This window comes from Bos grunniens, chromosome 21 (assembly GCF_055505025.1).
Source record: "Bos grunniens cultivar Pamir isolate PY7600 chromosome 21, Bosgru_T2T1.0, whole genome shotgun sequence".
Lineage (NCBI taxonomy): Eukaryota > Metazoa > Chordata > Mammalia > Artiodactyla > Bovidae > Bos > Bos grunniens.
This window is the reverse complement of record NC_141185.1, coordinates 48,166,315-48,454,672: the sequence shown is the minus strand read 5'-3', so window position 1 is coordinate 48,454,672 and position 288,358 is coordinate 48,166,315. Positions and strand designations below refer to the sequence as shown.

The 288,358-nt window shown below is 43.7% G+C and overlaps 2 protein-coding genes, 1 non-coding gene and 1 pseudogene across 11 annotated transcripts; 1 reads left to right on the top strand and 3 right to left on the bottom strand.

The window, feature by feature from the left end:
• Window positions 1-21,991: 21,991 nt before the first annotated feature.
• CRTC3 (CREB regulated transcription coactivator 3) lies at window positions 21,992-118,039 on the bottom strand. Of its 4 annotated transcripts, XM_086364466.1 has the most exons (17): window positions 63,068-64,252; window positions 62,547-62,612; window positions 62,378-62,435; window positions 61,039-61,128; window positions 56,241-56,295; window positions 54,621-54,671; window positions 53,034-53,096; window positions 50,858-50,958; window positions 45,900-45,935; window positions 44,003-44,088; window positions 41,774-41,823; window positions 36,722-36,939; window positions 32,997-33,295; window positions 28,001-28,201; window positions 27,840-27,920; window positions 25,927-26,029; window positions 21,992-25,474 (listed from the first exon to the last, which is right to left on the bottom strand). In XM_086364466.1, exons 12-17 carry the CDS (start codon window positions 36,912-36,914, stop codon window positions 25,266-25,268), a joined length of 1,086 nt encoding a protein of 361 aa, XP_086220592.1. In that variant the 5' UTR covers window positions 36,915-36,939; window positions 41,774-41,823; window positions 44,003-44,088; window positions 45,900-45,935; window positions 50,858-50,958; window positions 53,034-53,096; window positions 54,621-54,671; window positions 56,241-56,295; window positions 61,039-61,128; window positions 62,378-62,435; window positions 62,547-62,612; window positions 63,068-64,252; the 3' UTR covers window positions 21,992-25,265. The 4 variants fall into 4 exon arrangements, with proteins under 4 accessions (XP_086220592.1, XP_086220594.1, XP_086220593.1 ...); XM_086364468.1 differs by lacking the exons at window positions 56,241-56,295; window positions 61,039-61,128; window positions 62,378-62,435; window positions 62,547-62,612 and adding exons at window positions 108,363-108,461; window positions 117,743-118,039 and having other exon boundaries at window positions 54,621-54,682; window positions 64,176-64,295; XM_086364469.1 differs by lacking the exons at window positions 56,241-56,295; window positions 61,039-61,128; window positions 62,378-62,435; window positions 62,547-62,612 and adding exons at window positions 108,363-108,461; window positions 117,743-118,039 and having other exon boundaries at window positions 21,996-25,471; window positions 54,621-54,682; window positions 64,176-64,295.
• On the bottom strand, window positions 27,291-27,362 carry TRNAW-CCA (transfer RNA tryptophan (anticodon CCA)). Its single transcript has one exon. It is a non-coding gene; the product is annotated as a tRNA-Trp (tRNA).
• A 21,064-nt stretch (window positions 118,040-139,103) lies between the features above and the next one.
• Window positions 139,104-274,483, bottom strand: IQGAP1 (IQ motif containing GTPase activating protein 1). Of its 6 annotated transcripts, XM_086364465.1 has the most exons (41): window positions 274,312-274,483; window positions 273,556-273,685; window positions 272,017-272,139; window positions 268,772-268,878; window positions 242,788-242,887; window positions 205,093-205,249; window positions 203,250-203,327; window positions 198,642-198,718; window positions 194,115-194,182; window positions 192,791-192,904; window positions 191,792-191,970; window positions 190,686-190,770; window positions 186,419-186,582; window positions 185,294-185,378; window positions 184,350-184,513; window positions 183,987-184,147; window positions 182,486-182,610; window positions 179,830-179,993; window positions 170,856-170,946; window positions 170,387-170,554; window positions 169,538-169,680; window positions 166,358-166,528; window positions 165,244-165,327; window positions 165,067-165,138; window positions 164,901-164,970; window positions 164,301-164,509; window positions 163,074-163,229; window positions 162,673-162,836; window positions 161,279-161,503; window positions 158,593-158,733; window positions 158,418-158,502; window positions 156,848-157,080; window positions 155,904-156,036; window positions 154,089-154,191; window positions 153,300-153,435; window positions 152,819-152,906; window positions 150,583-150,795; window positions 149,676-149,842; window positions 147,565-147,687; window positions 143,767-143,875; window positions 139,104-141,399 (listed from the first exon to the last, which is right to left on the bottom strand). In XM_086364465.1, exons 3-41 carry the CDS (start codon window positions 272,121-272,123, stop codon window positions 141,286-141,288), a joined length of 5,133 nt encoding a protein of 1,710 aa, XP_086220591.1. In that variant the 5' UTR covers window positions 272,124-272,139; window positions 273,556-273,685; window positions 274,312-274,483; the 3' UTR covers window positions 139,104-141,285. The 6 variants fall into 6 exon arrangements, with proteins under 6 accessions (XP_086220591.1, XP_086220585.1, XP_086220586.1 ...); XM_086364459.1 differs by lacking the exons at window positions 268,772-268,878; window positions 272,017-272,139; window positions 273,556-273,685; window positions 274,312-274,483 and adding an exon at window positions 244,880-245,033; XM_086364460.1 differs by lacking the exons at window positions 198,642-198,718; window positions 203,250-203,327; window positions 205,093-205,249; ... (3 more) ...; window positions 273,556-273,685; window positions 274,312-274,483 and adding an exon at window positions 195,239-195,324.
• On the top strand, window positions 218,548-218,645 carry LOC147349621 (U6 spliceosomal RNA; annotated as a pseudogene).
• Window positions 274,484-288,358: the final 13,875 nt, after the last annotated feature.

The window sequence follows — 288,358 nt, the reverse complement described above, 5'->3', positions numbered from 1 at the left end:
TTCCTCATCAAGGCAGGCCGCTCTCTGTGCAGTAATTGGCACAGTTTGGGAACAAGAATTTCACTAGGAACTTCTGAAAACACTCCATATTCATTTTGGACCGCTGATGTCCAAATATGTCTTTGTGTGAAAGAGGAACACAGGTTTCGGTGAGCCTTTGAATCTTAAAAAACAGTCACAATTTTCTTCTCTCTCTCTCTCTCTTCTTTCTAGAAAGAAAAGAAAACAACATAGGTTACTGGTGGTATTAAAGGGGTTTTAGGCCTTTGGAGGAGAATTTAACCACGGAGCTCCTGAAGCGCCTTCAGAGCCGAGAGTCTGAAGTGTAGAGCGTTGTCTACACCTGGTGCCGTCTACACTCGGGGCTTTGCTTCTTTGTCTCCTTTCCCTCCGCCTCTGCTCTGCCGGGTCTCGGCGCCCATGAGGCAGCTCCGCTGGGACCTCCCCACCTTCCGTGTCACTCCAGCCGTGGAATCTGTTCAGTCCTGCGCTCTTCTTCGCTCCCCTCACGACACTTACTTGCACCACACTGTGGGGTTCCTGGACTTTGCCACAGGTTTCGGTGGGGTGGGGGAGGCTATGTTAGCCTTCCGCTATCCTCTTTACCTTTCATTTCACCATGGCAACCACAAAACTTGCCTCCCCATTATCTGAAGCATCTCCCCGCTCCTCTGAATCTTGAGACCTACTGACACCCAGGCCTTCCTGGGAGTGGGTATGTCACCTTCTAAAACAAGCCCTTAGCATGATTTATAACAGAAATTACCGAGCCAACTATTAATTTAAAAAGGTATTTATCCATCTTGCTCCAGCCCTGGCTTTTTTTCTCCTAGCTCCAGACCCATGAAGCCCACAGGCATCTTGAACTCAACATGCCGAAACAGAGAGAAAGCATCACCCTCCCGTTTAAGCCAGTCTCTCCTTTGTTTGACTCTCATGATTGACATCCTCATTCGACCAGGTGTCTGTGCTTTTCCAGACAACTTCCTCCAGGCCAGGGCCGTCTCTTGCCCAGATAAACTGCTTCTGGGCACACCCCTTCCATTCATCCTCCCAGGGCAGCCACAGGCATCTTCCTAAAATGCGAATCTGATCCTGACACTACTCTGCATCAAATTCCCCAGTGGCTCCCACCCTCTGCTGACACCCGAACTCATCCTTCACTGCCCCCCACCCATCAGGCCTTGATCCAGCCCACTGGGCTCTGTTGGCTTCCCTGGTGGGCCACACTCTCCCTCCATCTCTAGGCCTGAGCACTTCCTACCCAGGCTCCCTTCTCCCCTTGCTATTTTAGGCTTAGTCTTTGAAGTCTCTCTTTTTTTATTAATTTAATTTTTAAAAATTTTGTGGGATCTCAGTTCTCCGACCAGGGATCGAACCCACACCAACTGCTATGGAAGCATGGAGTCTCAACCACTTGACCTCCAGGGAAATCCCTTGAAGTCACTTCAATCTGTAACTCCTTCCAGATATCTTTTCCTGATCCTCACTTAGAGTCAGGTGCCCTCCCCTTGATGGACAGGGCATTAGTAGCCTCTTCTGCAGTCATAATAATATAAACACTCTTGATTTAGTTAAAAGTGGGATGAACGGTCTTAGGAAGATAAGGAAAGAAAAAGGCAAGTGTGGGGTGTGTGGGTGCAAGAGTGTACAGGCGGAGAGGTGAGTGATAAGCCAGCTTCACCTTCATCTTTGAGAATAGGGGGATGGAAATCAGTAGATAGATGATGGTTTACATTGAAAAAAAAATCGGTCAATAATCATAGATGCATATTAACTGAGAATTAGGGAGGTAAATACCAAAAGAACTGGCTTGAGAGTTTGAACTTTGCAGGGCAGGATGAGGGAACTGTTGCTATTCAAACAATGTTTATTGTATAACTGACCAAATAAAAATTAAATTAGGAAAATAAATAACAGATCAAACCAGAGTCTCTCTGCATGGGCTAGGAGGGCAGACCCTGGCCCCAGCCCATCCCTGGCATGCTCACAGCATAATTTGAAACTAGACAAACCATGGTTTCAAGAAATTCCTGGGAAACAAGACAGAGCTGCCAAATGCCTTGGATGAGAAACAGCCGCTTAAACAACAATTAGGCTTTCTGTGATTCAGGGTGAGAGAATTTTGCCGTATTTAGTTTCTATAGAGAAGCTAACGCAGACATCTCCTTTGGTAGTTTATTCAGCACTCAGAATCTTGAAGAAGCTAGAATCCCTCCCTCCCTCCCCTCGCCACCCAGGCTGTATTGCCTGCAACCTAAGAACTGTCATTGCCTCCTCCACCCCCAGCCTCCTGCCATTTAAGAAGCATCTTTTTGAATGTTCAACATCGCTAGTTATTCGAGAAACACAGATTAAAACTACAGTGAGACAATCACTTCCCACCGGTCAGAATGGCTATCTTAAAAAAAAAAATCCACAAACAGCAAATGCTGGAGAGGGTGTGGAGAGAAGGGAACCCTCTTACACTGTTGGTGGGAAAGTAAATCAGTATAGCCATTGTGGAGAACAGTATGGAGGTTTCTTAAAAAACTAAAAATAAAGCTACTATATGACCCTGCAATCCTGCTCCTGGGCATATATTCAGTGAAAAACATGGCCCGAAAAGATACGTGCACCCTAATGATCATTGCAGCACTGTTTACAATACCCAAGACATGGAAGCAATCTAAATGTCCATCGACAGAGGAATGGATAGAGAAGATGTGGTACGTCTATACAGTGGAATATTACTCAGCCATCAAAAAGAAGGAAATAATGTCATTTGTAGCAACACGGATGGACACAGAGAGTGTCATACTGAATGAAGTAAGACAGAGAAGGAGAGATGTCATATGACATCCCTTATATCTGGAATCTAAAAAGAAATGATACAAACAGATTTATAAAACAGAGACTCACAGACTTAGAAAACAAACTTATGGTTGGTGGGGGGAAGGGATAGTTAAGGACTACGGGAAGGTCATGTACACACTGCTATATTTAAAACGGATAACCAACAAAGACCTATTGTATAGCACATGGAACTCTGCTCAATGTTATGTGGCAGCCTGGGTGGGAGGGGATTTGGGGGAGAATGGATACCTGTATATTTATGGCTGAGTCCCTTCTCTGTTCACCTGATATCACCACAATGTTTTTCATCAGTTATATGCCACTACAAAATGTTTCCAGTGTTAAAAAATTTTTTAAAAGGGGCTGCGTCTTTTTGAGATATTTTCTCCTGAAAATATACCTTCCTGGTCCTTCATAGAGCTGTGAGGAGGTCTTGATAAAGCAGGTAGGGAAAAGCCCTGTTCACAGAAGTGTCTCTGACAATGTGTGGAATTTTTCAGACACAATCTCGGCCGGTCTAAATCAAGGAAATTGCTTATCTTGGTTAGGTCCTTCCTGGGCCAAGTTTTTACACAGATTTCTAGCAATGTCAATGCATGGTATATAATTATAGTATCTTCAAATTAGAAAGAGCCTGCATGAAGATGCTAACGCAACCTACTGCATTTAGAAAACCTTTCAGCCTGAATCCTGTAGAACAGAAATCTATTGTTACTCTCTTATCTCAGTCATATGTGATACATGACTTTTTCAAGCGTTAGGGATTTATATATGTATAAAATCTGCAAAAGGGAACGTTACATGTGGGGTCTGTCCCAGGAGTTTCCAGGAACACCTGTCTGCAACATAGAATTTTTTGAGCTGTGTCCCCAGGGTTTGTTTCTTTATCTGAGAACTTTCACATCCATGGCCATTCTCAAGAGTGGACCATGCCCTCCACCTACACACACACACACACACACACACACACACACATGTTCACAGAGCCATGGAACAGAGAGGTGGGCCACCCAGAGGAAGCATATCAGAGGCTGAGCCAATCCCCTCCCTGCCCTGGGTATCAAGAATTGGGTCACTTAGAGACAGGATCAGTTAGTACAGGCACCGACGTGCAGGGTCATGAAAAGACTGCCATGTTGCAGCAGAGATGAGAAGGCCAGTCCAGAGGCAAAGAGAGAGAGAGAAGGAGAAAAGTGGATGTACTGGGAAGCAGAGATGAGAGATCTCATGTTCTGAGAGAGACAGGTCAGCAGGCAGAGATCAACAGAGGTCAGGACATTGACAACCAGCAAGACTGATGGAAGGATAGACACGGGACACAGTAAGAAAAAAAGACAGAGGGATAGGCCAAAAGACAAAGGGACGGGGAGAGGACACCCTGGCCCCCGCCACGTCCCTGCACTTCCATCCGCCTCTTCCCTGCCCAGGAGGTAAATCACCACCTTTGCTGTCCACTGGGCATAATCTGAAGTCTGGGTGATTCAGCCACTGGACAATGCTTGGTACTGAAGGCAGTCAGCTGCTGTTTTGTATCTGTTCTGGAAATTTATTTTTATCCTATTTGGGGGAGGGGGCATTCAGTATGTTTTTTCCCCCCCCAAAGGGATGGGAATTAAAACTGACTACATATGTCTCTGTTCAGACAACGGTTTTTTTTTTCCCTCTGTCTTCAGTCATGAACTCTATGTTGCTGTAAGAGTGACACTTAAGTGACTTGGTTTTTATTTTTGTCCCCAAGGTACAAAAACTCCTACCTCCTTTCTTACTGTGCACTGATGGGGTGAGATGTCCAAGGTGATTACTCCAGAGCTTCAAAGACCTGGGAACAGGTGATCCATGTAGGGCTCTGCCTTGTCATCTCTGTGGAGTAAAAACTCCACAACAACAGGGTTTTTTTGTTTGTTTGTTTTTTTAATGTTTAACTATTTATCTATCAATTTGTTTATTTATTTGGCTGTGCCAGGGTCTTGGTTGCATCATGTGAACTCTTAATTTCGGCATGGGATCTTAGTTCCCCAGCTAGGGACTGAACCTGGGTCCCCTGCATTGGAAGCACAGAGTCAGCCACTGGACTCTCAGGGAAGTCCCAACGGGTTTTGAGGCTGTTATCTCCACCAGCTTGCAGTGTGTAGCAGGTAATCAATCCTGGAAAGGGCGGAGACACACAAACAAGTACCATGGATATAACTGGGCCCCAGGAGTGGGAGGAGGAGAGAGAGCAGAGGGCCAGGTCCTGACCTTCAGGGTCTCCCCCATTTCCAAGTGGGCCCTGATTTTGCCTTTCCTGCCATGTGACTCATCCACCTGGATGGAGTTGGGGAGAGTCCTGAGTTGTGCCTGCCCCCGATGGGCCAAGGCTCAGGAGGAGATGGGCATGAGCTCGCTGCCTTCTGGTCTGGCTTGTGGCAAAGGACTAAAGGCAGCTTCAGGGTGGAGCTCACAAAGGTGGGAGCCCCGGAGATTTGAGAGAGGGACCTGGGCTGCCCTTTTCTCATCACAACAAACATGCTGGTCTGGGCTCCATGGCCTCCTATGTCCCTGCCTGTTCTGCAGTTCTTTTGTGGGGAGAGTGTCCAGGCCAAGCCCTTCCCATCGGTGCAGCGGGATGGTGGGGTCTAGGAAGACTATCCCTCTGGTCATCACCCAGGGTCAAAGCACCTGCAGTGTCACAGAGCTGTGACAGTGGTGGGCTGGGCTGCGACCTCCCAGCTGTCCCACAGGGAGGGTTGAGGCTGCCCCCACCAGCTGGGCCAAGTTAAGGCAGCAGGTCCAACCCTGCTCTCCCTGTGCTGATTCCATTGTTCTTTCGTTGTTCATTGACTGTCTCCTCTCGCAAGAAGCCAAGGCCGGGGAGAAAGAGCAGGTGGCCCACAGTTTAGGGTCATGAGAAGACTGCTGTGTTGATGGTACCCTGTAAGCATCAGCAGAGTGAGAAAGGGCTCTCTCTTTCGAGGTGTCCTTTAGTCTCTGTGTTTTGCCAATGGCCCGTGAGGCCATTTCCTTGGGTTTCCAGGTCCTAGATTTCCTTTGATTGTCTTCCTGGCTTCAGGAGTCCTGGGGAGCCCTCATCCCCTAAGGTCTCTATAGTCTTCACTCTATTGTCTCTGGCAGTGAGTGTTGCCCGGTGAAGTTCAAAGCTGTCCTGATTATCAATATTTTTGAAAGTCACCTGACGTTGATCCCTCTGCTTGAAATTTAGGATTTCAACTCCTAAAATTTCAAATCCTCTGCCTGCATCCCCTATTGTGGAATTATGGAGTCCTAACCACTGGACAGCCAGGGAATTCCCTTTAGGGACTCTTTCCCCCACATTAAATCTTCACACTTCCAACAAGTTTAGGAATTTCACCAGGATGTATCTTAGGGTCAAGTTGGCTTCTCATTTAGATAGGTACAAGATGACCCATCTCAGTTCACTATAACCATTTATTTAGCAAATATTAAGGGTCCACTACTTGTTAGGCACTGTTTTAAGTTTTGGGGAGACAGCAGTGAAGGAAATACAAAAAACTCTCTGCCCATGTGTGTATGTGTGTGAGTGAGACAGAGAGAGAGAGAGAGGCAGGGAGGGAGAGAGAGGGAAAGAAGAAGAGAGAAAACAGACATGTTTTGAATACTGATTCTGTTCCACTGATTTATTTAGACATTTCAGGGACCATTTTTTTTAACCGTGCAGGGTGGCTTGCGGGATCTTAGTTTCCTGACCAGGGATCGAACTTGTATCCCCTATTCTGGAATTATGGAGTCCTAACCACTGGACAGCCAGGGAATTCCCTTTAGGGACTCTTTCCCCCACATCAAATCTTCACACTTTATAAGGAGATCCAACCAGTCCATTCTGAAGGAGATCAGCCCTGGGATTTCTTTGGAAGGACTGATGCTAAAGCTGAAACTCCAGTACTTTGGCCACCTCATGTGAAGAGTTGACTCATTGGAAAAGACTCTGATGCTGGGAGGGATTGGGGGCAGGAGGAGAAGGGGACGACAGAGGATGAGATGGCTGGATGGCATCACTGACTCGATGGACGTGAGTCTGAGTGAATTCCGGGAGTTGGTGATGGACAGGGAGGCCTGGCGTGCTGCGATTCACAGGGTCGCAGAGTCGGACACGACTGAGCGACTCAACTGAACTGAACTCCTGGACCTCCAGGGAATTCCCTTCAGGGCCTCTTTCCCCCACATTAAATCTTCACACTTTATCCTAAATGGCCAGCATTTTCCTCTAGCTTTCCTTCCCTCTCTCCATGCATTTCTCCTGCTTGCCACATAGGTTTCTCTAACCTACCTCATTTAATAATCCAACCTCCTCTAACCCTATTAATCACAGGTTCCAGTGACAAGCTAACGTGACCGGGCACCCCCTTGCCCTGCACTGTCCTTGCCTGATTGCCCTGAGAATAGGTAATAGCTGTTTTCTAAAACCTTCTTTCAATTCACGTGAGTGATCCCTTTCAGAGAACAGGATTATCAGTACAATTTCACTGCTTTCTTCTTTTACTTCCGTGCTTGGGGCTTTTCTCCCTGGGATCAGATTAGTTTTATGCCTTTTATATCCAGACTTCCTTGCAATTCATGTGTAAATCCAATAAGCGCAAGTGGATGGGTTTTTTTTTTTTTTGTAATCACTAAACCTTGTAGTATATATTCATTCAAAAGTGAGGAGAGAGAAGTAATCAGAAAAGAGAGGAAGGGAGGGGAGAAGAGAGGATGATTTTAAAACTGCTGGAGATTCTGCCTCTCTTTCTACTCAGACAGCACATACCCCATAATAAGCAGAGATTGATGTGACCGGAAACTGTGGTTTTCTGCAAGAATCTAGGGTCCCGTGTGCCCCTTATATGTGATCATCTCATCATGACCCTAAAAGTCTAAAGATGTGCTTTTCATACAATAAGACCCATAAGGTAAACCAGCTACTTCGTGTGCACAACCAAAGAAACAGGTATCTTCCCAGTTAAAGGAAAAAACTGGCTGAACTGGATTTTTGATTGGTGGTACTAGACGGTGGAGAATTTTAAGGGTAACGTAAGAGATGTTCATGAGTAACTCTAAGGCTTCCCAGGGGAAAAAAAATCCATCTGCTAATACTGGAGACGTAAGAGACTCGGGTTCCATTCCTGGGTAGCGAAGGTCACCTGGAGTTGGATATCACAACCCACCCCAGTGTTCTTGCCTGGAGAATCCCACGGACAGAGGAGCCTGGTGGGCTACAGTCCATGGGGTCGCAAAGAATCAGACACGACTGAGCGACTGAACACATTACGCAGGCACACATGAACAACAGTGACTATCCGGGATAAAGCCTTACCTGGAGATTTCGAGTCCAGCCCTCAGGTAAGATGTGATCCCATTGCACTAGACTGTTAACTATAGACATAGTCCTTTCTAATGATCCAAGTGGGCAAACAGCTCTCCCCAAAGCCCCCAGTTTATAGGGCGTCCTGAAAATCTATGGCTTGGTACAAATAGGCAACATAAGCCGGTTGGATTCCTCTTCTCTGAAACCTGAAATTGGAACAGGCAAAGGAGGAGGCTGTTAGCCATGGCCACTGAGGCTTGAAAGTCATACATTGCCACTTCCACAGTTCCCTACTAGTCACACCAGTCAGCCCTGTTCACTGTAGGAAGGGACTTCATGGACACAATTTACTAACTTAATATTTATGGGTACCTATGATGTGCTGGCTTCCAGATATTCAAGGTGACTTTAGAAAAGACAGAGGAACCAGAGATTAAATTGCCACATCTGCTGGATCATCGAAAAAACAAGAGAGTTCCAGAAAAACATCTATTTCTGCTTTACTGACTATGCCAAAGCCTTTGACTGTGTGGATCACAATAAACTGTGGAAAATTCTGTAAAAGATGGGAATACCAGACCACCTGACCTGCCTCTTGAGAGACCTATATGCAGGTCAGGAAGCAACAGTTAGAACTGGACATGGATCAACAGACTGGTTCCAAATAGGAAAAGGAGTACGTCAAGGCCAAATATTGTCACTCTGCTTATTTAACTTATATGCAGAGTACATCATGAGAAACTCTGAGCTGGAAGAAGCACAAGCTGGAATCAAGATTGCTTGGAGAAATATCAATCACCTCAGATATGCAGATGACACCACCCTTATGGCAGAAAGTGAAGAGGAACTCAAAAGCCTCTTGGTGAAAGTGAAAGAGGAGAGTGAAAAAGTTGGCTTAAAGCTCAACATTCAGAAAACGAAGATCATGGCATCTGGTCCCATCACTTCATGGGAAATAGATGGGGAAACAGTGGAAACAGTGTCAGACTTTATTTTTGGGGGCTCCAAAATCACTGCAGATGATGACTGCAGCCATGAAATTAAAAGACGCTTACTCCTTGGAAGGAAAGTTATGACCAACCTAGATAATATATTCAAAAGCAGAGACATTACTTTGCCAACAAAGGTCTGTCTAGTCAAGGCTATGGTTTTTCCAGTGGTCATGTATGGATGTGAGAGTTGGACTGTGAAGAAAGCTGAGCGCCGAAGAATTGATGCTTTTGAACTGTGGTGTTGGAGAAGAGTCTTGAGAGTCCCTTGGACTGCAAGGAGGTCCAACCTGTCCATCCTAAAGTAGATCAGTCCTGGGTGTTCATTGGAAGGACTGATGCTAAAGCTGAAACTCCAATACTTTGGCCACCTCATGTGAAGAGTTGACTCATTGGAAAAGACCCTGAGGCTGGGAGGGATTGGGGGCAGGAGGAGAAGGGGACGACAGAGGATGAGATGGCTGGATGGCATCACCAACTCTATGGACATGAGTTTGAGTAGACTCTGGGAGTTGGTGATGGACAGGGAGGCCTGGCATGCTGCAATTCATGGGGTCACAAAGAGTCAGACACAACTGAGTGACTGAACTGAACTGAACTGATGATGTGCTGGATACTGCTGTATAAGGATACAGAGATGAACAAGGCCCCAGCTCTTACAACTCTTACTAGAGGGCTGCTGTAAGCAAATAAGAAATAGGTACGTGAGTAAGATGGTCAGAAAATGGCAGAAAGTCCCACATTTTAGAGTGAAGTCATGAATTTTCTTTGCAAGTAACTATTTTCTTTTTGCGACCCAGCTCTCTCTTGGGTTCTCATTTGTAACATTACTTATGGAAGGAGGGTTGATGAGGATGTTAAGTAAGTAAGGGGTAGATGGTGCAAGATACACACCATCTTCACTTTGACATCCCTACACCATGGAACACCCTTCCTACATTTTGAGAATTCCCCACCCAGCGAACACATACCTCCCCACAGTAGAAGCCAGGTGGCTTCCCAGCCTCACGTGGAGAAGGAGCAGAGCACGTGACTTAAGACGTTACCAATCAGATGCAGTCACATGAGGCTACGTGTCATTGACAAGCAGGCGCCAAGCGAGGATGACAGTGGATCCGTCTGGCTTCTGGAGGCAGCGGCAGCAGGCACCCCAGTGGCGGCGTCCATCGTCAAGTGCAGCCCCAGAGCAGACAACCGTGTCAGTGCGATGGGGGCTGTCCACACAGATGGCCTCCATGCCTGGTTCTCTGCTTTCCTGGAGATTCTAGGAGGTACCCAATATCCTTAAACAAATTCCTTTCCTGCTGAAACCAGCTAGAGAAGGATCTGCTGCCTGTAAACAAGAACTCTAGTTGGTACATGAAGGGAGAAGAGTGGTGATCCCATAAACAAGATAATTGCAGGTGGAGATCAGTGCTAGGAAGACGTAACACCTGGGGATGTGAATTCGCATCCCCTAAGGAAATGTAGCAGTACGTTGGCAGAGACTGCAGGTGTACATACATCATACCACCAGACTGTAAAATGCAAATCACGGATCATCATTGAGGTAGTACCCACACATTTGTAGCAGTGAACAACCCCCCAAAACAAGGTGATGTGAAAGAGAGTGATAGGCTAGGGCAGGGGCTATTTTTGATAAGGTGGTCAGGGAAGCTTGTCTGAGGGGATGATGTTTGAGCTGAGAAACCTGAAAGATGAGAAGGAACCAGTCACCCAAAGATCTGGGTTAGGAGACTTCTAGGCAGAGGGAGCAGGAAACAGAAAGGATGAACTTGGGAAGTTGGGGGATAGATGGAAGCTTGGTGTGTTTAGTGGGTACAGAAGGACATGAGATTGGACAGTAGGTAGAGGCCAGTTCACACCAGGCTTCGTAAGGTCATGGCCAAGAATTTGCTTTTGATTCTAAGAGTGGTGGGAAGTCATTAGAGGGTTTTGTTTTATTGTGTTTTTAATCTTTTTTTGAATTTTATTTATTTGTTTATTGTTTGGCTGGGCCGGGCCTTAGTTGCGGCACCCAGGATTTTCGATCTTTGTTGAGGCATGTGGGGTCTTTACTTGCTGTATGTGAACTTTTAGTTGCGGTACTTGGGACCTCTTATTAAAGATTTGTGGCGTGTACAGTCTATTCCCTGACCAGGGATGGATCTGGGTCCCCCTGCATTGGAAGCACGGAGTCTTAGCCACTGGACTACCGGGGAAGTCCCTAGAGGATTTTAAACAGGGAGTGATATGGCACTGTGGTAGCCAGTGTCCAAAAGATCCCCATTGAGTCTCCCTCCTGGCATTTACATGCTTGTGTAGTTCCTCCCACACAAAATAAGTCCGATGAGTGTAACCACTAGGATACTGCAGAAATGAGCATGTGACTTCCAAGGCTAGGTCATAACAGACAGATATTATGACTTTGCCTTGCTCCCTTGAGTCACTCCCTCTGGGAAATCTAGCCGCCACGTTGTGATGATACTCAAGCAGCCCTGTGGAGGGACCCACACATGAGGCACTGAGGCCTCCCGCCCACAGCCTTGTGAGAGAGACGTCTTGGAAGAAGATCCTCCAGCCCTGGCCACGCCTTCAAAGGACTACAGCGCCAACCAACATCTTGACTATAACTTCATGAAACTCCCTGAGTCAGAGCCACACAGCTCAGCAGCTCAGAATTCTTGACCCATGAGTGTGTGTGATCATAAAAGTCTGTTGCTCTAGACCACTGAGTTTGGGGGTAACTTGCTACCTCTGTCCACTGGTTCAGCTGGTGTCTGTTCTGCCTGGCAGATGGCCATGCTCTAGTAGTAGTTATGTATCTTGACAATCAGCCCTGAATAGGAGTAATGACAAAGACAGCAGGTAGAGTCATGGGTGAGATGAGACCAAATGGCAGAGGCAGAGAGAGAAGTGGCACCTGGGGGCAGGCTGGGTCACTAGTGTTTGGAGGAGGACAAAGATCTCAGCCCAGATATGGGCGCAGGGAACTGGCCAGCTTACTCCATGCAGTTATGACCACATACTCACCGGGCATCCAGCCAGGTAAAGGAGGTGCTGTGTGAAGGGACTCCTCTTCATCTCTTCCCATCAGGAGGGGCTAGATTATATGGATTCAGATTCTGAGCTATGCTTTTCCTTATTTGTTCTGGCTGTGCCAGAGCGGTTTTGGGTGTTGATTTCAAGGTTGTTTAAATTTAGGGGTGGGAGATGCTGGAGTTTCAGCTCACTCTAAGTAATTTCCTTTTTTTAATTATTATTTATTTTTGACTGCAGTAGGTCTGCGTGGCTGTGCTCGAGCTTTCTCTAGTTGCATCAAGCAGGGGCTCCTCTCTAGTTGCAGTGCTTGGGCTTCTCACTGTGGTGGCTTCTCTTATGGAGCACGGGCTCTAGAGTGAGGCCTTCAGTAGTTGTGGCTCATGGGCTTAGTTGCTCTGTGGCATGTGGAATCTTCCCTGACCAGAGATCAAACCCATATCTTCTGCATTGGCAGGCAGATTCTCAACCACTGGGCCACGAGTGAAGTCCTAAATAACTTCTTGAAAATCAGACATTTGGCATTAATTTAAAAAATCCTAAATAGAAGTTCAAACAATACAAAAATACAGGTGAACTCCCCTTACTCTTCCCACATTCTGATTATTTAGATTATCTTTAGGTTATCTTCAGTTTTTCTCTAAAACAAAGAGTTTTATCACGTGTGTACTTCACATACCCACCTACCATTGAGCAAGTATTTCTAAAGGATAGGTTCCTAGAAGTAGACATTTTTCATGCTGATGCTTTCTCTCCATGGTCCTTCAAAAGACTGTACAGCACATAAAGCCCACTGTGTCCAGGAGCAAGCCTTTCTTCTTGCCAATGCTAGATATTATCACTTTTAAAATTTGCATTTCTCTGATCCTTAGTGAGCATAAATGTCATTTCTCAACAAGTGGCCACTTGCGTTTCTTTTGTGAATTGCCTATTCTTGTCTTTTGACCATTTATATGTTGGAAAATAAAACTTTACCCTGTGATATGAAGAGACTGCATATTTTAGGTTATTGTGTATATCGCCCCTAATGGCTGTCACCTATCTTTTGTCTTTGGTATATTCATCTTGCTTAGGAAAGTTTTCCCCACTCTAGAAATATAAAAACTTTTTTATCATATTTTCTTACAGTGCCTTCATAATTCTGCCTAGTGGTTGATGTCAAACTGTCCTCCAGAAAGGTGGTACCAATTTACATCCCATCAGCTCTATGTGAGAGCCCTATTTCCCCACACCCTCCCCAGCCCTGAGCTGTCAAGAGTGAGCATCAAGAGTGAACAATTTATATCTCCTTGTTTTAACGTGTTTCTCTCATTATGCATGAGATCGAGAGTCTTTTCATGTGTGTATGAGCTATTTGTATTTCTTTCTCTGTGAATTGCCTGGTGGTGTCTTCACCCTGGGGTTTCTGTTGGCTGTCAGTCTTTATCTTACTGATAAAGGGCTCATTGTTTCTGAAGGAAATGAGCCCTGAGTCCAGCCCTTGTGGTACATAAGCCTCCCGGTTTGTCCTTATCTCTCTGCTGTCTGCTAGCATCATCCGGGGCCAGCTGCTTGGTGCAGTGGGGAGCAGCAAGACCTAACCACACCCACTGGTCACCTTGTCAGCTGCCTGGATCTCCTGCTCCTTGTGCCCACCTACCCTGCACTTGCCTCACCCCAAAGGCCAGCCCTTCCTTTCACAGCATCCTCTTCTGAACACTTACGGCTAGACTTTCACCTTCAACTCAATCCCATCTCTTTGCCTTTCACTCTTCGGCATCCTTTACTCCTCATCATTTTTTTCTTCTTGTTATTTTATTTATTTATTTATTTTTTGGCTGTGCTGAGCAACATGTGGGATCTTAGCCCCTCCACCAGGGATCAAACCCGTGCCCCTTGCATTGGAAGCATGGAGTCTTAACCACTGGACTGCCAGGCAGGTCCCTCCTCACAATTTCTGATAAAAAGGATATCCCTTTGTAGCTTCTAGCCCTATGATAGATTTTTTTTTAATGTATACATTTTTTTCCCACTTAGGGAAACACGTTAGGTTGCAACACGTGTTCAAGCTGCCGTATTGATTCAATCTCTTCACCATTAATTCTCACCTAATCACATAACTTTCTCTGGATTTCAATTTTATTTTCTCCAAGATTTCAAGGCAAGATTCATTTGGTAAAATGACTATTTTACCACAGGTATTTTAACAAACCTGCATTGGTGAGCCACACTCATTCACACAAACTAGATGACCACGGAGACATTTTTGAATTGGAAAAAAAAAAAAGACTTCTAGCCATCTGTAGGTGCATTAATAGTATTCCTGGATGGTTCAGAGGCGTCTCATGGGCTTCCCTGAGCCTGGACTCACCAGGCCTTCTGTGAAACCTCCAGGAGGGACTTCCCTGCTGATCCAGTGATTGAGACTCGGCACTTCCACTGCAGGGACATGGGTTCAACCCCTAGTCAGGGAACCAAGATCCCTCATGCCTCCAGGCAAGGCCAAAACAAACAAACCCCTCGAAAACCTCTGGATGCCCTCTCCTTTCCATGTGTTCTTTTCCATTTTGCTCCATCCTTTCCCTTCTCCTTCTTTGCTCCTTTCAAAGTCCAATTCTCTCCCTATTGTCTCCATGCCTTTTCCAGTGTGTTCCAAAGAACGTCAGCCACACAAGATGGTCCCGAAGAAAAGGACTCAGGGATCAAACAAGTCTGAGCAATGCCAACCACCAGGTCAACCTCTTGGAAGTGGGTTGGCCCTTGAGAGCCCCTGAGACTGCCCTTGGTGAAGATGTCTTTCCACCATGTTCAGGCAGCCAACAGCCCAGGCCAGAGGAGCATTGCTCTGTGCATCTCCCCCAACCCTGCCACTTTTTAAAAAAATGTTAATTTATCTATTTGACTGCACCGGGTCTTAGTTGAGGCATGCAGGATCTTTAGTTGCAGCATGTGGGATCTAGTTCCCTGACCGGGGATGGAACCTGTGCCCCCAGCATTGAGAGCACAGAGTCTTAGCCACTGGACCACTAGGGAAGCCCCACCTGTGCATCCCTTTGTCAACATTCTGTGGGACTAGGGTTTGCCAGACTTTGCTGTGGGGAGCACTAGTTCTCAGGCCCCCTGGGTGAGGGCTGTCTGCAGCAGCTAGAGCTGTGTGCTGGTGTAACCGTGGACGCTCCCCAGAGCTGGCCCACAGAATTCTTTCTTCTGAAAGAACCTGGAGCCAGGAATGACACATTTCACCAGCTCCCACTGCTACCCGTGAATCTGAAAGAGAAGGCAGAGTCAGCAACAGGAGCCCAGATGGTAGACCAGCCCCCGGGTCTGGGGAAGACACAGCGTTACAAGATCCCAGGCTTCTCTTTGGGGAGTTCAGCCTCACAAACTGTGAAATGAAGCAGTTCTCTGCTCCAGAGGACAAATGAGAAAGTCAGTGGGGCAGCACCCAGCCTGGGAGAACTGCTGAATGGCCAAGCTTCCCAATGGCAGAATAATGGCCGTGCAGGGGCCTGAGGAAACTTCTTTCCAAGGCGCTGCCATTAATGTGGCTCAGTGTAGGTAACTCCTTGCTTACTCACTCCTGCTTCACTCACTGCCCCACTCAGGCTTCAAAGTCCTGGGAGGGAGCATCCGATTGGCCAAGTGGATCGAGCCAACATGCCAGGGGACCCTGTGTGTGCAGGCCCAGCTTCTGGGAGGGGAGGGCCCAGCAGCCTCCAGTCTTCATGGCTCATCTTGCAACCAATAAAGCAGTCCCTGGTAGTGTGCTGGGGTTGTTGGAGTGAAACCAAAGCCCTGCAGAAATCAGTTAAGGAAGATCTGATACTTACAAGGCCAAGTTTTGAGCAGGTGAAGAAGAAGCATCATCTGAGTTTAGTCCAGGCGGCGCAGTGGTAAAGAATCCGCCTGCCTGCTGTACGACTCAGGGAGCTCAAACCAGCACTCTGTGACAACCTAGGGGGTGGGATGGGGTGGGAGGGGACACATGTATACCTATGGTTCAATCATGTTGATGTATGGCATAAACAAACACAATATTGTAAAGCAATTATCCTTCCATTAAAAATAAATTAAAAAAAAAAAAGAATCTGCCTGTCCATGCAGGAGACACAAGAGAAGTGAGTTTGATCCCTGGGTCAGGAAAATTCCCTGGAGGAGGGCATGGCAACCCACTCCAGTATTCTTGCCTGGGAAATCCCATGGACAGAGGAGCCTGGGGGGCTACATCCATGGGGTCGCAAGGAGTCAGACATGCTGAGTGAAAGAGCACCAGCACAAGAGGTTAGTCCTGAAAATCCTTTGGAATAAAGAAAAAGCTGGTGCAACCAGGAGATGTGAATTTGGCTGCTGTTGCCCTGGTCAGACTGGTCAATGTCAGTCACACCAGCTCCTTAGACAGGAGGGTGGCGGCTCCACAGGAGCCCTCTGTGCACGGAGAAAACTATTCAGTGCTCCTTTCAGAGTACTTGGTCTTCTCAACGAATCCTTTTGTTGTGTTTCTGAGGTCTAGCAATAAAGGACCCATTTAGTGAAAACAGTTAACAGTGAAAACAATATCGAAGATTTAGGAAGTGTGTACCAGGGGCTGGCACAATCTTTCCATCCCTGTTTTATAAATAAGGAAACTGAATGACACAGAGGCCACTTGCTTGCCCTGACTTCAGAGCCAGGAAGAGTGGAGGCAGATTTGAACCCAGGTCTCTACAACTCCAGAGCCCGCACCCTTGGCCCCCAAGCAGTACTGTGTCTAGATAGTCTTGTGTGTGTGTGTGTGTGTGTGTGTGTGTGTGTGTGCGCGCCATGCCACAGAGCATTCAGAATTTTAGTTCCTGGACCAGGGATCAAACCCTGGCTCCCTGCAGTGGAACCATGGAGCCCTAACCAATGGACTGCCAGGGAAGTCCCTAGGTCTTATTCCTATGCACAAGCTGACCATACATCCCTGTTTGCCAAGCCATAATATAGATTTCACAAAGGCTTCACAGAGGAGGTGTCATTTGACCTAGGTCTTAAAGGAGAAGTTGGATTTTTCCAGGTGAATATGGGACAGGGCACTGCTGTCAAAGGGATGAAATGTGTATGTATTGTGTGTGTGTGTGTGTGTGTGAAGGGGGTTGTTAAGGTAGTGGTGATAGCCTGGAAACAGAGGCCCCCTGAACCAGAAATCTGGCATGTTCTTTCTTCAAAAAATAAGGGACTTCCCCGGTAGTTCAGTGGTTAAAACTCCGTGCTCCCAAGGTAGAGGGCATAAGTTTGATCCCTGGGCCAGGAACTTAGATGCTACGTGCTGGATGATGTGGCAAAAAAATAAAAAAAAAGAATGAAACAATACCCTCTGGGATCCCTACCCCTGTCATTTCCTCTATTTCCAAATTCTAAGAATTCAACTTGTGTGCTCAGTCGTATCTAACTCTTTTGCAACCCCCATGGACGGTAGCCCTCCAGGCTCCTCTGTCCAGGGGATTTCCCAGACAAGTGTCAGTATTCTGGTTGCCATTTCCTTCTCCAGGGGATCTTCCCAACCCAGGGATCGAACCCGAGTTTCCTGCATCACCTGCAGGAGGATTCATTACCACTGAGCCACCTGGGGACTGTGTGCCACCAAATACAAGCTGAAGACTCAGTTTTCAGCCAGGAATCATACTGGAGAGTATTAGTGCTGGTCTCTACATTGGGGATTTATGTCAGTTTCACTGGGGATAATTCAGCCAGTTTTAGAGCCCACCCACCCCTTTTCAGAACTGAGGTCTCCAACCTTTGCTCCCAGCAGCCAGCCACCCCCTTGTCTGTGACCACTGCCCAAAGCCCTTCCTAAACAGATTTCTTAGGGACAAGTCAAGTCAGACATGAGGGGAATCAAAATAAAGAACTAACGGGATTTCCCTGGCAGTCCAGGGGTTAAGACTGGGCGTCCACTGCAGGGGGCGCAGGTTCAATAGCTGGTTGGGGAACTAAGATCCCACATGCTACATGGGGTAGCTAAAATAAATAAATGAAATAAAGAACTCAGGAGGGAGGGCTGGGAAACCCACTCTGAAAGGCCTGGCAGAGAGCAGGCGACCCAGGCACACACAGAATGGGGCCAAACAATGGTGGGAAGGATGGTTACAGGACAGGATGCGAGCAGCACAAACCTTGACAATGTAAAAATAAGAACTCACAACCTTTGGGAGGGGGAGGAGAGGGGAAGTGGGTGAGCTCATTTCCTCCCGGCTCCAGCGCTGTCAAGAGATGCCATCTACAGTTGGAACAAATTTAAAGGATGAATTCAGCTTCTGGGTATTTTCCTTCTCTTTTAATTATTTGCAGCTCGGCAATTTCTTTAGTTACATTTAGGCTTCTTCTTATTCTTCTTCTTTTTCCTTTCTGTGAAAGACTTCTTCCAAAAGAAGCATGTATTCTGTGAACACTTCTCGGTGGAAATTTCCAGGCACCTGTCTGGTCTTTTTCTCTGAATACGTGCGTAAGCAGATGTCTCCATCGACATTTCTGCGGGTGCTGCTTTCCGGATCACCTGAAAATTTTCTTTTTTGTGCTCTTCAGTGTTAACCTGAATTTCTTATAATGTGCGTGTACTATTATTATAAAAGCAAAGCCTTTGATTTTAAAAATTAAAAAACACTGCTGGAAAGAGAAAATCCGGCCCTCCCTTTGGGCTCGTGCTCCTTCCCCGCGCTCCAGGACCCTCCGCTCGGGGCTGGGTCCCCCGGGCCCCCGGGTGGGTGAGGGGCGCGGTTCAGGCCCTGGGGGTCCGACGGGGTCGGGCCCCTTGCCGGGCTCCGCCCGCACGTTTGAGCTTCGGGGGTCCGCGATGCGCCGGTGGGGAAGCCCGGCTGTGCGCAGGTCTGGGCTCCCGGTGTCGCCAGGTGACTCAGCGCCATCTGGGCCACCTTCCTCACCCATAAACCCAAGAAGCCACCCTTGACCTGCTTCGGGGACGTGTGACGTGCAGGGTCTGAGCGGTCACTAGAGAGACTTACACTCTGCCGTTGCAGGATTACCTGTTAACCACACTGCCGTCTACCCGTCTAAAGGTGAAATTGGAGGAGAGGGTCAGGGGGCGCTAGGGGCTGTTTCTGGGTCCTGACAGCTACTCTTGTGTCTCGGCTCCATCTAGTGTCCACAGGCGGACACAGTCCCATATATATAACTGGCTTTTCCATACTTGGAAATAGTAAAGTGCTCATTTGGCAAACAGGACCTAAATAGGACCAACTTAAGACCGTAAGATTTGGTGTTTGAAAGCAAGCACTATACAGATTCAGTACTTCTAAAGATTTGTGAATCCCTTTTTTTTTTTTTAAAGGACAGTGTATCCATGCAACAAATAATATAATAATTGATATTTATTGAGTGTTTATTTATTGATGGCATGATTTTAAGTGCTCTCATTATGAATTCATTACACAATGAACCCCTACAATGCTATAAAACTGGGGGGGGTACTTATTGTTTAAGAACCCTGGGGCACAAAAACATTAAAGTAAAATCTGTCCCTAATTTTTTTTTTTCTTTTTAAAAAAATCTCTTTATTTTGACCACATCATGTGGCAAGTGAGATCTTAGTTCGAACCCAGGCATCCTGCACTGGGAGTTCAGAGTCCTCACTACAGGACCACCTGGGAAGTCCCTACTCTGCTAATTTCTAAGGGGAGGTAGAGGCTGCTTCCTGGGCCAGAGATGAGGAGGGAGCCAGATGAGAAGATGGGTGTCAGGCTAAGGAGAGAGAGAATGGGGGCTGAGGCAGCCCTTTCGGACTCAGGCTGGATTTGAGGGGAGGAGGAGGGCTGTGTGGTAGATAAAGGCTGTGATCTGAGAGGGCGGGCAGAAGTCAGCAGTGCGAAAATATTTGAGCACCTCCTACATGCCAGGCACCAGCGATACAGAATTCAAGTGGAAGGCAAGGTCCCTGTCCTCACAGAGCTGAGTTGTATGGGGACGGCCAGTGTCAAGTGTGGTGAGGAATGCTCGCCAGTGTACACAGAGCTATGAAGGGCTGTGCGGCAGGCACATGGGGCGGAGCGCAGGTGAGCCTGAGCTAACAGGCAGGGGGATGGGAGGCTGGATGTCGGGGCCCATCAGCTTAGAGGTATGGCCTGGGGACAGTGGTTCTGAGAAAAGAGATGGTAGTGGAGGACGTGCCCTGAGAGAACAAGAGGATTTACTGGAGCCAGACAGAGGACCTAGGGGAGGGAACAGGAGCAGCCACAGGGCTCAAATGTCAGGGGAGGGCCACAGAGGAGAGGGACTGGACTGGCCAGAGGAGTTGAGACCAGAGCTGAGCATGAGCGACTCTTCCAGAGAGAGGTCGTGGTTAGAGGAGAAGTCAGAGTTGAGACCGTTGTTTCACTGTTGGCCTTTAGTAAGGAGGAGACTGTGGCGCAGATGGTAAGGAATCTGCCTGCAATGCAGGAGACCCAGGTTCAAGCCCTGGGTTGGGAAGATCCCCTGGAGAAGGGAATGGCAACCCACTCCGGCATTCTTGCCTGGAGAATCCCATGGATGGAGGAGACTGGCGGACTACAGTTCGTGGCGTTGTCGGACACAACTGAGGAGCTAAACACACACATAGACCCTCTTTGGACTGAGGGTGAAAAGCTGCTGGAGAGGATGAGAAGGAGGCCTGGGAGAACCAGGAATCCTTGGAGGAAGCACAGATAAATCACACGTGAAAAAGAGGGGAGGGAGGTACGGATGGGTAGATTTAGGCGTTTTCCATGAGAAAGGATGGCGTGGGGGCAGCTGGGTTGCTGAGGGAGCTGCCCTCTGAAGGAAACCTGGAGTTTCCGGCTGTGAGGAGAGAAGGGCCCTGATGAGAGGAGAGATCTGGAGGCAGAAGAGGGAGGGGGTTTAGGGGCAGTGTGCGGCTACTGAGAAACGCCAGGGTCAGAGCAGGAGGAGGGCTGCTGAGGGTGTCCTGAAGGCCTCTGAGTCGGCGGGCTCGGCCAGGGAATGAAGAGGGGACAGGCAGACTGAGAGGAAGGACATGGGATAGAAGTCCCAGTGGAGTCAGGTAACAGGGTGTGTGGGGACTGGAGTAGAAATGGTGGCTCAGGAAGTCAGGGTCAGAAGGGGGATTTCTGAGTAAGGTTTCAGAAGAGTCATCTTTCTGACGAGCCTTGGGTGCGGCTGAGGAAGTGGGTCTCTGGGGGCAGCTGAGGCTGTTTGATTGGAGAGGTCAACACTCTGAACCCTGCTGGGACAGGGGGAGAAGGGTGGAGGGTAGAAAGCAGAACCCAAGTCCTTGGTGAAATGGGTTGTTGTTGTTCAATCACTCAGTTGTGTCCGACTTTTCGCAACCCCATGGACTGCAGCACGCCAGCCTTTCCTGTCCTTCACCATATCCCGGAGCTTGCTCAAACTCTTGTCCATCGAGCTGGTGATGCCATCCAACCATCTCATCCTCTGTTACCCCTTTCTCCCCTTCCCCTCAATCTTTCCCAACATCAGGATCTTTTCCAACGAGTCGGCTTTTCGCATCAGGTGGCCAAAGTATTGGAGTTTCAGCTTCAGCATCTGTCCTTCCAGTGAATATTCAGGGTTGATTTCCTTTAGGATTGAAAGAGCTAAAGACCAGTACCTGCAGCAGAGAGGCTGGGGGAGGCACATCAGTGGCTTGAACCTCAGAAGAGGGAGTGGAATGCTGAGCCCCTACAATGATGCCTCTGTCCTGGGTACACATGTGCCCCTACTTCGCTATTTCCTTCTGGACTTCTCTCAGGACTGGGCGCCACAGCACATATTAAGAGAAGTGGGCCAGTGCAGGCTCTGCTCAGCCATGGACCAGAAATCTCTGACTTCAGGCTGCACTGAGAAGGGCTCGCCACCGGTTTATCTCACCAGAAGCCAAGGAAGACACCAGACACACATACAACCTTATTGTGCTGCTTTTAATTACGAAAGATGTAAAACGATGCATTATAAAACTTGGAAGCTACTTTATACGAATTTCCAATCTTTAAATATTGTTTGACGAGGGGCATGTGGACTAGGATACTGATGGGAAGTCTGATTAGTTTTGCTGTGATGTTTCCATCACAAAGCAGTGGAAGAAACACGCTTGGGACCAGACCGTCCGTGCGTGAATCAGAAAAGACGACGAGGGTCAGAGTAGGAAGTGTCTTCAACTATGCAAATGGACTGGGATATACATTTCAGCTCAGGTAATATACAGTAGACTTAGGAGAAATGAGACAGGATAGTGGAGAATTCATGTTGATCGAGACATAACCAAGGTTCTCCTGACACCTTCTGTCCTAAAAACCACAACCGTATAGAAGGGGGAAAAAACAGAAACACAGATAGGTTTTTAGTTCTATGCTGTTTAACTGCTAGTAAATGAGAGTAGTACAACCATCGATTTCTTGTGAAAAACTAAATATTGAAAAATAGTTTACTCTGAAGTCTGCAGCCATTTCAGATGCTGAGGGCCAAAGGCAGCGGTGAGGAGGTCAGGGTGACCCCTGTCTGTGGGTGTCCTTGACACTGGGTAAGCAAGGCAGGTTGTATAATGTCCAAAACCTTTTCACAGGAAGAGAGGGGATGGACGGACCTAAGGACAAACTGGATTCAGTGCTAAACCTAACTGTCATCGTTACCCTCCCCCCAAACAAGTCACTTTTCCCAGGAGCCTTCCATTTCCACAAGTCCTTGGTGAATGCCCAGGGGGAGCACACTTGGTCCTGCAGGTCTCGGGGTCTCTGGCTGTATGGCTGGGCTGCTGTGCAGACAGAGAGAGTTGGGACCCTGACACCAGTGATCACCATGGGTAAGGCACTGTGTAGAGAGCAGACTATCCTAGAATCTCCATTAAAAAAACAAAACAAAACAAAAAAAAACCCTCTCATGACATCAGCACTCCCCCTTGTCTGAAAGGCTAGTTCAGATCTCAGGGGGTCTCCGACACACGAGAGGCAGGCAGCATCTGGCTCTTTCAGCACGCTGGGGCGCTGTGTACAATGAAAGGCCATTTTCTTTCACAAAAAGTCACTGCAATCTAGAAGTCTAACTGGGACTAAAGCTTTGAAGGGGAAGCCCATGGCCCCTTCCTGAGCCAGAGCTCAGGCAGGGAGGGCGCTGGTCTTTCTAATTCAAGAGCTGGGGTGTTCAGAGCAAATGTGATGCGGGAAGACCAAGACCTGGGTTCCACAGTGGACATGGATCAGTGCACCACTGGGGTTACTTGAAAGACTGGAGGGAGGGGAGCCCCCTGAAGACAGAAGGAAATAGGAGACGGTCTGGAGAGGTCAATAGCCCAGGACCCTGTGACAGACCCCTCCTGCCACCAGGGACATGTGTCAGGTTCAGACCCACATGGCGCCGCCTTGCTTCTTTAGGTGGACCCTTCAGCATCGTGCCTGGTGTCCCTTGGGAAGAAGCTGTCTGTCTGGCTCTAGCATCTTTATCCCTCCTTCAGTGTGTCTGTCCACTCTATGCTGTCTTCCCAGGCCCACGTGAGGCCCCTTTGCCCAGACTCCTCCCCTGATGGCTTTTAAGCCCACCCATTGGGGTTTCTGGTCAGGGGCTGGCATAGACTGAATCAGAGGAGGCAGGTGCTGGTGGAAATACAGTAATACCATTTTGTGCTAAAGTACTGATGCCTAATGATGGTTCCGTAAATTAGGCCTTTGTTTTACTATACACTATTTCTTCAGCCTCAGAGGGTGAATCTCTTAATGCAATTGAGAACAAAACATGGGTCTGAGAGGGAAGATGTTTGTGATGGCCGGGACCCCCGAGTCCCAATATGGGGGAGGCCCCAGCTTGCTGAGCCACCCTAGGTGCACTCACAGGACAGTGTCCACCCACGTCCGTAGCCTTGAGGAGGATAGGGCATGTGGCCAAAGCGTGGACTTGGTCACCTAGTGTTAAAAGCATCTTAAAGTGTATGCTTCACTTAACCACAGGCACAAGTGTTAGAAAAGCTGAAGCTCTGAGAAGCTTTGGTGAGGAAGAGGGTCAGTGAAAGATTAGACTGCCTCCTAGCGAGGCAGATTCATTCATTCGTGCATTCATCTGCTCATTCACGCGTGTGTGCATTCAACGCACGGGTCGGCGGCACCTGTTCAGTGCCAGGCACTTGTTGGGTGCTAGGGGTTTGGTGATGGGTAAGGCACAGTCTCTGCCCTCAAGGAGCTTACGGTCTAGTAGGGTGACAGGAACATCCCCTTTCCACAGAGAACCAGCTTCCCTCTGCTGCTGCACAATTGCTGGTCCAGACCCCCGGCTGCTCCTCCTGGCCAGTCTGTAGACAGGGAGGCCTAGATGGTTTGCAGCTTGTCTAGAGGACATCGTGTACCTGTAAGATACCTACACACAGCCCCCCTCTCTGTCTTCCGCAGCCACCGAGCAGAAGCCCCGTTCTCTTCAGGCTCATCCATTACCAGGGGATTTTGATTTTTTTTTCAGTGACAGAATAAAATAAAATAGTCTTCCTTTTCCTCTCATCCAAAGGAAAAGGGGTACTGCAGCAGCAGAGAAGAGATTACAAACCAGGAGAAAACCAATTAGAATTCAGTTTGCCCAACTCAAGTCTGTTCTTGGACGTGTGGCGAAAATCCTTCTTCGTGTTCCAATGGAGCCCTCTCAGGGAGTCCTGGCCCTTCGTGCTGCCCTGGACATCCCATGGCTGCCTGGGGTGCCGAGGTGAGACAGCGGAACCACGGCAGGCCTTGTGGGGCTTGGTACCGTCGCTGGAGGAGAGTCGGCTCCCAGAGGCCCGCAGCCCCTGACCGCCCCCCCCACTCTGGGTCCTTTCTTCAGTGTTGACTGAGATCAGTGGTTCTGAGCATTATACATGGCTACTGAGGCCTCTCGGCACACATTTTCTTTTACTCATCGACCGGCTAGATGGTCAGTAAAAGATGTCACGGGTGTGGTGACGACTGAGTCATCAGAAGTGCTAAAGCAGCAGGCTTGCAGCGACAGGGCCTGTGCTGCGGGCCTGAGGGGTAGTGCCCAGCTCTGTGGTTGAGAGAAGGCCATGGTGACTGAGATGGGACCTCATCTGAGAGCTGGGAGCTGAGGAATTGGGTTCCTTCCAGGTCAGAAGCCCGAGATAACTAACGCCCAGGGGTGGAGCTGGTTCTATTCCGTTCTGTTTTAGCTGTTTCAGAAATAAGTCCTCCTGTCCCATTCTGATCACCTCACAGTCGGTCAGCTCGAAATGTCTCCTCTACAGAGGGGTCAAGCAGGCCCATGCTGGAATCGCTTAACATGTTGAGTCCATCCAGGCTCAGCGGTTCGATCTGGAGCTCTTCCTCCAGTGGGAACGGAGTGTCCACGCTTAGGCTGACCTCGGGCATGCCTCCCAGTGCACTGCTGAGGTCTTTGAACAGGCTGGTGCTCGAGTCTTCTGGAAAGAGCAGCGAGAGGGGAGAACAGTGCGGATTAGAAGGCGTGGGGGTCAGGTCGCTCAGGACACGACTGGTGACAACCCCCTGCCATCTCACCCACCAGGACAGTCATCACCCATGTCCTAACCACTCCCAGGCCCACAGTCCTTCTCTGGAATCTGTGTTCTTTGCATTCAGTTCCACACGTCCCAGTTCTGCAGGTTTCCTCCCTCTGAATAGTTGTCAGTCACTGGAAACTAAGCAGGTCGGAAGAAGGCTTGGGTCACCAGGCCCTTCCCCACTGCCTCGCAGTCTCTGGGGCTGGACTCCCACACCTCAACAAGGTAAAGCTGGGCTGCAGGGCTTTCATTTTTTGGCTTTACATAATGTCATGTTGTTTAGACTGTCTTACAGCAGTATCTGGAGAAACATAGCAACATGAAAGCAGCAGCTGGGAGGTGGCCGCACTCACCTGTCAGGACAGTGTTTGGGAAATTCCCGCAGTTGGAATACAGGTTTGGTCTCAAATGAAAGGAGTCCTGTGGTTCGCGGGGGCCTTGTTGCACCGGGGGCACCTGGAGGCACCAGAGGTCACTGTGTGAGGGACGGCCTCTGCTTCCCTGGGAAGGACCGTGCTGTGCGCCCCCAAGCAAAACCAGCCCTGGGAGCTGTCATACCCCTTCTCTGCTGTGACAGCCCACACAAAACATTATGCTTGGGTAGTGGAGGGCGGGGGGTGCTGCAGTGGAGGAGGGGCCCGAGGGCCACGCTGTGGGTGATGTGTCCCTGTGCGCACACTGCCTGGCGCTCTACGCCATCCTGGATAACGCCACTGGCTGTGGTTTCTGCGGGCCCACCGGTCACAGCCACCTCCCTCCTCAGCACACTGAGGCTTCTGGAAACTACCATTGGTGGGAACCCTTCAAAGGCTCTGTCTATAACCAAGGAAGCGATGGGCTCTTTTCCTCTTTGCTTTCTAAAGAAACGAGACAGTAGCCCCCTCTCAATCTGTCACTCAGAGGGAGGAATGCAAGCAAGCCTCTCTCTGCAAAAAGCCTTGATGAGGACGGGTCAGAACTGGGGCCTATTTTAGGTGCCGTTCCTGAAGTTAATTTTTAAATCATTAAAAAATCTTTCAAAAGTAGGAGTTTCCATCACTTTTCAGAAAGACACTGACTCACCTAGACTCACATGGCTTCTCTAGAAAATCAGGCGGCAGAGACTTTTGGTTCTCACCACTTCCCATGGCCTACACAGAAAACATCTGTCTTTATTTGTTTTACTGTTTTTGTTAAGTTCTGGAAAGTGCTCTTCCTTCTCTCCGTAATATATCCTGGAGCCCAAACCATAATTAATGAATACTATAAAATCTTAAAGGAAATCAACCCTGAATATTAACTGGAAGGACTGATGCTGAAGCTGAAGCTCCGATACTTTGGCCACCTCATGCGAAGAGCCAACTCATTGGAAAAGACCCTGATGCTGGGAGAGATTGAGGCAAAAGGAGAAGGGGGTGACAGAGGATGAGATGGTTGGATGGGATCACCTACTTGATGGACATGAGTTTGAGTAAACTCCAGGAGATAGTAAAGAATAGGGAAGGCTAGCATGCTGTAGTCCATGGGGTTGCAAAGAGTTGGACATGACCTAGTGATTAAACAACAAAATAAAATCTAGGGATATAAAAGATTGTCTGTGTTATTAAGTAAGTGAAGTTGCTCAGTCGTGTCCGACTCTTTATGACCCTGTGGACTGTAGCCTACCAGGCTTCTCTGTCCATGGGATTCTTCAGGCAAGAATATTGGAGTGGGTTACCCTTTCTTTCTCCAGGGGATCTTCCCGACCCAGGGATTGAACCTGGGTCTCCTGCATTGGAGGCAGACGCTTTAACCTCTGAGCCACCAGGGAAGATATTAGGGAGTCTATGTTATTAGGGAGAAACTAAAAAGCAAAAGAAAATGGCTCCATGAAAGAACCTTCAGGAAGGACCCCTGCCTGGCTAGGATGGGCTCCCAGGAGGCCACACACAGCAACTCGGGCTGAGGCAAAGCCTTTGCCTGCTCCTTGACGCCTCATCATGATAGACCCATGGATTGCTAGGTTCCTTCCAGCATGAGCGTGTCTACAATTCTCTGGCTAGAATATCATCACAAGTCTTCCACCACGTGTTCCAAAAGGCCCTCCGCTGACACCTGACAATGAACTAAGGCAGCCGGCACCAGCAGCTAGGGCTCAGGGCAATGCCAGCTCCCCAGCCACTGAGTGCATCGAGGTCGGAGAAGTGAGGTACCGACCGAGCCTGCTGGGTGTGGGTTTCCCGCGCGGAGCAGCCTGATGGTGACAGTTCCTGCTGTGGGGACGAGGCAGGCCCAGGCGATCACTCACCTGCTGGGTAAAGGCTGGACCTGGCCTCATGGACTGCTGGTCAAAGCTTACATCTGGGAAGAAGCTGGTCAAAGATGAGCCCTTCAGGGAACAAGGAAGGAACCATTTAGCTTGGAACCATTTAGCGTCCCCTCATGCCTGGGGCTCCGGGTGGGACTCACCTGGGCTGTGAGGAGCGGGAAGTCCGACTGGGATAGCGATGAGGCCGCCTGGGGCTGCTGGGCAGGCGGCTCCTGGGCATGGGGCTGCTGCAGCAGAGGCTGGGGCAGGTCGTGGGCTGCGGGGTAAGGGGGTGGGGGGGACACTTGGGCTTGAGCTTCTGTGGGCAGGAAGGAGAGCGGGCTTCGATCCGAGGACACCATCTGAAAAACAAAGCCACTAACTACTCAGCTTCTGAGTTGCTAGTGGTCAGTCTTCCGTGGATGCTGTCGTTGTTTAGTTGTTAAGTTGTGTCAGACTCTTTGTGACCCCCATGGACTGTAGCCCACCAGGCTTCTCTGTCTATGGGATTTCCCAGGAATGGGTTGCCATCTCCTTCTCCAGGGGATCTTCCTGAGCCAGGGATTGAACCTGAGTCTCCTGCTTGGCAGGCAGATTCTTTAACTGCTGAGCTACCAGGGAAACCCCCCTTTACAGTTAGGAAATGTCAAAGTGAGGAAAAATCCTGATATTCTCCTCGTCTGGCAGTCTACACTGTGCTCTGAGAAACCTACTTCTGTTCCTGCAAAGTATACTTCAAATGTCACTTCCCCACAAAGCATTTTCCATTCAGTGACAATTTCTATTGTCTTCAAAAACAAACAAAGCAAAATGCAGCCAATTTAACCAGTTTTGTCTCAGTTTTCTCAGTGAAAATCATGTTTGTTTGGCTTGTTTTTTTTTAACAGCCATAACTTCTGGTTAAAAATAGAAGACTGAAAAAAAGCACTTAGCTCTGCTGTCTCCCCAAACCCCACTGAAGCCCTAAAACAACATTAAACAACAATAAACATTAATAAACAAAACGAAAACCATCGTAAATAATGCTAAAATGAAGATAAAAAACACGAGGATGAAGATAATGAAAAGGAAGAAAATGGCAACAAAGTTTGGAAAATGAAAAGCAGATGGACACGCAGTAGCTGGCTGAGTAGACCTGAGGGAACCAAATGCAGGGCTGGCAGCAGGGAGGCGGTCTGGTTCCATTGCAGAGTCCCCGCGGGTGGGGGTTGGGGGGAGGGGAGGACAGCAGCGGGAGAAGACGAAGCTAAATCTGGAGAGGCTGGCAGGCAGCAGTGGGCTCCAGAGCCCATGCCTGCAGGGAGGCTGAGGGCGGCACTCTGGAGGGAGTATGGCCCCAGGGTCTCTGGACTGGGTGCACCAGACCCTAGAAGGTGAGGCACTGCTGAGAATGCAGGGCTTCTGAGAAAGCCAAAAAAAAAAAAGCTCACTGTGGCCCCTTGAGCTTCCGCCTCTTTCCTAGCTCAGTTCCCACAGTGCTGGGTCTAGGCACAGGCCAGGCGCAAGATGGGGAGAGCATCCTTTGGGGATCTGACCAGCCTGGGAGACAATCCAACTTACAATACCAGAAGGTCCCTAGGGCAAGAGCTGCGCTGGATCTGTCTCCAGGGAAGACTGTACTCAACAGGCCCACCCACCTACACTGAGCTTCCAGGCAGTTTGTGTGCATGAGTCTGTGTCCTGTTGCTAAATATGAGCAGGATGCCAAGGGTCACCAGATCATGAGGAATGTGTCTGGATGCAAGTCAGAGACCCAAGCAGACAAACTGAGAAAACAAACCTGGGAAAATTTATGTAGGAAGAAGCTGTCATGAAAAAGAATTATCAATATAATAGAGTGATTAAAAAATCCTTATCTTTTAGAAATACATAGTTATTTATAATATGCACCCCTATACACATTTTTTAAGAGAGGGGATATGGATAAAACAAGATTATGAAAATGTCGAGGACTTCCCTGGTGGTCCAGTGGTTAAGGCACTCCCAATGCGGGGGGCCCGGGTTCCCGCAACGAAGGCCTGGCACAGCTAAAGACAGCTACTTCTTTAAAAAAAAATGTTGATGACTGTTGAGGCTGGATGATGGGCATAGGAGGATTCATTATATCATGTTCGCTGCTTCTATGCAATTTGGAAAATATCTATTCAAAGAAAATAAAAAGAAACTGGAATAAAAATTATCACTAAAAACCTCAGAGACATCAAAGATGTTATGGCATCCATGGAATAAATATGATGCTATGAAAAGAGGAACATTCAGAGAACAAGAACAAAACATGTCTTGAAAATTTAAAAGGATGAGAGCAGAAATGAAAACCTCAAGAGAAGGGTGGAAGATAATGTTAAGAAACTCTTCCAGAAAGCAGAGGAAAAAGACAGAGAGAGAAAAGAAAGAAAAAAAATAAGGATGCTAGAGGGAAAGTACAGGATGGCTAACATTCGTACATTCAAGAGAGAACAGAGAAAACTGAAGGGAAGAAACTGTCAAAGAAATAATTCAGGAAAATTTCTCAGAAACGAAAGAGGTGAGTTTCCAGACTGAAGAAACCAACCAGATAGACTCATATCAGGCCATGTTATTTTGAAGTTTTAGAACACTAAGGGGGGAAGAAACAAGATCCTGCAAACCTCGCAAGGAAAAAACGGAGATTTAATTCAAAGTATTAAGAATCAGAGGGGGTACCCTGGTGGCTTAGATGGTAAAGAACCCGCCTGCCAATTCAGGAGACATAAGAGATGTGGGTTCAATCCCTGGGTTGGGAAGATCCCCTGGAGGAGGGTATGGCAACCCACTCCAGTATTCTTGCCTGGAGAACCCCATGGACAGAGGAGCCTGGAAGGCTATACAGTCCATGGGGTCATAAAGAGTCGGACACGGCTAACACTTTCACTTCATTCACTTCAGGAATCAGAATGGCACTGGATTTCTCAGTAGCAACTCTAGAAACTAAAAGCTGACAGATTAATACCTTCAAAACTTCAAGAGAAAATTATTTCACATTTGAATTCTACACTTAGCCAATTATTAGTTAAAAGGTGGGGAGAATGAGGACACACTGAAGTCAAGCCACGCCGCATGTACTCTTTCTAGGAAAGCTACCGGAGGGCTCGTGTTTAATATATCAGAAGGAGATCTACCCGATGCTGACAGTTTGAGATTGAATACAAATACAGAGCAAGACATACAGAGAAAACCACAGTGAGGAAAACACAAGACATTTATTAACCCCCAGGAGAAAAAGATCCTCATTTTGTTGTTTCATACTAAGCTATAGGGTTCAACTCTGATTACATACAAGCATGGAAACACTAAACACTGAGTACTGTTCTATTCAAAACTAAGTGTAATAAACCACACTGTGGAGATGGGGAGAATGAGTAGGAAAAACACGTGGGAAGGGGGAAGGGAGGGGCCTGGGAGGGTTGAAAGAGAGCTTAAACCCTAGGCTTCCACAGGAGGCTGTCGTTAGAGAACACCTGCCACTAAAAACCTAGAACACACCCAGCATGAAATAACACTGTTACACCAGAGAGCAGCTAAAGTGGCCGGGAGGAGCCACCTCCAGGTGGTGAGAAATATGGCTGGCGGGGGCGGGGAAGACAACTGTTATTTCATAACAGGCCCTTTAGGACTATTTGACCTTTTAAATTATGTGCACAAATAACATTGATTTTTTTAAAATTTTTAAATATTTAGCAGACAAAAATGAAAATATGTGAAAAAGAGTGCTGTTTATCTCTACGGTCTCCTTAAAATGTAGCTAGATGGTGTTATTTTTTACATCCTGTAAAATAAGCTTGTGGTGGTGGTTTAGTCGCTAAGTCGTGTCCGACTCTTTGCGATCCCACGGACTGTAGCCCTTCAGTCTCCTCTGTGCATGGGATTCTCTAGGCAAGAACACTGTAGTGAGTTGCTATTCTTCTCCAGGGAATCTTCCCGACCCAGGGATCGAAGTGTTGTCTCCTGCACTGCAGGCAGATTTTTTACCACTGAACCACCAGAGAGGCCTCTGTAAAATAATCTTGCAAAATAAATTAAAGGCAATCCAATAACATGAAAGAACCATTAAAAAACAATTATGAAATACTCTTACCGTCTCCCGAAAGGGATTACTCATATAATAAAGATCCCATGGCTAATAATTGGTAAAGAGTGACTAATAACTGGATCTGCTAACCTCTGTTGTGTTCTGTCAACTTCTTCTTGCTAAATCACTACTCACTTATAGTGAAGTGGTGAGTAAGGGATGTTATAATATATCTAGGGAGTGACCAACAGGTTAAAAACATGTTCACTGATGACTGTGAAAAACCACCCTGAAAACTTAGAATAGAAACAAAGTCAACAAGTCAAAAAGATGATGTTTCCACCCTAAATTTCTGTAACAGGCTTGTGACTTCAAAGTGTGCCTCTTTCTAAACAGACTCATCTGGGCCCTTTTATAGACATATGATCCTATTGTACCTAAGTATTTAATCAACAAGAGAAGGACTGTTCTTAAATCTGTCGATGTAATTAGGGAAGAGGTCTAATTCAATCTGGAAGCTTCAGGAGGGTATTTCAATGTCTTCCTTGGCTTTCTCTGTGGCTTACAGTGCTCAGATAGTCAATTAATGATTTTCCACACCAAACTTAAAACCCCAACCTGGCTTCCCTTGTATTTCAGACATAACTGAGTTTCACCCTCCACACCTGACCCTTTCCTCCAATTCCAACTTCCTGAGAGTACCCCAAACTGTTCAGTGTCTGCTTAAGAGTAATCAACACATGAGCCTCCCTGGTGGCTCAGAGGTAAAGAATCCACCTGCCAATGCAGGAGATATGGGTTTGATCGGTTGGTCGGGAAGATCCTCTGGAGTAGGAAATGGCAACCCACTGCAGTATCTTTGCCTGGAGAATCCCACGGACAGAGGAGCCTTGGGGGCTACAGTCCATGGTATCACAGAAGAGTCGGACTCGACTAAGTGACTAAACAACGACAAATCGACACAATAGCTCTGCTCTTAGAAAACCATTAGTGCATTAGGAATGATTTGATTTCGCACAGAAGTGAGAACTGACTGCATCTGAGGCCTCGTGAACCGCACTTAGAGTGAGGACCTAGTCCAGTTCCCATCTGCTTCAGTCTGTTTCACTGTTAGTTCGCTTGCTTTTTACCTGTGAGGCAGGATACGGATGCAAGGGGCTGGTTGAAGAGAGCTGCCGGCTGAAACCTTGATGTGCTTCAGGGCCGGGGGACAGCGTGAGGGGGCTGACGGGTGGCTGCCTGCGCCGGGGTGGGCCGCTCAGGCTGGTGGTTGAAAGGGATGGGTTGCTGAGCGAGAAGAGGCGGAGTGAAGGGTGGAGGGCAGAGGCGCTGGCAGCGGAGGCCTCTGGGCGGCTGTTCAGGGAGGAGGAGAGAACTGTCTTGTTGAGCGTGGCCTGGATGGAGGGGTTGCTCCGAGAACTCTGGAGACCTGGAAGACAGATCGTTTGCAATGTACACCTCATAGTTACCGACAAAATCTTCTGTTTCCCAAACAGTAAAGAAAAAACTCAATTTCCTATTTGTACTTGATGATGATTTTGTGTGAGAAGGAGCTCCGGGCAACTCTCCTGCTGGAAAAGGTACCAAGGTTGTACAGCAGAAACGAACAGAATGCTGTAAAGCACTTATAGTCCGACTAAAAAAAAATATATATATATATAGGAACCTATGAACCAGGAAGTGGGCTCTGCACAGACACATTAATCTTGGATTGCCAAACTTCTGGAACTGTGAGAAATAAATGTTTGCTGTTTAAGCCAAAGGGAAAAAAAGTGGTATCAAGGGCAAGGAGAAGAGGCACTCAGACTAAGAGGGACGACGCCATTCTGATGCGAATGGTTTCGACAAGGACCTACTGTACAGCACGGGGAACTCTGCTCAGTGTTACGTGGTGGCCTTGATGGGAGGGGAGTTTGGGGGACAGTGGATACATGAATATGTATGGCTGAGTATCTTTGCTGTTCATCTGAAACTATCACACAACATTGTTAATCGGCTCTACCCCAGTACAAAATAAAAAGCTTCCTAAAAAAGGATGAGAACAGATTTTTCTCGAGAATTAGATCATGTAAACCACCCCGGGAGAGCAAGAACTGGTGCAGGCGGCAGCAGAGGCGAATGTTCAGTCCCTCCGCTCCAGTCCAAGAACAGATCCCAAGGCCGGACAATCCATTATGTTCAGGGCCCCCAGTGCCTTGTCCCTGGCAACCAGCCAGGACTCTCGGTTGCCTTCACTGGGTGTCATGGCTCTCCATGTGGGGGGCAGGCTGCCTCGGGGGGCTCTTTAAACACCCTGAGCCCAGCACCAAGTCACAGGAAGGGACCCTCTACCAGGGCTTCCTTTCTCTTTGTTTTTCTGGCTCCTGAAAAGCGGTTCATCACTGTCTCCTCCAGTGTGGGGAAAAGGACACCCCTGTTGGTGCTTTGTTTTAAGGGGAGGGGAGTGAATTTTAGCCAGAGCAAGAGAGTTTGGGAAAGGCATTTCCATAACACACGCTGCAAGGACACAAGCTCCAGGAGCCCAGGGAGCCTGTTCTCTGCCCTGCTGGCTCTTTGGCACCTGGCCCAAGGCCTGGCAGAGTGCCTTCATTCCATGAATGAATGCTGGCCCTGCAGTGCATCTCCGTGGGCGACCCTGTGTTTCAGAGCCCAGCCCACATTCTTGTGCCCACGGCTGGGGCGAGCAGAAGTCTGTGTTGTTCCACATCGATAAAAAGTTAAGTATTAGATGAAAATTATGGAATGCATAAATGACAAAGGATTTTTAGCCAGCAAGTGATTCTGAGGACTTCCCTGGTGGCTCAGATGGTAAAGAATCTGCCTGCAATGCAGAACTCAGGTTCAATACCTGGGTTGGGAAGGTCCCCTGGAGGAGGGCATGGCAACTCACTCCAGTATTCTTGCCTGGAGAATTCCATGGAGAGAGGAGCCTAATGGGCTACAGTCCACAGGGTAGCAAAGAGTTGGACATGATTGAGCACTAACACACACACACACCCCAACACAACTGATTTTGAAAAGGTAGGAAAGATGTCTCTGACAAAACTCTAAGTGGTTGTCCCCCTACCTAACTCACCATGGAAAAGTCAGAGATGTGGCTGGCTCAAATAAGAATGAAAATTAGAGCTAAAGATATGAATTTAGACATTTTTAAAAAACTCAGTCATTCAGAAAGAAAGCACACACATCTTAAAAAATATATATGCAATCTTTCATACCATGCATTTTTAAGGAGTGCATAGAAACTCTAAAAACTTAAGCACTGGTTGTGACATATCCTCAATAATACAATGCTTGTTTGAGGAAAATAACAGCCAGCAATTAAACACAGGATTTTCAGCTGAAGCAGCGTCCAAGGCTGTTCTGGAGAACGCCAGCTTCCCCAGGACCCAAGGGGGCTAAGTGCCAAAGCTGCTGGACTCACGTGACCTCGGGTGACCTTGTTCAGAGACGTCACCAAGGTCACATAAGTAAAGCAGCAGGATAACTCAAAGACCCTAGAGACCCCAAAGACTCCCAGAGACCCCAAAATAGGGGTGGTCTCTGAAGTCAATTCTTCAAACCTAAAATTATGTATTAATAGCATAATGGCAGCATCACTATAATCAACAGAGAAACTTCCAGGGGACCATGATGAAGCGGCCCACCCTCGTTTGAGTGGTGAGTTCAGATTTGCATAGACAAGTCTTACTGAACCCAGAGCGGAAAGAGCAAGCACTTTCCCCACTGACAGACCATTGCTGGGGATCTTTCTAAAGGAGATAGGCTATGCCACCATTCTTAGGACCCTTGTGGCCAGAGGCTATACTACCTGCCCCAGACATTGACAAGAGCGTCTGTCAGGGTTCAAGCAAATGCAGTCATGTTTCAACATGTGGTCTGAGCGGCAGGGACTCAGACTCCTATGGTAACAGCCAAGTCACCTCATGAGAAGCTTTTTAGTAAAGCTAAAGCACCTTTAAGCACTTCTGAAAATCTGATCCAGTAGTTTTGAACTATGGCAGATTTATACTTAATATACATATCTATTAAGGATAGATATTTTCCTTGTACCCACAATTTTCTAAAATTCAAAATATTCTCTTTTGCAATCTATTGGGAAGTTGGAGGAATCTAGAGAGATATCTGTAATTATTAAATATCATCATATGTTGATAAAGGACCACAGCTAACACAGAAGAGAATGGACACTTATTTCTTGACTCTCAAATCTTATTCTCCAAGTCCCTGGGGCACGTGGGCTGGAGAAGACAATGAAGAATGAGGTTTTGGACCTTCCTGGTAGTCCAGTGGTTAAGACTCCATGCTCCTAATGCAGGGGGCTAAGATCCCATATGCCGTGAGGTGCGGTCAACTCTGCCCCTACCCCCACCCAAAAGAAAATAGAACAACAAAAAAGAATGAGGTTTCACTGAGCTGCCCCAGAGCTCATCAAACTCAGCAGAAAGAGAACCACCTAAGTGAAATGTCAGCAGAGTTGAGAGGTATATGAGCTAGTGGGTGGTGTGCATGCGTGCTCAGTCACTCAGTTGTGTCCGACTCTTTGTGACTCCATGGACTGTAGACCACCAGGATCCTCTATCCCCAGGCAAGAATACTGGAGTGGGTTGCCATTCCCTACTCCAGGGGATTTTCCCAACCCAGAGATTGAACTCACTTCTCTTGCATCTCCTGTTTTGGCAGGTGGATTCTTTACCACCAGGGCCACCTGGGAAGCCCAATGGGCTATTATCTCTAACTCAGACACAGTCATCCTCACTCTACGATTTACTAACATGCCACCCGGCCAGGGACCACCAATGGCTGAGCCACCAAGGGACACAGGCATGGGCCCGATGGAGCGGGGACCACTTACCAGAAGAACCTCTGATGCCGAGGTGAGTCATGGCAGCGGGAAGGTTGCCCACGCTGTTCCCCACACTCATACTCCCAAAGAGGTGGTCACCGGTGTCCAGGGAGGCTGGCAGTGGTGCCGAGTAGTGAAGGTTGGTTAGATCTGGCAATGACCCCCCAGTGTTCAGGGTTCCCAGGAAGGGGGAGAGGCCCATGTTTTGACCATTGTGTGGGAAAGTGCTGAAAAAAAGAAAGGTTAAGTATTACTTTCTAAAATGCATTTGGCTGCTGGGGAATAGGATGTGTATGATACCTTTCCTTGTTCAATAAAAGCTGTGGGTACCAAAGATCCAAGTCCTCGTGGAGACTGCCTCTTCCTCGTTCTGAGAGTGTGATCTGCTCACCTGTAATGCTAGACTAAAGATGTCATCTATGCCCGCGTTGCAGGAATCTTTTCTAAGACAAGATTAGTTGCGTGCATGTGCTTTTACTGTTTTCCTTTGTCAGCACTTTTTTTTGGGGGGAGTGCAACTGGTTTACAATGTTGCGTTACTCTCTACTGTACAAGGACGTCCAGGAGGGAGGGGATACACATATAGCTGGTTTACTTCACTGTACAGAAGGTTAGATTATTGATGCAAAAGTACTTTGAAAATTGTCAAGCACTGTGTAAGATATGAGACGCTGCTCTGCATTTATTCAATTCTTTTGGTTACATTTCTAAATTATCTTTCCTTCCCCCCCCCCCCAAAAAAAGAATCTCCTGTATCAGCCAGATACCTTCCAAAGTATACTTTTTCCATTAACAGTTTCCATAAACTTTCAAGTGAGAAAGAGATGTGACCGTCCCTTTGTCAGGATCGGTGGCGCGGCTGCTCTGAGCCCAGGCACCAGGCCGAGTGCTGCTGGGAGGATGATGAATGAGCAGAGCGTGTGCAGTTTGAGCAGGAGTACAGTTGGGGGCCCCGCAGGCCAACTGTTTAAATCTTTTAAAGTTATAAATCAAATCAATAAATCTTTAAATGAATTATCTTCTATGTTTCCGTCTTGACAGATTGTACCTTTATAATAGCCTGGAAGGCCAGATTAAAGTTTGGAATTCTCCCACTCCTTGGAGCTCTGTGCTGGAACATGCAGAGAGGCAGCCCCAGCCCGCAGTCCACTGCTTACCTCCCCAGCCCTGTCATGCACTGCAGACCAGGCCTGTGTCTTCCCCAGCCTGGGGACCCAGGTCTGGCCGCTCCCCGCATCCTCTTAGCCCCTTGGACTCCTTACGTCATGGGAGTGGAGCCCTCTGAAGTGTGGGCCCGGGGAGGGGCCGCTGAGCCCATGGCTGGAGGGGCACTGCTCTTAGAGTTCACAGACAGGCTGGAGACAGACAGGTAAGGCAAGCGATTGCAGTATGGCAGGAAGCTCGCTGGTCCAGGACTGATACAAGTGTCACTGGGAACGCAGAAGCAGGAGTCGTGGTTGTGGGGATGGTTGGGGAGGGAGGGTCTTGCGAATCGTGTGACCCTGTGCTCATGGAACAGCCGGCAGCATGGCATGGCCAGGGCGCTGGGCAGAGTGTGGAAGTGGGGGCAGATGAGCGGGCGAGGGAGGAAACAAGGGCGTGATGAGAGGCTGTTCTGGAGAGTGTAGATCAGTGATGGCAGGAGACAGGGAGCCCAGGTGTGAAATGGAGAACCACAGTTTAGAGAGGCCCCTGTAGTTGTGGTGTGGAGGGTTCCTTACTGGGGAGAACCGGTTAGAAGGAACTGTGCGGTCCACATCTGATGTAGGAAAAGAACAGAGGGGGTGAAGAGGAGGAGAGTGGCTGGAGGAGGTGCCCTCAGCCAGGATAGGAGGAAGATGGTGAATGCAACTGAGGGCCCTTGACTCAGCACAGCACACACAGCGGAGCACCTTCCGGGTGCGGCCCACTGGCATCAGGGCCTCAGGAGACTTGGACAAAGCAGTATCTGGAGTATGAGGAAGGTCAAGTTTAGGACGGGGGGATGTGACAGGAGATGGGCCTGGAGGAGGGGGCAGAAAGTACATGAGGCTTAAACTGATGACAAGAAGCCAAGGGAAGGTGCAGAGCACGGAAAGACACACTCATCCTTAGGCCAGACTTGGGGGAGGGTGTAAGAAGCGGGGCCTGGAGGCAAAGAGGTGAGTTATGCTGCTGCTGAGCAGTCAACAAGACATAATGAGAGCGTGGAGGCGGAGAGATAGGGAGAAATTCTGGAGGTGTTTAAGGAAGTGCTCAAGGGCGACTCCTGATTTTCTGGCACAGGGATGGATGGAACCACCCCCACCAGGACGGGAACAGGGAAGCACATGAGTAGACTGGGGACAGGGTAGGTGGTGTGGGTAAGAGGAGGACTTCTGCTGTAGATGCTGAGCTTCGGTAATGTGTCATGGGATGTCTCTCGAGGAACGTTCTGTCAGAACAGTGTGGGAGGGAGCCAGGCCACCGTGGGCCGAGGAACAGACAAAGCAGTAAGGGAGCCTCGAGGGGAAAGCCTTTCAGAAAGTGTGGCTGAGAAGTCTGGAAGTGTGGCTGAGAAGGAGGGAACTAGAAGGGAACGCAAGGTCAGATAGTACTTTTCGGTGCAGAATCCTTAACTGTGATTAATGCAGAGAGAAGACCTAGTAGACAGGGAAAGGTAGAAAACACAGAAGCGGGAAGGATAAGCAGGAGAGAGTCCTCTGGAAGGGCCAAGGACATGGGTAAAGCTATCGGGCGTGAACAGATGGGTCCCTGGGACTAGAAACCAGGAAGGATGGCACGTGGGGCTGGGAGGCATGGAGTGAGGGGCGGGAGGGAAGCTGGGCGTTCATTCCTGCCGCTTCTCTTTTCTTGGTGAAGTAGGACTGGGATCACTGTGGAGGCTTGAAGAGAGAAGGGGAAGTAGGAAAGGGGTCCTTCTGGGGTGAGGAAGGAGGATGATTTAGACTGTAGAAAAGCTGAATGGGATACTTTGTCTTCCAGACAGCTGGTTGCAGTGTTAGGGCCAAGGACTAGGAAATAAACTTGAAAATGCAGAGCTGCTCGCTATGAGGGCAACGGGCTCTCTGACTGGGTGCTCAGAGGGAGGGAGGCAAGGTGAAGGCAGAAACAGCGTCTGGTAGCACAGAGCAGGGATGGAGAAGGTAGCCGTGACAAACACAACCCAGGTTGTCACTGACATTCAAAGTACCTTCCCTCTGCTTGAGAGGAATATACACTGTAACTTTGCATATACAGCTGCTAGAACCACCTCCTGGATCCTCTATTAAGGCAGATGACGTACTCCCTGGTTCAGAACTCTCCGACGAGTCCAGCCTGACTCCGGGTCAGGCTGCACCTGCCTCCATGCTCGGCAGGCACGCGCCTGCTGTTCCCTCTGCCCTTCCCTGCACTGCATCCTGGACTCTGGTCACAGTTCATCATATGAGAGAGGCTCCTGCAGACATCTGTGGTCGCCTTTCTCCTTACTCGGTTTTCTTTTTCCTCACTGGGTTTAACAATACATGACGTGTATTCATTGGCTTGATTGTTTTCGCCTACTTTGCTCCACAGGAGCCTCAGCTTGTTGAGAGCAGGGACCTGTTCTGTTTTGTTCACTGCTCTGCTTCAGTGCCTAGGAGTAGGGGGGTCAATAAACACCAGATGAACAGGAGTCACGGGACAGAATCCTACACCTAGTGTAAGAGCAGGAAAGCAAGTTTTGTCACCTAAGGAACCCTGGTTTCAAAGCTCTCGGGGGCGGGGATGAGGAGTTGAAAGTACGCAGCCCCTTCTGTAATTTAGGCCTGTGGGGCCTCGATCACCCATCTGCCTGAGGATTGAGCCAAAACGAATTCTTGAGAAGAATCTTCAGCCCTCACTGTGGGGATGACCTATACCCCTAGGTGTGCTGGTCTCACCCAGTGGGCCTCCTAGAGGGCATTCTGACTTTCTCAAGAGGTCAACCCTGATCTCAGCTCAGTGGGCTGTTCACTGCATGGGTTTATATTTAACTAGCTGAAAAGAATGCCTGAGCTGCCATTGCTCAGGAGGGTGGGCCCTGAACTCAGTGCTGTTAGACAACAGGGGAGGTGAGAAAGAAGGACGGCCTGAGGTACTACAGCATGAGTTCCTCTGCAGACCGTCAGACCATCTAGAAAGTACACCTGCGCTCAGCTAGGTCATGCAAGAGGCCAGCTTTCAAACCACATGGTTTGGCTTTGGAAAGAGCTGCCGTTCCGAGGTTTTTGTTCCAAGCCTGGGGGGCAGCCCTGAGGGTCACTGGGCCCCCTCCCTGCCCCCCATGCTCTCAGGACCCCACCGTGCACCCCAGGGCTCAGTCCTCTCTGTGAAGACCCCGAGAGAGGGCCCTCCCCATGTCACTCGGTGAGTGCACCTTCACGGGTCTGTCAGTGTGTGGGCCTCATCACCTCTGTTGTCTCCACGTTCTTCCTTGGTCCCATCTCCTCAGGAACGTTTTAATCTTTTAGTACTACACATATTTTTTTTTTGAAAGCTGTCTCTCACATTTTTCAGGGAGTGAAGTTGTATACTTCTGAATACATTAATTAGCTGTTCCACAGAAACTCCTTTTAATATCACAAGTTTTCCTATTTAATCATCTTCCATTAGTTTAAAAAAATGTGGTAAAAATAAAATGTACATAACACAAAATCTATCCCTTTGAGGTTCATGGTTTTGTGGCATTCAGTATATTTGTGCAAACTCTCTTAGGCAACTTCTGGCTCACCAAGCTGCCAGCGGCCCGCGGATTCCAAAGGCGTGAGGCTGGCGGGCTCCCTCAACGCCTGCAGGCCCTGGCTTCCTCCAGTGGGGCTGTTTGTTTACCCAGAGTCGGTGATGTCATTCTCAAACATATTTATGGCAGTTTTACTTTTGCAGTTATGTCATATAATTACTTTGAACAAATGAAATATGAGCATATCAAAAAAGAGCTGTTGTTTTTGTGAAAATTCAGTTGACTTTCAACTCATGTAATGAGTGAAATTTCTCAGTGTTCTCTGATGAAGCAGCGAGACATTCCTTTTGGTAAAACCCTCAGGACGGCCCTGAAACAAGAACTGAAAGAACCTCTCTTACCTGCCACCTCCCACATCACAGGACCGAGGGCGCCCAGACAGGGACTGGATCTGGGGAGAGACATAGGAAGCCGGGCTTACTCACTGTAAAGCCAGATTCAAGATTTTAAAAACTGTCATTGCAGGTATCCTGGGGCTCCAGTCAGTCAAGTGGAGAGCCAGCATATAGAAACAGCATCCTCACAAAGCAGCCGTTTAAGTTTTGACTAGACTTTTCCAGGCATAAGGGAGGCAAGATACTAATAAATTTTCTTAATTTGATGCTTCTAGATGATTCTTTTCTAAATGAATTATTTGCTTATAGAAGGCCAATATGCTTCCCATAGAGCTTTTAAATAGACATTCATTTTTTAACGAGCCTCGGAGGAACAGAAGAAAAAAGAGACATAAACTAGAGTGAAGAAAGAGGAAATTAACATCTGAAGAAAAGAAATATTTCAACTAAAATCTAAGTTGGGGGGATTTCTTTTTTTCTTCCTTGCCTTTTAAAATTCACTTCATCTGGCAGCGCTGGGTCTTAGTTGCGGCTCCCGGGCTCCTCAATCCTAGCCGTGGCACGGGGGACCTTCTAGTTGCGGCATGTGGGACCCAGTTCCCTGACCAGGGAGGGAAGTCAGGGGTGCCCTGCACTGGGAGCGGGGAGTCTCAGCCACTGGACCACCAGGGATGCCCCTGGAGGGTATTTTCAGTTTATTTATTGTCCCATCCCTGCACCTCAATGTCTGGCAACAGGTGCTCAATATACACTGGGTTGGCCAAAAAGCTTGTTTGGGTTTTTTTCCTAAGATGTTACAGGAAACCAAACGAACTTTTTGGTCAACCTAATACATGCTTAAGGAAAAAAAAAAAAGAATCAACCTATTGACTCGTCTCTTCTCACTGAAGTGATTTATGGAGAAGTGTAAATCTGTAACAGCTAAGGGAGATGAGGGGGATTCCCTGGCAGTCCAACACTTAGGACTCAGCGCTTTCATTGCCTTGGTCCTGAGTTCAATCCCTGGTCAGGGAACTAAGATCCTGCAAGCCATGCGGCACAGCAGAGGAAAAAAAGAACTAATAGGGATGAACACCTCTTTCTATAGAGAGTACTTCTTCCCGGTGCTCAGAGGAGACTGGCTGCCACTGACCCCTCTGTGGGGAAGACAGCTGTCCTCTGACGAAGGCCTCCAAAACCACCAGCACCTCCTGTGGAAAAGGACAGTGGGCTTCTCCTGTGTCTAAGTATGTGAATTTTTACATCTCTTTCCCCAAAAAAGACAGAATGTCAAAACATCTTGCTTTTACAAAAGACCTTTCCAGCCCACCCTGATGCTAACGACAACTTTGGTAGACCTGGCAGAAGAAACTGGCCCACAGGAAGCCTGCCCAGGCGGCAGTGGTTAAGCACGAGACAACACGAACAGCCGCAGCACTGAACCACCAGGGAGTGCCCCTCATCCCACTGAGCTCTTACGGACCTGCAGTTCTCCATTGCTCGTTTCTGGGAGAAGAGTTGAGTCAATAGGTTCATTCTTTTATTATTATTATTTTTTAGTGTGTGTGTGTATATATATATATATATATATATATATATATATATATATATATATATTAGGTTGTCCAGAAAGTTCATTTGGTTTCCTTTTTCTCAGGGCTGGGTGGATGGGTTGTTTTCTTTCAGAGGTGGCAGATTCCGTATGGAAGAAAGCCTGACTTGGGTACCACGGGACCCCCCTCTCTTCCACAGCAGGTGGCTTAACAGAGAGGGAGCCATGGTGGAGACAGGGGCAAGTACTCAAAGGTCTTAGAAACTGTTAAACAGAAGACTTCTTTCTGACCTCCAGGTGACTCGGGTCAAATGGGTTTCACTAAAGAAAGGAGTTATCTGGTGAACCAGCCATTATGGACAGAAGCTAGTGACTGGCAGCTGGTGTTGGCTACAAAACAGAAACATCTGCCTCTGACTTGTAACTGGGTTTCAGCACTTCCTATAATATGAGAGAGACAGGAGGGACCAACCAGTCTTTCTGAAAGAGGGAATTCACATGAGAACTAGAAAGTTAAGAGATGGTTGTGCTAATCCATCGATATAATTATGCTTGTTTTATTTGAACCATCATCCCCTAGTATATTCTTCTATCTCTGTCGCCAGACTTCTGCTCTACTTTTTTCCCCCAAATCCTCTCTGGGACTTGACGCTGATCTCTGAAGGGCAAACATGCAGTGACAAGGAGCACAGCTGTCCACCCACCTCCTTGGTCTCCCACAGCTGCTTCGGGAGTGGCTTGGGGACGTTCAGCAGGTTCTCTTCCCTCAGCGGGCCGGGGAAAGACACCACTGAAGGGGAGAAGAAGCACAGTCGCCGTGTTAGAAGGCCCCCCACCGCACCCCCACCTCTGGCCCAACAAATGACCTCTGTGAAAACGGCTGAGTTAACACATATTGACTGTCTACTACAGATGGTGTTTTGAGTGTTACTGTGGGGGATGCATGGGTGAGACGTGAATTCAGCCCCTGAGGATTTCATACCCTACACATGGGAAAGGGTGGCATGTGGATACCCATGTCTGGAAGGAGGATGGGGGAAGGCCCCAAAGGTCGAAGGGCTCAGTGCTGCTCTGGGTGGATCAGGAAGAGCCCAGTCTCTAGGGCTCGGCACTGAGGGCAGCCTTTTAGGGACACAGGAAACGGCCATCCCCAGAGAGAGAGCAATATGAACAAAGGCTGAGAGAGAGTGGAGGCGATGGACAGGCACTGAGTATATAAAGGAGAAGGGTGGGAAGGTCAAGGTCAGGTCAGGGAGGGCCTTGCAAACCTGGTGAGGAGACGATGGAAGAAAAGGGATGAGGGGGGACCCACAAAAACCCAGGAAAGAGGGAATGAGGAAGATAACAAAGAGAGAAGAGGAATATTCCATGGAAGACAAGGTGGCAGTGAAGATGCCTGGTCCTGGGCTGGGTGTGGGGCAGAAAGAGGAGTTGAGAACCCAGATGAGGAAATCTTCTCCAGGGGATCTTCCTGCCCCAGGGATCTAACCCAGGTCTCCTGCATTGCAGGTAGATTCTTTACCATCTGAGTCACCAGGGAAGCCCCTGAAAGATAACATCAGATGACAGGAAAAGTTGCAAGGGCTGCGTGAGATGACTTAAGGCTACTCCTCATGAGAGTCTGGTCACAAGAATATGGCTGGAATGGACTACAGCACTGTAAAGGGGATTGTTTCCTTGGAGAAGTTCATTGCTTTTTGTCACTTCATACCCAAGACTGGCTGTAATTCTTCAAAGAACTCACTGGGGGAATGCAAACAACCTTGCAGCCATCGCTTTATTTCTGTCCTAGTGGATTAGATATTTATTGCTGTTTCAACTTTTCATGATTTTACTCCTGGCCTGAAATGGCCTTCCCAGAAAGGAGTACATAAGATGACGAAAGAGATGTGCACCTCTGGCACAGGAAGCGCCCCATTTATCACAATCCCTGTAAGTCCTGACCCCTGCGGTGTATAAACCTAATTTAGTTGTTCACTTTCAGATTATGAAAATTAAATTTCAGGTTATAAAATTTTAGGGAAAAGAAAACAGTGCCTGGTACTGAACTAATAAATGAGCTGTGTCAGGCCTTCATCTGTCGATGGCTTCCAGAGTCATTTAGTAGATCCCCAACATTAATCAGCTTTATGAAACTCATTATCTTCTATAAGGTTTGCAATTTCACTTTGCAATCACTTTGCATTTTCCTCACATTATTTATATCTTTCGATTACTGGCTCACAAAACTTTCTAAACAAGCTGAGAAAGACAGCTGAGGAAGGAAGGATATTGGAACAACCAATGGCTTAAGTGTCTCATCACTATTCTCATGTGATCACAACTTTTGCTCCCCTGTACAGCCTTGTGACTATGGGACCATGGGGACCCAGATGACAAGGAGCCTTTGTAGTCTAACCACACATTTCCCTTCTCGCGGCTTTGATCAGGGCTGGCCTTAATTTTATAGAGCATCTCAGAAAAGTAAACCAGTCAGCACTTGTCAGCGTTTTTGGGAAGTCCAGAAAACTTGAGTATTAACTAGATCAGATGTTAAGAGGAGGTTATGTACACGACAGTCAGCATCCCACTCAGCACAGGTAGGTGAAATCAGATCATTACCTTCCCCATGCACGTCATTCTCACCATCACAGAAACCTAGTGGGAAAGAAAAAAACACTATTATGCGGTGCTTTCACATTTATTTATTCATGAATTCGTAAATCTTTCTGATTCAAATAGAATTTTGAAAATTCCAAGGCGATTTTGGTATAGTGATGTTCACTCAGATGGCATCAGCATTTATACTAAACTTAAAATTGATAGAACTAACTTCCAACCAGTCCATTCTAAAGGAGATCAGTCCTGGGTGTTCTTTGGAAGGAATGATGCTAAAGCTGAAACTCCAGTACTTTGGCCACCTCATGCGAAGAGTTGACTCATTGGAAAAGACTCTGATGCTGGGAGGGATTGGGGGCAGGAGGAGAAGGGGACGACAGAGGATGAGATGGCTGGATGGCATCACCAACTCGATGGACGTGAGTCTGAGTGAACTCCGGGAGTTGGTGATGGACAGGGAGGCCTGGCGTGCTGAGATTCATGGGGTCGGCAGAGAGTCAGACACTACTGAGTGACTGAACTGAACTGAATTGAAGTCTAAAGTTGGTGCCTGTCTACTTTTCTTTAAAATTATCTCCATCTTTAAAATCTTTTACTGCCTCTGTCCTGAAAGAAGAACAGTTTACAAAGTCTGAGAACCTCTAACCAAATCACGAAGAAAAGAAAGAAGTAATTTAGAGAGTGAAGTAAAAAGGCACAAAGTGTTAGCCGCTCAGTTGGGTCCGATTCTTTGTAACCCCATGGACTGTAGCCCACCAGAATCCCCTGTCCATGGGATTTCCCAGGCAAGAATGCTGGAGTGGGTTGCCATTTCCTCCTCCAGGGGAGCTTCCCAATCCAGGGATTGAACCCACGTCTCCTGCAGCTCCTGCACTGGCAGGTGGGTTCTTTACCACTGAGCCAGCTGGGAAGTCTATACACATACGTGTATCCCCTCTGTTTTGGAGAGATTGTTCTTGCAGTGGAATGTGAGGTAGATTGAAAGGAGAAAGTCTGAAGGCAGGAAGACCAAGTGAAAAACTTCCATAACAGTCCAGGCAAGAAGGAAATAAGTCGGGGTATTTATTGGTAGCGAGGACAGAAAAGAGGCAGCAGGTTTGAGATACACAGCAGGCGTGGAATGAACAAGACTTGGCTACTCAATGGGTGTGAGGGGTGTGGGAATGAGAGTAATTAAAGACAATTAACTCCTGGTTCAGAGTTTCGGTAACTAGAAGGATGATGGTGGCAATAACCGATGTGTTAGCACCAAGTTAATATATAACCAAAATATGTGAGAAATGGAATGTTTCCTACCATATCAGTAAACAAAGGCTGTCACAGTCACCAGCGATTGCAGCCACCAGGGAACCCAGGAAGGAAAAAATACCAGCCCTCAGACTACAGCCACTCCCCATGGTGAGCCCTGAGGAAATTCGGGATGTGAAAACACAGGATACTGGCCCCGGACAGCTGAGATGCATACGAAAGGAAGGATTTCAGTGAGCCCAGACTCTTGCACCTTCCCATACACAGAAAAGCGCTAGGTTCCTTAACCTGGGTTATCTGGTTTTCTTTAATTAACCACAATCTTTTGATGTTCAGACTACCTGCCCTTTGTTGCAAAACTCCTATATATCCTGGCTCCTTCTGTCGCCTCCTTAGAGCAGTCTCTCAAAGCTATCTGAAATGCCATCTCCCGGCTGCAGTCCTCATTTTGCCCAAATAAAACTTAACTCACAGCTCTCACGTTGTACGATTTTTTTCCAACATATCCAAGCCTGGATTTTTACTACTGGATGAAAAATATCAGATGATACAACTATAAATAAAGGGATAAAAATAAAAGGGAACGAGTTGTGAGTGGGTATCCAGAAGCAGAGGAAACATGGATCAGCCCTGCAGGGGACAAACAGCCACGACCAAGGCTCATGTGTGCTCCAAGAAACCTCGCGGACCAGGAGCCACGGAGGGCCGACCTCCTGAACGGAACTGAGACCGCCTTCCCTCTCCTCACCCTCATGCCTGACGAATCGAAAACACCTCCCAGCACAGCCTGGATCTGCTGAACAGAGGTGGAGGCAGGGGGCAGAGTACTTAACCAGAGTGTCTCTCTCAGGAAACCTCCCCATTCTGGGCCCTCCTGCCACCTGCGTGACACCTCTGCCCCCTCTTTAGATCTCAGATGCCTTTGCCATCCCCCTCTTCCTCCTGTCTGTGCAACCAAGGCTCACCTCTCTCTCGTTTGTTTAGTCACTCAGTTGTGTCTGACTCTTTGCGACTCATGGAATATATAGCCCACCAGGCTCCTCTGTCCATGGGATTGCCCAGGCGAGAATATACTGGAGTAGGGTGCCATTTTCTTCAACAGGCTCATTTCTTTCAGGGTTATTTGCATTTTAAGCCTTCATGGTGCTGGTCAAAGGTATAGTATTACCTGTGGTAAGATCACTGGGGTTCAAGGCAGATCTCCTTCCCTGGGAAGGAGCTCAGGGCTGTGTTTCTTAAGGCTGGTGAGACTCAGCCTCTACAGCTCTGGGTGCTAAGAAGACAACCATCATGCCTTGCTCTGCCCTTAGCTCTAGACTACTACTCGAAAGGGCAAGGACCACCCTGGCCCCTTCCTCCACTCGCTAGTGATGAGCAGAGGTGGGTTAGGTACAGTCCTAGACTACAGGGCAGTGGGCAAGTGTCACAGAGTGCCATCAGGCTTACCCATTCAGGGGGTATATGTGTGTGTGTGTGCACGCGTGCATGTGAGTGTGAAATGATAATTAAACTGCACATGCTGCCAGGGAAATGATCAACATTTTTCTTGACAAATTCTGGATAATTAAACAAGAAGAGAGAAATTATAAAAATCTTGCTTGGTTGCATAAAAATCTATTTCTCTCATTTCCATCAACTCTTCACCAGGGATGCCTGTCTCGCAAACTGAATAACCATTATGAGAATTACTAACCATGTATCAGCCTAATGACTGTGTCTTCTTGGGACACAAACTTTTGCTTGTGAATGTATCACAGCTTTCTGCTCATGTAGTTAAGCTGTCAGCAGATGCTCCCTTATGATCTGCTCAGAACCAAAAAAAATAGTGGGAACATTAATTGAGGCTACATCACTATGCTCAGGAAAGATTCCCAGGGAAAAGGCAGTTATTGCTTTCTGCTTGTGGAGTCTAATTCCCAGCTTCAATTATAATTTTTCCCATCACTTTTTAAATCTTTACTTTATTTGGTCGCTCCTATAATAAGAAATACCTTTTTGCAAAGCTAGTCGATATTTTTAAAAGTCTGAAAGGAAAGCAAATGAGAAACTTTCATGAATGACAGGGGGAGAGGGGAAAGACAAGAAACTATTTAAAATAGCTCCCACCAACAGATAGAATTCTCCAGAAATAATTCTGATCCTTGGAGACTTGAGTAATATTTTAAACACACTGGCTTTCCCATGTAAACACGGCCATATTTGGACGTGTTTCTGAGTTCTGCTGCACTTCCAAGGCAACTGAAGCAGGGACATGGTTCAGACGTCCAGGCTGGAGGTCGGCCTGCCTTCCACAGCTGTCAGATACCGGGGTACAAACACAGCGGGCTCAAGCTGCTGATGTGAAAAGCAGGGACCCTGGGACTCTGCTCCAGGATTTCCTTCTTTCTTTCTGCTTTCCCTATGGCTCCGTTGTAGGATCAACGCTGACACTCTGTTGCTTTTCTTATTTGTCCTCACTCACGCCTTCTGACACTTCACACCTCTTCCCTTGCAGGCAACATCACTCTTAGGGTAAATACTTCACTTGATTAATCACTTGCTTTAGCTATTTTTCTTCCTCTCTGCATGCAGGCCTCCAAGTCTTGTTACTTAGGATTTCCTTGTTCCCTCTAAGCTTTTAGGCTTTTCTAGAGAAGCACAGACTTTAAACAGAGGGCAACACGAATACAGGCATGGCAGAGGCAGAAAGGCAGCTCTTTCTTGGGAATTCCAGATCGAAGTCTAACCGTCTGGTTCCCTCCCAATCCAGGGAGACTAAGACCTTGCTGCACCTTTCTTAGGCTTATATATTCTCCCCCTCTCTTTTATTTTTTATTTTTTTTGACCATGCCATGTGGCAGACATGTAGCCTGCCAGGCTCCTCCATCCATGGAATTCTCCAGGCAAGAATACTGGAGTGGGTTGCCATTTCCTCCTCCAGGGGATCTTCCCGACCCAGGGGTCAAGCCCACGCCACCTGTATCTCTATATCACAAACGGATTCTTTACTGCACTGTGATTGGAATCTGATCAGATTTGGGTCATTCTGGAAGCAGATGGCATGACTCTTTCCCCTACTCCTGGTCACCCTGGGGAGGCGGGACAATGACCTGCAGCAAAGTGGGCAACAGGTGAGCTCCCACTCCTCTGGCCCCGGGGCTGGCCCTGCCTGCAGGGCTCCCGCCGTGGGGGCCACCCTGGGCCAGGGCTGCTGGCCACTCGGGGAGTCAGTGTCCCTCTGGGGTTTGGTCTGAATAGACATGGCCCCCCAGAGAGAAGCCACTTCCTCTTATCAGGAGGAAAGGTGGTATCCACCTCCCTGTGTCACTTCTGCTTTTATTTCTCAGTTTGTCCAGATCCTGGCTGGAAAAAGGGCTTTCAGAGAACCCGACATAACACTGGACTGGGAAGACAGGAGACTGCAAATAAGGAGACCAGTTAGAAAGTTGCTGTGAGTCCCTGTAAAACTGATGAGGACCTTACAATGGGAGAGTGTGGAGGACACAAAGTCTGAGGGCCGAGAGACGCCAAGGAGGACCTGCAGAGAAAGAGGTGGGAGGGAAGGCCCACTCTCACCTCATCACGAGCACACACACACCTCCCTGGCCAGGAGCTGTTCTCTGTGGAAGAAGAGCCAGGGAAAGGCACATGGTGTAAGCTTGTCTCTCCCCCTGCTCCCCGAGGACAGAACAAGACGGCGCAGTACTGGCTGGCATCCAGCCTACGTGTCTTACCCACGTACGAGGCAGGCCAGGCCGACTGGCCCCCTCCTCCATAGGGGTCCTGGGGCTTGGTACTCAGAGCGCTGGTGTGAAGAGCAGAGTCAGAATTGGTCCTAAGGGGGAGGAGGGAGAGAGAGAGTCTGGCTGAAAAATCCATTTTTTCCTTAGTGAAAATGCAATATTCTTTCCTGAAAATTACCAACGGGAGAGAAAGCAGGAATAACCGATTTACAATCATCCATAAAATGAGGGGTTTGGACCTACCTGCAGTCCCTTACAACATCAGCCTCTGAGGATGACCCACACCCAGAAGACAGCAATTTGTACTTGTGAGATTTCACACTTTGAAGCTAGTGGTGTAACGATATGGTTCAACAAGGAAGACACTGGATTCATGGCTTTCTTTAAGAAACGTTCCATCTTTCCTCACAACTCAGAAGATGGCTGTGGCCAATATATTCTCTGCAGCTGGGCTAGATCTTCTCCATCTGGGAATAACTCCTCCCCTAGGAAGGATCACCAAAGCAGTGGCTTTCCAGCCCTTCCAGGGAGAATACAAGGTCGGGGCGATTTTCAGAATAACCCTGATGTGTTCCCTGCCCTTTCACTCTTGCCCTCACGAGCACAGCGGTTTTCCAAGAGCCTTGGGACGTGCAGTGTCAGTGCAGACAGCGCACAAGCAGAGGATCGAGCTGTCTTCAAGAGACACATAAAGGGGACAACGCCTCTCTTCTCAGTGATTTACTTTGTTTCAGAAAATATAACTGTGCTTACAAAAATATGATTTATGTTGACATAAATGAGTTTATTTATGAGTAATGAGTTTATTACTGCTATTTCTAAGTGTATTAATAAGTATCTTCTATAAATCTCTCAATTTAATTTCCAATATCAATAGCTAAATACAAACAAATGTATCCACACGAACAAACACTGTTAGAGGGCCTCAGTGGTTTTTAAGATTGTGACAGAATCATAAGACAAAAATTGGGGGAACTGTTGAACTACAGCAAATTTCTGAAATTCTCCCAGACAGTTGCAGTTTACATGAAGCTTTGACTCCAAGAGACATTATTTACTTGTCTCATCAAGGGACAAACTGCCAAAAAAGAACTTGTGTGAGGCTTCAAATTAGCCTAAAATGCTTCTCTGTGGGCTGTTTCAGGTGATGCCTTCTGCAGCCACTAAGCCCCGTGGCTGGACTGTGGACCATGGCTGGGTTGGGTTTACACAAGGGACAGGCAGTTCAGAACCAGGATGAAGCAGCAGCAAAAGCAAGGATTCTGGGACCGGGGAGCCTTGGGTTCAGATTCAAAGAGACTCAAGAGAATATCAATCAAATGCAGAGAGACAACTGGGGAAATGTGAATACAGACCGGGTATTAGATAATATTAGGAATTATTGTTAATTTTGTTACGTGGCATAATGGCATTGCGTTATATTGTTGTTGTTTTTCAAAGGTTCCTATCAGCCTTATAGTGTTAGAGATATCTGCAGGTGAAATACTCTGGCTGGCTGGTGGTGGGATAAGGGTGGGAAGGGAGGAGGTAGGGGTAGACACAGAAGCTAAAAGATGGGCACACGGAATTCTTGGAATGCTTTTCCCTTTTGTGTATGTTAAAATTTTGCACTGAAAAAAATTTTTTTTTAATCCCAGTTCCATCACATATTAGCTAAGCAACCTTGGACAAGTCATTTGTAACTTCTTAGAACAGAAAGTCATACTCATTCTTGTAGAATGTGATCAGGATTGAACAAAGTGACTTAAACACTGGGGTCAAGCTTGAAGTGATGGTTTAATGTGGTTATTGAACGCTTATGCTTCCTTGTGTTTCTTATGCATCTTATTTAATCCTTGCAACCATCGCTTGATGTAGGTACTGTTATCTTCCTTTTTCCAGATGAGTAAACTGAGACACAGAGAAGCCATGCAACTTGCTCAAGGACACAGAGTAGGAGGCAAACTGTCATTCACTCAGACTTCATGTTCTCACAGCTACATTGTCCTGAGCAGACGTTCACTACACGGTGGGAGATTTAGGTTGCTTCTTTTTAACACTTCGTATAAACACAACCCATTGATATAAGAGTACTCTTGCAAACAGATGATAGATTAAAAAGCAGCAGGATCAACAGGGTGATTTGCCTTCTTTAAAGTTTATTTCTACTAGAAAACAAGCTATGTACCTGTTGAGTGCAGATGTTAGCCTGAACCCAGGGTGCTTCTCTTCCTTCCAAGGAGGCTGCTGCCTTTAAAAACCAGAATAACATAAAAAGAAAAGAAGTTCAGTCCACAAGGAGAAAGGGAAACCTCAGGCCTGGGTTTGAGAACCAGCCCTTCTATTCACTCAGCTGCACAGCTGCTCTCTCCAGGTCCTGTGATTTCTCCCTTCTATGATAAAAACTATCAGAAATTCATGCAAATAGGGCAAGCAAATGAGCCAGCTGGGCATGCAAGGAGGTTTTTGGTCTTTTTTTTAAGCAGCAAACAAGCACTTTTGAATGCCTTTCGAAATATTTCAGATCCATAACCAAATCCTCTCTGGGGATGTGAGGCCTTATTCCAGATGTGTGAAAAACTACCCCTCATCACATCCCCCGAGTATGTGCATAGGGGATGCCTGGCAAACCCTGATACAGAAATGCCGCACTCTTCTACAGAGGTCCATAAAGAGGAACGTAACTGCTACAGTAATCCAATGTTTGAAAATATTAATCTAACTAATCCTCATGCTCTAGAAAGCATAGGACATTTTTCTCTTAAATACAAATTTTTTACAATCTCAAATTGGAAAAATCTTTTTATGATTTAATTAAAGAATCTGCCTGCAATGAGGGAGACCCAGGATCGATTCCCGGGTCAGGAAGATCCCCTGGAGAAGGGAATGGCTACCCACTCCAGTATCCTTGCCTGGAGAATCCCCATAGATAGAGGAGCCTGGCGGGCCACAGTTCATGGGGTTGCAGAGAGTTGGACATGATGGACTGCCTAACGCTTTTATGACTTAAAATAAGATACTGTGTTTATTCTACAATCATGGATCCCAAGATTCTTAAGGGTTGCTGAAAACCTACTTGCAGTAGGGGCCTGCTGTTATCCATCTTCATACCTGCCTTTCCCAGGTCCTGACTACATTATCCACAGTAAGTGCTGTCAGTATCTGCCCCAAGAATAGATGGAGAATGCACTTCAATCCAGGGAGCTAAAATTTTTCAACATGTCCATTTCAAATGCCTCTTAAATCTGACCAGGTGATCTGAAAATGATATCATGCATCCACTGGATGTAACAATCTTTTCAGTTAACTCTATATTCTGTCACCTCCAGTACTATTCCAAAAAATACTCAATTTGGGGGTATATATTCTCTACATATAAAAATACTCAAAGAGACCCTAAATCAAATCCACTATGCAAATTACAGTTTTAGGAGCTTACTATGGCCTCTGTTTCTTTCAGTAGCTTACCATGACACCTTTATATATTTAAATATAATAATACCAACTCAGACTATTATGTTGGTCAATGTATTCTGAATGTGTTTCTATTTGGTCTTTAAAATGAAGACCCAGATTGATTTAAATAACTTTTAATTTTAGACTTTCATATAAGCCCATGATTATATGTGGAGAGACTTAAGTTTTATAAGAGAAAACAAGAGTCTGTGCTTTAGATTAGAAATTTCTAAAATGACCTCTGAGGCGGGTAAAATAAAGTGAGACTGTCCAAGCACAGCACACGCCCATCATATCTTTGAAAATATGACTTGCTTACCTGGGCCAACTTTCATCCAGGGGCTGTGAGGCGTAATTTGCTCCAAGCGTGCTACCATCGAAGTAGAAATTTCAATCAAGGAAAACCCAGATGAAGGGGAAGTTGAGGCAGAACTAAGAGGCTGGAGTCGCGTGGAGTTCCACTGCTGAGTTTTCAGTTTGTATCTTTATCTCTATACCCGACAGCTCTTCCTCCTACTTCGGCTTATCAACTTCCTCTGGAAAAGTCCATTCCTCTATCTCCTAACCAGCACCATCTTTGCGTGATTCACGTGGGGTGTTTCTTTTTTTTTGCGAGCCCAAGCTCTTTTACTTCCAAGGACTGCCCGCACCCCCATCCGAAACCTGGTTTGGCTGTCGCTCTGTGTGGGCCTCCCTGTCCACAGAAGGTACCCACACCCAGCACTTCCATTCAAGGTCACTTAACCCCTGTGACTAGTTCAGGGATGGACTCATGATACAAACAGGGGAAGAAAGGACTATCCCCAGCGGAGGTGGTGAGCTTGGGGACCATGTGGGCCTGGGTTTCTCTCCCTGGAAGTCAAGGTAGAGGTGGCACCCCCCCAGATACTGAGTCTCAGTGCTACTGTACGGATCCCTGGATCTAGCCCTCTGGGCTTCTAGTAACATAAGCCAATAAATTTCTTTTTTCTTCAAGTTGAGGGTTCCTGTTTCTTATAACCCAAAGAGAGCTACATTAGGTTTATTGAGAAATGTGAACTTCCTTAGATGGTCAGGTGGCCTGTTTTATGGATTCTATATTCTTCACTGGGTCTAGCCTGCCTTAGAACACATTCCAGATGAAATGGAAACAGGGAAAAACAGATGGGATGCTATACTATATGTGCTGAGTACAATAGAGCTGTTTGGTTAATTTAATTATACTCATAGAATACCTTCTCAAAACATTCTAAGTCATATTATTCTCCTGTGATCTTCGGTGATTCTGTATAAAAGAAGCCATCACCATCTAAGGCTCAGGAGGTAGTGGGGGCCTTGATGGAGAAGAACTATCATGCAGGCAGAACCTGGCATTAGTAAAATATGGACACTGATGAACTCTTAAGGAAATGTTTCCTCTGCCAGAAGCACTACGATCACAAGTTTCACTTCCTGTGTACTAGTGTGGTCATGTCTAGTTACCTTCTTTCTGAATCTGAATCTTAGTCAATGCAATAAAACAGAGGTGCTTTCAGAAGAGAGACCAGACGCTTCTTCAACATTAACTATTAGGCTATGCAGGAGACATAAGAGGCGTGGGTTGGATCCCTGGGTCCGGAAGATCCCCTGGAGGAGGGCATGGCAACCCACTCCAGTATTCTTGCCTGAAAAATCCCAAGGACAGAGGAGCCCAATGGGCTACAGTCATGGGGCTGCAAAAAGTTAGACACAACTGAAGCGACTTTGTACATATGCATGCATGCAAAGTACAGGTCGGAATGGACCACAGTAGGGGACAGAAGAGGAAAAGGTGAAGAAGAAACAAGAACGTCTCTGAGAGGAAAAACGGCGGTATCTTAGTTGGCAGAACCACTAGGGAGAAGGCACTGGACTTTTCTCTTTTCAGCAGATTTTAATGAACCTCTGTCCAGAAATACTTAATTCTGAAGCAGAAATTTACCACTTCTCTCAGGACACTGCCACCTTTAAAGTCATTAAGTCCACTTGTCTAGAACCTGTAAACAAATCAGAACACAGTGGTGTATTAGTAGTACAACGATCAAACATCGATCATTTCAATGTTGAGGAGTAGGTCGGCATGTTAGCCTTTCTGATGTATATCAACAACATGGAAACGTGGTGAATTTCTGAAATTTTAATATGACGGGGCTGAGGCATCAAAAGTTAAAAGATGTGACCTCTGAGCTCTCTCAATTCTCACCATTCATATCTCACTTAATGGGTATTCAAAACCCAACACCTTATTGGCATCAAGAGATGCCCTAATGTTAGCGATCACTTATGTCAGTTGTTCTTGCTGTTGTTCAGTCACTAAGTTGTATCCAACGCTGCGACCCCGTGGACTGTGGCCCACCAGGCTCCTCTGTGCATGGGATTTTCCAGGCAAGAATGCTAGAGTGGGATGCTATTTCCTTCTCCGGGGGATCTTCCTGGACCAGGGATTGGTACATGTCTCCTGTATTGGCAGGCAGATTCTTTACCACTAAGCCACCAGGGAAGCCTACTCATGTCAGTGTGTGTGTGTGTGTGTGTGTGTGTGTGTGTGTGTGTGTGACTCAGTCATGTCTGACTCTTTGTGACTCCATGGATTGTAGCCCACCAGGCTCTTCTGTGCATGGGATTCTCCAGGCATGAATACCGGAGTGGGCTGTCATTTCCTTCTCCAGGGGGTCTTCCCAACCCAGGGATGGAACCCAGGCCTCCTGCACTGAGGCGGGTGCTATACTGTCTGCTTTACTGCCCCTCATGTCAGTAGCTTACAGCTAAATTCAACAGAAGCAGCTTAGAAAACGCTTATTTGCTCTTCTGAAGATCTGAGAAAACTTTATTCAGGTGGCTTTAATCACTCCACAGTACTAACATGCCATGAAGAACATCCTAAATAGACAGAAAAAATACCCTTATTTGTAAACTAGAATTTACCATTCAATTCAATGAACATTTCTAGAACGCCTGCGAGTTGCCAGGAAACAAACAGAAGAGCAGCCTAGGTGACAGGGAAATCAAGTCAGATTAGCCCCTCATCCGTTACCACCTTGAAAGAAAGGGAAAGTGATAGTCACCCAGTTGTGTCCCACTCTTTGTGACCTCAAGGAGCTTGCCAGGCTCCTCTGTCCATGAGATTCTCCAGGCAAGAATACTGGAGTAGGTTGCCTTTTCCTTCCCCAGGGAATCTTTCTGACCAGGGATTGAAACTGGGTCTCCTGCATTACAGGCAGATTCTTTACCATCTGAGCCACCAGGAAAGCCTCCATCACCTCAGTTAAACCTAAGTCAAAAAACAATCTACATTATAATGGATCTTTTGATTTATCCCCCTGTGCGCTGCTTTTCAGCTCCTTTTCGGGCTCTTCCTCTTCTGCCTTCAACCCTAATGGTCCCAGAGTTTCTATGGCCTCACAGTCTCTCAGCCCACATCCGCCTGCATTGCTCTCAAAAGCATGTGATGGGGAGAACAGCTCGGTTTCGTGGGTACCATGTAGAGTGGGAGCAGGGTGGGAGGCTGGAGAGAGATTCCGGGTGCAGCCACTTTGGGAAGAGCACCTGAGGAGACTCTGAGAGGCAGCCCCCCTCCTCTGTCCTCCATTCTTGCCTTGCTCAGTCCCATCCATGTCTTTGGCTCCATCCATCACCCACAGTCCAGTAACTCGTGAATCCATACTTCCAGCTCGCCACAGTTCTCATGAACTCCAAGCCCACCCTTCCCACTGCCTTACTCAGCTTCTCCACCCCCAGCATCCCAAACTCTACCTCCAACCCCACTCGTCACGCTGCCTCTCCTCTCCTCATCGTGCTCCAGTCCATCGTAAGTAATGCAGGGCGCCCTCCACCCAGGCGCTCAGGTGGAGATGTTGGTCACCCTGGGCTGTTCTCTCTCCCCAGGCCCTGCGGCTCTGTGGAGGAGAATCCTTCCTCCACGTTCCCGACCCAGTCCACCCAAGGGACTCCTGTTCCTTCTCAGCTCAGATAACGTTAGAGGGGAAGGCCTCAGTCACCGAGAACGTTCTGCCCTTCTGTTGATGAGACAGGACATCTGTGGCCCATTTCCCTGCACGTGGGTGGGGTCAGTGAGCCTCAGAAACCCCACACAAGACCCACCCTGTCTCTTCCCCAGGCTCCCTAGTCATGGCTGCATGGCCCAGTTCTTCTTTTGGCTTCCTGTTCCCATGCGGGAAGGGCACCTGGGGCAGGGCTCAGGAACTGGGGCAGGGCTCAGGAGCAGCCTGGGGCGCCAGGCTCTCTCTTCCCCTCTGGAACTCCGTTTTCTACTGGGGCTGTGGGGCTGGCCTGTGGTTGTCCACGCTGCTGGCAGGGTTCCTGAACTCTAGGTCTGCTTAGTAGAACCCACATTCACTGAGACAGGTGTCAGGGCTGGATTTAGTATATAAAACCAGTCACCATTTGGTTCCTTCCTAGTTTCTTAACCATGTCTTCACCATCACTCAACTTCCTCTGGTCCTCTGGCTTCCAATGACGTCCTGCTACAACACATCTGCACGTCAAACATGAAGGGAGGCACGGGAACAAGATCTTTCTTGGTCCTTGTGTGTATGAAGATGTCTTCCTGTTTCCCTCAGCACACGAGTGACGAACGGGAGATGGGTAGAATTCTGAAGTCTGACTCTTTCCCCCTTAAAACTCTAAAAACTTGCACTCCCTTTGAGACGGAAATCTTTAATGGGTGATAGGTAAAAACTGGGTTTAGTGATCAAGTAAGATTTGGAAACTCTGGGTTAAAGTTTCTTAACTGCCGGGCTTCTCACAGCCCTAATATAAAACTGTGAAGCTTCCATAAGAGACATAGTCCAACATGTCTCAAATACAACAGGCGGTGCCCTTTGAAGAAACAGTTTTGTCCTATAAACCAATGTTCTAACATTTTCATCTCCTTGTATGAACAGAACCAAAGCAAGGCCTGCTCCAAAGAGGAAAGCCACTCCTAGCTTTAGTGGATCTCAAGGTGGTCTCATCATGACCATTCATTCTAGTTTTCCAGATGCAACACACGCTCCAACCTTGCTGGCAATATAAGTAAGAAAATGTCTAGACGTTTGTTTTTCTCTCTTCCTAAAAACACATCTCTTTGAGAGGAAGGCACTTCTATGAGTCACTAGTGTGTCGTCCTTCTCTTCTATGTACAACCCTCAGGTCTGAGATCATATGACAAATAAATATGTAAATTTATGTTAATTGTTTGGAAACTCAACAGGATGGTGTCTGGGGTACACGTTTGCCCCTTCGAGGAGTGAGAAGGGCTGCTGAGGGCACAAGCAGCTGCAGGAAGGCGGGAGGGCCTCCCTCTGAGTTCTCAAACCCAGACCCTGAGTCGGGGACCAGTTAGCGCCTTGCCTCTGTCCTGAGTGTGGCCTGGACTGGAGCTCAGCTGGGCAGCGCCCTGGTCTCTGCCTGTGGTGGCCCCATGCCCATGGCAGAGCGCAGAGCCCAGTGCACCAGCCTTCTCTGTGACCATGGCCGCCCACCAGAGGAGGAATGCCCTGGTGCCGGTGCTCTGCTGCTTGTGTCTGGCCACACTGTTAACAGTGTTCACTGTATTTGCAATCACTGTATCATGAAACCGACCCCTTCCTAAGCCAGTGTACCCGCGATCTAAAATAACACCCAAGCCAAGAAACAGCTAGAGTAAGAAAATTCTGGGTACACGTCTTCTCTTTGTTCTAACAAAGATTCAAACCACTGTTAATCCTTTCAAATGATAAAACTTCATTCAGGAGGTAATAGACTGGTGAGAAAGGCAACCATTTTAAGCAAATTATCACAAAATAAAATGAATGCAGGCCATGAAAGGAAAGATGGCACTGCAGCCCTCTTCCCCATCTTTTCTACATATTTTAATATCTTCAACATAAAATCATTCTACTTTTACATTTTACTAGGAGCTCAAAGGAGAAGGCAATGGCAACCCACTCAAGTACTATTGCCTGGAAAATCCCATGGACAGAGGAGTCTGGTAGGCTGCAATCCATGAGGTTGCTAAGAGTCGGACTCGACTGAAGTGACTTAGCAGCAGCAGCAGCAGCAGCAGGAGCTCAAAACTTTGGCCACCTGATATGAAGGTCCGACTTACTGGAAAAGACCCTGATGCTGGGAAAGACTGAGGGCATGAGGAGAAGCGGGTGACAGAGGATGAGATGGTTGGATGACTTCATCAACACAATGGACGTGAGTCTGAGGAAACTCCAGGAGACAGGGAAGGACAGGGAAGCCTGGCGTGCTGTAGTTGATGGGTTGCAGAGTCAGACCTGACTTAGGGACTGAACACAGGAGCTCAAGGTCCCTTGATTCCTCAAAGGAGACTCACTGTTTATTCATGGGCAGACTTACACTAAATAACTCTTTTAAGTCAGCAGATGTCCAGTCCTGGGACCCCCATTAGGTGCTTGAGAGAGAGATGCCTCACGGTGTGTGAATCAGATGTGTACTGTCTGATGAAAAACTCTAATTCATCTATATATTTATTTGGTTCCTGCTTCTCCTCCCCTTAGGAGGTGATCTGCTTTGCAGCTGCTCTCATGAGTTGACCTGGATACATGGTCAAGTTATACAGCCTACGACTTACTACCTGAAAGGAGACAGTAGCCTGCACATACAGTGAAGTCTCCCTCTCTAGCACTTTACACAAGCTATTCCCTCTGCCTGAAACATTCCCTCCAGGGGTGTCTTCCTCTCTATCACTTACAACCACCTGAAATTATTTTGCTTTGATAATTTTTTTTAACCTGTTTGCTGTCTGACATCGCCCACTCAGGAAGGCAGAGACACCGCTGTCTCTCTCACCACGGAGTCCCCAGTGCTTAGAAGATGAGTACCTGTGCAGAAAACGGGTTGTGTGAAAACACCTGTTCAATAAATAAAAACACTGTCCTCTCACATGTTACCTAGCCTTCAAGCCTCAGGTTTTCCTCCAGGATGCCTTCTCCATCCCCCAGGACTGGTTCGGGCTGTGTGGCTGAGTGTGCACAGCCTCCAGGCGGTGGTGCCTGCAGTCGCCACACTGAGCCTCTCCCGCTAGACTGAGAGCGACTAGAGGCCAGAAGTGCATGATTCTCTGCCGTGACACCCACAGAATGTAAATGGCGCCCGGCACCAACTGTTTTTAAGTGAATGACCATTTTTCTCTGTTGCCTTTCCTCAGTCTCCTCCTCTTCTAGATAGTCTTCTAGTTTTAAAAGCTATGAGAGCTTCCCTGGTGTTCTAGTGGTTAAGCATCCACCTTGTAATGCAGAGGACACTGGCTCGATCCCTGGTTTGGGAAGATCCCACATGCTGCAGGGCAACTAAGCCCACGTGCCACAACTACTGGCTCCCGTGTGCCTAGAGCCTCTGCTTTGCAACAAGAAAAGCCACTGCAAGGAGAAGGCTGCGTACTGCAACTAGGGAGGAGCACCTACTTGCTGCAACTAAAGAAAGCCCTCTCAACAACCAAGACCGAGCACAGCCGGAAAAAAAAGCTATGAGACAGCTGTATTTAAAATGAATAACCAAGGACCTACTGTACAACCCAGGGAACTCCGCTCAGTGTTATGTGGCAGCCTGGATGGAAGTGGGGGTTGGGGGTAGAACGGATACATGTATATGTATGGCTGAGTCCCTGCACTATCCACCTGAAGCTATCACAACATTGTTGGCTCTCTGGCTATAGCCAATACAAAATAAAAAGTAAAAAAAACACAATAGCTGTGAGGAGGACTTTCCTGGTATTCCAGGTTAAGATTGCATACTTCCAGTGCAGGGGGAGCAGGTTCAATCCCTGGTGGGGGAATTTAAGATCTTGCAAGCAGCAAGGTGCAGCCAAAATAAAATAAAAATTTTTTGAATTAAAAAGCTGTGAGTATATGCATATATTTAGACTATACTTGTTGTAAAAAAAGATCTGAGGTAGCCATAAATATGTCTATATGTATTAAAATATTTAGAGAGAACATCTCTGAGAGAAAGAGGGAACTGAGAAATTAGGAAAAGACAAAATGTTAGTCACATCAAGCAAAGAAATACACTAAGTCTTTTACTAGAAAATTCCAAGCAATTTAGACAATGGTTTGATGGACAACCACCTACCTGAGTGTGAATTTGCTGAAGAACTGCCTCCATTCTCATTTCCCTTTTGCATTTCTATCTAAAAGTTATGATACATTCCAGAAAGGAATTTGAGGGATGTGTTGGTGGTTAAATGGTAGAATTCCCGCCTCCCAGAAAGGAAAGGGAAAGAATCAGTCATCATTCTTGCCTGCTCTGATAATGGCCGCATGATGTCAGGAGTCAAGGCATCTTGGTGGACTTGGGTGGGGAGCCCCTGGGTGGGAAGAGGGGAGAAGCAAACATCCTTTGGGGTCCTTATCCTCACTTCAGATTGATAAAAAACTGTGAGAAGCCTGAGGGCTAGACAAGCAGTGGGAGTTCCTCTGTGTCCCCACACCTCCTCCACGGGGGTCTCTCTTGAGTGTGGTCCTGGGGGCGACTGAGCGCTGGAGCAAGAAGGGGGCCCATGCTGGGGGGGTCGGACAGCTTGACTTGAGGGTGAATCTGGGCCCTTCCAGCCTCAGCTGTGGAATTTGGGGCAAGTCACTTTGACACTCAAGTTTCCTCACTGGGAAATGGGGGTTAAAAAAGCAAACTGCCCAGTAAATTTTGAGTTCATCTAAATGATTATGAATTGCCTAGCACAGTGCCTGGCATGAGTAGGTGCTTGGTAAACACGAGAGCCCTCCCCCCACTTCCTGCTTTCTAGGCTGCTGAAGCCAACCCTACCGTCACTGCCAGGAACCCAGCTCTGCGGCAAGACTCACCCCGCCTCTCCTGCCTCCCTCTGGCCCTGCGGGTGAGAAGAACGAGGGCAGAGTGCAGACTCTCCTGAAATACCTACCTGTCTCCTCTCCCGCAAATCCCAGCTCAGGCCTGTTTCCCAAAGCCCTGTGCACACTGCTGGACCCCCAGACCACGTCCTGCTCTGGCCTGATAAGTAAAATTGTCCGATGAGTTCATAGCCTCCTTTTCTGTCTTCCTACTTTACAGCATAGGATTTGGTGTGAATAAATATCACTATGCAAAATTCTCCTAAATACCAGCTTTGTATTTTAGTTGTCATTGATTGAGTCTGAAATTCCCTGCTGCTGCTGCCGCTGCTGCTAAGTCGCTTCAGTCGTGTCCGACTCTGTGCGACCCCATAGACAGCAGCTCACCAGGCTCCCCCGTCCCTGGGATTCTCCAGGCAAGAACACTGGAGTGGGTTGCCATTTCCTTCTCCAAGGCATGAAAGTGAAAAGTGAAAGTGAAGTCCCTCAGTCATGTCTGACTCTTCATGACCCCATGGACTGCAGCCTACCAGGCTCCTCTGCCCATGGGGTTTTCCAGGCAAGAGTACTGGAGTGGGGTGCCATTGCCTTCTCCCCTGAAATTCCCTAAATAGAAAATTATATAAAAATTTCTTCCATAAGTTCTAGCAGCAGGTCAGTGCATGAACAGAAATAAACATAAATCAGCTATCTGTATGTCTGTTTTAGTGTGACCGACTAAATCTAACCTGGTTTAAAGTCAGGGTTAATTCTGATTTTTGTCAATGTCTGAAGAAAACGCTGAGCAGGCCTTGCAATGGGGCTGAATGACAGGCTGTTTATGTATAGTTACTTCATTAGATGGAACTTTATTGACACTTTCATAAAGTAAACACCTACAGGGATCCTTCCAGTTTTCAGTCGCAGAAATGTTTCTAGTTTCCAAGTCACTTAGGTTTATTGCCTCCATTCGTCAGATGAAATGAAGATTTGGAGGCCAAAAGGAAATTACTGGGAAAATAAATTCTGAAAAGTTTTCAAACATTTCAAAACTTATCCTCTCCTCAGACAATGAAAAAGGATATCTGTCGTCCTGGCTTGTCCCCGGATCGTCGGTGAAGGGGGTGGAAGCGAGTCCGGGACGGCCTCTCCACCAGCCCGTGGTGGCGGGTCCCTCGCACGCTGTCTGCTGGGTGGAACACCGGCTGCAGAGAGAATGAAGAAGAGTTGGTTGGCCTGTGACTGTGACATTGCCACTTGTCATCAAGAACAACAACAACTCTTAGCAACAACAGATGACAAGACCGACTTTATAGTTTTACTGGTGTCTGTGACTCTGCCTTGAGTCAAGGTGAATCAAATGCAGCATGGAGCTGTGTCTGCATAATCACAGAATAATTTGAAATAGTCTTGGGACTCCCTAGTGGTCCAGTGGTTAAGACTGAGTTCCCAATGCATGGGGCTGGGGTTTGATCCCTGCTCAAGGAACTAGATCCCACATGCCGCAGCTAAGACCCAGCACAGCCAAATAAAAAAATAAATAAATATTAAAAAAAATAAATGAGTCTTTAGTGTGTGAAGATGGAAGTTGAAAGAATGACTTTTTAAACACTATCACAATTTGGAGACTATGAATTTTTACACAGAATCCCAGTGACAAGGAGGTATGCATGAAATGAAAAAGAGGTATGCTTAAGACAGAAACGAAGTGGGTACCTATGGCATCCGGCATGCAGAAACACAGACACAGCATCCAGAGATAAAATGGGGTATTTATGGACTGGGGACTACTGGCTTACACAGTCTTTTTTAAACTCACTGTCTTTTTTAAACTCAACAATGTTTAAAAACTTTTGGGGCTTCTAGTGAAAAGTCTGAACGTTTTAGCCACACTGGTCCCAACTTCCCACACGGCAATGGGGATTGAAATTGAGAGTAGCTGTTCTCTGCAAGTGGGACACCACACCACTTTGATGACTTCTTACGTTAGATGTCTGAGTTTGTGACCCCGAGTTAAGGAGGAAAAAGAGAATAGTACCTGAATACTAGTGGGAAACACGCAACTCGCCATACCCCAAATGGTACAAATGAAAATATAAACAGATTCAAGATAAAGTCATGGTCAATAAATCCAAAGTCCTTTGTTAAGGCAGGCTTGGAGTACACTCTTCACATTTTTGAGTCTGGCATCATAAAAGGCAAAGCTTTTTGACTGGCAAAATCCAAATCCTAGGGTGCACCATTATATTGTACATAATGGGGCAATGTGTATACAAAATTATGTCAGAGGTGTTTGTGATATACATGAAAACAGATTTTCTTTCATGTAAATTGAATCATAGGTCAAAGAGCTAACTTATTATGAAAAGAACCCTATGATGGAGTATGTCTTTCTAGGGGAGTTCCTTTTAGTTAAGAACTAGCCACTCATTTTGCTGTTAAACATACGGATTTTCATATCTTGGATTTGGGAATGACTCCTATTTCTCCCAAGGGGGCTAATGAAACGTTGGGGCTGGTTTAGTTGAACAATTCTTTTACAATCCAAATCTATCAACACCTAAAATAAAAAGATCTTCCTGAGGAACACCTGTGGTACTGGAAGAAAAATATCCATTGCGATAGGCAAGATGGATGTTGAGCTCAGAAGAGAGAGTACGCTACTGTAGGAATAATAAACTGAAACACCTTTGTTCATCAAGAGGCTGAATACCCACCGTGCACTTTATCAGAACTTGTTCACACAACAGACATAATTTTAAGAGATGGATGACTTTGTTCCAGGACTAAAGAAAACAGAGGTCTCTCTGGTGATAAAAAAGAAAAAAATCACACAAATGGGAAATGTACTTGAAAACAACATTTTCATTTAGAAGTCTTGGAGCACAACTACGGCCAGACTGGACTCCCAGAGGCCAGCGAATAGAGGGGGCATGGAGGGTCTTTAGAAAGGGGTCCAAGGGGATTTCTCTGACAGTCCAGTGGTTAAGACTTTGCACTTCCACTGCAGGGGGTGCAGGTTTGATCCCTGATTGGGGAACTAGGCGGCCAGAACACTAAATTTAAAAGAAGAAGAAGACGATCCAAAACACAGAAAGCTCTTGGAATGTCTTCCAGGTTTCCTATTACACATATATTTTCTATTTACACTTGTCTCTTTTGACTTAACCCCTGTTGGCCCAGATCTGGTATTACTTGGATGCAGTGTGTGTTTGGTGGGATACTCCGCCTACATTTGATAATTTCTTCTCTTCTTCCCTGTGGCACAAGTTCAAGTCTCTGCCTGGGCCAGCACAGGTTTCCCCACAGGCCCCCAAGCACTAGAAAACAGATGGGAATGGACCCTGATGGCAGCAGTGTCCTTGCTGGCAGCTGAGGGAACTGAACTCAGGGGTGCCAGCATCAACAGCCTGACAGTGAAGTTTAGCACTAGGAGGCTCAGCAGGAACCCTAATAGCCAAACAGTGGCCAGAGAATTCTGTTTTGCATTGTGACTGAACTGCCAAGGGCTGCGCACGGACAGGAATGACCGAGTGGTAACCCAAGGCAGGGCAAAGGTAGCTTCTGGGCTTATGTCCCCAAACCTGAGAGAGGGTAGATGGGTGGAGTGCAGCCTGAACACCAAGGTTCCAGAAACCTTAATAGTAGAGGGCAATGAAGCTGGGGTGAGAGGGTCAGGGTGGTTCCTGAGTTGGCAAGCAGGAAGCCGCAGGTGATCCTTACTTAGTTGCTGTGGTTGGACTTTAGGCGTGCGTGCCTGCTCAGTTGTGTCCGACTCTTTTGCAACCCTATGGACTGTGGCCCTGGACTGTGGCCCGCCATGGGATCCTCTGTCCATGGGATTTTGTAGGCAAGGACACTGGAATGGGTTGCCATTCCCTCCTCCAGGGGATCTTTCAGACTCAGGGATTGAATCAGTGTCGCCTGCATTGCAGGCAGATTCTTTACCTGCTGAGCCATTGGGGAAGCCCTTGAACTCTGTGAGGAGGAAACAAATTTAAAGGGGCTCAAAGTACTACCGGGAGTTGAGTGTCCACGTGCAGAGAGTCCTGGTCTCAGATCCTCCCCACTCTGTAGGACTGCATGCTCCTGACGTCTCTGAAAACATCTCTATGTGGCCAGCAAACTGGTTCAGGTTTGCAGGCATTAGGGTGGTTGATGGGGTGGGGGTGGCAGGGCTAATGCTGACATCAGAGCTCTTTCTGGGATGAAACAGGACATGTGGATTTGCCAAAAGCAGCAGCCCTGTGGACTTGCAGGCCAATGTTAGACAGCACCGTGTTCTCCCCACCAGGACCGAGACCTCAGGCAGGCACCACCTGCTGCCAGCCACCTCACATCACCTCAGCCTGGGGTGAATGGCTGGGCCTGGCAATCTTTTCCTAGGAGAGGAGATCACTTCCTCTAGTTAGGCACTGCTGATCTATCAATGTGACCTACATTTGCATTGGTTCTTTCAGCAGATGCACAACACCGCCAGCGTATCATTAAGTTTGCGGTTAATTGGAAACCCCAGATCTTTCTCACGTGACTAAGAAACTGCAAGCAGATTCCTACGAAGCCCATGTTTAGTCCTGAAGTGAGCTGAAGTCTGAGAACTGGAGAGCTGGTTATTGCCAACTCAAGGAGATGATCATTATTAAAGGTATATATGCTATAGTATATTATATGTATGTCAATGACCAAGACATTTTTCCTTGCAACAGAGTCAATTCTAGCTTACAGCTATATTTCTATACAGTGTTCTTAAAAGCAGGAGAAATGTAATTTGCAAATTTTCTTGAATGAAATACAGATTTCTAAATGCTAGTAGGATGACCAAGTACCTTCTTGCATTGTCAGAAGTTCTGAGTTTTTTTTTTTACTAGATTTAAAACATTTTAGGGGTACTTCCCTAGTAGTCCAGTGGCTATGGCTCCACACTGTCAATACAGGGGCCCTGGGTCTGATCCGTGGTCAAGGAACTAGATCCCACATGCCGCAACTAAGACCCAGTGCAGACAAATAAATATTTTTTAAAAAACCGCTAAGAACATTTTAGAAGACTGAGATTAAGCAGACAAATGGTTCCTTTGAAAAGTCCTGATCCAGAATACATAACCTCAGTATCCTTGCAAGGGGATGCCCAATCAGTGTTCTCAAACAGGAATAAGTCTACATAGGACAATTCTCAACAGTTTCATTTGTAGATGTTATGACTACAGAGCAAGACAAAAAATAATAAAATTCCTGTAAGAGCAAGAAATGTTTTTCTGGAATACCACTGTCAATACTGGAAATACATACTGGCAGGATGCAGTGCCATTGTTGTTTTACGGTATAAGGACCACGTGTGAACTTGGAGCAGGGGTCATTTATGTGACCATCTCACCCCTCTCGCCAGTGAACCAGGAAGCAGAGAGAGGCTCTCAGCAACAAAACAGAGCCCCCTGGGAGAGCACTCTGGAGGGAGCCCCTCAGGGTCTCCACTGCACCTCACCTGAGCCTCATGAACCAGCCACCTGGCTTCTCAGTGCAGAGCAGGTGAAGACAAGGTGGGGATGAGCGCCACGGGCACAGGGGCTGCTGGCTTACCCGAGTGCTGAGCAAAGGCCCGCTGACCGCCATGGAGCCCAGCTCTCTGCTCTCCTACAGCTGGGCAGCCACCCGAGCGCTGAGCAAAGGCCCGCTGACCGCCATGGAGCCCAGCTCTCTGCTCTCCTACAGCTGGGCAGCCAGGATCCAAGGAGACAAAGTGACGTTCTCACAGCCATATAGCCTAGCAGTCTGAACTTGGGGTTCTGAGACTCCTTCAGGGCTCTCATCACCCTGTCATTTTGCCTCCTTTGCTCAGTTGCCCATATATAAGTGGATTGTAAGTGGATTTTTGCTGATATATACAGAAAACAATATGTATTTTCTAGAAATGTCCCAAATAAACTTTTATTACATTCTCATAAATCTATTGAACACCCAAGATCTAACTGCAGAGTAACAGCCTAGCTGAGATATCTGGCTACCTTGTAGTATAAACAGCATGCCTACATCTTTACACTAGATCCAACAATTTCATTTGGAGGAGGGGTCTGACTTAATATTTTATAAAAGATAAGCTATGAGTTCCAAGAATATGTATTGACCAGCCCATGCTCCCTCCTATAGAATTAAAATGCTACCTCAATCATCCCAAATTCCTCTATGTATCTGACTCCCGTCTGTTTCATCTGTCCTGGTAGACCTACAAGTGGGGCAGGAGACTGGGTGGCAGTTTAATAGATCAAAAAGGTTCTACTGGACATGGTGTGTTACTGCTTGGCCCTGAGGTCACACTCGCTAATCTGCTTAGCAGGCACTCTAGCCTTTTCACAATGCTGGCAGCTCGTCTTTATTTCTTGGTAAGTGCATGAAAGACTGGCCCCTGGTACTGAATAACTTTCTCTAGGGGGAAGAGTGGAGATTTTACAAGGGTAGGGAGTAAGGCAGGTTCCTTGAGCTTGCAGGGCCTCTTATTTACATGCAGGTTAAGTTAGTGGAAGATGTTATAGGTTCCCTCTTTTTAAAAGGGCCAGTCTAACCAAGGGACAACTGTCGTCTCTTGGGAATCCAGCTGGAGCTTATTCCAGCCACAGCCAGTGCCTCCTTTGGTTCTCATGATGAAGGGAGGGAAGGAGGAAGACCAACCCACAGCAAAGCAGCAGCTTTGAATCCACTGCCTCGGGGCTAAATGGAGCAGTTTACTTCTAGCTTAAAATATGAGCAGAATAAAAAGGATTTCATAGCTTGCTTAGAGACTCTATTATATTACCATTAAAAAAAAAAAAAAAACCTTAAAGAAAAATTCAAAATACTTTACAAATCTCCAGGATCAGACCCACCAGTGCCCTGGCAGCCCCCACTGACCAGTTTCCCAGCCTCTTCCTCTGCCTCTGCAGTGTCAGAATTGGGCAGGAGCTGGTGCTCAGCCACGCCAGAAGGAGAGATTTTGATTTACAAAACTGTAAGGCTCCTAGGTCTGGGCAATAACGTCGGGCTTTTCTCCCAGAGGTTGGCCAAGGCTACACTATCTTCAGGCTGGCCTTAGTCCAGTCTTACAGGGTACTCTCAGAGCCCCTGAATCACCTGAGTGAGTAGTTTTTATTTTATTAGATGTTAACTAGGCTTATTGCAGTAACCATTTTGCAATATGTACACATAGTAAATCATTATGCTGTATACCTTAAACTAATACAACATTACCTGCCAATTACACCTCAGTAAAACTGGAAAACACTAAGACTGGTGATGAGTATAAAGGGGCTCATTATTCTACTCTCTACTTTGGGGTATACCTTAAATTTTCAAATAAAAAGCTTAATTTTTTTAATTAAGTTTTTTAAATTTTTAATAATTAAATTTTGACACTATAATAAATTAAGGGTACCTTTATTAGCTGTAGCCCAATAACTTCAATGTGCGCTAAGTGGCTTCAGTCATGTCTGACTCTTTGGAACCCCATGGACTCTATAGCCTGCCAGGCTCCTCTGTCCATGGGGATTCTCCAGGCAAGAATATTGGAGTGGGTTGCCATGCCCTTCTCCAGGGACCTTCTATAACTTCTACAGACATGCAAAAAAAGGGATAAAAGCTCAGTGTTTTACCACATGGCCTGCCAAAATTAGTACTAAAGTACTTTTTTTCACATGACTTTAAAGGACAAAGTAAGTGTATAATAAAGGAACTAAAAAGGTATCCTAAAAGAAAATGTTTCTAGAGGGAATAAAATAATCTGAAATATTTAGTTAGAACAGCACGTGGCAATTCTAAATAAAGCATGTTGAGTTAAAAAAAAAAATGTACATCCTGTTTTTGATTTAAAAGAGCCTTGGGTACTTTTCCTCATCTGACCACTTGCTCATGAAGAGGCACATATAACGTCCTGCTCCTCCTGGTCTCAACACCCTTACAGGTCATTAATCCCACTAAGCAGCACCCTGGCCATGGGCATCCAGCCCCTGCTGAGAGGGGACCGACGACCTTCCCAGGCAGGCCACTCCCTTTTCATACAGCCCTGCTTCTGCTACATCTTCCCTTAGGCTGAACTGTAAACTATCCTTGGGGGAATCTGCCCACTGAGAGGTTTCTAAAAATTCACCATTATAAGGTCACTCTTCTCCATGAGGAACCAAACTAGCAAAAGTGGAGGGGCTGAGGTGTGGGACCAGGTTCTCCATTTAATTTGAGCTAAACCTGCAAATACGTCAGGTTTGCTCATTTGGAGACCCCGGGTTACGTTGGTTTGGCGTTTCTTTCCTCACTCATATAAACACTGGCAGGACTCACCAGGAGGAAACCATTTCATCTCACCTACAAGGGCCCCGCTCTGTCTACAGACAGGAGAGAGAGAACCGACCACTCAGATGTGAGCTGAGGAGGGCTGCCGTCCTGAGCGGGGCCCCTCCCTTGGTGGGGTACCGTGTACTGACAGCTTGTTGGTTCCCAAGAGTAGGGCAGAGTCTCCCCTCACTTGCGAGGAAGGTGGGCTTTTCCCTAGCTCTGTGACTAGGGAGGTCAGCATGGTCAGCCCTGCCTATGCCGGGTCAAGCAACCTCACTTCCAGGAGGAGGGAAGAAGGTGGAGGGAAGTCCCATTTGGATCCCAGTGTATGGGTGCCTACTCAGTTGTGTCCGACTCTTTTGCAACCCCGTGGAGTGTTGCCCGACAGGCTTCTCTGTCCATAGGATTCTCTAGGCAAGCAGACTGGAGTGGGTTGCCATGCCTTCCTCCAGGGGATCTTCTCAACCCAGGGATCAAAACTGCAGATTCTTTATGGAAATGGAGAGACTGAAAAGTCACAGGATTACTGTCAGGGGGTGTGCCTCAGCTGGGAAGCAGACAACCAGGGGGCGACTTTGCCCCTGTCAGGATTATGACTGCCCCCTTTCTTCTTTCTCTTCCTATAAGCCAGCTTTGCATCTCATTTCTGGCACACAGCTCCTAGAGCCTTTGGAATTTCCTAAGGGCTGACAGCAGCACAGGTGTCTTTTGCTGTTAATCGGGTGACTTTTGGAGCATACCTAAGGGTAGGTGCTGGCTGTCAAGAGAACCCACTCTGTGACCAGGGGGTTGGAACTTTCAGTGTCCCCACCCCACCACCAGGAAGGGGAAAGGGACTGGGAACTGAATCAATCACTAACAGTCAGGGATGTCATCAGTCAGTCTTCTGCAATGAAGTCTCCATAGAAACCCAAGAGGATGGGGTTTGGAGAACTTCCCGGTTGGTGAGCACTGGAGATTTGAAGAGAGCGGTATGCTCTGAAGAGGGCCCGGAAGCTCTGTGCCCTTTCCCACCTTCCTTGCCCTACGCCTTTCTTACATCTGGATGTTCATCTGTATCCTTTATCATATTATTTTATAATAAACTGGTAAGTGTAAGTAAATGTTTTCCTAAGTTCTATGAGATGCTTTATCAGATTCATTGAATCCAAAGGAGGGGGAGGTCATGGAAACCTCTGATTTGCAGCCAAGTTGGACAGAAGTTGTAGGTAACTCCAAGACTGAGACTTGCAACTGGTGTCTAAAGTGTAGAGGGCAGCAGTCTTGTAAGACTGCTGAGTCCTTTATCTCTGGGAAGATGGTGTCATAACCGGGTTGAATAGTAGGAGATGAGCCCTTGGATGCCAGGAACCCCCTGCTGTCCATGGTGGAATTGGGTGCAGAACCCTTAATAGCCCACTCAGTCAAACTGTGGATTGTACGGCCAGGACACGCCAGTCCAGGGCACAGTCCTTTTCCCTGAACCATAATATAGGACTGTCCAATTCCCCAGGACTGCTGGTCTCCAGTGGGGAAGAGCAGAGAAAAAGCAAACACCCACAGCTCACAGGCATAAAGCTTGCTTCTTGGAGGTTCTCAGACATGGCAGGACAGAGAGATCACACTTAGAGCCATAAATAACTAAGAAAGCTCAGGCTCTGGCAGAACCATTACTTTTTAGAACAACCAACCAGCTTAGATCATATCATTTGGATAAATAATACATTTAAATTCTTAAAAGCTTGACAGTGAAGAGACAACCTCCAACTCTTGCTCACCTGTTTCCATCTCCCACCTCCCAGTGGGTAACCAGATTTATTAGTTTCTGTAACTTTGTCCAAATACTGATTATATATATACAGTAAATATAAATATATATTATTTCTACTACATTGTTTACACAAATGTAGCATACTAATACACTATTCTATACTTTGCTTTTTAACTTAATCGTCAATTAAATTTCTAAACCTGATTCCAATTTTTAGAAGTTCTTTCTCTAAATTCTCAAGACATAAAAATAGCCACACTGGGACTTCCCTGGTGGTCCAGTAGCTTAGAATTTGCCTACCAATGCAAGAGACATGGGTTCAATCCCTGGTCCGGGAAGATCCCACATGCCTCGGAGCAACTAAGCCCGTGTGCCACAACTACTAAGCCAGTGCTCTAGAGCCCGGGCTCCATAAGAGACGTCACGACAGTGAGAAGCCCGTCACCACGACTAGAGAGGAGCCCCTGCTCTCCACAACTCGAGAAAGCCCACGTGCAGCAACAAAGAAGGACCCAGTGCACCATAAATAGATAGAGTTTTAAAAAACCAGCCAAACAAAAGTATCAGAAAATTCAACAACAACAACAAAACATGAGAGAACATATACTAACACTGTAACTGGATTACTCTCTTCTAGACAGTTCACGCTGGCCAGTTTCTCTAAGTCCTTCTATCCATCTCAGGATTACTGGTCCTCCAAGCCTACAGTCACTACCTTCTTACCTTAACTGCCTCCCTCTCACCTGCATTTCATCACAGCCAAGCCTCTCCCATGGGGGGGGGGGTAGGGCTTGAAACAGAACTTGCTACTCTATTCTCCTCACATCTCTGTCTCTTCCCTTCTTCACAGCCAAGCTTCTTGATGGAGTTGCCTCGACCACCACCACAACTCCGACTCCCCCACCTCAGCCCCTGACCCCCTACCTCAGCCCCCAACCCCTCCCCACTGAACCTTCTCTCCCCAAGATAACCATAGACTTTCTTTGTTACTAAATCCAGTTGGACTTTTGTAGCTGTTAAGTTACTTGACCTCTTAGAGGCATCTGAGATGACTGACAATTCACTCTCTTTTGAAGACGTTCTTCCCTGGTATCTACGACTTTATGCTCTGTTTTCCTCCTACCACTGGGGGGGCTTCTTTCCATTCTTCTATGCTGACTCCCCTGATGCTGGGAAAGACTAAGGGCAGGAGGAGAAGGGGGTGGCAGAGGATGAGATGGTTGGATGGCATCACCGACTCAACGGACAGGAGTTTGAGAAAATTTAGGGAAACAGTGAAGGATAGGGAAATCTAACAAGCTGCAGTCCACGGGCTTGCCAAGAGTCGGACACAACTTAGCGACCAAACATTAACACGCCAGCTCCTGAACTCCCTGATCATCCTGTAAGTGCTGGCCTTCCTCAGGGCTCTGTCATATAACCCTCTATCTCCAACACAGACTTCTCACCAAAGCTTCAGACTTGTAGTCTGACAGCTCACTGGACAACTCTTCTAGGACTACCTGGCTGGCGTGCGCGGAGGCAAATCTGTCCTTTTCCTCCCATAATGACTCTATCTCGTGTGTTTCACATGTCTGGGGATGGCACTGCCCCAGGGCTGAGTCCTGGAAGTCTGGGGTCCTCTTTGAAGACTTCCTCCCAGCCTCTCCCCATCCCAGGCATCACCAAGTCTGGTCACCCTGACCTTGCAGACACTTCCCAAACCTACTCCTCACTTTCTCACCCACCCACTCCCCAGAGTCACTGCAACAGCTTGTCACTGTTTTTTTTTTGTCTCTGATCTTGTTTCCTCCAACCTAGTTTCCACAATGCAGCCAGAGTAATTTTTCTAAAACACAAATCTGATCACATCATTCAACTACATAAGACCCATTAACCACAGGATTTTTAAAAATAGGTACTAATGAGTCGATTTTAAAGTTCACCTGGAAAAATACCCATGCAAGGACAGCCTGGAAAAATCCCTGAAAAGAAGCATGAGAGTGAATTAACCCAACTAGAATTTTACAATGTAATATAAAGCTACGGTGATCAGTTAGTGTGATTCTGGTGTATGAATAGACACACAAATCAATAAAAGAGAACAGGAAGTCTCAAAATATCATCAGACACTTGTGGGAATTTAGTATCTGATAAAAGCGGTATTTTAAATCAGTGAAGAAAAGATGATTTTTCAATAAACAGTGTTGGGACAACTGGCTAGGAAACTGAAATAAATTAAGTCAGATCCGGACTGCACACCATACATTAGCATAAGCTCCTAATGGATCAAAGATTTTACAGCTAAAGAGGAAGGAACAAAGTACTACAAGAAACGAAGAGAAAAAGACTTTACAAAAACCCTAGAAGTCACTGAAAAACATTAAATTTTGATACATAAAAAATGTAAATGTCTGCATGGTAAAAAAAAAAAAAAATCACAGAAAAAGTCAAAAGACAAATGGCAGACTGGGAAAATGTCTACTTTCTTTTTTAATATATAAAGATCTCCTTAAAAAGCAATAAGAAAAAGATCAACCACCCTAAAGAATTAAGAGCAAAAGATATGAACAGTTTGTTCACAGTAAAGATAATACATAATTCATAAACATAGGAGAAAATGTACTGCGCTCATAATAAGAGAAATATAACTTAAAGGTACACAGAGACACGACTGTTCATCTATAAGACTGCCAATGACAAAGATCAGTTTGATAAAACACTGAGCTGGGGAGGATGTGGGCAAACAGGCACTTTCATATGCAGCAGGTAGGGATGTAAACTGGTGCGGTTTCTATGGAGGGTGAACTGATCCTACCCATCAAAGCTATAAATGCATATACTCCTTGTCCCAGCAATTCCACTCCTATAGAATTTTTCTTGCAGCTGTTATTTGCAGGTGTGCAAAATTATATGTGTATAAGGTTATTTGTTGCAACTTAGTCTGTATATTTTCAAAAAGTCTGTAAATAACTTAAATGTTCATCCATGGAGAATTAGTTGAAGACATACTGTGCACTCAAACAAAACAAAATAAGAGTAAGGATGCTCCTGGTGAGGTGTGATGGAAAGATCTCCAATATATTAGTGAAAAATGTAAGGCACATAGATGTCTATAGTTAGCTACCTTGGGGTGAAGTGGATTCAATACTAAATAAAATACCTCTGGAAGAATATCAAGTTACAGAAATGTGTATGGTTATTGCCTGTAGGGAGTGAACTGAGTGATTAGGACAGAGATGGAAGGGGTATTTTAATTGCATACTCTTTTGATTATCTTTAATTTTAAACCACATGAATATTAAGCACAGGGTTGGCCAAAAAGCTCCTTTGGGTTTTGCTACTAGGTCACATGAAAAAACCCAAGTGAACTTTTTGGCCAACCCAATACATATATATTAAAAAACAAACAATTAAAATTAAAAACAAAGAGTATATTATAAATTTAGCTACAGTAACTACACTGATATGGAAATGGACAGAGGAAATGGGCAGCCACATCAATGTAACAAAACAGAAAGAATCATATAAAAAATAAATTATTCAAGAACTGAGACAATAGGTTGCACATAGAAGGAAAAGGCTCTCTCAAGGCTCAAGTCAAAATAAATCCCAAAGTAACAACAGTATTAGAATATGGTATGGGTTTTAAAAAAATTGGGTGAATGCTTGAGAAATCTTGACATGATAAAGGTCATTCTAAACATACCAATTATAATATAGAAGTGACAAAAATCAATACATTTGTCTCATAAAAATTAGAGCAGAAAACTACCAAACAAATAAAAGTTACTAAATGAAGAAACTATTTGGAATATATATGGCAGATCGTGGTGCACAGACTCTGTGGTGTCTCCTTATGATCACCACAGCCTGGTTCATGCCTTTGTGAAATTCCCTGCCCTGAAATGTGGGCAGAACCTGTGACTTTTTTTTAACCACCAGGACATGGCAATGGAGTGATTCTGTTTTGATATTTGAAAGACTCTGTCTTGCAAGCAGAAGTGCTGGAGAGACTCTTCACTGGCCTGAAGAAATAAACTGCTGTGAAGCTATTGGCCAAATTGGAGAAGCCCACGTGGCAAGGAAGTGTGGGCAGCCTGTAGGAGCCAAGGGGACTCCCCGGCAAGAAACTGATGCCTCAGTCCAGCAACCACAAGAAAATAAACTGCCAACAGCCCATGGGAGCTGGGAAGTGCCTTCTCAGCTCAGCTTCTAATGAGCCCACAGCCTCCGCCACTGTCTGGACTGCAGCCTGGTGAGACCCTGAAGCAGGGAACCCAGGTAAGCTGTAACCAGACGTCTGACCCACAGACACGGTTAGATAATAAAATCCCTGTTGTTTTAAGCCACCAAGCTTGTGGTAATTGGTTACACAGCAATAGAAATCTAATACACAAAAAGTCAATTTCCTTAATATGTAATAAGTAAGTCTCAAAAACCAATAAAAAGATAGAGTACTCAATAGAAAAACAGGCAAAAGACTTAAAAACAAAGCATGCAGAACAGGAAATACAAATGGTCAAAGAAGCATAAAGAGACGTTCAACCTGCCTTTTGTGTTATGTCCTTAACAGTTTAGCACAGTGCCAGACAACTAGAGGCTGCTCAATATTTATTTGCTGAAGGAATGAATAAATTTCACTCCTAATTAAAGGAATGCCAGTTGAAACAACAAGATGCATTTTTACCCATTAGATTGGCAAAGAGTAAAAAAATGGATATTATCTGAATAGACTTTCCTCCAGAGATGATATACAAGTGGCCAATAAGCACATGAAAAGATGCTCAGCATCAGTTTTCCTTAGAGAAATGCAAATCAACTACAATGAGATATCCTCTCACACATATTAGAATGGCTACTATCAAAACCACAGAAAATAACCAATGTTGGAGAGGATATGGAGAAACAAGAACTCTGTACACTGCTGGTGGGAATGTAACATGGTATAGACAGTATGGAAAACAGTATGGCTATTCCCTCAAATATAAAGCAGAATTACCATAGGATCCAGAAGTCTCACTTTTAAGAGTGTATCAGAAAGAAATGAAAGTAGGATTTCGAAGCGATAATTTGCATACCCATGATTATAGCAGCATTATTCACAACAGCCAAGATGTAGAAGCAACCCAAAGGTCCTTCCTCGGATGAATGGGTAAACAGAACATAGAATATACACACGATGGAAAACTAGTCAGCCTGTAAAAAGAAGGAAACCTTGGCATGTGATACAACACGGATGAACGTGGAAGACATTGTGCTAAATGAAATAAACCAATTACAAAAGAACAAACCCTGCAAGGTTTCACTAATATAAGGTACACAGAGTGGTCAAAATCATAGAGAGAGAAAGTAGAATGGTGGTTACCAGGGGCAGGGGGAGGGGCAAACAGGGAGTTGTCATTTAATGGAAATAGTTTCTATTTTGCAAGATGAAAAAGTTTTGGCAACTGATTGCACAACAGTGCATATTCGACATTACTGAACTGTATGGCTAAAAATGGTAAAGGTGGTGAAGTATATACTATTATTTTTTTAACCACAATTTTTTAAAGCATATATAGCCTATGGTGCAGACAATACAAACAAACAGACATTCAGATAATGCTGGTGGGAACAGAAAGTATAACTGTCTCTACAGGGACTAAATCAGTAATATCTTCCTTAATTATAAATGTATACATCCTCTTACCCAGCTATTGTACATGGGTATACAGGTATATATGGGGGATATATTGTACACGTATAGGAACATAACCTATAGGTATCAACCTTACATAAATACCCAAAGATACACATAACAAGACTGTCCACTGCAGTTTGCTTTGTGATAGTGAAAAACTTATTTTCTTGGGCTCCAAAATCACTTCAGATGATGACTGCAGCTATCAAATTAAAAGATGCTTGTTCTCTGGAAGAAAAGCTATGACAAACCTAGACTACATATTAAAAAGCAGAGACATTACTTTGCCAACAAAAGTCTATATAGTCAAAGCTATGGTTCTTCCAGGAGTCATGTACAGATGTGAGAGTTGGACCATAAAGAAGTCTGAGTGCCAAAGAATTGATGCTTTTCAATTGTGGTGCTGGAGAAGACTCTTGAGAGTCCCTGGAACAGGAAGGAGTTCAAACCAGTCATTCCTAAAGGAAATCAACCCTGAATATTCACTGGAAGGACTGATGTGAAGCTAAAGCTCCAATATTCTGGCAACCCGATGCGAAAAGCCAACTCATTGGAAAAGACCCTGATGTTGGGAAAGAATGAGAGCAGGAGGAGAAGGGGGTGATAGAGGATGAGATGGTTGGATGGCTTCCTCAACACAATGGACATGCATCTGAGCAAACTCCAGGAGATAGTGAGAGACAGGGAAGCCTGGTGTGCTGCAGTTCATGGGGTCGTAAAGAATCGAACATGACTTAGCGACTAAACAACAACACAGTCTTAAGTGCTAGACCTCAGTAAGAAACTGGTTAAGTATTATAAATGATGAGACAGCTATGTAACAGTTTACAATGCAGTCTTTGAAAAGAATACGTATCTTTATATTCTGATATAGAAAGATGTCCAAGATGTTCAAGTTTTGTTTTTAAGGTGGAAGATATTTAGAATGGCATGGTTCCATTTGTGTAAAGAGAAAGTATACAAACATACAATACATACTTGCATATACAGAGAAAACTCCTGGAAGGGTGCAAAAGAAACCCTTGGCAATAAGTACATCCGGGGATTAGACTGGGGAGTGTGTCAAGAAAAGAAAGGGAGGGACTTCCCTGGTGGTCCAGAGTGCAGGTTAAGGCTCTGCGCTCCTAATGCAGGGGACCTGGGTTCGATCCCTGGTCAGGGAACTGGATCCCGCATGCATGCCGCAACTAGGCACCGAAGGAGTCTGCATGCCACAACTAAGAACCAGGGCAGCCTAAATAAATAAATAAATACGTTTATTTAAAAGAAAAGGAGAGAAAGGGAGCTTACTTTTCCTTTTCTATACTTCTGTATTGAGTCTTTGCAACAAACATGTATTACTTTTACATAAGCACTAATCTGGGAGAATACATAACTGAGTGAGCAGGCAAGCAAATAAAGAAGTATTTCCCCAAAAGCTTTACATTGCCCTTAGGACGAAATTTAAATCCCTTAAAAAGAAAGAACAATCCTCTGTGATCTTGTTCCTGTTCCACCCTCTAGTCTCAGCTCTCACCACCCCCATCTCACGCTCAATCTATGTTCCAGTCTCACCAAACCTCCAGTTCCTCAAACAGGACACGCTTTCTCTTGCCTCCAAGCTTTGCCAAATGCTGTTTCTTCTGCTTGGAACACTCCCCATGCCAACCTTTAGTCCTATAGTCCTAGAGCCCTCAGGTCCCAGCTCAGACATCTCTCCCCCCAGGAAAATCTTCCCTGGTGCCCCCCGCCCCCCGCCCCCTGGTCTGGGGTAGGCACCACTCAGATGAGTCCCAGCCACTTTCTGAACCCCTCCACCCTGGGTTTATCATATTGTTTCACAATGACTTGTATTATAAAATCATTCGCCTTTTCCACTGGACTGAAGTTCCTCCAGATGGTGACTGTGCTTGTCTGGGTCACTGTCTGATCTCGGGCACCAAGCACAATACGTGGCACATAGACAGTGTGTTCAACACACATCTGCCAAATCGCACTTTCATTACAAAGAAACTTTGACCACATTATAGGTAGATTGGACTTCTTTGGTGGTTCAGGTGGTAAAGAATCTGCCGGCAACACAGGAGACCAGGGTTTAATCTCTGGGTCAGGAAGATCCCCTGGAGAAGGGAATGGCTACCCACTCCACTATTCTTGCCTGGAGAATCTCATGGACAAAGAGCCTGGTGGGCTACAGTCCATGGGGTCGCAAAGAGTCGGACATGACTGAGTGATGTAACACTTTTACAGACAAATTTGGGACACAGGTGGTTATTATAATTAACCTATATATTTACATATTAATATATTGACTAATATATTAATATATAATCATATATATAATATTAATATATTAATATATAATTGCATTTATATATAATATATTGATATATTAATGTATAATTATATTTATAATATATTGATTAATATATTATATAATTATATATTATTAATAATGTATTATATAATGTATATAATTAACCTATGTATATTATAATTATAATCCTACCACACAAAAAGGAGCACTGTTTTCACTCAGTGGTTTTGTTCCCTGTATGTGTTTTTTCCTAGCTGTATTCCCAAGCTGGACATTTTGACAAGACCCTTCTGACACAGGCATTTTGCTTGGGGAACATATTTCACTGAACCCTGTCAAAACATGAAACTTTTATCAGCCAAAGTAAAGACTGCTGTTTTTATAATCAAGTCATGTGTGCAAGAGACCACAGACATCCCAGGCTCTTTCTTATCATGAACTTACCTCTCATTACTGGGGATTTTGTATCCCACTAATTCCTGGATTGTCTGAAGTCTTATGAGGATGAATTACTATTAAAATTTCTATAAAGAGCAATGGTTAATTTACAACCTACTTGGTTAACTTCTAAAACTTATCACTCTTTCTCCCAAATAATCACTAGGATGAAGAGTTGAAGCCTCAGTAGGATGGATGTGTGGCTGAAGAGACTGTTAGAAATTTCACTGAGTAGATCCCCAGCAGTGGCAAGGTCAAGAGTGAGAAACCACACGGATGCCCACATCCGCCTCTCCCCACCCCGGGTCTACAAAGAGAAGTTCGAGAAATTGAGAGGAAACCCACATAAGACACGAGTGACTTCTCAGAGCATCTCAGAGCCCCTGCTTCACCCCTTACTACCCTTCACCCTTTACCCTCGGCCTGAGACTAGAGGCTGGCAACGGACAGTGAGACTCAGGCATGAGTTAGGTCCTATGTTTCGTTCATTACTTGACTTTTTTTCCCCCATATTTAAAAACAAACTAACTAACTAGTGTCACAGTGGGAGTGTCAAAAAGTCCCGGGGGGTAAAGCAGCTGTGTCCTGGCAGCTGTGCGGAAATTTCACATTCTCCTCTAATCACTGGTGCCTACAATGCTGTGCCTCCTTTTCAACTGTTTCCTTAATATAGTATTAACAGTACAAACTTTTTCCATCTAGCTGCAGAGTCTTCACACTTGTCATTTTTAACTGTATTGAGTAGATGTACCCTCTTTTACTCGAGTCAGTTAATAATACTGCAGCATTATCACACCTGAAATTTTCTTTTCCTACCTTGGATTACTTTCTTAGGCTGGAGCCCCAAAAGGAGATTTCATCACAGAAAAGGAGTATCTTAATACTTCATACATATTCTTGAACTGCTCTCAAAAAGATGTGCACTGCTTTACACTGTCTATAGTAACATAGACAAAACAAATCTTATTAGCCCCTCACCAACACTGAGTATGAACTCAAATTTTTTCCTTATTTGATGGGCAAACAGGCTAAATGATTAACCTTTATTGGCACTGACAACACTCCAGGCACATATGCTTCCTACACATCATCTGGTTTAACTTTACAACAAACTTGTGAGATGTTACTAATATCTCCATCTTCCAGATGAAGAAACTGAAGCTTAGAAAGCTTATGGTCTTCAGCACAAAGTTCAGCAAGGGTGGAGGCAGGCTTTGAACCATGCTGTCTAAAGTCTGAGTCCATCTACCAATCACTCCTGCTCATGGCATCTCACTGTCATTTTACTCTACGTATCATTGCTTCTAGAGAACAACAAACACACTCCCAGAGATCTCTCTGCCAGTGAATTTCATATTTCCTGATTTTTCTATCTGTGGCAAATACAAACAAGTCCAAAGGATCAGAGGTAGCTGAAAAGTCAGAGTTTCAGAGCCAAGGTTTTGACAATGGACAAGACAGCAGTCTGCAGTAAAAGTCAATCAGAATCTAGAGAAGAACGTCTACAGTAACTGCACGGACTAGACCTGGGCCTCTGCCGTCTGCCTCCCCTTGATGGCTGGCTGGGATAGGAAGACTTCAAGGGCAAAAGAATCAAAGAGGCGGGGTGTCGAGCTTCTGACCCTCCCAGCAGCCCCAGAAGTCCCTGAAGAACTATCGCAGAACTCCATCCTGGTGTGTGAAGGCAGGGGGCGGCTAGTAACAGCCCTAAAGATGTCACCGGGTGAACAGATGAAGAAATCAGGAAATGGTTTCTTTTTTCTTCAAGAAATACTCTGGTTGAATTTCCTCAACAGGTTTCAACTTCTGCATTTGGAGAAAATGGTTCTGTTTTAGTCATCTGACAAAAGAACAAAGAAAAAAAAAACTGCCAGGACTGCTTGGCGTTATAAGCACGATCTCCATAATCGAAGAGCCAGGACTTGAGATCTGGTGCTACCACATACGGCTGTGAGACCTGGGGAGGCTGCTTAGTCCTAATCCTGCTTAGTCTCCACTGTCCCCCGTTTAAATCGAGACAGGGGCTACTGGGAAAAGTAAACAGTATATGCAGAGTATTGAGCAATAGTGCCCCACGTCTGGTACAAATTCACGACGTTTTCACCATGCAAGGCAGTGGCACAAGTGGTAGCACTAAAATGAGGGACCTGCCTGGTGATCCAGTGGTTAAAGCTTCACCTACCAAGGCAGTGGGTGTGGGTTCAATCCCCCGTCAGAGAGCTAAGATCCCACAGGCTTCGTGTCCAGAAAACCAAAACATAAGACAGAGGCAATACTGTAACAAATTCAATAAAGACTTTAAAAATGGTCCACATCAAAAAAAAAAAAAAGAATCTTAAAAAACAAAAACTAATGGTATTAACCCTATTTAGAAGGAAGGAAGGGAGCGAGGGAAGGAGGGAGCGAGGAGGGAGGGGTAAATTTCCTTTTCCACTGCATTCAGAGACAAAAGGCAAACGTGCTGGTCAAATGGTACACAGTGGCTGGAAAACTCTATGGACACAGGAAGTAGAATTTGATCCTGGGATCAGCTCCTTACTAGATGAGAGACACTAAGCTAATCACCTACTTTTTCCTGCTTTCCATTTTCTCACCCGTAACTGTAAGCGTGTTGCAACAAAGATTTCCAGGGTCTGTTCTGGTTCTAAAAGCTCAGCGTTGTCTCGGCCAGAGCCAGCAGTCAATACAGAAAGACCTCTGTTCCAAGCGAGAGTTTATCGGCAGAAGCCCAGCCAAGGCTGTGCTTTGCTTCCCATAAATGTTTCCCTTTGAGTGTCCTTCTCTTGGTTTCATTTCGAGTTACACTTTAATTTATAAGCTGCTTCAAACCTTTTGAGTGATGGTCCTACATTAGTTAATTCTAAATTAGGCCTGTAAATTACTTAGAGACCAACAGGCACAGACTAGTAGAAGGGATGTCTTGAGCAATTTCGTGAATGACAAGATGGTGGTGAGAGATACTGAGGAGAGATAAGCATGCCTCTGATTCAACAGCGAGTCCCTGAGCTCTTCAGGTCCCAGGCACCCAGCAGGCTGGGCAGGCATGGGGCCTGGAGAGAGTCACGACCTGTGGGGCCATGTCTGCTCGAATTGACCACTGCCCACCCCCCACCATCCTGACTGGCTCCTTGACCTTTTGGACCCTGTATGCATTTGGTCTTGCTCCTGCCTTCGCTATCTGAGCCCCATCTTCAGTTCGAGAGACTGTAGGTTCCATCTCTGGGTCAGGAAGATCCCTTGGAGAAGGAAATGGCAACCCACTCCAGTATTCTTGCCTAGAGAATCCCATGGACAGAGGAGCCTGGCAGGTTACAGCCCATGGGGTCACAAAGAATTGGACACGACCGAGTGACTTAACACTAGCCACCCAGTTCTAGCTTTTCCCGACCAAGTTCCAGTAGGAAGATCTCATTTCAGGGGCAGCTTAAGACTAACCCCCAAACAGGGTTCCTAGAGAGTCAAGGAAAGTACTGAAAGCAGGATTCAACCAGCAAAAAGACTTTGCAGGGGGCAGACAAGTGAACAGACAGAATCTCAGAGAAGGAACCCAAGCACAATCACCCTGAACTGGGCAACTGATGGCCCCAGGGGATGAGAAAAAGACATCTACCTACTCAAACTGAGAAAAAGAAAATAAAAACACTTTTCTAACTGAAAAATGAATTGATTTTGTGTGTCCATACTTGTTTGATTTGCAAAATAAAAGCAAAAGCCTGGGCAAGAGAAACACGGATTTGAAGCCAGACTCCAGCACTTAACACTCGGGTGGCCCTGGGCACGTTACTTCTTAAGCCCCAGTAAAATGGCGATAATGCTTATCTCAGAGGGCTGATGCACGGATTAAAGGATATGGGGTACACAGAGTACAGGCAGGCACTCAGGCACAGTGTGCACTCTTCTCCTTGCCACTGTTAAACTTCTACCTAATTAATGTCTGTGGGGAAATGTTTTCTCTTGCACTCAAGCAAACTAACATAAAAGGAGATGGTTTCCAAGGCGACTGCCTCTGCTGAGGTTACAGGAGAAAATTAGGGGAGAGCTTTCTGAAGTCATGTCCCCAAGAGGGTGGGGGTAAAGATAGAGGAGGGCTAAGATGTTAGTTAGTGAGCTGTCGCCAAGGCAGCCAATTTCTGTACCTGGGGAGTTCCTTGAAGCACTGACTCTTGCTTTGGAATTGGGAAAACTGCTCTGGTACCCGGTATCAAGGTCAGTGTAGAATCTTCTGCAGATGCTATCCTGACTCTTGGAAAACATCAAAAGTAGTCATACACAACTAAAGATTCATTTTTAAAGTCTAAAGTATAAAAAATGGCAGTTTCATAACACAGGGACCAATTCTGACTCCTGACTCTTGTGAAACTTTGCAGGGAATCAGAACAAAACTTTGGCTGTTTCTACTGCCAAAAAGTGTGAGAACTGAAAAGTTTAGTTGGAGACAATCACTGCTTTAAAGGTAGTGCTCTTTCTCTCTCTCTTCATGATTCAGTAGTCACAAGCTGGGCTCAGGAGCAAAGTATTCGTATCAATACGAGATGAACTTAACGTGAAATTGAAATGCAAGGAAATCCAGAGGCTTGGGCTCTGTCCTGGGCTGTGCACCACTCAGGCCCATCTTCTTTGTCTAGGTATTTATTCCCTCTACCTTTCCTGGAAGCTGCGCTGGGTCAGGGGATCAACACACAGCCTTGCTGACCCCATGAGAGGCTGACGAAGACTTTCCACAAAAGTATTTTCAGCTAGTCACTGAAGACTGAGTAGGAAGTAACTAGCCTGTCTGGAATTTGAGCAGCTTTATATAAACAGCCAAAGCTTAACTCTCTAGCCCTAGAAAGAGTACTTGCAATGAAAGACAGAAAAATGATACCGACAATTTACTGAAATCAAATTGGAAGGCTGGTACACTTAGCTTCTAGAATTTCACTCAACAGGAGAGTATGTACCAGGAACTTCACAGCATTTCTCAGGCAATAGCTACATGTTCTTGCTATTGTTCAGTTGGTAAGTCGTATCCGACTCTTTGTGACCCCACGGACTGCACCGTGCCAGGCTTCCCTGTCCCTCACTATCTCCCAGAATTTGCTCAAACCACGTTCATTGAGTCAGTGATGCCATCCAACCATCTCAACCTCCGTCCCTCCCTTCTCCTCCTGCCCTCAACTTTCCCAACATCAGGGTCTTTCCCAATGAGTCAGCTCTTCGCATCAGGTGACCAAAGTACTGGAGCTTCAGTTTCAGCATCAGTGCTTCCAACGAATATTCAGGGCTGATTTCCTTTAGGATTGACTGGTTTGATCTCCTTGCTCTCCAAGGGACTCTCAAGTCTTCTCAAAGCATCAATTCTTTGGCACTCAGCCTTCTTTATGGGCCAACTCTCACGTCCGTACGTGACTATTGGAAAAAACGTTTCTTTGACTATACAGACCTCTGTGGGCAAAGTGATGTCGCTGCTTTGTAATACGTTGCCTAGGTTTGTCATAGCTTTTCTTTCAAGGAACAAGCATCCTTGTACCTAAGTGTCGGGCACTGTTCTAAAGACACATGTTGTAATTAAATTCTCACCACAATGTTGTATTAGGTACTCTTAGTAGCACACCTCAGACAAGTGAGCTGAGACACAGAGAGTTTAGAGAGCTTGTCTACAGTCCCAGTGCAAGCTAGTGGGGAAGCTGGTTATCAGATCCCCAGTCTGCCTCCGAGGACTGCATACCTGACCAGGTGCTAAGATATGAAAGCAGAGCATGAACACTGTTTATTTTGCTGTACTGGCTGGCAGGCTGTAGAGTCTTACGGGAGAAATTTGCTGAAGATGCTTCTTTCAAAACAAGGACTTTTGTGTTATTAAAGGTTTTGAGAGACCCATTTTGTTTGACCCCCAAGAGGCTTGCAAGACAATTCCTGTGTGAGACGTCTGAGGATCGGTGACTCATTCCCAGGACATTTACTTTCCAGGGGCACGGACCTGCAGCTTGGGCTCGGGCGGGGGACACTTGGATGCTGCTCTTGGTCCACACTGCTGCACCCACCCTGACCTTCAAGCACCCACGGAGCTGGCGACCTGGTAATACATCACATGATTTCTGAAGAGCCTCCCAGGCTGGGAGGAGGAACTATGCATCCAGTAGCTGCCTTTGGAGCTCACCGCACTGGGCAAGTCTGAAGGCCTCGTTCTCTGCTCTGTCCATGCCGCAGAGCTGCCAAGGAAAGGAGAGGACGATGCAGGCCTGATCTCTTGGAGCTACGCCCACAAATTCCAAGCCTCTGGAAATTTCTGGTTATGTGGCCAAAGTCTGGGAGATGTCGGGTCTACTTGACTCTGAGAAAACACGTTCTTTTTCAAGAATCTGCTACAATCAAAGCAGACAGCCGCCGTTGGTGACGCAAACTCAAAGTCAGAGACACAGCACTGCCCTGACTGAGCGACCATCCTGTGAGGTCTTAACACTCAAGCAGTACTGCTGAATGAGTAAATCTGTATTCTCCTGGGTCTGAGCGGCCACTAACGCTTGATCGCTAACTACAGGCATATAATGCTTTCAATGTGCCTTGCAGATACTGCGTTTTGTTTTGTTTTTTATAAATTGAAGGTTTGTGTTAACCCTGTATCAAGCAAGTCTATTGGTACCATTTTTCCAACAGCATTTGCTTACTTTGTGCGTTTGTGTCACATTTGGTAATTCTTGCAATTTCAAACGTTCTCATTATCATTGTATTCGTTGCAGTGATATGTGATCGGTGATCTTTGATGTCATTATTTTGGGGCACCCCGGACCTGGGTCCAGATAAGACAGTAAACTTAAGCAGTAAATATGCACATTCTAACTTCTCCACCTACCGGCCGTCCTCCATCCCTCTTCCATTCCCTGAGACACAACAGTATTGAAATTAGGCCAATTAATACCCCACAGTGGCCTCTAAGTGTTCACAGTGAAAGGAGGGGCTGCACATCTCTTACTTTAAATCAAAAGCTAGAAATGATTGAGCTGAAGTGAGGAGGGCATGTCCAAAGCCAGAAAAGGCAGAAACTAGGCTTCTTGCACCAGTTAACCAAGCTGTGAAGGCAAAAGGGAAGTTTTTGAAAGAAAGTAAAGGTGCTACTCCTGTGTACACATGAATGATAAGAACGGGAAACAGTCTTATTGCTGATACGGAGAAAGTTTCAGTGGTCTAGAGAGACGGTCAAACTAGCCACAAGATTCCCGTAAAGCCAGAGTCTAGTCCACAGCAAGGCCTGACTCTCTTCAATTCTGTGAAGGCTGAGAGAGGTGAGGAGGCGGCAGAAGAAACTTCTGAAGCCAGTAGAGGTCATTTATGAGGTTTAAGGAAAGAAGCCACCTCCATGGCATAAAAGTACAAGGTGAAGCAACACATGCTGATGTAGAAGCTGCAGCAAGTTATCCAGAAGACCTGGCGAAGATGATTCATGAAGGTGGCTACACTACACAGCAGATCTTCAGCGGACCAGGGTCCCCCACCTCCAGGATCTACGCCTGCTGATCTGAGATGGAGCTGATGTAATCACAATAGGAATAAAGCACACAATAAAAGCAATGCACTTGAATCATCCTGAAACCACCCTCCCCCCCAGCCTCGGTCCAGGAAAACTGTCTTCCACAAAACCTGTCCCTGGTGCCAAAAAGGCTGGGGACTGCTGGTGTAGACGAACAGCCTGCTATTGGGAGAAGAAGCCATCAAGGACTTTGATAGCTAGAGAGAAGTCAGTGCCTGGCTGCAAAGCTTCAAAGTGGGCAGACTGACTCTCCTGTAGGGACTAACGCTGCTGGTAACTGGAGGTTGAAGCTCATGCTTATTTACCGTTCTGGAAATCCTACGGTCCTTAAGAATTATGCTAAATTTACCCTGCCTGTGGTCTATAAATGGAACAACAAAGCCTAGATGATATCACGTCTGTTGGCAACATATTCACTGAATATTTTAAGCCCATGCTTGAGACCTACTGCTCAGGAAAAAAAAAAGAAAAAAACAGATTCCATTCAAAATATTACTGCTTGATGACAAGGTACACGGTTACCCAAGAACTCTGATGGAGACATGCAAGGAGATTAATGTTGTGTTAGCAGGTGTGAACCATCCATTCTGCAGCCCATAGATCAAGGAGTAATTTCAAGTCTTATTATTTAAGAAATACACTTCAGGACTTCCGGGTTGGCCCACTGGTTAAGACTTGGTGCTTCCACTGCAGGGGGCATTGGTTTGATCCTTAGGGAACTAGGATCCCTCATGCCATGCACGGTGTGGCCAAAAGAAAAAAGAATATACTTCATTAGGCTCTAGCTGCCATAGATAGTGGTTCCTCTAATGAGTCTGTACAAAAGTCAATTGAAAACCTTCTGGAAAAGATTCAATAGGCCATTAAGAACATGCATGGCTCACAGGAAAAGGTCAAAATATCAACATTAAAGAAGTGGGTTCCAACCCTCACGCGTGACTTTGAGAGATTCAAGGCTTCAAGGGAGGAAGGCACTGCAGATGTGGTGGAAACAGTGAGAGAATCAGAATTAGAAATGGAGCCTGAAGATGTGACTGAATTGCTGCAACCTTATGATAAAACTTAAACATAAATTGCTTCTTATGGATGAGCAAGGAAAGTAATTTCTTGAGATGGAATCTACTCCTGGAAAAGATGCTGTTAAGATTGTTGAAATGACAACAAAGTATTTAGAATATTACTTAAATTTAGTTGATAAAACAGCAGCAGAGTTTGAGAGGATGGACTCCAATTTTGAAAGTTCTGCTGTGGGTAAAATGTCATGAAACAGAATTGACTACTGCAGAGAAACTGTTTGTGGAAGGAACAGTCAATCAATGCAGCAGACTTTAGTTGTGTTATTTTAAGCCCCCTCAGCCTACAGTAACCACCACCCTGATCAGCAGCCATCAACACAGAGGTAAGACCCTCCACCAGTAAAAAATATTACCACTTGCTAAAGAATTTTTTTAGCAATTTAGTATTTTTAATGAAGGGATGTATGTTGTTTTTTTAGACATAATGCTATTATACTTAATAGACTACAATATGGTATAAACACAACTTGTATATGCACTGGAAACAAAAAAAAAACTCCTATGTCTTGCTTTATTGTGGTATTTCCTTTATTGCAGTGGTCTGGAACTGAACTTACAGTGTCTCTGAGGTCTGCCCATACATGAGTAAAAGAAGATTCCAAAAACATTACCGAAAGACAAACGACAGTGGGAGGAAAACTATTTGTAACACATAGGACACTGTATATATCTGATGTTAAAGAGCTCTTGCAACTTGATAAGGAAAAAAGAAAGGAAAAGAAAGCAAGGTAAAGGCTACAAACAGGAAATTCCCAGAGGAAATCTGAATGGCCAATATATTTATGAAAAAATGTCAACCTTACCAGTCATCAGGAAAAAATATACGAAAATCACATACCCATGATCTCATGCAGTCCTGCTACCTGAGAGGTAGAATCATTGTCCATATTTTGTATCTGAGAAAACTGACACTCAACAGAGGTTTTAACTCAACCAATAACCGACAGAGCTGGACTTGAATGCAGATTCATTTAGTAAAAAGAAGCATTCATTCTAACACACTGTCCTAACCAATGTTTTGTGTGTGGTCAGATCCTCTTGGTCAAGTCACTTAACCTCTCTCATTAGACTCAGTTTTCTCATCGGCAAAATGGGATTCACAAAAGTACCATCACATAGGTAATCATGAGAATTAAATGAGATAATGTTCATATAAAATGCTTGGAACAGTGCTGACACATGGCAAACATTCAACTACCTGATTCATTCTTTCAACAGATAATTTAATGAATTCATACCCTGACCAGACACTGTTTCAGACTTTGGACATATAGCAGTGAACCAAAGTGCCCTTGATTTCATGGAGCTTACATTCCAATGGAGGAAACAGAAAAAAAAAAAAAGATGAATAAACAGAAATACATAGCATGTGGGATAGTGATTAGAAGAAAAATAATGAAACAAGAGAGTAGGGTGGGGTTATGATTTTAAGGAGGGAAGGCCTCACCGAAGAGAGATATCTGAATAAAGAGCTAAGACCAGGGGGAAGGAAGCCATTTGGGTATCTGAGAGAGGAAGGGCACACTTTCCTGATGGTCAGTGGTTAAGAATTCACCTTCCACTTGAGTCAGTTCCAATGAGGTAGATGAACCTAGAGCCTACTATACAGAGTGAAGTAAGTCAGAAAGAGAAAGACAAATACCATATAGCATACACACGGAATCTAGAAAGATGGTACTGACGCACCTATCTGCAGGGCAGCGATGGAGACGCAGCCAGAGAGAGCAGACTTGTGGACACAGCTGGGGAAGGAGTGGGGGAAAGAATTGAGAGAGTAACAGTGAAACGCAGACATTACCATATGTAACATACACAGACAGTGGGAGTTTGCCGTATGATGTAGGGAGCTCAAACTCTGTGCTCTGTGACAATCAAAAAAGGGGTGGGTTTGGGGGGGAAGGTTCAAGAGGGAGGGGATGTATGTACACTTATGGCTGATTGTTGTTGTTGTATGGCAGAAACCAACCCAATATTGTAAAGTGATTATCCTTCAATATTAAAGATAAATAAATTTTTAAAAAATCTGCCTTCCAATGCAGGGGATGCAAGTTCGATCCCTGGTAGGAGAACTAAGATCTCACGTGCCTCGGAGCAACTAAGCCCACACACTGCAACTAGAGAAGCCCAAGTGCTACAACAGAGACCCAGCACGGCCAAAAAAAAAAGATATCTGGGGGAAGAGCATTCCTGGCAGTGAGGTCCAAGGGAGGGTTTGGGGAGCAGAGAAAAGAGCCAGAGTGGAGAGAGTGGTGAGAAGGGTGCTGGACAGACATGTAGCAGGTGAGAGCAGAGAGGGGAAGGGCCTTACGGTGCAGGGACTGTGCTTCACACTGGTTTTACGCTGTGAGACGGAAAGCCACAGAGGACTCCAAAAACAGAAGTGACAGAACCTGGCTCATTTTTTCACAGGGTCACTCAAATGGCAGAGCTGAGAGTAACTGAAAAGCGATAAGGCAGAAGCCGGGATACCAGTCGGGAGGTTCTTTGTAAGAATCCAGGGCAGGAATGATACAGGTGCAGATCAGAGGAGGCAGAGGCGGGATACATGTTTCATGTAGGACCAAGAATTTGCTGAAGGCTCAGACGTGAGATGAGAGAGAACGGGAGGAGTTCAGGATGAGCCCAAGGTTTTGGCCTGAGTAACTGGGACGGCAGAGTTGCCATTGCTGAGATAAGAGTCCAGAACAGAGGCTTCCTGACTGCAGGCCCTTTGGAACAATGAGAAATCTAGGGCACGGGGATCCAGTGAGAGGGGTGGCTGACATGAGCCAAGAGCCACGGTCACCGTCTCAGGGCAGGACTTCAGTCTGCGGGAGGGAGGCCCAGGGATACGAAGCAGGTTACCATGGGATCCTGGCAATCGAACCAGACAGGAGTCCAGTTATCAGAGCTGAGGCAGGAGGCCAACGATGGTGACTTGCAGCCAAATTACAGGGTGAGAGGCAGCCCCAGTCCATCTGCTTCTCTCTCTGGGCCTCAGGGATGGTGAGAAGGCTGGCTGATCAGGCGTCACGTGGCCTCCGGAGCCTGGGGAAGGAGCCCACACCGGGAACCAGAAACCAGATAGACCTGACTCCATATCTGTGCTCAGCTGCATCATCAGGGTGATGCTGGCCCATCACAGACTGACTCCAGGCCTTTAACACACTGGGCAGGGCCATGGAGCCAGGTCACTATGTGAAAGGTCCGGGCGTGCAGAAACATGAGTCTCTCCTTTCATACGTGTCTGAGACCTTGCAGAAGGGAGCGAAGAAAAGGCAGCTCCTGGGATGGGAAGAGCTGGGGGTGACAGTTTGCCAAGGGACTGGGAAATCAGAGCAAGAAACACGCTGGGGGCGAGATAGGAACTAACTGCCACCCCCTCGTCACCAAGAGGACAGAAAGCAACTTGAAGGGGAACAGTTCAGACAAAGGGAGCAGGGGAAGCTGCTCTAGATGATGATGCTGGAGCCTGGCAGGTGGGTGGCTCCACTCAGAGGTATTAGGTTAAGCAGAGCTTAACCTGTGATTGGTCTAAGCAGTGTCTCTTTTGCTAAGAGTGCTCTCTGACTCCTTCCTAGACACTGATTAAATTGTTTTCCACATATTGTCTCTCCTAGCTAGAGTATAAGACATTCCCACCAAAATACAAAGAACTTTTAGAATTAATGCAAGGGGGATAATGTCTGTTGAGCTGTTGCAGCTTACTGTCTGATGATTTCATGAATGTATTTTCTTATTTTGTCATAAAGATACATATAACCATTTCACGACTTATTATAAAGAGAAAAATTTCTTCAGTAGGCACTAAACAAGAAATCGTATTTGTTTTCTATGACTGACAGATTAATAAACACTGGTAAACAATTGGAAAGAAAATCTTCATTTTTCTAATATGGAAATAATTGTACAAACTTGTTTTTTTCTTGAGTCACATTTCTCTGATGATCATAGATTTTCTTTGCATACTTGTATACTATAAATTAATGGCTTTTTCAGTTTTCACAGAAGTTCTCTACACTTAAAAAAAATTAATTTTTAAAGCAACATACCAGAGGTGTTGCAGAAAGAACCATGAAGCCCCAGTGAAACATGTGCTAAGCAGCCTTGGTCACTCACTAGGCAAGGGGCTCAACTCATGGCCCCTCAAGGTCCATGTGATTAAGTTTTGTGCTTCAGTAGATATGCAGACTTCTTATGTCATGAACTCTGGAGTCATTCCTTTTTTTTTTTTAGTTTTTTTAAATTGAAATACAGCGGATTTACGATGTTGTATTAGTTTCTGGTGTATAGCAGTGATTCAGATATATATATATATATATACACACACACATATATATACACGTATATATGTATCTATATAGTTTTATTTCCCCCCTTTGAAGTCATTCTTGAACAGTCAATACTTGGAACGTAAGATCTGCAAAGGCTAAGGACCTAAGGTAATGAATATTTTGGCTAAGGCAATAAATATTCAAATCAGAGTCAAAATTTTTGTTAGGTTAAATATCTTTGATATTTACAAAACAGCAACAAAGCCACATGTATTAATAACCTTACAAATATTTCTACTCCTTGAATATTCTTCCTATGGGAATCTATGTTTCAGAAACACAGATGACTCATACACAAAGATGTTTATTACTGTATGATGTGTAATAAAGAAAACTCAGAATCAATCAAAATATCCAAAATATACGGAAAGTGCTTATAAATTATGTCATTTGTGATGAAATATTATTTAGCTATTAAAATTATAAAGTATCTTAATAACTTAGGGAAATAATGATTACATAATGGTTGAAATTTTCTTAAAAGGTTATAAATACAGAGAATGATACCACCTATAAAAGATGCATGAAAAATAACTAAAATAAAACATTCAAAAGGAGACTTCTAGTTGATGAGATACAGATAACTTTTTCTGTTCCTTTTTCATTTTTTACATATTTTCTATATTTTATACATTTAGTATATATCACTTTTCAAGGAACCACAAAGAATTAGGGAACAAGCTATAAAAAAAACGCAATGTGTTACTTTTTTTTAATATAAAAGTTTAAAATGGAAGCTAAAAAAGAAAAAGAAACTAGAGTCAATGCTTTTCTGCTCAAGTTCTTGTGTACACAACCTGTCTCTCAAACTTGATTATAAGCTTCCTAAGTGGACAGTTATCTTTGACTCTTAACAGGCACTCAGTCAATATTTATTAATGGGTAAAGTCACACCAAGTCATAGTAGCTGTTTAATGTATATGGAAAGTGATTTTCAGAGTCCAAACAAGTATTTCCTCAGTATCTACATGTTTGGCTGGAGAAGAAACTGGCTACCCACTCCAGTATTCTTGCTGGGATAATCCCACGGACAGAGGAGCCAGGTGGGCTACAGTCCATAGGGTCACAAAGAGTCAGATACTACTCAGCGGCTGAGCACACACGTATGTTTGGACAGAATAACAATGGTGACCCATTCTAGTATTCTTGCTGGAATAACACCACGGTGAGAAGGAGACCAGTGGGCTACAGTCCATGGGGGTCACAGAGTCAGACACGACAGAGCGACTTTGCACACCCACACATGTCTGGACAGGATAAAAATGGCTGGATTTGGGGAGGACGGCACTTTGGTCTGACAAGCAGCAGGAACAGGGATTTGCCCTGTGGAGGAGCATGAATGTGCAAGACTGTGGACAGGACTCTCTGTGACAGAAGGGCCAGCACCCCAGACCCATGGCTCTCGCACCTGCTTTTTGCTTCACACAAAGCTCTCAACTTTCAAATGCAGGACCCATAGTCCAGCAGGTGTACCCCGGGTGTCCCCACCCTCCAAGCACCTGCCCATTTCTCAATATGCAAGCAAACAGCAATGCTACATGAGGATAACCTGACTTAGTTCCAATTACTTTTTAAAAATAATTTTCGAGCTGCTGCTGCTGCTGCTAACTCACTTCAGTCGTGTCAATTCTCAAGCACTGGCAGCTTATTAACAAGAACAAAGTACTTGGAACTCACCACAGAGCCCAGCACTCTGTGGGTGACACCTTGGCTTCAAGCTGTCGCAGTAAAATAAGACAGCAACAAGCCCTACCTGCATGACACCCTGAGGTCATCTTTACCAGGCCCCTGGGAAGGACACTCATAACACCCCTATGTTGCAAATGCAGACATGGAGGCTTTTGGACTTAAACAGTGGCAGAGCTAGAACTCAAGCCAGGCAGATGCCAAAGCCCTAGAGGCAGTAGTGCCCACAGAGGTGGCCACAGACGAGGTGGTAGAAGTAATTACAGTGGTAGGAACAGCAGGGTGGGAGTAGAGGGTAGGAACAAAGCCAACAACAAGAGGAAAGACCTCCAAAGGCTCACCTCGTGCCAGGCACTGCTCTGACAGTGTCCTATGTATTAACTCATCCATTCCTCACGACAAAACTCTGACATGGGCCCTGCCACCACCCTCACTTTACAGATGATGAAGCTGAGGCTGAGATGTTAGTAATCTGTCCCATGTCACCTGGCTGGAAAGCGGCAGAGGCAGGATTTGAACTCATGACCTTTTGGCCATCATGCTAGGCAGCCTGTGTGTGGCACTAAAGCTTTTATTCTAAAGCAAAATGCTTCTGAACTGTGGTGCTGGAGAAGACTCTTGAGAGTCCTTTGCAAGGAGATCAAAGCAGTCAATCCTAAAGGAAATCAACCCTGAATATTCATTGCAAAGACTGATGCTAAAGCTGAAGCTCTAATACTTTGGCCACCTGATGTGAAGGGCTGACTCACTGGAAAAGACCCTGATGCTGGGAAAGACTGAAGGCAGGAGGAGAAGGGGACGACAGAGGATGAGACGGTTGGGTGGCATCATCGACTCGATGGACATGGATCTGAGCAAACTCTAGGAGATAGTGAGGGACAGGGAAGCCTGGTGTGCTGCAGTTCATGGGGTCGCAAAGAGTCAGACACAACTTAGCATCTGAAAAACAGTAACAACAAAATGTCAGGCACTCTGGTCCTCAGAATTTCTTTTGAAGCAGACCCCTGATTTTATCTAACAGGTGGACTTCTCAGGAGAAGTTCCCATCTCTTCCAGTATTATCTGGCATAAAAAATTTTAAACTAATGGAACACAGCTCAGGCTCGGAAGCACTGTCTGGGGTATCCACGCTCTTCCTTACCCTCCACTACAGGAACAGCTGGGAGCACGTGAAGGGCAGAATGAATGTGGCTGTACTCCAGGTTTCTCGTTCAATTTCTCACGGAGGCAGATGCTCCCGATTCAGGGTGTGGGGCCAGTGTTTCCCTGCCCCTAGCATAATATCACAGACCTCTACTCTGAGTGCCTAGAGATTCATGAGTTGCCTACTTTTCTCCCTCATTCTGTAAGTTTTCTACTCAACATGTATGGTTAGACAAAAAGGGGGGAAAGCACTACATGACTCTGTATTAAAAATATGACAACCATATTCTTGGTCACAGTTCCTATTTTGGGACAGAGGCACATTCCAAAGCTATTAAGTAAGCCCCTAGCTTTCTGGGCTTCTCACTATTTCCTTGGGCAGAAGAGAAGAACTTCTCATTGAAGTCAAAAGCAAAGGCAAAACAGGCAGCTAATCAAGCACAGAGATAGACAGCGGGGAAAAAATTACAGTTGCAAAGTGCATGTAGTTTGGGGGGTACAGACTCCTAAACAAAGTTTAGTGACAAATTCAGAAAACTATCGTTTGCTGGAAAAGAAACTAAGACATAAGACAGATACTAGCAATCGGTGAAAATCTTTCTTGGAAATAACGCATGATAAAATAATCTATAAATGTGGTCTTCTAAATCTCACGCAGAAGACCAAGGTCACTGCCCTCTCTATTATTAACTAATAGTATTTGTATAAAAGGGTATTGTTTCAGGGCTGGAAGAGAGCATGCTGTGCCCAAGTGCAGCACTAGCTAAGGTTTATGACCTTGGGAACAAAATTCCCTCTCACTTTTAAGTTCTGAGAGATGACTGCCACAGAAGCCACAAACTATGACGAACGAGCATACATAAACAGAATTTAGTTAGCGGCTTGGGAAGGAATCAGTTATCTTTACACCCTAGTTCCCTTAACTCAGTCCAGCTCCCAAATCCCTCAGTCCATGCTTCCATGCCTCCCACGATCTCAGATTACCTTATGGATAATTATGATTATACTTTACATACCAAAAAAAAAAAAAGCTTAGAGAGGCTGAGGGAAAGCCACGGATCACAGATCAAAAGAGCAGTGGAGCCAGAGCTTGGACACCCAAGCCACACTCTTCGGCACACCACAGCCTACTCCTGCCCAGGACCTAACGGAGGCAGAGGCTCAGGGCAAGTTCACCTTGCAAGCTGCTGCCATGACTTCAGGAGAAGGGAGAATGAGGTGGGAGAGGGTCAGCAGATACCATCAGCTCTCAGAGGGAGCTGAAGGTAGAGATAGATAGAATTTCTGAAGACCATCTGAAGGCACAAGAGAGGCTGTTCTGAGGTCTCTGTGGAGACTCTCATCCATGACTCAAGCCCTAACTATTTTGGGATCGTCTCTGAGAGTCCACGATCATGGAACGAAGGCATAGCAGCCGTCCTTCAGTGAGGGGCAGTGGCCGCGTGCAGGCTGCCCAGACCTCAGGGCCAAAGCTGAGCGGGTTCACCCATCACCAACTGGGCTACAGTCTTCTGCAGAGAGGCCAGCTCACCCATTTCCACGCTTCCTAAGCTTCATACAGAAATACGTTTCTGCCACCACAGTGGTTGCAAGAAATTTATGAATGTATTTATTGATTATCTATCAATTAGTGAGAAGAGAAAAAGAAGAGTAGTTAATCCTCTCTTAGAGGAGGGAAGGAGCAGGAGAACACAAAGGCCTCACACGTCAGTTTGTTCGTTCAGACGCCCACCAGCGTGTGTGTGTGTGTGTGTGTGTGTGCACTCCATAATTTAAGGATAAGCCCTTCTGCACAGCCTTTCAGATTAACCACCACCATTTATTGTGTGGAATTCTGCCAACTGGAGATGCGTGATTTTTTCAGGTACCCTCTTCCAAAATGCATGTGCCTCAGAGTAGTGAAGTGGAAGTTAACATTTTTTATTTTTTAAATTGAAATACAGTTGATTTACAATGTTGTGTTAAGTTTCTGGTGGGCAGTAAAATGATTCAGTTATACATATGCGCATTTTTCTCATATCCTTCTCCTTTATGGTTTACTAGGGGATACTGAATAAAAGTTCCCTGTGCTACACAGTAGGACTTTGTTGTTCATCTATTTTATATACAGTAGTTTGTATCTGTTAATCCCACACTCCTAATTTATCTCTCCCCAACTCCTTCTCCCCACTGGTAACCATAAGTTTGTTTTCTAAGTCTGGGAGTCTATTTCTGTTTTGTAAATAAGTTCATTTGTATCATATTTTAGATTCCACATATAAGTGATATCATATGGTATTTTTCTTTGTCTGACTTATTGCTACTTAGTATAATAATATCTAGGTCCATTCAAAAATTTTTATATAAATTTAATCAGAATATATCTATATATTTATTTATTTATTTGGCCACACTACTGGCTTGCAGGATCTTAGTTCCCCAACCAGGAATGGAATTATGCCCTCGGGAGTGAAAGCGTGAGGTCCTAACCACTGAGAACTGCCCCAGAACACTTTTCTTATAATCCAAACAAGCACTTTAGCCAAGACACAGTGACCTGACTGGCTGCTGAAGGAAAGGAGGGAGCACAGACCATCTGAAAGCACTGGGTGCTCAGGGCACGCGCAGCCTTAACCTAGGAGTGCCGACCGCAGGAGCGGCCACCCCCACGTGCGCCTACTGAGACTGGAAGGATGGCTTGTGTGACTGAGAAAGTGAATCTTCCGCTGTGCTTTATTTTATTTCACCTTAATTAAAGATTTAAATATGGCTAGTGACTACCATGGGCCTCCCTGGTAGCTCAGCTGGTAAAGAATCTGCCTGCAATGTAGGAGTCCCCTGTTCAATTCCTGGGTCAGGAAGACCCCCTGGAGAAGGGATAGACTACCCATTCCAGTATTCTTAGGCTTCCCTGGTGGCTCAGATGGTAAAGAATCCGCCTGCAATGCAGGAGACGTGGGCTTGATCCCTGGGTTGGGAAGATCCCCTGGAGAAGGACATGGTAACCCACTTCAGTATTCTTGCCTGGAGAATCCCCATTGACAGAGGAGCCTGGTGGGTTATAGTCCATGGGGTAGCAAAGAGTTGGACATGACTGAGCGACTAAGCACAGCACAGCAGTGACTACCATATTGGACAGCACAGGTCTTGGCAGGGTGGGGAGAATGGGAAGAGCACAGGGAGGAAAAAAGGAAGTCAAAAGTGATAAATATAAACTTTCTGTCTCAGAACTATAATTTGTTGCTATGTTATTTTATCACATAGGACTCAAAGAATGCTTTGACAACTACCAAAAACATATACCAACTCCAATTGGTTTTTGTGAAAAGAAATAATCTTTGTAGTGGGCTTAATGCAGTGTCTGGCACACAGCCCACACTCAACAAATGCTGGCTATTATTAGTAGCATTTTAAGGTTCATGTTGCTATTTAAGTCTTCCATTTGTTTCAATTCAACCAATAAATCTTCTGTCAATCATTTTTGAAAGAATCTTATAAAAATTTTAAAGGAAATGCAGCAATGGAAAGCCATTAACATGGAACCAGGATTTGTAATTTCGGTTTCTCCTATATACTTGCTACAGGAACTCTGGGCCTCACTACACCCCTGTGTATTGGGAGTGGGTCTCAGAAAAATCAGGTTCCACATCTGGCCCACATCTTGCTGCCTGCAACAGGGTTTTCTCCCATCAGACTGTTTCCTAAATTAGTTAGATCTTATAAACTCTCAGTTACAAATAAGATGACCCAACTTTTTTTAAAGAAGTCAGAAATGTCAAACATGTGATTAGTTTTTAGTGACACAGTTTGAAAGAACTAGATGAGTTATGTGAAGGTTAGGAAAGGACAGTTGCACCCAGAGAGTGCTATACAAATAGATGTCCTCTGTGTCTCTCTGTAGCTGCCTGACAATCAGGCTGCACAGTCAACAGAGGCCCTGGCTGTCATGCGGACTGAAACACGCCAGAGACCAGCTGGCCCTCCCCTGACCCTCAGAGAGAGGACAACACTCAGTTCCTCTCTCTGCCTTCCATGTACACAAGCCAGGCCCTGCCCAGAAACGGGAGGGCTGTGACCCTACCCATTCCTGACTGATGACCTGCCTCTTGCTAAGGGCTATCAGAACATAGCCTGAAAAGCTTACTTTGGTTTACTCATCAGGTAACTCTGTGTTCTCCAAACAAGAGCCCAATGGATTAGATGAAGAGTATACTTTCAGATCCTCCATTAGAATAGAAAATTAGTCTTTAACCAATATTAACACAGTACTATGCTTACCAACTGGAGAAGGCAATGGCAACCCACTCCAGTACTCTTGACTGGAAAATCCCATGGGCGGAGGAGCCTGGTAGGCTACAGTCCATGGTGTCGCTAAGAGTCGGACACAACTGAGTGACTTCACTTTTCATTTTCATGCATTGGAGAAGGAAATGGCAACCCACTCCAGTGTTCTTGCCTGGAGAATCCCAGGGACAGGGGAGCCTGGTGGGCTGCTGTCTATGGGGTCACACAGAGTCGGACACAACTGAAGTGACTTAGCAGCAGCAGCAGCATGCTTACCAACTAATGTATGCAAGATCAAGTAGAACAGTAGAAGTGAAAACATTCTGTAAACTCCAAAAGGATCTATAAACAAAAAGGAAGTGGAATGTGTTTAAATAATACTTGACTCAAGAACCTCTGCTTCTGTACCATGTTCATGGATTAGAAGACTCAGTATTAAAACATCAGTTTTAGATTCACCATCATTATAGATTCAATGAAATCCCAATTAAAATCCAAGCAGGCCTTTCTGTAGAAGTCAATAAGCTGAGTCTAAAATTCTATGGATAAGCAAAGGAACTAAAATAAGCAAAAAAATTTTGAAAAAGACCAAAGCTAAAGGACTCCTGTTACCTGTTTTCAAGTCTTCCTGTAAAGGTACAGCAATCAAAACAGTGTGATATTAGCGAAATGATGGAACAGAAGTGGAACAGAAGACAGAGTCCAAAAACAGACCCACACATATATGGTCAATTGATTTTCAACAAAGGAGCCAAAGTGGGACTTCCAGTGGCTCAGACTCTGCACTCCCAATGCAGGGCCCCAAGTCTGATCCCTGGTCAGGGAACTAGATCCCACATGCCAAAACTAAGAGTTCACATGACCCAACTAAAGATCCTGCATGTAGCAAGGAAGAAGGAAGATCTCGATGCTGCAACTAAGATCCAGTGCAGTCAAATAAATAAGTAAATAAAAATATTAAAAGGTGCCAAGGCAGATTCAGTAGGGAAAGGAAAGTCTTCTCAACAAATGATGCTCAACAACTCGACATCCATATGCAAAAAGAGCCCTCCAACCCACTCTTTGCATCACATTAAAAAAATTAACTTGAAATTACTGAAGTATAAAACCTAAAACTATAAAACTTCTGAAGAACACATTGGAAAAAAAAGTCTTTCTGACTCTGAATTAAACAAAGAAGTCTTAGATAAAATATAAAAGATAAATCATAAAAGAACAAATTTTGATAAACTGGACCTCATCAAAATGTAAAACTTATGCTCTTCAAAACTTTAAGAAAATTAAAATAACCCACATAAAATAACCAAATAAAATAAAATTAAGATAACCCACAGATCAGGACAAACTGTCAAATACATATCTATTGAAGAAAAGGTATCCAAAATAAATAAAGAACTCTAACTATTTAATAATAAGAAGAAGAAAACTCCTTTTTAAAACTGGGCAAAAAATTTAAACAGACACTTCTTCAAAGAAGAGATAAGAATGGCAATAAGCATACAAAAAGATGCTCAATATCGTAAGTCATCTCGTACTGTGCATGCTAAGTCACTTCAGTCGTGTCTGACTCTTTGCAATCCCATGGACTATAGCCTGCCAGGCTTCTCTGTCTACGGGATTTCCCAGGCAAGAATATTGGAGTAGGTTGCCATGCCCTCTTAAGTCATTAGAAAAATGCAAATTAAAACTTCAGTGAAATACCACTACACATGTACTAGAATGATCAACTTTTTAAAACTGATACACTACCACCTCACACCCACTAGGATGCTGCTGCTGGGGCTGTTATCAAAAAAAAAAAAAAAAATTCAAATAAAACCAGCAAATAGTAACAACAATGTGGAGAAACTGGAACCTTTGTACACTGTTGGCAGGAATGCAAAATGCTGTAGCCACTGTAGAAAACAGTATGGGGGTCCCTCAAACCATTAAAAATGGGATTAGCATGTGATTCAGCAATCCCACTTCTGGGTATGCATCAGAAAGAATTCAAAGCAGGATCTCACAGAGGTGTTTGCATACCCATGTTCATAGTAGCATTATTCATAACAGCCAAGATGTAGAAGCAACCCAAGTGTCCATCAGTAGATGAATGGGTAAACAAAATGTGGCATATATACACAATGAAGTGTTATTCAACCTTGAACAGGAAGGAAATCCTGTCACATGCTGCAATATGAATGAGCCTCAAGGGCATTATGCTAAATGAGCCAGTCACAAAAAGACAAGTATTATATGACTTCACTTATATAATGTACCTAGAGTGGTCAGAGTCATAGAGACAGAAGTAGAACAGTGGTTGCCAGAGGCTGGAGAATGAAGGAATAGAGTTGCTGTTTAACGGGTATGGAGTTCCAGTTTTATAAGATGAAAATGTTCAGGAGATTGGCTGCACCACAACGTGTATATGTTCAACACTACTCAACTGCACACTTAAAAATGGTGACGATGATAAGCTTTGTGTTGTGCTTTTTAAATCATAATTAAAAAGATAAATAAACTGAAATACCAAGGGCTGGAGAAAGTGCAGAGTCTCTGGAACCTTGCTGGCAGGAATGTGAAATGGTACAGCCACTGTGTACAGTAGTTTGGCAGTCTTTCACAAAGGTAAACACACACTTACGTTTGATCCAAAAGTTCTGCCACGAGGTGTTCACACAAAAGCTGGATGTGAGTATTTTCACTCACAACTTCCCCAAGGTGGAAACCATCCAAGTGCTCACCAAGTGATGAATGGATAAACAAATTATAGTCTCTCCCTCCAGTGGAATACTACTCAGCCACAGACAGAACCAAGTATTGATAACTGGGCTCCCCTGGTGGCTCAGTGGTAAAGAATCCACCTGCCAACGCAGGGTACTCGGGTTCCATCCCTGAGTTGGGACCATCCCCTGGAAAAGGAAATGGCAATCCACTCCAGTATTCTTGCCTGAGAAATCCCATGGACAGAGGAGCCTGGTGGGCTACAGTCCGTGGGGTCACAAAAGACACACGGACACAACTCCGCGACTAAACAACAACTGATAACTGCAGTGTAGTGGGCTGAATCATGTTCCTCCAAGAAGATCTGTTCAAGTCATAACCCCAAATACCTGTGAATGTGATTTATTTGGGAAGAGAATCTTTGCAGATGCAAACACATTGCTGCTGCTGCTAAGTTGCTTCAGTCGTGTCCGACTCTACGCAACCCCAGAGACAGCAGCTCACCAGGCTCCCCCGTCCCTGGGATTCTCCAGGCAAGAACACTGGAGTGGGTTGCCATTTCCTTCTCCAATGCATGAAAGTGAAAAGTTAAAGTGAAGTCGCTCAGTCGTGTCCGACTCTTCACGACCCCATGGACTGCAGCCCACCAGGCTCCTCCGTCCATGGGATTTTCCAGGCGAGAGTACTGGAGTGGGTTGCCATTGAGGTTATACTGGATTAGGGTGGTGTCTTTATAAGAGAAGGAAGGGAGTATTCGAACACAGGCAAACAGGAAAGGCCATATGGAATAGAGGCCAAGAGTGCAGTGACAGCACCCAAGCCAAGGGACACCAAGGACTGGCGGCAGCCAAGAGACGCTCGGAGGAGACGAGGAGATAGAGTCTTCCCTGGAGTCCCCAGAGAGTATAGCCTTATGGACTTGACTTCAGACTTTCAGCCTCAGAACTGTGACAGAATCAATTTCTGTTGTTTAAAATGTAAGCCACCTAGTTGGTGGTATTTTGCTATGGCAGCTCTAAGAAACACATACATGCTACAATAGGGGTGAGTGAGTCTCAAATGCAATTTCTATGTCAACAAATTCTGCTTCTGATTCCATGTGGAGGACACTCTGGAAGAGGCAAAACTGCAGATAAGTGGTTCCAGAGGCAGGAGGTGGGGATGGAAACAGATTACAAAGGGATGTTAAGGGAACTTTTGCAGGATGATGAAACTGTTCTTAACTTGGATTGTGGTGGTAATTATACAATGTAAAACTGTGAATCATAGAGAGGTCAGGGCTTCCCTGGTGACTCAGTGGTAAAGAATCTGCCTGCCAACGCGGGAGACACGGGTTCAATTCCTGATCTGAGAAGATCCCATGTGCCTCAGAGCAACTAAGCCCATATGCCACAACCACTGAGCCCGTGCTCTAGAGCCAGAGAGCCGGAGAGCCGAAACTACTGAGCCCACACATAGCATAAGCCCATGAGCTCTAGACACCATACGCCACGAGAGAAAGCACCGCAACGAGAAGCCCACGCACTGCAACTAGAGGCTAGTCCCCCCTTGCTACTTGTACTGTATACAAATTAAACCCTAAAACTGTTGGCTTAAAAATAATTTATGCTTCTGGGATTCCCTTTTTTTCTCAGTTTGACAAGTCTCTTGGGAAGGGGCTCCTATCAGCCTAATCAGGGAAAATGTGAGGACCAAAATACCAGTAATAGTTAGAGATTACAACCCATCGGATAATATAAGAAATCACTAAACCATATAAATATGTAGAAATAAATAAATGTATAAATTGAAAGTGTGATGAGAATCCAGATAAATTACCTCCTCACAAAATACATATTAATTACAAAGAAGAGTAACTTTAGAGTGGAGAAGACTGACAAACACCACCTGAATTAAGTGATAAAAGTGAACATCATGCAAATGAAAAATCCCCCACTTCACTGGATACAAAATTAAAATCAATTTTGGCTATTCCTGCCAAAGACGCATAATCTAAATCTAATCTTGAAGAAACATCAGACAAACCCCAATCGAGGGATATTCTGCAAAAGAACTGGCTTGCGACCTTCAGAAGTGGCAAGGTCACACAATTCAAAAATGATTTTTTTAATGTCATAAATAAAAGACGGAAAAATTGTCCAGAAGGGGCTAAAGACAATGTATGTGCTCTGAACTCTATCCTTTTGCTGTCAAGGACAGTAAAGGGACATCTAGGGGAAACCTGAATGGGGTCTCAGGATCAAATATCAATAATGTGTCCACAGCCATACCACCCTGAAGGTGCCCAAGCTTGTCAAATGGTAGTAACACATCACTGTTAATTTCCTGATTTCACGGCTCTATTCAGCTCATGTAGAACAATAGCCTTGCTGGTGGGAAATATACATGGTCGAGTATTTGGGGCTGACAGGGCATGAGATCAGCAACTTATTCTCAAGGGGGAAAACAGAGCTATTTTTACTGTACTCCCAACTTTTCTATAAGTTTGCAATTGCTTCAAAGTTTAGAAATTACTCAGAGAAAGAATCCTGGGGAGCCCAGGGCCTGTCACTTTATCTCATCCAATATACCAGGGGAGGGACACTACAGTTCGTTCTGTATTCCTCCAAGGCTGACAGGAGTACCACAAAATTGGAATCTCAAACCCAGTACCCCTTAGCGATGGCCTATTTTCTGAAGCACGAACTCCAGCATAAAGTAGAGATCTAATTTATTTGGATACTGAATGACCCAATAGGCCAAGATGTAAGATAGCTTGACTGCTAGAAGTGGCTTTCTAACGCAGGCCTTATTATGGTGAGATTCCAAAGTCATTATACTCAAGACAAGATTCCAGTGTACTAAGGCACAAACCGGTTCACAGAGTACTTTTTCCACCTTATACTTAAGAGTTTCTATCAGCACTCTCAAACGGAAGCCTCCGTTTAAATAATATTACTTCTGCTTTACGGGACATCATCAAACAAGTGAACCAGATTTCACCACAGAGAAAGAAGACAGTACTTTTAAAATAGAGAGGCATCTAAATGAATACAGTTATACTTCATTTTAAAGTTTATATCTCAGATTTAACACTTAATCTTAAATTGTGTTAACGAAAATGTCAGGCTCCTAATTTTTCAGAGACTGCTGCTGCTAAGTCGCTTCAGTCATGTCCAACTCTGTGCGACCCCATAGACGGCAGCTCACCAGGCTCCCCCGTCCCTGGGATTCTCCAGGCAAGAACACTGGAGTGGGTTGCCATTTCCTTCTCCAATGCATGAAAGTGAAAAGTTAAAGTGAAGTCGCTCAGTCATGTCCAACTCTTAGCGACCCCATGGACTGTAGCCTACCAGGCTCCTCCATCCATGGGATTCTCCAGGCAAGAGTACTGGCGTGGGTTGCCATTACCTTCTCGATACCTAAATCTAATTCAGATTTCAACAACAATATCATATACCATTGTCTAAATCACTGATTCCACATTGTTTTGAATAAGGCTTTCAATAACATGAGTGATTAAAGCACTCTGTGACGCTACTCCTCTAAACAAAATATTGACCACTTATCTGTGCCATAGATTTGTCCTGTCTGATACAGTGGAAGCCAGTCACATAAAGGTGGTGAAACATAACTGGTACAAATTAAGATATGCTTTAAGTGCAAAATACACATGAGATTTCAAAGACTTCATTTAAAAAAAGAAGATGATGAAATATCTCATTAATTTTTTAATACTGATTATATGTTGAAATAATATTATTCTGGATAGACTGGGTCAAATAATTATTGAAATTATTTAAGCAATATTAAAATTAATTACACTGATTTCTTTCTCTTTAACACGGTTTAAATGAAGGAATGTTTAACTGATGTATGTAGCTCACAGTGTATTTCCACTGCTACATTAGACCATTTGCGAAACGAATAACAATGGATTTCCCAGAACACTACTGAACTTTATCCTTTCATATCTAATCTTTTCAAGGAAAATTTTTGCCTCTTTTACACTCCACTCAGTTCAAAGAAAGTATAGTAAGTATTGGGAATTCCCTGGTGGCCCAGTAGTTAGGACTCTGCTTTCACTGCTGAGGGCCTGGGTTCGATCCCTGGCCAGGGAGCTGAGATTTCACGAGGTGTGAAGGAAGCAAGCATCTCGGGTACCTGGAACTCGGGGGCACTGCTCCGCAGCTGGCTCACGTTGGGCAAGGATCCTCCGTGGTACTGTGTAAGGCGCAGCTGCTGAAGCTTCTGAAACTGAACCTGGGGACAGAGAGAGTTCAAAGCTGTTGAGACACGACAGCAAAGAGCTGAAAGAAGCATCGAAGTACAGTGTTATGCAGCGACATGGTTCAAGAGTGAAAGTCTTGGTTTCAATTTCTTCTCTACTTAAAACCTTCCAGTTTCCGGGGCTTTCTGGGTTTTGATTCGTCTATTTTAGGGAAAGAATTTATCCATGTTCTAAATGTCCCAGGCATGACTCAAAGACCTTCTTGCACAGTCTTTGAGTGCATATGTGTGTGGGGGGCAGGGGGCGGAGGGGGGAGGCGGCGCATGCAAGCACAATCTTTAACAGCAATAAAAGAAATTTCTTAAAAAAAAAAAATAAGCCACTGCCCATGATTCTAACATACTATCTTCCCTTCTCCATGCTCTTTTCCAGTCTCCATTTACTTTTAAGTGTAATAACTGCACTGGGACTTCCCTGGTGGTCCAGTGGTTAAGGATCTTCCTTCCAGTGCAGGGGACGTGGGTTCGATCTCTGGTTGGGAAACTAAGATCCCACATACTGCAGGGCAACTGAGCCCACGCTATAACTAGAAAAAGCCTGCATGCCCCAACAAAGACCCAGCACAGCCAAAATTTAAAAGAAAAACAACTGCACAGTGGTGATCACAATATAGGCACAAGTCTGCAAGCTTACATCACAACTCTTTTTTCTATGATATTATATAAGCATTTTAAATGGCTACATAACATTTCTTCTTCAGCATTACTGACTTAGAATACATTTCAAAGAGTGATTGCTAAGTCTTGGGTTTGGGCTTTTAGATGGCTCTCAATACACACTGCCAAAATGTTTTCCCAGAGGGTATACCAATGTATATGTGAGGAAACTGTTGGGCCAAAAACTCACTAACACGGGATATTATCCTTAATTAGGGGAAAGAAGGAGACCAATTCAACAGGTATAACATGGTGTCCCACTGTTTTAATATGCTTTTCTTCTGTAAGTTCTTTCTTGCTTCATTTTTCAAAAGGCAGTAAACTGGTTACGGTCCTTGTAAATCCCAGAGTGGTCCAGTTTGATCTTTGAGAGTTCTGTTTCTAAAACAATAAATTACCTCTGTGGTTATATAACCCTTGGCACTTGTAATTCATGTAGGGAAGAAGGGGGTAGCTGGGAACCCTGAGGCAGAGTTGTGCCCTTTCGTTACTCTGTCTTTGCCTAATAATCATAAAAAGTGCCAGCTATGAGCCCCGAAGATGAGCCAGATGCTGTCCTCAGATGCTATGCCCACTTTATCCCTCACCCTCTCAACAACCACCAAGGGAGACCAAGTGCTCCTGCTTTTATAGCCCTGGAAACCCAGACTTAGGGAAGGTCAGAGACCTGCCCAAGGTCGCACCGTGGAGGGGCCTGAGCTATGGCAAACTCAAAACCCACATTCTTCTTTCTGCCGTGTTCCTCTCCTTTGATCCATTTCTTCCTCAGTGATCACACTATTCACAAGCTCAGGGAAAAGCAACCAAAAGCTCCGCTGAGCCTATGGTGTGCTCTGGTTTTTTGTTTTTACATTTATTATGAAAACTTTCAAATACATACAAAATAGAGATGAGTATAATGAAACCCCATCTCTTCATCTTCCAGTTCCAACAATGATCAGCTTACATCCAACCTTGATTCATCTTTATCTCCATCTTCACCCATTATACTCCACTGAAAGCCAGACAGCCTAGCATTCCATATTTCAATAGGTATCTCCAAAGATAAGGGCTTGTATCTGTCTGGAGGTTATAAAGGCATATCATATAAAACCCTTTGGCAGCTTTAGCTTCCTTATACCCACAGTGCTTGATTTTTCATAAACATGGCACAGGGAAACGGTAATAATCTATTAATCAAAACCCAGATCTGAGAGTTAAATACTAGTGGGAGGCCATGGTAAGCTTTTCCCATCTATCAGCTAAGTTATCAGTATAAAGTCTCAGCTTTTGATTTTAACATTCTCAACCGGAAACATTTGACTCTCTGTCCTTGAGATTCTCTAGACAAAATTCTCAGCCCCCTTGATCTAAAGCTTTTGATTCCTTCTTCCATCAACCCATCCACTTACTCACTTACATAAAAATGGTAAACTGTGTGTTGGGTACAGTGCCAGGCACCAGCTTACTAAGATGAACATGTGCCAAAGTCTCTGCCTTCAGGGAGTTCTCATAAAGGTTAAAACTCTTACCCAAAAGCTTTGACACTTCAACCAAGCTGAGTTCTGGATCTAGCTAGAGATCTGCCTTCAGCTGAACTGGAGGCCCTCCCCACATCTCCTGTATCTGCTGGCTCTACCAAAATGCCCATTTCTAGAGTTTTCAGAGAGGGCTGGTTGTACCACAGTAAAAAAGAGCGCTGGATTTGGAATGGGAAGACCTGACTTCGTAACCTGGCATTCCCATGTGGTTGCACAAATCACTTTACTGCCTACTTCACAAAGATGATGGAAGGATTAAAGTCAGAGAACAGATGTGACAGTGGTGTGTAAGGGTCTGGGACAACTGCTCAAAACACCATTAGTGCTGATATCTTCAGCTATCTCCTAAACTACTGAGTAATTCTGATGCCCTCCTCTTTTGAAATTGAGAACGAGTGAGCTAGAAAGAACCTCAGCGATGATCTCCAATACCATCATGCTTACTGACAAGGAAAATGAGGACCAAAGAATGAGTGGCCTGAGACAGAGGTCTTGGACCATCAGGCTATAGGCCATGGTTAGCCTACAGAATTCTGTTCGACCCACATGGTACTGACCCACTTGTTTTAAATTTTAAAACATTGCAAGAAGGCACAAAAATCTGGATTTCCATCTTCTCTTGATTGAAAGATCTGACAAACACTGAACCCATATTCTTGCATGGCAACAAGGCATGGAGCTGTGAGATGTGGCATGAAGTTTAGACAGGGCTTGGGTTCTCTGGTTTCCCCAAGTCCTCACTGTACCCTGTTATCCTCCCTATGGCCTGAGATCAGTGACCATTTACCACCTCCTTCCTGATCCCTCCATTCATTTTTTTACCTCACCTGGTACCTTGAGTTAGCAACTTTTAGCCTATAGGCATAACACGTTTTTTTTCAATTTTTTAAAAAGTCTAAAAAATTTTTATTTTATATTGGACTATAGTTGATTTACGATGTTGTGCTTGATTCAGATGTACAGCAATGTGATTGATTTATAAATATATATATATATTCTTTTTCAAATTCTCTTCCCATTTAGGATATTACAGAATATTGAACAGAGTTCCTGTGCTGTACAGTTGAGGTTGGTTATCTTTTTTTTTTTTTTTGTCTCATACTTTAGTGGAATTTCCTCTAATGTCTATAAAAATGAGATCTAAGTCTCACCAATTCCTTTTTGAAAAAGTCTTATCAAGAGTCAACACAATTCCCCTCAAAAATCCCAGCAGGCCTCTTCACAGAAACTGACATGACAATTCTAAAATTTATGGATAAGTGAATGAGCTAGAGTAGCCAAAGCAATTTTTAAGAACAGTAAAGACACAAGCCTTAAGTTACCTCATTTTGAGAGTGATTATAAAGCTATCATAATCCAGACAGTGTGCTACTGTTCAAAAGAAAGATGAACAGATCAACAGAAACAGGAGAGAGTCCAAAAACAGACCCACACATATATGGCCAATTGACTTTTGACCAGTGTCACAGCAGTTCAGTGGAGAACTGTTTTCAGCAAATGCCGCTAGTACCCCTGGATATCTCAGTGGGGGAGAAAAGCAGTTGAGCATATAGATATTCAGTGTGACAACCATAATCAAACCCTAGAACTGGCCATGCAAGCTTCCACAAAATGAGGAACACTGTAGACCCACAGTCCATAGGGTTACTGTGAGAACTACATGAGACAATGAATGGAAAGTGATCAGCACAATGCCTGGCAAAGCGCTAACACTCCATAGTCAAACCACATCTAATCTTTATCCTCCCCTCTCTCTGTTCCTCTCCCAGAGGCCTCACTATACCCTATCTATTGCCTGTTTTAATACAAAAGTGATGTGCATGCATGCCCAGTCATGTCTGACTTTCTGCGACCCCAAGGACTGCAGCCCACCAGTCTCCTCTGACCATGGAATTTTCCAGGCAAGAATACTAAAGCAGGTTGCCACTTCCTACTCCAGGGGATCTTCCTGAGCCAGGGCCTAAGCCCACATCACTTGCATCTCCTGCACTGGCAGGCAGACTCTTTACCATGCACCACTTGGGAAGCCCAAGAAAGTGATAGTTCCTCCCAAATAGTCAAGCAAAATTAACATTCCAGGTTGATGTGGCATTTATCCTGTGGCTTCTCAACACTACCAGTTGTCCTTCAAAGCCAGACTTCTTAAACAGGTTCCCAACCCTTTCCCTGCTTCCTTGATTCAAGCCCTCAATGCCTCGCAAGCTCCCTTCTACCCAGTATGCTGTGGATGTGGTGGCTCTCAGCAAGGTCACCAACAACCTCCAAATGACTAGACCAGAGGCTGGGTCTTTATCACATCAGACTAGCCAGCAGCACCGGGCTCGGCTGGTCCACCTTCCCTTCTCTGAACCGTAATCCTCCTGGCTTTTTTCCTACCTCTCTGTCTACTCTTCAGTCATCTTTGTGGGCTCATCCTTCTCGGCTGTCGTTCAGTCTTGTCCGACTTTGTGACCCCATGGACTACAGCGTGCCAGGCTTTCCTGTCTTTCACCATGTCCCAGAGTTTACTCACACTCGTGTCCATTGAGTCAATGATGCCATCCAACCATCTCATCCTCTGTCGCCCCTTCTCCTCCCTTCCTCCTTTACCTCTCCTTTAAATGGTGCAGCTCCTTGGACATCTCCTAGGCCCTTTGCATGTTTCATTCTGCAGCACAGGTTACAAACTCAAGAGCATAGGGGTGTCAAGTATGGAAGGCAAATAAGCGAAGCAGGCTAGAATCACTTGTGAGGAAACCACAGGGAATGAGGAGGTCTGTGGCAGAATGAAGGACATGTCCATGCCTTGTCTAAGGGGGGCAGCTGCCATTCAGCGGTCATACAGAAATGGACAGTAAGTGTTGTTAGATAATCTCATTTTTCAAAAGAAGCCAGAGTCCAGATTTTAATGTAAAAATCTCAATATTCACTGTTGGCCCTAATTAAAAAAAACCAAAACATTTGGGGCCTCCCACCAAAGAAATTGAAAAAAAAAAAAATCACACAGCCAAATTACAATTCAGGCCACCAATCTGTAAGATCTGTTCTAGAAATTCTTCCTAGGCAGCAGAATCTATTCCTGCTGCTACCAACCAAAGAGACCCCCCCAGTTAAGACTTCCTTCTTGAGCTCCAGAAGTGCATGGACAACCGTCTGCTGAACCATCTCTACTTAAGTGCCTCATGCGCACCTCAAACTCAGCCATCTCCTGACACCGAGTCTGCTCCCAACTTGCTCCTGCCAGCACTCCCTCTCTTAACAGAAGTGAAGTGAAAGTGCTAGTTGCTCAGTTGGTCCGACTCTTTGTGACTTCAAAGACTGTAGCCTGCCAGGCTCCTCAGTCCATGGAATTCTCCAGGCAAGGATAATGGAGTGGGTAGATATTCCCTTCTCCAGGGGGATCTTCCTGACCCAGGGATCGAACCCAGGTCTCCTGCATTGCATGCAAACTCTTTACCACCTTAGCCACCAGGGAAGCCCCTCTCAACAGAGGACACCCTGAAATGGCTCAGCTCTGAAAGCTGGAGATCATTCTTGAGTCCTCCCTCCCCCTTGGCTCCCTCGTCCATTCACCATTCTGGTCCTTTCTGCCTCCTAAGTATCAACCTGTTCACCTCTCTGCATCCTGTTCACTGCCACCATCACAACTCCTAGACTCTAAACCATTTCCCTGTGACCTCCTCCTCTGATCTATCCTACATTCGGGAGTTACAGTCATTCTTTTAAAACGTAAATCTCTCCTGGTTCAACCCCTTCAATGCCTTTCCATTGTCCTTGGGATCAAGTCCCAAATCCCCGAGAATGCTTCATCTCAAATTACCCTCTTCATTCCTTTGCTGCACCTCTGTCCCTATGCCTAAAACATTCTGCCTCCTTCAACATGCAAGTACCCTTGCCCACTCCCATTAATTCTTTATGACACTGGAAGAGGTGAGGACTCTCTACCATACCCTCCCAGCTGTTCCCCTTTCGTAATATTCATCAAAATGTGCCCTTACTTATCAAATGAATGTCTTCTCCATTAATCTTTGTCTTCCTTAGCATCCCTACAATCTATTAAGAGACACTACCGTACTATTGTCTGGAGAAGGAAATGGCAACCCACTCCAGTATTCTTGCCTGGAGAATTCCACGGACAGAGGAGCCTGGAGGGCTACAGTCCACAGGGTTGCAGAGAGTCAGACATGACTGACTGAGCGACTTCACACGCACGCACTGTACTACTGTATCCCCAGGGTCCATCCTACCCTATGCCCCCTCCCCCGACCACACACACACACACACACACACACACACACACACACTCTAGAGACTCAAAAGGTGTTTGCTAAACAAATTAATAAGATCTTTGAAGTGAGGCACCACATCTTCACCTCCCCCCACCTTTCACTCCACCCCAACATCTCCCCACTGGGCACTCAAGTACCGACAAATTAATGAATGAACAAAGGAACGGCCTCTTTCCAGGCCTATCTGCCTCCGTTTTCTTCCTCCTCTTTACCATCATCACTGAACTGATCCTCCTAGCATTCTCTTCTCAAAAATTATCCATTGCTTCCTGATAAGACTGAACCCCTAAAGCTAGAGTGGAAAATTCTCCATAATCTAATCTATCCCACCAACTAAACAAACAGGATTTAGCTCCAACTCTGATTATAAGGAGAAAGACTCAAAGCCCAGCACAGATTCAGGAAGGAAAGAGTACCTAGGTTGATTAGCAATGTCTGTTCCATCCATAAGCATGACTGCCATGGGCTGGTGATGGAAAATCAGTATATGTGCCATCAGGTTATCGATAATCTACTGAACAGGATAGATTCTTTTCCATCTGAGATCTTTGGACCCTTGGAGTTTTGGACATATGCTCAGGGAATCAAAGAATTCTCTATGAAAAGTACTTCAGCGTTGTCATTTCATTATGAAAGTTATTCCTAAAAATGTAAATAAGCAAAAATTACTAGGCAAATACAGTTATCATTTGCCTTTGTGTTTATGAACACAGCGGAGCCAAGTAGCATTCATGATTTTACTTGCAATTGGTAGACAGCAGAAATGAACATAGGCAGAATTAACATGTAAATAATGTCCTGTACAAGGTGAAGGACAAAATGACATCATAATTTTATAGTACTTAGAACAGAGAAAAGTGGTGGCTGAATTGAATTATCATATAAGGCACAGTTGGTCAAGCTTGCTAAACTCCAGATAATCTGAACTATAGGGTTTAACATGAGATTCACACTGAAAGCCTCAATTCAGTTCAGCAAAACAGCATTTATCACATTAACTTAATTCCATTTGAACTCACTGCATTTGTAACTTTGAATTTATTGGTACCTACGTTTTAGCTAATGGTTATATCACAGTTAAAGCAAAGAATTTTACATACAAGTTTACGTTTGAACATTTTTAGTAACATAATCAGACTCATTTCAGTGAACACAGGACTTGTGAAAATTAACTGCCTTTGAAAGAGTCTGTACATTACTCACGGCCTCGTTTGTCTGAGACACTTTAAACAGGATTCATGAATTAGGTGAGCAAGCAGATCAACTCTAGATATACATACAGAATGCATGTATCTGTACACATAAAATTTATGTATTTAAACAACACAGGCCCCAGCATTAATTCTCAACCATCACCCTGTCATGTTCCTCAATGGGATGGGCTTGACATGCTCATCCCGGGACACAACCAAGGTCGCAAATGGACGCCAGGCAGGTCATAAATGAGTGAAGCCAGCCAGGACACAAGGGGGAAAAAAATTGTTGAAATCCTGTCTTTTTTATCTGCATATATTTCTTCTCATGATGACAGAAAAGTAAGCATAAGAAATATTTCTGTTTCTCCTTAACTTCGCTAAAAAAAAAAAAAACCACATCAAAAATATGATAAATGGCAAGTGACACCTAGGCTCAGCAGTGGGGGATCAGGAGGGGGGATCATGACAGGGTGTGGTGTGAACTGTGGCCAGCCAGAGAAGGCGTGCGCAGCCACCACCCAGCTCCAGCCAGCGGCTGTCACATGGGAATCAGGAGTGTTATCAGGTCTCCCAATTTTAAATGTAAAGAAATGTCGGTTTTACATTTAAAATCTCTTAACTTTGATTTCTACGAAAACCCTCCCAATTCTGGCAACAGATACCCAAACACTGCTGGCCAGAAACGGACGCGTCTGCAGCTCGGGGAGCCAGGGACCACCAGTCTGCGACTCAGCTCTCCTCCGGGTTGCCCCGCACCCCGGCCCCGCCCCTGCATACCCTCCCCCATCCTCCTGATGGTCCTTCAAGGTCAGCACTCAGGATCCTCAAGGCCTGTCCCCGCTCACGCTGACCCTCCTTACCCGCAGCCCTGCGCGGACACTCCTGCTGGTTCTCCATCCTCCACTGCCTCCCTCGACAGTTACCTAACCTCGCTGGGTGTTGGTCGCGCGGCCCGCGCCTTACTAGGTTCCCCTGGACCCTCCTCGGGTCACCCGCAACGCTGTGCACCTTCCCAGTTCGTATGATACACCGGGGCCGAACTCGGTAAACCTGACGGATACAGCACCTCCACTGAGAGAGAGAAGCGAAGCCCCATACTCGATAAGGAGTCACCGCTTGATACCCATACGGACCCCAAAGCAGGCCGGGACCGTCCCCGGATGCACGGGTGCGCGGAGCTCTCCCGAGGGAGCGGGTGGGAGCCCCGGGCCCGCCCCGCCGGGCAGTCCCGGAGGACTCGCGGGCGGTGGATGTTCGGAGCAGCGAGAAGCCGCACCTCCCGCCTCCAAGCTGTTTGTGATTTCCTCCCGGGGCTCCCGGTCACCCTCCCCCTTAGGCCTCCCTCACCCGGCGGCCCGCCTTCCCGGGCTCGGCCCCTTCCCATCTCCCCGCACAGCCGGCCCCCGCGACCCTCCCACCTCCGCGGCGACCGCAGACGGTCAGCGGGTGTCGGAAGGCGGGCCCGCGCCGAGGCCGCGCGGGGGGGCGCCGGCCCCGCTCCCGGACTCCTCCCGGCCAGCTCCCGGGCCCCGCGCCCGGCCCCGCCGGCGCCTCGGCCCCGCGACCTCTCCCCGTGCCGCGGCCGCCCCCGCCCGCGCGACCCGGGCCCTCACCCGCGACAGGGTGAGGTCGGTCATGAGCTGCTCGAAGGCCCGCGTCTCCTCGGCCTGCCGCTGCGTGTGCAGCGCGATCTTCTCACTGAACTTCCGCGGGTTGGCGCTGCCGGAGCCCGGCGAGGCGGCCATGGCGCGGGCCCGGCGCCGGCAGGAGGCAGGAGACGGCGGGCGCGGGCCCTGCCTCGGCCCACCCGTCCGTCCGCAGGCCAGCCCCGGCCGCCGCCCGAATCCCGTCCTCCGGCGCGACCCGGCAGAGGAGCCGCCGCGGCCCCACCGCCAGCGAGCGGCCGGGAGCGCGCCGAGGTCCGCCCCCGCGCGCCCGGCCCCGCCCTCGGCGCGGCCCGCCCGCCGCCCGGCCCCGACCCTGCCCCGCGCCCGCCGCCGGAGGGCTTTCCCCGGCGTCCCGCGCCCGGCTCGCGACCCGCCGCGCGGACCCCGCGAGGAAACCCCCGGCTCGCGCGGCAGAGTGGGCCAGACGTGAGGGAGCAGCTAGGGTACCATTTTACTGAAGCGCTCCCTGGTAGGGCTCGCCTGGCCTTCGGATTGACGTTACAGTTTTCAAAGAGTTTGAACACCTTGCTCGCCCTCCCCAGTCAGGCCGAATTCCTTCAGTGGGGCGAAAACGGGCGACCTACGCTTGAGCAATCCTCTCCCTCGGTTCCCACCCTGTGGGGCCTAACAGCTGCCCTCCGTCCTCCGCCTCCCAGCCCGCTTCCTCCCTCGAGCTGTGTCGCTGACGGTCCGCTCGGGCCCACCCAAGAAAACAGTTACTAAATCTGGATCTCAGTTTCTAAAACCATCTCCCGAGTTTGCACGAACTTGAGACACCGTCCCCCCCCCCGCCCGGGGGTCCCCCTCTTCGCTCCTCAGCCCCGGCCCCTTTTCCAGGCTCTTTATGAGCGCCCGTGGCTTCTCTCGGACTCCAGCTCCAGCCTAGTCTGTCAGCCTCATTGGTTTTCTCCCTCTGCTGCAGCCCCCGAAGTTCCTCTCCGTAGAGATGTTGATGTGTGTAAAGAGTCCTGGACGCCTCTCAGAGTGTGTCTCTGCCTTTTGTAAACTGGTATCTATGCAGCAGCAGCGGCAGCGACTATCAGGGACACGCAGAAGATTGCAGAAAATGTTAGCGCCACCCACGCCCTCCCCTATCAAAGTTAAATGTATCAAAATATTTTGCTTCATTTACTTGGTATTTATTAAAGAAATAGAAAATCAGGCAGAACTAAAACCCCACCCTTATTCTTTATCCCTCCTCCCTAGAGATGGTCACTGGGCTCAAGTTGGTTCGTGTCATTCGCATTAATGTTTTTACATTTTTATTATATACGACATATGGATCCACCAACTGCATATGGAATACCAAATTTTATTTTTTTAATTTTACAAAAAAAGCTACATCATGCTAAATAAACTTTGACAGCTTTTTTTCATTTACCATTGCTTTTGAAATTCGTTTGTGTTGATTCTTTTAATTCCTGTGTAGTATTTCACTCTACTTTTCATGTGTCTCATAGATTGTTTTTTAGAAAATTTAATGAGAATGTATCTCTATTAGCTAGAGGCTAGTTTGATTCACTCATTATAATTGGATTTATTTCTTCTGTCTTATTTTGTACTGTTTATCATGCTTTTACTTTATATTTTCTGCTTTCTTGTTACATTGTCTGGTTTCAGTTTCAAAGAACAGAATTCATCCTAGGTAAAGTACAGAAGAGTTTACTATAGGGTATAAAATGGCTTAAGGACTTGTGTGAACGGCTGAGGAAACAGACTCTGGGTTGAAAGTTCAGAAGTGACCTGGAGACACATGCTACAGACCCAGGCCAACAAAAAAGCCACAGCTTCTTCTAAAATCTGGAAGCTACCTACTGAATTGGAAGGTTGTCACTACACTGGCCACCTCCTGGATCCTGAAGCCACCATAGAAAAATACAACAGTACTCACCAATAGAGACAGCACATATAAAGGCTCAGCTTCGCTTCCATCTCACAAATCTAATAAACAAAATTGGACTGGAAGTGCCAAAACTGCATCCAGAATCCTAGCCGCAATAACATTTAGGCAATGTAGTTATAGCCTTTCAGCTTCTGAGATATAGGAAGGCGCCGTAGGACACTGGAATGGGTGTTGAGCTAAATCCTCTATTTTCATCCACCAATTCACCAATGCAGGGATCTATCATGTCTGGGTTCTGTTGCACTGAATGACTGTTGCTGTTGTTGTTTTAACTTCCGTTTTTATTTACAGTCTTTGTTGCTGTGTGCGGGCTTCTCATGGCACTGGCTTTTCTTGTTGTGGAACTTGGCCTCTAGGCGTGGGAGCCCAGTAGTTGCGGAGCAAGGGCTTAGTTGCCCCGAGGCCTGTGAAATCTTCCCAGATCAGGGATCTAACCAGTGTTCCCTGCATTGACATGTGGATTCATAACCACTGGATCACCAGGGAAACCCTGAATGACTCTTTTTTATTTCCATTTTTCCCTTATCTAATTTGGAAAATAGTCATTCTACTTCTATTCTTATTATGGTTAATCTAATCACTTTCCATTTAATGTTTTAATCAAATAAATACATGTGAATTTTTTAACAATAGCTTTACAAGGCACACAATTTTCCCAAGTAAGTCCCAGTTCCCACGGTAAATAAGTTTTTCCTGCTGTTTTGTGATTATTTTTTCAGTTTTAGATGTTAACTATTCATTTTCTACTATGGGGAAGAATGCTTTGGCTCTTTTGTGCCCCCAACACAAATATGATTTTCCCTGCTCCCATTCTTTCAATGTAGTTATTAATATATGATAATTTTTGTTAAGTCAATATTAAGTGTTTACACAATACACAATAGTTCCATTTTTACATTATTTTTTAGTTAAAAACTTTTTATTTGCTTAGATTTCTCTTTTTACTTGCTTAGATTTCTCTCAACTCATTAGAAATCCTTTCCCAAACTCTGATTTATAGTATTTGGATTTTAGTTCTGTCTCTCCCGTCTTCTGGTCCCTCTGGTCTTCTTTCTAAAGTTCCCTGAACTGTGAAAGACATTACTGAACCTATGAATGGTCAGTTTGGGAGGGAACTTCTCTTGCAGACCATTTTGCCTACCTGCTCCATCCTGTACTCTTGCTTTCCTCACCTGCTATCTGCTGGCTCTCCTCCATCGTCCTGAGAGTTCCCTTCATCTCCCGTCTTCTGACTTCTGCCTCCTGCATCTCAAGTTGTCCTCCTGCTTCATGTACTAATTCATGTTAGCGGAGGACATTCTCCAATAGTTTCCTGGGAAAGAATACATAAAAATAAAATCCTCCAGGCTTTGTGTGTGTGCAGATGTTTTTATTTTTCCCTCAGACTTGACTGATATTTGGGCTAAGAATAGTCTTCTTCATCAGAAATCCTTCGCATTTACTTCTTTGAATGCATTGCTTCACTGTTCTCTCACTTCCAGTATTGCCATTGGGAAGTCCACTCACATTCCACTCACACTCACCTTTCCTTTGTAGGTGACCTGCTTTTTGAGGGCTATTATTGTTTGTTTATTTTCACACACACTCCCATTCTCTGAAGGCTTAGTATTCTGATATTTTATGATAATGTCCTTTGGTGGGAGGCTTTATTTTTGTTCACCACACTGGCATTAGATATGTATGTGGAAACTGAATACTCATATCCTTTAGTTCTGGGAAATTGTCTTATCTTTTTGACAATATTCTTTTTTCTTTCTTTCATGGAGATTCTACTTGATCAGTTAATGGATCGCCTACATTGCTCTTCTAATTTTCTCATCTTTTCTCTCCTATTTTCTATTTTTTTGTCTTTTGCTGTTGTTATTCTATTTCCTAATAAATTTTTTCAGCTCTTTCTTTCAATTTTGTCTTTCCTTTCTGTTGAACTTTTATTTCTATGATTGTATTTTTAATTTCTAAATGCTCTTTCCTGATTTCTGACTGCTCCTTTTTAAAATAGCATCCTATACTCATTTCAAGGGTGTGCTATTAATTAGAGGTTATTCCTCTTTTTATATTTTCTTCTACTCCTTGTATTGTCAGTCTCTGTTTTGTCTGAGTTCAATTTTTAGTTTGTTCATTTTGGTCTCCATCTAGAGGCTTCCCTCACGCCTCTGGTAATCCTTGACTCCATTCATAATTAAGACAGAAACACTAAATATGTATAGATATCTTGTTTGTGGAAATTAAAATGATTTAAATTAATATTTTTATATATTCTGTAGCAGAAATTGCTAGCTGTTCTCTCAACATTCATTCTCCCCTTCTTCCTTCATTAAAAGAAATTCTGAACTTTAACTGGATGCTTCATTGCCCAGCTAAAATCAACTTAAGACTACATTTCCCACTCGCCCTTGTGAATAGATCTGGTCATGTTTCACCCCACAGATGTTAGCAGAAGAAATACAGGCAACTTTGGGATCATGCCCTTAAATGAAAAGGAGAAAGACCTTTTCCCTCTTTGTAGACCATTAGATAAAAACTGTGTTGAGAATGACAGAACAATAGCAGCGATGGCCCCTGGGTTCCCAGCCCTGGGGAACCACGGTATCAGCTCTAAACTGCTTCTAGGCTATAAGGTGGCTGAGAGAGAAGTATTGATTTTGTCTCAAACCCACTTATTTTGGCCTTATTACAGGAATCAAGCCAGGACCTGTTACATTTAAATGGAAAAAAATTTGTAAGTATATCAAGATACGGTTAATAACATTTGTCTTTGAGGAGTAGGGACTACTGGGAAAATTATCTTCCACTTTACACATTTCTAAATTATATACAGTTTTAGAGATAAGTGTGCATTACTAGTAGAATCAGGAAAAAATAAGGGAGTACAAATATCAGTTGTTTTTAAAGAACTGACTGGAAGCTCTGTGCACCTGTGAGGTTTCCTGACTAAAGAGCTCACTGGAACAGAGACCCAGAATTTTCAATGCATGTCCTCCGAGTAACAATATCCTTAGGATTTGGGGTGTGTTTTGCTTTCTTTATTGGAATATAATTGCTTCACAATGTTGCGTTAGTTTCTGCTGTACAATGAAGTGCATCTGCCATGTGTATACATACATCCCCTCCCTCTTAGACCTCTCTCCTGCACCCCTGCATCTCACCCCCCTAGGTCATCACAGAGCACCGAGCTGAGCTCCTTATGCGTTCTCGTCAGTTCCTCCCAGCCGGCGTGTTACACAGGTCGTGTATATATGTCAATTCTAACCTCCCAGTTCGCCCCACCCTCCGTTTCCCTACCTGTGTCCACATGCTACATCTTCATCTCTGTTCCTGCCCTGGAAATAGATTCATCTGTACCACAGGAGAGACTCTAAAATTTGTTTTTTCTCTTGGGCAGGTCAATTTCTCCTGCCTAAAGAATCTTCCAGTTGACTAACCAGAAGTATAAATAAGCTGCTGGCTCTCTGAGAGTCACGTGGGGAAAAAAACTGCTAAGAGTCCCACTATTTGACGTGTTGCCTTGTGCTTAATCTCTCTGTTTTCAAAAAACACCTCACTGGAAGCTTTGTATTTGCCTCTCCCTAAGTCCAAAACATCTCTGCCTCTACTTCCCCAGTTAACCTCTCGTCTACAGCCACAGTGGAAAGGATCTGGGTGTCTAACTGCACCTTGTACACATTTTTGACCAATATTTGTATTTTTAACTCCATCCCTTCCTTCTTCAGGTGCTTCGGCCCTCTTTCTGAAGTTCTTTGATGTAAATCATCTTGCTTCTCATTAGATTTTCCCCTTTCCCCTGCTTCGCAGGTACTTTGGTTTCAGCTTTTTATGTTCTGCTGTGCTGATTACTATTGGTCCATGGGGTGGAAGTCATGACTAGGCCGCCTACCGGAAAGCCCCTAACTGGACAAAAATTAAAAGTTATATGTTGAAGTTCTGGGAGGGTTAAAAAAAAAAAAAGTTAAAAGTAAAGGCACAGGCAAGGAGAAATTGCATATGTTGGACACGCTAAGAATTTCAGGATGGTGAACCCAGAATGAAGACCCAGGTGACCTGACTTGCAGAATGGCAAAATTATTTTCTTATGTGCTAATGTCACCTAAGTTGTTTCCAAGAACTGATATGGCTGCTTTTGCAGGAGTAAATTTAAAACTGGGACCTTTAAAAAAATTATTTTTAAATGTATTGATGACTGCAGTGGGTCTTTGTTACTGCACAGGCTTTCTCTAGTTGCGGTTGGCAGGTGGGGGCTACTCACTAGCTGTGGTGCACAGTGTCTCATTGCAGTGGCTTCTCTTGTCGTGGAGCACAGGTTCTAGAGGGAAGGCTTCAGGAGTTGTGGCGCACAGGCTTAGTTGCCCCTAGACATGTGGGATCTTCCCAGACCAGGGATCGAACCTATGTCCCCTGCATTAGCAGGCAGATTCTTAACCACTGGACTACCAGGAAGCTTTATTTGGAAGCTCTTCAGGTCTGTTGACCATTGCTACCATCACTTGAGCATCCATCTAAGAGGAATAGAAGAGAAACTCTGGGAACCACACTCACTGAGATGTATCATTGGTCTAAGTCAGGGGTTGGTAAACTTTTTGCTGTAGAGAGTTTTGCAGATCATCTGTTCCTGTCTCCTCATAACTACTCACCTCTGCCAGTGTATCATGAAAGCAGCCATAGACCACACATAAATAAATGGACATGACTGTATTCTAATAAAACTTTATTTACAACAGCAGACAGTGGGGCAGATTTGACCCATTGGCTATAGTTTGCTGACCTCTGGTCATATAAAACACAGATTGATGAGCACATTCTGGGGCTCAAAGAGCTCAGAAACTCTGAGTTGCTGCCTTAGTATGTCTTGGATGGTGGGGAGAATTTGCACTTTTAACAAATTCTCAGGTGATGCTGATGCTGCCTGTTCTCTGGGATCTCACTTTGAGGGCCATTACTTTTAGATGACAGGGAACAACTGGAAGACTTTGCTATATGTCTTCCAAATGTTCTAGAAAATTTTTCTAAAATCTCTTTAAATGCCGCTTCTTCATATTTGTTCTTTCCCTGTAGAAGATTAATTAGATGTGTATTAAGCATTTCCATTCTATTCTTCATGTCTTTCTACCTCCCTTTTATATTTTTCTACTCTTAATTTTTGTGCTACATCTACATAATTTCATCAAATCTGTCTTCCAGTTTACTAACTTCTCTTTCCAGTCATGTCTAATCTGTCGTTTAACCTATCCTTTGAGTTTTTTCTTCCTTAAGAACTGTTTTCCCATCTACAAACTCCATTTAGTTCTTTTTCAAATATGCCTACTCTTTACTAAGGCTTCCCTGGTGGCTCAGGGTAAAGAATCTGCCTGCAATACAGGAGATTCAGGAGACATGGGTTCTGTCCCTGGGCTGGGAAGACCCCCCTGGAGAAGGAAATGATAACTCACTCTAGTGTTCTTGCCAGTATAATCCCACAAAGAGCCTGGCAGGATACAGTCCATGGGGTTGCAAAGAGTCAGGCACAACTGAGCACGCACAACTACTCTTCACTGAGTTCTGTTCTTTCCTTATCTTTTTATTCCTTCCTTTATGCCTCTAGTTACATTAATTTTATATTCTCTTTCAACAGGTAGTTCTGTTATTTCAAGTTTGGGGAGCTCTAACCTTGTTAGTTAGAAAGAGAAAAGGAAAGATATAAGCATCTGAGTGCAGAGTTCCAAAGAATAGCAAAAAGAGATAAGAAAGCCTTCCTCAGCGATCAATGCAAAGAAATAGAGGAAAACAACAGAATGGGAAAGACTAGAGATCTCTTCAAGAAAATTAGAGATACCAACGGAACATATCATGCAAAGATGGGCTCGATAAAGGACAGAAATGGTATGGACCTAACAGAAGCAGAAGATATTAAGAAGAGGTGGCAAGAATACACAGAAGAACTGTACAAAAAAGATCTTCACGACCCAGATAATCACAATGGTGTGATCACTCACCTAGAGCCAGACATCCTGGAATGTGAAGTCAAGTGGGCCTTAGAAAGCATCACTACAAAGCTAGTGGAGGTGATGGAATTCCAGTTGAGCTATTTCAAATCCTGAAAGATGATGCTGTGAAAGTGCTGCACTCAATATGCCAGCAAATTTGGAAAACTCAGCAGTGGCCACAGGACTGGAAAAGGTCAGTTTTCATTCCAATCCCAAAGAAAGGCAATGCCAAAGAATACTCAAACTACCGCAGAATTGCACTCATCTCACACGCTAGTAAAGTAATGCTCAAAGTTCTCCAAGCCAGGCTTCAGCAATACGTGAACCGTGAACTTCCTGATGTTCAAGCTGGTTTTAGAAAAGGTAGAGGAACCAGAGATCAAATTGCCAACATCCGCTAGATCATGGAAAAAGCAAGAGAGTTCCAGAAAAACATCTATTTCGGCTTTATTGACTATGTCAAAGCCTTTGACTGTGTGGATCACAAGAAACTCTGGAAAATGCTGAAAGAGATGGGAATACCAGACTACCTGACCTGCCTCTTGAGAAATCTGTATACAGGTCAGGAAGCAACAATTAGAACTGAACATGGAACAACAGACTGGTTCCAAATAGGAAAAGGAGTACGTCAAGGCTGTATATTGTCACCCTGCTTATTTAACTTATATGCAGAGTACATCATGAGAAACGCTGGGCTGGAAGAAGCACAAGCTGGAATCAAGATTGCTGGGAGAAATATCAAGAACCTCAGATGTGCAGATGACACCACCCTTATGGCAGAAAGTAAAGAGGAACTAAAAAGCCTCTTGATGAAAGTGAAAGTGGAGAGTGAAAAAGTTGGCTTAAAGCTCAACATTCAGGAAACGAAGATCATGGCATCTGGTCCCATCACTTCATAGGAAATAGATGGGGTAACAGTGGAAACAGTGTCAGACTTTATTTTTGGGGGCTCCAAAATCACTGCAGATGGTGACTGTGGCCATGAAATTAAAAGATGCTTACTCCTTGGAAGGAAAGTTATGACCAACCTAGATAGCATATTGAAAAGCAGAGACATTACTCTGCCAACAAAGGTCGGTTTAGTCAAGGCTATGGTTTTTCCCGTGGTCATGTATGGATGCGAGAGTTGGACTGTGAAGAAGGCTGAGCGCCGAAGAATTGATGCTTTTGAACTGTGGTGTTGGAGAAGACTCTTGAGAGTCCCTTGGACTACAAGGAGGTCCAACCAGTCCATTCTGAAGATCAGCCCTGGGATTTCTTTGGAAGGACTGATGCTAAAGCTGAAACTCCAGTAGTTTGGCCACCTCATGCGAAGAGTTGACTCATTGGAAAAGACTCTGATGCTGGGAGGGATTGAGGGCAGGAGGAGAAGGGGACGACAGAGGATGAGATGGCTGGATGGCATCACGACTTGATGGACGTGAGTCTGAGTGAACTCCGGGAGTTGGTGATGGACAGGGAGGCCTGGCGTGCTGTGATTCATGGGGTTGCAAATAGTCGGACACGACTGAGCAACTGAACTGAACTGAACTGAACTGAACCCTGTTTGTTCTATCTGCAGGCTCTTGTTTATGATGAATTATTTCCTAATGTTTTTAACTATGCTTTCAACTTTAGGAGGGCTCGATTTATACCCCATGGGAATCCTGGGTAGTGGGAATATGACTCGAATGTTGCTGTTGTTTTTTTTGTTGAGGTGCATGGGAATCAATTACTAGACATGAGAATTTTATTACATAGAAACCATACATTCAGACCCTAAACCCGTGTATGGGCCAAGTTTTTGGCTTCTCAAGGGGCTTCCCCACTCCTGTCAAAACCCAGGCAGAGAGAGTCAAACTTCCTTGTCAGCTTTGCCTGTAGTAGAGTTTACTCTTTCAGGCTGGGATTTTACCCTGCTTACAGACGTGTACATCAACCTGTTACTACTGCATGGCTGCTGGCAGGAGGCATGAGATTCCCAGGTCAGAGACAGCAAGCCTCGTGAGCATCATTTATGTGTCAGTTTACCTTGCCCATCGGGTCCCACAGGGATGATGCAGAAAAGCCCAGATGGGGCTTCCCTAGTGGCTCAGTGGTGAAGAATCACCTGCCAATGCAGGAGACATGGGTCCCATCTCTAGTCCAGGAAGCTTTCACCTGCTGTGAAACTATTGACCCCAAGCCTTAGAGCCCGTGCTCTGCAACAAGAGAAGCCACTGCGATGAGAAGCCCGCGTGCCGCAACTAGAGCGCAGCCCCTGCTCACCCCAACTACAGAAGAGCCCAGGCAGCAACAAAGACCCAGGGCAGCCAAAAATAAATAAATATGTTTAAAAATTAAAAACAATAAGGGCCCAGATGGATGCCCAGACATGCATGGGTTCTGTTACAGGAGAGGAATCAATTTGCTCTTTGACTCAGAAGAAGACACTGCTTCATCCCTTCGAGTTGCTCGCTATAAACACAACTCTGAGGAACAGCCCAGCAAGGAATGACCAGAGCTTTGTATATGTGGCATAACTGGCCAGAATGTTGAAGAATGTTCAGGGCCCATAGATCAAAATCATAGAAGGCGATCTTGATGTAGGTCATTTATGGGTCAAACCTTAAGAAATGCTGCCATTAAGAATGAAATCACAGGGACTTCACTGGTGGTCCAGTGGCTAAGACTCCGTGCTCCTGGTGCAGGGGAGCCTGGGTTGGATCCCTAGTGTGGGAGCTAGATCCCACATGCTGCAACTGAAAGTTCACATGCTTCAGCTAAGAGTTTGCATGCAGTAACAAAGGCCGGGAACAACCAAGTAAATGAATATAAATATTTTTAAAGGTTGAAATAAATAAATATAAAAAAGGATGAACCTAAGAATTAATATGGGCTATATTTTTCAAATGGAAAGCAATCACTCCTTAGCAAAACTCTCTCCACTCTTCTTTTGCAGAGCCCAGATAGGCAGATGCCACTTCCCAGGATGTCTCACAGATGGGCCTGGCCACATGACCAGTTTGGTTATTGAAACCTAAGGGAAAGCCAAACAGGAAGCTTTTTGAAAATCTTTGGTTTTCAGATCAAAGGAACATATTCAACTGCAGCCAGCCCCTATCCCCTTTGTACTTGGAATACAGACGTGATGCCTGGAGCTATGGAAGCCATCTTGCAGTCACAAAAAGAGAAAACATTAAAAAATTCCAAATTCAGAAAGACAGAAAACAGCCTGATCAGGGCCAGCATTGTGAGCAGCTAAACCAACACTAGCAAGTGTTTTCTTCCAGACGTCTGTGAAACAAAGGTAGATCTCAATGTTTAAATCACGGGGAGTCTGTTTTCCATTTCTTGCAGCCAAAATCATTCCTGATGCACTTCAGTAAACATCTTCATTTCTTTTTTTTCCTTTAACTTTTAATGTTTTCATAATTTCAGATTAACAGAAAAGTTGCCATTTTGTAAAGAATTCCCATATACTCTTTACCCAGGTTCCCAAATACTAAGAATTTATTGCACTTGCATTATTATTTCTTTCTCTGTATATATGTTCATTTTTTTCTAAACCATTTGAGAGTAAGTTGATATGATGCCAATCTATCCATAAAAACTTTGGTGTTTATTTCATAAAAACAAGAGTAGTCTCTTATGTAACCATAATAAAATTATCAAAATCAGGAAATTAACTTTGATATAGTATATTATATAATCTGCAGATATTATTTAAAAATTTTGAAAACTATCCCAATACATTTGTATGCCAAAAGAAAATCTAGGATTGCTTTCAATATTTGATTGACATGTCTCTGTAGTATCCCTTTTTTTCTTAAAGCTTTTTTTTTTAATCTTATTATTCTTTCTTAAAATATGTTTATTTTTATTTTTATTTACTTATTTGACTGCACCAGGTCTTAGTTTCAGCATGCAAGATCTTCAATCTTCACTGGGAATGTGGAATCTTTAGCTGGTGTATGTGGGATATGGTTCCCCTAACACTACATTGGGAATGTAGAATCTTAGGCACTGGACCACCAGGGGAAGTCCTCTTTAGTATCCTTTCATTGGGAACAGTTGTTCAGTTTTTGTCTTTGACTTTGAAAATTTTTGAAGTGTATCCGACTCTTTGCACCCCATGGACTATAGAGTCCATGGAATTCTCCAGGCCAGAATACTGGAGTGGGGAGCCGTTGCCTTCTCCAGGGGATCTTCCCAACCCAGGGATCGAACCCAGGTCTCCCCCATTGCAGGTATATTCTTTACCAGCTGAGCCACCAGGGAAGCCCTTTGAAGTGACAGGCCAGTTATTTTATGGACTGTCCCTTCATTAGGGTTTGTGTAGTGTGTCCTGATGATTAATTTCAGATTATGCATTTGGGGTAGGAGTAACAAAGGTCCGTCTAGTCAAGTTTATGGTTTTTTCTGTGTTCACGTATAAATGTGAGAGTTGTACTGTGAAGAAAGCTGAGCACCGAAGAATTGATGCTTTTGAAGTGTGGTGTTGGAGAAGACTCTTGAGAGTCCCTTGGACTGCAAGGAGATCCAACCAGTCCATTCTGAAGGAGATCAGTCCTGGGTGTTCTTTGGAAGGAATGACACTAAAGCTGAAACTCCAATATTTAGGCCACCTCATGCAAAGAGTTGACTCACTGGAAAAAACTCTGATGCTGGGAGGGATTGGGGGCAGGAGGAGAAGGGGACGACAGAGGATGCGATGGCTGGATGGCATCACCAACTTGATAGACGTGAGTCTGAGTGAACTCCGGGAGTTGGTGATGTACAGGGAGGCCTGGCATGCTGCCATTCATGGGGTTGCAAAGAGTCGGACACAACTGAGTGACTGAACTGAACTGAACTGAAACTTGCAAAAAACTAGTTTTAGTACTCATTAACGATTCTTGCCTTTTCCCTATTTATTCTTTTATATTAGAATGGGCTCATGAATTCTTAGTTCATTCAATAGGTTATAACCCATTACTATCATTACATTGAAGTTATCCCAGCTTTAACCTTTAATCTGGCTTCTGTGTCCTTCTAATATGTCCCTATCCATTTTTTAGTATTTTTTTTTCTTTCTGGACACAACAAGATATCCTGACCATCTTGTACTTTTCCTTTCCAGTCCCAGAACCGGTCACTTCTCCAAGCAGTCCTGGTTTCTTTTCATGGAAAAGGGTGTTTGGGCACTGGTTCTTTTATTTTTGGAAGCTAGTCTTTCTGAGTCGGCTTTTTTTGAGAGGAATTATCCTTTAACTTCTATCACGTCACCCTTTCACGTGTGTGCCTTTTCAACCCCTGTTGTTGTTTAGTTGCTAAGTCATCTCCCACTCTTTGTGACGCCATGGACTGTAGCCCGCCAGGCTCCTCTGTCCACAGAATTCTCTGGGCAAGAATACTGGAGTGGGTTGCCATTTCCTTCTCCAGGGGATCTTCCTGACCCAGGGATTGAACTCGTGTCTCCTACATTGGCAGACAGGTTCTTTACCACTGAGCCACCAGGGAAGCCCTACCTCCAGATTTTTCTCCACTTTGCAGACTTGGTGCCTCTGTACTCATAGGAGCTGGAAATGTGTTTCTCCAGAGGTCAGTGACTCTGAGAATGTATAGTGAGCTTATCAAGTATACATTTTTACCGAATCATATCAAACTTAGGGGTAAATGTCAGAATTGCAATTTAAGGCCCAAAGTATTTCAAATAACTTCACCCAACTCAAGTTTTTTAATGGAATCCAAAATTCTTTAGCAAAAGTGACCTACAAATACCCACTTTTTATTTTTTTGTTTCCTAAGTAATATTTAACAGTTATTGAGAGCTTAAAGCCGGGTACTATTGTAGCCTCCTCTTTCTCTAGCATCTCACAGGGTGTGTTTCATGGAACATGAGTCTCAGTGATGACTAAGAAGGGCTCCCTGAAAAGCAGGAGGGGTGGGCTGGTCTCCTGACTGTAGGATTTCTCAAAGCTTTTTATTATTTTTTAAAAGATTTGCTTACTTATTTATTTTTGGCTGCATCAGGTCTTATTTGCAGCGCGTGTGATTTTTCTTTGTGGCACACAGGCTCATGGTTGCAGTGCATGGGCTTAGATGTGCCTGGGCATGTGGGATCTTCATTCCTTGACCAGGGATCGAAACTGCATCCTCTGCATTGGAAGGTGGGTTCTTTTTTTTAATTATGAAAGTATAACACATTTACAAGGGACTTGGAAAATACAGAACAAAATTACATACATAGTTCCATTATAGCTTACAATTATTTTTTTAAATAGATAAATTAAGATTTTTAGTTGGACTTTCAATATCACCCCTCAAAAATTAATAGAATGGATAGACAAAAAAGTAGAAGGATACAGTAGACTTGAAAAGCACTATCAACCAATTCAACATAATTAAGATTTATACAATTTTCACACAACAGTAGGATACAAATTCTATTCAAGTTCCCATAGACTATAAACAAGGAGACACTGGAGCATTTTCAGGAAAGCAAAACAAGGTGCAAAAATGTCATGGTCTAAAGGTACTGAGATCATATGGAGTCTGTTCTTTTATCCCTGTGGAATTATGTCAGACATCAATATCAAAAGATATTTGACAATAATCCACACATATTTGGAAGGTGGATTCTTAACCACTGCACCACCAGGGAAGTCCCTCAGAGGTTTTTAATGTTTATGTGTGTTGTGACTTCCAAAGAGAATGATGAAACACACTTTCCAAATTTCTTTTTCTTAATATATATACTTTACTGAAATATAGTTGACTCATAATGTTTCAAGTGCACAGCAAGTGGATTCAGTTATACACAAACACATATATTCTTCTTGAAATTATTTTCCATTGTAGGTTACTACATACTACAAGCTATTGACTATAGTTCCCTGTGCTATATGGTAAACCTTTGTTGCTTGTTGCATATTTTTTTATTAGAAAGCTAGCATTCTATTCATACTAAGTCAAACAAGTAGAATTAAAATGTCATAAATGTTTTAGTTAGGCAAAAATTAATCAGTTTTCTAAAATCATCTCTCTCAATCTTAGAATACTTCCTGTAGAGCACCTACTGACCCAGGTTCCACTCTTCCAACACCCAGTAAACCAACTCTGCTTCCTAAACATCTCTAGAATTTACCCACGCCTTTTCATCATAACAACCACCCTCCAGATCAAGCAGCAAAGTCTCTCCCTAACTGAGACCTTAATTGGTCCACCGGTGTATCAGTCAGAGTCCGGGCAGGAAACAGATGGCTGCTGAAACTGGAGAGTGGAAGAAAAGTTAATAAAGAAACAGGGCAAGGTTTAGGGATAATGCAGGACCCCCTGGGGCTAGTTACAGCAGGAATCGTTAGCACTCTGGGCCAGAGGGGACCTGGGGAAGGATTGCTTACTGCAATAGGGAGAAGGTGGTTATCTGTAGAGAGGAACCCAAGAGGAACTCTGGCCTTTGGTAGGGAGAGAAGTTAATTCACAGTGACCTGGAAAAATAAGTCTTAACTTCTTCTTATTCTGGGCTCCCCTGGTGGCTTAGATAGTAAAGAGTCTGCCTGCATTGCAGGAGACCTGGGTTCGATCCCTGGGTCGGGAAGATCCCCTGGAGAAGGGAATGGCATCCCACTCCAGTATTCTTGCCTGGAGAATTCCGCAGACAGAGGAGCCTGGAGGGCTGTAGTCCATGGGGTCACAAAGCATCAGTCACGACTGAGCGACTAACACTTTCACTTCACTTTCTTTGCACCTTATTTTAGACCTCTGCTCTCCTGGGGTGCCTGTCATTGGCCAAACCCAAGCAAAAGCTGGAGGGAGACAGTGATGTAGTCTACACCACCAGCTTCCTAGGGCACAGAGGAGAGTAGAAGGTGGGGAGTGGATCTGAGAGGCAGACAGGAAGTAGCGTAACCTGGAGTCTTGCCTCCGTATCCCATCCATCCTCCACATTTCTAAGACCTAGATCTCATCATTTCTTGCTCTTCTTAGAATCCATCCATTGCTCCCTATTACTGTTGGAATAAAATCAGTAGTTTAGCACCAACTCACGAAAGCCAACTGTTAGCATCTTTTCCCAACTCTAGGGACTTCCCTGGAGGTCCAGTGGTTAAGACTCCATGCTTCTGCTGCACAGGGCGAGGGTTCAATGCCCGGTTGGGGAACTTAAGATTCCACCTGCCATGTGGTGTGGCCAAACAAGACAAAACAAAAACACTCCTACCCGCCAACTCTATGTTCAACGACCAATGGCATCAAGCCTGAAATCAGCTGTGGGGAGGTGTTCACGCTACAGAATTGGCAAATGCTACTAACCATTATTTTTTTCTTTCATAGAACTGCATATGTTAAGATAAAAGCACTTTATTAGAAGAAAAGAATGAACTCAGGAAATGTTCTTTAAAAAACTCTAATGAAAACAGAGACAATGACCAACCTAACAGTCATGAGGGCTCCTAGCACCCAGACTATATTCTCCAAGTACCCTTTCCCACTAAAAGTAACCAGGGCTCCTTGGAGAAATAGCTGATTTGAAGTCTGGGGTGAGTAAAGTAGCAAGATGTGGCTGGAACATCTTAAGCCAGAAAGCAAGGAAGTTATCAAAGTCTACTGGGGTCAGGACAAAAGGACAGTAACCATTGAAGGACTTCTACTGGCCGAAGAGAGGACAATTTGAGCGTGTAAAAACATTAAAAAAAATTTTTTTTAACATTTAAATTTAAAATTTAACATAAAAATTTAAAAACTTTTAAACATTTTTAAAATATATGTATATCTACAGTGGATTGAAAGACATCGAATACTGATACATTAAAAAAAACTAGGAGTCACAGGATTGAAAAAAACAAAACCTCACTGGTCACCTTTAGAAGATGTTAGGAGCCCACCAGGCTCCTCTGTCCATGGGATTTCCCAGGCAAGAATACTGGAGTGGGTTGCCACTTCCTTCTCCAGGGGATCTTTCCCAACCCAGGGATCGAACCTGCATCTCCTGCATGGCAGGTGGGATCACTGTCATTGAGCCACGTGGGAAGATGAAGATGTTAGGGAACAAGCTTTTTCTGAAAGCTGGCAAATAAAGGGAGAGAGACAGCATTCCATCTTTTCCTGTATCAGTAGTCTTCAAGGTAACCAAATAGTTGGTGATAGAACATTTTTTTAGAAAAATTCTGATAAATGACGTAATGGCTGATTATCACCATTTTGCAACCCTCAATGAAGTAAGAAATCTAGTCAGGCACGTCAGTGGCTGTTGAATCCACGTGGTATGTGATGAAGAGCGGATAGGAAAATTTATAACAAATGAATCAAGCTGGAAATATTTGAACTTTGTGATCAGGCTTTACATCACAAAAAGATACATCTCTGAGACGTATATCAGGATGTATATCTGTAGATCAGGATGTAATAAGAAACCCCAGAGTATAGAAATTCTATAGGATCAACACCAAATATTGTGTTGACCAAAAAGTTCATTTGCATTTTTCTGTAACATCTTGTGGAAAAACCTGATAGAAATTTTTGGCCAACCCAATATGTTGCAAGATTTGAAAAAACAGAGAGAGGTTTCCCTGGTGGCCAGTGGTTAAGAATCTGCCTTGCAATGGAAGGGACACTGGTTCAATCCTTGGTCCAGGAAGATGCCACAGGGCAACTAAGCCCATGCACAAGTACTGAGCCTGCGTGCCCTGGGTCCTGCGCTGTGCGGTGAGGAGCCACCACAGTGAGAAGGCTGCACGCCGCAACCAGAGAGTAGCTCCTGCTCTCCGCATCTGGATAAAGTCCCCACAGAGCAACAAAGAATCAGAGTACTCAAAATATTAAAATTTTTTAAAAAGAGAGAATTCATAGATTAAGGGATTTAAGAAACCCATCTACTAAATGTAATGTGGGAATCTTGTTTGGCAGCTGATTCAAATATATGAAATGTTTAAGCCAATTATCAGAGGTCTGGGGAAATGTAAACACTGCCTGCCTATTCAGTATTTCAAATTTATTTTTTAGGTGTGATAATGGCTTGGAGTTTTTTTTTTTTTTTTTCTCCAGTGTTAAGAGTGGGATTTCTCACCCTGGGTTCTACTGACATTTTGGACTAGCTCATTTTCTGTCGAGGGGCCTGTTCTCTGCATTGTTAAGACGTGGGTGAGCAGCAACCCTCGCCTCCACCCACTAGATGCCAGCAGAGCTCTCTTAATAAAGACAGCAAGACCCATCTCCAAATATTGTCAAGTATCTCATGGAGGGACAATTGCTTCCTGTTGAGAACCACTGTGGTGGAGACACATACCCAGGTATTGGTGGTTGAAATGATACTGTAGCTAGGATTTGTAAAAATAACCCAAGGGGATATGGGTGAAGGTAGAGATGAAAGTGTTGGTAATTGCTTAGGCTAGACAATGGATACATGGGAGTTCATTATACCATTCCTTCTGTTTAGATGTTAGACATTTTTTTCCATAATAAAATTTTGTTAAAAAATTGTCGTACCAAAGAAGTATTAAAATATTTCTACTTTTCCAAAGCATCACTAGCATATTAGGTTAAGTAAGTTATCTCTAAGTCAAAAGGAGAAGGGGGCAGAAGAGGATGAGATGGTTAGATAACATCAATGACTCAATGGACATGAATCTGAGCAAACTCCAGGAGACAGTGAAGGAGAGGAGCCTGGCATGCTGCAGTCCATGGAGTCGCAATGAGTCAGACACGACTTAGCAACTGAACGACAAGTCAAAGGTTATGAGTGTAATTCATAGTCATTTAATAAGCCTTAGTAAAGTCCCTCGCCCCCAGTGTATGATCTAAAGACTGGATAATAAGCTCTTTTCCAAACCAAGTAACTTTTTTTTTTTGTTTGCTTTCAGCAAAATTAGAGGACCTAATCCTATTTAATTTTTTAATTATAATTCCATTGAGATTTGGGAGATATAATTGGAGTCCTAAAAAATGGGTGACATCATTATCACAAAACACTTTCCATTCCATATATTAGTACTTACTATGGACTTCCTGGTGGCTCAGATGGTAAAGCATCTGTCTACAATGCATGAGACCCGGGTTCAATCCCTGGGTCGGGAAGGTCTCCTGGAGAAGGAAATAGCAACCCACTCCAGTATTCTTGCCTGGAAAATCCCATGGAAAGAGGAACCTGGTAGGCTACAGTCCGTGGGGTCCCAAAGAGTCAGACATAACTGAGTGACTTATTTATTTATGGCAGCAAAGGTTCTCAGAGCTCACATTTATAAAAGTGAAAATAGGAAGAGAATTGGTCAACAGCTCTCTTTCATTACGGCCAGCAGTAATATTTATCACACATTTGGGGGGGTGTGGTATTCCCAGGTGGTGCTAGTGGTGAAGAACCTGCCTGTCAGTGCAGGACACGAAAGAGACCAGGGTTTGATCCCTGGGTGGGAAAAGATCCCCTGGAGGAGGGCATGGTGACCCACTCGAGGATTCTTGCCTAGAGAATCCCAAGGGCAGAGAAGCCTGGAGGGCTACAGTCCATGGGGCCACGAAGTGTTGGACACAACTGAAGTGACTTAACATGCACGCACTGAAGTTTTTTATTTTTTACTCATTTTTTTTATGTGGCTCATTTTAAAGTCTTTATTGAATTTGTTACAATATTACTTGTTTTGTGTTTTGTTTCTTTTGATTGCTAGGTATGTGGGATGTGAGCTTCCCACCAGGGATTGAACTTGCGCCCCCTGTACTAGCAGGCAAAGTCTTCACCACTGACTGCCAGGGAGGTCCCTAGCCATAAGCTTTTAAACCTCCACTTTAAGAATTTTCATTTATTTCATTAAGAGATGCATGTCAAATATCTTTTAGAATTTTTTGTCAAGACATTAGGTGATTTTGATTAAAGATGCACTAATTATGATGCAAAGTATTTTTCTGGATCATTAAGAGCCTTATGGGCACAGGCAATAAAATTTTTTTTTTTTTTTTTTTCACAAATAACGATGACAGGATGGTCAAAAGTAAGACTTATGCTTTACAAGATAACATTAGAATAAAATTCTAAGGGAAGTGGAATAGAAACACGAGTTTAAAGAGGAAAAAAAGATGTCAACTTTCCAATCAACAAGGGGCTTTGTCCACGTGCCTTTAATTTTTATTGGAGTGTAGTTGCTTTACAATGCTCTGTCAGTTTCTGCTGTACAGCAGAGTGAATCAGCCATACGTGCAGTCTTTTCTGGACTTCCTTCCCATTTAGGTCAGCACAGAGCACCGAGTCGAGTTCCCAGTGTTATACAGTAAGTTCTCATTAGTTATCTGATAGTAGTGTATATATGACAATCCTAATCTCCCAATCCATCCTACCCCACTTCATGCACCTTTTAAAACAAGCAGTCCTATTGCAGTGCCCTACCAAGCTTTCCTCTCATAAACAGCAGGGTGTTTCCTGCAATTAATAAAGTACAAGTATTAAAAAGTAAAATAAAATTAGGGGTTTCTATTGGGTTCAAGAGTGAGGTTATTTTTACTTGGAAATTCACAATATGTTGGCAAGTATACACTTTACAATTAAAAAAAAAAATTGTATTTACTTTAGGCCGTGCTGGGTCTTCATTGCCGGGTAGGTGTCTCTCTAGTTGCAGCAAGCGGGGGCTACTCTCTAGGCATGGGCTTCTCACTGCGGTGCCTTCTCGGGTGGAGCACAAGCTCCGGAGCATACTCAGTAGTCGTGGCGCACGGGCTTAGATGCCCCACGGCGAGTGGGATCTTCCCAGACCAGGGATCGAACCTTAGTCTCCCGCATTGGCACACGGATTCTTTACTACTGAGCCACCAGGGAAGACCCTTTATTTCTAAGTACGGCTGCTCCTTGGGGTCTTATTTAAAAGGCAGCTATTTTCCCTCCCTTTTGCTGCTGTTTTCTTTTTCCATATCCAATGTCCCATAGTCTTTTCTGATTTGTAGGTAATGGAGAAGTCCCCGGAGGGACATGCTGTGACCTAGAGTGCTACTGCCATAAAACATTTAATGCTACTGTAATTTGAAATTTCCAGCCATTGGCTGATCAGAACTGACACTGAAATGTCCACCAATAATGATTCAAGAAAAATTGGATGATTTTTCAAAAAATATTTATTTAGGCTGTGTTGGGTCTTAGTTGCACTCATGGACCCTTAGATGTGGCGCGCGGGATCTGACCAGGGGTCTGAACCGGTGCCCCCTGCGTTGGGAGAGCAGTCTTAACCACTGGACCACCAGGGAACTCCCTGGATGGTTTTTTCATTTTAAAAAAAACTAAGTGACATTATACTAGTTCTCCACCTTGCCACACCCCCAATTCTTTTTATGCTGAGGCTACTTAAAGCATTTTATATTTAAAAAGGCTCACAAGTTAAAAAAATTGCTTTGAGATAGCTGATTTGTGTTTGTTCTTTCAAAAAGACTATGAAGGGGTTGTTTTCTGTTGTGGTTTTCAATTATTAAACTTCACTCTAGTTAACACTGTTCTGCAGGAACTGCTAACAATGAGACTGAGGAAAATCAACACAAAAACAAATGAATGACCTTTTATTTCATACAGAGATACAGAGGCAATTGTGTGGGGCAACAATCTGACGGGCAGTCCAAATTCTTGAGGGAGGAAATTCATGGTAAATGTCATGATGGCTGGTTGAAGAGAAGGTCAAAGGAGGAGAGAGTTGAGACAGAGACTGCTATGGCTAATAAATTAAAATTACAAAGAGCTACCAGGTTTTAATGCCACGACTTGACTTTGTCTGGGCATCCTCAATGCTGTGAACCCCGTAATTATGCACAGTTACCAGCAAAACTCTCGAGGTGTAGTTTGTGCCATTTGTGTCAAGGGAACTACGCTCCTTACAGATCACTGAAACATCATACTTCATTGAAGAGTTGTGAACTTTGCTCATTGTCTGTCATGGACGTGGCCTTTGGGGCCTGACATGAATCTGGGTTGAATATCATCTTTTAAGGTAAAACAGTTGACATTTTGGTTGGTCCCAGTTTTTGAGGTGATGCCACTTAGAGTGGCGTCTTCTTTTAATCTGAGGAAAATATTTACTAAAAAAATTGTCTTGCAAAACACAAGAAATGAGATCAAGGTAGTGGAGACTCTTTCCGTGACACTCCACACCTCACCTCTTCACCTGTCTGTGGGCTGCCTGGGGTGTGTAGACTCGTACAGCTGCACCCGGGGACCTGACTCAGTAACAGTCTATCATGAAAAACACACTTCCAACACTTAACATCTGTAACTGGGACTCGTCACATGATTTGTTATCAATGAAAACAGTTTATTGGCTTTAAATATACATCAGTAAATTTTTAAATGTTAGTTTATGTTTTACGATAAAAGAACACTGAACCAAAACATCAGAGGAAATGAGGCTCAGTAGCATGATTTCAATATATTTTCCTGGATTAAAAAGACTGTTTTAAAAAAGTATATGACTTTTAATCTAAGAATGAAAGCTCCATGAGCTCAATGTTTAGCACTGAATTGTGACTAAATTTAAAAAACAGAGTTCATAAAATAAAGGCATAGTGTGGGCAGCAAGAGAAAAGACTTAAAAAAAGAGGGGGGGAGCAGATTATAATATCACGTGTAACATCGCTTGGCTGCTTTTGTTTGGTTTTGTTTCAGTCTGTTTAAGGCAGGATAATCTCTCTGCAACCCTGAAGATAAACTCTAGTGTTTTAGCTATAAGAAAGTTTTAAGAGTTCAGATATACAGATAAGCCAATTAAAAAAAAAACCCAAACCATTTTCTTACAGTATTCTAAAGACTTTTAAGCATTATATAAATCTTTAAAATTCCTATCACCCCCACTTTAAGAAATAAATCTACACTTTCATAAGGCACTCTTAAGACATAAAACAGTTTTGAAAACAGTTACATTCTACACTAGGGATAACCCATTCCTTTGCCATAGGGATGGAGTGGATTGTTTGCCTGAAACTAGTCAATCTTTTGCACCAACAGAAACAAGCAGGTGTTCAGACCATTCTGAATTTACCTAAATAGCTTAATTTTAACAATGGGACTCTCTCATCCACTGATGAGAACTGCCCAAATTTAATGGTGAAATTTTAAAACAATATTCCTCTCTTTCTAGAAAATGCTTCCTTTGGACACAGAACAGAGACTTCTATTAGCTCCCGCCATAAAGGAAGACAGAATGGAAGACAACCAAAGCCTCCCCATATCCTTCAATTTTCCTGATGGAACAGTAAACATAAAGGAACTTCACTTTTAAGTGACAACCTAATAACTATGGATAATCTAACATTTTAACTGTGTGTCTTCTAAGTATGCACGTTATTGGGCTAATGGCTTCCACTTCTAAACAGCAAGTATTCAAATCCCACCGTCCCTATTGCTAATAGAAACAAACACCAAAGCTTACACTATAGTAATGCAACCTCTAAGACTGTAACAACATGAGAGATTTCAGGACAGTTCCCACTCTTCCCTAACAGAAGAGAATGAAGGAACAAGATGGGTCAGACTGGGCCTGAAATACAATCTATGAAGAAAGGACGACCAATGTCCCTGTTGAGTGGGAGGAGTTAAACTTGTGAAGTTGGGGGCAATATTAGACTGAGGCAATGGTGTGGGCTGGGTCTTTGTTTCCGAGAAGTAAAGAACCTCTAGAAAGGCTGCCGCTGGGCACTCCTTTCTTCATCCTTCTGGGCTGGAAGCAAATGCTCTGTTACTTCTCGTAGAACTTCTTGTTGAGAAGGAAGATGAGGAGGTTGACGTTGACTTTAGCTCTGTCAAATAATTTCATGACAGCGACTCCTTCATACTGTAGCTGCAGCAGGTCCTGTTTAAAAAAAACATTCTGATGGTTAATCAAGTCCGTGGGACAAGAAAAGGAGGGACATGAGTAGGGAGGGATCCGGAAGGGACGAGGCCTGCCTTGTGCGCCAGATGTGAGCTGGGGTGAGACACAAGTCCCCAGCTACGGAACTGCCTGCTGCGGCCCCGTTAGTCTAAGTGATATGTCGCCTGGAGAAGGTGACAGCGTTTCAATCCATGATGAGACATAATAACCCCTGAACACAAGATAAGGCCAGTAATGTCATCTCAACACTATCTATTAGAGTCTTCATTTCCTTTTCAAATGACAGAGCTTTCCTATCCTGAACGAGATGGGAAGACAGGACTAAATGTTTTTTACATTTACTATATGTTCCTCAATGTAGGAGCATGTTATACGATGTCTGTTTAAGTCCTGTCAGAAATCCTACCAGGAGTGATTATCTCAGATTTAGAGATGAGGCTGCTGAGGCTGGGGGATGGTAAATGACCTGCCCAACAGAACAGAGCTAGACGTGGTAAATCTGGATCTGACAGCTAAGCCCTGTTTCTCTACTACCCTCCACTGTTTAGAACAAACCGAGGAAATCAGAGTGGTCTCACACCCAAACTTTGGAAGACCGGTAATGAAACAGCAAGAATCAAAGGGCCTGAAGGTAGGACTTCTCAGTGATCCAGTGGTTAAAACTTCACCTTCCAAAGCAGGGGGTGTGGGTTCGATCCCTGGGTGGGGGCGACCAAGATCCCACATGCCACAGGGCCAAAAAAAACACACAGAAAACAGAAACAATACTGTAACAAATTCAATAAAGACTGCAAAAAAAATCTTTAAAAAAGAGAGGGGCTTGAAGGGACCCCAAAAGTTCAACCAATTCATCTTTTGGAAAAATCTTAGTGGCTCCAGTTGGACAAGGACCCTGGTGCATCACCTGAACTGTAACATCTTGCACCTGGCGGTCATTCCATAGCTAACGATTCTGTGCATGGAGTGATACGCTGAGGCAGGATGGGCAACCTACACAAATTTGGTGAAACTGAGGGAATAAGAGGCTCTTTTTTGTGTAAGGACTTGAGTTAGCTAGGTGCATCATAAAATCATTTCACATCTGTACAGTTAATGTGTTTTGAGGGTCTACTGGTCATTGAGAAGGAGACAGAGAAATACTACCTGTCCTTAAGGAGTCTGCAGTTTGGAAGTCGAGAGGAAAGTAAGTTGACGCCTGTAGTTAATAGGGGCTGGCTCTACAGGCTATGTAGGTGAAGGAGAAACTGACTGTGGTGTGGCTGATGGGGCAAGTTTTAGGTGTGGTAACAACCTGAAATTCCTCAATGAATGACAGAGGAAGAAAGCGGGGGAAAACTCCCAACGAAGGGAGAGCGACATGTGCAAGAGCCCAAATTTCCTTTCAGGGAAAGGCCCCTGCCCAGCCTGACGGGGTGCAGCCATCTGAGGAATATTATAAGCTGGGTACCAACCACGGAGCACTGTGTGCACAGAACTAACGGAAGCTGGACGTTACCCAGGAGTCCTCTCAATGCCCTTACGTTTTTTAATGCAAAAAAAAAAAAAAAAGAGAGAGAGAGAGAGAGATGTTTCAAAATAAAAATCAGGGATAGTTATGTTACAAAATGATTCACTGCAGAATTCTTGAATTTAAAAAGGGATTCAGAGGGGAATTCCCTGGTGGTCCAGCAGTTAGGACTTGGTACTTTTATTGCCCGGGGCCTAGGTTCAATTCCTGGTGGGGGAACTAAGATCCCAAAGCTGCATGGTGTGGCCAAAAGAGTCATATTGCATAACAGCTTCAGACTGGAAACCCAGGCCCATCATTTATTTTTTTCATTCTGATGTAACTCACGCTGTTTGTCTGCTATTTGTTCTGTGATCCCTATTTATTAACTTACACTCAGTAAAAAGTTGCTTTCTCTCAAAAAAAAAAAAAGTTCCCAAAATATAAAGTGAGATTCAGTTTACAAAGATGCAATTTACACACATCTTATCAGAAGTATACCTTTAAACCCCCTATATCAAATCAAAATGAGACGGGGGAAAAAGAGATTTCAAGCTACTGAAAAAGTTCATGATTTTGTACTGTCAAGATCTGTACCTAAGCATTTTATTCAAGTCCAAGGTGTCCGTTAATTTAGTGGCAACCCTAAGTGGAAGCTTCAGGTATGCTCTCTGGAGATTCATACGTCTGCAAAAGCTCACTAGCCCAAACAGACCAAATCAGACACTCAGAAGTCCTCAGCTCACTGCCAAGTGTGGCAGCTTTCCTCACACGGGTCTGCTTTTCTCCCCTTTCCTACCCTGACAAGGGCACAACTATCTCACACGCAGAGCTGTCAGTTTTACCCCGTGCAGACCCACCTGATAATGTAACATAAACGTCTCCATTTGAACTCCCATGAACTTGGCCTTCACTTCGAAGTCTCCAACTTCTTCTGTTGGACTGATTTCAAAGATGACGTTTTTAAACCTGTTTGAAACACAACATGAGGGTTTGATTTTTGTGTTCTCACATAAAAATATTCTGTGAAGTCTGGAAAGGAGATGAGCTCAGTGTTCAGCAATGAAAAGGGGGACAAAATAAAGGTGCAAAGTGCTTTCACAGGTGGGGATGTGTGTGATATTGATGCTGTAATTACCATCTGCTTTGGGATCTGGAGAGAAGGGTGGCAACCTCTCCTGGGAGAATGTGCTTCCCACGGAGAGAGGCACCGTGAGGAAGGACACAGTGACCTCTGAAGGAACGACGTCAGGAGTCGTCCTGGCCTTCCATGTGGCCACTCCCGAAACGTGACAGTAAAGGGAGAATCAAGAGGAGATGGGGCTAGGAGCAGGAGGAAAAGACAGATGTCTGAAAACAAGCATGTCTGAGGACTGGAAATGGTACACAAACAAAGCAGGGGTCAGAACCAAAAGAACCAAGACAGCAGGTGTTCTGGAAGGAGTAGGTGCTATAGATGTAAACGGACTGAGTACTACTAAAGATAAACTGCTATTACTGAGAATATTCAAGGTACCACTCACTCGTAACATGTTACATGCCCAGGAGTTTTATGGCACCAGAAGGTGGGAGCAAGCTGTTCTCTAGGTGATCAAAGCGTGTCACCCCAGATTTTCAGAACTCAACTATGGAGCAAACTGATCTATCATAAACAGACCCGAGAACCATGGAGGATGCAAAAGAGGTCACTGAGAAGCTAGACGAGAGGTTACAGAGTCCACAGGCTAAAACACACGCGTTTTACTCAACAGGAGACTCTCATCGGTTTTATAAAGATATTATTTTACGTAATAAGTAATTTTATTTTAACTGGTTTGGTTTGTCATCTGGTTTCTAAGTCTGTGGTAGCAAATTATTAAATAATGATAGGCACCTGAACAGTAAAAGGAAATAATGACAAAAAAGAAGGGAATAAATAATAAGTTATGAAACAGGTCTGAAAAACACATACAGTGCTAATCTAAAAAACAAACAAACAAACCCAAAACACCAAGGTGCTCAATTGAAAAAATAATCAGAGAAAACAGATAATAAGCCATGTTTAAATACACACACCCCCCCCCAAAAAACCTCAACTAGAATTCTAAAAAATGCAAAATTTAAAAGTGCTATCTTTTTTATTTATTAAGTCAAAAATATCAAAAATTGCTTTGTTATTCAATTATGGTAAAGAATTATTGAGGTAAGAGAGTTCCAGAAAAACATCTATTTCTGCTTTATTGACTATGCCAAAGCCTTTGACTGTGTGGATCACAATAAACTGTGGAAAATTCTTAAAGAGATGGGAATACGAGATCACCTGACCTGCTTCTTGAGAAACCCATATGCAGGTCAGGAAGCAACAGTTAGAACTGGACATGGAACAACAGACTGGTTCCAAATAGGAAAAGGAGTATGTCAAGACTGTATATTGTCACCCTGCTTATTTAACTTATATGCAGAATACATCATGAGAAACGCCGGGCTGGAAGAAGCACAAGCTGGAATCAAGATTGCCGGGAGAAATATCAATACCCTCAGATATGCAGATGACACCACCCTTACGGCAGAAAGTGAAGAGGAACTAAAAAGCCTCTTGATGAAAGTGAAAGAGGAGAGTGAAAAAGTTGGCTTAAAGCTCAACATTCAGAAAACGAAGATCGTGGCATCTGGTCCCATCACGTCATGGCAAATAGATGGGCAAATAGTGGAAACAGTGTCAGACTTTATTTTTCTGGGCTCCAAAATCACTACAGATGGTGATTGCAGCCATGAAATTAAAAGATGCTTACTCCTTGGAAGGCAAGTTATGACCAACCTAGATAGCATATTCAAAAGCAGACACATTACTTTGCCAACAAAGGTCCATCTAGTCAAGGCTATGGTTTTTCCTGGTCATGTATGGATGCGAGAGTTGGACTGTGAAGAAGGCTGAGCGAGGAAGAATTGATGCTTTTGAAGTGTGGTGTTGGAGAAGACTCTTGAGAGTCCCTTGGACTGCAAGGAGATCCAACCAGTCCATTCTGAAGATCAGTCCTGGGTGTTCTTTGGAAGGAATGATGCTAAAGCTGAAACTCCAGTACTTTGGCCACCTCATGCGAAGAGTTGACTCATTGGAAAAGACTCTGATGCTGGGAGGGATTGGGGGCAGGAGGAGAAGGGGACGACAGAGGATGAGATGGCTGGATGGCATCACCGACTCGATGGACGTGAGTCTGAGTGAACTCTGGGAGCTGGTGATGGACAGAGAGACCTGGCGTGCTGTGATTCATGGGGTCGTAAAGAATCGGACATGACTGAGCGACTGAACTGAACTGAAGTACTTTCATACACATTTCGGACACTGTTTGAAAATATTTTGTAATATTAATACATGTGAGTTAAAAAATTTTTTTCAACTGCTATGGAAAATAGTATGGCAGTTCCTAAAAATATTAAAAATAGACTTTATCATATGATCCAGTAATTTCACTTCTAGGTATACATCAAAAAGAACTGACAGCAGGGTCTCAAGAGAGATTTGTACTTCCATGTTCAGTGTAACATTATTCACAACAGCAAAAAGATGGAAGCAACCCGTATGTCCATCAAGGGACAAATGGATAAGCAAAATGTGGTTCACACATACAGTGAAAAGCGACTCAGGCTTAAAAAGGAAGAAAACCTGTCACAGGTTACAACCTGCATGAGCCCTGAGGACATCATGCTAACTGAAGAAAGTCAGACACAAAAAACAAGTATATTATTCCCCTTGTATGAGGCAACTAGGAGTCAGACTCATAGAATCAGAGAGGAGAATGCTGGTTTCCCAGGGCTGGGGGAAACGGGAAACGGGAGTTGTAATTTAATGGGTACAGTTTCAGTTTTCTAAGATGAAAAGGTTCTGGAGACGGGCTGCACAACAATGTGAATGCACTTAACGCTACTGAACCACACACTTAAAAGCCGTTCAAAGGGACCTCCCTGGCGGTCCACGGTTAAGTAAGACTCCAGCTTCCAATGCACGCAGCATGAATTCGATCCCTGGTTGAGGAACTAAGATCACACATGCCTCACAGTGTGGCCAAAAACTACTTAAAAAAAATAGTTAAGATGGTAAATTCTATGTTTTGTGTTTTTCACAATAAAAAAAATTATACACTGACCAGAAATTGCATTAGGCATCTATCATAAAATAAATACTCAGAGGTAGAATCAAAGATTACATTATAAAGGTGTTATTACATGTGTAATATTGTAAAAAGTAAAATCAACTTAAAATATTCTATAATAGGTAAATGGTTAAATTAAAACTATAGTATTAAAAATTATGTGGTCATTCAAACTATGTGAAAAATGCTCACAACATGTAATGAGGAAAAAGCTGGATACATGACTATAAACAGTATCATTCCAATTTATGTTAAAAAAAAAAAAAGTAGGAAAGTGAGTGAATAACCTTTATGTGAATAGAGGCCTATTAGGGAAAAGATACAAATACATTCCCTTCTATGAAAGACCAACTAACTCTGGGTATTAGGCCAAATTCTGCATATAACTGATTAATTAATCAATTACAAACACACATAAAATATAATAATGATTATCCAGATAAGAGAAAGTCAATAAGATAAAGCTATGACAAACACAGAAACAAAAATAATCAATATATAAAATAAAGTTAAAAAGTAAATACTCACTGATTCACTTGCAGGTCCTCAATTTCCAAAAGAACTCCTTTTTCATGCAGTCTTGCTGCCGTGTATTTTAGAGAGATCTTTTTGCTTTTCTTCCCTTTCATTTCCCTAGGCTTTTTGGAGACCCTGTAAAGACCACATTATGTCACTTTCTATACGTTACTATCTACTGTGAATCTCTGTTGGTCACTCAAGGATATGAGGTTGGAAAACAAACTTCCCAAACCCAAGCGTAAGTAACAAAGCAATTCTAAAATGGCAAATGAATGCGAGGATTTCTACTTCAGGGAACTATACTGAAGGGAATCCCACAGGAGTCACTCTTAGCCCCCTTGGCTGTAAAGAGGAAAAAAAAAATACCTTAGAATGTGTAATTTTTAAAAAAGTTTAAGTCAGCATAGCAACACAGAGGAATGGGAACAAGGAAAAAGAAACAGATGTTAGCAGGCCACTGGGATAATCAAGGCAAGAAGTGGTAAGAAAAGTAAGCTAGGGAGGAACTGAGACGAAGGAGAACAGGATCTGGGACTCTCGAGGGAGGGCTCTCAAGAAATGGGACAGAAAAGCTGGTAGTTGTATAAAAAGTAATAATCCCTACAGCTGGCAACTGAGTATCTATCAAAATCACAACTACATAACATTTTGAAGCTGGCAATTACATTTCTAGAAATTTATCTTAAAAAAATATGCCTACATTTGCAAAATGATATATGCACAAGAGGCTATTTGTTAACAGAATTTTTTATAATAAGTAACTGGAAACAACATCAATGTCTGTGATGGAGAACTGACTCAGCGGTTACTTTATCTCCACAGTGGAATACCATGCAGCCATTAAAAAGGAAATGAGAGCCTAGCTCTGTCTGCTTAGAAGGCCTGAAACAATAATGGCTCTGGCAATGAGCACATCTAGTCCCTAGATTTCGGTTTCTAAATACCATTCTTCGTTAAAAGGAACAAAGGATGTTTGGAAAAATAGCTGATTCCAAGCCTGGAGAGGGGAGAATACAAACTGAACCAGAAACATCTTATGTCACAAAGTCAAGAGCTGCTCAGAGAATGACAGGGACATTTCAGAAGGATAGAGGCGCCAACTCCGTGGGCTCAGCTACGTGAATCTGATTTTTACCCCTTCACGTCAGCCCTGCCTTACTTTGGGAAGTCTTCAGGGAGGGAGAGAAAAGACACAGATGGGAAGAGTAAGCAGGCTAGGGAGAGGGGAAGCTGATGGGCTAAACACAGTGCATCGATTGACAGCTGAAAGGTACATGGGTGCTTATGGTTCTGTTCATAGATTTTTCTGGGGTTTGAAAAATCTCAAAATGAAGAGTTGGGAGTAAATAATAAATAGCCTTCTAGCAAGCAGAACCTATGCTTAATCACTTCACCTCTATGGATTTTCAATTTCCCTCCCTGAAAAATGGGCAGACTGATGGTTTGTGGCCAGCACCAAGGAGGCTGCATCAGTTCTTCCTTGGAAGCTGAGAAAAAATCATGGTCTGGGAGCCTGTGCTCAGGAAGTACTGAGGCCAAGGAATTTAACTATTTATGTTAATATTGTTTCTTAAGTGAGTTTTGAGGCACATCCTGGTTTAGGGGCCACTAAATGACCCCTTTACAAGGTTCTTTAATTTCTAGGGCCGAGAAGATACTTTGGAGCACAGGATGTTTAGAAAGAAGCATCCTTGAAACCCTCCACACATTATTTATTTACACCATACCATAACAAATGGAGGGCTTCCCGGGTGGCTCAGTGGTAAAGAACCTGCCTGCCAATGCAGGAGATGTAAGAGACTTGGGTTCGATCCTTGGGTCGGGAAAATCCCCTGGTGAAGGAAATGGCAACCCATTACGGTATCTTTGCCTGGGAAATCCCATGGAAAGAGGAACCTGGCAGGCTACAGTCCATGGGGTCACAAAAGTTGGACACGACTGAAGTGACTTAGCACGCACGCACACATAATAAATGGAACTAGGAAATTACAAACGGTTAGAAGCCAAACAAAGGACTAATGCAATAAACAGATCCAGTGTGTTGTCAGTAAAAAGCGCCAATGTCACTTTAGTTGCCTCTGCGTCTTCCCCTGACATTGATTCGTTATAAAGATACTCACTTGCCCTTGCTGGCTAAGTTATCCAGGCAGGTCTTGATGTAGCTTTTATAGTAGTCCACCTGCTCTCCATAAAAGGTGGCCTTAGAGTTCAGGGCAGCGTATGTCTGCTGCAGTTTCACCAGCTCAGCCTTCCTCCTCTGTCGGTATCTCCGCTGATTCCGAATATCCTGAGACATAATTATTAAAACCCAAAAATAATGATGTCATGTGCTTCTCGAACCATTAACACTAGAATCTGGCAGTGTTTAACTCGGCCTTGCTTGACCACATGTTCATCATAGGCAGCAGTTTTATGCTCAAAAATTAACAAAGAAATTCAGACCTTATCCATTTCCCCCCCATCTCTATTTTCTAGAGGCAGGGAAAATGGGTTACTTTCACAGACGGTCTCAGAATCAACTTGCAAAGCTTGTTTATACATCTTAAATATGTTGTCAGGAGAGGGAGAAAAAAATAATTTTAATATAACAAGTACCAAGCTGCAAGGTGTGTGTGGTGTGCCTTTAGTGCAACAGCAGAGGACGCATAAATTCCTTGGCCTGCACCAGAGCCCCTTACTTGAGAAGACTCACACAAATCTAGGATGTGATAATCGATCTGAAGCGAATTTCTATTGCAGTTATCATTAAAAAGAGCCAGAGGGATTCTTTAAGGTCAAAAGACAAACTGAGACACAGGAAACTCTAATCAGGCTGTTCCTCCTACTGATTTAGGCCATGGAATAAGCCATGGGAGGGCAGGCTGGGACCTTATGCTGGAAGGGCCAGAAGCGATTCCCGGGAGGAGAGGACCTGAATCGGCCCGTGAACTAAAGGTATGTTGCCCCTGGAACAGCTACCGTGTCCCCACAAGCCTCTGAGACAGCTTTCAACACGGCCAGGCCACTGCTGTCCCCTAAATGCCATACCCTGGCGATGTCATTGATCAGCTCCTGGTATCTGTTCTTTGGGTCTACAGTGCCAAGCTCTGTGAGCTTCTTCAAGCCTGACTGGATCTTCTCCTTCTTCTCTTGAAGACTGAGGTTGCTGTCTTCCTTTATGGTTTTGGACTTCTTCATCTTGTCCGGAGTTTTGGCGTCACGGATGGCGCGTCTCTGCATGGCCCGCTGATGCTCTGCTTCCTACAGCAAGAAAGAGGATGTCGTGGAGGGCCCCCACCCTAACCCACACTGGAGCCTATACAGCTCACACACTCTATTCTAGAAACAGAGGGTAACAAATTTATAGCCCCCGTCCCCCAGCCCAACACGAGACAAACTGCATGAAGCAGAGGCCATTCTCCTTTCATCTAGAAGAGAAACACCTATGAAGCTAGATGTTGGCGTCTTTTTTTTTTATGTTGACCATTAAAAAAATCCTTATTGAACCTGTCACAATATGGTTTCAGTTTTTTGGCTGTGAGGCGTGCAGGATCTTAGCTCCCTGACCAGGGACTGAACCTATACCCTCTGTATTGGAAGGCGAAGTCTTAACGACTGGGCTGTCAGGGAAGTCCCAAGATGCTGGCTTCATTCCTGGACTCCGAAGTTTAATCAGGAGATTGAACTCTACTGCATGCAAAATCCCTTACTCTTTCCCTATCGCATGTGGGATATGGAAACCATTTACTTTTACTTGAAACCTGGCATGATGAATGTGACAGTCACACCAATGCAATGCCAGTGGGCGGTGAATGTTTTATTCCCCCACCTCGTCACAGCTGGATCACCTTCAAGCCTGCCCTCTGCTTTCAAACGTGCTGCAAACTCCAGCGAAGAGACCCTTCTTGTATCTGGTATTTCTCCTGGTCACCAACCAACGTCTGTCTGTTGTGTTCCCACCCAACAAACGATCCACACCCGCCTTCCCCTTCTTTCAGCACTGTCCTCAAAGTCTGGCTATCATCACCAGTTCTCGTTACCATTCCTCTCACCCCAAATCCAGTGCCTTCTCTTAGCTGTTGCCTTGCTCATCTTCTCTGCGCACCTTCCTTGTCCTAGCAAGGGCTGGTGCCTCCAAAGGACCCAGGGTCCTTTCTTTATGACTGTTCTCTCTCAAAACCTCAATGATCACCTCTATGCTGATAGATCCTAGCATGTGGCTAAGGTTCTGGGACCCTATTTTGAATTGTTTATACTATGGATGTTTATACTCAGAAAGGTTGTGATTTTTCCCAACCTGGAGCAATTCCTTTCCCAATATTCCCTTTTCTTCTAATATCAAAACTACTGCTTATCATGTGATATAAAGAGCATGAACTGGAGTCAAGACAGAACCAGATCCAAGTTTGGTTCTGCTACTGTAAGCAAATGATCGTGGGCAAGTTATTTAACCTCAAGGGGGTCTCAGTTTTGTCATCTGTGAATGAGGAACCTTGGTTCAAGCCCCATACCTTCCTGATGCTTTGCTCCTCACTGGCCCCTTTCTTAATTTTTATTATTTTTAGGGTCAAGACCATGGTGAATTTTCAGTGGTTTTCTAATTGTTTCAGTTTATATGTCACATATATCAAAATGTATCATGAGTTCACAGAACTCAGGAGCCATATTCTACTCTTCTCTCCTACCTACCAAGGCATTTAGCAGAATTCTAACTATAGGACTTCCCTGGCGGTCCAGTGGTTAAGAATCCACCTGCCAATGCAGAAGACATGAGTTCCATCCCTGGTCTGGGAAGATCCCACATGCTTCGGGGCGACTAAGCCCATGCTCCAGAACTACGGAAGCCCTCATGCCCCACCGCCTGTGCTCTGCAACAAGAGAAGCCACTGCAGTCAGAAGCCCATGCTCACGGCAAACAGAGAAAGCCCTCATATAGTAACAAAGACCCAGCACAGCCAAAAAATAAAACAATAAAATTTTTTAAAATTTTAGAAATACAATATTCAATAAATTTCTGGGCAGACTCACTGATTCTGTTTCAGGTTAAATTAAAGCACACAAACAGACTGTGTGCAAGTGCCAGTGAGCTCTGTGCCCTAGAAACATCTACCTCTGGATTTAGGGACCAACAGCTTTCTCAGGAAGCCCCGAATGCTGCCATCTGCAGACACATGCAGGCCCACCTCCCAGTGACCGCCTCTCGCCATCTGTGTCACCCGTCACATGCCCCCCACAGGAGCACCTGTCCATCTAATTACGGTACACGATAACCCCCAAACTTTACCTGTTCACTGGTGGCTGGTGTTTCTAGGATTTCAGTCAAGGTCTCTCCCGGCTGGAACCGGATGACATCCACAATTAAGCGTTTTGTGCTGAAAGGAGATTCAGGAGACATCTGAACATTAGCACCTGTCCTGCTTCCTCTTGAAGGGACCTCAGCAGGAGCAGAACAAACACCGCCTCCCAGAGTCCCACTGGGCAGCCCTAACACAGGTACTCGAAGCCCCAGGATCACTCCTGCAGCTATGACAGAGTGGGCGCTAAGGTCAGGATCTCAGAGATGCAAATTCATTTCAGCATCTCATTAGCAAATAAGGCAGGTAAGTTCTGTGCCAACTATACTACAGGAGATGACCAGAATTGTATTGGGCTTAAATGGCCAAGGTCATTTTAGGTATGAACAAGTGGACTCATTCAGCAAGACCAAGGGACAGGCGTGATCACTGGGTTACAGTCACTCCACTCCTCCTCCTTTCAATCCTCACTTCAGTAAGATGGTCCGAGCATCCATTTCTGCATTCTCATCTCCAGGCACATCGAACTTATTGGTCAGTGTGAGAGACACTTCCGTCTTAGCCAGTGCCTCCTTATTTGGGTCATTTAAATTGCCAGCACCTTCTCCTAAAGTTTTGGAAGGGTAGGAAAAATAAATCAATATGATAAAGAGAAAAGACATTGGAGAATAGATGATAATTCAAATAAAAGAAAATGCAAGTTTAAGAAGACAGTTGAACAGTGGCAAGGATACCCTTTAGTGAGAAAAAAAATATTATGCCAAATGATTAAGACAAAGGATCCCTAATAAAATAATAAATGTTTGACAAATCAACATTGTAATATTTCTCTCTCAAAATATCCTGTTCATTTCCTTTATAGGACTTATCATTTCTAGTTACATGATTATACGTATTGTTCCTGCTGTTCAGTTGCTAAGTTGTGTCTGACTTGTTGTGACTCCACAGACTGCAGCAGGCCAGGCCTCCCTGTCCCTCACCATCTCCCAGAGTTTGTCCAAGTTCATGTCCAATGAATTGGTGATGCCACCCAACCATCTCATCCTCAGATATGTATTATATCTGAGCATTTATAATATGCATTATATTTGAGTCCATTATCCACTGGACTTCAGTTCCTAACAGATGGGGATGGCACCTCATTTCTTCCCTGATGTGTAATTGGAGCACGAACAGCGTGGAGACAGATGAGGAGACAATCACAGCACTCCTGCCACGCTCCCCATCTCCAGCTTCCAGGCAGTTACGTCAGAACCTTACCTATCAGGGACTCGATGGTGGGCACCTCGCCGAGGTCGTCCAGCAGCTCGTGGATCGGATCATTGTGCTCCGGGGCAATGGCATCCTGGTGGTCTAACAGGAGCTGCAGCCACACATCCAAGGGTCAATTCCATTCACACACTCAACCCACCATCCCCCAGCCCCACCCACACCACCTAACAGCACAAAAGAGGTTAGATAACAAAACTCCTGTGTTTTCAAGAACTGACAAGTTAATCCTCAACAGACTGACCCAAATAAACAACATGACACATAGAGCAACATGCTGGCCTGTGATGTATGAAGAAGAAATACTGGTACTCTCTCAGTCAGTCAGTTCAGTCACTCAGTCGTGTTCGACTCTTTGCGACCCTATGAATCGCAGCACGCCAGGCCTCCCTGTCCATCACCAACTCCCGGAGTTCACTCAGACTCACGTCCATCGAGTCAGCGATGCCATCCAGCCATCTCATCCTCTGTCGTCCCCTTCTCCTCCTGTCCCCAATCCCTCCCAGCATCAGAGTCTTTTCCAATGAGTCAACTCTTCGCATGAGGTGGCCAAAGTACTGGAGTTTCAGCTTTAGCATCATTCCTTCCAAAGAAATCCCAGGGCTGATCTCCTTCAGAATGGACTGGTTGGATCTCCTTGCAGTCCAAGGGACTCTCAAGAGTCTTCTCCAACACCACACTTCAAAAGCATCAATTCTTCGGCACTCAGCCTTCTTCATAGACCAACTCTCACATCCATACATGACCACAGGAAAAACCATAGCCTTGACTAGACGGACCTTTGTTGGCAAAGTAATGTCTCTGCTTTTGAATATGCCATCTAGGTTGGTCATAACTTTCCTTCCAAGGAGTAAGTGTCTTTTAATTTCATGGCTGCAGTCACCATCTGCAGTGATTTTGGAGCCCCCAAAAATAAAGTCTGACACTGTTTCCACTGTTTCCCATCTCAGTACCAGCTATAAAGGATTTAAATGCACCATACAGAAGAAAACTAGCTTCACTGGTGGCTCAGACGGTAAAGCATTTGCCTGCAATGCAGGAGACCCGGGTTCGATCCCTGGGTTGGGAAGATCCCCTGGAGAAGGAAATGGCAATCCACTCCAGTACTGTTGCCTGGAAAATCCCATGGACAAAGGAGCCTGGTAGGCTAAAGTCCATGGGGTCGCAAAGAGTCAGACATGACTGAGCGACTTTACTACAGAAGAAAGAACAAGGAAGCTCACAGACTTCAATACTCAAGTTATCAATGTACTCTACAACCAGTTCAAATGACTCATACTCATGCTTTCGCGTAAAGCTTCTGGTATATAATATCTTTTAATTCAGAGAAAAGTGCATCAGATCAACATTATTATTAATTCAGGGCCATTCGCCAAATCCTACATGGTGATGTGGTCAAAAATGACAATCACTGAAATTTCATTTTACTTCCTCATTTCATGTTCTATATGCCCCCAAAGGGGAAAAGGAATGAATTGTAAAAACAGTATTTTATCCAGTCACTATATCAGGGGTCACAACAGAAATTCTGAAGCCCACCCACGGGGCTTCTGATTCAGCTGGCCTGAGGTGGGGTTCCGGAAATTTCGTTTTTAAAAGCCAGCCCAGATGATATTGACACAGGTGGCCTGGGGATCACTTGGAGAAAGTTAAGAAAAATAAGCAAAGGAAGATAAGAAACAAGGCAGATGTAATGTCAGTAAGATCTAAGGATGGGGAGGTATCTGGCGTCCAGAGACAGTGGGCAGCAGCCAGAGAAGGCAATTAAGGCAGAGCAATGGAATTACATCACTGAAGAATACTTACCGTGTGGGTGTTGATGATCTCGCCGATGGAGATGTAGATCACTGGCTTGGTGAGGGTCACTAAATCGGAGTATTCATCCACATTAAACTTATCCTGAAGCTCTGGGACATCACAAGCAGTTTGGAAAAACCGTCTGAAAATAAACACAGGAGCCGGGCCCCGACAAGTGCCACGCGTTTAAGAAGCTGATGAAGGAAGGATACCCCACAAACCCTTAGAACGGTGAGTTCAAACAGAAGCCAGGCAAGACGGTTGACTCGAGAGAAACCACAGCATGTCCGTTGTGCCTGACAGCCCTGGGACGTTGGTGCTCTTTCCACTTTATTCTAGTTCTGCCCACAAGAACCGCTCAACCGTAATTTAAGACGGTTCTCAAACACCAGTTGTTGTTAGTGGACCCAACTCTCGAAGACAACGCCCTGAACTCACAACTCAGTGATTAACTTACAAATACTAAAAGTGCTCTCCAATTCTCCTCTGACTGCAAAGTAACACATGCCTATGTAGACATTATGTTTATGTTAAGTATTGTCTATTTCATAGGAACACATTTTACTTTTTAAAAATATTTTTTAAATATTATTTTTCATCTCTATTTTGGCTCTGTTGGGTCTTTGCTGCTGCTCACAGGCTTTCTCTCAGTGCGGGACATGGGCTTAGTTGCTCCACGGCATGTGAAATCTTTCCAGACCAGGGATCCAACCCATGTCCCCTGCACTGGCGGGCGGATTCTCAATCACTGGACCACCAGGGAAGTCCAGAACACATTTTAATAGCTCGCATATGTTCCTCATCATCATCTGGAGCTCTGAGCGCATCAGGCACGTATCCTACGGTACTGTGGTCCAGGGAATTCTGGGTGTGGTATTTCATCTCGTTTTTACCCTTAAGAGTTAGAAACACGCCCACAGAGTATTTTATGTACCTCATCCCTTTCTCCTTACCTGAATTTCTGGTAGGACTGGGAGAGGTATTCATTAATAATGCTCAAATGAGCGTTATCTCCCAGGAACATCTTATTGGAAGCTGCGTGCTGGAGCATCTTGGCAATGGACCCGAGATTGCGACGTTGGTCTGTGGTGAGCTGGCCTCCTGCCGACAGGTCAATGATGTCAAAGGCATCAGGAGCAACAATGGCTGGATTCATGTATCGGTAGTAAAGCAAGTTGCCAATAATCTGGGAACAAAGGAAAAAGAAATGGGTGTTAAAAGCCACTTCAACAAGTAAGCCACAAATGACTTTGCTAACAAAACCAGAATATGTGGCCCTGTGAGGAGGGGGGGGGGAACACTCTACACACACACACACACACCCCTTTTCTCAAGGCCTGAAACTAAAATGACCAAATCCCTCAACTGGATGCAGAAAAAAAAAAGAAAATGAGAACAGAACTGAAAATCACTACAATGAAAGAACAGATTCTGAAGGTAAAAATGGTAGACATGAAGTCTGTTATCCAGCATTTTAGGGCATTCTTTGTCCACATATCACGGCAGCAGATAAAGCCGTGTCAGCCACATGTACTTTTCATTACCATGGAGGTGGGCACTCATTCTAAGAAGCTAAAACAAATCCTTGAACATGACCTAGCGTCATCTGTCCAACCCCCACCATCCTCATGCTGCAGACATCAAAGGCAGACAAGTTAATGTCTCTGAAATCAAAGCCACTCAACACATATCTCTTCTACAGAAGAATTCAAAGACAGTCAAAGCATTTCCCCTGGAGTTGCATTCAGAAAAAAAGAAAATGAATTCACCTGAACAGAAAGTCTAGAATCGAGGCCTCACTGTAGGAAAGCAGAGAGCTAGGAGAGAAGAAAAAAGCGTTCAGATTAAGGAAAAAAAAAAAAGAGGGAGCACAGCTGAGTAAGAAAGAGTCATCAGCAACAGCCTTAGCGCAAACTGTGCTTGCTACCATTCATCTGGCCACCAGCAGAGGGAGCAAGTCTTCAGCAAAAAGGACTCAAAGAAATGCTATCTCAAGACAGAAAAATCCATCTTCTCCACTTGGTTGATAGCCATGTGCCATTCGAACAACATAGGAACTATACAGGAACTAAAAGAGGTATCACTTACTGTTTACAATCACTTTCAAAACCTCAGGCTCAATGGCAAGCTACTGACAAAATCTATGCTAAGGTCCTTATTACTAAAGGTCTAAGGAGAGGAACAGCTACCCACTCCAGTATTCTGGCCTAGAGAATTCCATGGACTGTATAGTTCATGGGGTCGCAAAGAGCTGGACACGACTGAGAGACTTTCACCTTTACTTTTCATTTTCAAGGTCAGGCTTAGTCCTGGAGAAGGAAATGGCAACCCGCTCCAGTATTCTCGCCTGGAGAATCCCATGGACAGAGACCAGCAGGCCAGTCCATGGGTTCTCACAGGGGCAGTCACAACTAAGCAACTAAAACAAACAAAGTGAAGGTCGAAGGCCAGGCTTGGTCTGGGCACTTTTCCCTCCAAGGGCTATTATCGGAAGGGAAAGAACGTGCCAGCTTTTGGTCTTACCTTCAACAGCTCATCCTCACCAGCATCAGGGAACTTCTCGTGTAAGGAGTCCTTCAGCACTTTGGCAATGAAGCGCATCCCGTAGCTGTAGGGTAGACAAAACTTGGTGAGAAGGACTGGGAGCTGGAGGCCACTAGTGCTGGGCTCTAAGGGGGCCACAGCGGGCGACACTCACGGGATTTTGTCCACAGAGCTGATGATGGCTGCCAGGAACTTGTCAGTCACAGCCCGCATGTTCCGGATGGAATTGTCTAGCCGAGTCCTGACTTCCTCATGAGAGAGGGCCTGTTCTGGGGTCACGTCATAGGGCAGTTTGCTGGGAAAGCAAAAATTACCCACAAGTATGTTAGACCATAACTTCATGGCAAATAGAAGGGGAAAAAGTAGAAGCAGTGACAGATTTTCCTTTCCTGGACAAAGGTCCATCTAGTCAACACTATGGCTCTTCCAGCAGTCATGTACAGATGTGAGAGCTGGACCACAAAGAAGGCTGAGTGCCAAAGACCGATGCTTTCTAACTGTGCTGTTGAAGACTCTTGAGAGTCCCTTGGACAGCAAGGAGATCCAACCAGTCCATCCTAAAGGAAATCAACCCTGAATATACATTAGAAGGACTAATGTTGCGGCTCCAATACTTCAGCCATCTGATGCAAAGAGCCAACTCATGAAAAGACCCTGATGCTGGGAAAGATTGAGGGGAAGAGAAGAAGGGGGCAACAGAGGATGAGAGTTGGATGGCATCACCGACTCAACGGACACGAGTCTGAGCAAGCTCCGGGAGATAGCAGAGGACAGGTGTGCTGCAGTCCACGGGGTTGCAGAGTCAGACATGACTTAGCAAATGAACAACAGCAGCATGCTAGACCAACAGCCTGAGGCGAGGCTGTGTCTTTCATAAGCAGAATGACCCAGAGAGACCAGGTAACTTTGTTATGCTCACAGAGCTGGTCAACGGTGGGGCCGGAACTGGGGCTCAGGTTTTCAGCTGTGACTTTGGAGCCTAGATCTATGTGCCAGGCACTGCGATAGGCATTTGGGATCAAAGTGCTAGAGACATGATAGCTTCCCGAGTTCCTCACGATTTGTACGTGTGGGAGAGACACACACGTAAGTATCTGTAAACACATCGTGCAACAATAAGAAGCTGACCGGAAGTCTTACAATGCTACAGAGAAGAGGCTTCTACTCAGATTGGAGGAATCGAGAAGACGTCCATAAGGAAGGAACATATGAACTCAGAAAAATGGGAGAAAAAAAAAGTCTTCTAGGAAAGAAGATCAAACACAAGGAGGTATGAGGAGGAGAGATGAGAACATTAAAATAAATAGAGGCCAGGTCATGGAAGGCCCTGTGTGTATTGCTAAGTCTGGACTTTCCCAGAAGCCAGGGAGAGCCATTTAAGGGACAGGAGATCTGAATTTTGAAGATTACCCCCCGAGAACCTCATGTATGATCTAACCCTGCTGCTGCTACTGCTGCTGCTAAGTCGCTTCAGTCGTGTCCGACTCTGTGCGACCCCATAGACAGCAGCCCACCAGGCTCCCCTGTCCCTGGGATTCTCCAGGCAAGAACACTGGAGTGGGTTGCCATTTCCTTCTCCAATGCATGAGAGTGAAAAATGAAAGTGAAGTCGCTCAGTTGTGTCCGATTCTTAGCAACCCCATGGACTGTAGCCCACCAGGCTCCTCCATCCATGGGATTTTCCAGGCAAGAGTACTGGAGTGGGGTGCCATTGCCTTCTCCGATGATCTAACCCTACTCTACACCAAATGAGAGGCCCACTGCAGATCACGCTGCTCACATCTCTAGCCCTCACCCAAGCTAGATAAAATCAGAAACATTTTGGCTCTCTGAGCTGTATTCCCCAGCATTTCCCATATTCTGGTGACAAATTCCTGCTCTGGATGTATTAACGTAGGTGTTAAACTATGGCCCAGGCACAGAAGTCTCCTGGATTATGGTAATTTAGTTGGCCTAACTTGCAGTGTTCCAGGGCAGCTCATCATTTGCCCACAGCATCTCCTGTTCCCTCTCACAGAACATAGATATCTCACTCAGATCCAGGTGTCTCTTCCCACCTAACCCCATTTCTGCGATGCCTGTGTCCTTCCAGTCCTAGGCTCTCTGAGCTCCTTTCATCTGCCAACATTTGCACAGGAAGACTCTGCACTCGGCAGGGCCCATCACATCCTCCAGCCTCTGCCACGTGACGCTCACCCACTCAGAGAGGCTCTCATCAACCACTCTAAGTTAGCTCCCACTTGTATGCTTCATCACAGCTCCCTACAAAACTACAAAACTTCACAAAACTCCTCTCAGCTTGCAACTTCATTTCTATGTACCTGTCTCATCTCTCCAAACTATGAACAGAGGGCAGGGAGTGTGTTGGTTTCAATCATTATTGTATGTCTCATCTGTTATTGTATTTTTTTATTTGTTTGTTTGTTTAATGTAGACCATTTTTTTAAGTCTTTATTGAATTTGTTTCAATATTGCTTCTGTTTTACGTTTTGTTCTGGCTGAGAGGCATGTGGGATCTCAGCTCCCCAACAAGAGATTACCCACACTCCACCCCACTTAGAAAGTGAAGTCTTAACCACTGAACCGCCACAGAAGTCCCCAATATCGTATTGCTATATGTGCATTTAACCCACTGTCTGGCACTTAGGAAGTACTCTATAAATATTTGCTAAATAAGTGAAGAAATTACCAACTTACCAACTCAACTACTTAAAGAAGAGGTTTCTATGGAAAAACTATTTGAACAATTACTAACTTTCAAATCAAAAAAATATTAACTGCTTAAAAAGAGAGAGAAAATACTAAGAGCATGAAAGAAACAGGGGCTGTGATGATCATACCTCGCCTCTCCTGTCTGGGACTCCATCTGGTTAACCCAAGACTTGTAAATATCCACGGGGTCAGTTTTGATGTTGAGGGTCTTGTCATCCATGATCTCCTTCACCACTGGAGCCAAGATCTGTCTGAGTGCATTCTGGCCCCGGGCGCCACGGTTGAAACTCACAACCATCTTAATAACTGTTGGATTTCCTGTCACAATCTCTTGAATCTGATCTACTTTCGACCTGTAAAACACAAGAAACAAGTTCAATTCAAACTAATCACGAATCTACCAACTTTCAGATCCTTCCTACTTAAAGACTCCATCTCCTTAAAAACAGAAGTAGCTGGAAAGAGGTGGGTACATGCTTTCTCTAGAAACTTTCCTGATTCTCATCTGAATACAGAACCTGCCTGCTGCTGCAAACTCTTATCATGGGAACATGATCGGGTCTCTTATTAGCTAAAGATGGGAAAGTTTCCTGTTTGGATCAGTTTTTTAACAATTCTATCTTAATACAGAATGTTTCTAAAATTACTGGCAAATAAAATGTCTTATTCTATCATCTCCCCAGAAACAGCAACACTTTATATTAGTGTTTATATCAGTTCATTAGCATATTAGTTTTATCTTGTGTATACATGATTAGTTTATATTGGGTGTAGTACACATAGCATGAAAAAGTGAAAGTGAAACTGTTAATGGCTCAGTCATGTCTAACTCTTGTGATCCCACGGTCTGTAGCCCAACAGGCTTCTCTGTCCATGGGATTTTCCAGGTAAGAATACTGGAGTGGGTTGCCATTCCTTTCTCCAGAGGATCTTCACGACCCAGGGATCAAACCCAGGTCTCCCCCATTGCAGGCAGATTCTTTACCATCTGAGCCCCCAGGGAAGACCAATTAATTACATGTATACCACATATATATACACATATATGTGGTATACATGTAATTAATCAGTACTTTTAGTATAATTAGCTTGCATTAGTGTATAACATATATTGCTGTTGTGGTTTAATCCCTAAGTCGTGTCCGAGTCTTTGCAACCCTATCGATTGTAGCCCATCAGGCTCCTCCGTCCATGGGATTTCCCAGGCAAGAATACTGGAGCGGACTGCCATTTCCTTCTGCAGTTCTATCCTTGGATCAGAAAGACCCAAGGATAGAACCCACATCTCCTGTGTTGGGAGGTGGTTCTTTATAGCTGAGCCACCAGGGAAGTTCTATACTATATATTATTATGTTATATAAAAAACAGATGCTTCTTTAAAGTATTTCACACATATCACAGTGTGGAGAAAAGGCACAGACAGGCCTCAATCTCTAACTGGTAGCATCTGGCCTGAATCTCTAACTGGTAGCATCTGTGATGGAGTGGAGGGGTTCCCAGCCCTGCAGAAATCTGTCCCTACTTGATCTCCTCCTGCAGGGCTGTCTTGAAGAGCCGCAGGAGCAGGTACTCCTCACGCTGATTGGAGGCATAGTTGTAGAGAGTGAAGATCACAGAGTCCATGAACTTGGTGGACTTGTTCTGGGGCATCTGAAAGATCAGCTTCGCCAGGTAGGTGGGGTTGGTCTGAAACATAAACCACGGGATAAGTGATTTCCATGTAACGTGAAGGCTGGCACAAATATTCAAGACTTTTCAGCTTGAAGGATCAGGATGTACCTGAATAATAAAAGAAAAATAAGACAAGCCCTTTGCTCACCCCTCAGTGGAAATCAGAAAGACTTCCACAGAGATCCATGCATAAGGTTTTCTTGAGAAAAAAGTTAACTAAATTTTACAGTACTGATTCCAGGAGCCACTCACCTGCAGTAAATAAAATAAGTGTTGATACGCTTCCAATTTCTCTCTCTTCTCCTTGCTCAAAGCCTTCAGACCTCCCTTCTGTTTATTTAGCATCATCATATCAGACAACTGTTCCTTATTTTTTTTGGTAAGTTTTTTACTGTGGGAAACCACATCCTGTAAACAAACAAATATATACATAAATCAAAACGCTTTCAAAGATGCAACTCTGGGCATTACGGACAGGTTTTTAGCACCTAAAAACTTTCATGAAGGTCTACTGCACTGGCAGATCCCATTACATATCTTAGAATCACTTCCATCTGCTGTTGCTGTTTTAGTCACTCAGTCGTGTTTGACTCTTTGTGACCCCATGGACTGCAGCCCACCAGGCTCCTCTGATCATGGGATTCTCCAGGCAAGAATACTGGACTGGGTTGACACGACCTCCTCCAGGGGATCTTCCCAACCCAGGAATCGAACTCCCATCTCCTGCTTGGCAGGCTGATTCTTTACCACTAAGACACCTGGTAAGCCCTTGGAATCACTACATTGAATCCTATTTTCAGTATCAATCAAATCTATTCCTACTCAAATCTACTTATAAAGAACCTAATCCTAAAAATGTCCATTGATTCAGGAAACCAGCTTCTAGGAGTCTACCTTACAAAGTCTTATATACAATAAAAGCTACATACACTGAAACATTAACTGCAGTATTATTCTGTAATAAAAAAGTTGAAAATGCCAAATAGTCTGGAAAAAGATGTGACTCAGACTACTTCCTGATCAATTATTACACTGCCATTAAAAATATTTGTGATGATATCATATAAAATGTATCTTATCCTCTATATTAAATAAAAATGTAGGATACAAAATGATTGTTAGAGCAGTAGAATTATGGGATGATTTTTATCTATGCTTTTCTATTTTTAAAAAATACTTATTTGGCTGCCCAGGTCTTAGCTGTGGCAAGCAGACTTGTAGTTGTGCCATGTGGGATCTACTTCCCTGACCCGGGATGGAACCCCGGCCCACTGCACTGCAAGCACAGTCTTAGCCACTGGATGGATAAGACTTCTCTGTGTAAAGCTATATGATCAAATAATTTCATTTCTTATATAACATAAAAGAAAACGTACAGCATTCACTGAGAAGAAAGCCAGCCCTGTAAGGCGTAAAGGGGGGAGGCAGACGTGTCAAGTAGGACAGTGCTCCAAGGCCCTGGCTGGCACTGGACCATACCTGCAGTGTAATTTTATTTTTCACCAGCAGTCCGATTTTGATATCCATGAGATTGAGGTCATTCTCCAGCTGCTGGTTAGAACGGATAAGGGTAATAACCTCTTCCCGCATCTTCATAAGATCGAGCTCCTCCTGAAAATCCTGGTCACTTTGGTCGAGCAGGTGGACGAATTTCCGGACCACAATCATAGGCGGATCCTCGGCGTTGACTGACAGAGAGAAAGCATGTGTCAGATGAGGAATGGCATTCAGAAGAAGTTCTGTGTCTTGGAAAGCATCAGCATTGTCTTATATTTTAAAAAGAAAACAAAAGCAGCTCTATTCACACGTAAGACATTCGTTTATTTTTGAGATGTGCAGAGACAACCACCAAGTGCAATCTTCCTGGTCATGCTATTGCTGTGTTGTTATGTGGAAGGCAGATACGGCAAGCAGCAAGACACCAAGCCCTGGGTTAGCAAAGGAGCTTCAGTCACAAGCAGCACCCTGCCCCCCAAGCCTTGCCTGCAGGACAAGAAAAGAGATCCGTGGAGAATACCCAGAACCCGATGGCTCTCAGCCACTGCCTCAACTCTTCTCTGCTGAGCCACAGTTACTCACTGAGAGTCTTGTAGTCATCACGAGCTTTGTTTGCCCGGATAAAAGCCTGGATTTTGATAATGTCATTTATCTAAGGGACACAAAAGAAGATATTTCTCAATTCATCTGTCCACTGCAAACACAGCAAAATCGATTCTATGGGTGCTTCTCTCCCAGGGGTACTCACATGATCTCGGAAATACTGCAGGCGTTCTCTATAGCGCTTTCTAGCTTGGTGCATCCTTGCCAGAGACTGGATCTGTGGAGAAGGAGAGGGGGTCCCAGAAATGAGAAGAGCCCTTCATCTCCACACATGTCACGCTCGCGTGCCATGCTGACGAGAAACCCCGCCCAGGATACGTACCTTTATAACTTCATCTTTGTGGGAGCGCAGGTAAGCCAAGCGGTCTTGGTATGCCTTCTTCTGCTTGTATCCTCTCCACTGAGACTGAAATCCAAATGTTACAGAATATGCATCATTTCCCAAGGGTCATAGGAAGTTTAAAAAATCTCCCCCAAGACCAATTCGTGATACAGCTTTAAAAAGGACCATGCCCACCTGTGATAGGGGAAAGAGAGACTGGGCTGCACCTCCACCAGGAGAGCACCTGGCCAACTTCCACCTGTTGGAGGTGAGCACAGCGCTGGGCACTTTTCAAAGGGCATCCACACAGATGCTGACACTGGCTCCTCACAACCAATTGGTGAGGAAGGTAAGATAAACATTAGCATCCGCATTTACAGAGGAGGACACAAACTCAGAGAAGAGGCTCGCCACCACCTGACAGTGCTGGAGTCATAACTCCTAACTCAGAATTCTTTCCGAGCTTCCCTATCACTGAAGCAAAATCAGAGTTGCTTCTCTCCATATTCAAATCTCACGTAAAGGAATAGTCTTAGGAGACGGTGAGGTGCCGAGAACTGCCACTGAGCTGGACAAATGCCACTGAATACCATTAAGCACACGCTGATTATGTGGCAGTAGAGAAAGGGATGGTCAGAAGCCAAAATCCCACTCAGACAGTCGATCATAGACACTGACTGTTCATCACACCCAGACACTCGACTGTAGGCTCTGACTGTGCATCACACCCAGACACTTGACTGTAGATTCTGACTGTCCATCACACCCAGACACTTGACTATAGGCTCTGACTATTCATCACACCCAGACACTTGACTGTAGGTGCTGACTATTCATCACACTCAGACACTTGACTGTAGGTACTGACTGTTCACCACACTCAGACACTCGACTGTAGGTGCTGACTGTTCATTACACTCAGACACTCGACTACAGGTGATGACTGTTCATCACACTCAGACACTCGACTGTAGGTACTGTTCACACTCAGACACTCAACTGCAGGTGCTGACTGTTCATCACACACTCAGACACTCGACTGTAGGTGCTGACTGTTCATCAGTCTTGCTCTGGAAGCCCCCTTGCTGTCTGCACATAGAAGGCTCTGAAATACCTGAATGCAGGTGATGGCCGGGATCTGTTTCTTCAGGAAATTCATCCTGGATCGGAACTCCTGTCGGACTAAGTACCCCCGGCAGCAAGCCTGAAGCTTGGTGATCAAGCCTTCGTTGGCCAGCCAAAGCTGTTCCCGGTTATACGCAGCCGTTACCCCAGAGATGGAACTCTGAAAACACATCAGTCATGTGAGAAGACATACACATACAGAGTTTTAACATGGTGTCATCTGCAGTGCACACACTAACGCTCACAGCTTGCCAAGGCTATAGTTGCGGTGCACAGGCTTAGTGACCTCATGGCATGTGGGATCTTCCTGGACCAGGGATCAAAACCATGCCTCCTGCATTGGCAAGTGGGTTCTTTACCACTGAGCCACCAGGGAAGTCCCTATACTAGACCTTTAGCCAAGAAACAGGAATGAAGACTTCAGGTCTATTTTTCAAGGCCAAGTTGCCCTCACATCCCCTGGTAAAGAGTAAAAAATGTGACCTTCTTTGACCTCATATCATTTCCTTTACTCACTCACCTACCTAATGCTGACCATCCCAGGAAATGTGCTTGCTGATCTGGGGTCATACTGACAAGAAGACAGAGAGACAGGTGCCACCAAGGCCTGGAGCACCTGGAACGCCACAGAGGAGGGCCCTGTGGGGGAGTGGACAGACTACAGACGGTCTGGAGAAGCAGCCTAGTATGTTTGGACTGTTACTACCAGCTCCGGAGAACCAGCAAACCTTCAAAGAGGAATAAAACCATCAGATGTGTTTTTAGAAAAGCAGCATGGTTAGTTGAGTAGCTGATAGATTAGCGTGAGCGGGTGAATTAGAATCCTGGTGGCATATGATCCAAGTGAGAGCAGCCCTGGATCACGCTGGGTGAGGGCAGGAGTGCTGAGAATGGTTACTGAGAACACCTGCAAACCCACCTGATAGCCATAGTCCCTTCTTATCTTTGATGTCAGAGCTATTTCCCCCGCCTCCGGGCCACAATGTGTACAGTTAAAAGACTACATGAGGACCTCCCTGGTAGTCCCATGGTTAGGATTCTGTGCTTCCACTGCAGGGGGATGGGTTTGGTCCCTGGTCAGGGAATTAAGATCCCACATGACATGCAGTGCAGCAAAAAAAAAAAAAAAAAAAACCCAAATAAACAGAAACAAAAAGACTATATGACCTAGGGACAGTCCATGGGATGCAAGCAGAGCAGCTTGGTAAGATCTTTGGGAAGGAAAGCTCTTTAAGAGAGACAGACAGCTGGCAACAGGCCTGTCTGCTCTCCTCCCCGTCTTCCTACTGCCTGCCTGCCTTCCTTCTGGAGGACAAGGTGACCTTGAGAATGGCAGAGCAGGAAGACAGAGGACCTTGGGACAGACCTGACTGTGGAGCCACTACACCTTCCCTGGATGCTCAACTCCAGAATTACTTTATGTGAGGAAAAAAAAAATACACCCTTATGTACTATTCCAGCCCTGATGTTCCTGTCAAACTGTGCTGAGGTGTCTGCTGGACTTCTAGACTGCAGACGCAAAGGCACACCTGGTGGTGAGGAGGTGGCAGGCAGCGAGTCTGAAGGACCAAGACTGAGCTTTGCAAGCACACAGGCGAAAGTTGGGGCTACCGGCTTGAATGAGATGACTGAGGAAGACTATACAGGAAAAGAAGGGGGCTGATGGAACCCAAATATAACACAAGTGGAGTCAGAGGAAACGAAAGGAGAGGGAGGTTAAGAAGGGACACTCGGAAGTAGAACCAGAAGAGAAGAGCACTGGAGAAGCCGAAAGAGTCGAGGGTTTAAAGAAGCGAACACACTGAGAGGCCACCTATGATGAGAGCACAGCTCCTCGCTGAACTTGGCAATTAAAAGGCCACTGATGCATTCTAAAGCAGGAGGTTTACTAAAGTAAGAGCTGGATAGCCATGAGCTAAGACATGAATGGTAATGGAAAATGAATTCATGAAGGACGGACAAACTTAAAGGCATTTAGTAAGAACAGAGTATGAACCTACAGGCAAGACTGAATCAGGAGAGCTCTAGAGGATTAAAATTTTTGTCTTTTTTTTTTTTTCAAAGACAAGGGAGACATGATTATGTCTGTAGGTGGTATTTAAAACTATATCCTTGAACCAGCAGCACCAGTATCACCTGGGAGCTGGTCAGAAATGTAGAATTTCAGGCCTCATGTCAGACCCAAAGAGTCAGTCTTCACGTCACTAGGATCCCCAGGTGATTCACACACACATGTGAAGTTCTGGAGAGCACTGATCTATGTTACACAGAAGAGGTGACTCTTGAGATGGGTGTGCCTGGACAGCCAGAATTTTGACAGATGCAGATGGCAGGGGAGGGACATCTCACAGCAGGGACTTTGTTTTGTTTATGATTATACCTCTAATGCGCAGAAGAATATCTGGTACATGTAGGAAGATAGGAGGTGTTCAGAAAGTGTCAAATGAATGAAGAAATTCTAAAAAGAATGAACAGCATCAGCAAAGACATAGGGGATGGTAAAGATGTGCTTTGAAAGCTGCGATAAAAAAATGCTAACTTTATGTGAAAGTGCAGGCTATATTCTAATAAGTAAAGTTTGGAGTTTGTAGGACAGTCAGAAAAGAGATTAAATATGTAAATTGGGAAAGATTAAGAGTAGTTGTATTTAATGAGGTGTCAGAACAACTTTTCATTTTTCTTTTTTGCTGGACCATCCAAGTTTTCTTAAAAAACAAAAAAAAGCACACAATTTATCTGATCTAATTCTATAATCCAGATATTCTACTAATTTAGATCTGAGGGACTTGTACTAGAAAAAAATTATTCCAAATTAGTTATATAGCCTTAATTTTATTTTTTAAAATTTATTATTTATTTTTAAACCCTTTTTATTTTATATTGGACTATAGCCAATTAACAATGTTGTGACAGTTTCAGGTGAATGGCAAAGTGACTCAGCCATACATATACATGTATCCATTCTCCCCAAACTCCCCTCCCATCCAGGCTGCCACATCACATTGAGCAGAGTTCCCTGTGCTGTACAGTAGGATCTTTCCTGTAGCCTTACTTTTAGTCTAGGGCTTCTGACCACACACCCTTGTTCTTCCTAAGTAGTATAACCTCTAACCTCTAAACTACAGGTACTGTCTCTCAGCTTCTTCTTTTGTAAAGAAATGTGACCTACCTGGATCTCCTCCCGAGAAAGTTGCATGGAATTCTGCACAAAGTCTGAGGGCTCGTCCCATCCTCCCTCCTGGGTCTCCAGATTGTGGTAATAATGATATCCACCTTTCACCCAGTGCTTCACCCACTTGCTGTTGTTATCTCCTGACATGAAATAAAGGAAAGATCAGAGCAACTCAGAGCCACACTCCCCACAGCCACATGTCTAATCCTATAGGATCACTCTGATCAGGCTGAACAACCTAAATGGAGACCGTTCCCAAAACGTGCCCCTCGGGTCTGTGAGGGTAAACAGGGGTCCTAAGTGCCTCTTAAATTATGGCTCTGTAACGTCTCATTTAGCTCATTCATGTCCACACTATAAAAAGAAAACCCCTATGAAGTCCACGTGGGCAAACTGAGCTCGTCTACCTCTGTTCCTTTCAAAGCCTACACTGGAGTAAGACCATGTGTGTCAGAAAACTATTCTCATAAAAGACTTGCAACCATTCAGTCTCTCTAGTTGATTTTCAAAAAAAAAAAAGGGAGGGAGGCATAAAATGGGATAAAATATCTTATCTTTATTCCCCCCTTTCTGCAGATGAACTACTTTTAAGTATCTTATAAGCTTAGGTAATCAGAACTATATCCTATGAAAGAAACATTTTCAGAAAATTGACCTTGTTAACATTAGCCATACTCAAGGGGAAAAAAGAGTTACTTTTAAACACGAGAATATTATCTCCTTGTGCAGTAAGCCCCGTACTGTATACAGTGCCTTTCCCTATAGCTTGGCCCTTTCCTCTTCCTCTGTTCCATGACATTTCTAAGCTCTTACTTACTGACACAGACTGATTTACCCATAACTCACCTGCTGCCAGTTTTTTCTTCTTGGCTTCAGCAAGGTCACTCTGGTAAGTTTCACCACATTCGGGGATGACGCCATACAAGCCGACGTCCGGGGAACGAAGTGCGCTGAGTGTTTTGCCAACATCGCCTTTCTCCACTGCTTCATTGATGGCAAAGATTCCTAAGGCAACTACCCCAGGAGAGAACTGTTACTGAAATAGTTTAGAAAGCATCTAGATTTGCGTACTAGCATACTGTTCCCCCTACAACTATCTTTTTTTTTTTAAATTTTGGCCATACCACCGGGCCAGTGGGATAGTTCCCCGTTCAGGGATAGAGCCTGGGCCTCCGCGGTGAAAGCGCCAAATCCTAACCACTAGGCAATCAGAGAATCCCCAGCCCTTTATCTTGGTCAAGCTGAGTACTGAGCTATGGAACACCTTGCCACTCCCCACTTAATCAGAACAGAAATAAAACAAACCGATACATACACCTCTGTGCTTCTTGGGTGTCTTTGTTGGACTGCCAGATTCCACCTTGAATTTCATCCAACCATAACACAGCTGACTCATCCTGGGTTTCCTATAAACCATTAAGAGCAAAACAGTATTAGAGGCATGAAATCAGGGTACATGCCATGATGGTGGCTTCTGACACTCAATGAGAAACGGAGGAAGAGGTTTCAAATATACAAGACATGTGGAATAATCAACTGGAAGAAGCCAGCATCAAAAACTGGTAAAAGGGTTACACGAGAAATACCTCAAATGTAAGCGATGGACATAGGAAGAGAAATTCCAGTCATTCAGGAGGATGAGAGCAGCTAGAAGGGGCAAAAGGTCCAAACTGGGAAGAGACCCAGGGACTTAAACACTGACAAGGACCATGGCATGCATATGAATACGCAGTACATTTTTAAAAAAAGCCTTCTTTGCCAGCAATATTCAGAGGGAGTAAATATTCTCTACGTATTTTTTGGGCTTCCCTGGTGGCTCAGTGGTAAAGAATCCTCCTGCCGATTCAGGAAACACAGGTTGGATCCCTGACCCAAGAATATCCCCTGGAGAAGGAAATGGCACCCCACTCCAGTATTCTTGCCTAGGAAATCCCATGGACAGAGGAGCCTGGTGGGCTACAGTCCATGTGGTTGCAAAGAGTCAGACATGACTTACCAACTAAACAACAATACATTCTCTACGACCACTATTTTTAAGACTATCAAGACTATTGCAAAGCTAGGAGTCACTATGGGGAATTTAAGCTTATCATCAGCTTATATTCTAAAACTTGGAAGTTAAATCAGTTGTTGCAAACTTAGAGACACATCTTCACACAGAAACATAATAAATGGTGATTAGTTTACTCATCGTGGCCAACAAGAGTTTCTCCAGCCCACAGTGTAGTTTGAGTTGAATACTAGGGACAAGGGTGAGACAGAAATGGAGTCTTTTTCTCCTTTTAGGCAAGGCACCTCGGGTTTCAAAGTGACCAGGCTGGGAGAGTTGTGTTTGAGACAACCTTGGCAGACCTACCAAGAGTAACTACTCCTGAGGCTTGAGCTAATAGCAGCTGGGATAAATAGTAGCTCAAAAAATCCTTTTAGACTGCTTGATATAAATATAGTTTGCCAAAGCACCAAGGAGACGGTTGGGGTCAGTTACTTTAACTGTGTTGTCAGATGAAGCAGGGTCTTGGCTTTGGGAAAAAATGGGAAGTTTCACTGTCTTCAGCATGCCCAGTAGTTGAAGAAACTACAAAATCTAAGAGGAGGCTTGGCTTTCCTCCTGTGTTATTGGGGAGAGACACAATATTTCACTCAGCCAAGCCAAGAAGTCACAAATCCCCACAAAGTGCCTTGGTGACAGGGTGAGGCCAAAGGAAGCCACCTGAAATCCAAAGTAAAGATTTCGCTCAAATGCAAAGTTTTAGAAAGAAAGACCACTTTAAATTATGTTAAGTGCTGGGCTTACAATCATAGGCACTGTCCCAATGTAAGAAGCTCACAGTCTCAGTAAAGGAAAAGAGGACTCCAATAAACAGAACACAAGAGCAAGTTGCCTAACAGCTGCAGAACTCAGCCGTTCTCTACCACTGGTCAGTTTCTGTTACTCAAAATAGAAAATGGCCACACACAACTCTCAAGAGTCCTGTGAATAAATACTGGCAATGCTAAGTAATAGTTTCAATATGAGATAATATACTGAGTCAGTGACAACTTATACTGAGAAGTCATGAGCTAGACTGCTGAAGGTATAGTCTCTGAGAGAAGTGGCGTAAACATCCTTGCACCCTAAAAATGGGTGCTTCCACAGAATCAGGTCATTTAGAGGTTCACTTATAGGCTAATCATACATGAGCTATCTCTGCACAGAATCTCCTGTAAGCAAAGCTGGGAGGTTTGGCTCAGCCTTCCTTGCATCTGGAGAAAGGTGCAGCTTATCAAGAATTCTGACCATCCAGGGGATTTCCCTGCTGGTCTAGGGGCTAAGATTGCATGCTCCCAATGCAGGGGGCCTAGGTTCAATCAGCTCCTGGTCAGGGAACTACATCTCACATGCTGCAACTAAGATCAAAGACGAAGATCGAAGGTCCCGTGCCGCAGCAAAGACCTGGTGCAGCTGAATAAATAAATAAGTATTAAGAAAAAGAAATTCTGACCATCCAGAGTTCTGTCATCTTTGTCCCATGCAGACTAAAGCAGGAGGAATAAAACAAGCATTTTCATACATACACACATTTCATACATTCCTAAGAAACAAGTGACAGAGCTGTGGTGTGAAAGGAAAAAAAAAGACTGGATCCATGTCTCAGGTGGGTCAGGGGGAAATGAGATTGAAACATCCTTCCTCTGACTGAAGGAGGCAAGACAGATGACATACACCATCATCCCAGTGTAAGGCAAGAAGAGGACCTCACTGCTCCAATTAGATCAAATCAGATGACAAAACTCAACATCCTCCTGTGAGAGTTTGCCCTAAGGATTAACTCAAACCACTCTAGAGAGTTAAAAACCTGATGAGATATTGTGGAGGATATTAAGATGAAACAGATTTAATGTGAAAATGCCATATAAAATATACCGAAATAACATCCCCTGACATCTCTGACTACACTGTGAAGCACACTGCATTTTAGAAGAGGTAAAGAGCCAGGGATCAGAAATAAGAATCCAAGGAGTGGGCGGTGATTGGAGGTAAAAGAGGTGGAGAAGCCACAAGATACAGGGAAAGGAAAGGGAAGACAGACAAAAGAAAGAACAGTTACCATACGTATGTATATATATGGAAAGCACAGACATTTGCAAAGGGTACTGTGAAAGTCTCTTTCCATGGAATTCTCCAGGCAAAAATACTGGAGAGGGTAGAGTCCCTTCTCCAGGGGATCTTTCCAACTCAGGGATTGAACCCAGGTCTCCCACATTGCAGGTGAATTCTTTACTGTCTGAGCCTCCAGGGAAGCCCAAGATTACTGGAGTGGGTAGCCTATCCCTTCTCCAGCAGATCTTCCTGATCCGGATTCTTCACCAGATGAGCTACCAGGGAAGCCCACAAAGGGCACTTCTCACCCCTTAAAACCTCCTTAAAAGTCTCTCTTGTTTTATGTGGCATGGATGCATGTGTCATGATTTCTAAAATATTCATAAATGTGTAGACACATACATGTGTAATATAAATGTAATATCTTAGCACTCATCACGTACATTAACCATGCTATATATACATATAGATATACATTAAAGCATCATACATACCATATACACATGAAACACACATACATGAATCTATAAAACATTTATTAACACAATTGCTGACCAATCAAAATGGAGCCTTGATGGTTTAGGTATCGATCTTCTAGTTGCTCACAGTAAATGCTCAGGGAAAGAGCTAGAACTGGGGGTGCCACACACTTGGGAGGTTTGGGACAGGAGCAGTGTACCAAACAAAAGTATCCAATATTCCAACAACTGGTCCAGCCGTGTCAGTGCACACCTGCTGGTTTTCAGCTACACGCATGTATGCATGCCTGTGTACACACAGACTGTGGGGTGGGTGAGGAGAAGACTTAAACATTATTCATATTTACAATTATGAGTTCCTTGAGAACCCCTAATGACACTGAGGCAGGGCCCTGTGGGGTTCCTGGGCACAAGGTCTTTCTGTCTCCCATTTCTTTGATTACAGGAAACAGCTTTCATTCAGCCTCTGTGACCTTCCCTGAGTTTGGTATTCTGCCCACAAGCATGTAGACCCCAGACTAATTGGATCTAAAGGTTGATGACGCTGACTCTTCCTTACCTCGCTACCCATCCATCAGTCTATAAAACTTCTTACTGTCTTCCCCAAGTGGGGACATGTAGCTTTTCAAGGCAGGAGTTTGCTGTGTCCCACTTTGCCCAGCCAAGTAATAAAGCTATTCTTTTCTACTTCACTCAAAACTCTATCTCTGAGATTTGATTTGGCACTGCTGTACACAGAAGCTGAGCTTTAGGCGTCTCTAATACCATGCCTTGGCATTCGAACAATACTAACCCAATGACCAGTAATCTACTTTTAGCAAGTATTCCCAAGGCACTAAATTTAAATGAAGAGAGAAGTGACTTGGTGAAAACAGTGGAGGCAGGACCTCCGAATATCCCTTCTACATAAAAGCAACAAAAACACTGGCAAAAATCATCAGAATTAACTTTTTTAAAACTCCAGAAATTAACCAAAGGCTTCCAGCAGTCAGAGAGAGTTTATCAAGAACAGGGGACTCTCTGTAAGAGAGTGAGGTTTGTGGCGCTTTAAATGGCTTTATTCCCTTTTTGTGCTCTGCCCACCCACTCGGCTCCCACCCCGTACACACCTTCCTCCTTCAGATCTATCTATTCCCAGAGAACTGGCATTAGTTGACACATTAGGGAGTTCCCTGGAAGACCACAGCTAGGTTCTCTTTATTTGACCTGACTCAGAGCATGCCCAGTGCAAACAGCCTTTCTGGAGTATCCATCTAAAACAGTAAGAGGTAACTGCTTCACATCAGACACGTCTGAGGCAGTGGATAAACACTTAGGCAAAAATAGGCTAACAGAAGAGCTTAAAAGCACGGACTTCCCCAACGGTCCAGTGGTTAAGACTCCATGCTCTCACTGCCAAGGGAGAGTTCAATTCCTGGAGTTCAATCCCTGATCGGGGAACTAAGATCCTACAAGCTTCAGTGCACAGGGGAAAAAAAAAAAAAAAACTCCAAAGGAAAAGCTAGAGAATGAGATGTCCAGGGACAGCTTTGAAAAGCTCTGACAAATTCCTGGGATGGGGATCTAGACGATGACAGTGCATGTGTAGGCTTTGCACATGCTCAAAAAAGACCTGATAAGACTGTAAGCTCTGACACTGGCTGACCCTGAGGCTCTGGGCAAGCATGAAGTGAAGGTTAAAGGAAAATTGTGAACTGCCTAGCTGAGTGCTGAAGGCAGGCCCCAACACACACAGCCCCTCAGCAAAGGCTGGAAGCGTTGCTGGTTCTAGGCATTCAAGGGAATTTCTGTCTAATCGTTAGCTGACCACTAGCTAGCCAAGCAGAGACTTCAGTGGACACGCATGACAAAGAATACAGACTTGAAAGGACTGAAAAGCACTAGGCAAACAGCAACAGAAATGAACTGGCAATAAAGCCCAAGGAGGGGTAGGATCTGATTTCCAAACCTTCTCTATTATATTATTAAAATGTCTAACTTTCAGCCAAAAATTACAAGATATTTAAAAAAACAAGACAGCACAGTCCAGAGAGAAAAAAAAATAAAGCAGACAGCATAGTAGACAAAAACCTGTCAGCAATCTAAAGTATGTTCCAATAACGAAAGGAAATGAGAACGATGCCTCACCAAATAGAGAATATCACAAACACACGCACACACACATAAATATATTAAAGAAACAGATTAAATTATGGAGTTGAAAAATATAATGACTGAAATATTCACTAGAGGGATTCAGCAGATTTGAGTAAAGGGAAGATATATGCATAATGGAATTCCCTAAAGGCAAAGTGAAAGAAAAAGAGGCATTTTACTTGAAGAAAATCTGAACAGATCTATACCAAATATAGAGATAAAAATCAGTTAAAAAAAAAAATCAAAACATATCCTACAAAAATAAAACCAAACCAAAAATTCAGGACCATATGGCTTCACTGGTGAATTCTACCAAATGTTTAAAGAACTAACACTGATCCTTTACAAACTTTTCTAAAACATAAAAGAGGATGGAACACTACTCAATTCATTCTATGAGGCCTTTATTACTCTGATACCAAAACCAGACACAGAGATAATACAAGAAAAAAAGACCAAATTTAAATCAAGCTCTTTCACTTGCTAAATTGGGAACTCAGATGGCTATTTTTAAAACTACTCCCAAGAGGAACTTAAAAGCTGAGCTGAAGCTTAAAAAAAAGACAATTATATCTAAACTACAGTGTACCCAACTAAGCCTGGCAGTGTAAGTAAATTTTCCTCTATTTCTCCCTATTCCTCTGCCTTTGATGGACTCTGGAAAGTTATTCCACAGCAAAAGGAAATGCTTCAAACTCTAGTCACATCCTCTAAAAGTTTAACTCCCACGACCCAAACAAAAGGAGCAGTGAGGCCCATCACATGATGAGAGCAGGTACAACTTATATCCTCAGTCTTCTTTCCTTTTTTAGACATGGACCCGACTTAGTTCATTCTTTCAAAGTCCACTCCTTCTGGACTAATAAGGCAGCAAAAGACAACATGACCACCACTTGCCTGTGCAGAATCATAGCAGCCAGGCCCCACACTAGAGATTCTGAATTACAGAAACAGAGTTAAAGCTCAGGAATCTGTATTTTAAAAATGACCTTTCAAGGTTTCTAGTGATCAGTCGAGTTTGGGAAGCTCTGATCCAACCAAACTGGTGTCACAGACAGACCTCCATTTATGGCTTCCTATGGCCAACTGTTTCTCACCAGAGTAACTAAAACCAGCTAATGTCTCTGTCTCAATTTCCTGGCTACAAAATTTCCTGGGAGTTGTGATTCAACCCACAGCACAGGATCAACTGACATGCATAATAATGACCCTCTTAAAAGGAACCTGGTACTTGCTACATGTATACATTTAGGACACTTTAATATCAAGTACTCTCATGACAAGAGAATCAAAGATATATCCACATTATATTATGGGGCTTCCCTGGTGGGTCAGTGGTTGAGAATCTGCCTGCCAATGCAGGGACACCAGTTCAATTCCTGGTCTGGGAAGATCCTACATGCCAAGGGGCACCAAAAGCCTATGTGCCACAACTACTGAAGCCCACACACCCTAAAGCCCATGCTCCACAAGAAGAGAAACTACTGCAATAAAAAGGCCTCACACTGCAACTAGAGTAGCCCCCACTCTCTACAACTAGAGAAAGCCTATGCACAACAACAAAGACCAATGCAGCCTAAATAAACACATAAATTTTTAAAATAAAATCTAGGCACTGGACTAATACCACAGTTGATTTTTGCCTCTTAAAAAAAAAATTGTATTATCTACAACTCCTACCCCACAGCCCAAACTTACAGAACCCACAAGGGTGTCAGTGTACAAAACCTCCAATTATACAAAAGCCCTGGTCTGTTTCACTACTTCTCACTTTCCAGAAAGAATCTGATCTCCTGAATAAAGAAATTATTTTAGCTCTTCTGCCTGCTGGAAGAACCTCATGGCAGGGATCTTCAGAGTTGCAGGTCTCGGCACAACTGTTGAGGAGGTCCTTATTCAACTGTTGTTGGAAGAATTTAAAAGGAGATGAACCACAATTCAGACAAACAGGTGGTCATTACACTTTAATCACAGAACAAACAACTGAGGGCCTACTAAACACATGGCGACTTCCTACTCATCAAGAGGACTAAAACAGGTGTAAATCTCATCCATCTCCTCAACAAACTGGCTAAGAGGCAAAACAAACTTTCTAAAACTGTCTGTGTGACAGTTACTTTGGAAAACATATTCATATCAGCATTATCCCTAACAGCCACAAAGTGGAAACATGCTCATCAGCTCATGAATAGATAAATAAAATGTGGTGCAGCCATACAATGGAATATTGTTCAACAATAAAAAGAAAACACTAATGCATGCTACAGTTTGGATAAACCAAGGTAAGTGAAGGAAGCCAGTCACAAAGGACCACACCTTGTACTGATGATTCCATTTATACGGAATGTCCAGAACTGACAAATCCACAGACAGAAAGTAGACGGATGGGTACCTAGAGCTGAAGAGATGGCAGGGAAATCACTTGGTACTGACGGGTACCAAGTTTCTTTCTTTTTTAAAACAATACTTGTTTATTTATTTGGCTTTGCTGGGTCTTATTTGCGGCATACAGGATCTTTTAGTCACAGCATGTGGGACCTAATTCCCTGAACAGGGATTGAACCTGGGCCCCCTGCACTGGGAGTTTAGAGTTTCAGTCACTGGACCACCAGGGAAGTCCCCTAGGTTTCTTTCTAGGGTGATGAAAATGCTGCAAAATTGATTTTGGTTATGCTGTAAAACTGATTGTCTATGAACAACGAAAAACCACTGGACTGTACATTTTAAAGCAGTGAGCTATACGGCATGTGAACTGTATCTCAATAAAGCCATTATTAAAAAAAAAAAAACTTTATGGCATTATTTACTAAAGCCTAACATATGTATTCCCTATGACCCACAAATTCCACTGCTAAATGTATACCTGACGGAAATGCATATACACATTCACCAAAAGACATGCACTAGAATATTCACAGGAGTACTGATTGCAATAGCAAGTGAGAAACAACCAAAAATTCACCAATAACAGAATGTGTAACCACAAAACCGAACAGCACACAACAGTAAGAGTGAACCAACCACTGCTACATGCAACCACATGGATGAATTTCACTAACATTATGTGGGGCAAAAGAGGCCAGACACAATAGTAAATAATGTATGATCTCGTTTAAATGCAGTTCAAAACCAGACAAAAATCAACTGTGGTGTTAGAAATCAGGACGCTGGTTACCAGCACATTGCAGGGAATGAATGAGGATGTAAGGGAGTATAAGGGGGTTTCTCTTAATGCTTTTATAATCTGAGCACCAGTTACATAGGTATGCTCACTTGTCACTTGAACATTTATACTACTGTATACTTAAATAACTGACACATTTTCCTGGATCTTATGTTTCAACAGAGAATTTATGTAAAGAGACATAGAGATGTGTCTACAACCATAACAACAAACACCAACAAACAAACCAAATGTGTAAAATAGCACAAGCTCTGGAAGGCAGAGTCTATGACCCTTACACTGTGTGCTCCACTGCTCTGAATCTAAGGGTGCCCAAGGACAAGTCATTGCGTGAACGCCCCTCCCTCTGTCTCAGTTCTAGGATGGATGGCCTTCTCTGAACAGAAAGGAACAACTCAGGGCCACTCACCTGGGCCTTCTCTCTCTTTGCTCTGATCAATGTGTCCTGATAATGCTGGGCCACTTCTGAGAGGACCCCCTCGAGTTTAGCTGCAGGAATCTGCAAGGCCTGCAGGGTCTTCTGGGCATCACCTTCATCCAGGGCTTCGTTAATCAAACCAATGGCTAAAATCCCTACACAGAGATGGACAGAAGGTTATTTTTTTAAATTAGGAAACTGTATAAATAAATCAGTCTTTAAACAAGCTAAGTGACCATCAATCCTCTACCCAAGTGCTACCATGAGTTAAACTACAATTTGCCATCCAAAATGTTAAGCAGCATTTAAATTTTTTCTTTTAAATGTACTGGGCTTTTTTCATCTAAGTAAACTCCCTTATATATATTTTCCTATTGAAATCTTAAGTCTTTTTGTTTTATTTTTAATTGGTCTAACTGAAGAGTGATGAGGACATGATAAAACTAGCTTTACAAGATAGCTTTCAAGTATACTCCAATGTGTGATCAAAGCTATCCTTGACTCACAAAAAGTCTAGGGTTCAAGGGAATCTCTTTTTTTTTAACTTTTTACTTTGGATTAGGGTATAGCTGATTAACAATGCTATGACAGTTTCAGTTGAACAGCGAAGAGACTCTGTCATACATATACACGTGTCCATTCTTCCCCAAACTCCCCTCTAATCCAGGCTGCCCCATAACACTGAGCAGAGTTCCCTGTGCTATACATAGGTCCTTGTTGGTTATCCTTTTTAAATATAGCAGTCTGCACATGTCAATCCCAAACTGAAGCATTCAAGGGAATCTTAAAAATCACCTAGTTCAACATTTTTATAGAAAAAAATAAAAGGATGAGGTTTAGGTATCTCTTTAAGATCACACAGCAAACAAGTGGCAGATGGAAAATCAAAGCTCAGGGCCTCCTTCTCCAAGGCAAGGCTCTTCCCACTACATCACTGATTATTTCTCACAGGAAACACTACATAAAACTAGGAGTGTTCACTCCTTAAGTATTTCAGCCAGCTGGACTACTCTTTTTTAATTTTTATTTTTTGGCACACCACATGGCATGCGGGACCTTCGTTCCCCAACCAGGAACTGAATCCACACCCCCAACAGTGGAAGTGCATAGTCTTAACCACTGGACCGCCAGAGAAGTCCCTGCACTGCTTCTGTAATGACTCCACTGTATGATAAAAAATTTGGCTGGTCTTTGTCTCTGGTTTCTGGAAAGTGAAAGTTGCTCAGTAGTGTCTTGACTCCATGCGACCCCCTGGGCTGTGGCCCAGCAGGCTCCTCTGTCCATGGGATTTTCCTAGCAAGAATACTGGAGTGGGAAGCCATTCCCTTCTCTGGGGGATCTTTCTGACCCGGACCAAACCCGGGTCTCCTGCACTGCAGGCAGATTCTTTACCATATTTCCCAAGTGATAGGAGTATCTTTGTTGTTCATGGTAGGCTCCTAGGATCACACCTGAGTTGATGCCAAACAGGTGACTCCTGTTGGGCCCCTAGAAACTTCTGGGGTAGGGGCTGGTCATGCTGGAAAAACCAACCATATGATCAGAAGGTTGGGGTTTTGAGTCTGACAATTTCGGAACATCAGCTTGGCTATTCCAGACACAAAAAGCAAATTGGAAATTGAATTCAATTACTTGGCCACTACTTTGCCAAGTAATTCAATCAATCAGAAGTAATGAAGCCCCAGTAAAGCCTCTGGATAGCCAAAGCTCAGGTGACCTTCCCGGGCTAGGACACACATCGATGGGCTGGAAAGGGCAACAAATCCTGAGGACACAGAAGCTTTGAATTTGGGGCCCTTCCAGACATCACCCCATTGGTTTCTTTTGGCTGGTCCTGATTTGTACTCTACATAAAACTCTTTTTGTACTCTTGTACAATAAAAGTCAATTTGTACTCTTTACAATACTTTGGCCACCTGAAGCAACAAGCTGACTCATTAGAAAAAACCATGATGCTGGCAAAGATTGAAGTCAAGAGGAAAAGGGGACGACAGAGGACAAGATGGCTGGACGGCATCACTGACTCAATGGACATGAGTTTGAGCAAGCTCCAGGAGATGGTGAAGGACAGGGAAGCCCGGCTGCTGCAGTCCATGAGGCTGCAGAGTCGGACACGACTCAGTGACTGGACAACAGCAATGATATAACTATAATCACAAGTACAGTGCCTTCCTGAGTTTAGTAAGTCAGTCTAGTCAATTACTGAAACTGAGCGGGTGGAGGGGACCCCTGAATATATTTTCCAAAGTGCGGTGACCTGGGAACACCAGGTTCAAAGCTGGTGTCTGAAGTGAGAGACCTCTTAGGGAGGACAATTTGTGCAATATGATCTAGCTCCAGGCACTGTCAGAACCTGTTATAACAGCATTTAAAAGTAACAGATCAAAAAATAAATAAATAAATAAAAGTAACATCACATTCAATTCACCTCCTGAAAAAGCTTAGTTCTCTTTACACACCTCCAATTATAGCAGTAGCCTGGTGTTTTTAAAACAATAGACAACCATAGCTTTTTGAGATAGTTAACTGGACAGGCTTTTTTGTTTTTTTTCAGTTCCCAGAAATCCCCTGGGGTAGTGTCCCCAGGAGGGTGGGATCACACATGCACGGCTGTGGCATGATCGGGGAGTAGAAGCAGCTCACTCACGCTCATGCTCCTCCTGCACCACCCGGTTCACATGGTCCACAGAAGCCTGGATGTCATTCCACGTAATGAATTCATTGTTCTCTGCACGGGCCTGAGCTTTCAGCTTCATCAGCTCATCCAGATACCTGCCCCATTCCCCCGACAAAAGAGAGAAGTGCAACCTTAGAAAAGGGACCTGCAGGGTTATTTCTGTGGACGGGAATAAGAAGATGTGGGGGCACAGGATCCAAGAGATGGCTGAGGAACCCCAACAGTTTGATGTATTCTAAAGGTCAGCTTTGGGACCCAGGCGTTACCCTGAACAAAGGGTAAAAATACAAAGATACCACTAATTCTTATTATCTATATGAAAAATATTTATATTACTTGTTCTAAATTTCAGGTAAGACTAACTCTGAAATCAGAGGCAGCAGCTCAGACAACCCTTCTGAGGATCAGAAAACAAAGTCAAGCACCAGCTAATAAACGTAGAAGGAATGACAGGTCAACAAATCACCATTCAGCAACTCTCACCGGAAATCTGGGTTTACACAAGAATTATCAGTTGGGGTTAAAAACATTAGACGAATGGTTAATGGGAAACTGGACATTGTGATGGTGTAAAAGGTACAAAAAAAAAGATTATGTTCTGGAGATAAGGGAGAAAAATAAATACACAATGAAGGGACTGGCAGACTGCCTAATCCAAGGATCAACCTCAGTATCTCTGATGGTGGGGACAAGCCGGTATTACATGCCTCTTAATATGAGAAAATATGAAATACACATCACCAAAAATACTTCACTGAATCCTGACAAGCCTTTAGACCTGATTTCCAATTTACAGGAATAAAACAAATATTAGGAAGCAACCAAAACTGAAAATGGGACATTTTAGAGGACAGCTGGCTCCAACTCTTTAACAAGTCAGCACTATAAAGAAAGGGACGATGCTAGATTAAAAAATATCAAAGTCGGGGGGTGTGAGGTGGAAGAAGGTTCAAGAGGAAGGAGACATGTGTATACTTATGGCTGATTCATGTTAACATATGCCAAAAACCAACATAATAAAGCAATTATCCTTTAATTAAAGATAAATAAATTTTTAAAATAAAATAAATAAAAGATACCAAAGGGACACAATATGGATTGCATCCTGGTTTGAACAACCAGCTGAAAAGAACAAACAGTTTGGGAACAAGAGAAGAAGTATGAAAACAGACTGGGTTTAGAAAATATTCAAGAAGTATTATTGACTTGACAAGGTATAAGGATGTTATTTTGACTACATGACAAATATCCTCATTGCTTTAAATAAGCATATTTATAATAAATTTAGGAGTGGAATGCTATAGTATCTGTAATTTACTACAAATCCTTCAGCATAATAAGATGAATTGAAATACGGGGGGCAGGGGTGGGGCAGGGGAACCAAAAGACGATTACAAGGAAGTCAGGATTCCTGCAGAGAAAATAAGATGTTGGCTCAGAGAAGACAGAGGTTAGGGTCAGGGGCACCCACCTCTGGCAGTTTTCCTCCTCGATGTTTGTAAGGCCTGTCACTGAACTGCTCAGCTGTTTCCACACTGTGTTCATGTCTCCAGATTCTAGTGCCCTGTTGATTAGGGCCACCGATGACAGCATCTCCACCGCAACAGAGAGCTCAGGGTGGGTGAGGCTATGCTGTAGAGAAAGGGAGAGGTGGGGAAAGAGTAAGGAAGGACATCTTGGAAGACCCAGGGAGGTCAGACATTTAATAAAACTACAAGGAGTCTAAGATTCTGGTTAAAAAAAAAAGGTTCTGCCTAACTACACCCAGAAGTGGGTATTAAATTCATGTCCACTCTCGTTTTGCTCACAAACAGCACGGGTTTGGTGAGCTCACCTCGGGACTCTGCTGCTGCAGGGTGGCCAGCTCCTTCTGATAAAGATCGGCGGCAAACGGGTACACCTGTGGCAGCTGGGCTTCGGGGTTCATCAGTTCCAGGACAGTCTTCTCAGCCACGCCCTTCTGGATTGCGGCATTGATTGCTGCCACTGCCGCCAACCCTGGGTAGAGAACTCGAGGTGAGAAAAGCCACTGGCTCCCAGAGCCCCAAAGGGACGCAGACGCCAGTTTTCACAGGAGAAAATCATATTCTGCAGCTAAACTATTAGTTGTGACGTTTGAAGTGGAACTTCCACCTTCAGACAGTGGTCTTCTCAGTCTGAGGATGAACTCAATGGTACATGAGCCGCATCTCAGTAAATCTGTTTTCTTTCCTCTTCTCTTCTCCTTACCCGTTTTCTTTCCGCTCCAACTCCTCCTGCCTGCCACCACTACACTCTACCTAAAACATCCCTCCCCTACAACAAGGAGAGCCTGGCAAAGTTGTTGTTGTCGTCGTCGTTCAGACACTAAGTTGTTTCTGACTCTTTGCAGCCCTATGGACCGAAGCCCACCAGGCTCCTCTGTCCACGGGATTCTCTAGCCAAGAATGCTGGAGTGTGTTGCTATTTTTTTCTCCAGGAGATCTTCCTGACCCAGGGATCAAATCCACATCTCCTACATTGACAGGCAGATTCTTTACCACTGAGCCACCAGGGAAGTCCTAACCAACCACGTAAGCACGTGCTTAGAGCCAAAGCGAGCCTACACGGACTCTGGTTCTACTTTTAAAACTGGAGGACTCCTACTGCCACCAAAGGTACCTGGTAGTTGACTGTGGCTAATAGGCTTGGGGTGGGTTGAGGAGTGACAGAATCTACTCCTAGGCCCCTCCATGACACAAAGGCACTCTCCTCCCCTACTCAGTACCTCAGGGGACACACAGCTGAGGGGACTCTTACTTCTCTGATATTCCTGGGCGGCAGTGTTTGCAGCATCCACTCCAGACTGTAGCTCCTCCTTCTGCAGGGGCTCAGCCTGACCACCCTGAGAAAAGCAGAGAACATTCAGGTAAAGATGACGCTTGCCTGCATGTCCAGACCTCACAGTTTTCACATCCCAACAAGTTATTAGGGACACTGAGCCACAGACCTAAGAGACAGCTTCAGGCTACAAGCAGCTGAAGCAGCAGCCCAAACTGGAGTCAAAAACCCTTGTCAAATCTGGGGAAGAATGACTTTCCAGATACCAGCACACCTAAAAGAATATTTTGTAAAGAGCATCGAAATGTTCAAAGATAAAATCTTTATAGAAGCATCAGCACATTAATGCTGCTTTCTTTGGCCAATAATGAGAATTTATAAAATGTATACTAGTCCTTATTTAGCAAAAAAAAAGCCCCTTATATTTGTTCTAAAAAATAAAAACCCATAGAGTACAATCCCACACAGTCTACTCTTACTGCAATATTAAATGCTTTCCCGGTATTAGCCGGAGGAAACTCATGAGATATGGGTTTTTTTTTTTAAGTGGGAATTCCTGAAGAATATAAAATTTCAGGTTCTCCCCAATGGCTTCTGTTGTTGTTCAGTCACTGAGTTGTATCCGACTCTTTTGCAACACCATGGACTATAGCCCACCAAGCTCCTCTGTCCATGGGATTTCCCAGGCAAGAATATTGGAGTGGGTTGCCATTTCCTTCTCCAGGGGATCTTTCCAACCCAGGGACTGAACCTGCATCTCCTGAATTGGCAGGTGGATAGTTTACCACTGAGCCACCTGGGAAGCCCTCTGCCCAGCAGTTTCAAGTTGTGGATTTAATGGACTTCAAGTGAAGGGGTGGTGAGATTCAGAGGGTGGGCGAAGCTATTTAAGAGGGGATTTACAACTCTACAAGGAAAAGAGAGCTGAAGACAATGTGTACTTTACCTGAGGATATTAAACAGCTTAATTCACATGCAGGAGGAACAGTTATATTAGCAGGGTGGGGGGTGGGGAGGAAGGCCCCACAGATATCTTTACACATCAGCATGAGATTGAAATAGATGGAAGTCAAGCCTTACAGGTGCCACTCAAGATGCTGTTACCTGTCTCTTCTGCTGTCTGTCACTCAGGAGCTGTTTGAGGTACCAGTCACTATTCTGCTGCTGCAGCCCTCGCAGGCCCAGTGCAGGTGACTGCAAGATCTTGAACAAGGCTGGTGCAGATCCCTGCTCCAAAGCCAGGTCTATATTTGTTAATGCAGCAAGCACTGAAGAGGGAAAAAAAGGCAAACGCTTAAGACAAAACTATGTTAACATCACAGCCGGGAATTTTTTCCTTCCCAAAAACCAGTCTCAGTTCAGAATGGGGAAATATAATCAGTTGGCCTTTCCTGTGGAGCATCACAGAAGCATTAGGCTTTGAGGGTAGAAGAGAACCTTAAAGTCTCCAAGTTCAGAGGTTCCCAGGGTGTTTAGAATTAACGGATTCCTAGACCACACCCCAGGCCTACTTACAAACTTCTAGATGTAGAAGTTCGGCACCAATAAGGGCAGCAATTTAAGAGGCACCAATAATACATGCCTGCATTCCGCAAAAATGCCAAGTCTTTATCCAGACTAAACTACTACACAGGAGAAAGTATCTCCCACTGCAATTTACTACATCTCTAGATGATTCTGTTTAAAAAAAAAAATTGTTAAAGCTCACACACTAGAGTTGATACTTGAGTACCTTCAACCCCTCTTCCCTGTGACTGTCTACTCCCGACTAAAGAGCCTTAGTTCCTTCAAATATCTCTTATTCAGCATCATTCTGAATCCATCATCCTGGCATCTCCAGAAGGTACTCTGCCCCTAAACAGTGCCGAGACATCAAGGCTTGTCTGACCATGTGGAGCAGAAGGGGCTCTCCACGCTGCCTCAACATTCTCTACTTCTAGTCACAGAACCTGACATCACACAAGGTCATTATCACATTATCGACAATAAAAATGCAGATTTCCCTTCATCTGAAAGCGATAATAAAGGTATGTTCCTCCTAAGATTCCTCATGAGATTAAATGGAATCATACACATGAAAGTACTTTGCATATTATAAACTAAATAAGGTATTAAGTTGAAAGTCAAAATAATACATTTTCTGATTTCAGAAATGACAGCCCCTGGAAAACTATAATTATTATTTTCAGCTTCCCTATTTTTAGAAGAAAAAATAGGGTTCTCCTTCCCGTGCCCCACCCAGGAAAGAACATCTAATCTTATCACCAAAGTAGCAAAACAAATCAATAATAAAATACTAAAAATCAAAATATTGGGGGCATAGCAGTAGTTATCAGTTTAAACTGTTTCATTTGTAAAAAAACAACAACAACAACAACAAAAAAGAAAATTAATGTAAGGTGTCATAAAGAAAACAGTCCAAGAAAAAACAAAGTCTCAAACCAGAACTGATAAATAACACCAAGAGGTAAAAGGACGAAAGGCTAGATTCCTAAGGCTGTTCCCTTCTTCCCAACCTTCTCCCCTACAATTTGGCTCACTGGTCACCAGACAGAGGAGGTGAGCAGCTCTCTGAATCATGGCTGCAGGTCTACGTGGCCGCTAGCCAACTAACCAAGCATTTTCCTACAAGGACCATGCTGTAAACACAGTCAGGCACAAAACAAACAGGTTGTCTCCATCTTCAGGGAGCTTCTGTAGTAGCGGGGGACTGAAAATAAAAGCAACACAGGCTGGTAACAACCAGGCTTCCTCTCTGTAACACAGAGTCTCAGATGATCCATCTGCAAAGGCATCTAGTCATTTATGCTTTTACTGGAAATGTGAACTTACTATGTACATAAACACGTAAATATTTAAGTGGATATTTACTAATACTTGTACTATAAAGTTTAGAACAGGGGTTCCCAACCTCCAGGATCTAATGCCTGTGATCTGAGGTGGAGCTGATGTAACAACAACAGAAATAGAGCGCACAAGAAACATAAAGCGCTCGACTCCTCCTGAAGCCACTCCCCACCCCCACCCCCATCACCCTGGTTCGTGCAAAAATTACCTTCCATAAAACTGGTCCTTGGTGCCAGAAAGATTGGGGACCACTGGTCCGGAACATTATTCACATACTTTCTCCCACTATGCTTTAATTATCTAATTTTCCTTATCTTACTTAACAAAAAAACAAGAACTCTTTCTCATTTTTAACTATTTGGCCTGCAGCTTTCTTCTGGGGCAGCATAATGGCTTCACTGCTCGTTCTCAAACCCTAGGGAAAGAATCTTATCTATAATTACATTAAGATAATTCTTGGGACCTAAAGTCCCTCTGTCTTCCAACTTTCCCTTGTCTCTGACTTTCCCTACTGTTAGGAAAAGATTGTCCCTCTGTTGAGAATTCTGCCTTATCCTCACCTCCTTATCTACGCTAAGAACCCCAGTGAAGGGTCATGTACAAACCTTGAGGAAAAGTCATCATTCTTGTCTTTACTCTATGACTATATTTCACACGTCTCTGGTTGCCTTGAAATTACTCATTGAATTGTTCTAGCCAAGTTGCCCTGAAATTATGCATTTGCCTACCTTCCTCACTGAAACATATCTGAGGGAATTTTTACTATTTTGCTCCTTTGACCACGTAAGAACAATATGCACAGAACACTTTCAAAATACACGCATACGTTTCTTTCCTTATGAGTTTATAACAAACTCTAACAATCAGCCAGGTGTAGCAATAAAGGCCCCAAACAACATAGTAGAGAAAAGTCCCTTAGTAAATAAAAGAGTATTTTATGCAGTGTATGCAGCAGGAAATGTGCTGGACTTTCTTCTACAGAGAGAACGAAGTGCAAGAACATTCTGGTTTATACTTGCTGGCTAAAGCAGTATTCATACAGATAGAGCACAACCAATCACCCATAAGTAAAGGGAACTACAGCTCTATTCAGAAAGCTATTATCCTAAATGAACCAGAACGGAACAGAACACACAGACTCCTGGTCAGTCTACCATAAGGAGTTGGTAAAATCTATAAATTCTCACCAGTTATTCAGAGCATTAGTACAAGTGAGAAATTGGGATCTCCAAAGAATAGAGAGGACCCTGATGACTATCACTACTATTATTATTATCTTGATCAAAATAAGATAAGGTCAAGTCTGGTTGAATTAAACAAGGTTTTTTTAGTTCTTTCGGTGACTCTAACCCTATGCTAGGAATTATGAGTATTTAAAAAGAAGCAGAATTCATAAGTAAACTCAAGTTTAAGTCTATATAGATGTAAAAAACAAAAAACAAGCACTTTAAGACAATAGAGAATTAAATACAAAATCGTGTGGTTAAGCATACAGATGCTGTAGGAGATGTGAAAGGCAAGCATATTGTGAGCTAGGATACACGCTGAGGTGAGAACTGAGCTGAATCTTGAACGATGGGTATAATTTGGATGAGGTAAGAGATGAGGCGTGAGGGCATTACAGTGGGGCAGTTACATGATTAACAACAGTAATGATAATATTATTGAGTGCTTACTAAACACAAGCCAATTAACATATATTAGCTCATCACGCGTATAATGATTCTATGCCACAGGTGCCCAGTTCCCACAGTGATTAATACAAGGGCAAGAGATCAAATCCCAGGTCTGAACAACTCCAGAGCCACTCTTCATGAGTCATAAGATGAACACAATGAACGTGGGAGATAATTAGGCACAGGAGTGTCTACAGAGAGTTGTATGCATGAAACGGTGCAGAAAGAGCTCCGTGAGGCCAGGGAACAGCATTTTGTCTGCAAGTAATAAGAAACTGATGCAGGTTCTTTTGCAGAAGAGACTAAATTAATTCAAGAAATTAATTTTTCAAATTAATTTTTGTGTAACACATACACAAAAATCAAGATGAACAGGACAACCTCATTTCTGTTTAAATATATGTTTTGAAGGGTATGTTAAAAATACCAAGCATGGTTATTCTTAGGAGTCTAATTTTTTATTTGTGGCTCATTTATGGATAACTTATATTACTCTTTAAAAGAAAAACAAAACTAGTATTACTTTAAAAATAGAAAAATAAAATCCCTCTTCAGATTTAAGTGTCTAACACAGGATGAAAAGAGTGAAACTGCAAAAAAAAAAAAGTGAAACTGCAGCCAAAAACTCCAGTCTGTGAGTTGCAGCAGAAGAGCAGGGGGGCGGGGGGTGTGCTGCCTGAGGACAATGGGAGCCCAAAGAGAAGACTAATGAACACTAAAGACAGTAAATATGCAACAGTTCCCAGGCAAACCCACAAATGTCTGATATAAACTTAAACCTTGAACAGATCCACAGGCACATTATTCAGTGACATTCCTTTAGGAGCCTGACGGGGGCACATACTTACAGTTGACTTTATTTATGTTGCCTTGAATTTCAGCTTGAGTGAGCAGTTCCTCATAAACGTCCCTTTCTCTCTCAGAGCTTTCTGTCTGAAGATGAATGAAAGGTGTAGCTAAATTAGCTGAGGTCTCTAGGAAGACCACAGAAATACACGTGTGTTCCTCCCCCACCATGACAGAGTCAAGAGCAAGGAAGAGTGTAGCTTAAAATCCTTAATAAAGAACAAAGCAGAATGCTACCTGATTGTGACCAAAAACATAAAAAGGAGATCCACTCGTAAGTAACAAGCTCAAGGGGTTCTTCCAAAATCCGGCAGAAGGAGACACTGGTGAACCCTGCCCTGCTCGTCTGGGAGCCTGAATCCTTGTCTCAGACTAGATCTCAGAGCCTCTCACAGGTTTGCACACAATTCAAGAAGAAAGTAGATGTCAAAATAGAATCTAACACTGAAAGACTACATATTGGTAACTCCATTTCATTTATATAAAATTCCAAAAAAGGTAAGCTAAAGTGATAGAAAATAGACCTGGAGTTGCTGGGGTCAGGGGTGGACAGAGGGAGGCAGTAGAGGTTGACTCTGAAAGGGAGATATGGGAACTTGTGGATAGTGATCACATATCTGTATACACTGGTCAAAACTCATCAAACTGTATACTTTACATGGTTGGGTTTTATTATATGTCAATTAATATCTCAATAAAACTGACCTTTAAAATGGAGTCATATTAAATAATGAAAAACTGTAAATCAATTGTGAAAAGTGAAAGTCACTCAGTTGTGTCTGACTCTTTGTGACCCCCATGGACTATACAGTCCATGGAATTCTCCAGGCCAGAATACTGGAGTGGGTAGCCCTTCCCTTCTCCAGGGGATCTTCCCAACCCAGCGATCGAACCCAGGTCTCCCACATTGCAGGCGGATTCTTTACCAGCTGGGCCACCAGGGAAGCCTGAGAATACTGGAGTGGGTAGCCTATCCCTTCTCCAGCAGATCTTCCCGATGCAGGAATCAAACTGGGGTTTCCTGCATTGCAGGCATATTTCTTTACCAGCTGAGCCTCCACAGAAGCCCCGATAGATCAATTAAAAAGAGCAAATGTTCCATTTTTACCCTGTTTTTAGCATTTGCCATTTTGTCCTGTTTGGCCTGGTAAAGTATGTCCTGGTAGGTAGAAGCCAAGCATTCTTCAAGATTCACAAGCATGGCATTGGGATTTTTCAAAGCTGTGAAGGTGTCAGCTGGAATTCTGTGGTCAATAGCTTCATTAATGGCAATAACAGCCGCATGTACTGAAAGAAAGAATTCAAAACACAGAACACTGAGGTTATATAAAGTAAAGGATGTACATTACACATTCAAACACGGCAATCCCGCAGCACAGACAGAGGCTGCTTTTCATAGACAAAGGGGTTAGAGGAATCCCCAGATCTTGTGAGCCCTGTCTTTTCCCTAACACACACAGTCACAGCTCTGCCTATAATCCATATCTGGAATCATAGGGAAAACAAAGTCACAGCTCTGTCTATAATCCATATCTGGAATCTTATGGGGAAAACATTCAGTAAGGGACTTTGCAGGGAGCATCGAGCATTTGTTATGGAAATGTTCACCCTTAATTATCATATAAACACCATCAGAAGCTAAGAAACTAAAAAAGGCATTGAAATGTAGAGTTTGCTTTCTAGTGCTTTTATTTTAATCAAAATTATTTGATTTTTTATCACTTATTTCCAAATAACAGCACAGACAACTGTATAGCAGTGTTTGACACTATATCTACTGACCTAAAGAAAGAACTAAGTGTTAGTCACTCAGTCATGTCTGACTCTTTGCAACTCCACGGACAGTAGCCCACCAGGCTCTTCTGTCCCTGGGGATTCTCCAGGCAAGAATACTGGAGAGGGTTGCCATTCCCTTCTCCAGGGGATCTTCCCAACCCAGGGATCGAACTGGGATCTCCTGCATTGCAAGGAGACTCTCTCTTTACTGTCTGAGCCACTAGACACTTGCTGGCAAAATTCCTCATGTCCAAGACCACCATTACAGTATTAATCATTGAAAGCAGTAGCAACAACTCCACTTGAACCCATGAGATCACGCTCTTCTTACATGCAGCTTCATCCACTGACAGCTCATTAGCCAGAATACCCCCAATCTTGCTAAAGGCAGGCATCTGAATCCCGTACTTCTCCAGTTCAATCTTCATGTTGTTGATTTCTTCTTCTACAGGAAAGAATTAAGACCCAAAGGTAAGCACCTTTTCAGAACTTAGAAGGAAACAGATTCCTTAACCACAAAATGTACTGGATAAAATGATATCTAACTCTTAGGGTTGTTATAAGGACTTAAATAAGATAATATTAATATATGGAAAGCACTAACCTGATATCTGGTATATAATATACATTCAATAGACACAGGAACTATTACTAGTACTATCAAGAGCATCAGAAATAACCATAACATGAGAATGGCTCTATAGAGAATAGTTTTCCCAAACTGCTACTAATGGCATTTCCTCTAATGAACTTATGAATGGAGCAGCTTTAAAGGGACCATGAACAAGAAGTGAATCACAAGCCACTTATCTTAGTCTTTATAATCCAAGTCACTGCTGCTGCTGCTGCTGCTGCTAAGTCGCTTCAGTTGTGTCCGACTCTGTGCGACCCCACAGACAGCAGCCCACCAGGCTCCCCCATCCCTCACTAGCTACTACTAAACAATTTTGTGTCTAAGGCCAGAAGCCAAATGATAAAGAAAACAACATGTTAAGGTTTGGCCCTTGCCCCAAGTCTGGGGAACAACTTCTCTGGAAGAAAAAAATATCATAGATAAAAGCTGTATTACCAATTTTTAAACCTCCAAGGCCTATAAAATAATCACCTGTTCAAAAAGATTTGAGTCTATTTTACCCTTCACCAATATTCCCCCTGTTCTTTTTCTCCCCAAGCCCCCATCTCTTCAAGGATTTGACTATAGCAAATATACACAGAAACACCCACCCAAATAAACTAAAGTTTTAAAATTAGTAAATTGTCATCGTTGTATCATCTCACCTCCCGCCCCACCCCCACCACCACCACTTCGTTTGCCTACAAATGGTGCTCACTGGAAGGGGAAGGGAAAGACTGTCATAAAGTTTTTCTCACTGTACGTGAACATTTAATATTAGATGTTAATATTCTCTCTAATTTAGATATAAGAAAACAGAGACTTCTCAAGCACACCATGTCATAACCGAGAGAACAGAGCCTGAAACCCCAAGTCCTGTGTTCCTTCCACCACACCAGGAGAAGCAGGTTCCTCGTGCTTTTTTTTAACCTCTGCTGGCACAGTGTTTCTAAAGCCCCACATCTTTAAGATTGGTACAGTTGACTCTCCAGGCTATTTCCACATAAATCAAGCACTTCCTGCCAGGTCTGGAACTTCTTACCTGTGAAGTCAACCTTTCCATACAGGTCTTGAATCTGAGGAGCCAGGCCTAGTTTGAACAGGTACAAACTAGAAGACATAATACGAAAAAGGGTCAGGACTCCCAGCTGGATGTTCTGCTGCTCTAAAGTCAAAGGGGAAAACCAGCATAAAGAACAGAAGCATTCTGAACACGTAGACTCCCAGGACTCTGCCATATTACACTCAGCAGCTATGATACTTTATCTCAGAGCCTTTTTTAGTTTTATATAACAAGGAGGTCCTTAAAAGTCACATAATATAATGCAAAAAGCACTGGGCTGGGAATCAGGAGACGGAAGTTTAAGTCCTAGCTCCAGGAAAAATCCAATAAGCAATCAGACATTAATATAAATGTTAATATAACAAATATAAGTGAAATCTCTTCACTTCTGTTTAACTTCCTATGATCATTAAGTTTTAAGTAAAAAGACATTTTAGAAAAGTCTCATGAAAATGACTCAGATAGCAAATCTTACTTAAGCTGAATTCGTATTACTGGTGGAAGAGTTTAATTCAGGTAATTTAAGAGTTTTACATAAAGTATATATCATAAATCTTTACTCTTTAAATAAAAATCTCCTAGACTCTAAGCTCCATGAAGTCAGGGTCAATAAAAGTCTTGTTTACCAGTGGCCTACCCAGAGCCTGACATATATTAATAAATAATAATCAATATTTCACAGATGGATGGATGTCTATAAATATGAATCAGATTAACCAGAGACTAAGGCTGTACCAGCTCAGAATAAATTAGATCAGAAAACCACTCCACAGGGATTAACATGAGCAAGACATTGACAGTCCAGTAATGAGAAGAAATAAAAAATACCTCAGAAACAAACCACAAACTCAACAGAGTAGCCTACAGCATTTGCAGATCATCTCTACATCTCAATGTTATCTAAATACAAACATGTATCACGTACACTGCATTCACAAAACTGATCAGCATCCAAACTGTATAAGACAAACCCAAATGCATAATCTTAAAAAAATCAAGTATTCTGAAAACATATTAGAATACATACATCCACAATAACCAATCATTTTCTCAGGTAAGTACAAATACAAATGATACATATACAATTACGGGCTTTTCTTTACAATAAAATGCTCGAGATGGAAATAAAGTTTCTCTCCCCAAAGAGAGACTTTTCTTTCACTTTCACAGTCATTGATGATAATCAGAATCCAGATAGGCTGACACAAGCTTCTTCTCCTCATTGCTATAGAGTATAACTTAAATAGGAAAAAAAAAAAAGAAAAGAAACCTGAACTCAATTACAAGCTGATTGTGATAGGTAGCTGATAGCTTATTTGTGAAAGCAAGCACAGGAGGCCAGGAATAAAAACTGAAAGTGATGTTTATTGTTAGGATTTTTTAGTTTTAGCTGTGAGGTTAAGTGCTTTTGAGGCTGAATAAGAGGACCCAAGTGGCCATTATGATTCCATTTATAGTTCCAGCATGTCCTTAAAATATTCCTAATAATTAAAATGAGATAAAAGCGAGATGATGCCCATCTGTTCGGCTTCCCTTCTCTGCTTTTTACAGCAACTGGTGATAGCATTGTGACGCCTTTGATCATCACTGAAGACGTTAGGAACTCACTCTTGTTGGGGCTGTAAACAAGAGCCTCAAGCACTTAGAAATACTTCTACGTATTATCAAGAGTGGCCAAGCCACCCCTCAGGAAAAACACTGTAAGGGAGGAAAGAAATCGTAAATCACCAACCAGGACACACTGCTGTGTATATACTTTCTAAGCACGAACTGCCTATTGAAGAGAAATGGAGAACAATAGCAGGCTTCCTCCCTTTCTCATTCTGATTCCATCATGAGAAAGGCACAGTTAGTTCTTCAGTCTCTCTTCAGGGGATATGAGGGCCTGGGACCCATGTTACAAGGCAGAGAGTCGTAGCTACAGACCTAGCAGAGAAGAACTCTGCCAGCTTAGCTTCTCTGCCTGCCAACTTCAGATATCCATGGTGGGTACTACCTTCACAAGATTATCAACATCGACAGACCTCACAGAACACTGAGCCAACCACAACACTTAGAATTAATCTGATTTTAGCTCAGACATATACATCTGAAATGGCTACATTCTGAAAATTCTCTGATTTATCACCTATTCCTAAACAATGTTTTTAAATCCTCATTTTACCATTGTTTGTCCAACATTATGCTATGTACCTTTGAGAGAAAAAAAAAGTAAGGCATGACTTCTGTCACTAAGATGCTAATAAATATAATAGGAAGAAAAGATATGAAAGAAGGAATATATAACTAAACACACACAAAAAACAAACAAACAAAATCCAGAGGCTTAGAAAAAGATAAAAGCTGTCATTATTGGAGAAACTTCACCAAGAAAGTGAGAACTGAACTGAAACTTGACTGGATAAGCAGAGACAAACATGAAGAGCCCTTTGATAAAGACAAAGTACCATTTCCTTTTTCACTGACAGGGCACAAATTACCCCCTTGGGCTGGAGAAAGGGAGGGAGATTTGTTATAATGTTTAATTTGGACACACACATTTATTGTGGTTATATACTAGGCATCTAAGTACTAACAACACAAAGATAAAAAACAAAGGAAATACTTCTTGACCCTAAGGAGTCCACAAGATAGCCAAGCACAAAGAATAACCAGAGGACAATGTAACAAGTAAGATAAGTGGAATGAGAGGTATGTTACAAAATGCTAAAGGAGCACAAAGATGGTAAGTAGTTATTCTGCTTCAGAAGGAAAAAGTAAGAGAAGATACTTACAGCAGGATTCTGAGGTGGCACCCGGGGAAGAGCATAGGTTAAACCAGGGAGAAAAGGGCATTTCAGGCAGAGGAAACAGCAGAACCAAAGGCATGAGATACTAGAGCTCAGATACACGGGAGGGAACGACTAGAGGTGACACTACAAAGGAATCATCAAAGCATTTTATGAAGTGTCTGGTAAGATGAAGGCTGTTTTGGAAAGACAGCTCTGAATCCAGCACAACAGATGGACCAGAAGGTAGAGAGCCTAGGGAGGGAACCTCTGAAGGAGTTAATGCATCCATCAGTCCACACAAGAGGTCTACCAGCCCTCAGTTACATTCTCTCTTTTATGGGTTTCACGCTGATCTCAGTGATATCCAGGGTGTGGCACACATTTGATCAAGAAACTGGAGACAGCAGGCTTCTTGTACAACAACAACATTACATTCATATATACAATTAACATTTATTAGGTGCATATACAGGATGCTATATAAAAAGAAGAGCCCAAGCGAAAAGAAAAGAAAATCTCATACTCAATGTTCCTTCTTATACTCACCCACTTGTATCACCTTCTGGTTTAGTCCTATGGCCATCCAGTAAATCTGAGCCACTCTGAAATACTAGACTACCAGCACCTACTCCCCTCCCATCCCTCCCCTCAGACAGATCACCTCCTCCCTCCAATTTAGTACTGTGTTCCTTCTAAGGGCTGAGGACCTGAAATCAAGTCATCTTCCAAATTTACTATGAAACTGAGAAAAAAAAGTTATACCTTGTTTCAATTCCTATTTATTATATTTGCATTGTCATAAAAATTATTTAAGGAACAAATGACTTGTCAAGGTCCTAGATAACTAAACAAATTATCAATCAACCATTTGATAATTGCTGGTACTATGTTACCAATCAGTATCAAGACATAGAGTATTATGTTCAGAAAGACTCACAAACTTAGAGAACGAACTTATGGTTGCTGAGGTGGAAAGACGGGGGGACGGTATAGTTCAGGAGCTTGGGATGGACATGTACACACTGCTATATTTAAAATGGGTAACCAACAAGGACCTACTGTATATATAGCACATGGAACTCTGCTCAATGTTATGTGGTGGCTTGGATGGGACAAAGGTTTGAGGGAGAATGAATACATGTATATGCATGGGTGAGACCCTTCATGTTCACCTAAAACTATGACAACACTGTTAATTGGCTATACTCCACTATTGAATAAAGAGTTTAGAAAAAGACACAGTGTATTTTGTAATTCAGTTTACCAGGTTGAAACAAAATGGTAAACAATAAGTTTTCAAATATATATAGTTTTTTATAACTTTAAGAGATTTTAATTTAAAAGAAAGGGGCTATATCTCAAATGAAATGCATAGTTCAGAGAGATATGGCTGACATAATAATGTTACATTAATTTCAGGTGTATAGCATAATATGATCACCATAGTAAGTCTAGTTAACTTCCATCACTACACATAATTACAGTTTCTTTTCTTGTAATGAGAACTTTTAAGATCTACTCTTTCAGCCACTTTCAAATACATAATACAGTATTATTAACTATAGTCACCATGGTGTACCTTACATTCCCAGGACCTGTTTGTTTTATAACAGGGAGTTTGTACCTTTTGACCACCTTCACTCATTTCACTCACTCCCAAATCCCCACCTCTGGCAACTACCAATCTGTGTTCTATATCTGTATACTGCTTATTCTACCAAGAAAACCCGATTACCTCAGTGCATGAATACAGTAGATACATCTTGGCATGTTCTTTCGATCATAGATGTCTGTAGTTTCTGGATAAAAAATCTAAGGATAAATAAAAGAAGTAGATTCAGGTATGCATCCATTTGGTTTCATTAATCATTCACCAGCCATCAGTAATACAAGTAAAACTTTGGACAATTAGAAAAGATCGTCAGTGTTCCACAAATAACTTCATTAGGGTGAACAGACAATTCATCATAAGCAATGTAAGGAATCAACCCTACTAATGTAGGAATCAACCCTGAATATTCATTGGAAGGAATTCACTGGAAGCTGAACCTCTAATACTTTGGCTACCTGACGCTAAGAGCTGACTCACTGGAAAAGACCCTCATGCTGAGAAAGATTGAAGGCAAAGGAGAAGGGGGCGGCAGCAGAGGACGAGATGGTTAGATAGCATCTCTGACTCAATGGACATGAATTTGAGCCAACTCCAGGAGACAGTGAAAGACAGGGAAGCCTGGCTTGCTGCAGTCCATGGGGTCACAGAGTTGGACACGAATGAGCACCACCACCACTCCCACAATACCTATGGCTCCCAATAAGAAAGAACTGTGCTCCAAAAGAGAGACGGGATGTACCAGAATCACCTCTTTTGATAATTTTTAAAACTTTATATGCTCATTTCCTAAGACTAAAATGTCTTCCCCTGAACAGTGAAAATCATGGTCAAAGTCAGTCATTCTTCCCCCAAAATATTACAGAATCCATTTTAGAAAGTAATAGAAAAACAAGGTTGGTTAGATAGGACAGAGACAGATTATGAGGACTTTGACAGTCAGACCAGTTTGAACTTGATATGCAGGCCTCAGAGAGGTCCTAGCTTTGAAGCCAAAGCTAAAAATGGAGCCTCAGGAAGATCTGACTGTAGACAAGACACAGAATACAGTGAATAGTGAAGAGACTGAAGCTGGAGAAACCAGGCTGGGAGGCTGTTTCAACAGATAAAACAGACACTGCAAGCAACTGAGGAAGGCTTGGGGAAAGACCGCTTAGGAGTCCAAGGGAACCAAGGCTTTGAGCCTGGATGGCTGGGAAAATGATGGCATGGTACCACTTACACAGAGGAGAAGTTCACTTGGGAGAAAAGGTAGGTTTAGTTTTAGATACGAGAAAGTCCAAGAGACAGAAAGCTATCCACAGAGAAATGTCGAGTAGCCAATTGAAGACACTGTGTTTATCGTAAAGCAAAGAGTCTTCAAAACAACTGAAACCATGAGAATAAGAGAATGTAGCTAAAAACAGAACTGCATCTTAAGGAATGCCCACTAGGACACAGAAGGTAGAAACGCTGCAGAAAACAGAGGACTATCAGGCAGATTAAAAACAATTTTAAAAAGCAAAAACAATAACGTTTCATGGAGGAGCTGGCAAACAGCACCAATTATAATAAAGAGTCAAGTGGATAAAAACTGAAAAATTATCATATTAAGTCTCTGTAATTAGTTTGTATGTACCACATAAAGAGATTAGGAAAGACATCCCAATAAAACTATGTATGTGTTGATATATGGCAGAAACCAACACAATATTGTAAATCAATCATCATCCAACTAAAAATAAATAAATTTTTAAAAATACTATATAGGTATTGTCAATTATTGATCACACATTATATTATGGGCAAAAACACATTTTTTAGGCTAAGCATCTTTAGTCTACATTACTCTGAAATCTTCTGGACTTAAATCCTACAGAGCAAGGCTAATAGCCATGTGCTCAGTCACTTAGCTGTGTCCCGACTCTTTGAGACCCCATGGACTGTAGCCCGCCAGCCTCCTCTGCCATGGGAATTCTCCAGGCAAGAATACTGGAGTGGGTTGCCATTCCCTTCTCCAATTGTTCTGACAGCCTTTGGGGAATTCTGTTTGTCGAGACTGTAGTTTAGTACAATGCACTACTGCTAGTAAACAAAAAAGGTAATAAAATTAAATCATTAAAAAGGCATTTTTGCAGTAAAAATACTGTTAGCAAGAGCAATTATTAACAAAGCTCTTAGTATCATTCAAAAAGGTTAAACTGTCATTGCCCATTGGGCATAGTACATAAAAAACAGGAACAGGAAGTTACAAGTGGGCAGAAAGGCCTAGTGGCTGAAAGAACGTGACGTACTGCATTTCCTGACATGTGTGGGGCTTAATTCTCAAAGGTACCAGTGCAGGGAAGAGAGCTTCAGCATCTGCTCTGAACAAAAGAGGACACAAGCTAGCAGTCTTCAGCCGAGACGCAGCTCTGCGTTACACTCAATCCAACAGGCGTGTGTGCGACAGTGAGCTGAGCACTCCGCAAAATGCCAAACGCTCATTTCCCAGTGGCTTCAGCCACCTTCTGATACTCTACATTTCTTCTGAATCTTTCTTTGGTTACAAAAATTGAGACTCCACAGGAAAGTATAAATAGAATGAAAACCACCCCTTAACTCCATCACACAGAAATGAAAACTATTTCTGTCTGCGGATTTTTCCCAAGAACACTCTATTTTTAGACAAAAATCGTGACCTCATCTAAGCCAGAACACAAACTTTTATAATCTTAGCCTGATTTTATTTTTCACTTAACACACCACAGTTAGGTATACAGAATGACATTATCCTTTTTCAACGGCAGCAGTAGTATTTGACGGGCTGTAACATGGTCAATACCCAGAGTGAAGGAACATGTGGTTTGCTATCAATTTTTTACATCATAAGCAATGCTGAAAGCCTTACACAATATTTTTTTGTGCTTGTCTAATTTTTTTTCTTTTTTTTATGTTGAGCTTGTGGGGTGTGGTGGGGATAAATTCCTAGAAGAATTCTTAAGTCACAGGACGGTGGGGGTGGGGGAAATAAAAGCTGTCCTTGCCTCTAACGGTGATACTACATCATGGCCGCTCTGGCTATTCAAGGCAGGACTGTGTAGCTGGTTGTATGATCACCACCCAGGTCAGTGATGCTCTTGCTTTCTGTACATTGCCTGCTCAACCAGTCCCTGCTTCACCTATACCCTATTCATATGACTGACATTCCCTCTTAACTGTACAGCCTGATCAGCAAATGCTAGTGGCTGTTCTAATCTTTAGATCAGAATGGCTCCACGATGCTAGTTTATCAAAGGGAAGACTTCTGGGAAGACTTCTGCTCGAGGGGCCAAGAGGGACGTGCTCCCCTGCTGCTTTCCCTGGGCCAAAGTAAGTGGTAAACAACCCCCTATCTGCACCACCAACAGCAAAGACTGCTGCCATGTTCTGCCTGCTGTCTGCGACCCACGGCAGGGTGTTACTCCAGAGCTTGCTCCAGACATGAAAGATCCCCTATCCAATAAACCAGGGATGTCTCTGTTACTGCCTCTGGGCTCTTCCTTTAGTCTCAGAGCTGGGCAACTACAAGGCTTGCCAGCCTGTGAGGTGCAGCCCAACATTTGTGATAGCAATTTCACTAAGAGCAGCACTAAACAAACTCAGGAGCAAAAATGCTCAAAGATGCCTACTCCCATATCAAAAGCACAGCCATGGACTTCCCTGGTGGCGCAGCAGATGATCTGCTTGCCAATGTATCGGACTCTGGTTTGATCTCTGGTCCAGGAAGATTCCACCTGTCATGGAGCAACTAAGCCCGTGTGCCACAACTACTGAGCCCTGTGGCCTAGAGCCCAGGAGCTCCACCTAACTGAGCCCACATGCCGCACTATTGCAGCCCTCATGCCTAGAGCCTGCGCTCTGCAACAAAAGAAGCCACCACAGTAAGAAACCTCACACTGCAACTAGAGAGTAGCCCCTGCTCTCTGCAACTAGAGAAAGCTCAAGAGCAGCAACAAAGACTCAGTGCAGCCAAAAAAAAAAAGCTACAGCCATCATTCCAAACTCAAGATGTAAAAGTTAAATCCGTGTCACTCTTCTGCCATCAAGTATACCTCAGTAAAGCTGTCATAAAAACAAACTACAGCGTCACCAAGACCAGGTATAAGAAGTAAACATCATTACATGGCCTACACAGTGTGAAATATAAAATAAACCCTTCATACTCCCCACAGATTTAGTTATTCAAAAGCTGGAAAATGATGTTTCTAAAATATTTCCTTATGTTTCCTAAAGTCAGACCTGAATGTAGCAATTCTGTGAACAAATAAAATCCACTGAATTGTGTTCTTTAAAATGGTGAATTTCATGGCACGTGATTTTTTTTTTCCTGGCTACACCTCAAGGTTTGTAGGATCTTAGTTCCCCAAAAAGGGATTGAACCTGAATGTCCTGAGTCCTAACCACTGGACCACCAAGGAATTCCCTCATGGTATGTGAATTTTAACATTTATAATTTGGTATAGTAAAAGTAAAGGACATCACAGGGAATTTCTCTAGGGTAAGGTGAAGCAGGATGAGAAATATAAAATAAAAAGAACAAAGCTAATTCCTAAAACAAACTGGAGAGATCCTTTAGCATTTAAAAAAGAAAAAAAAAAAATTACACACACACAAATATATATATATATATATATATAAAAAACACCAATTGAGGATAATTTTATATGTTGAATGAGAACTGTTACGCCAAAACAGCCAGAGCTAAGCCAGAACTATGACTACCACATAAATTACCTTAGGCAATCCAATCTCGCCCATGGCATTCAACCACTGAATCACGTTATCAGTATGTCTGAAGTGAAGGCCCGTTGCCTAGAACAAATAAAAGACCATTAGGCCCTGTTTGGCAATACTGAAGCAAATACTGAATAAAAACTCTCCTTGTAAAAGCTTCTCTGTGAGGACTTCGCATGGTCCCCTTAAACTTGAGGTCTATCTCTAGCATACGTTCACATTTAATCCCTAGAAGCCAAACCCACACCTCAGCTCTTCTCAGTGAAGAACCATCTGGAGAATCTTCTGAATACGGTGTGCTCAACAGAACATGGTCTTCGGAATCCAATTATTCTGGCTTCTGTTCCTTACGTGGCCATCTATTGGTGACATTGGGCAAGTCACTTCACCCTGTTGAGTCTGAGTTTCCCCATCTTTCATGGAGAAGGAAATGGCAACCCACTCCAGTATTCTTGCCTGGGTAATCCCATGGATAGAGGAGCCTGGCGGATTACAGTCCATAGAGTCATAAAGAGTTGGGCATGACTTAGTGACTGACACTGTTACCCATCTTTAACATCTACTTTATGTCTGTCAGAAAGATTAACTGAGAAAATGTACATAAAACACTCAATGTGGTGTCTGGAAGGCAGAAGATACTCCCAAATGAGGTTTTCTCATACTACACATACAAACGTCCCCCTCTAAACCTCTGCGCCTGTTGTTTTTTAGGAAGGCTTACTCTCAAGGCAGGTAGAGGAGCAGGCTAACTGCTTTTACTGCTGCCGCAGTCTCCAGGCCTCTCGTGTCTATCTGTTCTGCACACATTTTGTAGGTTCTCGACAGAACAACTCTGGAGGTATCTTCAGAAAAACTATTTAGTTAACACTCCACATATAAATCTTTGCTTTTTAAAAAATTTTTAAATGAGGTTAGCATATTCTTTCTTTATTTTTTGATTGCACTGTGTGGCATGTGGGATCTTAGTTCCCCGACCAGGGATTGAACCCACACCCCCTGCAGTGGAAGCATGGAGTCTTAACTCCTGGATCAGCAGAGAAGTCCCAAGTCTTTGCTTTTTGATGAGGGAAAGTTTCTATTTGGGATGTTAATTTTGGCTTAAGATCTATACTTTCCTCGTTTTCCCTCAAATTTCAACATAAAGCAAAAATCTCTCTTGACTCTGTCTTCATTCTTAATTCTCAGCTCTGACCCAGTTCTGACAGTTGACCCTTCACACATTTGCTCTTGGTTTTGCAATCTTCCTCTATCTTCTACACTCACCCTTTTCTAGACAAGAGCTCTTAGGAAAAGCTCCCCACAGAAACTCTATAGGCAATGGAATTTGGTCCTTGTCAATATTCCAAATTACTTATGGTAGTCCTCTTTTTGAGGGTCCCAGGCCACAAGAATCAAATACCCATCTCAATTTCCTGAAATCAGATCACTTTCCTACTTATCTTAAACTTTAATATCACGGGGTGATTTTCTCCCCTCCAAAGTTGCTAATGCTTTTAATGCTTTTAATTTGTCAACAAACCTCAGAGTTTGATTAAAATTAAGGTAGTAATTTCCCTAGTTATTTCCTCTGCCTTCTAAGAAATAAAAAATTCATTAAGGACCATGAAAATTTCTCTATACAAATTACTCATTAGAATTGCACCAGGAATACGGTCAGCTCAAGTTCTTTTACTACTATATCTTGACTTTGCACTGAACTTTCTCCACTCTGCCAGACATTTTATTTTTCTGGAACAAAGACATTTCCACGTATTTCTCAGTAACTCTTTCACGGGATAAAGGATGCTAAACTTCTCTCTCTCTGCTTTATGGAAACTGAAGCACCACACAGGGAAGGACTCACCTTGTATCTGGTCTGCTCTCGGTCATAGATCTTCTTCAGGGACACCACTTTAGGGGAGAAGAAGTTTCCCAGTTTGGCGAGGTAGACCCCATTCCTAAGCCCCTCTTCCAGTTCTGTGGTGGGAGGCAGATCTTCCCCAAGGCATGCTTCCATCCACCTGCACAGAAGGAGAGAGGACTTGAGAAAAGAGAGGGAAGGTCTGAACACTTTCCTCAGAGATCTCAAGCTTAATTTCCACTCTCCTTGGACAAGTTTATATCGAACATAGGCAACACTCTTTAAAGATTCAATTTCAGGGGCTTCCCTGGTGGCTAAGTGGTTAAAGAATCTACCTGCCAATGCAGGAGACACGGGTTTGATTCCTGATCTGGGAAGATTTCACATGACTCTGAGCAACTGAGCCTGTGCCCCACAACTACTGAGCCTGTGCTCTATAGCCTGGGAGCCGCAATTACTGAAGACTGAGCACCTTAGAGCCATGTTCTGCAACAAGAAAAGTCACTTCAATGAGAGAAACCCGTACAGCAATTAGAGAGTAGCCCCTCCACCCCCTGCCACTTGCTGCAACTAAGAAAAGCCCGTGCAGCAGCAAAGACCCAACACAGACAAAAATAAATAAATAAAATTATTTTTTGAAAAAAAGATTAAGTTTCACACACATCCTTATCCTGGCCCAGTCACACCTCAGAAGCCGGGAACTGAGGAAAATTCCTGAGTATAAACGCCGCCCTCTTCTCCGCCCTTCTGTTCTCTCCTGCAACAAGACGCCAGCTGGCCTCCAGATCCTCACTGCCCACGAAACTCAGCCCAGACCCTCTCCCTCACTCCTTCAGTTGCTCCTGAAGAATTCCTAAGAAGAATCTTTTGTAACTGAGGCCACCATCTCTCAGCTGCTCAGAAACTTAAATTTGTAGATGAAGTTCTCTTCTGGTTTGAGAATTCAGCATTGACAGTGAATTTCTAGGTTCAGATTTTAAAGTTGTTTGGGGGTTACCAAAACAGTCAATCATCTCACCTAAAATACTTTAGGAAACTCCAGTGGAACCAGTACAAATGAATTAAATGTTTTTTTAAGAGGGGAGAGGAAGCTGGAAAGGAAAAGAAAACTATACTGTCCACCTCAGATTCCTCTTATAAGATTTCAAGGAAGCCCAAGATAAAACCCTAGTGGCTCAGATGGTAAAGAATCTGCCTGCAATGCAGGAGACCTGGGTTCAATCCCTACGTCAGAAAGATGTCCTGGAGAAGGGAATGGCAACCCACTCTAGTATTCTTGTCTGGCAAATTCCATGGACAGAGGAGCCTGGTGGGCTACAGTCCACGGGCTCGCAGAGTCACTTGACAGAGCAACTAACATTTTCACTTTCAAGATAAAACAAAGCAAAATTTACTTGCATACATTTTCTACCAATAGAAATGTGGGTAACTAAAATACCATTCAGGGCAACAGTTTTAAACTTTTTTTTTGAGTCATAGAATCCTTGGAATATGTAAGGAAAGCTATAGACCTCCCCTCAAAAAGGTACACATACCTAAGTTTATAATTTCAGAGATTTCATTGACTCCATATTGAAAACCCTTAATTTAAAATTATGCTACTCAAACTTTACAAGGCTACTGTTATCCCCATGTTCTTCACCACACCAGGGCAGCGGGTGGGGTGGGAGGAAGACCCCTATATGATGCCCGGTCTATTTCACTAGTGCTAAATATTTGAAAAGCCAAATGAAAAACACAAAAGAACAAAGATACAGCAGACTGAAGTAAAAATTAGATTTGCTGACAAATGAGACAACAGAAAAACTAAGCGTTTATAACGTCAATTGATACATAAAGTTTAAATTAAAAGATAATAAAATTTCTTGTATTCCATCTTTCCAAACTTAGATTACCACTCAGAATCTTTAAAAAAATAAAGGAAAGCAACAGTGGCCCTGCTTTTCTCAAGTTCTACAAAACAGTTATTCAACCTCACTTTCAAGACTATTCTAACTCAGAGAGCACAACGTCTGACACTAAGTTGGTACTCAAATAAATATTAGTTGGATAGATGAATGGGCAAGAGAATTTTCTGGTTATTTCCTATATCCAATGATACTGTGTTTTCTCCTCTGGCTTTTCTTTTACATAGTAGAAGAGAAATGTCGGGGCGGGGGGGGGGGGCGGGGAATGAATTTTCCAAGAGTCGCCACAGTAACTAGATACCAAATTGTAACAACTATAAAGTCCAAACTATGCTTCTCCAACAGCCTAAAGACCAGGAGGGCAATGTGGGGAAGAACGTAGGTCCATGGTATGAAAAAGAGCTGTAGTCATTGGAAATAACTGTCCCTCCAATGTTTTACTGCTGAAAAGGATACAGCAAACAGCTCCTGGCAACCCCTGCTCTCGGGGGGGAGTCTAACTTGTGTTCTCGTTAACAGGGACAAATCTGGAATAACTCGAAGCGAAACACAGTCCTTTACCACATAAGGGTGTAAAGAAAAAGTAACGTTTTCCTCTCAAAATGGAGAAGACTGTGGATAAACAGCTCACTAGTTCTTCTGCCTCGCATCAGAGCCAGCCACCAGGGCTCTGCAGGCTCCTCTCTCCTCTGAGACCACTAGATTGCTGATAAGTCACTTCAGTCGTGTCCGACTCTGTGCGACCCCATAGAGGGCAGCCCACCCGGCTCCCCTATCCCCGGGATTCTCCAGGCAAGAACACTGGAGTGGGTTGCCATTTCCTTCTCCAGTGCATGAAAGTGAAAAGTGAAAGTGAAGTCGCTCAGTTGTGTCCAACTCTTAGCGACCCCATGGACTACAGCCCACCAGACTCCTCCGTCCATGGGATTTTCCAGGCAAGAGTATTGGAGTGGGGTGCCATTGCCTTCTCCGAGACCACTAGATTACAATCACATTATTAAAAGGAGGGACCACAGCCACACCCTCCACAATCCTTCTCTGCCTCCTCTTGTCTGACTACTCTAAAACAGTCCCCATTGATGACAAGACTCGCAAGCTTTCTGGTGGAGCTGAATGCCCTGCATATCATACAACTGTCAGGCCAAAAGAAGTCACCTGTGACCTGGTTAAAAAAGACAAACCAGAGAGCAGGAGCTACAAGAAACAAGCAAAGCATATGAGTGTCTCTAAACAAGCCTCTATCTGCACTCCAGTTCCCTGCATGGCTCATCCTTCATTCTAAACTCTGCTCCACAGCAAAAGTATCATCTGGTTTGTTTATAAGCATAAAGTTAGTTAAATGAGGACCAAATTACTTTGGAAAATTAAGAATATTAAGTGACGCACTATATTACTATAATTTTTAATCATAGCAACAGTTTGAGTTCTACTATAATTCTGAAGAGACAACAAACCCACCTGTCCTCTCCAGTCCATCTGAGATTCCTCCTCTGCCACTAATTCAAAGAACCACAAAATGCGAGAGCAAGGAGCTGTTAGGACAAATCCCTTTGGGGTCTTCCCCCCAATATAACACACATCCATTATAGAAAACTACAAGAACTTTCTCATTACTTTATGAATATTTTCCATGTTATTATACAGTCTCTGAACACCCTGAGTCACATTAAAATTCTACTAAGTGCTTAATCGGTCACCTATGTTGGATATTTATAACATCTCTAAATGTTTTCAACTGTTAAATAATTCTCTAAGGAACATCTTTGTACACAATATTCTTCTGTATTTATAATTAATTGCTGCGGAAAGATCTTAGAAGTGTAACTCCAAAACAAAAGATGTTATTGACCAAAAGCTCACCCAAAGGTTGTACCAATTTGCACAACCCTCTTGTTTTACAAATAAGAATTCAGGTCTACCGAAGGTTACCTGCTAGTTAGTGACAAAGGTAGGATAAGAGGACCCTGATTCCTAGTAGAATCCTTCTCACTAAACCACTATTGCTTTTATCACATCACCCCAGAAGCCTAAGAGGGCTGAGCTCCACAGAGCTGTCTGAACAGGACAGAGTTGCAACTCTACCATGCACGGAAAAGACTGGTATCTCTGCACGTTTTGTCCACTTAAGAGGGTTTTAAATATTTCAGCTTAACTGTAAGTCCACCAGTATTTCTCAGCTCAGACACAAAGCTTCCTTATAAAAGTTAAGCATTTAACTGTATAAGTTCACTTTAGAATAAATCTATGCATTGATACCTATCTTACACCAGACACACAAAAAATCAACTCAAAATGGGTTAAAGACTTGAACACTGTAAATCTGAAACTATAAAACCCCTTTAAGAAAACATAGAGGGTAAGCTCCTTGGCATCAGTCCTGGAGACAATTTTTTTGGAGGGTTTGACATCAAAAGCAAAAATAAACAAGGAGGATTATATAAAACTAAAAAGCTTCTGCACAGCAAAGGAAACCATCAACAAAATGAAAAGGCAACCTACAGAATGAAAGAAAGTATTTCCAAATCATATATCTGTTAAGGGGTTAATATCCAAAATATGTAAAGAACTCAACAACAGCAAAAAAAAAAAAAAAACCCAACAATCCAATTTTTAAATGGACAGAGGTACTGAATAGTTTTCCAAAGGCATACAAACAGCAACACATAAGGGAAAGGATGCTCAGCATCATTAAATCATCAGTTCAGTTCAGTCATGTCCGACTCTTTGCAGTCGCATGAATCGCAGCATGCCAGGCCTCCCTGTCCATCATCAACTCCCGGAGTCCACCGAAACCCATGTCCATCAAGTCCATGATGCCATCCAACCATCTCATCCTCTGTCGTCCCCTTCTTCTCCCGCCATCAATCTTTCCCAGCATCAGGGTCTTTTCCAGTGAGTCAGCTCTTCACATCAGGAGGCCAAAGTATTGGAGTTTTAGCTTCAACATCAGTCCTTTCAATGAACACCCAGGACTGATCTCCTTTAGGATGCACTGGTTGGATCTCCTTGCAGTCCAAGGGACTCTCAAGAGTCTTCTCCAACATCACAGTTCAAAAGCATCAATTCTTCAGCGCTCAGCTTTCTTCACAGTCCAACTCTCACATCTGTACATGACCACTGGAAAAACCATAGCCTTGACTAGATGGACCTTTGTTGGCAAAGTAATGTCTCTGCTTTTCAAAATGCTGTCTAGGTTGGTCATAACTTTCCTTCCAAGGAGTAAGCGTCTTTTAATTTCATGGCTGCAATCACCATCTGCAGTGATTTTGGAGCCCAGAAAAATAAAGTAAGCCACTGTTTCCACCGTTTTCCCATCTATCTGCCATGAAGTGATGGGACCAGATGCCGTGATCTTAGTTTTCTGAATGCTGAGCTTTAAGAGAACTTTTTCACTCTCGTCCTTCACTTTCATCAAGAGGCTCTTCAGTTCATCTTCACTTTCTGCCATAAGAGTGGTGTCATCTGCATATCTGAGGTTCTTGATATTTTTCCCGGCAATCTTGATTCCAGCTTGTGCTTCCTCCAGCCCAGCATTTCTCATGATGTATTCGGCATATAAGTTAAATAAGCAGGGTGACAATATACAGCCTTGAAGTACTCCTTTTCCTATTTGGAACTAGTCTGTTGTTCCATGTCCAGTTCTAACTGTTGCTTCCTGACCTGCATACAGGTTTCTCAAGAGGCAGGTCAGGTGGTCTGGTATGCCCATCTCTCAGAATTTTCCACAGTTTATTGTGATCCACACAGTCAAAGGCTTTGGCATAGTCAATAAAGCAGAAATAGATGTTTTATGGAACTCTCTTGCTTTTTTGATGATCCATCGAATGTTGGCAATTTAATGTCTGGTTCCTCTGCCTTTTCTAAAACCAGCTTGAACATCTGGAAGTTCACGGTTCACGTACTGCTGAAGCCTGGTTTGGAGAATTTTAAACATTACAATGCGTGTGAGATGAGTGCAATCGTGTGGTAGTTTGAGCATTCTTTGGCATTGCCTTTCTTTGGGATTGGAATCAAAACTGACCTTTTCCAGTCCTGTGGCCACTGCTGAGTTTTCCAAATTTGCTGGCATACTGAGTGCAGCACTTTCACAGCATCATCTTTCAGGATTTAAAATAGCTCAACTGGAATTCCATCACCTCCACTAGCTTTGTTCGTAGTGATGCTTTCTAAGGCCCACTTGACTTCACATTCCAGGATGTCTGGCTCTAGGTCAGTGATCACACCATTGTGATTATCTGGGTCGTGAAGATCTTTTTTATACAGTTCTTCTGTGTATTCTTGCCACCTCTTCTTAATATCTTCTGCTTCTGTTAGGTCCATACCATTTCTGTCCTTTATTGAGCCCATCTTTGCATAAATGTTCCCTTGGTATCTCTAATTTTCTTGAAGAGATCTCTAGTCTTTCCCATTCTGTTGTTTTCCTCTATTTCTCTGCATCGATTGCTGAGGAAGGCTTTCTTATCTCTCCTTGCTATTCTTTGGAACTCTGCATTCAAATGGGTATATCTTTCCTTTTCTCCTTTGCTTTTCACTTCCCGTCTTTTCACAGCTATTTGTAAGGCCTCTTCAGACAGCCATTTTGCTTTTTTGCATTTTTCTTGGGGATGGTATTGATTCCTGTCTCCTGTACAATGTCACGAACCTCCATCCATAGTTCATCAGGTACTCTGTCTATCAGATCTAGTCCCTTAAATCTATTTCTCACTTCCACTGTATAGTCATAAGGGATTTGATTTAGGTCATACCTGAAAGGTCTAGTGGTTTTCCCTACTTTCTTCAATTTCAGTCTGAATTTGGCAATAAGGAGTTCATGAATCTGAGCCACAGTCAGCTCCCGGTCTTGTTTTTGCTGACCGTATAGAGCTTCTCCATCTTTGGCTGCAAAGAATATAATCACTCTGATTTCGACGTCGACCATCTGGTGATGTCCATGTGTAGAGTCTTCTCTTGTGTTGTTGGAAGTGGGGGTTTGCTATGACCAGTGTGTTCTGTTGGCAAAACTCTATTAGCCTTTGCCTTGCTTCATTCTGTACTCCAAGGCCAAATTTGCCTGTTACTCCAGGTGTTTCTTGACTTCCTACTTTTGCATTCCAGTCCCCTATAATGAAAAGGACATCTTTTGGGAGTGTTAGTTCTAGAAGGTCTTGTAGGTCTTCATAGAACTGTTCAACTTCAGCTTCTTCAGCATTACTGGTTGGGGCATAGGCTTAGAGTACCGTGATATTGAATGGTTTGCCTTGGAAACGAACAGAGATCATTCTGTCGTTTTTGAGATTGCATCCAAGTACTGCATTTCGGATTCTTTTGTTGACTATGATGGCTACTCCATTTCTTCTAAAGGATTCCTGCCCACAGTAGTAGATATAATGGTCATCTGAGTTAAATTCACCCATTCCAGTCCATTTTAGTTCACTGATTTCTAGAATGTCGATGTTCTCTCTTATCATCTCCTATTTGACCCCTTCCAATTTGCCTTGATTCATGGACCTACCATTCCAGGTTCCTATGCAATATTGCTCTTTACACCATCGAATCTTGCTTCTATCACCAGTCCCATTCACAACTGGGTGTTGTTTTTATTTTGGCTCCGTCTTTTCATTGCTTCCAGAGAAGGCGATGGCACCCCACTCCAGTACTCTTGCCTGGAAAATGACATGGATGGAGGAGCCTGGTAGGCTGCAGTTCATGGGGTCATGAAGAGTCAGACACGACTGAGTGACTTCACTTTCACTTTTCACTTTCATTCATTGGAGAAGGAAATGGCAACCCACTCCAGTGTTCTTGCCTGGAGAATCCCAGGGACGGGAGAGCCTGGTGGGCTTCCGTCTATGGGGTCACACAGAGTCAGACACGACTGAAGTGACTTAGCAGCAGCAGCAGCAGCAGCTTCATTGTTTCTGGAGTTATTTCTCCATTAATTTCCAGTAGCATATTGGGCACCTGCTGACCTGCGGAGTTCCTCTTTCAGTGTCCTATCTTTTTGCCTTTTCATACTGTTCATGGGGTTCTCAAGGCAAGAATACTAAAGTGGTTTGCCATTCCCTTCTCCAGTGGACCACATTCTGTCAGATCTCTCCACCATGACCCGTCCATCTTGGGTGGCCCCATACGGCATGGCTTAGTTTCATTGAGTTAGACAAGGCTGTGATTCCAATGCAGGGGATCACAGGTTCGATTTCTGGTTGGGGAACTAAGATCCCACAAGGTGCACGGTGTACCTCCAAAAAAAAAAAAAAAAGGAATAATTTCAATAAGCTCAGACTCCTGCATCTTCCCATATGTAGAAAAGCACTAAATTTGTTAACTTGAGATGTCTGGGTGGTGGTGGTGTTGTTGATAGCAGTAATCTTACGATGTTCCGACTACCTGAGCATTTTGGGCTTTTTTCCCCAAAAAACTCTCATTTTTTCCTGGCTCCTCCCTTACCTCTTTGAAACAGTCCTTCCGAGCTATCTGAGAGGCTGTCTCTCGGGTTTAAGTCAGCCGAATAAAACATATTCTCAACTTTCAGACTGCACTTTTTTTTTCCAGTCAACAGTGGGAATATAAATTGGTGCGGCCACTATGGAGGCAATATGGACATTCCTCAAAAAATTAAGAACAGAACTGCCTTTCATACAGCAGTCCCACTGCTGGGTATACAGACGTCCCTGGGTATTAACAGGGTGGTTTCAGGACCCAAATCTTGGACTCGGATAAGACCCCAAATCCAAGGATGCTCAACTCCTGTATATAAAATGGTGTAGTATTTGCATACAACCTAAGCACACCCTCCCCATATACTTTAAATCATCTGTAGATTACTTATAATACCTGATACATTGTAAATGCTATGTAAGTTATTGTAAATACAATGTAAATGCTATGTAAATAATTGCTGCCAAGCAGCAAATTCAAGTTTTGCTTTTTGAAACTTTTCAGAATTACTTTTTCCCTGGATATTTTCAATCCACAGTTGACTGAATCCATAGATGCTGAACCTGCGGATACAGAGGGATGACTATATGTCCAAAGGAAATGAAGACAGGACATCAAAAATATATTTGCACTCTCACAATCATCACAACACTATTCACAACAGCCAAGATATGGAAACAACCCAAGGACCCACGCATGAACGAATGGGTAAAGAGGTTATGATATATGCACTGTTGTTGTTGTTGCGTTCAGTCGCCTGTATCTGACTCTTTGTGACCCCCATGGACTGCAGCACACCAGGCTTCCCTGTCCTTCACCATCTCCCAAAGTTTGCTCAAACTCATGTCCATTGAGTTGGTGACGCTATCCAACCATCTCGTCCTCAGTCGTCCCCTTCTCCTCCTGCCTTCAATCTTTCCCAGCATCAGGTATGCATATACATACAAAGAAATATTATTCAGCCATGAAAATGAAGGAAATCCTGCCACTTGTGACAACATGGACGGATCTTGAGGGCAGTATGCTAAGTAGAATAAACCAAAGGGGGGGGGAAATACTGTATGGTATCCATCATATGTGGAATCTGATAAAATAAATAAATAAAGTCAAACTTTTAGTGCTTGCCAGGAGGTAGGGCCTGGAGAAAATAGGGAGAGATTGGTAAAAGGATGCAAAGGCACACCTGTAAGATGAATAGGGGGGAGCTAACATAAAACACAGTGACTATACTTGATAACACTGCATAGTATAACTGAAAGACAGCAGAACTGTAAATGTTCTCACCAAAAAAGAAAGAAAAAAGATAAACATGTGAGGTGATGGATATGTTAACTAGACAGAGGAAATCCTTTCACAATATATACATACATCACATCATCACAATGTGCTTGCTTTCAAAGTCCTACAATTTTATATGCTACTTGTACCTAAATAAAGCTGAAATCTAAATAAAATAAAATAAGTTTGGGACTTCCTTGGCAGTCCAGCAGTTAAGACTACACGCTTTCAATGCAAGGGGCACAGGGTGGATTCCTGCTGGGAAACTATGATCCCACACGCCGTGCAGTGAGGCCAGAAAAACAAAAACTAACTGAATGAATAAATAAAATATATGCACAAAAGAAAAGTCATTGGCCAACACAATTCTCATGTTACCAACTCTCATGTTGAAAATTATCTTACTATTCATAGAATTTCACGGTTGGAAGGCTCATTAAAACCCTTCCAGTCTACCTAACTCCTCCACTCCCCTCTCACCTCCCACTCCCTCCCTCACTTTAACGCCTGAATACTCCCAAAACATCTTGGTCAAATCATGCTGTAAACTGACTCTGTGGTGGCTCAGTGGTAAAGAATCCACCTGCAAGTTAAGGGGCACAAGAGAGGGGGGTTCAATCCCCAGGTTGAGAAGATCTCCTGGATTAGAAAATCCTACTCCAGTATTCTTCCCTGGGGAATCCCATGGATAACGAAGCTTTACGGGATACAGTCCACGGGGTCACAAAGAGTTGGACAGGACTGAGTAAGCTGAAGTATATGAGCATCCAGGCTGACCCCTGATCACTGATGCTGACGTGAAATCACATATTTAAATTATTAACCCGTTTCATCTCAGGATTCTAGTAGCCAAAAAGCTTTTTATTAAGCCAGCATCAGCTCCCCATGAGTACCCTAAACTGCCTCATGGAGCAAGACAACATATGGAATTAAAATATAATGTGTCCAGAAATGGCTGGGGACTTTTAAAGATCTGGATTTATATCTTGTCTCTGTTTGTGTGTGTGTGTGTGTGTGTGTGTAATAAAGTTTTATTAAAGTATAAAGGAGATAGAGAAAGCTTCTGACATAGGCATCAGAAGGGGGCAGAAAGAGTACCCGCTTGCTAGTGTTAACAATGAAGTTATATAATCCAAAGAATGTCTGGAGGTTGTAAAGACCTCATAAGACCTACTCCCATAATTTACATTTTAAGATAACACTGTCCTCAGGCAGGATACGGTGAAGATTGCTCAGTCGTGTCCGACTCTTTGCGACCCCATGGACTGTAGCCTACCAGGCTCCTCTGTCCATGGGATTTTCCAGGCAATAGTACTGGAGTGGATTGCCATTTCCTTCTCCAGATATCCTGTCTCTCTTACTTATCAAGAGTGTGAGTCACTTACCCAATTTCTTCATTTGTTAAAAGGGAATAACAATACTTTCAGGATAGGCCTATTGTTGAGGCTTAAATGAGATTACATATGAAATGCAGGGCTTAAGCACAGGGCTTGGCCAGTATTTTTAAAACATATGTGCTTTTCCTCCTTTCCTCTCATATGATGAGTCACATGCTGACACTTCTGTCAGTAAGACGATTCCAGTTCCTTCATGTATGCCTCAAGAAAAGAGAACAGCACCTACCTCACAGGACAACCGTGAGGGTTAAAAGAGATTACCACACAAAGCGTTAAGAACAGTGCCTGCATAAAGTCAGCACTCAGAGCATCAGCTGGTGCTACCAGGAGTCTGAGATGTGACTCCCTGCCCCTCGAGTCTTCCTCATTCATCTCTGAACACTTATGTTCCAGGTGTGGTCTGACTGGCCTGAAATGGAACTGGAACATCACTTCTTCATTCTGAACAGACCAAAACCACAGATAAAGCCTTGATTAAATTATTGTATAACACTTTTCTAATCAACAGAGTTTCTTAGTATGGTTTCCCCCAAATACACTGCTGCTAAACCTGATCTCTGCAGTTCCGTATATTAGATTCTTATTTGCACTCATCTCTAGTACATTTCTTTCAGCTTGATTCAGCCCATTGTCCTGAATGTCAACATATTTGCAGATCCTAATTCTGTGGCCCGAAATACTAACTTCTCTCCCAGCTTCACATTATCTATAAATACTAGTGGATTTTGAAGAATGGTGAGGAGTCAACCAAATGGCCAAAGCAGAGAAGGCCTCCAGGTAGAATACATACCATGTACAAAGGAAGGGAGGGCTGAGAAAACACAGTGGGTTACAAAACAGTTCAGCACTGACGTTGCTGGAAGGGAAAGTAGGAGGTAACGATGAGAAAAAAGAGCAGCTTGGATGGTGCAAGGCCTGTTTATCAGCTAAGAAACCTCTCCATCCGGCACAAGGGACACTGGAGGATTTTAACTCAGAAGTGACCTGATCAGATCTGTGTTTTAGAAAATCTCTTTGGCAACAATATAGGCTTTTAAAATTTTTCTTCAAGTACCAATGTTTTAAAAAATAAGTCACTTTAAAAAAAAAAAGTTCTGAGAATATTATACCAACAAGTGACACCGGCACACTCTTGTCTGTGATGAGGTGTCTCCCCAGGGCCACAGACAGGCCTCAGCGACAAAACTCTCCATAGTAAGGAAATGGAGAACAGAGGTGTTAGTCCTTCCTCCCACAAAAAGGGATATAAACTTTGAACATTTTCTCCTCAAGTTTAACCCTACAACAGCTTTAATAAATCTAACTCAAATGAAAATTACTAAAAAAAAAAAAAGAAAAAATTAAGTGACATTACCTGAAACACAACCATTAAACAGGAAAAGTAACGTTTAAATGGTTCGTTTTCTACAAATAATGCTAAAAAAAAAAATCTCTAACACTATTTTTCAATTTTGGCAGACATTAAGCTAACTACTTCACATGTATTATCTCAGTTGATCCTTGCAAAACCTCTTACGGTAAATGGTATTATTATTCTTACTTTACTGATTTAAAAAAAAAAAAAAAAAACATGGGGTCCTCAAAGTAAAGTAACTTATCCAAGATTACTTGTCTAGTAAGTGGCTGAGCTCACAATTAAACCCAAGCTGGTGTGATTCTAAAGCTCAAACTCAATTGCTGCAATATATTGCCTCCTTTGAAAATAATAATAGTTATCATCTACTTAATGCTCAAGTTCTGATGCTTCTTAAAGCATCCTAAACCACAGGGCATGGCCCTCATTAACAACCCTTATTCCATCAAGTACCAAAAAGGAGACCTATTAAACACTGAAGTTGACACCCCTACTGTGAAAAATACGTGCTTATATAAAAGCCCATCTTTACTATAATGGCATAATAATTCTTATAAATAGTCTTGATATAATTTCATATTTACCCTATTTTGATAAAACTTTGATTTATACGTATTTTTAAAATGTACTCTGACAGTCACGTACCCATTTAGGAAACATTTCTAATGGATCACTCTGTGCAACCTTGCAGTGGCATAAAAAAGTGCTGGATACCGGAGACCACCCTCTGAGAAGAAAGATGCTTACACTGCTGGCTACAATAGGAGATGATATTTGCACTAGGCTTTTTAAGATAAATTGTATGTAGAGAGGTGAAAACGGGAAAAACAGACACTGAAGATAAAGGAGACAGCACAAAAAAAGAGCAAAAAGGACTGAAAACAAATGGCATATTTAAGGAATGACAAATCCTTGTGGTAGAGGAGTACGTGGAGATGTAGCTGGAACATCAGGATTTTAATCTGCAGGCAATGGAAACCACAAAACTTTGTGAGCAGAAGAGCAGCTTGGTCAGATCTGACATTCAGCATGGTAACCAGGACAACAGCACAGAAGACAGAGTCAACAGAGAAATATTAGGCAACTACTTCAAGAATCCAGGGGAGGGCTCGCTTCGGCAGCACATATACTAAAATTGGAACGATACAGAGAAGATTAGCATGGCCCCTGCGCAAGAATCCAGGGGAGAGGTAGTAAGGTCTTCAGTTAGGGCAATGGCGGAAACAGAAAAATGATGAGTAATTTCAGAGAAAGAACTGACCCCATCTGAAGATCTGTTATATGGCTGGGAGTAGGGGTTAGAAGGACACTGAGAAAGATGAAGGTTTACAAGACAAATGGGGGGGAAAAAAAAAGCTCCTGACCTTACATTAAAAATCAAGTGGATTAGAGATTTAAAAACATTTAAAAATTAATGTTAAAATTTTTTTAATTTTTAAAATTAACATTACAAATTAAAAACATTTAAAAATAAATAAATGAATGGTCATATAACCTTGAAATGAGAAAGGCCTTTCCAAACAAGACTGTGGATACAGAAATCATTTTTTAAAAGCAAGAAATAAACTGGCTAATCAGTTAAACTTCTACAAAGCAATTTAAAAAAATTAAAATTTGAAAGAAGCCGGAGGAGAAATCTGCAACCCATAACAAGGAGCTAATAATCTCCCATAATCTTTATTTTTATTTTTTGGCCACATGGCATGCGGGATCTTCGTTCCCTGATGAGGGACTGAACCTGAGTCCCACCCTCCACCGTGGAAGCATGGAGCCCTAACCACTGGACCGCCTAGGAAGTCCCCTCTCACATAATTTTTAGATGCACACGCACGCACACACACATACACACACATATATATGCTTTAAATAAATAAAATGACAAATATCTCCCTAGGAAAATGCTCTAGAAACACAAACAGGCAATTCAGAAAAGAATACAAATAACCAGCAATTATGGGGGAAAAAATCTTAATCTCACTACTGATCAAAGGAATTCAAATTAAAGTAACAATAAAACCATTTTCAGCTATCAGAATGGCAAAGATAAAAAAGGATAGTAACTTATTATTGCCTAGTATGTAGGGAAACTTCACATTCTCACACTGTCCCACTGGCAACGTGTACCATCTATAGCAAACTTGCAAAAACTTCTGTAAAAGGAACAAGGTTGTTTTATTTTTAAGAGATGATTTGGTGACTCGTGGAATGGATGGCTAAATAAAAGACCATGCCATTAAACAAGGCTGGGGACCCCTGGGGAAGCAGGCCAGAATGAAAAGCTCATGTCTGAAACATGTTCAACTGGAGCGGTCCATGAGACACCCAGGCAGAGACGTGATGGAAGTACAAGTCTGAAAAACTCAAGAGAAAGACCAGGTTGGAGACCCAGATTTGAAAAGTGGCACCTCGGGAGTGGATGAGCTCCCTAGAGAAAGACTGTTTTCAAGTTCCAGGACTGTGCCTTGGAAAACGCTGACACTTAAGAGGCGAATATTACAGAGAAAGAACAGTTACCATGGTAAAATGAGAACTATGAGAGAATCACATGATGGCAGTCAAGGAAGAAAACATTTTAGGAAACTGGGGAGGTCACCAACTTCAAATGCTGCACAGAGATGGGTGGCAAGAAGAAAAGGACCTGGCAAATAAGAAAGAAGGTCATCTGGGACCCCAACAGGGGGCGTCTCAGTGGAGTGGTGAGACAGGATCAGATACTATCTCCAGAAACGGCACTAGAGGTGGAGAACCAGAGACAGCAAGTGTAGAGTTCTTTCTCAAGAAATCTAAAAAGGGAAGAAGAAAAACCAGGGGAATAAAGAAAGAGTTAGGACTTCCCTGGGGGTCCAGTGGTTAAGAATCTACCTTCCAATGCAGGGGACACGGGTCTGATCCCTGGTCCAGGAAGATCTCACATACTGTGGAGCAACTAAGCCCTTGTGCCCCAACTACTGAAACCTGCTAGGGCCCCAGAGCCCGTGCTCCACCACAAGAGAAGCCACTGAGATGAGAAGTCTGCGCACTGCAACGAAGAGCAGCCCCCAAGAGCAGCAACGAAGACCCAGCACAGCCAGAAATAAAGAAAGAAGAGAGAAAAACAAAAAGTTGGGGTTGCAAAGAGTCAGACATGACTGAGTGACTGAACCGACCGACTGAGTCTGCAGTGGTGGCACAGCCAGGGAGGGCATGTATTTCCCTCTCTCTTTTTTTAAATAATTGAAGAAGAGGCACTTATTTGCACCTTGCAAGGAAAGAGGGACTAAAGACACAAGAAACAAAAAGTAAAGAAGATTCTGAAGAACACGGAGCGGGGTGGGGGGCAGTTATCTATGGAAAGGAACATACCCACTTCTTCCTTGAGAAAAGAGGGAAGGAAATAATGAGCAAGAACAATCTATCTAACTATACCTCTCTGAGCTTCAGCTTCCTGTCTGTAAAGCAGGATTAGGAATGGCACCTATTCTCATAAAACTGCTGTGAGGATTAACTGAGGTAACGCATATAAGCGCTAAGGCTCTAACTTTTGGTAGCTATATGTTTGTGCATGTGTAGGGGACAGCCAAATCCCAGAAATAAACCTGCTTCTAGAGCCTGACACCCAGTAACGCGTGGGTTCCCTGATAACATCTGTCAAAGGGAGCATCTACGTGGCCCTACCCATCCCACCACTCAGCAAGACAAAGAAATGACTATGTGGAGGACTCTCATGTGGTAAGCCTTGAAACAAGCCCAGACCGAGAGCATACGGAGAGAAGAATCAAGGTGGGAATCTGAATTAGGGGTCTGTGAAGAGGAAACCAGTTGAACAAGTTCCACCCAGCACATGACTTGAGCGGTTTCCCAGCTCTGTGCAATACAGAAGCGGAACACACCAATGCCGGAACTGACTACTCCAAACCACTGAGATTCGGTTCCTCCAGGAGCGGCTCGGCGGGTACACACCCAGCTTGCCGAGCAAACGCCCCCCAAATGTCTGCATGACTCACTGAGGAAAAGCGTCCGAGTAGGCCGTCTTTCCTCATAAATAGGATAAGTACTGAGCCACTAACACATATGAGCACCGTCTCAGCTTTGGAAACAGCCTCATAATTTCAACACTGTGTGGCAAAAACCCAGTCCTGAGAAAAAGGAGTGTAGATTATTCAAAAAGGCATTCCTCACCATATGAAAAGGGAGGGGAATTAGGGCTGGGTTCCCAGAGAAAATGGCATTTATGTGTTAATGTGTGTGAGTGTGTGTCTGTGTGTCTTGATGGGGGGGAATATGTCAAGCCAAAGGAAGAAACTGTACAGAAACTTTGAAGGATTTGAAACAGGGAAGGAAGTGATTAGGTCTGATTTATAAGATCACTCCAAACACAATGGATTAGGAAGAGGGGCTATTAATGGCTGCAGAACTACTGAAGAAAGGCAGGCAGTCACCTAGGCAAGACATGACAAAGGCTAGCTTTCCAAGCCATACACGCAAAATGAGAAATCTTGATAGTATCTGTTTTAAAAGAAACTTCTGAATATGATTTAAACCAATCTGAACAGCTATAGGAATAAGTGAGAAGTAGAAGGGAATTTTTTTTTCTTCATCTTAAGTAACTTAGCTTAACCTCTGTGTTCCTCGATACCTAATACAGACCCATCCCTGAACTAATCATTTCATTCTGCTGAACTGGACATGAGGTATGCCAGGTTCACGTGCCAAAATTAAATGTCTGAATTTCAAAATGGTCCCTCATCTTAACCAGGGTGGTAGACTATGGTGACGGTTGCACCATTTGGTAAATTTACTAAAAATCACTGAGTTATACACTGAAAATGAGAGAATTTTATGGTATTTAAACTATACTTCAGTGAAAAGTTCTGGGCAAACAAGATTAACCACCCCACTCCAGTACTCTTGCCTGGAAAATCCCATGGACGGAGAAGCCTGGTAGGCTGCAGTCCATGGGGTCGCTAAGAGTCGGGCACAACTGAGCGATTGCACTTTCACTTTTCACTTTCATGCATTGGAGGAGGAAATGGCAACCCACTCCAGTATTCTTGCCTGGAGAATCCCAGGGACAGAGGAGCCTGGTGGGCTGCCGTCTATGGGGTCACACAGAGTCGGACACAACTGAAGCAACTTAGCAGCAGGACCAAATCTTCAGAAGCTCAGCCTGGTGAAACATTACCATGTTCAACCTATCCACCCATCCACCTTGACTTTACCATATATCATAAAGCATGAAAGACCTTCTAACCCTAAATGAAAAAAAAAAAAAACTTCAAAGTAAGCTAAAGCCTCAGCCTAGTCACTGCTGATTGCAATCAGCTCTTGAGAAAAAAAAAAAACAGGTGAGAGTCCTCTACTAGGTGGAAGACAGGCACATATTTCTTTGCAAAAAAACCAGTTCTCTGAGTCACTGCCAACTGCAGCAGCTGCTAGAGCCCAGGGGAACAAGGAGAGCCTGCAGACCAAGAATACACCAAAAAAGTTATTGATCAAATCTAATCGTTAGTGAGAATGTATCAAGAGGTGGGGTTAACTGTGATAATCATGAAAGACATAAACCCTGGTCTCTAAAGTGAAAAAAAAAAAGTCACTCAGTCATGTCTGACTTTTTGTGACCCCATGGACTATAGTCCACCAGGCTGCTCTGTCCATGGGATTCTCCAGGCAAGAATACTAGAGTGGGTAACCATTTCCTTCTCCATAGGATCTTCCTGACACAGGGATCAAATCCAGGGTTCCTGCACTGCAGGCAGATTCTTCACCATCTGAGCCACTAGGGAAGCCCCTAAGGCTCACAGTAAATTAGATAAGACATAAATATAAAGCAGCATACTGTGAAAACTACAATAAAGACACTTGGGGGGCAGGAGCTAAAAAGACACAAGAGTGTGTGTGTGCTCAGTCACATCCAACTTTTTGTGACCCCATGGACTGCAGCCTGCCAGGCTCCTCTGTCGATGGGATTTTTCAGGCAAGAATACTGGAACAGGTTGTCATGCCCTACCCCCAGGGGATCTTTCCGACCCAGGGATCGAATCCGCATCTCCTGCATTGGCAGGTGGATTCTTTACCACTGAGTCACTTGGGACGTCCATAGAGACACAAGAGAGGGACATCTAACTCAGACCTGGAGGAAGGGTGAGTGTCCAAGTAAGCTTCTTGGAGGAGGCACTGCCTAAATTTATTTTCTTAGATAGGCAATATATTTTTACACAGATCAAAATTTTAAAGCATAAAAAGATACCCAGTTAAAAGGAAGAAAATCTCATGAAGTGAAAAGACAAGAGTGTCAAATGCTGCAGAGATTAAATAAAATAAGTCATGAAAATTTTCCAGTGGGCACAGCAATTAGGTCATTGATGACTCGAGAAAGAGAAATCACAGTGGGGGTAAAGGAGGGCACACGATCATACCCACCTAAGTTAAGACACACCAAAAAAGTGGACATAGGGAATAAAGACAAGCTTTCCTTGAAGGAGAAAATAAGAGACAATAATCCTAGACAGGGTCTCGGATTGAGGGAGTTTATCTAAAATGGGTGAGGATATTTATGTGCTAAAGAAAAAGAATCCGAAAAAAAAAAAAAAAAAAGTCAAGTTATGAGCTCAAGTTAAGGAAAAAACACTGGATAAGAACCCTAGAAGACAAGAAGGGACAGGATCCAAACCACAGAGAGAAGACTGAATCTTAAGAAGAAAAACAGTTCTCCCATTGCTACAGGGAAGGAAGTCAAGATGGCATGATAAAGGAGATGCGGTAAATTTGTTAGGGCCAGAAAAAATGAGGGAGCTTGTAGAGAAAGTAGAGTTCATCAAGTTGTGACATGGGAAGCCAGGGATGGAGATGTGTACTAAGAATAAAGGTTGATAAAACTTCTGATCGGCACCGCCAATCTCTGACAATTCAAGTAGTACTTTCAAAAGGCACCTCCGTCCATGAACTCTCGCACCGTCTACCACTGGAAATAATCCCTTCTTCCTCCAAACTTCCTCTAGACTTTCTCAGTATCTCTTTATCTCTTAACATTATTTAAGAAGGTAAGGGTGGAATCCTTTTCTGATTTCTATTTGAAGCATGGTGCTCAGTAAATAACTGCTGAATGTCACAAACTGTTTTCTCTCTTGCTTGAGGACCACTCAATGATTAATACAGCCAAATAATGAAAGAAAGAAGAAAGAATGCTAAACTCTCATCATCATCAATAATGGAATTCTCTTAACCACCAGAGCCCCCCTGTTCCACACAACTTTTCACCAATTCAATGGAATGATATTCTGAGCATCTACTCTGTGAAAAGCACTGTGACAGGAGATGCTGTTCGACACCAAGAAGTGGAAAAAGACTCACCCCTAAAGGAGCACAAGAGAGTGAGACAAACACACACACAGTTATGCTGTCCATTCCCTCCCATACTATTTCAGACTATATTGCAAAACCCAAGCCATAAAAGAACCTCTTCCTTAGCTAAACTTTCACACATTAACTTTTTGCATCATTTCCAGGGCAATCTATATTGCCTTTTGACATCAGTTAGATCTTTCATCCTTTGATGTTGAGTAATTTATGAATAACTCTTTCCTTGTAGCTCAGTCAGTCAAGAATCCGCCTGCAATACAGGAGACCCAGGTTTAATTCCTAGGTCTGGAAGATTCCCTGGAGAAGGAAATGGCAGCTCATTTCAGTGTGCTTGCCTGAAAAATCCCATGGACAGAGGAGACTGGTGGACTACAGTCCATGGGGTCGCAAAGAGTCAGACACAACTGAAGCGACTAAGCACGCAACATAACCATCCCAACATTTTTAGCCATGTCAGAAAAAAAAATACAATGAGCAATGGAATATCATCAAGTCATTCAAAATAAAAGTACCTTTTAATAATAGGAAATGGAAATAAAAACAATTTTAAGTAACTTGAGAAAGCCCTTAGGTTAGAACATAAATCTTCCACTAACCGTTATACAATCTGTACGTAAAAATCTGCAACATGCGTTTTCTCAAAGCAAGTTTTGGGAAATCTCTTGTTACAAAGTTCTTCCTCATATTAAGCAGATTTTTATTGACAAGTTCTGTTCCTCTGGTACTGTACATGATAAATTGAAACCCTCTTTCATTTTTCAGGGATTTTTAAGTAATGGCAGGCAAAACATTAACGGGTAAATAAATTCCTACACTGGAGGAGGGGTTGATCTTTGCAATTCTATGATTCTGTGTTCCCTCTAAATTTTGTTTCCATATTAAGTGATCTCAGTCCTTCAGTTACTCCCCAAGCGTTATAATCTCCGTGCTGTGCTGTGCTCAGTCACTCAGTCGTGTCCGACTCTTTGGGACACCATGGACTGTACCCCACCAGGCTCCTCTGTCCATGGGCTCCAGGCAAGAATACTGGAGTGGATTGCCATGCCCTCCTTCCTCCAGGGGATCTTCCCAACCTAGACCTTTCTTAATGCTGGACATGCTCACTCAACATGCTCTAGGCCCAGAGCGATAACCAAGTCTCAACTAGAGGACAGACACCCACTGATGGGAGTGGTTCCCCAGGGAAGGATCCTGATGTATCAGCAGTGCCTGCTGTGGGTGTGAAGGAACCCCACCACATACCTATCAAGGTCCCTCTTAAAGTATGGCCTCCAGAACATAAAACCAGCTTCAGGTAGCCTCTGATTCTTACAGAGGACGGTAGGGCCACCTCTTCCTTTGCTGCATAGGTCACATTTCTACTAGTGAGTTAATAAACATCTCATGTATACCTGTGGCTGATTCATGTTGATGTATGGCAGAAACCAATACAATATTATAAAGCAATTATCCTCCAATTAAAAAAAGAAAGAAAGAAAGTCAGCAGCTGCATTGCTGCTACTGCTAAGTCACTTCAGTCCTGTCCAACTCTGTGCGACCCCATAGACGGCAGCCCACCAGACTCCCCCGTCCCTGGGATTCTCCAGGCAAGAACACTGGAGTGGGTTGCCATTTCCTCCTCCAATGCATGAAAGTGAAAAGTGAAAGTGAAGTCGTTCAGTCATATTCCACTCTTAGCGACCCCATGGACTGCAGCCTACCAGGCTCCTCCGTCCATGGGATTTTCACCATTGCCTCAGCTCCTAAAATAAATAAGAAATCTCAGGTTTGGTTCGTTTTGTTTTTCTTCTCACTAATCCTCTCCCTACTAATGCTACTTCTCTATCCTGTGTTGCAGACACTCCATTTTTTAAACCCCAGTGCAGGACGTCACAGTTACGTTCAAGGTATCTTGAAAGCAAAATCTGTCATGTATTAACCATGTGCAGCATATTAACCACTCCAGCAACTGAAGTTTGATCAATATACCACTAATACATTCATAAGTCCAAACACAAATGTTTTACATGTAACATGCCCTAACAAGTTATCTTTGAATTAAAAATCTAGCAGCTCCTTTTTTTGAGCTACAATGTATATTAGATAGATTCACCATTTTTTAACCATTTTACAGAATGGAGTTCAGTGGTTTTTAGTATATTCACAATGTTGTGCAACCACCATGACTATCTAATTCCAGAAAATTTCCACCACCCAGAAGGAACCCTACACCCATGAAGCAGTCACTCCCCATTGAGCAGCTCTTCTGGAATGATTTATTCAACTGGTTACAAATCTTAATCATATTACAGTCTAGTCCACATGTACCCAATCTGCAGAAGCATCACAAGACAAACTCTCAAATGCCTTACTGAAATCTAGACATTACTCTGCTTCTCTGATTCACTAATCTGGGGACCCTGTCCAAAAGGCAATGATGTCATGGTGACAGGGCCTTTCTCAGGAAGTCCTGGTTGACTCCTAAGGAGCCCTTCATTTCTTACCATAAGCCATATACACATGCTTAGTTTCTCAGTCGTGTTTGACTCTTTGCAACCCCATAGACTGTAGCCTGCCAAGCACATCTGTTCATGGGATTTCCCAGGCAAGAATACTAGAGTGGATAGTCATTCCCTTCTCCGGGGGATCTTCCTGACCCAGGGAGCGAACCCGAGTCTCCTGCACTGCAGTCAGATTCTTTACTGTCTGAGCCACCAGGGAAGCCCTCTCTGACACATGACAGAACATACGCTATGGACCTTAGCCAGAGACTAGTTCACTAGACTAGAATTTGTGGTATCTTCTCCTTTTTAATAACTAGTACATTTGCAGTCCCCCATTTTCAAAAGCCACACTTCTGTTCTTCACAATGTCACCAGGTGACAGTTCAATAACTGTGCCTACCCAATTCGTACTTTAATGGCTTTAGTTTAAGCTCCATAAATTAAGAACATGAGAACTCAATGAAGGAAGTAAAGAAACTGCAGATAAAACATAAAACAGTTAAGAAGTGACCATCAACAGGTCTTGAATTCTTAAACAGTCCCTTGAATCCATTATTCTGAGAGAGAACACTGTTTCCCAAACAACTAGTCCTAAGAAAGACAATCTGTGAGGAAAGAATCTGATAGTAAACTAGCTTGGAGGAATATTGCCTACATGATCCTCGCCCTTGAAGATTCAGAATTTACAGCCCATGATAGTCTAACAGTCCACTAGTTACATAATCTGTTTAACTTGGTTTATTACAGTATTTCTGAAACATATCTGACCACTAAACCCTTTCCTCCTTAATGTCACATTAACAGAATACACGTCAAAATAGTGATACAGAGGTTAGCTACACAGTTTTCAAAAGTTCCTCAAAACTGTACTCTCCTATAACACAAAGAATAAATTGTGAGTTTGACAAGTTGATTCATACCTTCACAGTATACATGTCAAAGTTGTCCATCCAAAACCTGTTTGCTCAAGACCAATTTCATTACACTATTAACCTTTTTAACATAATACAACTTGCTTGAATACTCTCTGGAAACTTCTAGCTAATTTTTCCAAGAGGATACTTAAGCCATATGTTGCAAAATTCTCAAAAGTTGAAATGCTTTATTCTGAAAAAAAAAAGAAAAGTTAAATCTCAATTCATAGACTAAAGAGTTTGGCAAATTCCAGAGCACATTTCATGAGAGAGCCATTCCTGGTACTCAACATCTAAGACCGGGGTCCCCAGTCCTGGGACCATGGACTGGTACTGGTCTGTAGCCTGTTAGGAGATGAGCAGCTGGCAAGCGCATGAAGCTTCATCTGTATTTACAGCCACTCCCCATTGCTTGTATCACCATCTAAGTTCCACCTCCTATCAGATTAGCATCAGCAGTAGATTCTCGTCAGAGTGCCAACACTGCTGTGCTTGAATCAGCCCAAACCACCCCCTCTAACCCGCATCCGTGGGACCGATCCATGGGCCGGTGCCAAAAAGGCTGGGGACGGCTGATTTAAGATACTACCCAAATACCGTCTAGAGAAAAAGAGTTTTACCTCACTCTTTACACCAAAATAAATTCTAAATGGATCAAAAGGTCAAATGTTAAAATTCTTTACATCCTAAAAATACTTGAAGAAAGCCTGGGGGAATATTTTTGTATAGAGAAGGACTAAAGAATCCCTTTAAAAATGATACAAAGCCATAAGGCTAAAAAATAAAAGCTTAGTAAAACCAAATATGTTTTAAAAATTCTTTATTTTAAACACCTTAAAATTGAAAGTTAAAAGACAGCATCCAAAGGGTTGACCTCCTCAATATAAAAAGAGCTCTTACATCAATAAGAGCAATAACACACTAGAAAAATGAGCAGGACTTCCCTGATGGTCCAATGGGTGAGAATCTGCCTGCCAATACAGGGGGCACAGGTTCAATCCCTGGCCCAGGAAGATTCCACAAGCCTCAGAGCAACGAAGTCGGTGCACCTTCCCTCTATGGCCCTCGAGCCACAACCACGGAAGCCCCAGGCGTCTAGAGCTGTGCTCCGCAGCAAGAGAAGTCCCCGAAGTGAGAAGCCCACGCACAACTCGAGAGTAGCCCCTGCTCTCCACAACCAGAGAATACCTGTGTGCAGCAGGGAAGACACAGTGCAGCCAAAAATAAACAAATAAAATCAAGGGTTTAAAAAAGAAGAAGAAAGAAAAACGAGCAAAGAATTCTGCCAAAACAGTTCACAGAAAAGGAAACAGAAAGGCTTTTAAACACATGTAAAGACGCTCAGCTTCACTCAGAGTAAGGCAGTCTGAAAAAGAAACTGCAATTACAACACCACGTTCAACTATGAAATTCATAACTATGAAAACAAACAAAAAAAAAAGTACTCTAGGTTAGTGAAATCATAGGGAAAGCAGTCTTCTGATATATCACTGATGTACATATAGTCTGGTACAACCTCCAGAGAGAGCAGACTGACAGTATTTGTCTGTATAGTCAAAACTATGGTTTTTTCCACTAGTCATTTACAGATGTGTTCAGATCAGATCAGATCAGTCGCTCAGTTGTGTCCGACTCTTTGCGACCCCATGAATCGCAGCACGCCAGGCCTCCCTGTCCATCACCAACTCCTGGAGTTCACTCAGACTCACGTCCATCGAGTCAGTGATGCCATCCAGCCATCTCATCCTCTGTCGTCCCCTTCTCCTCTTGCCCCCAATCCCTCCCAGTGTGTTAGTTGGACCATAAAGAAGGCTGAGCGCCAAAGAATTAATGCTTTCAAACTGTGGTGTTGGAGAAGACTCTTGAGAGTCCCTTGGACTGCAAGGAGATCAAACCAGTCAAACCTAAAGGAAATCAACCCTGAATATTCATTGAAAGGACTGATTCTGAAGCTGAAGCTCCAATACTGTGGCCACCTAATTCCAAGAGCTGATTCACTGAAAAATACCCTGATGTTGGAAAAGACTGAAGGCAGGAGAAGAATAGGATGACAGAGGATAAGATGGTTGGATGGCATCACCGACTCAATGGACATGAGTTTGGGAAAACTCTGGGAGATGGTGAAAGACAGGGAAGCCTGGCATGCTGCAGTCCATGGGATCACAGAGTCGGACACGACTAAGCAACTGAACAACAACAAAATGTGGATATTCCCACTGACTTAGAAATTCTACTTTTAGTATAATATAACTAATGCAGTACTTCAACTAATGTGTTGGGGCTTCCCTGGTGGCTAAGTGGTAAAGAATCTACCTCCCAAGAAGGAGCCTCAAGTTCAATCCCTAGGTCAGGAAGATCCCCTGGACAAGGAAATGGCAACCCACTCCAGTATTCTTGCCTGGGAAATTCCATGGACAGAAGAGCCTGGCGGGCTACAGTCCAAGGGGTCACAAAAGAGACATGGCTTGGTGACTAAAAACAAACAAACAAAAAAAACTAATTTGGTTTAGATCATAGATTTGGGCCTAGAGTCAAACTCCATCAGCATCTTGCAGGTGTGTTGTTTCCTATCTTAAGTAACTATAAATGAAGGAGAGAGGAAATTAAATAGCATGGGATAGCACTGGGCTGGGGGAGGCGGGGTTATTTGCCTGTAAATGATCATTGTCTCGGAGAAGGCAATGGCACCCCACTCCAATACTCTTGCCTGGAAAATCCCATGGACGGAGGAGCCTGGTAGGCTGCAGTCCATGGGGTCGCTAAGAGTTGGATACAACTGAGCGACTTCACTTTCACTTTTCACTTGCATGCATTGGAGAAGGAAATGGCAATCCACTCCAGTGTTCTTGCCTGGAGAATCCCAGGGACGGAGGAGCCTGGTGGGCTGCCGTCTATGGGGTCGCACAGTCAGACACGACTGAAGCGACTTAGCAGCAGCAGCAGCAGATCATTGTCTTTAAAGATAAAGAATCACTTGCAAGAGATCAAAAGTGGGTATGTGCATGCTCATCGTGTCCGACTCTTTGCGACACCATGCACTATAGCCCTCCAGGTTCCTCTGTCCATGGAATTCTCCAGGCATTAATACTGGAGTGGGCTGCCATTTCCTCCTCCAGGGGATCTTCCCAACCCAGGGATCAAACCCGCATGTCCTGCACTGCAGGCAGATTCTTTACTGTTGAGCCATCAGTAAAGCCCAGGAGACAGGAGACCAAAGGAAGGATTATCTTTGTAAATCAGTTAGGCAATGAGAGTAGCTTGAATATGGGAAGTGGCAGTGAGGATGGGGTGAGCTGACAGAAATAGATGGTGTGTGGGTGTGTGTGCACTCATGCCTGCACATGTACGTATTAAAACAACACTAAAAAACTGCATCAATTAGACCTGAAAGGTGACAAGAAAAAAAAAATGTAATTTCTAGGTTTGCCTAACTGAATGTCTAGTAGAGCTGGCAAGTGAAGTTGAGAAAGAAGATAAACTGGAAGAGGGATGATTATAAATTCATCTTTGTAAATTCTTGGTTTGGATTTTTTTCTTTTTAATATCCATGGAGAGGTAGGAGTCCACAATTCCTTATTCCAATATTTAAAATTCAAGGTTCCTTGAAAATCAAATGATTTGTTCTCATAAATCTGAAGCAACTTGTTTGGCAATAAAGTAATCTAAAACAAAACCAAAAAATAAAGAAATTCCACTTTTAGAAACTCATCCTATAACACTCATAAGTGCAAGATGGCAGCCATACAAAGTTGCTAACTACACCACTACTGATAAGAGTAAAAGCTGGGAGGGATATGCCCACTGACAGGTTAAATCCATACACTGAACAACCATGCAACTGTGAAGGGGGAAGAAAATGAAGCACTATAATGTATTCACGCAGAATATGTTAAGATGCAAAGAAGAAAGTATAGTGTTATCACTTCTACACAAGGAAACAAAAGAGATTTGCATATATAGAGAAGATCCGGGTGCCTGGGAAACAAGACTAGGCAGGCAGACTTTTTTTTTTCTTTACTGAATATCCTAGCAGAGCTTCTGAATTAAGTATCATGTCTCTATATTACCTGTTTTTTAAATGATTAATAATAAAAGTTTAAAAGTTAAAGACCAAATTTGCCAACACCATTCTGGGTATTCTTGAGTTTTTAAAGGAAAACCCCCAAAGTCAAGCCACTGTCTAGCACAAGCTCGTCAAATTAGCAGTGACTAAGAAGCACCGTCCAAAGAAACGACATAGTGATAAGTCTTCGGGGCAGGAAAACATTGTGCTGTGATAGCCATGTAAGTGATAAGTAACTTTTGTCTCCTTTTAGCTGTTTTAAACTTTATCTGAGATGTATGTTATTTGTAATAAAATGATCTGCTACACCATGAGATTTTTTTCAATTTTTTTTTTTTTTTTTTGGCTGCTTCACTCGCTTACCAGATCTTAGCTGTCCCACCAGGGATTGGACCCTCACTCCTGGCAGTGAAAGCATGAAGTCCCAACCACTGGACCACCAGGGAATTCCCTTAAATTTTATTTTTATACCATTTTCCTATTTTTAATGATCATAGGGTTTTTTTCCTTTCAGGTTTTCTAAATGTGCCCCATTCCCTCTTTTTATACTTCAGTTCCTCTGCATCAATTTTAAACACTAATTATGCCATTTCAAGGAAATAATCTTAGTTTTTTATGTTGCTGATTAATGATCCCTAGCAAAAGGCTGATGCTTTCTACCTTATGGATAAACACCTATCACAACAATAGTATTTCCTTCTACTGCAAAAGCCTCACAATTTTTCTTAAAGCCAGAGTCCTCTGAGTCCCTAGACTTCTAGCCCGACAGAAGCCAAGCCCTGGGCTGGCAGCCACCTCTCTGACGCTCCTTCTGCTTCTCGTTAGGATTTCCAGTGAGTCAACAGGAAGGTATTCGGAGTAAGGAAGAAATAGAGGCCTGGAGACAGGCCTTTCCTCCACCCACAACACCAAAAAATACAATTCTTGCCAAACTGTCCAAGGCAATTTCCAATGCCACTCCTGTCTGCATGAGGTCACTACTGAAAAAATAAGCAACTGGGAAGGAGGGAAAGCCTTTCTGAGCTGAACTGAGAAGACGTGCCAGGTTAGGAAGAAGAAAACTAACCAGGCCCCCTCTCTAGTCTCTCCAGAGTTGCTGTATGTAACCATGGGACCCCTACTGTATCCATTTCCAATCCCGGGAGGCCATCTTAGTGAGTAGGCATTAGGTCAAAAAAGTTAAACAGATGCAAATTTATCACAGACCAGTTATGTCTCTTTGTTGTTGTTATTGTTGTTGTTTAGTCATTCAGTGGTGTCTGACTCTTTGCAACCCCATGGACGGCAGCCCACCAGGCTCCTCTGTCCATGGATTCTCCAGGCAAGAATACTAGAGTGGGTTGCCATTTCCTCCTCCAGGGCATTTTCCTCACTCATGGATCAAACCTGAGTCTCCTGAATTGGCAGGCAGATATTCTTCACCACTGAGCCTCCAGGAAAGTCCCAAGTTATGTTTCTAGACCCCTGTAAAAAATCACTTAACTTAATGTTTACTGCATTCCTTATAAGCATGCAGGCACACATTTCTCCTCAATCAACGGCCAGCAGTTACTCATGTATGCCTATCACTATCTTTAGCTTTGCAGTGAATAAGAAAAAGTATATTAGGCAGAGTCCGACAATTTGTTAGATGCATGAATACATGAGTCAAATACAGAGACCACCTATATGAAGCAGGTAAAAGAGACTCTGCAGTGAGAAGCAAGAAACAGCTCACATTCCCTCACCCACCTGACGCCAAGCCAGCTGTTTAGTGCCTGGGAACCAGCTGACGGAACTGTGGACTTAAACACTGCCCCCTCAGTAGAGGCTGACAGCGGCAGCGACAGTGCCACACAGAAGTGGGCTTGAGTTCCACAGACATTACGTGACCTTGAAGTATGTGATACCTACTTATTTTTTTCCCTCTTTAAAATAAAAACATGCCTATCTCACTGTAATGTTGTATGCAAGGAGATCAATCAATCCTAAAGGAAATCAACCCTGAACATTCATTGAAAGGACTGATGCTGAAGCTCCAATACTTTGGCCACCTGAGGCAAAGAGTCAACTCACTGGAAAAGACCCTGATGCTGGGGAAGATTGAAGGCAAAAGGAAAAGAGGGTGGGAGAAGATGAGATGGTTAGATGGCATCACTGACTCAATGGACATGAATTTGAGCAAACTCTGGGAGATAGTGAAAGACAGGGGAGCCTGGCATGCTGTAGTCCATGGGGTCGCAGAAAACTGGAGATGACTTAGCATCTGAACACACAACACACCATCATTCTGCTTAATTACTGGTAACTACTGTTGCTGACATTAGATTTTGAAGCACAAATGGTACGGAAGTGAGAGACTAGACCAGGGAAGAGCAAAGGCTTTGGAGTCCTCGCCAAGCCTGGAATCTGGATCTATCACTTAAAGAGATGGTGAGTCAAGCTCTTTGCGCTTTGCTTTCTTTTCTGTTAAATGTAGATAAGAATAAGCACCTCACTTCAAGCACAGCTAATTAGACAACACATATGAAGTGCTTAGCATAGTACCCAGTACATGATTAAGTGCTCAATAAATGGTACTGATGAGGAGGAGGAGGAGGAGGCAGGTGGGGAGACACTGACCTCGGGACAAACAGGAATCTTGCATATCATGCTGTCCATGCAAACTGCAGGGTTGGTTTTTGGCTAGGGGGTGTGGGGGTTGTTTTGCTACCTCTTAGCTGGTGTAAGGGTATCTGAAGTATTAAAGTTTCTGTAATAAAACACTGAAAAAAATTAATTCTTCCTATCGCACAATTAAAAGAAAAAAATTTTAAACATTCAGATTTAAGCAAGTAGATTTCCCTTCAAATAAACCCTTTAACCAGATTTTTTCATTTATATGTTTAAGATTTTTTGATTCACAACAAAGTACGGGGATCAATGAGATTATGAGAAGGTCTTTCAGAAGAAAAATGAAATGGCAGGGTCCTTTTTCGATCAGGTAGGCAATAGGACCTCTGCATTCATGTGGCACTTCACTGAGCTTGCTCAGATACAGTCTCTAGGCAACCAAGTCCCAACTTAAACAAACAACCCCAGTCGCATGAATCACTTCCGGATGGTCTCACTTTGCCTACCAGCACTTACTTACACAAATACTTCCTGTGAAAGGGTTTACTTAGCAGCCCCAGATAGAAACAGCCATGCAACCATCAAATACCGCATGGTTTAAAAATGTTTGAAACAGGTCCTTCTACCATCAGGTATCCCCAAACTGCTAAACTGTGAAACAGAAGGAATCACGCAGAAATTAGAGACAGAGTATCATGCAAAGCCAGAAAATCACATTCCTAGAACATGCCAACTTCGGCCTTCAAGTATATTTTTACTATTTCTTAAATTGGGAACATCAAGATATATGAACAATTGCTGCTTTGACATCTAAGGCCAGAAGAAATATGTCAGATGAGGTCAAACTAATGGCCCAAGACTTAGCCCAACCAGACTTTCCTAACCTTGACTGGTGGACAAACCGGTTAACACCAATTTCCTGTGGTCAGATCCACTCCAACACTTACTGAAAATAAGGGGAACTGGTAAAGTAACCAACTCTCTTGGCTACAAACTCCTTTTTTCCACCTGAAAAGGATCCTAAATCACACTATTTAGTGATATATACAGGATCCTTTTCAGGTGGAAAGAAGGATTTTGTAGCCAAATCAGAGACCTTTTGACCTATTAACAAGAGTAGAGAGGGAAAAGGAGTTAATAGGCCAAAATGAACACTGCAACAGGACAAAGCAACCACCGTTAACAGACTCAAAGAGGAAAAATCAAGATGGCAGAAAACCAAGTTAGTGAAACAGAAAATTTAAACAAACAAGATCAGCCACAAGACATTGAGATATCTAACCTACCAGCAGGCACCCCCAAGAAAGACTACTAAATCAGAACCAATTATTAAAGGTATAACAATTTCCAAGAGCAAAAATAAACAAAAAAGATATGAAGATATAAATCGAGAAGAGTTTCCACATTTACAGGCAAAATTACTAAGCTGGTATCAACTGTAATATGTAACATGAGGACACTTTGTAAGAAACAAGAACTTTACAAGTTTCAAATTGTGAAAAAGTATTTTTAAAATGTTACTTGTCTTAGAGCTAAAAATCAAGCTAGCTTCAAATGTTTCTAAATAACAAATACAAAAAATGAAGTTATAGATTTCTCTAAGAAAAATGAAACACAGTTCACCATAACAGAATAATAAGCCTAGAAAGAGAACTATATGTAATTCAATATCTGACATAGTAGATATCAATCCCTAATACATAGTAGAAAGATTATTTTTAAATAATATCAGAATGATTTAGAAACACGAAATTTAAAGACTCAGATGCTTAAAAAATTAAATCACTAAATCATAGAAAAGCTAACAGAAAACTTCAGATTTTAGCAAAGTCTTACAGAAATTAAACTAGATACAAGAAATTGCAAAAAGATTACCACTTAAACTACATAAAATTTAAAAATTCCATACAGTGAAAGAATAAAATGGAAAATCAAGAGAAAATATAGCAATACAACAGGCTGATACCCATAAGAAAGCTTCCAAAAATCAACAATATAACTCAAGAAAATAGACAAATGCCATTGATAATTTGCATAATAAAATAAACAGTAAACAAACATGGGGAAACATTTAATCTTTTCAGAAATCAAGGCAATATAACTTTGGAATAAATCTAAATAAACTACAGATATCATGTACCCAATGAAAATCATAATTAAGATGACAATTACAAATTCTAAGTTTCTTTACTGTCTGAGCCACCAAGGAAGCCCAAAATTTGTGATTACCACTATCTAAAAATTATATACTTGGACACTTTTTCCTTTTTCTTTCTTCTTTTTTCAATCAAGAGATTGAACCTGGGCCCTCCTCAGTAAAAGTGCAGAGTCCTAACCACTGGACCACCAGGGAATTCCCAGTTTTTCCTTGTTCTTAATCCGTTCCTTTTTCATTATAAAATTCATGATCACCGTAAAAAGCATTTTGCTGCTGCTGCTGCTGCTAAGTCGCTTCAGTAGTGTCCAACTCTGTGCGACCCCACAGACGGCAGCCCACCAGGCTCCCCCGTCCCTGGGATTCTCCAGGCAAGAACACTGGAGTGGGTTGCCATTTCCCTCTCCAATGCATGAAAGTGAAAAGTGAAAAGTGAAAGTGAAGTCGCTCAGTTGTATCTGACATTTAGTGACCCCATGGACTGCAGCCCACCAGGCTCCTCCGTCCATGGGATTTTCCAGGCAAGAGTACTGGAGTGGGTTGCCATTGCCTTCAAAAAGCATTTTAAGTACACAGAAAAGCATTATGTAAAAAGGAAAAGTCTTCTCACACCTTCCAATACCTAGAGGTATCCTCTTGTTCTTTCAGACAACAGCTTAAGAATGAAGCGAAAAAACTAGAGGTCCCACCCTGGAGAATCTTGAAAGTACCCAGAAAATTCCCCAGAAAAGTTTATGAATGCCTCTTCGTCTTCATATTAAATCTGCTTTCCCCAAGGACCAGGATAAAGAATACGTTTATTGAGTGCCCACTGTACTTCAGACACAGTGCCAGGCACTTAACACTCACCTCAGCTTCCTAAAGTGCACATCATTCTGCAAAGTACAAACCTGGGCTCTTGCCCCTAAAGTTAAGAAGCTTGCAAGACCAGAATCAGACTCACACCTGCCAAAACTGAAAGTCCTCATTCTTTACATTTCGAGTATTTCAACAGTCAAGATTTTCAAAGATGTTTTATTCGGGCTTTTAAAATTTGTTCTACTTAATTATAAGTATTATGAGACTATGGTCATATGACTTTTCTTAGTAATCACAGCAGCTAATAACTAGTAGACTGCCTAATTTATACCAGATTACTGTCTACATTTCTCACATTGTAAATTTACTAAATGGCTCAGCTACACTGTAGGCGAGGTTTATGTGGCCACGCTGGGAACGTATCTGCCGATTTGTAACATTGTAATAATAAGAAAAAGCACTCATAGTTTGAATCAGTTTTATCACTTTTAAATAGCAACCCACTTCTTACCATGGAGTCTTTCCAAGGCAGTTGCACTAGGTAAATTTCAGAAAAAATGAGACTTTCATCTATGTCACCATTTTAAGAATAAATCCCGCCCCATACTTCTCCTTGATAATCATAAACACATGAATGCATCCAGCTTGTACTTCGAAAGTACCACTACAAAGCTACATTTATTGTGGCCCTTTAGTCACACTGGGCCTCATCAAACAATTAAATTTGTTTTCTCATCTGTGAAAGGAGAGCTTGGGTCAATCTAAAAATGACCCTCCCCAATCTCTAAGTGATATGCCTCCCTAAGGGAATTCTCCAAGCTGGCGGGCAAGCTTCTAGTTAAACGTCTTTAATTTCTCATTTCATGATGGCAGTGTACCAGCCTAGATACATCCAGATGTAACTGGAATTCTGATCCCACTTACAGGAAAGGAGATCTGGAAAATATTCGATGCCAGAAACAAAGGCATACATACGTACAAAAGAGAATTTGTTCTCAAGGACCAGTTTCTTTGCAAGATACTTTTTCAACCCCCCTAAATTACAGAAGGTAAAGTGCTTCTATTTAGTGTTACACTCCTGTTAACATCACATGGTTTTTCACAGTCTCCGACCAGCCACAGCCTTCACTTTCCCCGATTTGGGGGAACGGGGAGGGGGGGGAAGGGAGGAGTTGCTCTGCTCCCTGACTTGAGCAAGAGGAAGGAGACCCATGACAGGCTCAGAAGGGCGAATGGGCAAGCCTCTGAAAGAAGGAATCCTAAACTGTCAAACTTGTGGAAATGCTGGAATTAACCTTCTTCCTGTGACCTTAAACCTAACTGGATCTCCTCCCATTTTGAGTCCTACTCACTCCTTCTCCTGCCCTGCAGACTGTTACATTCCCTTCTCAGTTCTTTTCACTTGAACCTTCTGATCTTTCTACTACTGAACACTTAACCATATCTCATATATTTAAACCTCACCTCCTTCAACTGAGTGAAAAATGCTCTTCATCTCTACTGTACAGCTGCTGCTTAGCCAAAACAAATGTAAAGCCCAATCAGAATAGGCAATAGGATAAAAATGAGCCCACATTTAAGCATAAATACAGAATGTATGAAGTCTCACTTAATAAAAAGCCCTTGGTCTACTCTGTAGCCCTCAGCATAAAACTTGATGACACTGCATTAGAACAAGAACTTAATTTCTGTATTGAAACTAGAGTAAAGCAGAATCTCTGTAGTTTCTATTTCCCAACCACTCCCAGAATGTACACTTTTAGAGAATCACTCCTAAATTTTCCCACTTACCCTTTCAGGTTAAACTCACAACACGCTCTCACTTATTCTCTACACACACTCTCATTACACTCCCTGCCTGCACTCCCTGTTTATATGCTCTCTCCCTCCACACACTCTCCTCTCTTCCCACAACAGAGCTGTGGCAGGTACAGGAGAAAGCACAGCGCCCTGGGATACACAATGGGGCCACTGTGCTATAAGGTGGGGCCATTAGTGGGAGGAGAGCAGTATTATAAACAGAACTAAAGAGGGGGACCTTTTCTCCCCTGGATCTCTCTGATCTTTCTTCCTGGCCTTGGAGTGGGTGTAAATTCCAGACCTTGGGACTCCTCCAAACTGGGAGGGGTAGAGGTTATGAAGGAAACAGGATGGGGCCAATCCAAAGAGGCAAAAAGGACTTGTGCCAGATGAGCCTTGGCAGCACACAAGGTACATACACCCTAGCTCACCGGGTAGGAGACACGACTGGTGGCTGAAGCCGCAGCTAATAAGCAAGAGCATGTGATCTGTCTGTGGTACACCTCGGACACTCTAGGGGTGGCAGCAGCCTCGACAGGTGGCCAGGAGGTATCCCAGTCTCCTTTTCTCAGTACGACATCCCCAGGCTTCTTGTCCTAGCCCTTTCTAGGTGTAGTCTAAAGAGGTGCTTCCGAAGTTGATAATCTAATCAAAGCTTTAAACAAACAACAAAAGCTACTGCATCCAGATCTTCTGTAACTGCCTCCATAAAATAAACCAGGCACATTTCCTCAATGTGGGGCCAAAGCGCAGAGTGTACAAGGATAAAAAGCCAAAAGCATGAAAAATCAAGACTGTCTCAAATGTCTCACCGCCTTAGTCACTCCCTAAGTATGCAGAAGCACCCAACTGAAAAACGTCCCAGGGGATCATGGCCCCTGGATGGATTTTAAAGGAAATGGGATCCTTTTTTATCCTAGGAAAAGGAAAAAAAAGCAAACCTGCCAGAAAAGAACATGCTCTGAAGTAGAGGGAAATGACATGCCTTCCTAATGCAGCACTTGAAGAAGGAAATGTGATAAAGAACACCATCCTAGTCAGGCTATCGTAATCTAGTGTAAGGGAGAATTCTAAAACGTGATTTTCAATCTCATTTCTCTACTAGGGGGGACCATGAGAACCATTTTGCTGTTGTTGTTTAGTCACTAGGTCATGTCCAACTCTTTGTGATCACATGGACTGTAGCCCGCCAGTCTCCTCTGTCCATGGGATTCTCCAGGCAAGAATACTGGAGTGCGTTGCCATTTCCTTCTCCAGAGGGATCTTCCGGAGCCAGGGATCGAACCTGCGTCTCCTGCATTGGCAGTTGGGTTCTTTACCACTGAGTCACCAGGGAAGCCCAATCAGAACCATCAGGAGTTCTTAAAATATATAGGTATCTGGACCTTTTAGCCCAGATCTACTGAACCAGAATCTCTGTGGTAAAGTTCAAAGAGCCACATTTTTTAAGCTCCCCTGACAATTCTAATATACACAGCTGGTTAGACACCACTGTTTAAAATGATGGAAACTATTCTTCAATAAAGAAAACTACACATGACCATGGACATTCAGACCTCAGTTTCCTTACTGAAATGAGATGGCTGAACTAGATAAGCTGAACTGAGGACTTCCCTGAGCAGTTCAGTGGTTAGGACTCCAAGCTTTCACTGCCAAGGGTGCAATTTTGATCCCTCATCAGGGAACCAAGATCACACAAACCACAAGCATGGCCAAATTAAAAAATAATAATAGAACTGGATTAGTGGTTGCAAGGGAATGTTAACTAAAACACCCTTTTTCAAAAAGGGAATTTTACTGTGCAAATCCAATATTAAAAGCAGAAATGTCTTAGGGGAAGGAAGATAGGTTGGGGCCCTTGTCTCACCCACAGGTCACCTCAACAAAGACACCAACCAAGTCTTCACAGAGCACAAGGTGGTCTTTCGTAACAGCTACAGCTTTTAAATTCTTTACCTTCCAAAATTAGATCTAGTCTATAATTTGGGTAACAGAGGACTTAATGTTTTTGTTCCTTACAAACTTTGCATGAGAAACATACCCCTTCCTAATAACATATTCACCTCCTTCCATTTAACCTTCCATTTAGAAAAATAAGTGTTAATTACCATTCTCTCCACCTAAATCATCACTAATCCCCTCTCCCCTTCCCCAGTCTCATGCAAGGGCTTTAAGCTCAGAAAAGAAGCCCAGATTCAAGAGGATGCATCAAATGCATATTAGAGGTAACCCCAGGAATAGAAAGGAAGAGAATGGGACCAGGGAGGAACACAAAGGGGACTCCAACTGTGCCTTTTTAGAGCAAAGGGAAAAATGTGAAGGACTGACATTTGCTAGTTTTGGAATACATGATGTCTGGTGTATTGTTCTCTGGACTTTCCTGTAGTGTTTTAAGATTTTCAAAATTAAAAAGACAAAACAAGACAAAAAACTCTTGTTTATTAGCACCCTTCGAAACATCCTGGATTTTCATTGGACTTTAACCACAAAACCTCTCATTTTCCCTTGCTGGCCTTTTCCACCAAAGCTCACTTATAGGATACATGATCTGTAATTACATCTATTTACCCTGCAATCTTGCAAAAAAACAAAAACAAAAACAAGCAGCAGAACAAAAGAAATGAACCACTGATAGTAAATCGACACTCTAAGACCACAAGGTCTTGGAGCATCTGAAAATGGAAAACAGCAGTTGCACATTAACTTCACGAATAATGCAGATGACACTGCCTTTGGTAAACAGTCTTTGAATATTGCCAAATGGATGGAGCTACACCCAGAGCACTACAGAGGGGAAAATGGACCCAATTCACATATAAAGCAAAATCAGTAAAGAACCAGTGAAACATTCAGGCCTAAAACTTGAAACCTTAAAAATGCTTTTCTCCCATATAGCTGGTAGTGCCCAAAACATGCACCATAAGCATAAAACTGAACAACACAAACCTGGAAAATGTTCAGAATACATAAGTGCCTACTGGCATGACTTAGAGACCAAACAAAAGTGCCCATCAGACTGTTTCATGATAAAACTACCATCAAGGCTACTTGCTCCTGTGAAAAAAAAATCCTAGCTATACTTACTTATTCTTTCAAATGACCTGCCTCCCAGTCACACCTACAACATACTCAACGAGATCTTTATCTTTGTTCACACAGTATCAGCTCCTTTCTCCCAATCTTCTCTCCAGCCAGTCTTTACCTCTTTGCTTCTTCCAAATGACAAAGGTATTCGTAGGCCACATTCTGACGTCTCCTCTCATCCATCTCCTCTGCAGTAAGTCTCTCATTATCCAGGACAGCTAAAACATGAAAGGAAGAATGTAAGAATCTGTAACCCTTCCTGAGCGATGAAAGAATGCCACAGCATCAAATTCCTGCTGGTCACCTGGAGAGTTAGGGTATTGTATGGATAGCCAGGTGTACTATAATGACTTTCCTTAGATAGGAACCATTTTTCAACTGTTATATATTCATCTTAGTATCTATTTAAAAGTACAATATTATGTTATTGTACTTTTAAATACAATAACATATTGTACAGTTGTTCAGTTGCTAAGTTGTCCCTCTTGCCCCTCTTTCAACCTCAGGGACTGTAGCCCGCCAGCCTCCTCTGTCCATGGGATTCTCCAGGCAATAATACTGAAATGGGTTGCCATTTCCTTCTCCAGGGGATCTTCCTGACCCAGGGATCGAACCCATGTCTCCTACATTGGCAGGTGGATTCTTTACTGATGAGCAACTTGGGAAGCCCCCAATATAATGAACATGTACTATATGTACTCTATGACTTGAGATTTTGGTCCAAATTTGTGCTGATCTATCTGCCAGACTCTCAATCCAGAGCACTTTGTGCTTTTTCACTTTTTTATTAATCACTAAAGCCAGCAGTCACTGAGACCTAAGTGGCAGTGATTGTACTGTGCATTTTACATGCATTCTCCCATGGAAGCCCCACAACAATCCTGTGATTATCAAATGATTTACAAATGAGGAACTGAGGTTGGCTGATCTTTGCCCCAAGGCTAATAAATGATGGAGCCTATAGTCAAACCCAGGTGGTCTGTCTCAAAAGCCCCTAAGATTAACTTCAAAGCAACCTGCTTCCTTTATGGGCATCCAGGAAACAGAAAAAAATGCCTAAGTGCTGGGATTGGCATTCAATGCCTTTCCCAATGTAGCCACAACTACTTTTGGTAACTCTTCCCCCCACACTACCGTGTACTCCACACAACTCAGGAGCCAACACACAGAGCGCTCTTCTCTTCCATAACTTGGTTCACACTCTTCCGCTTCACCCTCATGTCTTGCCCCACCCTGCCCTGTCAAACTGCACAGCATACTGCAAGGCTCTGTTCAAATGTCCTATCTGTGTTCCTACTGCTTTCCCCAAACCCCTCCTCTTCATACACATTACCTTTTAAGCCTGGTTGGTTCACATGACACCTTTATCTCTATCCCTCCTTATTATCATTAGATAGTTACACCTGTCTGCCTCCCTAATTAAAACGTTCTTTGAAAGCAGGGTCTGGTCTTACTCAGCTTTAATGTCACAAATTTGACATAATACCTCGCACAGAACTGTAGAGTGAAATTAGCCTAAAACACTATTCTCAGAATATCAAATAAAATCGGAAACCTCAAGACTCCAAAAGGCCCTCCTTTGGCCAGCGGTAACTATTCCACCTGCAGTTCAGTGATGTCCCAGGACAGGGACAGAAAATGAGATTCGGAAAATGAGGAAGTCAGAGGTATGTTTCTTTTTTTCTTTTTTGTGTCTTCACTTTTGAAATCCTGTCGAGGGAACTAAGGCCGAGAAAGCTGAAGTGACTTGCCCAGGGCCGCACCTCTCAGCTAGCCTGGGGCCGGGCAGGTCTGGACCCTGGATGTACCCGCAGGCAGCGCTCGGGCAGCGCCTTCCCGCGAAGCCAGAGCAGAGCCCGCGTCTCGGGGCTCCGGTTCCCGGGACACGCCCTGCACCGTCCTCCTGCCACCTCACCCTAGGCCGTCTCCCCAATCTCGGTCGAGCTGGGCGGCGGGAGGCGCTGGGTGGGGCCCTCCGGCCGCAGCGTCCGGGACCAGGCGTGGGGGCGGCCGGGGTCCCGGCCGCCTCGGACACCGGGGGGGCGCGGGCTGGGGGCCTCGCCACCCGCCACCCCGTCGCACCGGCTCTTCCGGGTCCGCACGGCCCACAGCCGCCCTGCCCCACCCGCCAGGCCAGCCCCCAGGGAAAACGGCGCCGGGGAGACGGCGAGCCCGTCCCAGGACCCCCGCGCCGCGGAGCCCACACTCACAGCCATAGTGCGGCCGAGCCACGCCCAGTCCGTCAACCTCGTCCGTGGAGGACATGGCGGCCGAGCCCGGGTCTCTGCTCAGGAAGCGGCGAGACCTTGGAGGCGCGGGCGGCGGCGGCGGCAGCTACTGCACAGTGCGCGGGCTGCCCTGGTCCCCGAGGCTCCGCCCCGCCCCGCCGGCCCCACCCGTGGGCCCCGCCCCAGCGTCCCCGCCCTGCCGCGCCGACGGGAGAGGGCGGAAGGAGGCGGGGCCTGTACCTCCCGGCTCCGCCCCCGGCCCCCTCCCTGCACCCAAAAAGCCCTCTGGAGACGGAAGGAAGAAGGCGGAGCCTGCCCGCCAATCCTTCTCGCTGGCAGCTCTTCTGGACGGAGAAGACCCGCCCCGGCCCTGGATCTTTGCCCTCCCCGGCCGCCGCCCGATCCGCGCCACTTATCAAAATGCCGCCAGTGTCTGTACCCTGACACAAAACACGTGGGCATCTTCCGTTCCCCTTCCCACCTAACCAAACTCTTCTGCACCAAAGGGCTCAAGGAAGGCCTTCTTTGAAGTGGCCCAGTGTGTTCCTGTAGACACATGCAGGACCCAAACTGCCCTAAGGGGCCGCACATACTGGCAGTCGAGACAAGTCTCCCAGATTTCGTCAGGTCTTCTCCCAGATTCGCCAGCTGTCGCCGTAGTTGAACTGCTTAACCCCTCCTGTATCTGAGAAGTGCATGCTAAAGCAGGAGAGTTGTGTTTGTCCAGATTTCCTTCCCGCTAGATTCATTGCCACTGTTTTTTGCAAGTTCTTCCTTTTAGGGGACTCTTTACCTTTTTAGGAGTGCCTCCTCTCCTTGCAACTTGTGGCCTGCCCTTAAAATATTGGTGTGCAACCGAATTCTGTCCTCAGCCCTCTTCCGTTTTTTTCCTTGCCCACTTTTTTCTGAATAACTTTATGCACGTTCACCTTAAATTGCTGAAGAGTCGTAAATATGTATCTCAGACCAGACTTCTTAGAAGCCCCAGTTCAGTATTTTTGGCTGTGTAATGGACATTTTAACCTATGAATCCCGCAGACACTTTAACGGGTCGAACCCTGACCCTGCTCCTGTTATAATCCCTATTGTGTATGCTCAGTCTTGTCCGACTCTTTGTGACCCTATGGACTGTAGCCTACCAGGTTCCTCTGTCCATGGAATTCTCCAGGCAAAAATACTGGAGTGAGTTTCCATTTCCTCCTCAAGGGGATCTTCCCCACCCAGGATCCTAGGAGGCATCTCCTACATTGGCAGGATTAGGCACTGTTAATTGACTAAAAGTCTGATATAGGATAACTCTAAGATTAAGATGATCTGGATTTATTAAATATAATTTAAAAATCCAGTCCCAAGGACTCAACCGCTCTTTTTTGAAGACTTATTGAAAATATTAACTATTTGGGTGCCTGATTTAAAAGATAAATCTAGTATAAAGGCTAGTCCACAGTGGGGCTCCTGCTTGAAATCCAGCCAGCAGCTCTGGACACTATCACAAGCTCTGGTAGCTGTTGTGACCTTCCATTAAGAGAACTCATGCTCTGAACACAGGTATGCTTTAGTTTAAATAAACATTACAATTTAGTTCTGAAATCTGAGGACGCAATCCACAAAATAAAATCACAATAGTTTTTTCTTCTCTTATAACGATCCAGTATATAACTCCTCCGTATTAAACTACCTTTCCAGACAATTAGGAATTATATTTGCAAAAACACAGAACGAAATTGCTCAGGATGTTGAAAACTCATATTTGAAAAGGGTTCACAGTATTACATCTAAGTTTCACAGAAGATCCCAGTGATCACTGGGAAATCTACTACAGTCCAGTTTTTCCAGCCCTAGCAGATCCAAACTTCAGGGAATAACCGCTATTAGCAGTGCTCAGTTCACAGTTAGGACACACCAGGCTCCTTGTCTCATGTCTTATGTGCAGTTGGTATTATTTCTGAAGTGTCTTGCTTTTGTCTCTGTCTCCACTGTGATTACATCATCTCTGTTCTCCACTCTGCCAGCCAAGTCCCTGCAGTGACTTGCTTATTCTTTCTAAACTACAAATGCGGTTGTATTCTTCCTTATTATGGTCTTGTCCTAATACTTTCTTCAGGATATGGCCCAAGTTCCTTAGCGTGCCAAATAAGCCGCTTCACAACCTGACTCCAGGCTTTTTGCTTTTTGCTGTAGCAACTTTCATTTTACCCATTCTTCCTTTAAAACATTAAAGTGAGATACTTGATAACCTATAAGTATAGAACACCTCCATTTAAAAAAAAATGGCCAAAGGTTTAATTTGTTACAAATTCAGAAATTAGTTCTTTCTCAAGCTTTTCAAAACAAAATTACTTTTTTAAAAGATGTTTTTGATGTGGACTATTTTTAAAGTCTTTATTAAATTTGTTACAATATTGCTTCTGTTTTATGTTTTGCTTTTTTTTTTTTTGGCCCGGAGGCATACAGGATCTTAGCTCCCCCATCAGGGATGGATCCTACACCCTCTGCATTGGAAGAAGTCTCAATCACTGGACCACCAGGGAAGTTTTGAACCATACAGTTCCAACAGGCATTAAATATTTAAGCTCATATCTCACTGAGTGTCAAATATCTAAAATAGCTTTATCTAATTGTCACAAATTGTCATTCTTCTTAAGTATAATAAATGAAATATAGTGACGCTTTACCGGACTTTGTATTTTATATTTATTTTCTTATCTGAACCTTATAATAATCCTAACAAAGAAATATTATCTCAACAGTTTAAAGATGAGAAAATGGAGAACTAAGTAATTCAACTGAAGCCACACAGCAACAGGCAGAACTGGAACTAAAGTTCAGGTCTGTTTAATGACAGAATCCACGTGCCTGCTCAATGAAAACAAATTCAGAGAAATGCACATTATGGTCATAACTGACATCAGAGTACCAACGTTTTCCTTTTTTTAAATTTATATTAATTGGAGGATAATTGCTTTATAGTGTTGTGTTGGTTTCTGCCATAAAACAAAGTGAACCAGCTGTAAGTATACATATGTCCCCTCCCCCTTGAACCTCCGTCCCACCTCTTACCCTGTCGCACCCCTCTAAGTTGTCACATAGCACCAGGTTGAGCTCCCTGTGTTATACAACTTCCCGCTAGCTATCTATTTTACACGTGGTTATATGTTTCAATGCCACTCTCTCAATTTGTCCCACCATCTTCTTCCTCTGCTGTGTCCACATGTCCGTCTGCTTCTCTGTTCCCACCCTGCAAATAGGTTCATCAGTACCTAATTGATCCTATTGGCAAGAGGGTGAAAAAGCAGCCTTCCTCATGCACTGCTGATTGGGCTATACACTGATACAATATTTCTAAAGTCCAATTTTGTGGTTACACAGCCATCCTTCAAACAAGGAATTTCACTTCTTGGAATATATTGTAGCGAAGTTATTTTTTAACATGAAAAAATTTGATGATGAAGATGCTTATTGGAAATGTCTTAAATGCCCATCACTAGGTTGCTTTTGTTTGCTTGGTTTTGCTCAGTAATGGCAGCTCCACACAATGGAATGCTATATAGCCATCAGTAATGATTTATGGTTCTGGTCAGACTTGAAGAAATAAATGCCCATTGTTTTTTTCCTTTGTTTCTTGTTTTTGGCCTTGCCTCATGTCACCTGGGATTTTAGTACCCTCCCCCGCCCCCCCCCCCCGCCCCCACCGCCAAGGGATTGAATCCATGCCCCTTGCCATGGAAGCACTGAGTCCTAACCACTGGACCACCAGTGAACTCAAAAAACCCACTTTGTTATCTTTAGAGGAAAGAAGACTGAAAGGGAAGTATTTATAATAAACACGTATAGACTAGAACACTAGAGCAAAAAAAAAATAGGACTAACAGAAGCCTGATGGCATGGCTCTGTCCCCCTGGGCGTCTCGGTTTTTGCCACAGGTCTGTTCTACCCTCCTCTCTCTGACAACCAGCTTCCTCCATTCTAATTTTTTCTGCTCCCTCACAACTCTAGCCTCTATTTGATGCAAGGCCATGGCATCCTTACACCATCAGTTCCACTGAGGATGTCTGTTGCCCAGTTCTATGATCCAGGGACATCTGATTGGCCCAGCTCATCTTTTCACCCCATGAGCATGTCTCTGATCACCTAGAGCTGGGCTGTCCTTGGATCAGATGCCAAGCCTTTTAGTTCAATCAGCTGAGGTCATGAGATCAAGTCAATTAAGAGTAGAAAACTATGAGTTGACATTATTTCCTTTAATGGGTAGGCAAATAGTGATCAATATTTTTAATATGATGGTTAAGTAAAAATAACATTATGAACTAATAAACATACCACTTTTGCTTTAAAAGTATAGGTAGATATAGATGTACATATGAATTTTTTAAAAAGGCCTGAAGCAATACAGTAACAGTGGTTTCTCCAAATGGGGAATTACAGCAGATTTGTGCAGGAAGTGGCAACCCACTCCAGTGTTCTTGCCTGGAGAATCCCAGGGACGGCGGAGCCTGGTGGGCTGCTGTCTATGGGGTCGCACAGAGTTGGACACGACTGAAGCGACTTAGTAGCAGCAGCAGCAGTACTTACCAAGAGTTCTACAACAAGCTACTCATAATATTATTTTTTCAATAAGTATATATATGAATAAAATTAGTAAATATGAAAAGAATAAGTAAACAATAATTAAACGTACCAAAAAAATGAGCTAATGGGCTGTTTTGGAGACAGAATTGGTTCATGACCTCAAGGAATTTACAGACTCATGGGAGTGGAGCAATATTAACAGAATAGATTCAGATAAACACCACAATAGAGATTTCTCTTGGCCTCGGATAGCTTTTAGCCTCTTATCTGCCTGGGAAACTCCTGCTCAACTTCCCAGACTCAACTCAAATGTCACCTCTTCCCCAAGCAAAATTAATCACTTCCTCGTTTATTTCCCATAGCACTTAGAAACTGCATGTCTTAAAAAAAAAAAAAAAAAAAGTCCCAATTTTTTTCACATTTTAATACTTCTGAAATCAGATAGCCTTACAATCAGTATAAAAGAAACTAGCCAGCTGCCAGGTAGAGAAGTCAATGGGAAAGTACCATAATTGTTATTGCAGATGTGTTAACTTAGCTAATTTCTCAGAAAAGGACAGAGAACTTTCAGAGCTGGAACTAATGACAGATTCATGCTTGCTGAATGACTAAAGTGAAAGTGAAAGTCGCTCAGTCATGTCTGACTCTTTGTAACCTGTCGTGTCTGTCAGACTCCTCTGTCCATGGAATTCACCAGGCAAGAATACTGAAGTAGGTAACCATTCCCTTCTCCAGAGGATCTTCCCAACACAGGGATGGAACCCAGGTCTCCTGCATTGCAGGCAGACTCTTTACCATCTGAGCCACAGTTGTTGACTTAGGAATGGCTAAGTGGATCCAAATAAAGTTAGACTTTTCACAAAAAGTTTGACTCTAACTTTGATTTAGAGAAGAGTTACTAAGTAATCCTGGTGATAAAGTGAAAAGTTAAGTCATTCAATCGTGTCCGACTCTTTGTGACCCCATGGACTGTAGCCTACCAGGCTTCTCCGTCCGTGGGATTTTCCAGGCAAGGGTACTGGAGTGGGTTGCCATTTCCTTCTCCAGGGGATCTTCCTGACCCAGGGATCAAACCCAGGTCTCCTGCATTGCGGGCAGATGCTGTACTGTCTGAGCCACTAGGGAAGCCTAAAGCCCAGTGATAAATATACTCTATTGTTAATCAAGTTTTTTAAATCATGTACATTTGATAAGATATTCTCAATGTCCCAAAAAGCTGTTGGAAGACAATCAAAACTGTCTTCAATTGAAGTGAATGAAGTACAAGGCCCTAGATATTGAAAAACTAATTCCTCTTCTTCAAAAATATAAGTTGAGAACTAAATATTAGTTCTATGGATAGCCTTTGCTACCAGAAATTTTATTCCTGCAAAAATCTCTTGAATGAAATGGATGGTCTTTGAGATATTCCAAACTGTGATAGAAATAATGCATTGAATTTGAGTAGGCCCCTTCTTCAGTTATCATTCACTTATCAGACAAACTTCATGATTCAAAAGAACCAATTCAAATAGAATGTGTGAATTTTTTCCCAAATGTTCTATATGTATAGGCATAATGTATGTATATATAGGCATAATAGAGGCTTTTTTTCTTTTTTCTTTAAATTTAATTTGAATTTATTTCTATTTTATTTTACATTAATGAGTATATTATTTTAAATAATACTTTTATAATTTGACACTATATCCTATATAATATGCTGTGATGAAGGAAATCTGACTTTATTTTCTTTTTAATGTTTAATCAAAATAATTCTTAAGTTGTAAAAAAAATGTCTTCAGTTCCAAGAAGTGTGTACTTTTACATGGCTCTATTATAGCACTTAACTCATAAATAACAATTAGTTATTTATCTGTTGATCTTCCCAGGCGGATCATTAACTTCTCAAAGACAGAAATTTGGGTAAATAAACTCAGTGTGAACTGTCAGCAAATGCAGCATACTTACAGTTGGAATTTTAAGATTTGCTTTTTACATAGTTCATATAGAAAATTTCCAGAAGGATGGATTCCTTAGGTTAGATAGCAACACTTTTGACTGCTTTGGTTCCTTTTCCTGTATGAATACATATAGGACTTTGATGCATATTGCTTCTTTTACAAGAGGCTGGAAAATCTGAGGCTATAGCTTTTCAATACTCTTGAAGGTCAAAGGTTCAGGAATTTGACATATAGCTTTTCAGGGGGCCGTAGAATTCTAAGATCAAAGCCCAAGATTCTGCCCTTGGTTACCCATTCAAACACTAATCTAGGTACTGTTTTGAAGGGCTCTTGCTGACGTAATGAAGGGTTACTAATCAGTTGATCTTAAGGTAGGGAGATTATCCAGGTAATCACATGAGCCCTTTAAAAATAGAGTTTCTTTAGCTGGTAGCAGAAGTCAAAGAGATTCAAAGCACAGAAAGGATCTGATGGGCCATTGCCAGTTTTAAAGATGGTTGGGGCCACTTGGAAAGGACCTGAAAAAAGCCTTGAGGTGCTGAGAGTGACCTCAGACTAACAGTCAGCAAAGGAAACAGGGACTTCAGATCTATAAACTCAAGAATTTTGATTCTGTCAACAACTTAAATGAGCTTGGGAATAGATTCTTCCCCAGATGCTCAAAGTAAGAGCCCAGTCCAGTGAACATTCTTACTTTGGTCTTATAAGTCTTGAGCAAAAAATCCAGTCAAGCTTGCTCAGAATTCAATAGAAAACTAATACATATGCCCTAGGACACTTGAGTGTATGGCAAGGGGAATAAAGTGGTTCACAAGTTGTATTGCCAAATATACTGATGGTAAAATTTTTCATTAAAAGAACTATGAGCTAGTTGGGCACCCTGTTCCTCTCTTACAAGATAATCTCCATAATGAGTCTTTTGAGCAGCTGTAACCAATAATAAAAGTAAGTATTCCATTTGATCTATGCAATCTCTGATCTCATTTCTCTGTCTTCCTATAGACTGAACAACTTGGGTAAATAAGCTAAGACTAGAGTAGAGTAAAGGGGTCAACAGAGCAAATTACAGAATACCATGAAGTGGGTCTCTATTAAAAGTCAGTTTTCATCTTCATTAAACCTGAAGTTTACTTCTTCACTGGAAGAAAACCTAGTTTGCCTTGCACTTCAAGTATTTAGATATTCCAGACCTTGTGTCTGGGCATATCTCCTGCCAGGTGTTTTGACTTTTGACACATCTTCAACCTCACGGTTTTTCGGAAAAGAGCAAAAATTTTTAAACTATCTGTTTAAAAGAATCTGCCTGCGATGTGGGAGGTCTGGGTTCGATCCCTGGGTGGGGAAGATGCCCTGAAGAAGGGAACAGCTACCCACTCCAGTATTCTTGCCTGGAGAATTCCAAGGACAGAGGAGACTGGCAGGCTATAGTCCGTGGGGTCACAGAGTCAGCCACAACTGAGAGACTAACACTTTCACTTCACTCACCAACTATTTACCATGTTCCAAAACACGCTAGGTGCTTTACTGTCTCATTTAATTCTCACAATAACCCTATGAAAAAGATATAATTATTCTCATTTTTATAACTGAGAAACAGGCACAAAGAGGTTAGGTATTTTGCTGAAGGTCATAAGAATCAGGATGAGGAATCAAGCCTAAGTCTTTGTGATTCTAAAATCTCTGACAGATCACCATTCAACACCAGCTCACAGATAATAGATAGCATGTCAATGAGAAGGTGTTCATTCAATTCTTGTGCATGCCTAATTGCCTTTGGAAACCTTTCAGCAAACATTTCTGAACATCCATGTCCTAGTCTAGGGACAGCTGACCACGACAGGCTCAGAAATTGCATTAGGAAAGCCAGGAAGTCAGCCCAGCAAGGAGTTGGAACACTGACTTCCTGGCTGGGCTTAAAATAAGCCACAAGGCATTACTGCAGTCTCCAGGCTATAGACAAAGGACAATACAAGGACTATCAAGAGACAAATTAGGATCCATCTGTTCAGGGGGTAGCCAGACCAAACTATGGAGAGAAGGGAGGTAAATGGGGCAAAGAACACCAGACTCCCTCATGGCACTGGATACTGAGACTAGCCTGCATGAGCTGGTTTCCCTCATGGCAAGCTCCTTAAACATCTACAAGGATAACAGTGCATTACTCACGGCACTGGATACTGAGACAAGCCTGCATGAGCTGGTTTCCCTCGTGGCAAGCTTCTTAAACATCTACAAGGATAACAGTGCATTACTAGTAACAATAGCTAACTTTTGTTAGCTAACTATTGATGACTGTCCTCTGGGTCCACTTCTGAATGTTTTGGGCACTATCTTTTTGATCTTTGCAACAGGCCTATGAGGCAAGAAGTACAATTGATCCTTGAACAGCATGGGTTTAAACTGCACAGATTCACTAAGATGCAAGTATTTTTCAACAGTAAATACTACAAGACTACATGGTTGGTGGTTGATGGGATCTTCAGATGCCGAGGAACTGTGAATATGTGTGTGTGTGTATGTGTGTGTGTGTGCGTGTATGCTCACTCAGTTGTGTCGGACTCCTTTCTACCCCATGAACTGTAGCCCACCAGGCTCCTCTGTCCATGAAATTCTCCAAGCAAGAATACTGAAGCAAGTTGCCATTTTTTCTCTAGGGGATCTTCCTGACCCAGGGATCAAACCCATGTGTCTTGTGTCTCCTGCATTGACAGGTGAGTTTTTTTACCAGCTGAGCCACCAGGTAAGCCCCATGAGTTGTTCAAGGGTCAACTATAGAAGAATTCTCCAATTTAAGGATGAGGAGGGACTTCCCCAGCAGTCCAGTGGTTAAGACTTTACCACTGAGTCACTAGGGGCTCAGCAGAATTCATACAGGAAGCTTAAAGAGTTTAATTTCAAGACCATGCCTTGTAGTCATCTACTTATTCATATATCAATTGCTCTAAGTGACACTTCGTCCAAGGAGTCTTCCTTGACTTTCAACATAACCCTTTCAGACTTCCCTGGTGGCTCAGTGGTAAAGAATCAGCCCACCAATGCAGGGGACACAGGTTCAAACCCTGCTCCAGGAAAAGTCCACATGCTGCGGGGCAACTAAGCCCGTGCACCACAACCACTGAGACCGTGCACTCTAGGGCCCGTGGTCCACAACAGGAGAAGCCACCGCAATGAGAAGCCCACACACTGCACCTAAGGAGTAGCCCCCGCCCGCCCCGCCGCATTGGCCACAACTAGAGAAAGTCCACGGGAAGTAGTGGAGACCCAGCACAGTCAAAAAAAGAGATACCGCGTGGGACAACTAAGACCCAGCGCAGTCAAATAAATAAATTTAATTAAAAAAAAATAGACAGCCCTTCTGTGGCTCCCATATTCTTCTTTGTATTGAAAATGTGTGTCTGTATGTTGGTCTCCTTCAACTACCTACGTGCTCCTTGAGAGAACTGTTGTGTCTATATCTATATCTCTAGCACCTTGGACTGGGCCTGGATGTCACAGGTGTATAATAAGTATTTGCTGAATTAAAGTGAATCAGTTGGGGAGATACGATGTGGATTGGGCATGTATTCATATATTCTGTTTGTGATATGCCTCTGACTCTGAAGAGGTAGGGCAGGCTGTGTCCAGGCTTAGACTCCAGGCTAAGATGATAAAGTTAAGTGCTTTGAGTTTTCTTCAGTTGAGCCTAAATCACCTGGATAAAGAAATGTATATACATATAGTACACAAATGCCAGATTCAGGGCAAAACTCCTGCTCATCAATAAAAGCAAGCTGCTAACTTCAGGATCCCTAAACTTTTCTGTTAAGTAATCTGATGTGCAGCTAAAACAGATGGGATCAACGTGGCATCCTGACTGCAAGGAGAGAAGCCAGACATTTGAGTACTGGGACCTCATTGTGGATGAAGAATCCAGAATCTGGGGCAGAAGAGGAGAGTCAGGAAGGAAAGTTGCTTTCAGAGCCCATGTAAGGGTCTTACATGCTCCACTAAGGAGATTCAACTCTCTCCTGTAGACAACAGGCAACTAAGATTTTATAAGCAGGGAAGGAATGATTTGATTCAATAAAGATTTATGAAATGTTGTACTAGGTACTAGTGAGGTCATAAAATTGAGTTAAACATAGGCTCTGCCCTTTAGACAGGTACATAAAACAGAGTACAAGGTAAAATAAAAAAGTGAGTGAAACCCAAGACATAAATTAGGGTTACGGAGATTCCACCTGCTTGATGGAGGAGATGTGGAAATATTTCCTGGAGAGGGAGTGTTTTAAAGGGAATTTAAAGAATAGATACTTTATGAACACAGAATTCACAGAACAGCCAATAAACTCATAGAAGTTGTTCAACTTCAAGACTAATCAGGAAAGTGCATATTAAAACCACAATCAGATGTTATTTCACACCTATCAGACTTGAAAAATTCAAAAGTCTCTAAAACTCAGGGCCAACAAGAAAAAATAGTAAAGGTAATATTTACACCCTGGTGGTGATGGCGGAAATTAGTACAGTCACTTTGGAGAATATTTTGGCAACATCCAGTAAAGATGCGCTCACCCTGTGACCTCAGGATTTCACTTCCAGGTGTGTATACCCACAGAAATTCCTACATATTGCAAAATACACAATAATATGTACCCAAAATAGGCAGAAATACCTGTGACAGCAAAAACCATAAAAGACCTAATAGCTATCGTCAGGAAAACAGGTGAATTGTGGTATGATTATATATTGAATGTTAAAGTAAGGAAATTAATTAAGTTCAACATGGAAAACCTCACAAACATAATATTGGAGGGGTGGGGTACAGAATTCTTAACCTTGCTACTCATTTATATACAGCATAAACAAGTTTATACAAACCAGTAGTATACATTGCTTAGCGATGTATATCAGTATCTCCTTATCAATATATCTAGAGAGACAGAGGGCATCAATAAATACAAAGGCACAGGAGTGAGAAATACCAAATTCAGGAGCATAGAATATGGGTTGGAGAAAGGCTGTAACTGGGGAGGAAGTCACAGGAACATTTAAGTGTATTGGTAAAATCTTCTTTCCTTTTTCTTTTTTTAAATTTCTTAAGCTGAATGGCAGGTACACAGTTGTTCTTTTCTCTCCTCTTTGTAACTTTTGTATACTTTTTTTTTGGCTATGCCACCACACGGGCATGGAACCGTGTAGTTCCATGACCAGGGATGGAACCCCAGTCCATGGAATGAAAGGGCTAAGTCTTAACCACTGAACCACCAGGGAATTTTCCCTTTTGTATATCTTACATACTGAATTAAAAACAAACAAACAAAAAAATAAGTGGGGCTTCCCTGGTGGCTCAGTGGTAAAGAATCAACCTTCCAGTATGGGACACACAAGTTCAATCCCTGGCCTGGGAGGATCCCACATGCCGTGGAGCAACTAAGCCTGTGGGCCACAACTACTGAGCCTGTGCTCTAGAGCCCAGGAGCCCCAACTACTGAGCACACGTGCAGCTACTGAAGCCCGCCTGCCCACCCTAGAGCCTGTGCTTCGCAACAAGAAAACCCACCACAAAGAGAAGCCTTCACACTGCAACTAGAGAGAGCATGAGCACAGCAACAAAGACCCAGAGCTGCCAAAAATAAATACATAAAATTATAATTTTTTTTAAGTGCATGCTTGTTTATTCAGAAGAACTGAGCAGAAAGTCATTCTAGAGAGAAGAATGTTCTGGCAGGCTACATCCAGGGAACAAAGTGCCACCGTTCTGTTTGGCACAGTAAAGGGTGTTTTATATCATAAGCACAGCAACTTGCAATTATAAAACATCCTGTACCTTATAAATCACTTTCACCTACACCAGCTCATTTAATTATCAACTTTAGAGACAAGTATTCCCATTTTATAAGTGGGGGGAAATGCTCTGAAAGTTTAGGTTGTTAGAGAAGAAGTTTAAAAGGATGTACAATTAACAGTAGTGGTTATCCCTGGTAGGTGGAGAAATAGGTGATTTTTACCTTTCTTGTTTGCTGAATTCTATTTTATGATATTTCTAAAATGAACATTTGAAAAATAATAAAGCAGGGAGGGGAAGGGAACAGGAAAAAAGTAACTTCCTGAAAGTCAAATAGTGGAGTTCTTGGATTCTGATCCTATATCCTAAACACACAAATGACAACAGAAGCAATAAAGAAGCTGACATTGGAAAAAATGTTTAATTTCACTGATAAAGAAATGCAAATTAAAACAACATGTAAGGATCATGTCTATTATACTAGCAACAGTGTTTTTCGAGGATGAGGGTGTGGTGAAACTAGCAGTCATTTATGACTGGTAGCATTGTAAATTGGTACAATTCACTCAGAAAACGATTTGGCAACTAGCAACGAGAGCTGTAAAAGTGTTCACACCCTGTGGAAATAATCCAAAATGTGGAAATATTTTTTTTCTGAGAGGAAAAAATAAGGATGTTCTCAAGAGCATTATTAATATAGCAGGTCATCCTCCATTCAAACAGAGGGTCTGAGTTTGACTGTTTATAGGAGGGTGAGCCTGTAATCTTCTGAATGCTTGTTTGCACTAATTGATGTACCTAAAGGGAGAGTTTGTTTTTTAGCTGAAGAAAAAGTGACAAAGTGTGAGTGTGTGATTTAGAATAAATGGAGGAGATTGACCTGGTTGGTGTCTGTTCGGACACAGGCATTCTGGATTGTCTTTTTTTTTTTTTCTCTTCTTAGTGTAACTCATCTCTATGAGATTTAAGTGGAAAAGATTCATTTGTGGAAGAGTCCTGTTTTCCTATTTGTTTTTTATTCTCTTGTGAAATATAAATTAAAAGTCAAGAGTATATAAACAATGCATATTAATTGATTTTTTAAAGTTTTTTTTAAATGTAGACCATTTTAAGTCTTTATTGAAATTGTTACAATATTGCTTTTGTTTTATGTTTTGGTTTTTCAGCCACTAGGCATGTGGGATCTTAGCGCCCTGACCAGAGATAGAACCCAACCCCCTGCTTTGGAAGGTGAAGTTTTAACCATTGGACCACTAGGAAGTTAAAGAATTACAATTCTATGATTAAAAGAATATTTGTGCTTAGCATCCAGCTTAAGAAATAGAAAAGAAACTGAGCCTCCCTCCTCCCCATTCCAATTAACCTCTACTTAGAATTTTGTATTAATAAATCCTTTGCTTTTCATGACGGTTTGTGCTTATTGCTTAAGCAATATAGTATTTGGTATTGTCTGTTTTAATCTGTATTGTCTTTTGACACTTACTATATGTATTTTCTGCATCTTATTTTTCACTCTCAATATTGAGTTATTGAGGCCTATCTGTGTTAATACATACAACTGTAGTTTATTCATTTGTCCTGATGTATTCAAGAATTCCACTGTGTGAATTTACCATATTTGCTGGAGGTGGGGCCACTAAATCTGAATTTTAAACAAGCACCTCAGGAGGAGGAATGCAAGTGGTTTTTGACTCCTGCTTTGAGAAATACTCTCAGAGGTTGAGGCCAAGCTATTACTTTTTAGTCTCCCAGTCTCTACCTCTACCTTTTAATTCCATTTAAACTGCTTGTCTCCCACTTTCCAACAATATTTCTCTTCTTCTTTTTTTTTGGCTGTGCTGGGTCCTCACACGCAGACTCTGTAGTTTCGGTTGTAGGCTTGGTTGCAGGCCCTGCAGCATGTGGAATCTTAGTTCCCTGACCAAGGATCAAATCTGCATCCCCTGCATTGGAAGGTGAATTCTTTATCACTGGACCAACCAGGGAAGCCCCTCTTCACCTGCATAATTCTTATTCTTTGAATATCCTCATTAAACTATAAACTCCTCCAAGGCAAAGATGAGATCATTATCATTGTTGTTATCAGCATTTATAGAACACACACAACATACCAGGTACTGTGCATAGAGTTTTCTGTGTATCATCTCATTAATCCTCATCGACCCCATAAAGAAGGCTTATCCCCATTTTACAGGTAAAGAAATAAGGATCAGAGAGAGTAACTTGCCCAAGTGTAACAGCTTTTTAAATGTGGAATTCTTCCACTGTTTTGTCTTTATACCTCTAGTATCTGGTATAGGACTTGGTGTATCAGTTCAGTTCAGTTGCTCAGTCAGTCATGGACTGCAGCACGCCAAGCCTCCCTGTCCATCACTAACTCCCGGAGTCTACTCAAACTCATGTCCATTGAGTCGGTGATGCCATCCAACCATCTCATCTTCTGTCATCCCTTCTCCTCCCGCCTTCAATCTTTCCCAGCACCAGGGTCTTTTCAAATGAGTCAGCTTTTCTCATCAGGTGGCCAAAGTCTGGAGTTTCAGCTTCAACATCAGTCCTTCTAATGAATACTCAGGACTGATCTCCTTTAGGATGGACTGGTTGGATCTCCTTGCAGTCCAAGAGACTCTCAAGAGTCTTTTCCAACACCACAGTTCAAAAGCATCAATTTTTTGGTGCTCAGCTTTCTTTATAGGCCAACTCTCACATCCATACATGACCCCTGGAAAAACCATAGCCTTGACTAGACAGACCTTTGCTGGCAAACTAACATCTCTGCTTTTTAATATGCTGTCTAGGTTGGTCATAACTTTCCTTCCAAGGAGTATCTTTTCATTTCATGGCTGTAGTCACCATCTGCAGTGATTTTGGACCCCCCAAAAATAAAGTCTGCCACTGTTTCCATTGTTTTCCTATCTATTTGCCATGAAGTGATGGGACCAGATGCCATGATCTTAGTTTTCTGAATGTTGAGCTTTAAGCCAACTTTTTCACTCTCCTCTTTCACTTTCATCAAGAGGCTCTTTAGTTCTTCTTCACTTTTTGCCGTAAGGGTGGTATCATCTGCATATCTGAGGTTATTGATACTTGGTGTATAGCACTCAATAAATGTTTGTGTGTGTTTTTTTTAGTTGAACTGAAGGGAAAAATAATTGAGAACAGATGGAAAACAGGAGCTAGGAACAAGATTTGGGATGCCAGATGATTACAGGGGTGAATTCTGGGGAGTGAGGTTGTGGGAAGGAATGAGGAAAAGTCGAGGCGTTTTCTTTTCTTCTTCTTCTTTTTTTTTTAACTGTGGGTGCTTCTGTACTGTTTGGAGAATTTTACAAAAAGCACATGGTGCTTTTACAATTAAAAAGGTGGGGGGCAGTGTGGAGACAAGTTCTGTGACTCAGCATCAGCAAAATATAGGAAAGAGGGGGAAAGAGAAATCTAAGCCAAAGGTATTGTGGAGATGAGAAGCTCAATTAAAAGAGCCTGGACATGATAGCCCTGAGAATATGATACATATTAATGGAAGTTTGACAAAAAGGAGAGTGGTTAAGAATCCACCTTGCAAGGCAGGTAACACAGGTTTGATCCTTGGTTGAGGAACTAAGATCCCACATGCTGATGAGCTACTGAGCCCCTGCACCACAACTAGAGAGAATCTGTGTGCCAGATCAAAAGATTCCCATGAGCCAATGAAGATTCCTTGTGCTGCAACTATTTATTTGGTTTCGACACAGCCAAATAAATAAAATATTTTTTTTAAATATAGTGAGTCTCCACAGACATAGAATACAAAATTTTTTTAAAAGGTTGGGGAGGAAAGGAATGTGACAGTAAGGTTTAGGAAGAATTCTTTTGAGGTAGAAAGAAGGTTTAACGGTCTTGCCTTTTTGTTCTGTTTCTCCCAATGCCTGCCACAGTGCTTGGTGATTAACAGTCATTTATTGGAGAGCTTCTATGGGCCAGACACTAAGCCCTTGATGTCATGCATTGGAGCAATGCCTTTCATTTTTCCCTCTGGAATGTGACTTACACATAGCTGCCCAATCAAACTGCCTCAAACACTGATCATGCCTCTCCTCGATTGGAAAACCATCACTGAGAACAGACACTCCTTTCCCCCAGAGAATAACATCCACAGCCAGTTTGGCAACTAAGAGCCTCCCTGGTGTAACTCTCACTCACCTGTCCCTCTTCATCCCACACCGCCGCTTTTCCAGCACGAGTTCCTTGCCTATGAGCATGCCTCCATGAATTCATCCAGTGAATGTTGACTGAGCACCTAGTACCTGCCAGGCACTGTTTTAGGTGCCAGGGAAAGAATGGCATGTAGGAGAAATGGCTCCCTCCTACCATGATGTTTACCAAAACAAGTACACAGGAAAAGATCAGACAGGTATAAGGACTTTGATGAAAATAAAATAGGATATGGGACTTCCCTGGTTATTTAACATATTGATTGTGTCTGACTTAGAACAATGCTTGGATAGATAAGATAAACGAAGATGATGTGCTCTTATAGTACCATGAAAGGACTGTAAAACCACTCCCAGCTAATGGGAATGTAATTTCCTCTCCTGTTTTCAGGCCTGGGTCAAGAAATACTGAGTTGTCCAAAATTTCCCTTCAGGTTTTACTGTAACATCTTACAGAAAAACCTGAACGAACTCTTTGGCCAACCCGGTATTAATTGGCAACTTAGCAAGTCCATCCCTAAGGAATCACTCAGGTGTTTGCTGAGCTCTTTAGCACACACCTTTCTGGAGAACGTAGTCAAACTGGAGGGGTGTAAGCAGGAGAAAAACATCAGAGGCCATTAGAAAAAATTTATTCTGAGATTCATGCATTTATAAATGTCCTGTCAGAGCAGAGTCTCTCACTGAAAGGCATTTAAAATCTAAGGCATGTCTCGTACACAGGGTTATTGTTACCATCTTTCTAAATTCCATATATATGTGTTAGTATACTGTATTGGTGTTTTTCTTTCTGGCTTATTTCACTCTGTATAATAGGCTCCAGTTTCATCCACCTCATTAGAACTGATTCAAATGAATTCTTTTTAATGGCTGAGTAATACTCCATTGTGTATAGTACCACAGCTTTCTTATCCATTCATCTGCTGATGGACATCTAGGTTGCTTCCATGTCCTGGCTATTATAAACAGTGCTGCGATGAACATTGGGGTACACGTGTCTCTTTCCCTTCTGGTTTCCTCAGTGTGTATGCCCAGCAGTGGGATTGCTGGATCATAAGGCAGTTCTATTTCCAGTTTTTTAAGGACTCTCCACACTGTTCTCCATAGTGGCTGTACTAGTTTGCATTCCCACCAACAGTGTAAGAGGGTTCCCTTTTCTCCACACCCTCTCCAGCATTTATTGCTTGTAGACTTTTGGATCGCAAAGAGACACTGAGGTATAGAACAGTCTTATGGACTCTGTTGGAGAGGGAGAGGGTGGGAAGATTTGGGAGAATGGCATTGAAACATGTATAATATCATGTATGAAATGAGTTGCCAGTCCAGGTTCAATGCACAATACTGGATGCTTGGGGCTGGTGCACTGGGACGCCCCAGAGGGATGGTATGGGGAGGGAGGAGGGAGGAGGGTTCAGGATGGGGAACACATGTATACCTGTGGCGGATTCATTTTGATATTTGGCAAAACTAATACAATATTGTAAAGTTTAAAAATAAAATAAAATTTTAAAAAATTAAAAAAAATAATAAAATCTAAGGCATGGAGGCCAACATTTATATAATGATATTAAGAAGAAATCAAAGGGGTTCTAATCAAGCAACTCTTGTTCCTATACCAGCTGTACCTCAGGGAAACCAAATAGTTGATTGGGGGAGTTCTCTTTACTGAAGTAGTTCAGCTAATAGATGAAGAAGGATGACAGATATAAAAGCATTTGGCAAACCCAAGTGAAATAACGGCTTATCAATGGTCGCCAGCTTCATAAGAAGAGACTAAACCAGGTACTAGGTGCCTCCTGACAGAAGTGCATAAGATCACTCTGGAGTATTATTGCCCATATTATTGTTGTTTATTCGCTTAGTCATGTTGTACTCTTTGCAACCCCATGGACTAGAGCCCACCAGACTCCTCTGTTCTCTGTTCTCTCTCGATATTTGCTCAAATTCATATCCATTGACTTGGTGATGATATCCAACCATCTCATCCTCTGCCTCCCCCTTCTCCTCTTGCCTTCAATCTTTCCCAGCATCAGAATCTTTTTATTTCCCAGGCAACAATATTGGAGAGGGTTGCCATTTCCTTCTCCAGGGGATCTTAATAACCCAGGGATTGATCTCAAATCTCCTGCATTGGCAGGCAGATTGTTTACCACTGAGCTACTGGGAAAGCCCATTCTTGCCCTCCCCTTCCCTAAATCTGAATCTGATCATGTTTACAGATCCAGTTACCAACATTAGGAGAGCAGAGGATGGAGGAGCATATTAAAGGATCCCATAGGTTGGAATTAGCAAAATATACCACTGTAGACACTTAAAGGACAAGTTTTTTTGTTTTGTTTTTTTTTTCCCCAACAAATGAAATATAAGGAAAGGAGAGAGAGAAGAGGGAGGGCTTCTGTAAGGAACATATCAACCAACTGAAGGCAAAGATCTTATCTGGATTTTGATTCAAACAAACTGAAAAATAAAAACAGGGATTTCCCTGCCGGTCCAGGGGTTAGGACTCTGCCCAGGTTCAATCCCTGGTCAGGGAACTGAGATCCTGAAACCCATGCAGCATGACCAAAAGGCATGTAAATTAAAAATAGAAAAAAACATAAGATAATTAGGGAAATGTGAACACTGACTGCAGTATTTGTATTAGTATTTGGAGTATTACAAAATCCTGTTAAATTTTTGTAGGAACAATAATAGTACTGTGGCTGCCTTTAGTAGAAGAGCCATCTTTTAAAGCTGTGGTTCTCACACTTGGGCTTGCATAATAATCACCTGGAGGGCTTATTAAAACACGTATTGTAGGACTTTCTTTGTAGTCCAGTGGTTAAGACTTTGCCTTCCAATGCAGGAAACACAGGCTGGATCTGTGGTCAGGGAGCAAAGATCCCACTGGCCTTGGGACAAGAAAACCAAAATTAAAAAAAAAAAAAAAAAAAAAAAACAGAAGCAACATTGTAACAAATTCAATAAAGACTTTTAAAAAAATGGTCCACATTAAAAAAAATATTTGAAAAAGTTTTTAAAAATAAAACACATATTGTTAAGTCCCACCCCTAGCTTCCAATTCAGTAAGTCTGGAATGGGGACTTAGAACTTGCATTTCTAACAAGTTCCCAGATGATGATAATGCTGCTGGTCAGGGATCACATTTTAGGAACTTACAGCACTGAATTAACCAGATTTTTTTCCCATTCAATTATCTATTTTTTAATACTTCCAGTTCAGTTTAGTCACTCAGTCATGTCTGATTCTTTGCAACCCCATGAACTGCAGCACACCAGGCTTCCCTGTACACCACCAACTCCCAGAGCTTGCTCAAACTCATGTCCATTGAGTCGGTGATGCCATCCAACTTTCTTATCTTCTGTTGTCCCCTTCTCCTCCTGCCTTCAATCTTTCTCAGCATCAGGGTCTTTTCCAATGAGTCAGTTCTTCACATCAGGTGGCCAAATTGGAGTTTTAGCTTCAGCATCAGTCCTTCCAAAGAATATTCAAGACTGATTTCCCTGAGGATTGACTGGTTTTTTGCAGAGTTCCAAAGAATAGCAAGGAGAGATAAGAAACCTTCCTCCGTGATCATGCAAAGAAATAGAGGAAAACAAAAGAATGGGAAAGACTAGAGATCTCTTCAAGAAAACTGGGGATACCAAGGGAATATTTCATGCAAAGATGGGCACAATAAAGGACAGAAAAATTTTAATACTTTTTATTTATTTGGCTGTACCAGCTCTTCATTGAGGCATGCAGAATCTTTAGTTGTGGCATTTGAATGCTTAGTTTCTGCAGGTGGGATCTAGTTCCCTGACCAAGGACAGAACCTGGGCCCCCTGCATTGGAAGCACAGAGTCTCAGCCACTGGACCACCAGGGAAGTCCCTCTGATCAATTATCTATTAAAGAAGGTGTATAGGTCATCAGCTGAGTTCTATTCCCTGTTACAGCACTCAGATGGCACTCCATATAATGGAAGAGGACTAGTGTTCCAAGGTTGATATATTAGTCTGTACTGACACAGAAAAGCTTGAAAGAAAAACCTTCAGTCTCCCACCTTTCTCTCCAGAGTGTTCAACACCCAACTCCCTCCTTACCCACTTACATATGCCATTGAGGATCAAGGAGCCCAGCATGGGACCCTGTAAAGCTGTTGGGAACTTAGCCTACCTCCCTGCATCATCTCCAATTTCAGAGTGGTTTGATGGACATAATATGGTTCCTTCAGTCCTGTGGTGCCTCGGAGATGCTCTAACAAATCCCAGAGCTGGTCTGTTCCATGTTGTGGAAGAGGAGACCTGCAGACAGATTCTGGCTTTTCTGTGAGTTAATTACATGACCCATAATGAGTCATTTAGGGCTTCCCTAGTGGCTCAGTGGTAAAGAATCTGCCGGCAATGCAAGCAATCTGGTTTGGATCCCTGGGTCAAGAAGATCCCCTGGAGGAGGAAATGGCAACCCACTCCAGTATTCTTGCCTGGAGAATCCCATGAACAGAGGAGCCTGGTGGCCTACAGTCCCATGGAGTTGAAAAGAGTTGGACAGGACCAAAGGGACTTAGTGCACACACAATGATAAGATGACTACATTTATCTCACTTCTCTTTTAGTAACCAGGCATCAACCATGAAACTCACATTTCTCTATGAGTCAGTCAAAAACACTGAAGGAATGCCTTTTGTGTTTAGAACACTGGACCCTCTAGGTTTATCCTGGCCATGAAAAAACAGAAAAAGAGAAAAGATTAAGGCTTGACATGAGCTACAAATGCTCAGCTTTTCTCTATTTGGAGCACTTTGAAATAATAGCAGTGGGACTTCCCTGGTGGTCCAGTGGTTGAAACTCCGGGTCGGGAAGATCTTCTGGAGAAGGAAATGGCAGTCCACTCCAGTATTCTTGCCTGGAAAATCCAATGGACAGAGGAGCTGGCGGGCTGCAGTCCCTGGAGTTGCAAAGAGTTGGACATGACTGAGCGACTGAGCATGCACACAGGGCATTAAGGTTCCACGTGCCTTGCAGCGCAGCCAAGACAAAAACAGAAACAAAGATAACAGCGATGGAAATTTGGAAGGGAGGAAAAGAAGCATTTCAGACTATTTCCTACATCAGGTGAGTGTTCTGATGGCACAAAAGGTGTGCTTTCTGCCGGAAGCTCTTGTCGCATTCACTGCAGTGAAAGGGTTTCTCTCCTGTGTGCGTTCTCTGGTGTGTGAGGAAATGGGAACGCTGATTGAAGGTTTTGCTACACTCAGGGCAGCGATAGGGTCTGTCTCCCAAGTGGATCCGCTGGTGGGTGATGAAGTGGGAGCTCTGGTTGAAGCTCTTGCCGCACTCACCACATTTATAGGGTCTTTCTCCGGTGTGGATCCGCTGGTGCTTGACCAAGGCAGAGCTGTCGGCAAAGCCCTTCCCACAGCCGTCGCACTTAAAAGGCCTCTCGCCCGTGTGTGTCCTCTGGTGCGTGACCAGGTGTGAGCTCTGACTGAAACTCTTGTGGCAGTAAGGACAGCTGAAGGGCCTTTCTCCCGAGTGAGTGCTCATGTGGGCCACAAAATGAGAGCTATCTCGGAAGCCCTTCCCACACTCGGGGCACTTGAAGGGCCGCTCTCCCGTGTGGGTTCGCTGGTGCTTAATCAGATCTGAGCTCTGGCTGAAACTCTCCCCACAATCGCGACACCCGTAGGGCTTCACTCCTGTGTGGGTCCTCTGGTGGGTGATGAAATTGGAGCTGCGACTGAAGCTCTTGTGACACTGGAGGCACATGTAGGGCTTCTCCCCCGTGTGGGTTCTTTGGTGCACTGTGAGGTGCGGTTTCCGTGCAAAAGTCTTCCCACACTCGGGGCACTGGTGGGGTCTCTCGCCCGTGTGGGTTCTCTGGTGTTTGATGAGGGTCGAGCTGTCGCTGAATTTCTTCTCACACCTGTGGCACTGGTAGGGTTTCTCTCCTGTGTGTGTTCTGCGGTGGGTGACAAGGTCTGAACTCTGTTTGAAGCCTTTCCCGCACTCCATGCACTTATAGGGCCTCTCGCCAGTATGGGTTCTTCGGTGCCTTATGAGATAGGAGCTCTGGTTAAAGCTTTTCCCACATTCCACACACACCAGCTTCTTTTCTATATATCCTTCCAGGAGCTTGTTTAATTCCTTCTCCTGTGAAAAGGGCCCCTGCTGACCCTCTCCCAGGAGGGTTCCATGCTGCCCTTCTAATTCAAGACCCCTCTCCCAGTTTCCTCCCCAACTAGGAGGAGGAGAAATATCTTTATTGGCCCCTTCTAAGGATGTTCCACATGGTTCTGCCGTTTCGGAAACGTCCTGATCGAGTTGTACCACCTGATTCTTAAATTCTGAAAAGTTAACAGAGTAACACAGGATGAAGTTATTACTTATCAGGAAAGGTCATCAGAAAGCAGCAAGAAAGAGTAAAATTAGTATTTTTGCTACAGACCACATTTAATCTGACTACTCTCATTCTGATTCCTAAAGAGTATATCCCTGGCGGCTCAGTGGTAAAGAATCCACCTGTCAATTCAGGAGATTCGGGATCAATCCCTGGGTCGGGAAGATCCCCTAGAGGAGGATATGGCAACCCACTCCAGTTTTCTTGCCTAGAGAATCCCATGTACAGAGGAGCCTGGCGGGCTACAGACTATGGGGTCGAAAAAGAGTCAGACATGACTTAGCAACTAACCATCAATCAGGAAAGATCAGCAGAAAGCAGCAAGAAGATTAAAATTAGTGTTTTTGCAACAGACAACATTTAGTCTGACTACTCTCATTTTGATTCCTGAAGAGTTCACTGAAGATCACTGAGCTTCCCATTCATGACATAAGGAATTCCCAAGCCCTTTTTATTTTAAGATGGTCCAATGAACCTTGAGGTGACCTTGATATCAAGAGTAAAACACATATTGTCAGAACTGGGCAACTTTTTTCAATGATGTTAGAGTCTAGACAAAAGTGAAATGTTTAATTTAAATGAAGACCTTATTTGGTCAATGACTGATGGTCCAGGAAGTCAAAGTACAACATCTAATAGCAAGAACAAAGTCTAGGGGAGGATTTCCCTGCTGGCTCAGTGGTGAAGAATTTGCCTGCCAATGCAGGGGATGCAGGTTCAATCCCTGGTCAGGGAAGATCCCAAAGTCTGCAGGACAACTAAGCCTGTGAACCACAACTACTGAGCCCACGAGCTCTGAAGCCTGCACATTGTAATAAGAGAAGCCACTGCAATGAGAAGCCCATGCACCGCAAGTAGAGAGTAACCCCTGCTCACCACAACTAGAGAAAGCCTGCATGAAGCAATGAAGACCCAGCACAGCCAAAAATAAATAATTTTTTTAAAAAAGTCTAGGGTAGCATTCCAAATTCCTTAACTAAACAAGGGCTGAAATGTTAGACTTCCACGCACCAGGTAACACATCTCACCTGTGTGACTTTCCCTCAGGATCTTCCTTGCCTCAAAATTTTGCAGTGGTAGGACCCATGCCTCTTCTTTCCGCTCCAGCTGGGAGGTTACACTTGGTTTTGAAATCCTATAAGGAAGATAAACACAGGATGTTAATTTCAGCCATCATATAAGGCTTGAGAAAATGCAATCCCCTCTTCTTCCCCAGGTACAGGAGACCACCCCAGGAAATTCTCATGTATGTTCGGTGGTCCAGTGGTTACAAATCTACCTGCCAATACGGGGGACACAGATTAGATCCCTGGTCTGTTTGGGGAACATTCCACATGCTGCGGGACAACTAAGCCAGTGCACCAGAACTACCGAGCCCTGGCTCCAGAGCCTGTGCTCTGCAGTGAGGAGCCACTGTAATGAGGAACCTGTGCACTGAACTAGAGGAGCCTGTGTGCAGCAACAGAGACCCAGTGCAGCCAAAAATAAATAAATAAAAATGAAAAGGGCAGCCATGATGTCGTGATAAAACAGGGTGATCTCCCTAAGAGGCTGAGAAAAAGCTCTTTGCTTCCCATTAAAAAAAAATCAGACTTGGGTGATAGAAACTCTAGAATAAGCACAATAACTCATCCCTCAAGGCACAAGGCTAAACTCATGTGGAGAGATAACTTTATCAAAACAAAGCTGCCATGACCTCACCCTTAGAAAGAATCAAGGAAGTTAACTATAATGTTTGGTTTTTAAATTTTCCCAGAAGGGCAGCAGTCAATATAACCATGAGAAAAAGACAAACACTTGTAGAGGAAAAAAAAAAAAAAAAGGGACAAAAGACATGAATGGGCAATTCACAAAAGAAAATAAAGCAGTCTATAAATATGTGAAAAATTTTTAACTCATCATTAGCCAAAGAAATTCAAATTAAAACAATGACACACAGGGAATACAGTATAAAGGTAAAGAGGTGTAAACTCAAGAGTCTTATTGTCTGAATTTGAATCCTAACTATGTCTCTGACTAGATGTGTGACCTCAGGAAAGTTACTTAAACTCCTTGTGTCTCTGTTCTTCATCTATAAATTAGGGATAATGATAAAACCCACCTTAGGGCTTCCCTGGTGCCTCAGTGGTAAAGAATCCGATGCCAATGCAGGAGGCATGGGTTTGAATCCCTGGTCTGGGAGGATCCCACATGCCATGGAACTACTATGTCCTAAAAGTCACTAATACAGGGAACACAGGTTCAATTCCGGTTTGGGTGTTAGATCTCACATGCTGAGGGGCAACTAAGCCCACAACTACTGAGCCTGTACTCTAGGGCCTGGGAGTACTCTAGGGTCCACGTGCCATGATTACTGAAGCCCGAGCGCCCAAGAGCTCATGCTCTGTAACAAGAGAAGCCACTGCAATGAGAAGCCCTTGCACTGCAACTAGAAAATAGTCTGTGCAGCAACAAAGACCCAGCACAGCCAAAAATAAATTTAATTAAAAAGACCTACCTTACAGAGTTGTCATGAGGATTAAATGATTAAGTCCTCAATAAATGTTAGCTATCACTATTATTTTACCTACATTCTTAGATTACGATACCCCGCATGATAGATAGAATATGAAGAAATAGATACTTCATATAATGCTAACAGGAATAAATAAATTGATTCAGTCTTTTTGGAAGACATTTGGCAAAAATACCAAATATCTTAGAAATGTATCTATTCTCAAACCCAGAAATTTCTAGAGAGTCTAAAGAAGTGAACAAAAGTAAACAAACAAAAAAGGACATTGTGCAAAAAATATACATATTAGCTAACTGTTAACTAATTATTTCAATAAACAAGACTTTAAAAAAGACAATAAGTTAAGACAGCCTCATCACAATACTGGTGAAAATTTAAAATGACCCAAATAGCTCCCAACAAAGAAATAATTTCATTTGATTGAGCCATCCAAAATTGCCAGTTTATAGGTTAAAAATAGTCCAAAAACAGTCACATGTATGGTTCAATTTAATGTAATTACTGTATTCCATACAATAAAATACTAAGTAGTTACTTTAAGTAATGTACAGATACTATTGTCAAAATATATTCACAGTACCTTGTGTAAGAAAGTAAGATATACCACTGAATATTCAGTATGATCCCAATCATTTTTATGTTCTTTTTTTTTTAATTGTATATATGCTTAGGAAAATGGCTGGAAGGGTCATAACTCTTCATAGATGACTTTTGTTTTCATTTTGCTTATCTTTTCCTTTAGTGAATATATATTATTTGTGTAATAGATATCAAGTAAAGCAGAAAGAACCCGGGTTTGATCCCTAGGTTGGGAAGATCCCCTGGAGAAGGAAATGGCAACCCACTCCAGTATCTTGCCTGGAGAATCCTATGGATGGAGGAACCTGGTAGCTTACAGTCCATGGGGTAGCAAAGAGTGGGACACAACTGAGCGATTTCACTTTCACTTTCACTTCCAAAGCAGAAAGGAGGAGAGACATCCCAGAAAGAAGGTGATCCAGTGTTTAAGAATCCGTGCTTCCACCACAAGGGACGTGAGTTTGATTCCTGGTTAGGGATTTAAGATCTTGGGTACCCACTCCAGTGTTCTTGCCTGGAGAATCCCAGGGACGGAGGAGCCTGGTGGGCTGCCGTCTATGGGGTCGCACAGAGTCAGACACGACTGAAGCGACTTAGCAGCAGCAGCAGCAGTGCCTCATGGTACAGCCCCCAAAAAAGGCAGAATTCCCATGGTATTTTAGAAAGAGCACTAGAGGGGTCAGTTTGTTTGTTTAAGTGATGGGAAAAAAACTCTGGGGAGAGCACCTTCCCTTTTCCACAAAGACCTGGGTTGGGCTCACTTTTGCCACTTAACTTTAAGTCTCAGGGTCCTCAGCTGGAAAAGGGGAATGAAAATACATATATCAAAGGGTTATGGTAAGATATCAATCAGAAAAATATCAAAGAAATCTGAAAACCACTAAGTGCCATAAAAATAGAAGTCATTCTTTTTCTGCCAGCGAGGTGACAATTACTCTCACAGAGAGCTGCAGCTCTAAGAGACCAACATCCCCACCACTTAGATCTGGGCCCTCTCAAAGTGACTAAGATAAAGGGACTTCCCTGGTGGTCCTATGGTTAGGACTCCAAGATCCATTGCGTGGGGGCATGGGTTCAATCGCTGGTCAGGAAACTAAAATCCCACCAGCCACTCAGCACAACCAAAAAATTTAAAAATTATATTAATAAAACTAAGATGAAGGAAAATTGCATCCTTACCCTTTGAGAGCCCATTCTTGTATCTGTGCTGGGTGGTATCCCTGAAGAGGACTCTCTAAACAGTGTCCAGGTAACCCACTTGTCCCTGAAGTCCCCAGCCACATCATTGAGGGTCATCAGTTCCTAAAGCAAGAGATCTCAGTATGCATCAAGAGTTCTCTAGACATTCGCACCATTATCTCAAAACCAAAAGACAGCCACCACTACACCCAAACAAAAACCCCCTCAACCAGAACAGCTCTGAGGTAAATGCTGAAAAAAGTCTGTAAAGTCAAAGCTATGGTTTTTTCATTAGTCACGTACGGATGTGAGAGTTGGACCATAAAGGGGCTGAGTGCTGAAGAATTGATGATTTCAAATTATGGTGCTGGAGAAGACTCTTGAGAGTCCTTTGGACAGCAAGGAGATCAGACCAGTCAATCCTAAAGGAAATCAACCCTGAATATTCACTGGAAGGACTGATGTTGAAGCTAAAGCTCCAATATTTTGACCACCTGATGCAAAGAGCCAACTCATTGGAAAAGAGTCTGATGCTGGGAAAGATTGAAGGCAGGAGGAGAAGGGGCCAGCAGAGCATGACATGGTTAGATAGCGTCAACAACTCAATGGACATGAATCTGAGCAAATTCAGGGAGATACTGGAGGTCAGGGAAGCCTGGCATGCTACGGTCCATGGGGTTGCAAAGAGTTGGACACAACTTAGAGACTGAACAACAACAATAACAAATACTGTCAACAATAGAAGGGATGCTCTTCTTTTCTGTTTTTACATAATCATTCCTGTGGCCAAATTTCTCATCACAAAGTGAGGACTGGGCCTCCAAACACATCTGTAGAACCCTCACTCTTTTGAAGACATGACTGTTTTGAGGAAGAAATTGTCCACAATGGACAAGAAAAACGGAGGTGAGTATGTGGGTATAACTCGATTTCTGGAAAGCACTGGATTCTCTCCAACGACATTTTCCTCAGCTAGGAGATTTCGGACTTAATTAGACTTAGATTAGTTACGAGAAAGGCTAACTTTTCTTGTCTTGTAGATTTAGTATCAATTTCAAGAGCTAAACTGGGCAGAAGTCCAAAGGGAACTGTCCTAGGTATCATTCTATTTCAAGGTTTAATGCAGTCAGAAGTGGGACTCAAAAGACACGGATTGAAAAAAACAACATGGATAAACTGTAAAATTAAGTGAAATTTAATGGGGATAAGCATAAAACAGAATATTTGAGGGATGAAAACAATCATTAAGACATTAACAAAATCAACATCAGTATCATGAAGAAATAAATTACTTGGGGGGGCAGGCTACTGAATGAATCATTAAGTCATTCAGTAATCAATATGCTGTAAGGCAGTAGGAGTCACAAAAAATATATAAGATAATGTTGGGTTTTTTGTTCATTTTTCCACTTAAAGAGTTTTTAATAGAAACAAATACAAGTTAGCAAGCTGAATCTGCTACAAAGAATTCTGCGTTTCAGTAGAGAATGGACTAGACTGGGGTGAGGAAGTCTGACACTTTTTCATGTTTTGTCTTACCTGTCGCAGCACCTGGTACTACTAGAACACACAAACACTTTTCCTGGGAACACTGATGCATTTATAGACATTGCTACTGGCCACTTAGAATGTACTGGGAATACATGTCGTCATCTCTCTGGTTTAAAACCTTAATAAAAAAAAAAAATGTCATTAGGATGCGAACACTGTCATGAGCCTGAGCAAACATTTTATTTCTACATCCATTACAGACCCACAGCAGGGCCCCCCTGCAAGAGACAGCGGGATGGAGAACTCTTAGGGTTAGACAAACGGTGTTTCCCACCCAGTGTGTTGCCCCCTGTACAGGTGACCTCAGGTGACCTCAAAGGCCCTAGAGCCTGTGGTGCTGTGACTAAGTGCCACTGTGAGAAGCACTAGTTGGTTCACTGGGTTTATTAATAGGAACATGACCGTATGGCTAGGACCGAGACCCATTCTCCTCCCTCGCGGTGCTGCAGGCCCTAATCTGGGTGCAGCGATCAGAGGGTCACAAAGCTAAACTGAAACCAGAAGACTATCACCGAGGAGCAAAAAAAGAAAGAAAGAAAGAAAAAAAGACTAAGAGGATGAGCTATCCCGACGCCGGCAGAGAAAAGTGCAGCCACCTCTCCCACTCCTCAGCAAGACCCGTGGGCTCTGAAAAGCGAACGCAGGGACCCGGCAGGGACAACCTCGGGGCGCTGGGCGAGCCCCATCCACGCCCCTGAGCAGCTCCGAGGCTGCAGCCGCCGTCTCCTTCCCCGGATCACTCACCGCCCCCGGGCCCAGCCCCGGATGGAACACCGAGCGAGGGTCCTCCACCGCCGAGCCGCAGCCGGCCCGCTACGCCGCGGCGGTTCTGCCCAGAACCCGACCGGGATTCGTGACAGGGCTGTGGGGACACAGGTGGGATGCCCGGCAAGGCAGCCAGGAGCCGGAAAACACCGCCCCCGTCCTCTTGCCATTGGCCTCTCAGCTTTTAGGCCGAGAAGTCTTCCCCGTCCATAGGCTGAGAGAGATTTCAATCACCGCGGAGCCTTTTGGGAAATGTAGTTCTGAGCGAGCCCTCAAAGGCTTGGGAGTCCTGGAAAGCCGCGTTCCCAGCGGTGACAAGTATACTAAACCCAGTTCCCGAGCTACCTGGTCGCTAGGACCGCCTCTTCGGAGCTGAGAAGGGGATCCAAGGACTATAATCAGAGAGGGATCTGAAGATGCGAACCTCCGGGCCTCACCTGACTGGCGCAGAGCAGCCCGGTACCAAACACGGCATCTCCCGCGCTCTGCCACCTAGCCTTCCAGAGAGAGGAGCAGCTCGGCGCTACGACCTTGGGGTGCAGCCTCCTCTGCCGGGTCCCCGCCCTAACCCGGGGCGGCCAGAGCCTGAATGGTGTGTCCCGTCGCCAAGTTCCGGGCCAACTCAGACTGGACATAACAGACCTCAGTCAGGAGCCGTTAAGTGGAAAACAGACTTTCTGCTTTCCTCTATTAGCAGCACAATTCTAAGGCGAATCTCCTTTCCATTATAGCCAGAGGAAACCTGCGAGAGCGTCAAGTATTCTAGGAAATGTGGTATTGGGTTCCAAACTGTGGAGATTCCTGGATCTTACCTGAGAACCAGTGTTCACTTGGGGGCCAGTGTAGAGGGTGTGTGGGGGAGGCGGGGACTACCTAAAAAATAATGAAAGCCTTTCCTTACAATGAAAAGGTATGCCTATCTACTCTGTTGTTTCACTGCAATTTAAAAAAAAGAAAGTACATCGGCAGAAAACCGAAAACAGAATTACCATATGATCCAACAATCCACTCCCGGGACTATACCTGGATAAAACTTAATTTAAAAAGCTTCATGCACCCCTATCTTCATAGCAGCACTGTTCACAACAGCCAAAACATGGAAACAGCCTAAGTGTCCACAGACAGATGAGTGGCTAAAGATGTGTTATGTACATGCAATGGGATACTACTCAGTTATTAAAAAGAACAAAACAATGCCATTTGCAGCAACATGGATGGATCAAGAGATTATCATGTTAAGTGAAGTAAGTCAGAAAGACAAATACCACATGATGTCACTTAAATGTGGAATCTAAAATATAACACAAATGAACCTATCCCTGAAGCAGAAATAGATTCACAGACATAGAGAGCAGACTTGTGGTTGCTAAGGGGTGGTGGGAAGGGAGAGGGATGGACTTGGGAGTCCAGACAAGGGAGAGTTTGGGATTGTCAGATGAAAACTACTAACATTACATTTAGAATGAATATACAACAAGGTCCTACTGTGTAGTGCAAGGAACTGTATTCACTATCCTGTGATAAACCATTATGGAAAAGACTAGATATATTAGATATAACAAGTATATATATAGGAATATGTGAAAGTGAAAGTTTTAGTCACCCAGTCATGTCTAACTCTTCGTGACCCCATGGACCGTAGCCCGGCAGGCTCCTCTGGATATGGAATTCTCCGACAAGACACTGGAGTGGATTGTCATTCTATTCTCCAGGGGATTTTCCAAACCTAGGGATTAAGCCCTGGTCTCCTGCATGGCAGGAAGATTCTATACTGTCTTAGCCACCAGGGAAGCCCATTTAGGAATATATATAGGTATAAAAAATATGTATAGGTATATAATTGACTCACTGCTGTAAAGCAGAGATTGGCACAACATTGTAAATCAACTATACCTCAGGTTTTAAAATAGTAATGACAAAAGACAACAATGGATAGGAAAAAAAGGAAAAGTACATTTTGTGATGGACTGTAAAAAGCTGAGAATTACCAGCCAATGAGCTAACCGCAGAAGATACCTTTGATGCTAATTCAACCATTCTCCAGCAAACATGCATGATGTGTCTTCTAACAAATATTCACTGGGAGTGTTCTATGCTCAAGAACACTGTGGTTACCCACAGGAATCACACATGGTCCTTGCTCTCATGAAGCTCACGGCCCGATAGGGGAGATAAGCCAAGTAAGACGCAAAAATACGAAGTTAATATTCTGTCTTTTCTTCTTTGTTTCATTTAACCAGAGGGATTCAGTTAGTATCTGCAACATAATTGTAGTCATCTGCAAGGTAACCACAATAGCAGTTTAGAACTTTCTGTCCACTATAAACCAATGTCTGGGTTTACTTTTCAGCAACAGCAGGGGACATCCAGGATACCAAGAGTTTTTTAGGACTCATGGGGCTGGAGCACAGTTCAGGCCCTAGAGAACCAAAGGCATCTCTCGACCTCTCAGGGGTCTTTCTTGTATTCTGCCATTGATGGGGGGAGATTCCTTAGCTCTCCAATCAGTAGGGAGTGTGAAGGGAAGATGAGGGAAGACTCATAGAACCTGGCTAACGCTTATTCCCTGCCTCTTCTTTCTCTCTCTCTCTGACTTGTCTCTTTTGCCCCAGTCTTTTTAAAAAAATAATTTATTTACTTATTATTTTTGGCTACACTGGATCTCTGGTGCTCCATGCAGGCTTTCTCTAGTTGCTGTGAGCAAGATCTACTCTCTAACTGCAGTGCGTGGGCTTCTCACTGCAGTGACTTCTCTTACTGTGGAGCAGGCGCTTTAGGGTGCTCGGACTTCCATAGTTGCAGCTCCCAGGCTCTAGAGCACAGGCTCAACAGTTGTGGCACACAGGCTTAGTTGCTCTAAGGTATGTGGGATCCTCCTAGACCAGAGATCGAACCCGTGTCTCCTGCATTGACAGGCGGATTCTTTACCACTGAGACACGAGGGAAGCCCTGTGCCGAAGTCTTTTAGTTACCATCATCAGATATGTGGCGAAAAAGTGAAGACAGGATTGGGAGAGCAGAGAAACTCTGTGTCCACAGGAGAAGTCAGTAGAGGAAATGAGACCATGTGCCACAGGTGGCCACTTGGAGAGAGGACCATGGCCTGATGGGATCTGGGTGCTTGAGTGTGGCTAAGAGGAGGGGAGGGAAGCTGTGAGAGTATCTCATGGAGAAAGATTTTTGGCAGGTGCTATAACAAATTTTTAAGACAGGGAGTATATTTGTTATCTATGGGTGCATAACAAACTACCCCCAAGCTTTGTAGTTTAAAACAACATTTATTAATATTTACTTATTTGGCACCATCAGGTCTTTATTGTGGCTCCAGCTTAGTTGCCTGGTAATGTGGGATCTTAGTTCCCCAACCAGGGATGGAACCCACATCCCCTGCGTTGGAAGGCAGATTCTTAACCACTGAGCCACCAGGGAAGTCCCCAAAACAACATTTAGTATCTTACAGTTCCTGTGAGTCGGGAATCTAGAAGACTTAGCTGAGTGTCACTGGCTGAGGGTCTCTCACGAGGCAGCTGTCTAGATGTTGGTTGGAGCTGCTGTTATCTGAAGTTTTGACTGGGGCTGAACCTGCTTCCGAGATCACTCATCCAGCGGTTTCCTCAGACAGGCCTGTCTTCATCACACCGCAGCTGGTTTCCCCAGAGTGAGTGATCTAAGAGAGCTAGGAAGAGGAGCTAACCTGATCTTGAAAGCGATATACTACCCCTGGCACAGTGTGGGAGAGGACTACACAAGCACATGAACAGCAGGAGGCAAGAATCACTGAGGGACTTCCCTGGTGGGCCAGTGGTTAAGAGTCCACGCTCCCAGTGCAGGGAACTGGGGTTCAATCCCTGGTCACGAAACTAGATCTCACATGCTGCAGTGAAGACCCAGCACAGCCAAAGGTGGGTGGGGGTGGCGGGGAGGAATCACTGTGGCTGTCTCAAGTCTAAAACCAATATTAAGACATTTTCCTCATGACTAATCTCAAAGTCCTGTGACACCCCTTTTGGAAACTTATAGTAGAGATCTATATGTATGGGGAAATTAGGGGTGGGGTGTGGTCACAATGCCCACACTATGAGTGAGATGTACAATTTTTTTTTAAGTATCTCTGTGATGGCTCAGATGGTAAAGAATCCACCTGCAATGTAGGAAAGCCAGGTTTGGTCCCTGGGTCAGGAAGATCCCCTGGAGAAGGGAATGGCAACCCACTCCAGTATTCTTGCCTGGAGAATTCCATAGACAGACGAGCCTGGTGGGCTACAGTCCATGGGGTCACAAAGTGTTGGACACGACTGAATGATTAACACTTTCACTCAGTTCAGTTCAGTCATTCAGTGTCTGACTCTTTGAGACCCCATGAGCCACAGCACACCAGGCCTCCCTGTCCATCACCAACTCCCGGAGTTCACCCAAACTCATGTGCGTCAAGTCGGTGATGCCATCCAGCCATCTCATCCTCTGTCATCCCCTTCTTCTCCTGCCCCCAATCCCTCCCAGCATCAGGGTCTTTTCCAATGAGTCAACTCTGCCCATGAGGTGGCCAAAGTATTGGAGTTTCAGCCTTAGCATCAGTCCTTCCAATGAACACCCAGGACTGGTCTCCTTTAGAATGGACTGGTTGGATCTCCTTGCAGTCCAAGGAACTCGCAAGAGGCTTCTCCAACACCACAGTTCAAAAGCATCAATTCTTCGGCACTCAGCTTTTTTCACAGTCCAACTCTCACATCCATACATGACCACTGGAAAAACCATAGCCTTGACTAGACAGACCTTTGTTGGCAAAGTAATGTCTCTGCTTTTGAATATGCTATCTAGGTTGGTCATAACTTTCCTTCCAATTAATTAAAATTCCTTCCAAATTCCTTCCAATTCCTTCCAAAAAATTAAAATTAAAATTAATTGAAATTAAAAGTAAGCGTCTTTTAATTTCATGGCTGCAATCACCATCTGCAGTGATTTTGAAGCCCCCCAAAATTAAGTCTGACACTGTTTCCACTGTTTCCCCATCTATTTCCCATGAAGTGATGGGACCAGATGATCTTAGTTTTCTGAATGTTGAGCTTTAAGCCAACTTTTTCACTCTCCTCTTTCACTTTCATCAAGAGGCTTTCTTCCACATAATTAAACTTAGATTTCTCAGTTCTTCAGCTTACCAGCTAACAGTCTCTTCTGGGTTTAAACAAAGCCAGTTTGGGGTAAATCTTGGTCAATTTGAAATTCAAACTCCCTCTGAAACTGTCTCCTCCAAAGTTCTTCCCTCCACTTCTTCTTCCAAAGATGTTATTTCGGTCCAAGGGGAAAGGACCCTGGTTCTCCAGCTGACCTTCCCTGGCTCCTGCTTGCTCCCCTGAGGTTCAGCTCACCTTACCACATGTCTGCTTTGGCCTCTGTACTGGTCGTACCCCTGCCTGACCCATTCAAGCCTGAAGCTCTGTTTTCTCTGCTGCCTTCTTCGGCTACTACCCAGGAGTCTTGGTCCCTTGGGATGCTTCCTAGCTTTAGCTACCTCAGTCCCCTCAATGGGAGCTCGTAGGGACTTCTGAAACCCTTCATACTTCATAGCATCAGAGAAGCCTTCAGTGCTACCTCTAGTCCTCTTTCTGCTCAATTCACCTGTGGCTGCCATTTCCACCTATTGTAACTGCCTCATGGATGCTCTATGAGTCAGTTTCCTTTAATGGTTCAAAAAATAAATAGGCTGTACTTTCCATGTTTCAGCTTCCCTTTCAACCTCTCTGGGGTTCTTATCATCATTCCCTCCCCCCTCAATCATGATAAATTCCCTGGCCTACTTTTAGTGGCTGCCTGGAAGTCCGTTTATAAGGAACTGCACTTGGCCATGGGTAAGAGGAACCTGACCACTGTGGTTTAGCCAAATCAGGGGTTATTTTTCTCATGTATCAAGAAGTATAGGGCTGGTGCAGGAAGTCTAGGATGACATCAAGGACCCAGGCATGGACTTCCCTGGCAGTCCAGTGGTTGGGACTCCACACTTCCAATGGAGGGGGCACAGGTTTGATCCCTATTTGGGGAACTGAGATCCCATGTGCCACACGGTGAGGCCAAACACTTAAAAAAAAAAAAGGATCCTGACATCTTCTGTCTTCCTGCTCTGCCAAATTTAGTGTGTGGCTCTTGTCCTCATGGTGACTTCCAGTCATCATGTTTACATTCCAGAATAGAATAGAATACTATTCTGTCATTACATGCTATTATCATTGATTTTTTTTTTACGAGTGACAGCAGTTATTGAAATATAATCCCGTTTGTATGTAGCATTTGTCATTTGTCTACCAGCACGCTATCCTTCCATGGGCAATGGCACCTGACCTTTCTTTCTTTCTTTTTGAAAAATTTATTTATTTGGCTGCACTGGGTATTAGTTACAGCACGTGGGACCCTTTTAGTCGTGACATGTGGGATCTAGTTCCCAGATCAGAGATCAGACCTGCACTCCCTAAATTAGGAGCTCAGAGTCTTAGCCACTGGACCACCAGGGAGTGAAAGTCACTCAGTTGTGTCCGGCTCTTGGTGACCCCATGGACTGTAGCCCGCCAGGCTCCTCTGTTCATGGGATTCTCCAGACAAGGATACTGGAGTGGGTTGCCTATCACTTCTCCAGGGGATCTCCCCAACCCAGGGATAGAAACGGGGTCTCCTGCATTGCGGGTGGGTTCTTTACCACCCGAGTCCCAATCTCTCTTTAGAAAACAGCACCTAGTGGTTCCGATGGGAACTGCCACCTTATTAGGCCACCTCTGTCTCTGGGTTTGGATTAGAGGTGGCACTTGACCAGCCCTGAGGCAACCACAGTACTGGGTCACTTTTCACATGACAATTTGTCAGGGAACATGGGAGTAACCCAAGCTGAGCCTTTGAGGGACCTTCCCTGGGACTTTTTAAGTTAAAACTAAAAGGGAAAGACCTTTCCCTCTTTGGAATTGAAAATGAAAAGATGTGATTTTGCAGGGCAGTGGCATCTCTCACCAGCCCAACTGCATTCTGAGAGAAGGAGGTGAACGCGGAGAGAGGAAAGCCAAGAGCAGAAGCCGGGAGGCAGCCCTGAGAATATTTGAGTCTTTGGTTACTGAGGCCAGAAATAACCCTGAAGGTTTCCTTTATGAGTCAGTAAATAGTCCTTTCTTGACTAAGCTAGTTTGAATGGTAAAGTTCAGGCACTCAAATTTTTTTTTTGGTTTGGTCTTCTCTGATGGTTTTTATTCTTATTTTAAAATTTTAATTGGAGGATAACTGTTTTACAATGTTGTGTTGGTTCTGCTGTATAACAACAGGAATCAGTTATGAGTATATGTGCATCCCCTCCCTCGTGAGCCTCCCCCTCACCCGACCCTGACTCTTTTTTTAATCATTATTTTAAAGAAATTTTGCTTTGGCCACACCACATGTGAAACTCGCACTCCCTGCATAGGAAATAGAGAGTCTTAACCACTGGACCACCAGGGAAGGTCCCTAGGCACTCAAAATTTTAAAATTCCCCACTAATGCACCATTTCCATTTTAAAAAATATCCAAGCATGTGTAGACACGCAAACACAGATGTATAAACACATAAACATTTGCTCATCTGTATCTTAAATATTCCTCAATGAATACATTAACTTTTTAATGCCATGTTTTAGAATGAGCCATTTAAGCTAAGCGAAAAAGGTTCAGATAACTCACATCAAAGATAATAAAATTAGAAACCAAATGAGCAACTTTCATCCTTTTTAATAATAAAAAGTAGTAAAAAAAAAAAAAAAGTTAAACTCTTTTAAGCCGAATCACTTCCAGGATAATTAACCAATTCAGCTCCTTGGTAGAAATTCAAAAGAAAGCATTTAATGTCTAGGTCTACGTGATAAAAAGAATCAGGTGATAACCAGGGATTATCACCAACTGGTATATATAGTAATGGGGTAGTTCTCTTAAGAACCCCCTCTTTACTGAAGATGGAGTTCAGCACGTCCTCATTTGAAGGGAAGCCCGAGATTTCTAGAGGGCCTCCCCACCACACGCCCCTGCCAAGGTCTGGGAACCAACTTCATTTCCTGTCTCTGGTAACCCAACAGCCCTTATAAAAAGACTTTTCTGTGCACTGTGAACCTTCTGAGAAGGGCTTTGTGACCCTCAGAGGCTAACTTCTGCAAGACAGAAACTCTCTATTTAAAAATGCATGTTGAAATCATATATTCCATCACCATGGGGAGTTTCTTATTTCCTCTAACAAAGGACTTTTATTTATTTGTATGAGTATGTAAGTAATATGAAAAACTATTTGAAACACTAGAAATGTAGCTCAATAAAAAGAAGACAGAAATCCTATCACCCATGAAAAAACCATTGTTGATATCTTACTATCCTGTGTGTGTGTGTGTGTGTGTGTGTGTGTGTGATAGGAAATTTTGGCTGGGCAGAAGCTAGAGGTTGGATATCTCAGGGGAGAATAGGAGGCTCCTTCCTTTCTTTCCTTACTACATTTTCTCTTAAGTGTGTGGGCATCAGGTGTCTTTTCTTTTTTTATTCAAAGGAGGAGATTTTGACTCCGAGTTGGCTGGGGAGGAGAAAAAGCGAGGAAGACATTTTAAGGAATAGTGTGGTGTCTGCTTTATTTCTTCTTCCATTACGGTAGGCCAAGAAAAGGAGAGAACTGTGTTCCACAGAAGCTGACCTTGATCTTGGCCACTGGCAGTTCTCTTCAGGGCACAGGTGAGGCAATGCAACCCAGCGCTGGAGCAAGGGTGTGTGTGTGTGTGTGTGCGCGCGCGCGCGTACATGCTCGGTCACTCAGTCACGTTCGGCTCCTTGGAGCCCCATGGACTGCAGCTTGCTAGGCTCCTCTGTCCATGGGGGCTTTTCGGGCAAGAGTACTGAAGTGGGTTGCCATGCCGTCCTTCAGGGGATCTTCCTGATGCAGGGATCAAACCCTCTCCTGTGTGTCTCTTGCGTTGGCAGGTGGATTCTTTATCACTGTGCGGATCTTCTGTTAATCCATGGGCGATGGTGATGCTGCCTGGAGGGGCAGCTCTCTGAATCAAGGCCGTTGCAGACAGGCCAGGGTGAGGAGGAGGATGTGGGATGCACAAAACAAGAGAAATAGTGCCATATCTGAGGATTATGGAAAAAAGGCAAGAATTTCCTGGGTGAGGGTGTGGAAGGACTCTGAGGTCTTGTAGTCTAGGAGACGAGATTTAGAGCAATGCTCTCAAACTTGAACATACATATGAATCATCTGGGGAGACAGCTTTTTAAAATTTTACTTTTAAACATCTCTTATTATTTTGATTGTTTTTCCTCCAAGGACATTAACAACAGCACTCTATTTATAGGGGAATTTTTACTTTATATTCACTTACATGGATGATGTAAAATAAATCCCAAAGATTTTTAAGCTGTACAACTTGGGGAACAATAAATATCAGATGGCATTTCTTTCTAATACAATGATTAAAGCAGCATTTTATTTTCCTATCCTGTGGGAACAAAAGGAAGCAACACATGATTTTTTTAAAAGATTGCAGGTGATGTGACTTCACTTTTAAAACTTTTTGGAGTTAAAAATTTATGTAATGTAACATTCCAAAAATTTAAGTGTACAACCCAGTGGAGTTTAGTATATGCACAATGTTGAGCAACCATCACCACTACCTAATTCGAAAATATTTCCATCATCCCCCCAAAAACCCCTTCCTCATTAGCAGGGACTTCCAATGCCTCCCTTCTTCCATTCCCCATGCAAACTCTAATCTACTTCCTGTCTTACGGACATTTCATATGAAGGGAATCATACAATATGTGGCCTTTTTTGCCTGGCTTCTTTCACTTAACATAATATTTTCAAGGCTTATCCATGTTGTAACATATATCAAAACTTCATTTCTTTCTATGGCTGAATAATAATCCACGGTATGGTTGTACCAGGGCTTCCCTGGTGGCTTAGACGGTAAACAATCTACCTGCAATGCGGGAGACCTAGGTTTGATCCCTGGGTTGGAAAGATCCCCTGGAGAAGGGAATAGCAACCCACTCCAGTATTCTTGCCTGGAGAATTCCATGAGCAGAGGAGCCTGGCAGGCTATAGTCCATAGGGTCTCAAAGAGTCAGACAAGACTGAACAACTAACACACACACACACACACACACCACAGATACACCACATTTTGTTTATCCACTCAGCAGTTGATGTGGAAGCTTACATTTTATTTTTTATTTTTTAAAAAATATTTATTTATTTGGCTGCATCAAGTCTTGTTTGTGACATGTGGTGTCTAGTTCCCTGACCAAGATCTAACCCAGGCCCCCTGCACTGGAAGCATGGAGTCTTAGCCACTGGCCCACCAGGGAAGTCCTGGAGCTTGTATTTTAAATACGTATTCGGATTCAGTAGGGCCTGAGGTTCTGCATTTCTGGCAGACTCCCAAGTGTTGTCCCATATTGCTTGTTCAAGGACTTCACTTTGAGTAGTAGTGAGGATTTAGGAATCAAGACTACACTTTAGAGCATCACAATTTGGGATATTAACACACCTAAAACATACTGGTTAAACACTCTCATACACACTTAAAAAAAAGAGAGAGTTGAATCATGCTGTGACAATTCTTTCATCAAAGCTGATGAGGTATTTATTAATCTTTAGCATGGAGTTTTGCCTTCATTAAAGCTATTATTCATCACGAACACATGAAAGAAATTTTGTTTCACACCTTGCACTTGACCTTAGCAAACATTTGCAGTTACTGATACCTATAAGCAACGAAAGGACTTTGCTTGTGGCTCAGATGGTAAAGTGTCTGCCTACAATGCAGAAGACCTGGGTTCGATCCCTGGGTTGGGAATGTCCTCTGGAGGAGGAAATGGTAATCGACTCCAGTACTCTTGCATAAGCAATGAATGTTCATATTAACCATGCATGAATGCATAGTAACTGGTTTCAGCTGTGTCCGACTCTTTGAGACCCCATGGACTGTAGCCCACCAGGCTCCTCTATCCATGGGATTCTCCAGACAAGAATGCTGGAGAAGGTTGCCATGCCCTCCTCCAGGAAATCTTCCCCACCCAGGGATTGAACCTGCATCTCCTGTGGCTCCTGCATTGACAGGCGGGTTCTTTACCAGCTGACCCATTGGGGAAGCCCCATATTAACCAAAAGCAAAGTTTATTATCGACAATGGACATTTGACCTCCCTAATTTATGAATTTGCTAATCCCTTTTCCTTGTTACAGGTATTTCCCATAGGAGATGGGAGCGCCTCTTCTGTGAGAACATTTCTGAGCCCAAGGTACCAAGGGACGTATTGATATACATCAACCTAAAGAAATTAACATATTTCGTCTAACCTGCCACTTATGTACTACTGAGAAAGGGAATAAAACTGCCAGTTACACTCTGATATGTTGTCAACTCTAAGATGCATCCTGATTTCAGTGATTCTAAAAGGTAATACGTGTACATTCCAGAGATAGTGAACATGATAGTGGTCTCATCTGCACCAGACTCAGATTCTGTGCTGCTACAAGTCCTGCACTTGCCTTGCTGCTACCTCCCTGCATTAGAAGCACAGAGTACTAACCACTGGGCCACCAGGGAAGTCCCATTCTAGAGCTATTTTGAGTGGGTTTCCATTCCTTGAAAACAAACATTCCCTAAATAAGTAAAACAATGATAACTGAAAAAGCAAGTCAGAGGGAACTCCCTGGTGATCCAGTGACTATTAAGACAGTGCAGGGGGTGCAGGTTTGATCCCTGGTTTGGAAACTAAGATCCCACATGCCACACAGCAAGGCCCCCAAAAAAGCAAGTTAGAAATATAATCTTTGCAGTCCAAGGCAGAGAACACAGAGACCAATCTCAGTGACCATGGATTAATACTCCTTGGCCTTTAATTCACAGGACACTTTTCTTCCTTTTAAAGTAGATAATACATTACTATACTTCCATGGCCAAGGTCTCAAAAAATATAGAAAAACTGAATACCTACTGAATACCTACTCCATGCCTTCAGCAATGCTATTTTTTTTCTCTACTCCAAGTTAACAGTTGTCAATGGTCTGGTGAATGTGAGACCGTTTTTCTCCTATTTATACGTGTACTTTTCTCATACATAGTACCACACACTGGGGAACACAGTCTTGTAGGCCAAATATAACCTATAGTGGGTTTTGTTTGACTCACAAAGAATTTTTCTTTAATTTGAAATAGAGGACTTCCCTGGTGGTCCATTGGCTAAGACTCTGCACTTCCAGTGCAGGGGGCCTGGATTTGATACCTGGTCAGGGAACTAGATCCCACAAGCTGCAAATAAAACCCAGTGCAGCCAGATAAATAATATAAATTAAAAAAAAAAAAGAAAACTGGAAATAGTCATCAACATTTTAAATTGGGATAGTTCATGAAAATCTTAAAAACCTGGAAGACAAGTCATCACTGGATGCCTACTTCTGCCTGAAAACAATTGACTATCGCTGAGCAGTGGGGCTGCCCGCTGAGGGTGGGGTGAGCACTCCTCTTCCTAGTCCCCGCTCTTCCCAGATGTCCTCCCTTAGTTCACTCCACCGTTTATGTTACCTGCATGGCCCGTATAAGCAGTCACTTTTTTTTTTTAACCTTTATACATATTGTTCTGTAACTCTCTTTTTTCACTTAAAAACATCCTAGGGGCATCCTGCTATGCAAATACGTACTGATATAGCTTATCCTTTTTTTAAAAAAAAAATATGTATGTATTTTGGGCTGAGCTGGGTCTTCTTGCTGTGCTTGGGCTTTTCTCGAGCTTCACTGTCTGTTGCAGTGTGTGGGCTTCTCATCGTGGTAGCTTTTCTTGTGGTTCCCAGGCTCAAGAGTACGGGCTCAGCAGTTATGAAACATGGGCTTAGCTGCTCCATGGCACATGGAATCTTCCTGGACCAGGGATCAAACCCCTGTCCCCTGCATTGGTAGGTGGATTCTTATTCACTGAGCTACCAGGGAAGTCTGATCTTACTGTTTTTACTAGGTACAATCCATTCTCATTGTCCATGGATTCTATATTTGAAAATTTACCTACTCTCGAAAATTATTTGTAACTCCAGCATCAATGCTCATCACACTTCTAGGGTCATTTGCAGACATGTGCAAAGCTGCAAAAATTTTGAGTCACTTGACGGGTGTGTTCCAGCTGAGACTGAACAAGACCATGCTCTGCTTCCAGCTTCAGCTCTCATACTGCAAACGAATATCCTTTGTGTGTTTCATTTAATGCCACTTTTTTTGTTGTTGTATTTTTGTGCTTTTTGTTGTTGATTTCCCTTCACCAGATCCCCAGGCTGAGAAGCCTGACATCAGGCTCAGAACCTTCACAACAGTGGGAGAACTTCTTTGGCATTATTGTTCTCCGGTTTCGTGGGTCACCCACCTGGCAAGTATGGGATTTGATTTTATCGTGATTGCACCCCTCCTACCATCTCACTGAGGCTTCTTCTTTGTCTTTGGATGTGGAGTATCTTTTTTTGGTAGGTTCCGGCGTCCTCCTGTCAATGGTTGTTCAGTAGCTAGTTGCGATTTTGGTGCTCTTGCAGGAGGAGATGAGTGCATATCCTTTACTCTGCCATTTTGAGACAGTCTCATGATTTCACTTTTTAAATGACTCCCAACATAGTGTTGAAGTGCTGTGTGATGTTTCTAGGATCCAGAAGGCTGGAATGTGTCTTATGGAGAAAATGTATGTGTTAGGTATTCTTCCTTCAGGCATGAGTCACAGTGTTCTTGGTTGTGAGTTCCATGCTAATGAATCAAAAATACCTTACACCTACAACAAGGAAGAGAAACTTAGCTGACCTGTATATGAGGCTGCTCCAAAAAGTACTAAAGTAACATTTATAGTGTGTGATGAAGTTACAGAAAAGATGGACTATATTTATAGATTCATGAGATGACAAGCAATAAAATAGCTCAGTTGACAGCACTGTTGTGAGGTTTGAAAGATAAAGAAATTTATAGTCACATTGACTCAGGAAAATATTAAATCTTTTCAGCAAGTGCTGACTG

Coding starts and splice junctions, on each gene's coding strand:
- CRTC3 (XM_086364468.1), bottom strand. CDS start 117,874: ATGGCCGCCTCGCCGGGCTCCGGCAGCGCCAACCCGCGGAAGTTCAGT. Junction 108,462..117,742: donor CCGACCTCACCCTGTCGCGG/GTGAGGGCCCGG, acceptor CTCTGTCCCCAG/GTTCAGTTTCAGAAGCTTCA. Junction 33,296..36,721: donor CGGCATCAGAGGTTCTTCTG/GTAAGTGGTCCC, acceptor TCTGTCTTCCAG/GTCTCCAGAGTTCTCGGAGC.
- IQGAP1 (XM_086364465.1), bottom strand. CDS start 272,123: ATGATGTGGCTGGGGACTTCAGGGACAAGTGGGTTACCTGGACACTGT. Junction 152,907..153,299: donor GCTCGGACCATCTTACTGAA/GTGAGGATTGAA, acceptor ATCTCCTTTCAG/CACAAAACGCTTAATTGTGG. Junction 147,688..149,675: donor AACTTAGCCAGCAAGGGCAA/GTGAGTATCTTT, acceptor TGGTCTTTACAG/GGTCTCCAAAAAGCCTAGGG.